The sequence below is a fragment of the Lepisosteus oculatus genome, chromosome 5 (genome assembly GCF_040954835.1).
Source record: "Lepisosteus oculatus isolate fLepOcu1 chromosome 5, fLepOcu1.hap2, whole genome shotgun sequence".
NCBI lineage: Eukaryota > Metazoa > Chordata > Actinopteri > Semionotiformes > Lepisosteidae > Lepisosteus > Lepisosteus oculatus.
In genome coordinates, this window is record NC_090700.1 from 59,196,371 (window position 1) to 59,398,432 (window position 202,062).

Here is a 202,062-nt window from a genome sequence, read left to right on the forward strand (position 1 = left end):
GTAGTGGGAACAAAGACCATCATTAAAAACTGGGTGGCACTGAACCTGCTCGAGCAAGCTACTGAAAAGGCTTTTAGTCTGATGATGATTCTCATTTTCTGCAACCAAAAGCAAAAAGACCAAAGTAAAAGTGACAAAAAAATTAACATACAGTATAGTGCAGTGAACCAAACCATATCCTTAGGGAGCTGTCATGTCCACTGTGACAAAAGGCCAGCCAAGATGAAACTAAGCAAAAATTCTACTTTTCTGCGATTTCTGAATGCATACCCCATTAAACTGTATTCCATTTTGTTGTCAGAACTTTCTTTACAGTTACGTATTCTACAGATTCTTCATTATTGTTATGCTCATCCAACATTCATCCTAAAGTTGTGTTTCATAGAACACAGGATACACTTCAATCTGTCTTCCCTGAGTGTGCCTGCCTTAAGCTTCGGAATTCACACACCTGCAAAGATAAATCCCATCGTGTTTTGCCAGCTGCCTGAAAGCCAATGCTTATCTTTTCACGGGGCTGCCTCATGATACCACATACAGCAAAATTCTAATTAACCTTTTTGAAGCCTTACAGATAAATGTAATATTTCTAAAACCCAATAATCTGAGACAGAGCTTATTATTAACACAGACGTCCCTGAGCTAGTTATCTAAAAAACACTTGGGAGCGTTCATATCTACTGTTTTCCGAGAAACAGTTTTCCATTTTCACGCTGCACTAAAGAGAAGGAAACTAAATACCCTCTAAATTGTTAGTCCAGGGACTGGCATGAGGAAAATATAATGACAGAAAATTACCATCTCTCCTGAATCTTTTGTGAACACTTCCCTTAGAATTCCAGCTAGATTCCTTTAGGTATAGACTTTTCAAACACCCACAAAATTAGCCTTACAACTACAATTAAGATTTAAAGTTAACCGATTTGACTGATATACATCTGGGAAGGACTAAATGCACTCGTTTGGGGAATTTTTGTTTATATAAAAAAGGTTGTAGTAATTTAATTTGAAACAATATGCAACTTAAGATAGTTACGTTAGTAGCAACCATTGTCCAGTCATGTTCACTGGGTTTACACACACATTTCTAAACAGGAGAACCATGAATGTCTTGTCTGCTGAAGATATAGAAAAGAAAGGTATTAAAGGGATATAAGACTTAAAATAGATGCTGGAATAAGCCTAAACCGCTTATTAGACTGAGAGTTCCTGGAAAAGATGCAATGGAGAATCCTCTGTAATCCAAACTAAATCATGGGCTACTGCATTTACAGTCAGCATCTGAATGGGGATCTTAAAAGAGAAATTAAAGTGCACTACAAACCAGATGTATCTTGGACACTTTTGACATTTGATGCAATATTTTTATTGTCTCTTTTATGTTTTGGAACTAATTGTGGGCATGTCTGTGGATATTTCTGGGGACTGCATAACAGAGCTGAAAAAAGTCCAGTGTGAGGTAATTATTTCTGTTTCAAACTCCCCTGTTGCCAGGGCTTTATAGAACAGGTCAAAACCACAAGCTGGAAGACGCGTCCATGGGTTCTATTTTCTTCCTCGTGCTCTCAGAGGAAGTAGCCCAACCTGACTAATGACAGCAGATTAGAGGAGAGGAGGGAACCAGGAGACAAGGTCAGCACTGCACAACGCCAGACTGCGGGTTTGGAAAATCAGCACAAGACTGCTGCTCCTCAGCTGTCAGTTTGCCATCTGCTCAGGTGGCACATGTTGACACCTCTTTTATTTTTCCATCACCTTTAATTCTATTTAGCACTTCTATTTGGTTAAATTAACTAACAGCATTGGTGCCATTTTAACCTTTAAAGACTCCCCTGGTAATAAATGGTAGCTGCTGTGAGTTCCCTCTACTAAACCTGCTTTGAACAAACATAAACCTTTTTCTTTTGCTCTGTCCTATCCTTGCATTATCATACTCGTGTCAGGCTTACAGTTAAAAGTGCAGTGCGCCCTGCTGATAATCTCTCTTATCTGAAATTTTGACTGCATTGTGGTCTGTCACCTTGAATATTTAGATATAAGAGCACCTGTTCACAATTTTACTGCCTACAGATAGACAAGTTTAGGACTAAAGCCTGTCTGTGCCAAACTAAAAGTCTTTGTTTAGTTTCATTACACCAAGTTAATGGGCTAAACGAGTTAAAGGTGAGTTAAACTGTGAACTTGCAGTTCAAGGCATTTAACAGAAGGCTATCCTGCTGTCTACTCAATATACTGTATGTGCTGCTTTGGGAATCACAAACACTACTGGCATATGACCACAGAGAAATAGAACTTACTCTTTGTTGTTAAGAATTACCTCTTTGTTAAAGCATGCCTTTTATACTCAGAACAGGAGCCTCTGTGTTAGGACACTCGGGCTCTTACATTGAAAGGGAGGCATTGTGGCTTGAGGAAGTCACAAGAAACTATGAGAAAGGTTATGGCCGACAGGAAGCCATCCAACCCATCTTTCTCATTAAGTTGTTAGTCATTTAATAATACAGTGATCTTTTCTAGCCATTTCTGTCAAGATCCCAAGGATTCAGCTTCAACACCATGAGTAATTATTTTGGTCCTGCCACCCACAACTTTTCATATAATGAAATGTCACCTATTTGCCTTTCTAATTTTTAATCTATGTCTCTTGTCCACGTGGTCCATTTCTGTCCTTGTGACCAATAAAAACGCTCAGAGCAACTGAAGCTGCAGCTGCAACTGCAATAGTATTCAGTGACAAACAGCAAGTGAAAAATACACTCAAATATGAGAAAATCACAGTCGACAAGCATGTTTCAGACTGTTCAGATGTTCTTGGAGGAGTTCTAAATTTCTTCCATTTTGATCTTAAAGTACAGCCTGACTTTAACCCACGGAGAACTAACCACAAGTCAGGAAAAAAGAAAAGAGAAGAAATAATAAATAAACATAATGAGAATGTTACTTCACACAAGAGGAAGAAAATTCTCCCGCTTTCCTTGATCCTACACATTATTGTTTTTCAACTTGGCAAACAAAATTTTTAAGATGGGCTTGTCTCCCTATACATCTGATACTAATAAGAACCACAGCCACAAGAGAAGGAAAACAAACCCAATCATCTCAGAATCATGCATGTAATCAGGGTGGATAGTATTTCTCATAACTCATAACTCTGATGCAGCTTACTTTCCTTACTAATTCAGTCATTCTGACAGCCTGAACAGTAAAGACATTGCACTACATAACAAGAAGAGCAGAGTGAGCCACACTTCAAACTACGCAGCTCCTCAAGTCTGAATCTGTCTAGTGCGTAGCCACAAGAAATTAACAAAATATGTGCTTTTGGATGCTGCCAACAGAAAAAAACATAGGTATAAATGAGACAGTTCAGTCCAGAGAACTAAGTATTGTCCTACTTAGAAGAAACAATACCTTTCTAATTTCACCTTAAAAGGTAAAGAAAAGGGCATATAAATAAACATTGAAAGCCCTTTACAGTTACAAATGTTCTTTTATTCTTTTTTAGAGAATCAAAAGGCTAATTCACTGCTTATCGGCAGGATGATAAAAATGCAAAAGGCTAACCAAACTGCTCAGTAGTCCTAGTACTGTATATCCAACTACAGTGATAGACTGATTTATCTTACGCCAAATACCGCATGTAGCCAAATATATTAAAATAATAAGGCCCAGACACAGGCAGTATTTTTTCTCCTGAGCTTTCTTACTCTCTCTCAAATCCGATTTTCACGTGAAGGACAAACATCCCTCTGTTTTCCTTTTGTTGTCAGCAATACGGTGCACAGGAGGGAGCCAGTGACAGGGAAGGTTCCGGCATTCTGACTAACGAGACTAAACAACCAACAGACCAGCTTTCTGGCTTTCCAGTCATTGCGTGACCTCGACAGAGATACAGACATGCTACAGAATGTGCATAAATACTAGCTGGTGATCATTCAGACCCCAGGAGAGTTTTCTTCAAGAACCCAGTTATAACGTGTGTGAAAGAGCTCCAATGCGTATTGCACTAAAATACACGGAAAATGCAAAAGTGATGTTATTGAATGTTCAAGCCTATAAGAGATATTAAGGTTGCATTCGTTTGTTCTTTAAGTAAATATAATAAATTTGCTCACGCTCGACACAAAATGTAGAAAATTAAATGGTGCTGAAAATAACCTGGTGTTTCCTATAATTGAAATTTGACCTTGCAAAACTGTATGCCAAGACACCATCAAGCAAAACAAAAGGTGTTCTTTGGCTCTGCTATTGTTAGATTATGGTAAATTCAATGTCATTACATTATACCTAAATATAGCATAGATCGCATATTAGCTATAAATATCCTATACCAATGATTACTGTAACTGATTGAATATTTTGACAGCACTCCAGATTTTATTTTGTGAGCACTACAAATAAACATTTAATTTTGTCAAATTTCTTTGGAACGGAACATTAAAATTGTTCCCATGTCTTATTCTGATTGCACATCTGTTTAAAGGATGAACTGTATCATCCAGTGGCCAAAAAAAAAAATACAAAGCCCAGATCAATACAATAGTTTGCAAGATACATCCAAACAAACATCTGAAACAGGGCGTATAGGCTTTATGGTTCTGAGAAAGCAGTCGGTCTGTTTCTGTAGTTTTCACCCCCAAAAGATCCTGAACAAGCTAGTGCTCTTTTGGTATTAGCACATTCAATTCTACAACAAAACACCAGATGAGACAAAAACTCTCCATCATTCTTTACACCTAGTTTCAGCATTCTTTCCCTTTTATTGCATACTCTAGTTTGAGATAATAAACTAACAAGTATATAATATAATGTAACGCTTACGGCCGACAAGCACTGTGTGTAAGAGCTGGCGTACCAGAGCGGGTGACGTCACCGCCCTTCCCTGTGATAGCAGGACCACAGCTACTGGGCTGTAGAGAGATCTCTCTTTGGCTCACGGGGCTAGGTCGCTGCAGAGAGACGCGGGAGTCCCGGGTTCGAGCCCCGGACGGTGCAGGGGCCGACCTAATGCGGCAAGAGCGCCCGCCTGAGCCCCCGTTGCGTTACAATAATAACACAGTGAGTGTGCGCAGGTGGTTTAACTCGTGCGGCGGCGTTTGTTAATAATCACTTGCTGCTGGGGCTGATTAGCTCGCTTATGATTTGGTCTTGACTGCCTGGTGGTCGTGACATTTAATCCATGCTGAAAAGAAAACAACGGCTGTGGAGCCTTCTACATATGCTATATTGTTCACGAAGAATATTACTTTTACTAACCTGTAAACATTCGTTCTCCGTTTTACGTGCCAGCCTGCATTTTTACTTTACTGTACAAACTTTAAACGGAGCTGATCCATAATAACGTCCATACATGGACTGCAAACTGCAAGTTTGGCCACATGGTCTTCCGTTCAGCTAGGAAATGACGTCTCCAATGTTCAGAAATACAAAAAATGAACAGAAATGGTATCTAAAGCTCAAGCACTTTTTATATTTGCCGAGGAAACAGAAATCCGAAACCGATGCAATTAGAGAGTATCGCGGATAGCAAAAATACAGAGTTGGGTCGTAAAATGGAACTCTACCTGTGAACTTCACGTCTTTTTAAGGGAACACCTTTACAGGTTACGGTGGCTATGAGTTATGTGAATAAATACAATATTATTAATTCCTGATGTTTCATAACGCTGGAAAGGAGAATGATCCACAGTAATCCCGCTCCACAAGCCATCGGTCACAACACTTCCAGCGTCCTGGAAAACAGTTTATGTGTTCCGACAGGGTGTATCACATTTGAGCTCTATACCTACAGTACCTGTACACATGTTCTTTCTAGCGTCCGCACTGTATTGGAGCGCCCTCGCCTGGCGCTGCGGCCCAAGAGCGCCCGGCTGGGGTGCCCGGCGAGGGGCAGGGACTGGGACTAGGAGAGCCGCTGGCCAGTAGGGCTGACCAGCGGAGGAACCGGTGTACACAGTCGTGAGATCGCCCGGACTCGTGTAGCTTCCCTGGTGTTGCACCCCTTTTATACATGAACCCAATTACCACCCTATACCGGTGTAACTGTACCCGAATTGACCCCAGGGTGTCGTAGGCTGTTAATGATTTTCTCTCTCTCTGCTCCTGTAGTGGTTGCTGTGTCGGACGCACACCCGATTAATAAGGCGCCGTGTTCTCCGTTCATAAGAGCCGGAATTCCCGTCGCGTTACAGTATGTAGGAAAATTCACTTTTGTAGAGAAAAACTTAAAGAATGGCTACGGCTATTGTAACCTTTTACGCGAAATGCACAAGACGTGATCGGCTTTATTTTCAACAGGCGCGAAAATCTAAAACTTTTTTTTGTTTCTCTGTTAAGGAAAAAAATACATATTGGATGTCGTCCTCAAACAATTATGCCTTCAACCGCTTCTGAGGAGTGTTCTGTATTTTCATTATATATAAGTTACAGTTCTGTATAAATATCTATATTTCAACAATTGTAACAAGATCGTATTGTAAAACAATTGTTCCTGTAAGCGGTTTTCATTTTCATTACCTTTGATCAAATAATTATTCAAATCACGGCGGAATTGCGAGATTTTCTGCACGGGTCATCGTTAGTCTTTACAATAATTTAACGGCAGAGGACGCCCTATTCCAACACATTAAAATACGAAAAAACAATCAGTTTGAAACGAGAAGTCGACAAATTTTAGATTTGCATTGTGATGTTTTCGTGCAGAGACAGACCGAGCAGATTACTGCGGATAAATGTATTTTTAATACAGGCTGTGGACAGTGATTTCATGAAATTGCGGTAAAGACATTTAAAGATGTTCACCCGGTTATCAGTTTCAGGGACCAATACGGGCAACATTTAAAAGTATGTCCAAAGCACAATCGATGAAGTTTGTAGTCGACCACCGTTATTTCCGTTAGACAAAAAACCTACAGGCACTTCATCACACTGTAATACACCTAATTTACGACCGTGTTTTCATTATCTCTCTTTCTTGTTCAAAATGTTTCAAAACTACTTAGCTTACCCTGTGTCCAGTATAGATTTCGGACAGGGAAATGTAACTATGGTATGTTTCGGTTTTAACGTGGAAGAGAAAGTTGAATGTAACGTGTTATAGTTTTAAAATGTTTGTACAAAAATTAAGTGTGCAAGGGTGGTATTGGGTTTTCCACAATTCACAGCATTTCATTTCTGTAACAAAACAAATGTGTCTATGTGCAAATCGAATTACTATCTTTTAAAACTAGAGTCCTAGTAGATTAAAGCCTAGTTCGGTTTTTATTTGCCAGATGCAAGAATAAAGGTCGAATGTAATTTACAGATTTACTTTACCCTTGATGAACAATAATTAAGTTTTAGTAAAGAAAATTGAGTTTTATATAAATATTTTTCAACACTTATGTATGAAAACTTGATACAGTGTTTTAAGGGCACTGACTATATACAGTAGCATACGTATAATATATATATATGTGTAATTTAAAACACTGTTCAAATACAAATATCAGTATACTGTACTATGAAAATAAATTTTCTCCTTGGAATCTTAATGGTTTTCTGTCATCTTGTAGTAATTATAGAGTCTCAGGTTGTTTCAAGACGTTTCTCGAAATCACCCTGATTGCTACTGATGATTAAAGGAGGCAGAAAACAAAAACACTCGGTGCCTCTTGGACATGGAGAAATCGGACGATTATGGACATGAACAGCTCTGGTGCAAGACTATAAAGAATCCACAAGAGATCCTAGCTGTAACTATGACCGTGACCAAGACGTTCAGGGGTAATGAGATGGTTACTATTCCACTAGGAGAAAAGAGAAAATACCCAAGTTTGTGGTAAAAAAAGTGCTTTTATGAGGATAACGCCAACGCAATGACAGCAATAAGGATTCTTCAATGAACTCTAACATCATATTGATGATAATCGGATTGTTAATTAATAATAAGACGCGTAAATTGTGTTTATTTTGCCACTGGGTTTTTAAATCTAAAATACAAACTCCTAATGTTACAAAATGCAAACCATTTATTTGTCCTTTAGTAACTCGTGAAAGTTTTGACCCCAAAAGCTTAGGCGACCAGTGCCAAGTCGTACTTTAAAAAAAAACACAATAATATTAAAAATTAAAATTAAATGTAATCCTTCTTGTGAAGAATAGAACACTATCAGAAATGTTTTAGTGTTGATGACATCTTCTGGTCGTGCTGAACTAGTTGTAAGTGAGGAAAAGATTGCAAACCTTTTAATCAAAACCTGATGCCTTCTGTCTAGAAATCCAAGCATACACGTGGAGTTCATAAGCTAATTACAACACAAAGCGTCACTCAATCGCAATGGCCAAAGGGTTAAGAAACCATCAAAATCGAATGGATATCATAGCTTTTCGTAAAACTTTTATGGTATGCGTTGAAGAAAACGTAAAATCCCGGTGGTGTGGTCGGATAGCTCTTATGAAAAGTGTGAGAACCGTATACGCTGTATAGTGCTGTATACAGTACATGTACATAAATTTGCACATCATACATTTAACATCTAAAGCCGTACAAATCTACAGATTTTGATTTACTTCTATTTGAAGAAAGCACTCAATGTGCAACTGTATTTTCATGCGAAACTTTTAGTTACAGTTCATCAAGGGTTTGAAATAAAAACAAACATAGCTAAGAATAGTGTTGATTTCTAATCCTCTGTTAAAACATTGTTTATATTTGTATTTATTATAAGTGTACCATTATAGCTGTGTGACCCTACAAGATCTGTATACTGTGCATAATGAGATGGATTAAAAACCCAGGCGTTGCATTTTAAATGTCTCTCATCGCAAAGAATATTAAAAAATGGTAGATATACAGTAAAAGCCTGCGTTTTGGTTTCTTTTTGGATATTTCAAGCTTTACAGAAAAAAAAAACAATCATGCCAGAGTCCATACTGTAAATACTGCTATTAAATGATAAAAATGCTATTAAAGTATTGCTTGTTCATTGGGCAAGCGCGTTTTGTATTACTATTGCTGTCGAAAGGATTACCTGCATTTCTAAATTTAAACCGTTTAACCGTTAAAACCTACAGAAGCAGTTATAGGTGTCAAAGGATGTGTTCCAGATAGCAAAGGGGGATAAAACGCGCTTTATATTAAGATCCAGATTGGAAATCGATAAGAGCGCCTTTTCAAAAATATTTTTAATTTTATTAACCACGAGGTGGCAGCAATTGAGAATCGAAGGTACCATACAAACAACAATTAAAGTGAAGCGCTTTGTAGCAGTTCAAAATGCTGTAAATAAAGTCGAACAAAACACAGCAGCCCACGTTCCGTACAGTAAGTGACTCTTTAGAAATGCTGGCTGCTACACTTGCTAATTCAGCCTTTATGCTGACATTCGGATTGAAAATGGTTTCTTGTGAGTTATATATATTTTTTTTTAAACCAATTTTAAGTGCATTTTGTCTATTCAAAACCAGACGACTAACGGGCGAAATTAAAGGTCTACAATTTAAAATGTAAAAAGTAAATAACAGACTGAAAAGCATTTAAAACGGTGTCAGTTTTAATACAATGTCCAAGTGGCAGGTCCACGGTTTGAATGAGAGGGAAAGAATATACCAAGACCGTTTATATATACCCCGATTTTTCTCTATGAAGAAATAAAGTTGTGTTAGGCGCTGTTATGATCTACTCTTGTTGTGCAAGACCCCGAAATCCTTTCAGTCCCGGGGCGTTTTCTTGCGTGATACGTTTTGCGTGTTTGCAGTACTTTCATCAACTATCAGCAAGAAAAGAAACATCTCTTCCGACATTTACGTCGTCAAAACCGCGGACTGCAATTGTTTGACGCGCAAGTCCTGTCACCGCTGTGGGCCCGCCAAGTCGCCGGATCGCTAGAATGCATCCACTGCTCGTCCTCTGTGCACTATCTGTCAAAACGCTTTTAAAATGGTCACTCTTCATTAGACCACGGCTGGTCTCTTCTGAGACGATCTCAGATGTGACACCGAGGCCAGCTTTTCCTCCGCGATGGTATAATAAAACTAGGAGATTGCTTTTCAGCAGCTTGTCAGGCGTGCCTTGATGTGAACTACATTAGGAAAAAACCCCAGCTGTGAATAAAAATACACAATTTTCTTCATAGAAGCTGCAAACCTTTATGTGAATTATCAACACAAGTATAATTAAATTCTGTGTAGTGCCAATCGTTCTCAGCTGTTTTTTTTTCCTTATTTAGGCAGTATATGCAGTTTTTCTCAAATCTACACGCTTTGCAGCAAAAAATCCATGCCGCTTACACTCTAAAACATTGTAGAGAAAAGTATTGGCAATAATGGTTTATGTAGCCTACTCAGAGCAATCTATAATGTTAAATAAGTAAAGCAAAAGTTTGTCAACGTTACAGAGAGGATGTCTAAAAATCCTGTTTCACACAGCCACAAATAGTCATGCAAGCTCCAATATGTACTCGTGACACGATTATTTTATCTTCAGAAAAACGCGTGTTCTGTACCTCTGCTAACCTCTCAGGAGTGACCTTGCGACACAATGACCTGTCTAATTGCTCCAACTTTCTGGGCGTCGAAATCCCATTTTACCTTATTTCTGGTAATTTTATTCATTGAATGGCTAATCGACTCTGTTCTAACATGATCACAAGGAGGTCTTATAATGTCAACCATTAAATTTCACTCGGCGGCCAGTGCCTCTAGGGCTGATTTCCTCTAATGCTGAAACAACGTACCAGTCTTCACTTCTGTACGACCAGCACGCTTGTTGCGGCACGGTCTGGTTGCGTGGATTAGATATATATAAACCTAGGGGCATATGTGCTGATTTTGACATACAAACGTTGCACAGTAGATTGTCTGAGATGACGCTTTTATGTTTGATTAATAACGCATGCAAGGGAACAATGGGTAAAACGTTTTTTTAGGAGAAATGTGTGAAGCAAAACAAATATCAATTTCCATAGTTTGCTGTTATTCAAAACAGATTTGAAAATGGTTAGAAATTGAAATCCGCGTTGTATGTATCCATATTTTCGGTAAAGAAATAAATGATATATATATAAAGCATCGGGAAACATACTGTAAGAGTCGCGCTAAATTGTGTTAATACAAGACGCATCCTAAACGGGCTATTTACCTAATAGTTTTACTACTGTCAAACTATTTCACTGTAATTGAAATTAAGACTGAGATTCAGTCACGAGTCCGCCACATGATCACTCAAAGCTCCGTGTAGATTGCCGTCATGTAGTTTACTATATATTTTCACAATTCCGCCAACGTATGGGCTCCTCAAGTAAGTGTCTTAAGGAGTGTAGGCTATGTAGGCCACAAGAGTTTATCTGGAATTATAGATGGCGACTGCCTTAGGGTCAGATACATCATTGGCAATTTAGAGCAGGCACACCTAGTATAAATGAGATCTGTAAATCTGTAATTTGTTAAAAAACTTATCTGTTTGACTAATGTCCGTACTGTGGTTAACTCACACAACATGCCAGCCGTTGAGTTGCTTGGGCAAGATTAGGCTAAGCAATGGCTTGCAAAATTAGGACGCACATTCAGTTGATTAGGCCGACGTGTATTTCTTGACTAGTCAAGAGAACACATGTTAAATTACAAGAAATTGCAAACTAGTTCGCTCATTCATCCCGCTTAGCTCTTTTCTATAATAATAATGATAATTTCGCAAATTTTCTGAAATAAAAAGCGGAAACTAGAGTTTCCTCTGTAAAGACAGCACCGCACCATTGCAAGTACTTCGTTGTGCGTGTGTATGCTGTACTTTACTAATGAAACAGGCTACATTTTTGCACACCAATTTGTAGGGCAATACCCAATCAGTTTAGTCTGAAATATGATACAACCGAGGTAGCCTTAAATAAACACTGCAAAACACAATGTCTCCGTAGGCCCACAATTAGCGGAAAGGTGAGATTGTTCGCTCCTGGATTTGACAGAGACAGCCGCAGAACCGTTACAAAAAACAAGTGTGGTGACGCGTTAAAAAATCAGAAGAGATCCAGGTAGACAGGTGTGAATTCTAAAGGTCGAAAAATCAGAAATTGACAGAATTATGTCTTTGGAAACAGACGTAGAACGTCTTCTCTGAAGAGCGCAGCCGGAGAACACGTTCTCTTCACTTTTACAAATACACGGTTTGTTTCCTGGTATGTCCGGTTATACAGGAGACACCCTTATATTAGAAACAATTTCAGAAGTAATTAACTTATTAGGTTGGATACAGTTTTAAAAAAGATGGAATAGCGACACCTTAGTCGTGAGTACAAATCTCATGTTAAGTTTTCAAAGCACTTCTAAGAAAATATGATATAAAATATTTACTACAACACTAATAACACTCTTACTACTACTGTTAATAATAACAATACAAGGTAACGAAAGCAATGATGTCTTCTTTGGTTCCAAAAACTATTCCTTTGTGCCAAATCACCTGTTTTTTTTATTAGAAGGACAGCATTAGGTGACATTTTTATTAATGTTGCATAATCATCGGTAATTTAATCTGACAAGTTTACACTGTTTTTAAAGACGTCTAAAATGGTCGTAAACTAATTCAATGATAGGAGCAATTGTTGCAGTGATACTGTAACTACCAGTATTTTAACATATATTGTTTTTCAGTTAAAATTAAATTAGATTTCAAGTATCGATTTCAGAACCTTATCTTCCATCTTGAAATTGGCGGAAAGTCAAATCAGTCACTAGACTTGAAAATGATCATATTATGATCGTTTACTGTTCGCAGTAAAAGTCGTTATACAGCACTTCGTAAAAATGCTTTGATTTCCGTTTACTGACCCTTACGATGAACGTTTGAAATTAACTTTGTGTTGCAAAAACAAAAAAACAAAAACCCAACTAAGTTGAACTAAAATGAACACCAGAACAATACAACCCTCTTTCATTGTTTGGGGGAAAATAAAATACAATTAATTGAATGCTGTGGTTTCCTTCGATGTTCGCATTCAAGTCAATATCAAGAGAATGACATACAGGACTGTAGATGGGCTGATTTTGCAAAACTTACTGAGCTCCAGTGAAAGGTGTTGGGGCTGAAGATCGTTGAGATGAGAGTTTCAATAATAAAATGTTGATTAAAGAAGAAAAACAACCCCGAATCTAAACGATAAGCAATCTACTGTATATCGCGTGTCAACCCTCGGCATCTTCAGCGGGGATATATATGCGGGGTGGGACAGGCTGCGCGCTCACCAACACGCCCCTTACTCCTTGGAGGCGGGAGCGCGCAGTAAATCCTAGCCAAAGTGAAGCGCGAGGAGAAGGCATCCTCCGGATTGCTTGCCATCACACCGGGAGGAAAATGCCTTTTCCGCCAGCTATGATCAGTCTAATTCACGCCGCCAAAAAGTATGCAAAGGGAACCACTGTTTTCGCAGGAGAGATATCAACTGGTTGTTAATTATTTTTACGCGTAAAAGTGGCCTGCTAATCAGAAGGAACCTGCGAGGACTTGGACCATTAGTGGACCGGTAAGGATGTTTTAAAAAGCTGGCTGAAGTTCTGTTCCCCAGTGCTCACGGTTTGCATTCTGAATGTCCAATTTCAGTTGTTTTACTGTATATTAAGAAATATAGGATTGTTAACGGTTGGGTATTTCGGAGACATTTCCGTTAGCTTTTAATTTAGCACTGAGCACAGGGAGGGTTTGAAATTCTGTTATCCTTTAACTATAATCTAACCTTAAAAAGCGCTCAGGGCTGAAAGCTTTCACTTTTGACGTTAGCGTAGAGATTAACTCAAGATTTCCGTACATCGGATAGGCACGTTTCGTATTTCAGAAACGAGCTTTTCCTTCAGAGTAATAAACAAGGGGAAGTGTTCTTCAGCTCCACTGAAAATAAATACGAAGTATTCGCAGTTTATTAAAAGTTGAAAGACTTAAAGCAGAAATAAAGAAAAACTTTTCAGTACCAGGGACAGAGAACGCCGAGACCCTAAAATCCAGACAAGCTGAAGCAGAGCGTCGCAAAGAGCTTGTTCTTGTCTTTCTTTAAACCCTTACTACTGTATATCCATTAAACCCTGAACTAATTCAAGCTACAGCATACAAATGTTTATGATTAGATGGCTTCGTTGAGCAGAATTAAGACTTTTTTTATATTGGAATACATTTTGGCAGAATGCATTGCATGAAACAGTTATACAGTACATTGAATTTCAACTCTGTGTTTAAGTTCAACTTTTTATCGTAGCAGCAGACAACAGTATCACAGAAACGATAGCGGTTGAATATGTTCTTGAGCATGGAAATGACATAAGGACAATTTGCTCAACTACCAATTATTTTATCTAAGCTTTACGGTTGACTTCTTTATTGGAGTAGTATTCTAAATTGTGCAGAGCTTTGAGAAAAGACAGATTACTTTTCCCAGCATTTTTTCAGCAGTAGTGTGGGTGTAATAACGTTATGGCTGATCAAATGTGTGTAGTACAATTAGATATCACCCATTTCTTGTTAGGCTAACATAAATTCTCCTGGGTACTGGCATTCCCCACAATTGTAGTTATAGAAGTATTTTGATATCGCATCAGCAGGATGTGGACTAATCCTATGACAACACACTTCTTCCAGGTAACAGCAATGGCAGGGATGTACCTCTGCTACCTTGTGGCCTTGTGGACTGCATTCATTGGCATTGCACAGTGCTGCCCAGAGCCATGTGTCTGTGTGGACAAATATGCCCATCAGTTTGCTGACTGCGCGTACAAGGACCTGCTGGTGGTGCCCGAGGGGCTGCCGTCCAATGTGACCACCCTTAGCCTCTCGGCCAACAAAATCACGTCGCTTCTGTCCAAGTCCTTCATGGATGTCACCCAGGTAACGTCGCTGTGGCTCGCCCACAATGACATTGTCACCATCGAGAAGGGTACGCTGGCCGTGCTGGTCCAGCTGCGGAACCTGGATCTCAGCCACAACAAGATCATACATTTCCCCTGGGGCGACCTCTACAACCTCACTGCCCTGCAGCTCCTCAAAATGAACAACAACGAAATGGTCAATCTTCCCAGGGACGCTTTTGCTACGCTCAAGGACCTGAGATCGCTGCGCATAAACAACAACAGATTCACGTCGGTTTTGCAAGGGACTTTCGACTCTCTGAGCTCGATGTCCCACCTCCAGATTTATAACAACCCCTTCACCTGCTCTTGCTCTCTCGAGTGGCTGAGGGATTGGATTACCAATGCCCAGATCTCCATCCCGGAGCAGAATTCCATAGTTTGTGAAACCCCCGAGAGTCTGAAAGGCACCCAGGTTGTGAAAATCCCCAACTTGAAATGTGAGGCCCCCACTGTTCGCATAACATACCAGCCCAACATTGAGAATACTGAGCTTTACGAGGGCTTCATGCTGATCCTGCACTGTGAAACCACTGGAAACCCCAAGCCAGACATCAAATGGAAAATACACGCAGGGAATCAAGAAATCGAGTTCAGTTTGAAGGCTAATGAAAATGAAAAGAATGACTTACCCATGGATAATGCTAAGCAGGGTACTAATCGCTTCCTTGTGTATCAAAATGGGACATTGATCGTCCCCCGTATGAGCAAAAAGGAAGGTGGTAGTTACACATGCTTAGCTACCAATGACCAGGGTAGTGAGGAGAGCTCAGTCAAAGTAGCAGTTGCAGGCATGCAGAAACACGCAGTCAATGCAATGCACGATGCAGTGATAGAAAAGAAGCAACCATCCGAACGCAAACCTGCACCGAAGAATTCTAAAAACAGTGTGATTACCTGGCCTGACGACGGGAGCAAGCGCTTACCAACTGGGGCAAGCTACATTGCTGTGGACACTGAAAATGAAGGCCAGGTGTCCAAAGTGCCATCTTTTACCAATAAATGTGGAGTCAGCGATGGCACTCAATACATTTCCAACCACGCCTTCAACCAGAGCTCTGATGAGTTCAAACAACATACCTTCGATTTTGGGGTCATTGCCTTAGAAGTCTCAGAAACCGAAGCTAAAGTTCAGCTTAACCCTTTTCAAGTGTCTGTGAGAAAAGTGCCCTTGGACATGTTGTACCTGTGCGTCAGTACTGGCAAAGGTCACTCTGTGGTGCAGTGGTCCAAGATTGAGGAAGGTGTCAATGCCTACCGTTTCCAGGGCTTGAATCCTGGCACCAATTACACCCTGTGTCTGACTTACACAGGAGAAGACTGCCAGGTCCAGGTGGTTTTCACCACTAGGAAGAAAATTCCTTCGCTGCTCATCATAGTTGTGGTGAGCACGTTTTTGCTTGCCTTGGCCACTGTTCCCTTGTTAGGGGCCACCTGCTGCCACCTGCTGTACAAATACCAAGGCAAGACGTACAAACTGATCATGAAGGCCCAGAACCCCGATCAGATGGAAAAGCACATGTCTGCCGATTTCGACCCCAGAGCTTCTTACGTCGAGTCGGAGAAGAACTACAACGCCAGTGAGTCGGGAGAGGGCGAGGGCGAGGCCGAGGGCGAGGAGGCGGAGGGAGAGGAAGAGGTGGAAGGCAGTATGGTAAACGAATCCATCCCGGAGTCGCAGTCTAAAACGAACCAAGAGGAATTCGAGGTGGGCTCCGAATACAGCGACCGTTTGCCACTGGGAGCCGAGGCCGTGAATATCTCTGAAGAAATCAACGGCAACTATAAGCAGCCGGGTCGCTGACGCATTCCTAATACCCGGAATTCATGTAAAATTGGTACTCTAAAGTAGGTTAAAAACCAGGTAACTTCTTAAATCATTATTTCACATGAGCCCTGATAAAGGCGGCGCGCCCTTTTAACATCCATAAAAAACAAATCCAGGCTGGCCGAAAGGGAAACATGTACATAGCAACGAATGAGGATAATTCATGATATCAACTCCACACACAACATTTGGAGTCATAAAACGTCAATGTACTCAAAAAATATACGGCTTAAAATGTCAAAATTTGGGAGCATAACTCCTTTAGTTGATTACGTTATGGAAGGTGCGATTGAGCGTTTGGGGCACCTATAAAAGCATATACAAAGAAAATGTGAACTGGGCTATTACACAAATAACAGCCTACTAATAATTATTGATATTTGTATATTAAATGGGAAATAAGACGCACTAAAACGACAGAAGCAAAGCATCTGAACTTCTCCTTTATGTAGGGCTTTAAGTCGCTTAATCTCATTGTGGTTTTCACTCGCCTCTGTTTCAGCAGGTCGCGGTGCTGGGTAGCGCTGACGAGTCTGTGCTTTGTCCCGTAATTCTGTGAGATCTGAAGGAAATTTCACTTTTGCTGTAGCCAGGCCTCTGGAAGTGTTGGAAGACTCCGAGTCACGTCCAAAAGACAAAAGTGTTCATGTGCCGTGGAGCTCCGAAAACGTGTGACTTTTGACCTCTTTTAAATAAATGGGTGCTTAATATCCTCTCGCTTTTTCAAAAAATAATCTGTCCTCTCTTTTCAGAGATTCGTGTCCATGGCATGTCACACATGAGTATTTCAACGTGTCTTTTTAATATATAGCGTATAGGACGTTAGCTATTCTTAATGTCAGTATGTGATGTAAGCCCGGTAAATAAAAAAAAACTGCCTTCTCTTTTACTGAAAACAGAAGGTCAGTTTATGTCTGTTAACGTTATGCGTCTAAACGTTTGACGGCTTTAAGTGTTCTATAGACAAACCGACTGCTGGTTTTAAGTGACTAAATGTCAAACGATGTTTTAAAAATACACGGACTTTGAACCTCTTTTGATATGATTTTATGTACGTGAAGTTAATAAAAACATTGAAAATGATTATTGCAGTTTTCTCTTTCTTGTGACCAGGTCAACTTTTCTCATCGCACTGGGACGTTTGGGGACATCGTCTACATTTAAAACGTGAAACAGTGAAATAGCTTACAATGAAACTAACCGCTAATTAGATCTCTTTAAAATATTTGAACCCGCTTTTTATCGCGTTTTAATGGCTTAGAAGTGTGTCCTCTGAAATCTAAAAGACTAGGAGCCGTTTACGCGAAACGGATGCTGCTCAGCAGAAGTAAATGATAAACCCATGTTCAGGCGCGATCAAAATCCTGCGATTGCCTTTGAGTTTAGCCGTCAACAACAGCCATTCTTTACCCGAAAGTCCAGGTCAGTGACCTTGTATCATTTCGTATTTCGTTTGAATGAACCATAAACCTTTATAAATAAAAATATTTAATAAACACGTTATAATACATGATTAGAGAGAGGTCATCAAAATCGGCGCATAAAGTTGTAGAAAATGCAAGTCTATTACATTTTTTCTATTACAATATTTTTTAATTTGTGTACCCAAGATTCCCTTCTTCATAACGCACTAAATCATTGAGAATTAAACAATTTTATCCCTCTGAGAAACGTTTTTCAGATCACGCTATTGTAATTCAGTACGTTTAATGCTCTCTCCTAAAATTTCGGTGCGACTTATATTTAAGGCCTTTAATTAGGACTTCAGGACAGTTTTCTTTGAGTAAACACATAAACAAGGTCCGTAACACTGTATTACTATAACGAATGTTTTTCTCGTGTAATTGGAATAGTATATATACATGTGCAAGTCAAACGAGTGCTCAATGTTAACCCTTTTCTATATTGTATTAATGCTTGGACTATTTACCAATCAAATACTATTATATAGGACCTTAATTTGATATAATGCTATACTGATCTCTAACGTCAAGGATAACGTCTGGATTTTGGTAACTATTTTTAGATAAATACACACCGCGTATGTAATCTTGTTAATCGAATTTTTGAAACTGTATTATAATTGTTATCGTTTGAATTTCAGAAACCTTTAAGTTCCTTTTTGCTGTCGGGAACCAATTGAGAAACCGCGGGGGTTCATTAGTCTGTAAGAATGCTGATTTCTTTGCAAGACTACTGCATAACGATTTGCCTCAAAATTTGCTAAAAGCGTTGCAAAGAAAGGCGCGCCATTTCACTACTGGACAAGATGTACACACCCTGGCGAATCTAAATTCATCTTGGGTTTTTTTTTGTGTGTGTCTGGCGCCTTTAAGAACAGCTCTCTTTGTTGTCTGAACCTAAATGTTCACAAACGTTCTGTAAGTGTTAATTGCTAAGTGACACTACAGAGGTTTTTTCTGAAAAATAAAAATGAAGTAAAATATTGTAGCCTATAAAAATACATATGCTGTTTTTAGACAAAAAAAATAGCATCTGTTAACATCGGTTTTAATCTCAGGCAAAGGAGCATCAGTTCTTTGCATGATTATGAGTGCTGGTATCCTTGCTTAAAGCCCATCATTCCTGATGAAGAAACTGCACGAGCAACTCATGGGGAATACCGTATATTCACTTTATGGAGATTAGTCTAGGGAAGCAATGTCTGCCCATCCCATAACAAGGCTCCCCGATTTTGTCTGTCTTTTGCATTGAGTGAAGTGCTAATTATGGCTATAGGATTAATACATATCCCTTCAAAACCGATTTTATTTGCTAATAGTAATCCTCTACATTAACGTATATACACTAACTTATTTCACAATCTATTTCTCGGTTCTTGTATTACGCAGGCACATATTTCCACATGTTCACCAATTTCGAGAATTCCCATGGCTGTTAAACTTCATATTCATATCGCAGGTTTCAGCGTCACAGGACACAAAGTAAGATCACTTTCAGAATTGCTGCGGATAGTCTGATGCTTCCAGACTGGTTAAAAACTAACTGTAAGAGATAACGGTCTTTAAAAAAACAGACAACAGGGCTGCTAAAGGGAGTGGATATCTGAAATGCGCGTTAACAACACCACAAAACACACGAATTAGCACAGATTACAGTCGTTTGGGTTCTGGGCAGCGCAGGCGGACATATGGAGAGATCGCATTAAACGCGCAGTAACACTGCAGTACAAGAAAGAAATGACGGTAATTGTCAGTGCAACAAAACATTTTAATCTCATTTTTTAAAATTTCAAAAGAAATATCTGGCACTTACGATTTATCACGTACATGACACAAATATTACAGTAACCGCACAAAAGTATCTGCTGTTCCATGTGCGCTGAGAATTTTTACTTTGAACGAAAGTCAATGCAGATACACTCAAGAGTAAAACCAGTTATGGAGTGCTGCTCTTAACTTCTGCCAGTATAAATAATTCTACAAAGATCTACAACTGCTTCAGCTTCGTAAACTTATGATTTAATTTAATTAGTTATCGGTTTACTTCTTCATGGTGCGGCTTCATTGTCCTTTGACCTAGCCATGTTAAAACCCAGGATGCGTGTGAATGAAAGTTGACTATGACATGAAGAATATTTGTACATTCATGAATTCACAAGTGTTAACCATGCACAATGGTCAGCAGTTAGCTGCAGCTTTGAAATTCTCAGATGAGCAAGTGATTCTGGATGAGAATTGAAAAAATAAAAGAGAATATGGACAACATATCCAGACAAATTGTAAATTGTATACAGAAGCTATAGTATAAGTTTCCTAAGGCACTGGTCATGCTTACTTATTGACAGATGAGGAGCCATTTCTATACTTACTGTAGACAAAAACACAAGCCCAACAATAACCAATACTGTATCAGAAGAACCTCGCTGAATTCTTCTACTTATTTCTGGGCCTTGTTGATTAATGAAAACATCTACTGTCAATAGCACTTAGGCGGCCAGCTTCTCTGGTTCTTTGCTGCCGTCTTTGGAGGCGCGGTTGAGCGTCCCATTCAGAAAGGCATCTGAGCTCTGGCACTGGAAGTGCTTCCTGGATGCCACCAGAGAGGGGTTGTTGACCAAGGTGAAGAGGAGCAGCCAGCGTGCCCGAGCCCTCCTGGAATTGGACAGTTTGCTCTGCTTCTTCTCCTGCTGCACCAGGTGGATTCCTGCGAGCATGGAAGACGCTGTCAGGACAGAGACCAACGCTTCACAAAGGGGTAAACCTGACACAGATGGCGAGCTGTTAAAAATTCCAAGAGGTCTGGAGACTCTCCAGAGCACCACAGACCTTGGCCTTTTTTAGGGTCCATCTGGTGCGTTTTGCCTACTGTAACTATGCATTTTTAAATGCAGAAGCAGTAACTACAATTACTACTTTTCAGGCGTGTACAGTTAGGCAAGGGGAGAATGATACTGGCTGTTTTGAGGCATGGTGACAGCAAATCTCCATTTAGCTATGCTTGCATCCCCCTGTTTAGACTTGTACATTTTAACGATAAAATCAGATGACCAAGACATACTGGCATTATTTGATAATACTGGTCAAATCAAATGGTGGTGGTGAAATGTAAAGTCAGCTAGAGGACTACAAAGGAACATGAAAATGATCATTTCTAGTTATTTCTACTCAGTTACCTTTCCAGCTTCATTTCAGGACGTTGCCAACACTGCAGCATTATGACTACAAGTACTAAGATCAGTTGTGAATTCTGTTTGTGGAGCTAACTAGTTGCATTAAAGCATTAAAAATGAGGTTCAAAATTTAACAGGGAGCATGTTCACTTCTGCACAACATAGTAGATGTCCTCAGGAAACCGGTTACCGTTCCACGTGAATCCAAACCTTGAGCTAACCGCCAATTACAGCTCAGTGGCAGCTGTTGTAGCAAGAGCCCTCGTGCATCCACCCACCATAAGGTCGAGCCCTAGCGTTTGTGATCACCGGGTGTCCAGACCATTTCTTTTCAAAATGCTTTATTGAGTTATCAACTGCTCTCTCGACGTTGGAAATGGAGGTCAGCACTGTAGCCGCCTCATTCACCAAAGATTCCAATTCTAAGAGAAGGTAAAGCACCAAATCCGTAGGCTTGTCATTATCGCAGAAAAATGTTTTGTGATCAAGGTCCTGTGTGAGCTAGAGAAGGTGCACATGTACAAATGCATCTCGCATGCATACGTATACACATGCCGGTAACCGGTATTCTTCACTTTAAAATCATTTTTTTGGGGGGAGTCAGTAGAATATTAATAATAATAATGTAATGTTTCTTTATTAGCCCTACTGTATACAATTTCTTGCATTAGGAATTCATCTTTTCGCATACCCCAGCTTTTCTCCATGGAGACACAGACACACAGACAGGGAGAGAAGCTTGGGGTCAGAGCGCAGGGTCAGCCATTGTACAGCGCCCCTGGAGCAATTAGGGTTAAGGGCCTTGCTCAGGGGCCCAACGGAGTAGGATTCCTCTGCCGGCCGCGGGATTTGAACCGGCAACCTTCCAGTCACAGGTGCAGATCCTTAGCCACAGAGCCACCTCCGCCCATATATATTATATATAATATAGTGCATGCAATGTATGTACATCAAATCTTTCCAGTGTTCAATTAAGCGAAAAGCTTGTCATCTCGTAATTAGTTTTCTAATGACAGTGAATGCAATTAAAAATAGGACCATCAATATCACCTGGACCATATTCAGTGCTTTCAGTGAACACCTTTGCCTCTGTCCTTCAGGTAACATTAAAAAGCAAATGCAGGTGGGTCACAGTAAGTGAGTATGATCTGCTCTTTTGCAGTTAATACCGATAATTATTATCTACTGTACATAAGCATAGAATCATTTCCAACCCTTGTCACGGTTATACACTTCAGCTTTTGCAAGTGCCAGTCACATGATGTCATTACCGGATATCTTCGAACCACAACAGTTGTAAAATAACACACATACTCCCATTGCTTGGACCCTTTTCTGTCCACCTCTCATTTTACTGTAGATTTACTTCTGCGTGTTACTAAGCTGTGCAACCCTGTCACCTCCAATTAGGATTAAAGGACTGCCATGCCAATATGGTGCTGATTTGTTCCTGCCTGAATGCATTTCCCCATCTGAGCCGCCTGGCATCAGCACGTTTGCTCAACACGTACAGATTGAAGTGGCAGGAAAGGCTGTAGCCTTCAGATTTCCTCACATTTCTAGTATCTTATGGTTGCTAAAATCCTGTTAGGTGTTCTGCTATAATTGTGCAGACTGTAACCAAGTCCATTCCCGACTCTCCGTTGGCTAATAATCTAAAATCGATCCAAATTTCTAAAGATTAATTAACTTTATTTACACTGCTGTTTACGATTTGTAATTGGCAGTAATCAAAAAACAGAACTGATCCTGACAAAACCCATGTAGAATATCTGTTTGGAAGGTCCAGTTTTCAACATCCTTGAAATAACTCTTTAAACTTATTTAAAAACACAAACCTTTCAGGCTTTAGATAGATCTAATTCCAGTCTCAGTCTTCCTGAATCTTTCTGTAATGTCTAATCCATGTGTAATCATGCAGCAAAGGTCTGTAATCATGTGTTAAAACTAGTGTAGAAAATGTGTGATGGCTGTAATCACACAAACCATCAGTGCAGGTTGATAATAATGATCTATAAAAAACAAAACGCTGCCCCTCGATGTCCCTGCTATGATGGGGTAAAGACGGACATGTTGTAGAGGGACAAGAGAGAGCGCACTGGCAGTCTGGACCACGCGGTGCAGTACAGGAAACTGACCTTCTTCCGCATCCCGGATTTTCTGTTCAGCACTGCCCTCAGGGGCTGGAGACTGCAGCAGCACCCCGCAGAACGCTTTCATGACGGGGTGGGACTGGCTGACCTCAATCTTCAGGTAATGTGCATAGCAGCGATACCCTGCAGAGGGGAGAGTAAGAACACGAGTGCTCAATGCACTGAGTTTCCCCGGTACAGACCAAACAGAATGTACCTTTAGGCGCATTTAAACAAGAGTTTATGTCCTTTCTTATTAATTTACAAAAATCAATGATAAAGAAAACAGAAAAGACACTTATTTTATTGCAGACACTGCCTTTATGCACTGTGTAATCATACCCAAGCTGTTCTGGCCAACATTCAGTTTTTCTCCAGCATCATCTGCTCAGAAATTGATCGGTGTTTATGTTGGAGCACGTCAGAAACACGAATTATAGATGCTGTTTTTAAAGAATCTATAAAACGGTCTTACTGCCTTTCCCCAAGATGGAGTTTATATCTTCTTTTTTTCCTGTTATTACTTTTAGAATCACAAGGACCTATAACAGGGTCTCTGGTGTTTTGTTTCACTTCCAGCTCAGTCACAGCAGAAAGACAAACACATGTAACTATATAGAATCTCTATAATGCATTCCTCTGTTAATTGGAAGAAAATTGCCAGGCTTTCATAGTAAAACACAAAGTTTACCTTGGAACACTCAATAACATACTGTTTTTGTTTTAAACATACTTCTGTAAAATGACATCTGTTTTCAATGCATTTGGAGAAGCTAAAGCTGTACATCATTGATATAATACAATATTACATGTGTCATAACTAATTTGTCAAACCACTTTACAGAAAATGTATATCTAAACTGAGAAGAGTAACAAAAACCTTTAAGCAGCATGTAAATGGGAACTGATAGACCACACTATTCAAATGGAGGGGAAATGATTTATAAGGGAACATGAGACTTATATCTTATACACATTAATAAAAGCATTATGAAACAAAATTGATTTTGCTGGTACTAATCTGTAATGATGTGAAGATACAAATCCAATTTAGGTTATTTAGACTCAACTTAACAGGTCAGAATGCATTAATACAAACAATATCAATGACAGGCTTCCAGTAGAATTAGAAAGGAGGCATTTAATTTCTGCTGCCCTGAATCTGTAGATTGTTGGTTCTGCTTAATGTGCACATAATAATGGGAAAGCTTTTGAAAAAAAGTGTTGAAACGGATTATATAAGCATAAAAAAAAGATTTACATTGCAGAACTTTAAAAACAAAGCAAAACTTTAAAATCAGCAATCCAATAACTCCTTTTTAGGGAATCTGGATTACCTGTAATATGGTGGATCCCAGAATGCATCCTGGCAATTAAAATGAGCAGCACACATTGCTGTTGAATTGTATTCAAGGAAATAAGTTTGCTCAGCACATTAAGAAGCTGTGTGACATGGAAGGGAACATCATGGACTTACCAGGGTCAAAGCCCTCTACTCCACGGTTGAGAAGGCTGATGTCCAGTCGCCCCAGGTGGACAATGTTGAACAGGGCCGTGATCACCATTCTCCAGATGCCCAGCAGCACCCCAGCGAGTACATTGACAGGGAACAGGAGGTAGGTGAGGAGGAACAGGCCATTTCTGCAGGGTCAGAGAAAAAATCCAGGGAGTAAACTTTTTAGTGCGATCTACTCATTTTTGAACATCTATGCATTTTTTCACATAGAGGAGGTTCAAATTCTTCAACTTCCCAAAACATTTAATGTTCTTTAACTTGTGGTAAATGTTATATAAAATTGGCAAACACTTGTGATGATCTCAAACAGAAACATCAAACTAGGTGTTCAGATAAAACTACAACTTTCAGAATTTTTTGAACTCCTATCCAACCATGAAACATGCCTTATACAGAATTTGGTTTATCACATGGTTATACATTATTAAAAATGACATGGTTCATTTTCCTGCTACAACAGGAACTCCCAGACATTCAGATGTACCTGTTGTCTAAGTCTCTTGTCCCTCCATCTTTTTTGAGGAAGGCAAACTGTGCTGTCACATGCTGAAGCACGACAACTAAGATCAGCAACAGCCAAAAGGGCCTGTAGAAAGAGTCAATATGAGAAGAGACTGGAGAATGGAACTAACTTCCGCACCCCAAGTGTACAGACAAAGATTAGGCCAAAGAACTTTTAATACAACTGTTCTTTAAAGTCAAGCCAAAAACTTTCTGAGACCAGAAGGCCAAAATTAACCATTCAGCATCAATTCCATTAGTAATCTAGACAGTCATAAGAAAGAAAGTCTATAATTAACAGAATTAAAAGTTTAGCAAACATTGGAAATAGACAATGCCTTCATGCAAAAGGAATCCATAGCCTTAAAAAAAGCCTATCCCCATCCACAAGCTGTAATGGGTAGGGAAGGAGAGCACCAGTACTCACCACATGGTCTTGAGGATGCGGAAGAGAATGAGGTTCTGGCCATACAGGATGGGGATGACGATGAGGAACACGAAGAACATGATGCAGATGAAGAACACCAGAGTCTGGATCAGAAGGCCTGGCAAGAGAGTTAGATATGAAAAACAGCATCACGGGAAGTACTATCTGATGAAATCTGAACAGACATCAGTGTGGGCTAGCTGAAGGTCAGGAGGACATTAAAGCTAAACGTATGCTTCTGTAATTAATGTATCTCTAACTTATAATGACAGATGGAATCTGTGGACATGCAAATCTACAACCAAAATGTTCAGAGTTTAGACAGACTCCGATAATATTCTCATATAAGTAATTTTATTTTTTATCCAGCAACTAACGTTTGGCTTTTCCTTGGTTGCATTCTTGCCTGTGCGCCACTGCATAACTCTGTTAATACGTATTTGAGTCTTAACTGTAACATGAATTAATCCTAAACTTTGATGTTCCAGCTTGAATGACAATGAGTCTATGTTTCACCTTTTAGGGAATTATATCACGAATTAGATGCAAAGCAGGAAAAGTAATCAAAAAACAGAACAGCAGGTGTGAGCCTGGTCAGTACCTGGATGAGAGGCTAAGGTTACTTTTTCCCAGAAGGTGGTAGAAGTGAGGCCAGCAGGGGGCGCTCACCCCGTGGTCTGTGTGGGTCCTAATGCCTCAGTATAGTGACAGGGACTCTATACTGTAAAAAGGTATCGTCCTTCAGATGAGATGTAAAACCAAGGTCTTGACTCTCTGTGGTCATTAAAATTCCCAGGGCATTTCTCAAAAATAGTAGGGGTAACCCCCCAGTGTCCTGCTAAATTTCCCCCTGTCCTTTACCAATCATGGCCTCCTAATAATCCCAATCATGGCCTCCTAATAATCCCCATCTATGAACTGGCTTCATCACTCTCTTCTCCTCCCCACCAAAAGCTGGTGTGTGGGGAGCGTACTGGTGCACCCTTGCTGCCGTCTCATGATCCAGGTGGGGCTGCAAACTGGTGGTGGTGGAGGGGATCCCCATTACCTGTAAAGCGCTTTGAGTGGAGTGTCCAGAAAATAGCTATATACAGTAGACCACATAATACAAGTAGCTCTGACAGGAAATGGTGAAGCTCAAAATTTGACATGTAGAAAGTCTCTTGGACCAATAAAGTTACCTAAGCAGATGAGAGCAGCTTGGTAACTGGTGAAGCCCATCCAACAAACAACTGCCATTCGGGATGGGCGAATATTTCTCTGGCAGTTGTACACATTGTAAATGTCTCCCCGGTACAGGCCTTTGAGGTTAGATCTGAAGAAAAAGAACAAGACAGTCGAAAGCAAAGACTTCTGGGAGAACAGCACCCAGTTTTCCCATAGAAGCTGCACTCTCTCAAATTCATCCCCTTAAATTCCAATTGTTAATGAGGGAAGAGGAACAAGGACAAAAAAGTTGTGCTCTGAATAAAAGGAAAAGAAACTTTGCACATGCTAAAGAATGCAAATTGTCACCTCATTACATCTTATCTGCCATCACTCTATAATCGCCTCGTTTGCATTCTCTTAGATAATAGTTGTTAGCCCCAAGTTCCTGTTATCTGCACAATTACAGTATTATAAGGATTTAATTTGCTAAATATTAACTCTGCCCTTGCATTACTGTAGCCTGGCTTGGAGCTACTTGAAATCTCATTACAAGCACTGCACGTAGAAGATTTGGCTGAAGACTGTAGAATTTGAGCTAAACTATATTAAAATTATTTCAAGCAGAAACAGCCAAGGCTTAAAATGCTCAGACATGTATGTTTAAGCGTCATTAATTTTAAATACAAGCCCAACAGGCTCCCTTCGTTGAACTAATATATTCTATGTAGTTCTTGATAAGACTAAAAAATGGTTTATTTCTAGAAAATCATAATGTGTACTATTCAAAGATATACAAATCTATGCACACTTATTCCTCTATTAGTATACAGTCACATGTGCACAACCATTTTGAAGTTAATAATATATTGCCACTTTTCTTTAAAGGATCCCTCTCAAAACACTGCCTGAATGGACTCTTCCTTTATCTCATAGTCCATAAACTGAAAAAAAAAACATTTGCTCAAATAGCTTAGTTGATAGCCTACTTTTAAAGTTTGAGATTGAGGGAAATTAAAAATAAATATAGAATTTTATAAAATAGATAGCACCATGTACTGGATTATTTCTCTATCAAAATAAAATAGCAATTAAATATGCCTGAGTCGTGTACATTGGTCACACTGAATACAATTGGTCTTACATTAGCTGTAAGTTATCTTGTTGATCACAATTACATTATTTCACAGGATAAGATCCCTAGAGAAAAGGGAGGCTTAGAGACAGTGTTATTCATCACTGTTTGGTTTTGTTTTCAGATACCCACACCCCATGTCTTCACTGACAATATCAAAAGAGTTGTACCCTAGAAACAAATATATTAACATTTACTATGCGGTGATATTTAGGAAAGTAAGAAAAGGTTGAGACAAAAGACAAAACTTGAAAATTCACTTTAAATGGATGAATTCAATTTTACTTAAAAATGTCCATGTTAAACTAAAATGCTGAGAATCAGGGTATAAACATACTTCTGATTTTTCTGTGCTTTTAGGCTTTTTTTCCTGGTCTAGACCTGGTAAGACAAGGTAAGTTGCCTGTACAACAAATCTCTATTGTTCTGCAACTTTTCTACAGTGCTAACCTAGCAAATAATTTCACAATGAAGCCAGTTGTTCCACAAATTCAAAAATAAAGAAGCTTTCAAAAGGGAACTATGGGAACAACAGGACCTTGACACTACCTTCAGGAATCGGTCAGACACAACAGGATTGGATCAGGGTGGAGACGGTTTACCTGTGTAAAACCATGGATCTCATGAGCATGGTGAAGGTCACTAGACAAGACAGGGTCACTGATGAAAGGTAGCACACTGCAGAATAAAAGCACATGATGTCACACAAACTCACATGGTGCCTTTGTTAATTTGGTACTTTTTGAATAAGGAACAAGAGGCTGTCTCAGATACATCATGTAGTCTACGTGGCATTAGGGTTAGGTCTTGGGTTAGCTACAGAGATTGGAGAAACCCACAGCCAAATAAGGCAGACATGGGTTTTTCACTGAACAATGAACTGTGTGATATTCCCATGCAAGAATTCATTATCCATTCACTTTGACGTGTAATATTGAGACGGCACAAGTCAAGTAACCGTACATAAGTCCCAGTCAAATACTGACACCAGGAAAGTACATTCCAAAAATATTTCCAGGTCTGGCTTTTAGTAAAGCACAGCCCTTCTAGAGATTCTAGTATACCTCATCAGCTTTCACTTCAGACTTTTCTTTAAACACATAATATTTAGGAAACTTCAGCAGTGAGCAGACAGCATCAGTACTTTCAGGCCTAAGCAGAAAGACACACACCTTCTACACACCACATGTAGTAGCTCACGATCTTTACCACCTCCGCCCGGTCTTCAGACAGGTGGATGTTGAAGCCAGCCAAAAGGAAGGCAATGTCTTCGTTGACGCCTGCACGCACTTTCTGAAGGGTGGGGACCACAAACGTGACCAATAACAGTGCCACCTGAGGTCAAAGAAGGCCGTTTCAAACACGATGGAAAAAACATCGTAGCTCTGGTCACTGGACTATAAATGTCAACTTACTGTACATCAAATAGGCCAAAGAGTGGGTAAACATGTCACTGCTAACAGACACTTTAATTTCACATTTAATCTAACTGCTAAGAATGCACCTTAATTGTAGAAAAAGGTTAATAATATCAGTACAGTACTACCAATAATGATAAATATGAGCAAAGTCAGTTTGTACCTGATACACCGAAATGAAGGACACTACTGCAGAAATTGCCAGCTTCAAGGGAAACCGGAAAACTGTAAGGAGTGGAATTAAAGAGTTAAATATTGGTTCATAGCATTTTATTAATATTTATCAGTATGTCAGCCATGTCGATTTTTTTTATCCATTGTTTTTGACATATGGTAAAAGACAAAGAACCTTATAGTCCAGTAAAAGTTGAAGACTGTAGTATGGTTCTTTAGTGAGAAACCACCAGCCACCCCATCCCACTGATGCTACTGTATAGCAGAACTTGTGTGTTGTACCTTCTTCTGGTGTGTAGATATAAGACCTGAGAGACTCAAGGATCCTTGCAGACAGTGTAGCCTCTGCTGTGCAGGAACTATGGAAGAGAAAAAAAAACAGAAAATCAGTTTCTTATTGTTCCACTGAGATACACTGCTAAGACTTAGCTAAGGGACAATCTTGAGAGTAGTCTGAGTGATATCAAGCTGTAGTCTCCCTCCTCTTCACTTGTACTGGTGCTCCAGATTCTGCTTTTGGCTACATAGAGTATTTTTGCAAGACCCAAAAATCTCTGCTCGGTGTGGTATCATAAGATTAGTGCCAAAATCATGTCACCTGAAGCTGTTTAAGCCTACAACGAGACAAATAAAAGAACACGCTGCTTTAGGAATTCTCCAAATCTGCAGCACACATACTGCAATGATTGAGACATGCTGTGGCTCAGTGAAGCAGTGCCATTGCATCTTTTCTGGTGGCTCTGAAGAAGAGGAGCAGTTGGCGTGGGTCAGATGAGAACTGGGTATTCCATTTGATTTGGCAAATTACTCCTTGTAGTTTTTGATCATGCGATTAAAGCTCCCTCCTACGCAAGCTATTCCTGCCAACTGGGCACTGTGCTGCTCTGCCATTACAGCAGGGCAATCTGCTCCAAGGTTCTTACCAGTCACATTCCTGTGTGGGAACACATTTGCATTGGGAAATAACAGTGTGACCATATTTCCCCATCCAAAATCAAGATAACTGCTGTTCAGTCTCCTTCCCCCTTGCAGCTGTGTAGCGTCTGGGGAAGGAAGGAGCCCTCCTTTTGCCTTTACAATGAGGGCCATGGGTTTTTCCCCCGTCACGTCCTAGACTAGCAGTTTTGTAAGGATCTCTGGTCACACTGCACTGGCCTGTGCTTTCCATGTTTTATTTACATAGCACACCCCCTACCTGCAGCAATATAAAATTTAGAAATCTTCAATTAAAGAAACAAACCATGCAGAAACGGTCAAGTAAAATTTTCCAGTTATGTTTTTATTAGGGGGTTCAGACCGAGAGCCTGCAAGAGGCTATCGAAGCACTGCTAATGGAAATAAATCTTCCCTACAGATAATAAATATGAAAAAACAAAACTCAGTTTGCTCTCATAGTAGCTTTTTAATAATTATAGTTTATTACCATATAAATAAAAATAGGACGATAAGATATAAAGTTGAAGAATTCAAGTGTAAAAAAAATACAATTAAAACAGTACACAGGCGACGTGGATACAGAGCAGTAGTGGACTCCCTGTAGGTACTGTATGTGTTCTATGCTTGCAGTGAGAAGATCACATTACCAGTACGAGAACGAAAATCATTAGGGCGATATAGAGAATGAGTTATTGAAGGATGTAGGTGAGAGCTGGAAAGGGGCAGGTACTGTGTAATCCAATGAGTCCTGAGCAGGTGCCAGAAGCTGGTCAGAGACACAGCAGCTCTGATTCCTGAGTGAGGGGTGAAGGTGGAGAATGAACAGGTTCTGGAAGTGGGATAACAGAGAACGAGCACAGAAAGTCTGCTGCAAGAGAAGTGTAGAAGAGGGGAGGGTGGAGGGAGTGAGGACAGACTGGAAACAGACAGGAGCAGAGTGGTTAAGACAACAGCAGGTGAAAACTAGAACTAGGTAAGCGAGGACTTTTTGTTTCAGGCAGGAATACCTCTACTTGACTATATGCCATAAGAATCTTGTTTGTGTGGAGATGATGGGCATCTATCTCCGTTGAAAAAAAACACAAAACCTGCTCATGTATAACAAGGAACACAAAGACGATTTCTAAATACCAAGAGCTCTGAATTATTAATTTTTTTCCTGAAGATGCATTGCCAGGAAGAAGTTTTCTCAAGAGGCTTAACCGATCTACTGCAAGACAAGCTCTGAAATGGTTTGGAATTGAGCCCGTATAAGCAAGAGACGCGACCCTCTGAGGGTCTCGCCCTCAAAGAAATAGCTGCCCTGTGTCCAGGGCAGCCAGCTGGAAAAAGTCTGGATCTTGTTCAAACATCGAAAATGCATAAAGGTATTCAGTTATAGGCTTTGTTGTGTTTGACAGTTCCGGCCAAGGGAAAATATCTTTTAAAAGATCATTCCTCTAAGCCTCCCATTTATATGCAATGAACAACTATCCATTTCCCACAAGATCATAGGGCTACAGTGCAAGACGTCACCAGGAAGTCTTCTGACAAAAAAAGTTCAAACATGTATTTATTCCGATTCTGTAAAAAGAGAAATAAATAGAAAATAGAAACATACCCTGTAAACACCACTTTCTTTTAACATAGATCATTGGTTGCCCAGGAGTTTCAACTTGTAGAGTCTGGTTTCTGGCGAACATATGTTGTGTTTAGACAGTTAAAAGCGTAGCTAATGGCTTTCAGGGTCTTACAATGTAGAAATTTCTTACCATGAAAAACTAAGAAAAAAACCCAATCTGGACTTAGAACAAGATCTTCAGCCCACACAAACCGGCTCAAATCCTATAATCCACATCCTCCAACACAACATCTATCAGATAACTTTTAAGATTTAAAGCACAAATCTCAAAAGTCCATCTTAAGATGTCAAAGCTCACTTGCAAAGGATTTGAAATATGCAGGCATAGTGGAATATTGTGAAAGCTGGAATTATTTCTCATAAACTCTCCCACCTGTTTTTGGAGGGCTTCTTCTTCAATATTTCCTTCACATAGTCTTTATAATAGCTGCTGTACAGGTCCTGAAACACAGGAGATATTTGGTGCAAGTCTAAAAAAAAATTCCTGAGCTGAGAAAGACAATCATCAGCTGAAAACATTTGGAGTGTGATGTGGTCCCAGGTCTAGTTATCCTGATACTTCAGTCAGCTCTGCGTCACAACAAGGATTTTCCAAGAGATTATCAACAAATAAACACAGCATTGTGTTAGCAAAGAATTTGCTGTGGGAATAACACATCTTTCCCCATAATCTGTTCAGAAACTCAATCTAAACCAATTACATCAAAGCAGCTTATAAAGATTATGACTCTGGAATGTTGTTTTGGAGTTTATATGTTTCTTCTGCTTCAAGTCTTTTCAATGTAAATGTCTTCAATCAGGCCACTTTGATTTTTCTTCAGGACATGCCACTGTGATATACATCTTAAGGACGATTGAAAAACAAAATACATCTAACAGTGTAAGTAGGAAAACAAGCAGGAAACAGAAATTAAAGAAGAGTACAAAGTTTTACAATACCACGCGTTTTTCTGCAGCAAAGGATTTAGGGGTCAGAGTAAAGCTTTTTAATCAAGAGAATAATTTGCTTTACCTGCTTTATTCAGATAATTACTTCCCTAGCAAAATTTCTTATTGAATACAAATCAGGTTCTCATTAGGGTAGTGTATTTTATAATTATACAGTGGCTACATAAATAAATAAAATTAAACAGAAATGCATATATGAGCTCAAATATTGATACAAGTCAACGAGGTAATCCAAACCCAAAAGAGTTGTGTTACATGGGAAATGTCAGTAACAGCAACCTTTTTAGAAGAGTAGTCCTTTGCATAGTACATGATCTGCCTGTTTTCTCTTACTGCACACTTACCTCACTGGCGTAAGTCTGCCCAGTACCCCTGGAGTTCTTAAATAAGAGCAGGGGATACTGAAAACTTAGGAAAGCCAGGCAGCCGATCTGTGGCAGGCTTGTCAGTAGAGAATAATATTTGTAGATCTGGGGGGAAAGCAAATTATTTCATCAGTTCAAGGTACAGAATCAGCATGAGAGCTTCCTACTGTATCACTGTCTTTCACTAGCATGACTTGAATTCCATCTCCCTACTTATGTCTGATGCTTTCTCAAAGACAGTGAGGATACCTTGGCAATGTTAGGCTGTCAGAACCTCTCACTATGCACACCTGTCATAGTCATCGATTAGTTCACTTCAGTTCTCATCTGGAAAAAGAAAACTAAAATATCTTCTGTTGGGACAAATAGAAATTCGATAGTTTCAAGATGAATAGCACAAGCCTATTCAGTACTCACATGAGCCAGACAATAAATATTTATTTCTGTCTGTTGCTGAAACACTAACAGCTACAGTACACATTTGTGCATGAGATACCAAGACTAGTATCCACAGAATTAGAACAGCATAATTTATAGGCAGATAAGAGGGCTACAAAAGCACCTGTTGGGACTTATGATGAAATGTTTTTAGTCCTTTTTTAAACAAGATCCCACTGAAAAGAGCATTTCATGTGAACAAACTAGATCTAAATTTCTATCTTCTTACCCTGCTCTTCGGCTATTGCATGTCTCATAAGAAAAGTTTTGGAGTGGCCGGAAAACAATGCCAAAGAAAGAGGAAAAAAAAAGTTTTCAATGCTAGTTTAAGAAGATAAATGTTCCTCGATTCTAAGCTTGGGAGCATTTCACATTCCAACTCACAAAAGGGCTAAACTGATTAGCCAGGGGAAAGAGCCTCACTATAGAGACAGGCTCTCAGCTGAACGGATCAGTTGTGAAGTTCCTCCATTCATTCCACAGCCTCCAGAAAACAGAGCTACTGTGTGTGGAACATTAAAGCAATTAGCTGAACTCCACAAGCATCAATACTTACCTAGGGATCAAACTGGCTCAGGCTTCACTGAAACCAGGCAGGGTGAAACTGGGTAACAATTCGAAACTTAATCATCAACTCAGAACAGACAGATTGGAAAAGAACAGTCTAAGCAATCAATAAAGTCATCAAGCAAAATACTAAACTTAACTGCATTTAACTATAGCATATAGATTTTAGCTGGAGCCTAAAATCTTTGCATTCCAGTAATGGACTTAATTTCCATTAAGAATGACTTATAAGTAGAAATGGTCTAAAATCTTCAGAGTATGTTGCATTCATCCATTCAGTAGGCTTGGTTAGAGCGAGATGCTTTCATGCCTTTTCACTTAACATTTTGATTAAAAACGCTTTAAAAAGTAAAATATGTACTGAAGCCCCGTGAACAAAGTCTGCGCTTTTCATAATTACCGCCTATCCCAGGACACTACAGAAAGATGTGACATGGGTCTTTCAAGAAAACCAGAGACCAGAAGACCCCATTCAGCCACAGAGATTGCTGGGGGCTCTTCCAAGGTCAAACAGAAATGTTAAGGTTTCCTATTTATATCTAAGGAGTAGCTCCTTCAGAGTCCCAACATTGAACCAGAAGAGGAAGAACAAACTAGCCTGAAACTGTGCTCAACACAGGATCTAGGAAAAACTTGAACCTCTGATCTTCTCAGTAATGTTTGAGCATCCAAAATATCTGACTTCCTGCTTAATGTTTCTGCTGCGCTTTCAATGTGGTGCGTTTGTAATTTACTTTGCTGTATTGACAGATTGAATGTTTGTGCGGACGACAGACAGCGTTTGGTCTGTACTGCTCGCTGTTGTTTACCTCAGTCGTCTTGGGACAGTCCACTTTCTGCCACACTAGGATGGCAAAGTGTGTCCAGGATAGCAGGCTGCCCAGCACATAGCCAACCTGGCTGTGCAAAGTGCCACAGGCCAGCAGGGGGTAGTAGAGAGCAGGGTAGTAGAAGAGGGACACGATCTTCCAGTACTCTGGAGGAAACAATGTGCTTTCCTTTAGAGTTGAGGTGGAGAGCAGAGTAAGTTCAAAATGCTGATCTTGACAAATGCAACGTACAAAAGAGCAATTGTGTCAAATGTGCTGAAAGATCTTAAAGGTGTCTGAACCCCACAGTTAGACTATGAAATCAGAGGACAGGGTGGTAAGATCGAACTGCCACGGGTCTTTGTGAAAACACAGAAGCAAACAGGAAACAAATCCAAGACAATCAAATTGGTGATGTTCTGCATTTAAATGCACATGTATAAAAATCAAGGTTACAGCAAATTTTACAGTGGCCTACATCTCGACAGTAAAACATGCAATGATTCTCAATTGATAGATAAATATACAGTAGATAGCCTGCCCTGTTGCTGACATCTAAGTCTTTGGACTATAAATAATAAGAGCATGCCCTGTTGGTGACAATCAATGCTGTGAAAAACTGTATTGAAGATACAAACACCTTTCAGTTCAATCCCTCACTAGTTGCTGGGCCACATTTAATCAAATCTGACATCTAAATGCCAGTAATAAAGTAATAACTCAAGTACTCCATGGGTGGATTTCTATTGCGTAGACAGCAGAAGCACCCAGACAAGCAAAAAGACCCCCCCTCCCCCCTCCCCATCAACTAGCGGATTTATAGTTTGTGAGTAGTGGATGAGCTGAGGTTTTCATTCAATCCTAGTGTTTGCCAAAGATCACAAAATGACCTCTAATTCCTTTGATTTTATAACACTACTACACATATACATAACACCACACACCCAAATAAGGGCCCCAACAGCTGAAACATTGTGTTTTATTTTCTCTTAAACATGGAATTAATCTCTATTGTTTTTTTTGCCGCTCACACACTGAAATAGCTCTTCACTACTAGTCAGCATCTTACTACTAGTACTGTTGATAATTCATTGCATATACGGTGCAGTACAATGTATTTCATCCCTAAGGATCCTCAAGCACTTTACATATAGGAAGAGACCCTCTTCAAACCCACCCTGTTGACTTGGGGCTGCCATTCTACACCAGCAGCCCCACAACACAGGTAAGGAAGATAGGCAGGGTAGGGAGAAATGTCTTCATCAACTGAATAAATGGGGAATCTTTATGTATGCCAGACTGAGCCAACCCAGAGTGGAATTTAGCCAAGACGTAAGGGTTAACAGCCCTACTTAAAGGTTAGGTCGCAGCTGTAAGACACCTGGAACAAAAGGCAAAAGCCCAGGAAATCTCATTCAGCCAGACAGATTGCTGGGAACTCTTTCGTTGCTAATAGTGGTGTCACAGTTTCCTACAGTACAGTATGTACAGGATCTCTCCCTAGTAGTTGCATCGCTGTACTAGAAGAGGTAGAAGAATTGTGTGCAAAGTCAGTAGTGCGCCCTGATTTTCCTCTGTGATAAAATACAAAAGAATTCAGCACCGTTTCTTCGGATTTGAGCTGAGACCCTGTGGGATAAAAGTGACTCATCCTGCTTCCAGGATGATTAACCTCCATCTCGTCTTCTTCCCAGAAAAGACATACAAATGAGGATCCTTTTTTTTTTAAGAAGCCTGCTATTTCTCCGAACTCCTGGCTGTAATTCAGTCATTTATTACATGATGCTCTGGCCTGTTACTTAGTCAATCACTTTCAAGGTCTCCAAGGGGATAGATACTACGGTTGCTACAGCAAAAACAAGCATCATGCTTTCTAACTTGCATCCAGATCCATGAAAATGTGCAAACTACGGATTGCGTTAGGCAAAAGCCTCCTCACCTCTGTGCTCCTGGGTAGAGTTTTTTGTGAAGGGCAGGGGGTTCTCAGCCAGCACCAGCACACACAGCTTGCAGAACAGAACTCCAAAGACAGCCACAGCCAGGCCCTTGTGTCGCGTGTGATCCAGGAAATTTACAGGGCTGAAGGCAGAACAACCCCGAATGAACACCATGAGCACAGAACCAAGTACATCACCAGTCTGGCTGGGGGTGGGGATGATACAGCCAGACAGATACTGCACACCTCACAATTTTTAATTTTTTTTTACAAAACAGTACAAGCAAAGTTTCAAAAGTAAATCCAAGTCTGAGGTGGTTTGCATTTACTTTACTCCAAAATACATTATTGTGGCCCTCTGGTGCATTTGGACAAAGAAAAGAGCATTTTTGGCAGCACCTTTTCAAATCAACAAATTACACTGCGCAGTGCTAATTTCACTTTGTTAAGCTTTATGGTACAGAGCATTCCAATCAAACCATAACAAGAGATGGTTTTCAGCAAGAAGTTAATTAGGAATCATATTAAATTGTCCAGAGTTGCTGTTAGTAAAGCATTCTTCCCTGGCTTCAGCAATTCACCTGCATTAGGTGCTACACTCTATCACTGTCACCAAGATGGTGAACAAATTGAAAGCACTGGAAGGCGCTGACCTCACCTGAGCAACCCTGGAATGCCCTTAAAGCAGTCCTGAGCCAGTCTCTTGCGTCTGGTGAAGCTGGCAAGGACTAAAAGCACAATGATCTGGGCAATGGAAAACACTTCAGTTAATCATAGGCCACACACACCTTGAAAAAAAAACAACTCTGTTACAATGCTTAGGTTTGATACACAGGGTAATAATTACAGCATCTGTAATGTCCACTCTAGCAACACAAAGGCAACAAAGGCCTCAGCTTGCACAATAAACCATTTAGCTATTCGACAGAAAACCTTGTTTGTTTTGAGTGTTTTCAAGTATTTAAATGTCTCATTAAGCAGATTCCATTCCACATAGCTTCCAGAAATAAACATAAGCAAGGACTGGTTTAGTATATGAAAACATTGATTAAAAAAAACAGTTCAGCATGTGAAAATGAGTATTTTCAGCATGTGATATATGTTAATATACAAAAAAGTGTCCGCTGCATTTAGAAGTACTTTAGGGATACTAACTCTGGCGTCACTCTTTCTTGTTAATTCTGCTCCACATAAGTGGACTAATACTAAGTTGTATTAGTGAGAGCTATTGTCTAGGACATTCCAGGAGAGGTTTAGTGAAATTGGGCAACTTTTGTCAAGTTGCGGATAAGTGAACCAGCAACATTACTGCCTGACAGATGTGACCTGATGTCACGACTTTCACATTGCGCCCGGACAATTAACTGCAGATCGAGAGAAAGATAGCATGAAACATTTGGAAAGGTTTTACGATAGATTCTTTATAAGAAACTGTGTAGTGTTCATTTTTATAGAATTTGTTATAGGGTTATGAAATGATTTTAATGGTGAAGCAAGTACAATGAACAGCTGTCAGAGTTCCAGACTACAGGAAAAATTGGTGACCGAAAGCTCTAATACTGTATAATAAAATTTTAATCTATTTTAAACACTTACAGAGATTGCAGCAATACATGTGTGGTACAGCCTGTCATCTACAGTAGGATCACATTGCAGGATAGTGCTGAAATGATAAGACAGACAGATCACTAAATATTAAAATCAAGGATTACTAACTAAAAACAGTTTTGGACCACTTTTCTGTCCATAAGAAGTGGGTTTGTGATGAAAGCAATATTACTACTGTACACAATTATATTTTAAGCACATTTGTGGAAAAATAACAATACAATAAATGCATTTCAAATAAATAAGCAATTAACTCAGCAGGAAACAGACATGGCAAAAGAAAGCAAATTCATAAGGACATCTTGTGTGAACAAGGCAATGAATCCCTACTATTGTCTGTCGGGAACAGATGGTAATAAAGTTTATCTGGATACACTGAGAAAGCTCTCTTGAGATTGACTTGTAAGAAGACACTTGTACTTGAAATACATATCAAAATAATCACAGATTCTTATACTGTTGTTCCTGTTGATTTTAAGAGCTGTCACAATGGAATCAAAATTATATTAGAATAATTAGTTCCGCTAAATATACTGGAAATGTTCAACACAGAGTCACTACTGTATCATCTAATAAAAATTAAAGGAAACAAACTCTCAAATGTCAACAGGGCAGTTATCATCCTCTATAACACGATCAGCTTTCATGCTTAAACAGACACTTACACACTTCATTTCCAGCTTCAGCTGACTTCAAACATGTGATATACCATTCGATATTACCAAAGCAATTAAGGAAACGTAAGCAAAAATGAAGGATAAAAAAAGTATGGAACCTAATTAGATGTTCAAAAGGAAGAAAAGAGCTGGCTCACACTCATTTCAACCCTGCCTGATTCATCTGCTGATTCAAGAGCCAAAACAGAAAAAAAACACCCTTGAGCTTTTGCACTGTGCTGGGGACCACTGTGTATAAGAGTGCAGACTCCTATAAACTCCTAAACTCCTGCCCAGATTTCCTCTCATTACCAGCCAGACCTGGATATCAAGAACAATAGACATAAGAACTCCGTGTATTTCAAGATGGATCGACCAGCATGTTTTTCTACATGTACCACTCTCGTGCACAGCATCTATTCACTTAATTTCATCTTGGCAGTCCTGCACCTCTGAGAGGAACTTGAAACTGTACACTGGCTCACCTCAGGATCTGACCCTGCACACAACAGACCCCTGCAAGATACTCGCAAGGCCTGTGGTTTGGTGCTCTTATGGTCCTGTTTCACAGTCGGCAAGCTTTCATGGGCTTTTGAAAGAGCAGTGCATCAATGCAGCATGGAAAATCATAGTTCATAATTTAAGATCAGGGAAGTCAAATTCCGTTTAAAGTGGCTTTCTCAAAGATGTAAGGTTTTGTTTTTTTAATCTACCATCTTCTTTTATCAGCCTTTTTATGTTCACTGGTCTATGATGACTTGTCATGAAAGGAGCCTTATAAAATAATGATTATTCATTTAATTACTCTGAATCTAGAGGACGTAGGATCTTTCTTCACGGGGGACTGGTTATCAATGGATATGGAGAGCAGAGTAAAAGTTAATGGGTTCTAGGATAGAATCTGCTTGTGAAGTCACCTAAAACATTTTGATTAATAACTAGACAAATTCTCAATGTACATTATACACATACTTATGAATATCATATCACAAATAACCCTGTATTGTAAATAAATGCATTAAATACCTGTAAACCAACTACTCGTTTCATTTTTCCCCATATAATAATAGTAACTGAAGGTTACCAGACAACTAGTTTTTATTATTATATGTAACAATTATGGCATCATCCTAGAATCACACCCAACTTTTGAACCTTGAAAAAACAGATTCAAAATAAATTTCCTATAAAACAATTACCTATATAAAAGCACTGCCATAAAACATTTCTAATATAATGTGATAATGACAAAACCAGGCAAAATCTGATCCTTCATGCTGCTGCACAAACAATGCAGTTTAGCAAAACACAGATCTGGATCCTGAAAAGGTAATAAGGATTTACAGATATAGAACTAATGAGCTTGGCAGGGTTTCACGAACATTGGAAAAGGACATGGAGGGGTAGGAAATGAAAAAAGTGTACTTACTCTTCAGGAGATGTTGTGGGCTCCAATGGCACATCATAGTACTCATAGCTATAGTCATCCTTGGGGACATCAATGGAAGCCATTGCTTTACTGCCGATACAGGTGCACAGAAGTCCACCACCTTCCTTATTTTAAAAGACGAAAGAAGGAAAAGGAAAGGTGCTCCCAATTTCCTCTCTTTGATTAGGTACGGTTCTTCTGCACCTTTTGCGAAACTTCCACAAAGTTTTGCCGATAGTTTTACCAGGGTTGTCCCTCTACCGCACTCAGGTGCTTCCTCTGCCCCTGTGGTGGTGGTGAACTGATGTGAAAGATCCAATAGCTTCAATAACCCCCCTGCTCTCAATCAGACTCTTTTGCAACAGGGATTACACAGCGCTGGGAAAAGGGAGAGAGGGAAAAGAGGGGGAGAGTGAATTTGCAGAGAAAGTGGCCAGTTTGTACCAGCTCCTTACAGATTATGCATTTATATAAACTTCTGCTGCATAACTCTTCAGTCCAACAGGTTGCACCAAAAGTGAAGAGAAAGAAAATGAGTTTTTCCAAGTGTGTGTGTGGATTTTCAGGTGTGGGGGCTGGTTACCAAATGCCAGAAGACCCTGACTCATATAGGGAGTGAAGCCTAACTTGCTCAATAATGACAGCATACTGGAATTTTCACACACACAAAAAAAAAAACACCTTCCACCTTAAAAGTGAACCAAACTGAAAGACTGACCAATAATAAACTTGACCAATGATCTCGTTCTGTACGTAAATGTCAATACCAGCTCTGAAATCAATCAGATGTGGCTTCAAAGGAACTTTAAACAGTTTATATTTCCTATTTGTTTCACAAACAAGCAAGCCACGTTTGTTATAGTACTGTATATTTGTTATAGTGTAGTAGTTGTTATAGAAAGTATATTGCTGTGAAGTGTTATTCCCAACTAACACTGTTAAGGGTAATAACGTTTTATTTTTCTAAAGCAGTCAAACAGGATACTCATTTTGAATGTTCCTGGCAAAATATCACAGGAGCATCCTTTTCAACTTTTTTGGGAGCATTTGAAGATCAAGAATAAATACACCAAGATTAGCGGTAAACTTATATCACATTGCACATTGTAAAGAGGACTTTACTTGTTAGAGTGTTCTGGATTTAGGGACGAGAGGAGAGTCTAGTTTGTGAAGAATGTGAAAAAAAAAACAAGAACCTTTACAATTAGTTGTAAGCAGAATGCTGACTATCCAGTCATGTGCAGAGTGGGTTGAAAGTTAAGGAGCAAAGGTCATGTGTGTGTTCTAAACATGCCGTCCTCTTCTATTAAGAATTTCTGCTGAGCCACAATAGTGCTTTTGAATTGGACATCACCAACAACACTTTTATCTAAGCCTCAGTATCCAGAGCTTCTGCAGTAGGCAAAGGATGGCAATAAATTAATTTTGCATGCAGGATAAATTCTGTGCATTGTTGATAACTACTCTATCCTATAGCAGAGGTGAGAGAGTTAAATTCTGTAGTGCTGTCTAAATCGCAGGGGCTGACCTGTATTTCATGTTATACAAGGATTAGGGTCAAAGGTTATGGACAACAATTAATTTTTAACACACTTTCATTAGGAAACTCCTCCAAAGTAACATCAACAAGTTCATACCCAAATTAACAATAACCCCTTTGCAAAAAAGGAGTTACTATAAAAAAATGTTTTTTAGATAACTTATTACACCACTATATACTGTCTTGGCCAGTTATATTGAGCTGTAGCTATTTGTACATGGATGTGATGCATATTGGAAAAGCATAATGAATCAATACAATTTAAAGGCACTGTCTAAACATAAGTAAATAAACAGCATGGCCAAGTTAAATTAAAAAATAAACAATATCTAATTTGGTTACAGATTTCAGCATCTGCCTTAACCAATATTATGCTTCTAATTCATGAAGGCCGAGTGCCCTGTTTCAATTTTTATACAATAGATTTGAAAAGCTTTTAATTTTAAAGACCAAGTGTAGTGCTTCCATAAAGACATAGCAGTATGTGCCAGCAGGCACCCTGATCACATGACCATGAATTCATCCTGCTATGCCTGTAAACAAAATACTGTAGGGTCTAGGAGGGGTCTATTCTATGTCACAAGTCATTTTTCAATCAACATAATCAATACTCTTATAGCATTGTGAGTAAGATGGAGGCAGTTCTCCCAATTTCAAAAACCATTCTATCCCAGCTGGCCATAACAAACTTTTCATTTCCAATCGTTTGGTTTTTAAAGACATGACCTCAAGCAAATCAGGACACAATTGAGCTCAGCACAGACTTTGAATTCCTTTAATTTATGCAAAAGAAATTAGTTTGTTTTAACGACTGTGGAGCGCAACTCGCCACTGGTGTACACTATGTCTTTGCTTAACAGCAATGCGATTCTCTCTATTGCTCTAACCTTTTTCCAGCAGGGAAAGCTTTTGATCAAAATGACACCAATGCTGTGAATGCAGGAAGATTTATGTTCCCCATAATGACCTCATATCCAACCTAATCATTCAGCTCCTCCAGGGAACAGTTACATTGGCCATTAATAAAACGGGTCCCATGCTGTTTAACTAGACATCCAATTGACAAAGCAAAGCATTTAATTAAAAAAAAAAGAGATAAATATCTCTCTGCCATGATAATATTGTCCACATAACCAGCTGGTAAAATGCTGCCAACCACCGAACTCTGAAATCTAAGTTCTTGAACACTAGATAGAAACAGAACAGAGAAAAACAACCAGGTAACAAATATGTATTTAGCAATCTAAAAACTACAGACATCCACGACACACCTAAGAGTTGTTTAAAAAGTTAAGATAAAATATTTTTACTGTATACTAGACAGGTAAAAACAAAGAAAATTATGACATAAATAATGAACATAGATTACAGTTTCTACAAATAGTTTAAAAAAAACAGATGTGGTATTCCAATTCATGGATCTAACATACCATTTTCTTAACAAAAAATATACAGTAGGTAACAGCCTTAAATATTGGAAAAAAATAATTACTTTTCAAAACTCAAATGGTCACTGTAAATGACCTACTGTAATGTCTAGGTTACTGGTATACTTTGAATATGATAGCTATGGATATGACACGAATATTATACTTTGATTATGACAGACCCATCCACTATCAAAGGTTTCCGTTATCTCACTACCTTCAAAGATTTGTAAAGATTTATTTTCAATGCAAATTAGTTCTTGATAAACACGTGACCATTACATAAAAGGGTGTTAGTGTACATGAAACACCCAGTGTTTATAGAGATATGTAGAGGTCCAAAAGATATTTTACACACAAAAGCGCAACTTTACAAAACAGCACACTTCTCTGGCATAGGGAATCATGTGGTGAATCCTATGCTGAGAATCTGACTGCTTCTCTATTGTCTGTCCAGATAGAATAGTGACAGATTCCAACAAGTATGGTATGCTTCAGGTTTAAACTCACTCCCATAGATAACATCCGGCAGTAAAATACGTCTTTTTCCATCTTACAGTTCTCCATTTACCACATAAATTAGGCCTTACATATTTAGGTGTTATTTACAAAAGTCAAACGTCTTTCCCCTTGCAGAAAGCATGCAAGCACAACCCCAAATCACCATCTCCTCTGATGTACTGTAATATGCAGCAATAAAAATCCTGTTCCTCAGCCACAGAACAAAGGACTTCAGTTGTGCTCCTGATTCAGAATGTATATACATTACTTTTTCAATAAAGAGACCAGACAGTAAGCAGAGCTACTGCCTCTGATGTCTACTGTTTGATCTTCTGCAGATCCCAACAATGGGCCTTTTTATTTTTATGGTCTGAAAACTAGAGGGGAAAAATCGTCACTCGGATTTAGCATTGCACAGGTGAGCATGGAGAACTCTCCCTCACCCCGCCCCGCTCTCAAACTTTCTGAAACCTCTGCGGTAGCTTTGACTGAAGCCGACTTTGAAAACCACATCAGAGACAATCTTGCTTTCATTAAAGGGATGCTTATTATGTGACCTACAGTATGTGCTCATAAGCAATTCACAAGCTTACAGTCCCCATGTTTGTAACGGATGGGTAGTTACAGTTGCTGCCAGAAGCCGTATCTTTCTGGGAGTTGTGTGAAAGAGGGTGGCACGAAACTTGGCTACGGTTTTCCCGTTTTAAGTTTCAGTGGTACATAATTCTCTCAAGAACACGACATTACGAATGACATTTAATACCTGTTCTAACAACATTCGCTATCGAATCCATAGCGTTTTAACACCACACAGAACCGAAGTCGTTGTGATATTTAACACAAAATCACAATTTTAAGCTTTCTGCCAAGACAATGTCTGTTCGGTTCGGGTAGTACTGTATGCTCTGTGTTGACGAAACTATCGACTGCATTGTGCGTGTGTTGTTTTCAAAGACTACCGGATGAGCTAAAGTAATAATACAAAGGGCTATGTTACTAAAGTAATTATTCATAACATATCCTTAAATTACACTTGAATACATGTCAGTTACAAAAAAACAACAACACGTCTAACTCGCTTAACTAATTCTAGTAATCTCGGCATTAAATCACAGAAATGATATTAACACATAAAACGAATTCTATTAAGGGTGGTTTAATAATTTTAATTTGAATGAGAATTTTATATAAACCATGTTTGTTAACCCCCCTTGTCATGGATTTCGTTCTCGTTAGTCTCTTTATTGGCTATAAAATCTGGAGAAGTTAAAAAAATCAGACGGCTGCTTCTAAAGATTTAGTTGGCCAGGTAATTTGGAACACTCTTTACTCAATAAGCAACTTGATAATCATCGGCTTGCACTGAACCCAAGCTTAATTATGTAAGAATATAAAACAATCAAATGTAAATAGTTAAGTACAGTTATTGTTGTATAGTAATTTTAGCTAGAATTAACATTCTCTTTAAGATTGTTGGTATTAAAAAGTGTTTTAATGGAAAAATTCACCCACATTTAGACTATAAACATACTGTATAAAATCAATATCGTTAAGAAAAATTAGAAAATTAATCTGAATGATAAACATGTCTTTTTTACATGAAACTAATTTAACGGTGAACACGTGGATAAACAATTTCGTGTAGACTAATCATTGATCACGTAATAATTCACTCGCTATCAACACCTATTCTGTTTACTCGGCACATTCAGAAATGCTGTGTGCTTCCCAAACACATGCGTGCAGTTTCAGGTAAAAGGAAGGGTATGCGATTTATTTAAATCACAAATTAGTTACTTTAAAATAGCAAAGTCTTTACCTGTCATTCCCCGCTTACCGGTCATTTGTTTTTGCGCAGACAATAGTTTCTAAAGAAGCACTTTATAATTTCAAATTAACCTTCCATAATACAAACGAGTTTGGACGAAAAAAAGTAATAAAGTCCACATACGAAGCTCCCAGCATGTAGTTCATAGGTCAGAAACTTGTTTGCTAGTGATCTTCAAGTCACATTGTCAGCGCACATGATGCAATCTCAGGTGAAACTTTAAACTATGTCCACTGTCGCTGTGAGCACACAATAGCGCTAAATAACCGGATTAATTAAATAAGGTTACTTCACTGACACCTGATGAATATACATCAAGTCAAAAAAAAAAGGTGTGGCTTTTATCAGTCACAAAGGAACTGATACTCTAAAAGCACAATAGGTTAGTGTTTGATCGATATGTAATACTTTTAATTAGCTACTACCAACCAAATGGGCTGTGTAGGCCTCCTTTGAAACCTCTCTTATGTTTCAGTTTATATTAATTTTTGTAAGGTAAACCTACACTATACATGTACACCGCTGTAACCTAGAAACTCTGGCGTTTGAAACCTTAAATGTACTGTAGAAGGCTGTAGCTGATTAAGAAATGCAAAGGTGAAAACTAAAAAAACTTTGACTCCAATCGGTCTCACAGTCTCCCCTTTTGAATGTCATTGGCATTTTTCCCCTAACTGTAAGATGTAAATACAATGTGAAAACTGATGGATCATATACTGTGCATTGGCCTTTGTTCACAGTGGAAGTAGACACGACACATTGTGTATCACTGAGGTTTGTTGAAAGGAAACAGCTTCATTCAAATCACCTGCATTGTTTGCTTCCAAGACACAGTGGGATTGGCTTAGTGCTGGCTTCCTTAGCTGCAAGCATAACAAATGTCCAGGTGAAAACTTTCAAAACCTGACCTGCAGCCGATCTCACAATCTCCCCCTTTTACGCCAACCTTTTGTTCCAGTTTCAGAACCGACAGAAAGGTGAGATTCTCTGATGTCTGGTGTTTGTGTATTTCTAGAAGTAGAATGAAGTCCTGGATGATTGTTTAGCCTGGTAACCGGGGCGTGCATTGTATAATTTCAGCTTGTTTTCTCCTCTCAAAATCAATCTTTTCATTTTTTTGTCTACTTGTTTCTATTATATATTACTGGAATGTATTATAATGGCCGTTGTCAGAAATGATCACGTCTTTTACTGTTGTGTATCCTTCACAGTGATTGCTTTTGCCTTCAGATACCAGTGTGGACAAGATCCATTTTGCCAAACTAATTTATAAAGTACAGCTGTTGGCAACTGGTACAGTTACTATCTGAAATTGTGCTGTGAATACCATATCATTTTAATCTTTCTCATGGGACAAAAAGTAAAAAAGCACATGCCTTTTTTGTAGATTTTTGTTACTGCCCACAAGTCCACCCCTGGACGGGCAGCGATGCAGAGAAGTCGTCTCAAGATCGAGGAGAAGGAGCTGGACTTTGAGTTTGAGGTGGTGAATGTTCAGTTCAACGAGCTTGGCAGTTACGTGCTGAGGCTGACCGTGGAGAACCCCCTGCTGGAGGACTGTGGGACTGGCGTGCAGCTGAGGGTCAATGATGGTGACGTCCTCTACACCAGCACTGGGACCACTGATGTCATTGAGCAAGCCAGCCTGGATGAGATCTACACCTGCCTTCGCTACAAGTTTCTCTTCACCCTGCCCAAAGGTACTGCAAGCATCCACATCCTCAATCCAGGGTGATTATTACATCGTTGTGTGCATGAAAGTACAGTATGCAGCCATGTCTTAACTGATTGTCCCCTGATCCTTTTTGAATTTTTATTATGTAATATGACCTTAATTACCTTAATGGGTAAAATTACCTAATTGGTAAAAATTGTTAAATGGACAAGCTGAGACCTCTTTCCTATTCTTAAAAATATGGAGATTTTAAAGAAACCTTTCTGTAAAACCTGCTGGACTTGGGCTGTTAATGACCAGAGTTGGATCCACTACACCCCTGCTATAGTGTCAAAGAGTCCTTTTTTTTAGCCAAGTAATGTGAGTATCTTAAATGGATGAATAGGCTTGAATGCGAGAGTCGTCTTTCTACTTTTCAGCGCCAAATTAACCTGGTTGTTATATGGATATTTTTTTTGGCTGAGGCTGTGGCTTTGTGTCTAGGTGTACAGGCAGAGAACAGTGTGGTGCCACTAGGCTTATGAATGGTTTTGAAGACCTAAAACTGCTAAATGTAAACGTTTTAACTTAAGTGGCAGTGAGTTGATTGCTATGGCTGAAAAAAATAAAATCAAAATGTCCGACAATCTGCTGTATGACTGATTTAGAAATGGATAATTGTAACCTAAGAAGAATGAAATATCAGATAAAAGTACAGAATCTCTACTGGAGTGTTGTTTGCAGTTTGTTTTGAATAAATCTGGCTATGAATTGATATTCCTGATCATTTCAGCCATGCATCTTAAATCCATTAAAAAAAACTGCTGGTAAGATCTTGCTGCATTTCTCTAGAATATATCACTACTGACAAGTTCCTCTGTCTCTCACACACACCTTACAGGAGAGGTGAGAGCTCCTCTGTGTTATAACGAAAAGTTAATTAATGCATGTCACTGCTGTTTCAAGAAATTCTAATATAACACGCTTGTCTGAAATGGCTGTAATTACATGGAACACCTCTGAACATGTTCACTAACGAGCAGTGCTTTTTAAAAATAGAATAATTTTCAATATTTTTTCAAATCTGTATCCCTGTATGAAACGTTGTTTGAATTTGAACATGAGTTACCCAAAAATAAATTTGAGAAAAGATTTAGAAATATCATATTGGGGATATTTGGAAAGTTAAATGGTTAATTGGTAATAGTTAAAATATAGGGAAATGTGATAATATTATTTTTTTATTGTCCTCTGAAATCTTCATTTTTGTAATGGCAACATTTTTAAGATCAATCGTCTGGTGTAAAAAGGTGTTTCTTGCCAGAAGAAAATTGCGTTCAGAGATTTTTTGCAGTTTAATTTTTTTTTTTGCTGTCGTCTCCAAATTTGATCTTGTCATGGTTTAATGCGGGTCTTATGTAAAGAAAAAGAAATATGATTATCGCAATAAATATTTTAAAATGGTTCCCTTTTAGCTTAAAAAATTCACATCTGACTATTGCTTCATGGTTTATGAATAGCTCCAAGCCTCGAACTTGAGAAAGTGAGACACAGAAACTAGATTCACAGACCATTAACGGGCTCCGTTGACTCCTCATCCTGACCAAACAGATGCAAAAGATGTGGATCCTGATGATTTTGTCGGATGCTTGCTTTAATTCGGGAATTTGGAATTGGAATTCCAGTTTGTGTTGGTTCTTCCTTGTACATTTCCAGGTTTCTGCAAGAATGATAAAAACCACGACGTCAGGCTGAAGGTCGAGGCCTTGCGGCTCACAGGCTTGCAGCCGAGCAATGGCACCAAATCCGGCGAAGCTTTCTTCGCCATCTACCCGCGCACCAACGCGCCCCGCAGCAACCTGTACGCCCGCCGGGACGAGGAGCTGTACCAGTACAGCGGCATCATGGCCCTGCTGCGCGTCCACACCGACTACCTGGCCATGCACTGCGGGCGGCTGGCCTACGCCGTCTCCTTTCACGAGTCCAGGCCGCTGCCCGAGGGCCGGGCCAGTGCCTCCCGCATGCCCTCCATCCAGGAGGAGGACAAGGGCGGGGCGCCTTCACCGGGTCCCTCGACTCTCCAGGTGCCTCCATTAACCCTCGGGCCCTCCCAGTCCCCGTCCCCCGAAAACACCCCGCCTCAGCCCACGGAGCCTGCGCTTCCTCAGCCTCCAACTCCCCAGGTAGAGAAACGGCCCCACTTGAACCTGCTCTGAAAGTGACCAGTCCCGCTGCGGTTGTTGTCGTGTGTTTCCTGCTCCTTTTCTGACTCGGTCTCCTTGACTCACTGTATTCGGTTGAAAATTGCCCGTGACACTCTGGTATCTTGGGAAGTGTATTCCAAGCAGTAACTAACTGGACTTTTGGTTTTCTTTCCTTATTTTGTAATTAAACACAAGACAAGTAAAATGTCTGCTTTGCAAGAGACCCACAGTATATATGGTTCAAGAGTGTGAAATTATGATGTGATATTACTGACAGAAAAATACTGGTCCCTCTTAATTGCAAGTTAAATGTGCACAGCCACGTCTTTTTTACATTTCTACATTCTTCTATAAAGTATGAAAAATCTGGTATTTCGTTCCTTTGCATTTAGGGCTGTTTTCCTGCACAGTGAAAACACAGTTGTCCCGACGTGTTAATGGAGGACTTTCTTTTCTGTCAGTCTCCGATCCAGCATCCTAGCCCAGCGCCTGTCCAGCAAACTGACCCCGAGTCAAATATGAGGCTGTCCCCTGAGCCCAAGCCTGAGACTTCCAGCGACAGCCTGCCTCCCACTCCAAGGAGCAGCCTCTCGTCGCCAAGGCAACACGGCGCGTCCAGCAAGGCCAGCCTGCACTTCCCCTCCCCAGAGGAGACGCCCGTTCCGAGCCCCACGCCGTTTCCTGCAACACACGTGAGTGATGGTATACCACTGCTGGAATATGAGTGCAGTAAGAAAAGTTTAAATACTCAGATTATTTGTTTGAATATTTAAATATAAAGCCTGGTTTGGAAGTATCCTAGTGAATAACCATGACATTAAGTTTCTTTCCTGAAGAGCTCTGTTTAGGAACATAAGATAAGACTTTATTGATCCCGAGGGGAAATTGATGTAAATTGATGAACACATACTGTATGTGTTCTGTGTTTACAGAAACATATATTTTACCTCTAATGCCTCGGTTACTAGCTCTCGTAATCAGCTTGAAGTGGTTGTTGGGGTTGCCTTTGGGTTGCATCATTCGAATCCCAGCATAGGGTTTTCTGCTCCAGTCTAAAGAAGCAGAGTCCTCTTTAAAACGGCTCAGAGTTTATAGGGCTAAAAACAGATTTACAATGGCCTCATCAAGTCAATGCAAATGTATCAGAGTTGTTTATTCTAGTGAATAATCAGCATAGCTCATGCGTTTGTATAACTATGCAGAGCACTTCACTGTTGTAATTATCTTAAAGCTCAGTGTGGGGAATCTACAGTACTCTGAAGAAGGGTCTTTTTTATTCAGGTTATAACAACGTTCAGGTACATTCATCTCATACATGTGGACTTCAGACATTTCTGCTCATTTCATGAATGGGTACAGTAGTTGTGATTTTTGTTTTATGTGCCCTTCATGTGACTTGGACAGCGGACAGCGAAAACCGGAATCCTTAACACGTGCAAAACTCAACACTGTGGCACAACAGAATTGCTTCTGTGACCTCGGAATTAAGACAGGACTTATAGACGCCTCTAGGGCTCTGTGGATCCTGTTTGGAACTGGCACTGCGCAGCTCTTTTCATTCCACGGCCTAAATTGTAATCAATGAGGCTTGTGACACTCGATTAGAAATTAATTGGATTGTGTGTATTTTTGGTCAAAGGCTGCTTCTGGAAGCCGGAGCAGATGATCAGACTCGACATTTGTAATGCTGGTAAATTGAGTCGTCCGTTTTCATTCCAAGCATTTAATAAACCAGACCATTTTGTGGCTCATCTGAGCATTCTTCTTTTGTTGATATCACTGCATTCCTTCTCCTCACTGTTGTATCCAAGCTACAAAATATGTAAAATGTGCATCTGCTAGAAGACAAAAGCCTTTCAGCATTCATGGAAAATTTAATTTAAGTCATTTTTGGACAGAAAGTAATATTTTTTAAATGTAATGGTGCTTGCCCCACCAGTTTTCTGTGTTCTGCCCTTATCAAGTAATGTTATGGATCTTATTAAAAATTATGTATTCTTACAGTATATCCCAAAATTAATTGATTTGACTTAAATGTAATGAAATTATCTGCTCATAAAGCATTAGCATTAACTTCCCTCAGATACAGAATACTTGTTTTTTTTCCTTTATACCACGTGTAGATGTTTTTTTGGGCAGAGTCACAATGAATTGAAATGATTAGTTATGTCTTAGCAAGAATGATCATACTACATTACAGCGTTTTCATCTTCCCGTGCTTTACTTTTCCAGTAACTGATACAATAGAGATAAAACACAGGCAGGAAATGTAATTGCTTTCAGGACAAAATCAGCCTGCAGTGCAGTATTTATAGCCGTCACAACATATATTGACCGTAGGAATTGTGGACAGGGTCAAGTGATTCACAGCCGAACAAACACTATTCAGATTTTGACAGAGGGCCCAAACGTTGTAGTCATGACATCAAAGCATGATTAGATTCTCAAAATGGCCCCTGACTGCCATGTGAAAAAAATCAATTGCAATCAGCAATGGGCAGTTGCTATTGTGATGTTGTGTAGGTAATAAGGAAGGATGAGCAAGCTGCAGTACGTACAAGCCACTTTTATCTTGGTTACCTTTTGTAGACCCAACAAGAGAGATCTACTCTCGCTCAGATCATTGAATATCTAAGGAGTGTCTGACAGGTACAAATCTTCGGAATGGTTATTAAACCAGCAGCAATCAACAGCACTTCAGACAAACTGTTGTACTGTGCTTCACCTGCCAGAATTATGCTGGGGAGGCCTGACAGGCATTGTGAATTGCAGGCAGACGATGACAGGATCTGAGTGGAGATGAAATTGATTTCCTCAAATCCCAGACTAATGGAGACATCACCTGTATTTTAGTTCGTGCCATCCTTGCTGTTTCTGTTGTTATTAATAACTTTAAAAAATAATATGCCTGTGTACTCAGTCAAGGCTTTAAGTAAGTGTAAGTGTTTAACATCATGCACTTGTTTTTCTTTTAGAAATGGCCCTGCAGTCTGTTTAACATTTTAAAAATGTCACCATCACATTTGGTGATAAATGAACCTGAATCTTACACAATTTAAACTGTAAACTGGTGTTCAGTGTTTAAAATTCTAGGTTATTGGGCATAAAATGGCACTTGAACTACTGCCAGATAATGGAGCACTATGAATTTCATAATGTGGAATATTTGAAAAAGCATTAGTTTTACATTGGAATTGGAAAATAGCTCTTTTGAAATGCAGTCTTTGAGTTTTGTGTTTCATTGGAGATGCAGCATTATCTGAAATCTGCAATAAACCTCATGTGGAATACCAGAGGAGGTGCTTGAGTCTTACCCAAAGTCGTCTTCATCGTGGTCAATTATGGACAGGCAGCACTGTGGTGTGCAGTCCCCACCCCCTGAAAACACCCCAGGTCGTAAGCTCTTGGATTCATACCGGTTCGCTGTCTATGTGAATTTGCACGTTTTTCCCTTGTTTGGATGAATTTTTGCAAAGGATCAATTTCCTCTCACCCTCCAAAAACATACTGGCTGGGTTAACTAATGTTAATTATCCCTCTGTTGTGGTGTATGTGCCCTGCGATAGAATGGAGTCTCATCCTGAGCATCGTCCCACTTTGCACTGTATTATTCTAATACAGTCTCTGGGCTACTGCTACCCTAACAAAGAATACGCAGTTTTCTGGTGATGGATGGTTGTAATCAGAAAGGGCATTTGTAAAAATCTTTGACAAAGAACAATGGATTTTAAATAGTTTCATTACATTGTCAAGGGAGGGTCAGCTTTTGAATTGGATCCTAAACATTTTAATTGCATATAAATTGTTTTTTGCACTGATTCGATCAGAGTATTTTCTTTTTCTTAAAAAAGCAGATAAAAGACTAATGTGTGCAATTGTTCTCAGAAGCAATCTTGAATATAGTGTACATGTCTTAACACAGATCCCTTGGTATTTTATATTCTCTAGTAATATAGAACTGTAAAGAAACCCGAGAGTTGCTTTGCCCTCATTATCATACTAGAGTTGTGTTGTGGGCATTTAATACACTGGCACTCCAATGCAAGTGTATGAGCCAATCTCCCGCACTCATCCTGCACGTAGAGCTTGTAAACGAAAGGCTGTCTCCGTTGTATTTCATTCTTAAGTGAATGTCAAACAATGCTCCTATGTGGCATTTTTATGTTTGGCAAGGGAGGGCCACTGATTAATTCAGCAGCCGCACATGAAGAGCCCACCATGTGTGTGACAGGGCCAGTGGTGATTCTTAACGAGGACAATCGCCGATGTGCCTCGTCCTTGGTGAAGAGATTAAAGCCCGAGTTTTTACAGTGACTCTGAGTGATTAGTCCTTAATTACTTTTCATTTGGTGCCGCATCATTAGTGTGTGGCGGCTGGGCTCATTAGGTTTTGCTTGTAAGACAGGATGGAGGTGCATGTGGCAAAGAGCGCAGATTCAATGAGCCCAGACTGTTCCAGCTCCAAGTGCTTATTGGAAACGCGCATAGGCTGGCTTGAATTGTAAGGCATGAGTTTACCCCCAGGTTGGAGAAAAGAGTTTTTCGGTCACCAGGAAACCAGTGTTAAAGCTTTTACTTTATTCCATTAACTCATCTGTGCTAGAGATCTTGTACTGCATTGTTTTTTTATGAATCCTTCAATGAATCGGGTTAAATATATCGGCATGCCACCCATTCTAAAATCAAATAGTCATAGAATTATTTTACTTTTACTCGAGTTTAAACCGCACACTGTTTTTTTTAACAGGTGTAATTAGCATTATTTTCTGTTTTTAAAATTTGCAATAGTTTTTTTTTTTAACTGCACCCAATTGGGAATTGGTAACTGTCTGAAGCCTTGGGACTCCAGCAGTGACTCCTCTGTCTTGCTGGCAGAGAATCATGCAAGTGGACGAGCTCCTTTGACACTGAAAAACTAAGGTTGCAGCTGGAAGAGGTGTTAGTGGGGCCAGCAGGGGGCGCTCACCCTGCAGTCTGTGTGGGTCCTAATGCCCCAGTATAGTGACGGGGACACTGTTCGGTAAAAAGGTGCCGTCCTTCGGATGAGATGTAAAACCGAGGTCCTGACTCTCTGTGGTCATTAAAAATCCCAGGACGTTTCTCGAAAAGAGTAGGGGTGTAACCCCGGCGTCCTGGCCAAATTTCCCATTGGCCTTTACCAGTCATGGGCTCCTAATAATCCCCATCTATGAATTGGCTTCATAATCTGTTCTCTTCCCCACTGATAGCTGGTGTGTGATGAGTATTCTGATGCACTATGGTTGCTGTTGCATCAATGTGGGGCTGCGCACTGGTGGTGGAGGGGATCCCCATTACCTGTAAAGCGCTTTGAGTGGAGTGTCCAGAAAAGTGCTATATAAGTGTAAGCAATTATTATTATTATTATTATTATTATTATTATTATTATTATTATTATTATTATTATGATTATTATTAGAGCCATTCCTCTTTCGGCACATTGCAAGCATCAGACAGAAGAGAAGTGTCCAACCACAGTGGAGATTCATTTTGTCGTGACGTTGCTGCAGGAGGTTGAGAATAGAAACCCTTTGCCACAGCTGGGTAGTGAAGTAATTAAAAATGGCATTATTATGTAGTTTCCATTTAACTTTTTTTTGTAGCGTTAGTACAGGTTTGTTCCTGCATTGTGCCCATTGTTGGTTAAGTGGTTAGAATCTGGATGGATAGCACAGGCTTGCACTTCTGTCTGAAACAAGGAATGGGATATCCAGCACATGAGAAGATCACAATGTAGAATATAGAGTAATATTAATGTATATGGGATAAATCCTTAGAACTTCCTTTTTGAAATTATTTTATTTTGGTTCTTTTAATATATTTGTGTGTTATTTGCCAAGCAATATGGACTTACTGTAGAGTAACAGGGCAAAGGGCAAAATTGGTATTTCATGTCAAAAACATAGGAATCCTTGAGTTTATCCAATACTCCTGCCCATAATGTGAAAGACTCTAATGAGCAGACGTATCGGATAAATCCAAGGATTTTATCCAGTTGACTGACAAAGACATGAAAAGCCAACTGCGAGATTCATGTCCTTGCGATTTTCATTTTCTGTATCTAAACGTTTGCAAAAAGCCTTAATGTAGGGACACAAGGCAATCTGCTTGCACTTTCCCGTTTCTTCTCTGATTAGCAGCGCCCTTGGATGAATGGGATGCGTTTCGATGAAAATAGAAACCGTCTCTCTTATCCTGGGGTTGAACTGACCTTGGCAGCAGTGTGTGATGCAGGAAGCTTTCAGGCATTGCTCACCCAAAGGCCTGCGGAGTGTGAAAACAATCCTGTTGCCATAAAAGAATACTCTAATAAATTAGTGCTGTAATTAAAACAGAGAATTTACAGTAGTTTTCTAGTCTTTTCCCCCAGCACTCCTCTGCTTACTGATTGTGTGCAGCAGGCCAGCAGGGGAATATTTTACAGGCCTGTGATAAATGAGGGCCTGCCAAAACCTTCAATATTGTGACAGGTTGCTGGCCTGTGTGTGCCCCTTAATAACGAGCACAGAGTGAGGTGTAAATACAGCCTGCTTTGCCACAAGCTTGTCTCAAGTTCTGGTAAACCAGGGATCAGGGAATATTATGTATACATAGACTCCTTGGCCATGTGAGAACTGAGAGGCCTGGAGAAAACCAGGCCTGGATTGTCTTGATAACAATAAACAGGTGATTTTTGAAAATAATATTTCCCAATGTGGAATAACCACTGTCAATGACTAAGAATGTTCAGATTGTAGTTCACAGTATAAGCACCAACATAAAGGCCACTGATCTGAGACAGCCTGAAATGCAGTGCATTATTTTATTCGGCTGCCCAAAACAGCTTTTAATGTGCAGTTACATTTGCGAAATATTTCTATATATTTTCGATGGAGGATAAATAGTGCTATTTGTTACAAAACAGACAAGATCATTAACAGCAATGTGTCTTGGATGCCTACCATTCTATTGAACCCAATGTTAAGCTATTTATTAACTGTGAGCACAAGTAAAACATTAATGAAACACATTGCAGAGATGAGGATTCCTTTACTTGCTTTTTTCCTCCACATAAGAAACCCAATACAATGCATTTTAACAAAGATAACACAAAATGTAAGACTATTGCAGCTAAACATCTTTTATCTTAACTTACTATATCTAAATAGCTTTGTTTGTATTGAACTACGCAATAAAAGCCAAGAGAGTGAACATAGCTTATGTTCACACTAAAATACAATATTTCCTCTCAGTACATCACCCACGGGCTTTAAATTTTGCCTGTTTTTAATTCCATCCAAAATGTATACCCAACATGGCTGGATAATATAATTGCTATTAAAATGAGGGATTAGTAAGTACATCCCTGAAGGATACAGTTTTGAAAAATTAATAGGGAGGTCTAGGGAATTTCAATTAATCTTTTCATGTGCAAGAAAAAAATCTTACAATCCAATGCTGGGCTTTTTAATAATTTAGGGCTTTGCTTTGGTCTGAAGAGATGCGTTAGAAAAACTGCCTCTCCGACATGTGTCTGATCACAATTTAACGGCCTAGTTAGTGAATTGTGTACTAGAAAGCAGAGTACTTGTTCTTTATAGTCTTTCCGTTCCCCTATTTCCCACTATGTATCATTTGTAAACAGAGCAGGGAAGCAATTTATTTACTTGCTTTAACAAACGGTGAAAAGTCCAGTGGGATATGAGTATGAGAATTTGGGAATCCACTAGTGAAAGTCATCTTACACCTCTGACTTAGTATGGTAACAGTCTGTTTGTTTGACTAGAGTTAATGATGGGTATGGCATAGTAGCTGTTAAGGAAGAAATTATTTTAGCAGTGTGTTTCATTAGAGGTATTTGTCATAGAGTGTCTGTGCTCTTTGAGTTCACAGCCTGGTTGCCCTGGTGACTTACGACAGACCTACTATGCTAAATTTACTAAAGGTCAGTTTATAGTCCTGAGTTTTGACTCAGGAGAGCATTTTTAATTTAATCTCTCCATGTCATTATTTCACTTAAATCTTGATTATGGTTTTACATGTTTTTTTTTTATTCTAAATGGTATGAAATGGTCGTGTTCTATTATACTTCGTGACCAGTGAAAATCTGGCTTTAAAAAAAATGCTTTTCATTACCCTGACCTGGATGAAAGGGTCTTACTTTCTTTCTTGTATAGCAAATGTCTATACATTGCAGAAATCTTTCTCACTCGTTCCCTTGAATTGTATACTTCAGATTTATCTAAATAACTTTGCAAAATTATGCTCAGAGGTCTTCCTGTATTGATCCCTGCATTAATGTGTAAATTGCGTGCCATGTGTGATGTGCCTGTTGCGTATTGTTTTAAATAAATTGCTTGCACAACACTGCCATTTAAAAGAGCTGTTGTTTATTGTGGAAGACCAGAGCCTTTTGTTATATTGAAAGATCACAAGAAACAGCAAGAGAGGAGGCATCACTCTTTATTTGATTGAAAATCATTTGACTAATTTGAATTATTTCTGTCCAAGGCTGGGACACATGTAGAGATCTTTCACTTTTCTTCAGAAGCTGTGGGCTTAGATATGTCTATGTAAGAAGTCAAAGAGTTGCTAGGGGCTTATTCTTGACATGCAAAGGAAATCAGAAATAGTAATACCTTTTGTGTGTCATGTCTAAGATTAATTAAGAGATTAAAAACGTCTCAGGGTTTCTAAGTAGAATTAAAAGCATTCAAGAAATGCGTAATTGTTGCATGACCTAAAACAATTGTTGATGTTAGTTTAACAGGTGTTCCATTGTACTTTTTCAAAAGGGACTCGCTGTTAAAAGAATGCTTCTCAAAGATTAAAAAGGTAAGGAACAATGCTAAGCAAATTACAAATTACTTTTCTAGCCTATTGCTTATGAATCACAGTTGGAAATGGGATAATGGTTCAGTGGTGCCTTGGTCTAGTTCTCCTGTTAGGAAAAGCCTAATGGCAAAGGCACACCTGGCTTTGTAAAAGTAGGTTCTCTCAATGAAAGCAAATTAGATGATAAAAATAAAAATCTTGAAAAGTGCAAATACAAATTGCGCGTTAGTACATTATTGTGGGCTATTAATAATATTTGACAAAACACATTTCGTGGTTCCAGAAAATTACAGGATATCATGAATACTGTTCAAGCAGATTGTTGTTGGGAAAATTAATCTTGAGCTTTTTGCATTCCCGTCCTCCTCAAGATGATCCGATACAATTAAGGAGAAGTGTGATATGAAAGCGCTTTAAAATTCTCTAAACACAATCATCTCAAAGGGTCTGCAGTCACTGTTGGGCCCCATAACATTACAGTGATTGATTTTGCAGAATATTGTGGACCATGCTGCTATCATCTGGGACAGGTGTAATCAGATTTCATGGCATTGCTGTTTTATTGCTGGGTTATTGCCTTTCAGTTGAGAAGGCTTATTGCTTTGTAGCAGTGGCAAGCTGCAGTCTCCTCCATAGAGGAGCTGACCTCAGAGCCATAAACCTTTTTTTTCCTATGCATCTCATCATTGCCAATAACATCCAATCAAAGAGATAAGCTCCAGTCAAGGCAGCTCCATTAACAGTTAAACAAGGAAGAGAACTGTGCTAAATTGCATTGTATGCTTTAGTAGCCTTAGTCTTAATTTGATAGGCGCAGTCTATGTTTTCCTTTCTCTCCTTTTTGTACTTTTTTTTAGCCTAAGCATTCAGCTTGTCCATTGGCTTCTTCATGTACAGTATAAGCCACAAAGAGTGCACTTTCACAAATCAGTCACTCTCATTCTGTTGACCCCTTGCCACCTGCGGTCACATTTTCTGTTCGATATTGCGTAGGTTTTTGTTGTTGTAAATGTTCATTTATCTTCAGTTTGTTTTGGTACAGTGCAATTGGTTTGTTGTCTTAGGAGAGTTGAAGCACTTTATCCTAAGCATGGTTAAAGATTTTGTATCTTCTAAAGACTAATGGACTGTGAAACCTATGAAGGGAGGAATTAGAGCATTTTTTTTACCAGGTCATAATGCACTCCCACTCTGAAACTGCCTTATTTCATTTCTAAATTCTAAATTCTCTTCTGTCCTTATTCAGGTGTACAGTCAGTGTATAATTTCTCTCCTAATACCTTTGTCAATAACAGCTTTAGCTCTCTTATACAATTCATCAGCTACAACACCACCCACAGTCCGACATTCAAATGCCCCACCTCCACAACCTAACACAACTTTTCCCACAACGGAGCTCATAAAAGCAAAGCACTAGAGGTTAACGGTTTGGTAGGGTACATTCAAACCAATTTATGAAGTGATAGGAGAGTACCAAGTAACGTTTCATTACTGTTGCAAGAAAGAACTAAATACTAATAAAAAATAACCGTCCTTAAGATTCAGTGAGGGAAACCTTGATATTTTAGTTTTCAAGGGACATAATTCGCACTTTAGAAGGTGTTAGTATGTGATCCATTTTCAGTTTTTTATGGTTGAGGAGATGGATGAAGGTGTGATATTTCCAATATTGTATCTCTTAAGGGGGAGTGCCTGAAAGACTGCACTCTTGAGCAGATTCTGGTAATAAATGAATCTGTTGTGGCAGAATAGTTAAGGGGGGTGTCCAGTGCTTGAAGGCATGGGAATGGTCAAGAGTTTGTAGGGGAGAGATTGGTCCGATGTACAGTACTGTGTATCCTTTCATTCCTGGGCTTTCTGAGGCTGTTGATTGTCCCACATGTCCCTGAGAGCCTGCCAGATACCAGCCTCCTGCTGCTTGTCAGGAGACATTATCGGAAGAGGATTTCCGAGATGAAGACAGAATTGTTTTCTTTTCTGTAGCAAAGCAAATACTTCTACTTGAGGACTTCTGGCAACCGAAGGCTTCTTATGTCATTTATGTCAATTGTAGCTATATATATAAAAAAAATACGGTCAATGAAATACGTCCACCACTAAATAAACGTGTCCACAAATGTTTATTTTTAAAACTGGCTAGCTAACAATTTTGTGGTTTCTTGCATATTTATTTTGTGTGCTTATTAATACCTGCCAAAAATGGCTCAATCTTGGCCTTCAGGGCATTACATCAACACGCTGAATTATAAATACCTACTGTAGAACTAAATGGCTCAGACTAAAGTGTGTTCAATATCCTAAACTAAAGAGTGAAGGGCACTGAGGCTTGCTTAATTTCTATTAGTGCACATGTTTCAGCAATAGATGATGCTGTTCTGTTATACTGTAACAGCTACTAGCTTATACTGTATTTATCCTTTAGTGTAGTTTGAAAAGGGTTTTAACCCTGGCGATTACCTTTTCTTTCAAGTGTTTCAAGGGAGCCTCTGGCAGGGGTGTTTGAGAAGATGCGGTGATATCAGAGGACAATGAAGGATTTCATACAAGAGCCCGAGTCCGCAGGCCTGCTGGATGCTTGTGAAAGCTGTCAGCTCCCAGGAATAAAGCACAGTGTAATTGTTCCCCCATCTTTCAGTCAGGCTCATGCTGTGAAAAGCCTGGCAGAGGAGTCTTCAACGTCTGTTAATCACAGCCCACTGGCTCACACTGCTTTTAGGTATCATTAGATTGACTTGCAGAATAATGCACGTACTGTAGGAAGGGGCTACAATAAATGCAGGAGATGTATTAGAATATGTTTGATCTTGCTGAAGTGATCTAACTAAGTGCTGCCCACCCTGTTATCTTCTGTGGGGCAACAGAGTACCTGACCATCTTTCTCAATGTGACAGATCTCATACACTCTTCAGCTATCCAGGCATTTAAATCCTAAAATAGAGGCATGTTTTGGGAGTTGCTCATTGGTGCCTTGTTAGGTACTCTTACACTCAGTACATCCAATCCAGGATAAAGAAGCAAGAACCATGAGAATAATACAGAATCATGTATTGAAGAAGTGGTTTTCAAATTGGGTTTTTGTTTTTAGGCACTATAGTGCTTTGGCAAGACTGTAGGAGATAAAAAGTATTTCCTGATTAGAATCTTAAAATTGGATTTTTATCATTTAAAATTATAAATGTAATTATTGCAAATGTAATCAGACCCTTTCAATGGTGTCCTATGCATTAATCAATTTCATTTTTTAAACCTAATATTTTACTCAACAGGAGTTTTCAGGTCTTTCCCCTTATTCTCGGTAGGATTCAAGTCAGGATTTTGACTGATTTTGCAGGTCATTCACCTTCTTATTCTTAAGCCACTCCAGTAAAGCTCCGGCCTTGTTCTTTGTGTCAATTTCCTGCTGCAAATTGAAGTTTTGTCCCAGTTCTAGGTATGAAGCAGGTTTTCCTGTAAGATTTGCCACGACTTTGCTCCTTCTATGCTCCCATCAGTCTTGACAGGTTTCTCAGTCCCTGCTGCTGAGAAGCAGAACGATAACAGACGTCTGCCACCACCATGCTTGACAGTTGGACTGGTGTTGACAGTGTCATGCCTGGGGCTGGCTTGGCGTAACACTTTGCGTTGAAATCATAAAAAGAGCCAATTTGGTCTTATTTTTTATTTCAGAACTTTGTCATGTGTTAGCAATATGACTTAGGTGCTTTGTTGCAAGCCCTATGGAGGATTTGAGATGGGTTTTTTTTAAGTTCCATACAAGCCACCTTTGTGCAGTGTCTGAAATATTACTGAACCAGGACCATTTTCTCCCATCTGAGCCACTGAAGTCTGTAGCCCTTAAGAAGTAGCTGTTGGCCTCCCTGACCAGTTTCCTCCCCGCCATGCTGCTCAGTTTGGAAAGACTGCCTGATCTAAGCAGTGTATACATGTAGGTGCCTTTCACTTCTAAATGATCGACCTCATATTCGATTAAATAAACGTGATATTAAGGGTCTTTGAATCTGTGCCTTTGTACAATGTCATCTATCTTTTGTTTTGAAAGTTCCTTAGTTTTCCTAGTTGAATCTTTGTTTGAAATTCACTATCTGATGGTACCTTACAGAGAGAGGAGTATTTATTTTGAAATCATGTGAATAAATGTTATTGCCTATAAGCGACTCAACTATTTATGTAATTTATTAAGGTAATTTAGTGCATCTAAATTAAACGGTTTGCCATAGATTTGAATACTTATGCAATCATTAATTTTCCATTTGCTTTTATTATTACTATATTTTACCAGTTTTTTTTTGTTTGAACACATAGAGTAAGTTGTGTACTGTTGTATGACTGCATTTATAGCAAAAAATGTAAAAACTTTAAGGGTCTAAATTCTCTTGCAAGGGATTGTATACATTGTCTGCATTGAATGTATTAGCACAGTATATTTTGCATACAATAACTTCACCCGTAACTGTGTATCAGGAGAACAGACAGATTTGTGACCTGTTCAGGCGTATTTCGGTGCTTTTTAAAAAGTTTTTCTTTCTGGTATGCAGTCAAAGCATACAGTATATGCTTTGACTGGTTAATTTTTGGTAGAACAGTAGCTAAAGAGGTTTTTTTGTTCTTAAGGGCTCAATTGTTCCTGATTGATATTTCCTTCTTGTATTCTGCATAATCTTTTAGAAAATGGAATGATGATTAGGTCTGCTTTTATCCTGGGGTATTTTATCAGCATAAAAGGAGTTTAGAATTTCTTTGAATGAATTTTGTTCTATCTCAATCTCAATGTGTGCTAGTATCTATCTGCTCTTTGGTGTACTGCAAGAAGCATTTCACTTTGAGTAAAGATACATCTTGAGGTTTGGCTTTGGATGGTGGAATGATTAGATGCTGAAGAAATGCAATCAGGTTTTCTCATTGTTGTGGTCTTTCCCACGTCTGACTGCTTTCTTGCAGAACATTTGTTTAAATTATGCTGGGAAGGTGTGTTCAAGCTTTTTGCATGCGGAAGTGATTGAACTGGAAGGTTAATTCAGTTAATTCTGTGTTTTTAATTAAACATGTGTAATTTTAAAATTAGATTTGAGATTTGGATTGCACTGCTTCATTTTCCACAAAAAAAAAAAGCTTTAAAGTTTTACTTCTTAACTTTAGAAGGAGCAGAAATCCTGTGAGCTGGCCAGTATTTTCTACAAAGTTCTGGACTTAAAAAGTTTTCAAGATCCCTGATGTCCTCCCTCAATATGGTGCCCCTATCCAGTTACATAGCCCTAGTGGGAACACATCAACAGACCTTCTCCCCTTCTACCTAGCAATTCTGATTACAGCAGTGCCACCGAGAGGCAATAAAATAATCAATACCGACCCCCAAGGTATACCTAATATGTAATAATTTGGGGTATCATATTATGCACAATTTTCAAGTTACATTAATTATGTTATTGCCTTTTATGGAGGTATCTACCTTGGAGGCCACTGAAACACTTGCACTGTTGTTGATAATCGCCCTTCTTCACATACTCCTCCTCTTCTAGCTGAAGGGCCAGATCCACACAAGTGTGAGTGTTCATTATTCAACCTTTCTAGCCATCCTCTGCTCTGTTTTTCCCAGCTGCCTCTCAGTTACCATGTTTGTCAGAGAGGTAGAGATGCGAGGGTTGATGTCAGGAGAGGCCACGCTGGTACATGAGGCTTGAGTGCATCTTTTGGTATTGGAAGGGTGAGGGTGAGGAGGGGGGCGTTTGTTGATTCTCTTGAAGTTATGTTTCTGGATTTGTTGGGAAGAACCCTGGTGGGTTGGCCAGTTAAGAATCTGTGTACACGTGAAGCGTTTGCTATGCAATTCGTTCTGCTGCTTGCGATGTTGACATTTTCCCTCACGAGTGTAGTATTTTTTAATCATCAATGCTGAGGAAAAGGGAATTGCTGCAACACCGATGAGCATGTGCAGTAATACTGTATTGACCTGCTCTGTTTTAAGGTGGTTTGCATGTATTTTATTTTAATAATTAAACTTGTACTTCAATAATAATAATAATAATAATAATAATTGCTTACACTTATATAGTGCTTTTCTGGACACTCCACTCAAAGCGCTTTACAGGTAATGGGGATCCCCTCCACCACCACCAGTGTGCAGCCCCACCTGGATGATGCGACGGCAGCCATAGTGCGCCAGAACGCTCACCACACATCAGCTATCAGTGGGGAGGAGAGCAGAGTAATGAAGCCAATTCATAGAGGGGGATTGTTAGGAGGCCATGATTGGTAAAGGCCAATGGGAAATTTGGCCAGGATGTCGGGGTTACACCCCTACTCTTTTCGAGAAACGCCCTAGGATTTTTTAATGACCACAGAGAGTCAGGACCTTAGATGTTACAGTGTATGCTATAAGCAGTCTTTGAACAGGATTCTGAAATCTTTCCAGTTTAGTAAAGGTTCCCATTCTACTTGTATCTTCCTGCCCTTGTGGATAGATACATTCTCTGGTAACAGTGAAACAGCCCGCCTTATCAACACAGTGCACTACTGTACATGAATCGCATTTCATTTTCAATGAGCATTAACGACACTAAAACAACGGAAAGGTTCTGAGCCTTTCCCAAACCAGGCTGGATGGGAGTGAGCCCCACTTAGCAACCTGGTCAATAGCTGGCGAACTCCGAATGAAAGTGGGTTCAAAGGTCATTCTAAAGTGAGATCATGGGACCTTGGCCTCCACTGCACCAGAAACAGTGAAATCAATGGAAGGCATCAGGGAGGCAGGGAGCGACACAAGGCCGGAATCGATCTGACAGCGGGAGATGAGATGCTCATGACCATAGGGACATTTTCGCCAGCCCATCTGAGGAGATATTCCAGGAAAAGAGAATAGGATAGGATGGTAATATGAGCAAGTGCAAGTGAGGCAGAGGGATTAAGTTTGGATCAGATGACCAGATACAGTACATTCTGACACCAGGAAATCAGGGTCCCTCTGCCATCATGCTTTTGTTGTTCTTTGCTTTGTCTAAATCCAAATACTTCTCAAACAACTGTAAAATCACCCTAGATGAAACAAGTAACGAACCTGTCCAGACAAATTACATGGCTTTGTTACTTGATCAGTGTAAAGCCTTTTGTCTGTTTTTGTTATCCTACTCTTCAGCTTGTTTCAGTGTATTTGCTCAAGAAGAACCAAATGGATCATCAGTCTTGATGAACGTGATCACAGAGGGTCTAAGGAGAGCAGATCCTAGGCACATACCAAACAATTACAGACAGCGCTAATCCCTTTGCATTCTTTCTGGATTCTATAATTAAATCCTTGACCTTGGACTCATTCCAGTGCAACACTGCTACTGGAATCGAATGTATCCTTTTCCAATGCACATATATCATCCGGCATAGTGTCTTATAATCAATCACATCTGTGTTTTTGTTGTAAACACCAATTTATTTTGTCAATTTTTCTGTGTGCTTGTCTTGATAAATCATACAAAGTTGCAGAAAAGTTTGGAAAATCCTTTGGCTTTAAAACTAGATTTTTGTATATTTATGCAATGGTGTTTCAGTCATTAAAACCAGGTTCAAGCACAATTTTTGTGTTACTGTATATGCTGAATGACAATTATGGGATATTTAAATTGCTGATCAAATCCTTTTGCAAAATGAATCAGGTTGCTGGTATGGAGTGCTGATTCAAGGCAGTGGTGTATGTTGTCACTTAAACAGTATCTTTCCAAATATCGGACTTTTAGAATGGTAATAAGGCTACAGAGTTTGGTCGTGTCATCCCACTGTTCTGCACACAAGCTGAGTTTGAACTTGGAGGTGCTTATGAAATGGTACTATTGGAGCAATGTTATGCTTCGGGAACTTGGAATAGAATTGTTCAGAAGAACATTATCGTGAAATGCTTTACTGATGAATCAAAGTCAGAATTGTTTTCTAGAGCTCTTATGACCAGCCATGATGGATCATGGATTATTACTTTGAATGAATTAAAGCTCTGGGTTTATTGCTTGCATGTATACACTGTCATTTCTCCTTCGATATACAGTGTATGTCTTGCAAGGAACTCCTTTCGGGGTTATTGTGTGCTGTTAGAGTCTTTAGTGGCTATGAATTATAGAGATGAATATCAGTGATCTCTTTCCATTTCACGATGTTGAGGGGGTGGAAATGTTGAAATAAATGACTAAATCTGGTTCACATTAAACTGCTCAGGCTTCGCCATGTCACACTGATGAACTGTAATAACGCTGAAACAACTATCCCTGGCTACTACCTTCGATTTCATACACACAAAAAATGGATTTGGAAGCTTTGTTTCTAAAGATCAGGGTGTTTGACGCCTTGATCCTGGACAGGTATATAGAATTCAGTTATTCTTATGGGTCACCTGTTTTTGAAGTTTGGTGACACCTGTAAGCAACTAATCCGTTCAATGACGAGACCTTTAGACCTGGAGAGCTGAAGAATATTTAGATTTTAACCCTAACTGAACTCTACATTATTTAATTTAACGAATGATCTGTTTATTTGATCGCAATGGAATTGTTCCAAATCCTTAGAAGTTGGAGATTGAATAGTGACCTTCACACCCTGCTGTTTTGGGGCTCTCCAGGACCAGGGTTGCAGATCCCCGCTCTAGTTGGTTTTGCACCCTCGACATTGTGATATGACAAGAGGTAGTGTAATTCATATTCTTTCCTACTGTAGAACAACTTGTGTTCTTAATGTGTTTTCCATTTTCATTTTAACTTCTGACTTGCATGTTCCAACTGCTGTCGCCTGGGTATTCCTTGTTGTTCTTTGAGATGTGCAGATGAGAAATGATGAGGTCAGGCTATTTCAGGCTAGGGAAACGTGCTTAGCTGATTGAACCAAATGAATAGCATTTTTGCAAGTGTTATATTACTTTATGTGGTCCTGTTAAATGATATTTATAATCCACTGTGTATGCTGCCTGGTACCTTATTCAGAATGATGAATTCTGCATGGTTTTCAGTGCTAAACACATCCGTTAATCACTCGATTAACAGATCTGTATGAAACGGGTGGCAAAAGATACAGTAGATGTTGCCGTGTGGCTGGATGCATGTTTCCACTGGTTGTGATTCTCATATATTATCACCAGTGCTACTGCAACACATATTTATAAGAAAACAGATTTGCATTAAATTATCACAGCAATGATAATGATGTGGTTTAAATTATAAGGGACTGTAATTATCAATAATTTACATCACATTGACAATTTAAGACATTCTTGTCTTCAGTAGGACTGCTATTCTTAAATGCGGTATATGAATAATGTTAAATATAGAATTTCTTTAGTCTCTTTACGTTAATTTATGCCTGCAATTTACGACTTATTTTTTTTACTTTTTTAATGACAAAAATGATTTATCTTATTGATGTGGAAAATCAACATGTAAGTTTTTAGATATGCCTCAATAAATATACTTTTGTATAGTTTAAAAAGGCTGTTAATTCAGAGAAGCATGTAATGTACAGTAATTACCATGTAGAAATTGCTGCTTGTCTTGAGCATGATCTAAATCGTGACATTTTCACATGGGATATACATATTACAATGAATCATTGCTTCAAAAGAAAGGTTCAGAAAGCCCAGAGCTTAAAAATATATTTGCATTTCTTGTCATTGATGTCTCAACCCCCCAACGCCCTCCATCTCAAGCTCATAATTTGTGAGCGAATCCCAATTAAATGGCTGCATGTGCTGAAGCAGCTTTTTTGGAAAAGCCATTTCCCAAGAGAAGGAGAGAGAGAGAGAGAGAGAGGATCAGGCAACACCTGAAGCTGGGGTTCAAACCCCGGTCAATAAGTCCTGTTGAAAGCGACACAGCTTCCTCCTGCCAGCTCCCCCTCCAGCTGAAAGGAGCCCCGATCTTCAGGTTGCTCGGGCTGTTGCTCGCCTGGCACGTCTCTCTGCACGCAGGCGAGGAAGAAACGATCCCATCCTCGGGAACAGCAGGAGTTCCAAAGCAGCCTGCTGGAAAAGCAGCCCCCGGTCACATCACTCGTGCCTTCATTAGCACTCAGACAGATTGTGTTTTTACATACCGAGGTCCCAGAGAGAGGATCAGGGGGTAGGGGTTGCAGGGGAAATTCGTCAGCAGGCCCTAGAGGTACAGTCACTACAAACAGGCCCTTATTATTACTAATTACAGTGGCGCAGGCAATTATTACCTTTCAGCGACTAGAGTGGCTTTTTAATGGAGGCTGAACAACCTCTTATTTTTGTGTGTGTGATAAATTAAAGTCCTCAGTTTGGTTGTTTTTTCTCCAAATTATTTTGTGTATAGTGATGTTATTAATGACTTCTGTTTTGCTCTCTGTATAGTAGGATGTTTTCATTTAATTGGTCTGTTTAAGTGGTAGAACAATCCAACCAATTGCAAAATAAGGTCAATTTTAAAAACTAACAGGTCTGCTGATAATTCTCTCTCTCCGGGCGTTCAAGTGGTTTGAAATGAAAGCAGATGGACTGATGGTATATTTAAAACATATATGGCAATCCTACATCATCTAAGCAGTTATACTGTGGAATTGCATAAGCAGAAGGTACTGTAGCACCCATGAAAAACTGAGGGAACTGTGTATATTCCCTTATTTGAAGGAACAGATAAAAGTTGATTCTATGCTGAAGAGAAAAGGCTCCGTGGTTGTGTCTCTTATCTTTTCAGCATGGAATAAAACTTTACCTGTTCCTTTGCAGCCTATGCATGCCGACCCAGCTACATACTTGATCTTCTATTCCCTGTGCGTTTCTCCAGACTTTACCCTAATAATAAATTTGTTTAACATATGACCTAATAGGGTGTTTCATATATGTGCATACTGTACAAACAATCCCAAATTTGTTACTGAAACAGATAATGTAATAACACACAAAAAAATACAACACTACGTAAACCAACTATCAGTATACAAGTAATTGGAGAATGAATAAGTACAGGGGCCTTGTGGTGGGGTAATTATGTATGAGAGTAGATTGGCAAACCTCACTATTATTTAATATTAGAGGAAAGAAAAAGTCATAGCTTAACAATTGTTTTTTTTTTTTGTAAGCTAATATAATGAACCATTCCCTGTGTTTTTAGAAACCAATAAAAAATGGAAATATGTGCCTGCACATGAAACACACACACACACGGAATTACTGGTGACCAAAATGTATTCTCTTGACAAATAAACCAGTTACATTTTGCTGAAAGTAAATGAAATAACATCAGACTGCCATCTGGAAATTGACCTCCAAGCCTTATAATCGAGCCTGACATTAAATCGTAGAACGCAGAGAGAAAGGAGTGTCTGTTATAGGTTTCATGTTGCCTGCAGCATTTTTATCTCTAAAGAAGTATCTCCATGGCAATGTGTATGATAGTAAGGCAAATAATTCAACCTATAAGAGACAACAAAAGCTTTCTGGTTTCAAGGTCTTCAGTTTGAAATGTCTGGCCGCTGTTTTACTGTGCCGAACGTTACTTCTGCCTTGCCATTGACGTCCCTTGTCTCCCAGTTAGTGCTTGTTTTGTGGACTCGGCAGGCTGCCTTTTCATGGAAGCGCCAGTGTTAATTCAGTGGACTCCGCAATCACACCACACAGCAGGCGGGAGAGGACCAACGCCAGCCAGGGCAGGAAATTACTTGTAGGATCTGTAGAGCAAAACGCATTTTGATGCCTTAGCTTTTCCATTTCATGATTACAGAGTTGTCTAAGATGCTGCTAATGGGAATCAGCATTTTAACTTTCGGATTACGATCTGGTTTTTCTCTGTCCTTCGATTAAATGTGCTGTATAACACGTTTACAGAAACGCTAAAGCAAGTCAATAATAAACTCTTCACATTCACTTCTGTACATGTACATTTCATTGCTGTGGACTTAAAGTCCAATTTTCCCAGAAGCCAGTGAACCTACCAGTACAGTTTGTCTTGGTGTAAGTGTGTGTGTTTGTGTATCTGTTGCTTGCCAGGATAGTCTCTGGCTCCTTTGCAATCTTATATTGGATAAAGCAGTTAGAAAAAGGATGGATGGAATTGGTGGACTTAAGAGCTGAACTTTTCACTACCATGTAATATCAGGAAACTCATTTTTGTAAGCTCTTTAGCTATAGTCGGACGACTGTTCTGGCACTCAGTCCTCATGGGAAATCGACAGGGGGACCTGTTCTGAACGGGGTGCTTTAAGCTGTTTCTTAAACCCCTTGCTATCCAATTGAACTAATTACTCAATTATAGTCTTTCAGTGTCTTTCAAATTAATAGAAGCTTGTTACAGATTACATTCAAAAGCAAATTGAACAGAAAGCTTACACAGTACAGCTTAAATTTTAATTAGAAAATTACAGTTTGGTACAGTAGACAAGGGAGTTTCTCACTCCAGAGTATTATTTGTTAATGTAAAAATAGATAATCAAGCCATAATAAAGGATAGGTCACGAGTATGAGATTGCCTTTGCCACCATCACTTGCGGGACAAATTATATTTCCTTTTAAGTTCTGTGGCATGTACCAAGCATACATGTGTGTAATAATAATTGTCATTGCAACAGCACAGACGCCATTTAAACATCTACTGTACTGTTACCTTCAGATTAAATTGAGATTTAATTTGAATTATACATTCAGCTAATGGAAAAGCATAAATATCATATTTAAATGCAAAGTGTTACTATATAAAACTACTTCTGCAGGATGTTTTTTCTCTGTATATTTACTGTATATCTTTATCAATTAAAAAAAAACATTTACAAAACCTGATGACCGTTTTTTGGATTTGTGGTAAAATTCTACTTTGGTATACTTGTTTTTTTCCATTGTCTTAAACCTCGGTAATTGTTGAAAAATATTTAAACAAAAGGACAAAAGCAGGCAGTAAACCTGTTTTTGAACATTAGTCATTTGCATTTCTAATAGGCTTTCTCACAGTTACAGATTGCCCACCTGCTTTCTATTATGTCAGACATAAATTACCAATACTCTTCTAATTTTCTCTTCTTTGTGGTGCTCAAAGTGAAGATTTGTTAAAAGTGTTGTTTTTTTTTAATCATTTGTGATTTGTGCTTCATTAAACCAAGACAACTTCAACATTCTCACCCCACTAATGAGCCTCAATGTTCGATTGTTTTTTTCTGGTACTTTTGTATATTACAGAATGCCTGCTGCATTTCTTACCGGTGTTCCACTGGTAGCACAGCGCTTATTTCATACAGTAGTTCTCCCCTCAAACAGAAAGGAAAAACCTCAGACATGCAGGAGGTTAGAAGAGTTTTCTTCCCATCAAGGCAACAGCTTTTTTTTTTTGTTTTGGAAGGAACGTGAAATTGAAATTTTTAGAAGCTGTGAAAGGAGGCACCTAACACGTTTCTGCAAATGCAATCTCTGTCCTACTATGGGGGAAAAGAACCACAGGAGATTGACAGGACAAGGCCATTAGTGCTGCTTTGGGAATTAACTGGAGATGACCATGTGACTAGAGGCTCTAAGCCAACATCCCTGTCTTTCCCACAACTTTCCTTATCCTCCCTCCTCCTCCTCTCCCCCAATCCTCATTTGTTTCTGTCTTTTCCCTCTTTTTCCTTTTATCTCCGTCCTTTCAACCCCCAACCTCCCCATTTATTTTCTGTGGTTATGAAATTTCTTCTGTGACTCTGAATTATTGACCAGGCTGGTTGTCCCAGGAGGGGTCACGTGCTTGACTGAAGCCTGTCTCCATCCATTCTGAGCCACCTTTGTGGAGGCCTCTCCACTGAAGTAACCCCAGAGTCGGTCTTCCAGACAGAGCCTGCTTGTTAGAAGGGATGAGTAATCTAGCACTGCATTGCAGGTCTGAGCATTTAACTCTTTGCGTGCCCTATTGGCTTTAGCACCTACAGTGCCATTTCGCCTGCTATGCACCATTCTAAGCAAGGTAAAGGCATCATGGCATTATTGAGATGTAAAATGCTCTTATTGTATCAGATGCAATGCACAAGGGAAAAAAGCTATTACCAAAACCCCAGGAATGAATACGTCATTTAGGATTTGCATGCCTTCATAATGTCATTAAGCCCCATAGGCAGTTAATAGACTTTTTTTTCTTTTTGAATATTCAAGTTGTATGATGATCTTTATTAACATCGGAACTGCTGTCTCTCTTAAATTATTTCTAATCTTTAGATATGAAGTTGCTATTTTGTTTTTGCTAGCTGCTGTAAATTCATATTGCTGGAAATCAAAGATGCTAAACCCTCTATGTAAATGTTTTTTTTTATTCTTTGAAGAGGACTTATTTTGAATTTCCCCTGTTACTTAAGTGAAAAGAAAATTGTGTCTTCTGTTTTTCTGCATTTAAGGCACAGAACAGAGTACAAAACGTTTGCCGATGTCTACCTAAGCCATTATGGTGTGCATGAGTGGAGATTGATGCTTGCTTCGCAACGCCATGGTGCAGTTTGGGTAGAGTCCCAGTGGATATGAATAAGGCTGGACCAGCCACTGTGCACAAGGGGGAAATCAGACCTTTCGTCTGCGGCTCTTCAGTTCCACTGTTTTCTGGGCCAGTTGAAATCAAAGGGGATTTCCAACATATAACCTTGTGGGCTCCAGGGTGAAAGTGAAATGCCTGTATGATGGAGATTATTGATTAACAATATCGAAGGGTGAAGCTACCCCTAACAGTTGATGAGTGCTGGAGGATGGTGTCAGGACTTTCAGTGCACTTCTAGCAGAGCATTCCAGTAACTTAAACATACTGTACCATGCTGTCTACTGTCAGAGAAAAATAGACAAAATGGCTGCGATGAATGCAGCATATTAGAATTCACTCTGATGCTGTTGCCTATAGCATAAAGGAGAGTGGCTGATGACTACAGTAATACTGTAACAGAAATCTTTCTATTCTTTCCCTATTTTGCTAATGTAACCCAGCATTCATCATTTTGCATTAAGTTTGTTTTCCTGGAATTTCTCAGATAAAGAAAAATAGGGAACCTGTCTCAGATGCAAAAGAGATAATTAGTTGTCCGTTGAAATTAAATATTAAATTAGAACGGAAGGACCCCAGCTGGCAAAAGCAATCTGGAATTCAAGGACATGTTGTGTAATGTAATTTATTCTGCTACGCTTATTTTAATTATAATCCATGAATCCCAACGTTCAGCAGACGAAAGGTACAGTAGTTCTGATAGTAGATAATGTTTATGAAATGAATTATGAGGGCTGGCTGTAAATAAGAAATGAAAGATTTCTAATATGCCCAAAAGACGTTCATTTGTGTAAGGTCCAATGGCGATGTGTTCCCTCATTCTCCCTCAGTCTCCAAGTTATACATCTGCCGGTTTAGTCATTTTCACCACCCCATGTCTGAGAGCGTCCTTTAATTGCTATTAAGGAATGCTAATAAGGGTTGTTCAGTAGATATATTTGTACAGGGAACAGAAACACAGAAATGTGTAGGGTGTTATTATCCAGATAATATCCCAGTAAGCACAGAAGCTGTTTAACACCTCTTCTCATTCCAGATACAGTATGTTGAAAATTAAGGTATTTTTCAAGTCTTCAGAATCCTGATAAGGAGTGGAAATCAAACGGTGTCATTGGTGCAATAGATGCTTTTTGGTTAAGTCACATTTTGTGGAATAAAGCCTGATGTCTGATTGGGAAAGTATGATAATTGCATTTTTGTTGAGCTTGTGTGTTAGAATTTGGTTTTACCCAGTACGCTTCATACAGCTTCTTTCCAAGGGCTTAGCATTTGAGAATGAGATGAAGAATCAGACCCCATCCCGAAAATCTTTTATTGAGCAGATCCCCGCTTTGTTCAAGGAAGCTGCCTTTTGCAGGGGAGAATGTTAATTATTTTCTCGTCTGGAAGGGACCTTGACTTGAAGACGGATGTAATCCTTTGTACTCTAATAATTATTTCTGTTCTTTTATATTGGTTGAAATGTAACCTTTTTCTCTCCCAGGCTTTGAGCCGAGTATTTCAAGGTTGCAATGTGATTTAGATGTAAATTGATTTTTAAAAAATGCTTTTAGACACTATGGTGAATGATTAAACATGTATTATATAATTACCTGTTGCTTAGAAACCAACTTTATTAGATTTATTGGGCTTGATTGTAAGAAAGGTCTGTGCACCCTGATTATCAGAAACAACAAAAGCCATGAAAGAGGAGATTTTGCTCTGTGAGTTACTGAATTCTCATTTAATAAGTGACTTTAACTTACGGGCTGCAATGATAATTTAAGTTCTTTAAATTATTTAATGTTCCTAAAAATAAGACATTTGATATATAGACATGTGTTACAGACAACCATACAGTATTACAGAGCATTCATCTTCATTTTCAGTTTTAAGAACATAAGAAAGGCTACAAAGGAGAGACAGCCATTTGGTCGATTGGTAGTGGGTAGTTAGTACTCAACTGATCCAGGGATCTCATCCAGCCATTTCTTGAAAAGAGCCAGGGTATCGGCTTCGACAGCATGGACATGACTGGCTAGCAGAGAGTGATCGTTTAATGAGTGAAGTGTCCAGTCATACCACTTAGAGAAGGACCCTAAAACTGAATAACTACGAGACTGTTTTACTCTGGAAGATGTAGGGATTTAAAAAAAGGCAGTTTTCCCCTTCTAGAGGTGATGTGCTTCTATAGTGTAATTTTCCAAGTGATGAAAGGGGCAGAGGGAAATCCCAAAAGGCTGTGTTGAGTCAGAATGAAAGGATTTTGGAGAGCCCAGAAAATTGAAAGGCTCGGGTCTTGGTGATTAATGGTGACCTCTTTTTCTTTTGTAGGTGACGGAGGCGCCCCTGGGGAGCAATGAGGTCACCCACAACATTCTCACTAATGACCGGCATGTGTCTCGGCCAGGCAGAGAGGCCTTCGCCATCATCCTGCACGGAGCCACCTCCCTCCCGCCGCTGAGTGACGGATCGGTGCCTCAGGCTTTTGCCACAGTGTGAGTGTCAGCCCACCTGCCAGCTTGCCCAGTGCACACTACCACGGGGTCCCTTCTGTAGTTTCTCTTTTCATTCCCCGATTGTGTCCTGAATCCATCCTGAGTGGTCCTGTGCTGCTTGCCCTGCTTGACCCTGCCTTACAGCTGGCTGCCTCTGCCCAGGCTGGCTTGGAATATTTCAGCAGAGTGACACGAGAGAGAACTTAATCACTGCTTCACGAAAGAGTTTCAGAAAGCTGCGCCACACTACCTTATTTCCTCAGGCTGCTGGTTCTGAGAATTATTTAGGGTTCTCAGAAGGGATAAATATAAAATGTACGCTTTCGTTTTGGGAAATGAAAGATTCAGTATCTAGGATGCATTAGTCTGAGCAAACTGAAAACTCATTAAATCTGGAGGTGAAATCACATTCACTTGCATTGTAACGGTCATTAACGGGTTGTGCAGAGCCAATTTTTTTTCAAAAAGAGGACTTGCGACCTGGATGGTGAAAATATTATTATTTTTTTGCCGTTTTCTAGTTTATTTTTTTAATTTGCTATGCCATTGGGATGAAGTTTTAATAAATTATATACAGCATGCCCAGGAAGAACACTTATACTGGGGTTCTACTTGTCAGAATTTTAAAACTTGTCTATGTCTTTACAATAGATACAGTATTAAGTCTATGTCTCTACAAACAGTATTTGCTGGTCTTTCTTGCTGTTTTACTATTTTCTGGAGGAGAGGGGCTTATTTTAATCATTGTCATGGTTTGCAGTAGCAGATAAAATTCAATTTTGTAAAAATGACACAAACATGTCCTTACAGACAGGCAGTTCTCCAGTCGACCACATCTCAGACCTTATACCTCAGAAGTCAGGTTTCCTCTCCTTTATTTGCTGCTTTTGAATTGTGCTTGCTCTGTCAGATTAGCCATCTGCTCCATCTCAAAGTGGGATGTTGTGAATGCAGAATAATTAACACATTAACTATAAATAGACCTGTTACATTGGCCTTGGAATGAAAATGCACCTTAGTTTTTAAAGCATTTCAATAAATGCATGTCACCTGCTACAGATGCATGTATCTTCTGGAATTCCAGACATGAAGACATTTCTAAAATATACTGTAGATTTCTGTAAGGTAAACTGTAAATAAGATAAACATAAAATATACCTACTGTATGACATCTGACAGTATGAATATACACACTGTTAACAGTATGATTTGAGTTGACAGTATACATTTCTCTCTATCCACCACAGTTCTAGCATGCGTGAAGTGAACTGGGCCACTTACTGTATATATGAGTTCCAAGTGAAATCAAAGCTTTCATTTTCCCATTGACTGCAACGTTTACGCTGAGCAGTTGAATGGGGCTGTTTGCCAAAAGCTTGTCCTATGTTGCCACTGCCACATTGTGGGCTTGTACTTTGTGATAGGCAGAGAGGTTGAGGCTTGTATTTAATGTGGGCCTAAAACCTAAAGTGTTGAGATGGCAAAATCACACATTTTATTCAAGCCTTTACTTCCTTAAAATAGAAATGGACTGCCATTTGAACCTTACTGCTCTTACTTCTACAGTATCTAGGCAAGACTGAGGCCCTCGTTCTACAGTACGTATGGACATTCTAACTGCAAGCTGCACAACAGATTAATTACAATGGCAGTTTGCACACAGTTTGCCCAGAGGGAAATCCCTTAGAATTTACAATAATAGATCAGTATAATGTGTTGGTTGTCCAGATATCTTTCTTAGGCAAGATCGAATTGTTCTATGACTGTGCTCCTATTGAAATTATCTGTCAGTTAACAGAGGTCGGACTTCCTTTGAATATAAAATATGTTCAATCTTACCTTTTCTATTTCTCAGTCAGTTCACTGACTGGAGAATCTTAGTCTTCATTGGTGCTCTGAATATTTAATGCCACGCAAACACTCATGCATCTTCCATGAGGGCTTCTTACCAGTAAATTCAATCAGGATTTCACAAAGCATGGGGAATAAAGTGCTGGATCAGGGAATGCAGCTGAGAAGGCGGAGTAGGGGGTGATGCACTGAAGGTTCCCAAGGGGGAAGAAGACAAGAAGAGATCAATATCATCAGCAAATGAGGGAAAGGCTTCCTCACCAGAAAATATCTGCATCCATTCTATTTTTTTTGTCCTAACATGGCTGAAGCACACTGGATTCATATCCTTTGAATTTAGAACCCTGTGCCCATGTGGGGAAGACTAAACGTGTTTATTCATTATTTATGAAAGAAGGTTTTATTGGGATGCAGACTGGTGCTTCATAATACAATCACACACAGCAGTACCTATGGATTCGCCCACATGAGGCCAGTCCCTCAGACAGACAGAAAACCAGAGCAAGAGCAGCTTTGCTGAAGAATGCACTGAGGTTTCCTGCTGCCGATGTGCTGTCTATCTACAGCAGAAGTGCTGCTGAAGAGTCTGGTTCACATCAGGAGCACAAAGCATGGTAACAGAAAGGATTAGATTTCTTTGGGTACAGCAAATATTTGTTTTTTTTTTTTTTTTAAGAGTAGAATTTAAGTTGCAGAGCTCCATGCAGATCCAGCATGTGCATCTTCACAGATGAGTGTTTGAATGAGGATCTTACTCTTAAAGTACACACCTGAAGCTCATTCGTGTTGCTGACAGAGAGGCGTTTTTTTTTTGTCCGTGTTAACTCTTTTATGATACACTTTTTACATGTTATATACAGTATACAGTAAGTATAACATTGTTCCCCCACCTCTGTCCTTTCAGGAACACATTAATGATGGTAGATAACTGTACTGTAACCTGTAAGACACTGTGTTATGTTGAGGGAACAAGTAATCAGTATGTTGCAAAAATTATTTATGTCTGGAATAAAACCAATGACCTTTGCTTATGTTATTGGATTTTTAATTTTGTTAGAGCACTTAAAAGTCAATTTAGAGAGGACCCTGTGTATTTTAAGTTAACCTCATGGAATTATATACACTGAGTGAATGAAGCTTCCAATTTATGTTATAAGCTCAATTAAGTCAATATATATCATGCAGAAATACGTTTCTCATGTGGTGGCTTTTTAACACTGTTTACATTCTAAATGTAAAGTGTTCATGCTTTACATTTAGCAGCCCACCATAACAGACATTTGATTGTTCCACCAGTTTTCACCAGTGAACGCACAGTAACTAGCAGACCAGATTAGTGCCTAAGATGAACAAGAAGGCATAGCTTTACTCATGGTATAATTAGTACCAGTTGCTGGTTCTGTAGGATTTGAAAATCCAATGCATCAGCCAACATTTGCAAATATAGTTGAAGAGCAGAACATACAGTATTTATGGAATAGGGACATAAAAGGGAGATTTCTAGATCACTTAATACATGAATATTGTCAATTTTTTGGAGAAATGAATGTGGATCTGAAGTATCATTATTACAATGGGAGCCTTATTTACATATGAAGCATGAAACACCTGTTTCTCACACTGTTGCATATTTTTGCCATTGATCTCAGCGGGTGCTTCAATCATGAATGAGTTTTTGAGGAGGTCAAATGGAAGCTTCTCTCAATGCAGGAAAGCAAAGGGGGTGCTGCCTTGAACCTGGAATTCACAAACTCCTTAAATATGAGATTTCATTATAAATAGGTAGGACTGAGGTTAGTTCGCGATGCATATCAAATATTGCAAATTGCATCAAAAAAGAACAATTGAGAGCCATACATTAAAAACATCTAACCTGGCCCTCTGCGCCTTCAAACTGGCCCTCTGTAACGGGACGTCTAAGAGTTCTAAGCTCTGCTTGAGATGATTTTCATGCCACATTTGGCAATTTCCACATGCCTGAGTGTCTATAGGAAAAATATAGAATAGAGACTTCATTTTCTGGATGTGCAGTCATCCATTAATGATTCCGAGCACACAGGTTGGCTCTCTGTAACCATAGAGAAATAGAGGGAGGGGGGACACTGCATTTTTCATCAAGGTCGACTTTCAAGTGTCCAACCTATTCATGTTTCATGTTATTGCAGAGAGATCTGCCAGAACCAAGCCATTAATGTCCTCCTAATCCAATATCACACGTGCTGAAGAAAGAATTTAACTACCTAAGGCCAAATGTCCTTTACTTCGTGTAATCTTTTAAAGACATATAAATACAAATTGTTAGTTCACATCAGGCATGACTTGGATTCATGCCTAAAGTTTAATTTCCCCCCTCTCCTTCTACTCTGTCTCACCAATCTACATCGTGTCAGTCTGTAGGTTATCTAAGTTTGACGAATCTGAATGAAGTTTTGATTGATTTAATGAACGTTGTTCCTGATGGCCAGTTCATTCAGAAGAGAAGGAACTTAATTGTCCAGATGTGAAGTCGACTACTTTAGAAACAGGTACTGTACTAGAGCTCTGGAAGGGAAAGACAAATTACCTCAGTCCTGAAGATCAGTTCCTTCAAGACACTTGGATTTTTGGTGGTGGAATTCAAAAACTCATTTTTTTGGACATTTAATTAATCTTTTTTTTTTCTCCAGGAGTGCTGTTTTATAATAGTATCCCTGTTTTGCTCTTTCTTGCCATTTCTTTAAGCACATCAGTAAAAGTTCAGAGCAGCCTACATTTTTGCAAGTGTATTTTAAACTCATGGTTCCTACTACAGTACCACTGTAATTCCTCACGTATTATGACTGTTTAGTTGAGTGTCATACACTCACAGACTTCTCCTTTCTTTTATCAAGATGTTTTTGATCATGATAATTTTGTGTGCAAACGCTGTGTAAGCCTTATATAAGCAATTCACTGAGAGAGCTTTAATGCACCAGCTCATTTTTTCCTTTTGGTTTTACAAATCAGGCATCAACTACATATCTACTGTATGTGTAGAACTGTGTAAATGTAACAATATGTAGGGTATGGTTTATTTAGCCTCCAAACATGAGACTGGGCATTTAAAGTTTATTTTGTGTTGGAGAGGGTAACGAGTTATTTCGAAAAAGTGTTTAAGTAGTGCTTTAGTACAGAAGGATACGGTACTAACGTTTCACATAAGTATCGATACCTTTTGATGTGTTGTCCAAATAATGAGGAGCCAATGAATAATAAATTATATCCTTCAGCATAACCTTGAGGGGAAGGGAAAAGGCCAATTCAGAGGTAGAAAGGAAGAACCAGAGAAAGAGAGTGAGAGAGAGCGAGAGGGTGCCCAGTACTTGTGTTATTTGGCCACAAGAGTGAAATATTTTCCTGCCTTAGCATTTCATATGGCTAATCATCCTCCTCAATGCCACTGGCCACGTCTAAAATGCTGCTTATCGAGACTCTGATGAGCACATACAGGAAGATGGAGCCTGCATGTGGGAGAAGGTTCTTCATCAAATCACGTGGCTTCAGATGAACAGCTCCACTTCAAATGGAACAGAATTGTTTTCAAGCGCAGATTCATTAATTTTTCATCTGCAGCTGGCTTTGAGGCTGGAGGAAGAGGGCAGGCTGGGCCACAGTGCAAAGGAAGGCATCTAACAAGCTGAGCTTTTAGAGCTGAGAGCTGGGAGGGCGGTAGAAGGCAGGGAGGGGTGCTGGGGGTATGTGGTGATGTTCGTCTGGTGTGGGGGGAGTGGCAGTCTGGGGGAAAAAAAAGGCACAATGAGAGAAGAGTTTTCTCTCTCAGCCTCAAGGACATGGTTTGTCTTTCTGCTCCAGACCTGACTACATGCTAGGTGACTGGCTGACTGGAAACACTGTTGATAGTTTGCAAAAAGAAACATTCTGTGAATGCCGCAAGAAGAACATCTTTATTCCCACATATTCTACCTCCTCAAGGGGTTCAAAGCAAATTAGTCTGGGGGCAGAGGTGCTCAGACTAGGGACAAAACAATGATAGAGTTTACCTTTTGTTCACATTTTATTTTACAACTCACTATGGAAAATTGCAGGCTCACTGATAAATCGAGTTCCAAATGTTACTCATTTCAGCCTGCGTTCCCTGGCTTGTATGTGGGTTTATCTTCAATTAGTCTGCCATTTTAGGTGGTTTATTTTTTAATAAACTGATAGGTCTGTATCATTGATAGTGATGTACTGTGGCTGCAGTTTCTGAATGCCTGATCATAACCCCTTTTCACAGACTGTTCTTTTTGATGCAACCTATGAGTTAAAACTAATGTTCTATTTTGTTCATTAATGGGACAACCTTCAAAGCATTTTGCTCTTGTGCAAAATTTTCTTTGCTTTTTTTTCCCTCTTCAAACAGAGCCCATTCAAAACCTCAAAATGTATTTGCACAAGTCTTGTAAAATAATTTTCCTTTAAGGCACTCAGTCCTGCATTTTTGTCTGAATCATTCAGTAGATCCTTCGTCTTTGTGTATCTTAACACTAGCTCTAGGAATAGCTCCAGTGCTGTGAATGCTGAATGTATGATTACACACCCAAATTGGTGTGAAAATCAAGTGAAATGGCTGAATGAATTTATCTGTTGGAAAAGCATCTGGGCATTTAACTTTGGAATGCCATCCATCGCTGCATTTTCTAACAGCTTTATCCAATTCAGGGTTGCATATATTTTGATCCTAAAAAGATCACAAAAAGCCACACAGGTCTGCCAATTTAGCCAACCATCAAAGAAGATGCTAATCAATTTGATAGATGTTTTCTATGATTAGGTTATTATTAAGTAATGTATGAGATTACTGAAATGTTTGACATGCTTCTTAGAAAATCTCATTCTGAAAAGATGTCAATTGAGCCTCAAGGACCAAACCAGTATATAAAAATTGTTCTCTAATGTTGGAAACTGTTCACAACGCATACTGTACAGTAAGTATAACAGTACTCATTTTGTCAGAATCACATCTTGCTTTGGAATAATACCCTCATTGTGGGCGTTTGATACTTTGGTTAAGGATTTCATTTTTCCTCTCTGGGCTAAAGGCAAGCTTAATTTTTAGGTGTCAAAGCTCAAGATGTACCGTAAATATATAACCGAATCATACGTGTATTTAAATGTGTCCCTTTGAACATAATTTTACAATCTGGTACTGCAGTGAATATTATTCATATAAGGGGTTTTGGTACCAGTGAACTATCTAATCTGTGTTCAGTTTTGGGCACTGGGGATCATATGCATTTATTGATCTACCAGTTATGTATTACTTGCAGCAGAATATTTGCCAAGAAGGTCTCTATAGGAAAATGTAATATGGACAGCCAGCCTAGAAGAAACAGCAGGGGAACTGAGGAAACTAATAAAAGACAGTAAGAGCGTCTGGAAAAGCCATCTTAGGCAATATAAATTGGAGACCAGCTGAGAAATGACACTATGCTCTGCTAAACAGGCATTGATTGAGTCTGAACCCAAGCCGGTTAGCACTGCAAGCTCCCTCACTGCTGTGGGAGCAGAGGTGTTCCACAGTGCAGTACACAAATACATTTCCTCTTAGCTGCTCAGAAACAGAATCTGCTCCTGGAAAAACACACCCATATTCTCGTATATACCCTGGGACCGCAATAAAAAAGTTCATTTTACATACATATGTCAACCACAAAAGGCAAATCACTTTATTTAATAGTTGAACTACTTTAATACTTATAATATTTCACCTTTTCCTCTTATTTTTGCTGGAAATACACCGCCCTTCAATCAGTAAATTCCAAACCAAGTACACTGACTGCTTCCATACCAAACTGTATTTTAATGTTGTTTAACATAGTGTAACTAGTGTACCTAGTGTCTGTTGACATGAGTGTTATATATGCCGAAAGTCTTGTTAAAAATGTTACTAAGTCTTCCACTGATGCAGTCCTCTATATTTATTGAGTGGAATACAAGTCTCCTCATGTGTTGGGTGTCATACGTACTCAGGAGACAACCCTCATGCCCAAAGTCCTCTCAGTTTAACTGTTGTGTCTGTTTGTATGCTGTGTGCTGGGGGCTGAAATGAGTGTGCCCAATATTTTTTTTTTAAACTGAAACCCACCTCCTGGACTTATTCCCTAGAAATTTCTATCTGCTGCATATGTGTCGTTTGTAATTTAGACCTGTAGGAAAAAAATCCAATCAATGGTGATAAGTAATTCATGAGCTGTTCTGTATAGCAGTCAATTTCTTTCGGACTCACTGCACTATTTATATTTTGTCATTTTAATGCCATTTGTGGTTTGAGAATTCATCTATCGCCAAAATCTATTACAAAATGCACTATTTTCTTGCTTCATGTTATATTTTAAATTTTCAAATTTAGTTTTTTTCATTCTTAAGATATTATGAAGGGAATTATTTTAATAATGTAAATACTCCCAATAAGGTACAAAGTGTCACTTGAACATTGTTGTTTTAATATGTTAATTTGTTTCTATTATGTAGAGAGAATAATTTACAGCCTGGTAGTGTTTGATGTTTGGCATTGCGGCTGGTAATGACTGTCTTAATTTACAATGCAAAACACAAAATTGCAGGGGCTCATTAAAAAGAGGATTATACATTTGGATTCAGTCCATAAGTATCTGCAGTTATTGTGTTACACCCACCAGATGAATGGTGATAAACCTTTGGAGCCCTGAAAAGATTGGACCTTGTTGCATAAACAGCTCTGAATAAAAGTAATCTTTGTCAATAAAGAATGCAACACTGTAAGGATGCAGAAATAAAGATAACCAGAGTTTAATTTTAAGACTTGTAAACCCATTGCTCTTGTGTGTGTAGCTTGTTCAATTGGAATCCTAATTACAAGCATTCTTAATCTTTGTTATGGAGCAACAATGAAACAACACTGTTTTCAAGAAAGCATAGCCTCCATGTATATAATCCAGATTGACACATAAGGCATTAGCACAGTCGTCTTGTAGTGTGATCAGGTTTCAGTTATCAAGCTAGGGAATAATAAATACTGGGCTGGGATACTTCCGAAAGAAACAGGTTGCTGCTGGAGGTGGTGTTGGTGGACTGGTACAGTAGGGGGCACTCTTCCTTCTCCACTAGAATTTCCAAACCAAGGTGCCATTGGGGTGGCTGGAGCCACTGTGGTGCACAAGGTGGTGCCCTTTGGAAAAGCCTTCAGAATGGTTATTCTGGATCGCCAATGTCCCAGGGCGCTTTTCAAAAGAGTATGGGTGCGGTACTCCGTGTCCTCAGGGCTTGCACAAAATTCCTAACATTCCCCCCTGTTTCCATGGGTGAAGCAATGTCTCACTTCTCCACCTGCTGTGTAGTGGAGCTCCTGGAATCTACTGCAGAAGGGTGCTCGGACCCCCAGGTGTAGGCTGCCCTCCTGGATGTGTGTCCCATCCTACAGTGAGCTCTGTATGAGAAGCACTTTGGAATTCTTTGGCATGGAAAGCCTCTCACGAATTCCAGAAATGATCAATTCTTTAAAATCTGGTTCTAGAAACACTAGCTGAAGCACATGCTTGGACAGCCACAAAAGAGGAAAAATACAATATTAGGGTTTAGTGTGAATAAATTCATCGCCCTTTTCATGCTTTTGGCACTTTAAAATATTTAAAGAGGAAAATCAGAAGCTGTAGCTTCCCTCTTGTTTATTCATAGTGATATCTCCTCTTAAGAGTCCACACATTGGGTATGAGTCTTAGTATAGAAGGCTTTATAATACATATGACGGTGCCAATTTTGTCAGACCAACTTGGATTTTTGAAGCAAATGTTCTGCCATTTCTTTTTGTGCAAGAGTGCATGACGTTTTCCTTACATATACAGTACCAACTCGTTTACCCATGGAACCAGTCAGGATTTACTAGGGACGTGCATTTGAGAATACCCACGGCAGTATGGATTTTAGTTTTCCAAGAGCTTTTAAACTTTTAAGCTTTTTACTCCCTAAACAAGGGAGTAAAAACTTCCTGAATGATTTGCAACTCTGTGCAGTGACCTGATTCCGAAGGCAATTTAAAGACCTCACTGCAGTTTCTGAAGGTTGCAGTAACCGAAACACGTACATGAGCTATTTTTTTTTTCTTTCCTTGGTTTAAGTAACCTATCAGCCAGGGCTGTCATCTCTTTCCCAGCTGCAAACAGCTGGGAGAACGAAGGACAGTATATATATTTTAATAACTTCCTGCCAAATGAACTCTTCCGAGTGGTGATGTCATATCAGGGCTAATGCACACTGACATCTCCAGCCTCGTTAAAACAACTGATATCATTCTGAACAGTAAACAAAGCAGAGGAATTAAAGGCCCTTCTCAAACTCTGTTAAAGCAGCCACTAACACGGTCTTCCAGCATTATGCTACCTTAACCTTTTCATCACTCAGATCTGTGACAGAGGGCTGTCGTTTGAAGTTTGTGATCTTTTAAAATAATCAGATTCCACTTTTTGTTATTTTATCCCGTGACATTTCAAAGTTTTAGCTTATTTAAGCTTGAATTGCTTCTTCTGATGATGTTATTAATAGTCCCATGAGTAGTGGCTATTGAACGAACAAACAGTCCAGTATCAATACAGGAGATACAGGTTCATTTTTAGATGATTCTGTGATTGCTGTGATGATGGATCCTTTAATCAAAAATAGGCTCCACTATGTAATTTCTCCTTTTTTCCACCTGTCTTGTTGGCGTATACATGCTTCCCATTACTTAAGAAAAACAAATGAATGTCATTAAGCCACTTTTTTTACTTTTGATAAGGTGACTCATTTATAAGGACGGAATCATTTTTCCACAGCCACCAGGCACACACCCAAAGAGTTATAGCAAAACGCGGTTGGCTTCTCCATTTCCTTTCTCCATCTATGCAACAAAAGTCGTACCATATGAAGTATGCCACATGATGTTCTCTAGTCTTTTTGACATGGCTAAAGACTATACATAAAAGGAATGGGATTTATTGGTCACTGTTCTGATTTGTTTTGTTTTTTTATGTCCTACAGATTGTGGACAACCTGCATTAATTAGGAAAGGCAAACAGGGATAGCAAATACACATCACATGAAGTAAATAGTCCTTCCTGGAACAGTGTCATTTTAATGAATGGCGTACATGAACTACTGTATGCTCTTGTTCTTTAGAGAAATGGAGCATGAAGCATGGTTTAACCTGAGAGCAGAGGATGAATTGGCAGGCTGTGGAGTAACAAGGTAGTGTGTTTGTGTAATATTGTTTCCTTGCAAGGCACATTCATTAGCCTGTTTGTCCACTGTCTCATTGTATTTGATAATGGTAGACCTCATTTAAGGGTTTTAAAGCAGGCCATGTCTCTTCTGCAGTTTTGTTTTGATGGGTTGGGAAAAAAGTGGTAACTTTTAATCTAATTTTAAAATGAGTCATCTAATGTTTTAGATGTTGTTTAATGGATCTGTCTCTGTAAAGATCAACAACACCAATGACTGAATTTATGACCTGGACTTGGTGCAAATCCCTTATGGGGAAACACAAATGACTGTAAACTGAGCAAGCTGATTGACAAGAACACAGCATAACATGCATTTTAGTGATTCATACTGTACATGGTATCTGTCAAATTCATTTATATCAATTCTATGTTGAAAATCATTCAACGGCTGTTATGTTTAAATCAATAAAAAAGAGAATCTTGGAGAACGTATTTAATAAAATGCAGAGGGAAAATACAATTCATTTAAATATAACCCTCATGTAAAATTAATAAAATCGTTCTCATTTCTTCTATAGGAATTTCAAAGTACATTAACAACACAGGGTGGCGTGGTGGTGCAGTGCTCGGCATGCTGCCACTCAGCGCAGGGGCCCTGGGTTCAGCTCACGGAGTTTGTATGTTCTCCCTCCATTAGCGTGGCTTTCCTCGGCGTGCTCTGGTGTCCTTCCACGGTGCAAAAACTGTGGCTTCTATGAAAGTTGGCGTTTCTGTGAGTGTGGCAGTGTGCCAGAGGTGGAGGGTGTACTCTACCTTGTGCCCGTTGCTTGCTGGGATCAGCACTGACTCCCCCGTGACCCTGAATTGGAAGAACTGGTCAGAAAATGGATTGATCGAACACACTGCTTTTGTTAGAACGCCTCGAGATCTCTCATAACTTTAAAATGGATCCCATTTTTTTCTGAAGTACAGTACACTTCCTTCCATGGGACATTGGCTCCTGGACAAATATTGAGGAGGTCAACTTCAAAAGTCATGGCCCAAACTGAAACAACGACAAACATCCGTCATCACATGATACTTCTGGAGTTTATCGAACTGGGTCATGCTGTACACAAGTGTCTCACAAGATATGAATAGAGTAGTGTCAGTTTCGAATACACCCTGAATTGCTCTGATCCATTTTGTAGATGCAAGCATCATTGACATGATACATTTCGTAGATGCAAGCTGATGAGGTTTTTGTTTGATAATTTGTACATTCATTTTTGAGATGTCTAGCCTTCTCTGCTTACAATACACTGTGCATTCATCCTGAATGCCATGCTTTTGGTTACATTTATTGGACAATTTACTGGAAGCTGATGTCTAGATTTGATTATGTCTCTAAAGATTAATAACTGTGTAAAACAGCGACTGTATTGGCTGCAATGCATTATTTTTAATGATGATCTGGCAGTTAGCTGTATTTGGTATGTTTTTAAAAGAAACGTTAATGTCTTAAATATAAAAATTAAAGCAAAACATTTTAGTCTGTATTGTTTACTTTTGTGACAGATTACACTTTTCTCCCTTGCTCATATGGGAAGCCTAGTTTAGGTTTAAAAGGGACACAGCCAGCAAAAACAGGTTTATCACGCTGACTTGTTCTTTTTTTTTCTGTGCGATATTCGAAGAAAAAGAGCGCCTCCGAGTCCAGAACTGTGTGCTGCATCGAATCCTGCCGATTAGCAGAAGTGACACTCATTAAATTACCCAGACTACGTTTGGGGTGTGTGGTCCCTCTAATCCCAGCAAGTGAACCGACTCATATGACAGTCTCGGGGAGGGGGGGAGCCGCTGGGCCTGGCTGATCCCGCAGTGGTATCTGTGCATTCACTCGGGGAGATTAGGAGTGCCAGGTCCCATGAGGCCTTATCAGAGAGATGTCTGGGAAGGGAGGCTGGCAGCAAGCACTTTTCCTCAGCCCTATTAAGAAGGCTTAGGCTCAGAAGAAAGAAAAACTGTGTGTTTTTATAAATTGTCTAAGGCTGGTGGGGTTTTTCGGAGGGAGGTGTGGGGAGGGAATTCATGTGATTAAACTGGGATTATGAAACCGATTCCCTTTTATGCAAAGACTTAGTTTCAGAAGAGAAACATTTTTGAGAGCCAAATGGTGGCAGGTGGCTACCATATCTCCCATTATTCTAAAACAGGAGGAGACTACAGCTAATAACATGTATCATTGAATTATGAGATTAATGTCAATAGTTCAGTATAGTTATTTTGTTTTCCGGCACTCACTCCCTGTTATCACAACCTTCTCCAGTTTTAGACCAATCTAATATCGTAGTATTTCATATCTCTAACTTAAATCAGACTGAGAGCATTTTGCAATTTCTTTTAATGGGGTATGGAGGCCGACGGTTTTTTTAACCTATTACCAAACTGAGTCTTGTTTCTGCAACTCCAGTGGAAAAGGATCAATTCATCTTTATTAAACTTTATAAAAATAAACTCCCAGCAATGTATCTCCCAGCTGCTGAATAAACTGCCTCTTTTCTCCCCACGTGTGTGTTCCCCTGCGCAGGAAGAGTGGGGCGGACGAGAGGCAGGGCCGGCGCAGCCAGGGGGTGACCCACAGCGTGAAGCAGCCCACACACTGCCCCTCCTGGGGGGAGAGGGTGCTGCTGGAGCTGGGGGAGGAGGAGGCCGCGAACGAAGGTGAGGTCCCGGGATAGTGCACGGGTACATTGCATGGAGCAAAGCCATGTACTGTAGGCCGTTAGAGCGTCTGCGTGTGTGTCTGAATGGGGCAGGACCTCTGACCGGCCCGACTGCCGCAGCTGACTTTAATAATCCTCTGAATCCACATAAGAACAAGGCCAGAGTTTCCTTTTTATTAACCCACAACCTTTGCAGTCTTCACATTTTCTAAGAAAGCCATGCATAAATTACGAAGTATGAAACCTTATAGTTTTACAGATTTGTACCCCGATGGAGGCTCTCTGATAAAAACTAATAAGCACTGATTTCTTTCAGTGGGCATTTAAAGGTCTGTTCTGTTTTGAGAAAAAAATTAGGGGGACAGAGACTTGATTCCTTTCAATTTTATAGGGCAGTTGTCCCTACAAAGATTCCTGGTGGTTAAACCTGATGGTACAGTATGAGTGTACTGTGTCTCTTTCATTCCGCCAAGAGGCACAAAGGCCAGTCTTGAAATACAGAGATGTGAATGACTTGAGAACCATTCAAAGAGCAAGGGAAGCTCCAGGACAAATAAGTTGCTCTTAGCCAACTCAGGAGTGACTGATTAAGAACATTTACACCTCTGCTTTCAAAAAGTCTTTGCACTTCTCAGGAGCGCAGTGACAGTTTAATCTTTCTGCAACGATAGGTGGTATTTGTGAGCTGCCAGACTAAGGCAATCATAAAAAAAAACAGAAATTACGTTGGCAAGAATTGTGTTCGAAAGAGATTGAAAAGGTTTTAAATGCTGTTTTCTCCCTGAAGCGAGTCATCCCTGCTTATTGATTGTGTAGCCACCTGAAAAATGATTCAGACCAGCTACCACCTTACTGTCTCAGTCTGTGACAACCAAGCCTCCGATTGTGACTTCCATCTTCGAACGTCTGATGAAGGAACGTGACTTGGATTTCCTGTCTATGTTGTGACTGAAACTTCAGTTGCATCATAATCCTTTCCATTTAGTTTTATGGGTTTTGGTGTTTTTCCAGCTCATATTTTTTACCAAATAAAATCCATGCAGAAACATTATGTATTAAGGGTTGAATGGGAAAAACTGACCAAACCAGTTTCTGGTAGAACCGTATTGTTTTTAATTGAACTTATGTCGGTCTAGGTTTTGGATGAATTGATGTCAATACGCTGAATTTTCTGAATTTACATTGAAAGACATGTTTGTTAAAACAGGAAACCAAGTTCCATCCATCAGATATACTAGGTATTTGTTTGTTGCTTTGTCTGATATTAAGCTTGGTTAATAGTGATTGGGGGCTTGGAGCTTGAGGTTATTGCTCTCTTTGCTAATTATGGATGTGTGCTCTGACTTGAGCGCACATGATATTTAGGTTATCTTCCATTTGAATACAATAAAAGGGTTTGCTAGGTCAAACAGCTATGACTGTAGGAAGATGTGAACCAGCTGGATATGACTGCGGAATCCACTGTTGTTATGCGTAAATATGAAAGAAGTAAACACAGTGCAACAAACACTTCATGCATCTTGATTTTGTACCTTTCTTTACAAAATAGCTACCCATATTGGAAGGAAGAATGAAAAACTGGAACATCTATAGTGGCTGCTTCTCTGCTAGCTTTGCACTTGACTGCTCTTCTATGAATACTAACAGAACAAGTTTTTTCTGCATTTCTGCTTCAAAAAAGGGAAAAATCTATCTCTCTGTGAAATTGCTTTGTCTTGTTCTGCAAATCAGCGTTCTGAAAAGCCTTTCTGTTGATAATAATTGCAGAGCGTGGGCCTGACTATTGTAGCTGCATGATTTGAGCCTGTTAAGTGACAAAATAATTACACGTTTGGTTTAATGGCTTCTCCCAAAGTGTAGACAGAGTGATTGCTGTGATGTGAACAGAATGCTGATGTCGACTGGAAGCTGAACTACTGAACGTCACTACCATCTCCTTTGTTTGGCTAACTGCTTAATCTCACAGCCAGTGTCTCTTTTACAGTCTGTATAGTGACCTTATTGGAGGGCAGGAAAGTCAAAGCTAGACAAACAAGCAGGTGACATACACAAATGTGACAATTAGATGTTTCCGAAACATTTATACCAAAACCCAGTCCCTGCGCCCTTTTTTTTTCATTTGAAAAGCCATAACTGGGAATCTTGGGCAATTTATCTACAATACGCACTGTCTACGGAGTGATTGGCTGAGAAATGGTACTAAATGTCCTGTGTCTGTCTCAATCCCAATCACAGGAATTTGAAATTACTGTAATACCCCTTCACACATCAGCTTAGTAGGCTCAGGCGTATCTACCAGGTGTAACTAAAAGAGGCTGGAAAAAAAAAGTACTGAGAAGCTCAGAAAATGGTTTGGAAAAATAAAGTGCAGTATTTGAAATATGCGTTTATCATGCCGTTTCTCACAATTGACATTAAATTGTACCCTTCTGTCCCCAGTATAACCGGAAGGTCAGAATCATTTGGCATGCATACTCTGGCTGTTCCCAATTGGTTTGATTTTATTTGCATTGAACCAAAGAAGTCCAGTATAAGGTTCAGGATCGTGTTTAGTTTATAGCTTTTATAGTAGGCAATTTCCTACAAGTACAGTAGGTATAGTAAAGCTATTCTGAAGCTATAAACCAAGCAGACTGCTGGGAGGAATTAGTTTATACATTCTGCCTGCAGCCACTTATTGTTAGTTTTATATTTAAAGAGTGTTTTTCATATCATACGTGCTTAAATACTTAATAAAAACCTAAAAGTCTCAGAATTGGTGAACAATGTTTTGCAAATGCCCTCAAGGTAGTATTATTTTTTAGCACAAAGTTAAAAGATTCTGCTGACATGCTGTGCTAATCAACCAAACTGCATGAGGACCTTTATACTATTGTTATTAAATGAAAGTCTGGACTTGAGGTAAAAGAACAGTCTTTTGCAATAATGTAGCATGATTGTGCTATTAATCAGCATGCAACATTTAATTTTAGTCCAGAACTGTATTTTTTCACTTGAACACACGCTTCATTAATGCACTAATTATAAATTGATTTATGCTTTGCAACACAGTATACGCAGTACATTTTTATTACTCCTTAGAATTATGTGAGGTAAATATTTCATATTTGCTCTGTTTTAAAAACATTATGTGCAAGCGTGTTGTTTTGAATTTTACACCCTGAAGTCAATTCATGACCAAGGATAAGAGCATTTGAGTTAATTAAAAATGAAATAATATTAAAGATTCTATTCATTTCCTTAGTCTGACATACAGTATGACATGTACATTGTTATCTCAAATTTTTTGGGAAAAAAAATCAAAAATCAAAAACTAGAATCACTATTAATATGTGTACTATTTATGTTATGGTAAATTGTACTTAACCATCATTAATCTCTATATTTGTAGCTGCAAGAAATTAATTATTTTGTTGATCTCTTTTTAATTACCATGTATTATGAAGAGGGTGTGAATAATTACCACAACTACACTCCACTAAGAGCGAAGACAATTGTGCTTCTGCAGGTGGTTGATTTAATGCTGCATACTGTAGATATTTTTTCCTTGCTTTCATATTAGGTCTTACTGCCATGCCATTTACTTAAATGCTACAAATATTTTATAACTAAGATCCAGGAATGCATTTCTTAGTCTATTAGAAACATAACACAGAAATATTGACCACTTTCTTTTGAAAAAGAAGGCTGTTTTTAGCATTGGACATTTTGTGGGTCTTACGTCTTTCTAAGTGAATCTAACAGTGATCCAGCAACATAGGATTTATTAAACCATGAGACTGTATGAATGTGTGTCTGTATGAAGTATCATACTTACTCATGCAGTATGCAAACCTCAGGCAAAATTGTATTAAAGTCAGCTTTAAAGCTGGGTCTGTTTGAACTTGGTATTGAGAGAAAGCACCCTATACAAGAAGAGGCTAGCCAGACTACAGCAGGATTTATGTTCAACCCTTCGACCATCTTTTTTGCCACATACGTGGATGAAATTTCATTTTTCCAATTAAATAATTTACGGATTTGAAATAAAATGACATCCTGTAGATTTCAGCAACTACAGTTCTTGGCCAAATTGGATAAATTCATTTAAGATCTAAGGGAGACCTGTAAGATCTGCTGGACTGCTTCTCTTCAGGACCAGGGCTGGCCACTTCTACCCCTAGACCAACCAATGACCAGGTGACAGGAAGTTGGATTGTACCACCAACTCAATCAAATTTATTGAAAACATTTAGCTGACGATACTTGACAGAGGACATTTAAAGATGTTTGTGCTATATGTTTAGAATTCCAAGACATAGATACAAAGGTTTTTATTTTGGTGGTGCATTTTGTTTTTACTTATCTAAAGCAGCCAAATTAAAACGTATGGCTATTCTTCCCTTGTGCTTTGTCTTTCCCTGTCGATGGCCACATAGAGATGGTCCTTAGTGTGGCTGACAGTCGAACTAAAGAGCTCCTGGCCTACTATCGCCTACCTTTGCGTCATCTCCAGCCTTTTCACCACTACCACATGGAACTGGTGCAGGTAAGTGTCTCCCAGTGCAATCACTCAGCAACTACACAGCTTATCCCCACCAGTTAGATGCCTTCTTCAGGAATTCTTCATCAGTGGCTCATCAGCCATCCAAATGCCTTTTCTCTGCTGTAGGCTGGCTATAGGATGCCATATCTCCTCAGCCACAGGGCATAATTTACACAGAACAGATTAAAACACTGCATACTCTTTCCTCCTGTCTCCTGATTGCATATGTCAGGCTTTGCCAACAAGCATTCATTTACCAGTTGACATAAGGACATCTGAAGTTTCTGAAAAAAACATACATTGACTTGTGGGATTCTACAGCTTCTGGTCTTTGTCCAGCCTGAGGATGTTATACACATGGTGATTTCAAAATGAATTATATAAGCAAATATAAAAAATAATTGTAAATCCAACAAAGGCTTATTGAACAATGGAAAGCAAGTCATAATAAGGTTTCCAAGACGGTTTCCCAAACCTAGCCCTGTATATAGGAAGGGTATGAAGATGTAAGTTCATGCCAGACCACACACCACCTAAAATACCTTTTAAGTGCTTATGTAGAGTGATGTAACGAACAACTTTCATCTTCAAAACCAGACTGTGATTTCTCATCCCTATACTTTGAAACAGCAGGGGACATAGAGCAGCTCTGCCTGTCGGTATTGAACGTCTGCTGTGCAAGCAGAGGAATAGCCATAGGCAAAGTTCTTCAAAGAGCCTTTTTCAATGCTGAATCATGAATAACCAATGCCTTGTTTACTGTATGTGGTGAAATCGAAACACTTGGACTATACTCTGCATTCCTGGGAGAAGCCTAACAGAGTGAGATCCAGTTAAGTGTTTCTTGAGAACATCTGTCTAAGCAGAGTGTGCTGTTTGTTCATTTTGTTTTATAAAGTGTAGCTAGAAAGCACTTACATTCGCTTTGCGTATAACACAGTTTTCTTAAAAATGCTTAGTTTGTTTTGAGTTAGTAAGTAAAAATAGACACAGTGCTTTATTATTTTGGTATTCATGTTATCCTTGTGGGACCAGACATAACTTTAAGCTGCTCTTGTTTCCACATGGGAAAAAATGTAATGACACACACAGCAGTTTAACAGAAGCCACCCTTACAGTATTGGTACTGACAACTATGGCTAACATAATTAATTTCACATCATGGTGTGTTGTGATACTATGCAGAAATAATTAAAACTGTATAATTTACTTTGAATGAGCAATACTGTGCAAGTACACTGGCAGTATTGAGTGTTTTAGATGTGGATAATTTGTTTCATTGTTTGTATTCATTCATATCTGAAAGTGTAATCCGTACATTGTAAAACCATTGGTAAGAACCATTGGTAGTGTTCAAATAAAAACCTAGTGCGTGCATACAAGTAACAGACAAGACAACATTAAAATGTAAAATTGATCAAATCCTGTTTTTAACTAACTTTTAACTGTTGCATACAGCTGATCTGAAGTCATGTAAGTTTATCCTGACATCAGCCAGTGAGTGGGTAGGAGAGAATTTTTTTACATTTCACCTTGTTTGCCTGAAGAATAGAATTGAGCCTGACATGACAAAGGGAAACCAAAAACACAATCTGGTAATGAACATTATCTCATATTTGTCTGTATTTCAACCTTCTGGAGCAAAGGTGCCATCAGCAATAAGTGGAAATGTGCTTCTATTCCTTGCAGGTTTTTTTTAAGCGACTGTGTTTACAGTTACAGATTATTTCAGATGAAACTGAAAATTCAGTTTTAATGTAATACCAAACATTTTTTTTTCTTGAAATTCTGTCTTAAGGAAAGAAATACAGTGTAAGTATATGCACTGTAGGGAAGTAAAACGTTTTTTTTTTCTTCATAACTTTGTACAACGGGTGGACAGCCTCAATACTTTTTACTGAAATGACCCATAATCCACCCCACAGTGTTCATAAACTCCTTTTCACTCTGGCTACATACAGTATGCCAAAAAAAAATCAGAACAGCATGTTTTTGTGGCAGATCTAGCCTTATCTGAAGTAAATCAATGTCTTTTTGACAGTATCCGTTTTCGATTGTCTGGCCAGCAGATCAATCAAATTACCATCTGGTATAAAATTCAGTTTCCAGACGCAGTTAAAAATGATCATACCCACTGAATGCAAAAATTAGTATGAGAAGTGGGGTACGGTATATCTACAGTAGCTGTCACAATTACATTTTTAAAAACTTTTTCTCTGAGATTTCTGCTTTGGGTGGTGGTTTTTTGTTTGTCAACAGTGGATTATAATTAAAGTCCTAACAAATGTAGGGCTGTGCAACTACAACCAAATCTTCTCTGATGAGTGCAAGCTGTCAGCTGGAAAGGAGCATGAGTGTAAGTTTAAAGAAGATGCTCTAAACAGATAATAAAGCCTATGTAGAAAAGGGAAAGAGATTGTGTAATGACAATAAGAGTAATCTAAACAATTATAATAGCATCAGTTCTGAACAGAATGAGCCTCCTCAGCTGTGTAGGAATTCTGTGCCAAGCCATCCCAGGCTGCTCAGAATGAGTTCACACATGACTGCACTCCTACACTCCCCTCCAGGTCCTCTGTTCAGACTGCTCCTTCAAGGCTGCTGCTACAGTATAAATTATTCATTGTCTGCTTTTACTGGCTTTGTACTTAATTCCAGCAACATCGTGGCCAGGAGTGTTCTTATTGTAATTATATATGTATATAATTGTGATGTATACTATATTATCACAATATTACAGGGTGGCTTTTTTTTTTCCTAATCACTTCATTCCAAGAGGGTACTAAGTCCCTTGAAAATGATTCCTCAGCCTCTGAAATCCTATTTTGTGCATAATTGCTGTGCACATTTTACATGATGTGTTCAGTGTTTGTGATACTGTATGTAACATAGCGTACGGGTCAGTCATCTTCACAATCAACTGCAGTTCATACAGCATACATGTGCATTGTAGAAAGTGTGGAAAACCATCACTTGACGAAGCTATAAAAGATGCTTGTTTAAATAAAAAGAAAAGGCTGCATAAAATGACATCTTTTTTTTGAAGTACGTTGCAGCATTGATGGATGGGAAATGTCATTAATCCTGTAGTGTGGTGTCCCTTGGTTGTTGTTGTTTATGCCCTCTATAAATATTGATTTGCAGTGTGTTATTTTTATGGAGGGCACTCCAGAGAGCACTGAACAATAATCACTGCTCGTTTTTTCTTAGTTTTAGACTTCCACTGTCAGGCCTGTTGGCTGACTGGCTGATTGCACCTATGTGATGGATGTCTAGTTTGAAATATGGTCATCCCCTGTTTTTTTTGGTTGATGTAAAGTAAGGTGGAATTTAACACATCACAAGGCAATCCAACATAGCTTATAACAATACTTGCTAGTCTCTAGCTGAATGACGAGTAGTCATTTGACTTTGGTCAAGGGAGTATGTATAGAATTCTGATCATTTTTTTTTCCTTGTTAATTTAAAAATATGTGCTTTATCATATAAATAACATTAAGGGATTTCCTTTTCTATTCCATACCTGTAGTGTTTTGAAAGCTTGCTAAATTATATTTCATTTATATTTGCCCATAAGTGGAAATGTATTATTTCATGATGAATAATGGCAGTCCATTTATCTAGGGTGTTAATGAGGCGGTGCAGGGTGCCTCCGTGAATATGGAATTTGTTTAGTCAGACCATTTTGTAAGAAGTACAGATTGTAAAAAAAGATGTATTTGTTTATACAAGTGTTCCTGATCCTGGATAAGGGGCTTGATCTATTCTTCTGACCATTATTCATGTAATCATTTAATGTTGTGCACAAAAGTAGTGTATAAGTTGTCTAAAATCTTAAATTCTAAAACTGTTTCAAAACATATCCTCCTCTATCTTTGATCAGTTCCTACATCTGCACAAATTCTACAGTACACAATGAAGCACGTCAGGTGAAATACAAAAGATTGCATGTTCAGCATTTCCTTTAAATCCCCTGGTTACATTTTGAAGATCCCGGGATCACCGTCTCAGGCACAGTAGGCAGATTTGAAATTGATAACGTGCCTCTTCTCTGCCAGGGTTCGATTGTTACATTTTCCTGCAACAAAGCAACAGGCAAAGTTGCTGTGAATGTGTAAACAGTCCTGAACAACACAGTCCAGTCTGAGCTTCATCTACTTGTGTGACCGTCGCGGCTCCGCGCGGGCTCGTGCCTCCGCCACCCGCTCCACCCCGCAACACCTGGGGCGCGACCCCGGGTCTCCGGCGTAACGCCACAGGGAGCCAGCCCAGTGAGCTGAAGGAGACCTCCCCCAGCCCAGGCGGCTGAGGGCCCTGCTACACGCAGGGAGGGCGCCGACGTCACCCTGCCCACACCAGCTCCCCTACACTTGCACTGGAGTGAACTATGATGAGCAGCTAGTGGGTCCCTTTGAACACATTTCTCCTCTCCTCAATCTGATGAACCAGACACCAAACAGTACCTCCTGCTGGTGGATCACAAACGGCGGTTTCTCTACTCCAACATGAACATTTCGCCATTACATTTTTTGTTTTATTCCCCAAACTTATAAGTGTGCATGGCACATACAGTAGTTCTGACATAGAATTGCAGAATTCTGGGAAGTATCACATTGTAGGTAAGTCTGAAAATACCTACAGAAAAGAGGCATCCATCCAAGGAAATAATTAATACCTTTTCATTGACATTTGCATCACAAACATGATTAACAGCTTTTACCTTCGGGGATGATAATAATAATAATAATAATAATAATAATTGCTTACACTTATTTAGCGCTTTTCTGGACACTCCACTCAAAGTGCTTTACAGGTAATGGGGTAACTGGTAACTCTCCTTCACCACCAGTGTGCAGCCCCACCTGGATGATGTGACTGCAGCCATAGGGAGCCAGAACGCTCCCCACACACCAGCTCTCAGTGGGGAGGAGAACAGAGTGATGAAGCCAATTCATAGAGGGGGATTATTAGGAGGACATGATTGATAAAGGCTAATGGGAAATTTGTCAGGATGTCTGGGATTTTTTATGAAAACAGAGAGTCAGGACCTCCCCGAACCCACACAGACCGCAGGGCGAGCGCCCCCTGCTGGCCCCACTAACACCACTTCCAGCAGGAACCTTAGTTTTTCCCAGGAGGTCTCACACCTGCTTAGCTTCATACATGCTTTTTTCAGCTAAACTCAGGCAAGACTGAGTTTATACTCAGATCTTCCCAACATCAGTTTTGCAAAGTTGGTGACACCGGTGCTATCAGTGATGGCTCTGAAATGAAACCTTTGCAGCTCACATGAGGAGCATCACAAAGGGATATCTTTCCTCCACCCACACGATTATAGCTCAGTTCCTGCCCAGTCGCTCATGCAAGGCACCGGACAATCAGGCCTTTCCAGCCTCCACCCATTGAGGAACAGCACAGCTGTAGACCTCACCGTCCAAATCCCTTAAAGACGCCACAACCGCCAACATTTTCAAAACCTGCCTTAACACTACCCGAAGCTTTTAACGTGTAATTCACTTTTCCTCAGTATCAAAGAATCCATTTCCGAGGCTTCCCCCCCGTTTTCTTCTTACTTCTGTCGTGTATTATTCTGTGTAGATGTATATGTGTCGTATATTATGCTATGCGCAGTTGTAGAGCACCTTAAGAATCCAATTATTCTTGTTTTACCACTCCATGCCGAATCAAACCGCTAGTTGGAGAGGAGGACAGAAGCATCCGTCTTGTGTGTCGGCTTGTTTTGTGTTGTAGGCTCATGGGAATGTGCCGGCAGGGGTGCGGCTGTACGCCACGGTGGTCCGACAAGTCAGCGCCCTTCCGCGACTGCCGCGCTTCTCCTTCACGGGGTTTGAGGTACTCGCTTACCTGCCGCCCCTGCCCGCCGTCAGGCCATGCGGGGGAGGAAATGAAACGTCAGGCCCCTCATCCCTTTAAGCGGGCAGTTTGCCCACACGCAGAATTTGAGAATCTGAACGTCCTGCTCGTAAATGTCAGTTACACACGATGTCTATGATTTGAATGACTTTTTTTTTTCATGTCTGGACGTGATTGAAAAGCTCACCTAGTGTGAGCACAAGTCGTAACTAGATGAACTCTGGTGTATCGAATCCTATGTCGTGGAGGAGATCTGAAAATACAGGAACGTACTCGGAGGCTCCTGCCTTCTCCTTGTTTTTGGAGTTGGATTTAAGCCAAGGCCTGCAGAAATAACGGGCAGCTTAATTAGTTCTTTGCGGCTATACGTTATAATTCTATTTTCCAGATGTGTTTGGGGGGGTGGGGTGGAAAAAGAGTCCCGTCAGTCTTCTTTCAAAAATAAAGAATGTTTTCTGGCTTCCTGTTTCAGGTTACCTTCACAATAAAATCAACCGAGATAACTAAATCACCTCTGCTTCCAATTTCCTATTAGCTGTGAATTATTTTATTGATCTCCTTAATGCTGAGGGGTATTGAATAACAAATTGCTTTAAACGCTAGTGCGTGATGCTGCATTATTTCTGGGGAGTGGTGTGCGTGCTGTGACTGCAGAGCCGGGGGCGTGGGTAGCTCTTCCGCTCCCCTGACGTTCATCTGGGCCCGGTGCTGTTTCAGGTGCTGTTGCAGGGCATGGAGAGGCCGCTGAGGGAGCCAGCGGGGCCTCTGCTTGCTGTGGCTCGTATTGTCCCCGATTATGCGTCTTACAAGTAAGTGCTTGTGGAGTGCAGATTGTCATCAGCCGTACATCTGAGGCCGACCACAGTGCGGGGATGGGGGTGCTGCTCATGAATGACAATGCAGCTGGCTGAGGAAAAAATCCTTTTTTTTTGTTTCTAAGAGTAATCGCTGGCTGGAGAGCGGGTGTTCGGCGTCCTGGAAGAAGTGACCCTGTGGGTCAGCGTTAGGACAGTGCAAGTGTTCCCATCTGGGGGGGTTAATTCATGCCGGGTCCCTGGCAGCAATTAAGAAAAATAATGGAGACTTTCTCCTTTATGAAGGTTAATCAGAATGTAAAAGGTGACTTTTAAAAGCTTTTTGCTGGCAAGGGGATGGGGTTGGGTGCTCTGAAGCTCCGTACAAGCGCTGATCAATTACTTCACGCCAAAACACACAGGGATGAGTTGTGAGATCCCAGATGCAGAAAGATCTTCTTTAGAGGCGCCACTGTTTCACCTTGCTTTAGCTTATTATTCTGTTTTGATTATTGTCATCTCATAGTGCTAGATTGAATTTTAATCTGTAAGATAAACATCCACGACCTCCCTAATATTCGGAATCAATAAAGTTCACTTTACCCTTTTTCAGGTTACTGGCTCATGGCTGGGTTACCCATACCAACAAATGGGGTGACACACCTCCTGTAGATATCGGCTCCCTAGTTCCATATATTTAGAACCTGGTCTTTGACAGAGTATGATTTATCACAGAAAAAGATGAAACATTTTGTAAGCAATAAATGATTTATGAATTTAATGTGATCCAGTTCAGAAGTGGCCGTGCATTTTAATTGTTGAACTTCAGAGCACATCAATTATCTCCGTGTGCTTTTTCGATATGTAGTTGAACCTCAGCTGCTTCCTGTCGAGACATTTACAAGCAGCATTAGCTCTGTGGCAGGTTTCCTATAATAAAAGCATTAGACTTTAATACAGAGTGAACCAGAGCTCAGTGGTTTAACTGCAGACTTTAGTCTCAAAAACCAAAACATAAATCACATAAATGCTGTATGTTAACAGGTGTGAAACATACTGTTCAGTCATTATGAAATGAGATGAAACCCTAAGACCAACTCAAACGACTTGCTTTGTTTGCTCCGAATTGTATTATATCAGCATTTATTTGTGCACTTAATTCTGTTACAATTATAATTAATTCAGTTGACTTTACTTTTCAGTTTGATTTATTATACTGATAAAATTACACAACATATTAATTAAAAGAAGCTCACCTATTGCTTCATGATTTTTCATCAAAGGATCTTTATACTACGACTCATACAGTCAGAAGTATTAAGGTTTGTATGTGTTCAGTTAATATAGATACTGAGTGCAGTATGGACTCCAGCGACAGTAAGCTAACCCAGAAATGCTGTGAACAGAGGCCACTCCCTTCTTGAGTTTGTCTCTCAGGATAGGTTAAGCAGAAGACTAAGGATGATGTCAACTATAGGCTCCCATCATCTGATTGACACATGAAGGTCAGGGAATAATCAGGCTGCCCATGTCCGTATCTCACGGTTGGCTCTTTCTTCTGTTATTGCTCTGTGATATAACTCCCACTTCTAATAATAGCTGCACTGTTGCTAGGGCTGCCTGTCGCACTGCATCTATATGTTTGATTTAGTGGTCTTTGAGAGGTGTTTCTATCCTTTACTTAAATTTTGAGTCTCCCGTGCAGCTTCTGGACAGACACCATTACAGTATGTTTTCATGAATGTCCTGTATTTTAGCAGCTTGTATCACAGCCCGTTGAGTGATCAGGCATCCTGAACCATTGGAAACTGGGCAATTTGCCATTTGGAGGCTACTGTAAGCATTCTGCCTGGATGGCCATCCTAAGCTTGTGCTAGCAATGGTATCGGTGAATTTACTCTTAAGTGCATTTTTCACGGGTTCTTCCATATGAGACTCTGTTGGCACTGCCATTGTGTTTGGTTTTCCAGAGACACCATGCTGCTTCGGAGTCCTCGGGCGGCGGGCATCACGGTGACCTCGGTCTCCTTCCCCCAGCCTCCCCCCTCCTGCTTTGATGTGCCACCCCTGACTGCCCAAGGCCATCCCCAGGTAGGTCCTCCTGCCAGCCTTGGGCATCCTGCCCGACAAACAGCTGGGCACACCTGGACAGAAAGTTAGTGAGATAATTCCTTTCACATTAAAAGAAGTGAAAAAAAAGTGTTTCCAAGGACACTATCAAGAAAATAACATTGTAATAATCTTAGCACACTACAATTGAATGATTTCATCTGTTGTTCTGCACTTAAATATATAAATACCTGTATATTAAATACATACAAGCCCATGCAATGATAAAGCTTTACAGTATATGAACATATTTATATTTTTACTATCTGCATTTCTGTGTGAATTACTGTATGAAGGGCTGAGCAAGGTGCAGGCTGCTGTGGGCTGAAATCTTCTTCCCTACTGTGTCCTGCTATGCTGTCTCTCCCCATCAGTGTCTGCCTCGGCTCACACTCTCTCCCCATGCAGCTTCTGGGAAGCAGAAAATGACATAAGTCGCTTTTCCCAGGTCCTCTGGTGCTTTACTGGAAATATAACCTCTTTCCCTTGTATCGGAGCTAGAGCAACACCAGTTATCTTCACAGGTTATCTTTGCACAAAACAAATGCCAGTCCTTGAGAGGAACAGAGCTCTTTTTGCTCTTTTTTCCCCAAGATGAGATTCTTCTTGTATTTAATAATGCTTGAATTTCAAAATTAGTGGGGGGTTATTAACAGCAGATCTCTGTAAAATGGTTCAATTCATTCAGCCACTAGTATATTTATGGTACCATGAACAACAAAACCCTATTCCTGTTTTGGGCCTTTTTTCTGGTTTTTTTTGTGCCAAACACGGAGAGTAAGTTCATTGCCAGTGCTCTGCTGATGCATTTTGGGTCCTTGCAGGTAATTCCTTGTATCTAATAATGGCCAGTATAGAATTTGCAGGGTGTACTAGCTACGAGCAGGGACTAATTTGGGGGTTCCTGGGAGTGTTGTATTTCCCTTTCGTTTTTCTTGCAGACTTAATGCCCTTGCGGTCTCTCGTCAGTGGTATCTCGTAGGACACTGCTCTGGAAAAGCGTGTGTACTTGAACACGCTTTTATTTCTTCCAATCCCCACCAGCACCCCTTCCCTTAGGATGCGGAGCCTGGCACAGGCTATTGCTGTGACAGGCTGTCTTTGCGGATCACTGGGGGCGCTCACGGGAGAGAAAGGGCCTGCCTGTTTCTCTTCCCTTCAGAAAGCCTCCATCTGTGCCCGGACTGGCCAGGGGAGAAGGCGCATGTGGGAAGAGTCCTCTCATGAGTGAGAGTTTTCTGTCTTTTCCGTGGAGTGTACTGTATGAGTGGCAAGGTCATGGTAAAGACAGAAATTAAGTACTGTGTTTCTGCTGAGAAAGTTGTCATAGATGTTATGAGCAAGCTATTATAATTAACTAACCCTTGTTGTTACAGTAAGTGTAGAGTCATGTAGGCTATATTTGCACAAAGATATTCAACCCTTTTTGTTCTTTTTAGACCATTTTGTTCAGTAAAAACTGATCTCTTCATTGCATTTATTATGATCCCTGCTTGGATTTGATTAAATTTGTAACATGGTAACATTCTCGTCACAGAACAATCATTTGGCCATTTTCTGCAATAAAAAAAGGTTTCATGTGTCAGTGTCGCATTACCAAACAGATGTGTTTACATATTTGAGCATGTTCAGCATTTTCAGTGGGCACTGAAGAAAATGATTTAGTCCAGGACATGCTTTGAGTCTCAATGCAAGGATTAAAGGGATGGCTTACATCTTATACATTCGAATAGCAAAAACTGGCAGGAAGGAATCAAGCAGAAAGGCAAATGTTTGGAAATGCAAATGCTACAGAAATACAATTTTATTTTTGCAAAAACAACACCCTTGTACATTTTAATCAATTTTAGCATCCAAGCAGACATCTTTACAATTCAGAGTGTAGGATCCATGGCAGTTGGAGAGTTGCTGACCTTTCATCAAAAAATAATTCTTATTGGCATTACTTTAAATAAAATCATTATAATCTGCATATATTTACGTTATTTAAATGTCAGTGTGTAGTGTAATTACCTTGCCTAATAGCAAGGGATTGGGAATCAATAATGACTTGACTAGCGGGTGTCACTATTGACCTTTGTGTGCAGAGAAGCCTGTGCCAGTACCACTTCTGGAGGGGCTGTCCTGGGGGACAGTGCTCATCTAGGAGAGTGCAAAGAATACCTTTATAATTTCCCAGGCAATCTGAGTTTCTTGTCCTAAAATGGCTGAGTCTGCCTCCATATTCTAACACTCCCGAGCGGTCAGGGACCTGAGATCATCCAGAACAATTAGAAAAACTAAACAAATGACCTTGGGAGACCAATTTAAGAGAGATTTTTTTAGTGATCTTAGAACATTGGCTGCTGTAATCATCTTATTTTAAAATCATATATATATATATTTATATCATCAGACTGTCTGACTCTCTGCAGTTTACATGCAAAATCTGAAACAGTCACTGTCAGTACAGTCACTTCCAAACAGTGCTCAGAATAAAACAATTATTATCTTCTAAAAACAACCTCATTATCTTTCTGGGTCTCCAGTCCAGTCCAATTACTGGTTTTGTTTAACAACTACAGGAAATCTCCTGCTGGCTTTTCTCTTTTTATGACCTTTGTATCCATTATTTGAGGTTCAAGGAACAGAGAAACGTCTGTTAGTCTAATTATTATTATTTTAGCATAAAATCAAATTATCATTATTATAAGGAAAATTTTAAGGAATTGACAGTTATTGATTAATTGTTATACATTATTCATAAAATCGGGCAACAGAGAAATGAATCAAAACACACAAGAACATTTAGCCACACACCACAATAAATTAATATTTTACAAAACACATGATTTTGAAATGTGTTTCCAGTGAGTAAGGGGATTTAAAGGCAGTTACTGTATGTTTTCAGAGCTTTTTCAGCAGCTATGGTATATCACCCTGCAGCTCACACCTGGCTGCCCACTGAAGCTCAGCAGGTGTGAGCCTGGTCAGTACCTGGATGGGAGACTTCCTGGGAAAAACTAAGGTTGCTGCTGGAAGAGAAGTTAGTGGGACCAGTAGGGGACACACACACCTGGCGGTCTGTGTGGGTTCTAATGCCCCAGTATAGTGATGGAGACAGATAAGACATAAAATTAAGGTCCTGACTCTCTGTGTCATTAAAAATCCCAGGGAGGATTTTTAAAAGAGCAGGGGTGTCCTGGTTACCCTGGTGTCCTGGCCAAATTTCCCCATGGCCTCTACAATAATCCCCATCTCTGAACTGGCTTCATCACCCTGCTCTTCTCCCCACTGAGAGCTGGTGTGTGGTGAGCGTACTGGCGCACTATGGCTGCTGTTGTATCTCCATTATAATAATAATAATAATAATAATAATTGCTTACATTTATATAGCGCTTTTCTGGATACTCCACTCAAAGCGCTTTACAGGCAAAGGGGACTCCCCTCCACCACCACCAGTGTGCAGCCTCCACCTGGATGATGCGACGGCAGCCATAGTCATTGGCCATAGTCATAGTCATAGCCATTATCTATCAAGAGCTTTGAGTGAAGTGTCCAGAAAAGTGCTGTAAGCGTAAGGACTATATATGAATAACTTTGACTAAGTGGCAAACCTCAGCATCAGTCTGCTGCAGGATTATAACCCACAATAAGCAAGTCAGCCACGAAGACGAGTCCTGTCCTGGACACCTGCGGAACCCCTGCATTAGGACAGTCTGCCAGAGAGCAGAAATCAGGCTCCCTGCTGTTTAATAAGGCATGTGGCAGAGGGGCCATCTGCCATCCGCCACCAGTCTCTGCCAGGGCTCAGGTCAGGTGCTTGGTACACTCACGTCTTTGGCATAGCGGAATACGTCCTGCTGATGGTGAAACTGGGCTGCGCTGCCTCAGGACTCAAACTGCTGATTAAGATGTGTAAGGGACTGCAATTTCAAGAGCACCTTGCACGCAGGCTGTGATAGGTACGGCTCGCCTTGGCTGTTGTCCTGTGCTAGTTCCATTTGTTGCTCTTTAAGCAAAAAATGCCTCTTAAACATTTTGGTTCTAGTAAAAGAACATTTGTCCTCCGATTGCTGGCTGATGGATCAAGAAAATAAATTTGAGAAAGAAAGAAAACAAGGCAGAAATTCAAATTCAAATTTTTATGGCATGCAGGTTACTAAAACCTGCAACGATGGGCGGAGCGGTGGCTCTGTGGCTCAGGATCTGTGCCTGTGACTGGAAGGTTGCCGGTTCAAATCCTGCAGCCGGCAGAGGAATCCTGCTCCGTTGGGCCCCTGAGCAAGGCCCTTAACCCTAACTGCTCCAGGGGCGCCGTACAATGGCAGACCCTGCGCTCTGACCCCAAGCTTCTCCCTGTCTGTGTGTCTGTGTCTCCATGGAGAAAAGCTGGGGTATGCAAAAAGACGCATTCCTAATGCAAGAAATTGTATAGGGCTAATAAAGAAACATTATTATTACATTATTAAAAGAACAGTTAGCAGTTGTTACTTGTCATCAGCAATAACTTCAAGAAAGGTAATTATTTCTAGCATGATTTTATAAATGTAGCCGAAAATATCCCAAGGATTAAAAGAAAGAAACCATCCAAGGTTAAGTGCTAAAAAACAAATGGGTGACTGTCCACCAGCTCTGTAGATCCGTAGCTTCGTAACTTTGTGGACTCTTTTGGATAAGCACCGACTTTCCGATTTCATCCAAGCTTGATAAGGAGGGAGGTTAAGAGACCTCTTTCTTCTCCCAGGTGTCCCAGGCAGGATATCCTGAGGAGCAGCCCATCTGGAACCACTGCTTCCTCTTCCTTGGCCGAAACTGCGCCACCATTTTCACTGGAGGGGCTGCACTGGTGCTGGAGTTTTACCCCATTACCACAGGTTCGTCTGCACCACTGTAACGTAATAGCTGATGCTCATTTCTTCAGCCAAGCCCAGCTCAAGTAAAGCTGCATCACTACTGAGAACTCAACGTACCTGCTGTGTCGCGAAGAATACAACAGTTGAAGTCTAACTGACCCAGTCCCACGGAAGTCATTGTGATCTTAATGTTGGAAAATTGGTTGCTAACTGGCAGGGCTGGAAAGAGCAACACCTGGCCTTGAGTTCCAGACTTTAGAGATAGTTTTCAATTAGCAACTCATTTCTAAAAAAAACAGGTGATCTGAAAAAGTGTATGAATTCAAAATTCTGCAAACTTTAATGACTCCCTGCAGCACAGCACAGCTAACCTGAACACAGGATAATGCTTGAGCCCTGCTGTATACTGTAGCCGGCCGTGCCTGCTGTGTTTCTGCAGTGATGAACGCAGTCACCTGGCACATCCGCAGCCCCCTGGGATTCTCTGCTCTGCCCCTTGACCAGTCCCTGTACAAGAGGCTCATGGGAGAAAAGGGTCAGAGAGGAGTGAGGGTGGAACAACTCCCCCTGCAGGTGAGGAAAGGGTTTTTTTTTGCTACTTTTCTCACAAAAGCATGTGGTATAGTAGTATAATATACAACAAAGGAACTTCTTTGAGTGTGGAAGGTTCCACAGCCAAAACATTGTGTTTCGTTTCTTCTCTTTCAGCATGGAATAAACCTTTACTTGTTCCTTTGCAACCTACTGACGCAGCTACCTACTTGAACTAATATACAACAAATATGCATCTAAACATACAACACCCATCAACTCTCTGAATCTATTTAAGACTCCACAACTGCCAACGCTTTTAAAACCTACTGTACTTTAACACTGTGCTAAAGATTATTACATGCAATTTACTTTTCCCCTGTATCACAGAATCCATTTCCTAGGCTTATTTCCCAAGCTGTCTTCTTACATTTGTTGTATAAAGAATAAATTTGAAATATTATGTTAATGCCATGATGCTTCTCCTATACTCTGTTTTAAAGTGTGTTTGATAACTTGTGAAGCCTAGTGGGGATTGTGTACCCAACTGTTGTCAGTTCAGCAATTGTACTTCTTCAAAGTGAGTATTTCATTATAGAATTATTTATGACCATTTTTTACTTAATGTCTCATATGCTACATATGTTTATCGTCCCTTTTATTTTGTTCCTGCTTGACTGTGTTGATCACAGCAGCATAGCGGTGCTCTGTGCACAAGACCAGCTGTGACACTCCGCTTCAGCCCCAATGTGACTGACCGTGGTTTTCCTTCCCAGGGGAGCACACTTCGGACCACCTCGGACACTGACCCCTGCGTGGGCGTCATTCTGCGCCTCATCGGTTCAGAGGTGAGTGTCCGGCTGTATCCCCCAACGCCTTCTGCCTGGGTCCGTGGTGTGTGACCATCACTGTGTCAGAAGCTATTCCCATGTATGAGAGTGTATGGTGTGTCAGCGAGGTTCCCCGAACGGGGGGGTGCTGTTGAGTATAGGGTGGCTTGGCCAGCCTGAGACTTCTCAGCTCTCTGTGGAACTGTAGTTACTGCAACTACAATTATCCACTGCACCTCCAAGTGTTTTTTTTACAATTTGTAAAATTAGATTTCAACTCTAAACCCAAGGGGCCCTGTGGCTCAGGATCTGCGCCTGTGGCTGGAAGGTTGCCGGTTCGTATCCAGCGGCCGGCAGAGGAATCCTACTCTGTTGGGCCCCTGATCAAGGCCCTTAACCCCAGCTGCTCCAGGGGCGCTGTACAAATGGCTGACCCTGCGCTCTGACCCCAAGCTTCTCTCTTTCGTCTGTGTGTCTCATGGAGAGCAAGCTGGGGTATGCGAAAACACAATTCCTAATACAAGAAATTGTATATGGCTAATTAAGTGATCTTATCTTAATCTTAAAACCCAGCAGGCAGAAAACACAGAACAAAAAGAGACCACAGTCTGCACGTGTTACACAATGTTCTTTACAGTGTTTTAGTCCAAAAAACAAAAGAGAGAGGAAGCAAAACTTATAAACAGGGCAAGAAAGATATTTAGGCAAGGAACACAAGACCTCACATCATCTGAGCTACAGTGCCGTATCAATAGCCGTTTCCCTAGCTGGAAATGTAGTGGTAGAGTGGACCTTTCTAGAAGCGAAATATCATGTAATTAACTGAACTGAACTCAAGAAAAAAGAACAGCAACCTCTCTTCTCCTCCAATCAATGTTAACCATCGTGGAAGGTGCTGTGGAGCCTGCAGGGTGTGAAAAATGATTGGCTTCATGGGTGGGCAGGTCAGATGTGTTTGCCTGCCACTCCTCTTTCTCCCCTGGCAGGGCAGGAGTCATTCCTGTGAGCTGAGTCGTAAAGAAACATTTGCCATATTTCCAATTAGAATGGATACAAAATTTAAAAAGGTCTAAATAACTTGTATAAAAGGTTTAATGTATATTGTGTTTATCCAATTTTTACCAGCACCTGTAATGTGGATGTGTATAGTTTTTTGGTCGTTCCAGTTTTCTGTTATGCTCTTGTCTTCCGAAAGCATAATTTTCCCTGATTATCTAAACGCTCATAAGCCCGGTGCTTCCTGCAGCTAAAGCTCATGTCTGCCAAGGGGGGTAGCGCCCCCCGTGTCTTTGAGTGCAGGTGTTATATCTATTTTAGTCGAGGCTCTGTGGTGTTCAGGTTTTCTAGTGGACCTCCTGCCTCTCCTTCTTTCAGTCAAATCAGTCGGGCTGCTCAAACACCGCCGCGGGACTGAGCTCTGCTGATATCATATATATTCATTGAAAGGGAGTTCCTGCTCCCCTCTGCAACACTTCCGTCTACCACAGACTGGCCCTGCTTCACTGCCTGAGGAAACAGCTGCAGTCAGCACTGAGAGCACTGAAGTCAGGATTTCAATCAGAACCGCAGGCGGGAGAGAGGGAGCACAAAGGAACTGGGTCTTCAACACTGAGGTTCTGCTGATTACTGTTGCAAAAATACAACAGTAAAATGTTTATTCCTGTTATTTCTCACTTATGTCAAGCTAAATGGCTATCTTTTTTGTCCTTATTTTACAGTAATATAATTGTTTCTAGCCCTACATGGATTTTATCATTGATTTGAGTAACTCAGAGTACAAGTGCTAATTCCTCTTAGGTGGAAAAATAAATTCAGGAGGCAGCAGTAGTGTGAACAGGGGACTGTGGCCAGGTAATGTGATGGACAACAACTGTGAAATGAAATTGAAATTGAATGAAGGAACACAAGGATCGATATTATATGTAATCCATTTTGTAAGAGTAAAATATGAAGTATACAGCTAAAAGTGCCTAACAATAATATTAACAGATACAAGTTAAAAGACAAAGTGTGCATTCATTTCTCTGAAGTTAAAAACAATTTAAAATGGTTACGTTCTTATCAGGATTTGTCTTGGCGGCAAAATATGAAGTCAAATCACAACACTTTTTATGTAGTGATCACATACTAGTTTTTGCTCATCTTATGGCAGTCAGATTAAGTGATTTCCATAGTGAGAACTACCCTTGGGAGATCTCACCCAATAAGGGGAGAGAAAGTTCATTGCTCTTCTGCTCTTCTGGGACAGAGGGCAACCAGGGCAGGAGCTCTGAATGTCTGGAGTGCTCGTGTTTGGACACAGACCTCTGAACACCAGACAGTGTAGAGCCAGCAGATGAACCTGCTGCATCGGCTGTCCCTTGTGCTGGTGACAAAGTGTTTACAGGCTGAGTCATGAGCCCCCTTCAGCAGTTAAAACATGGCTAGTCCCTAAACCAGTAGCCTGGAGAGGGTACTTAATGTACTTTACTGCTTGGTAATAATTACTATACAACACTATTGTCTTAATGCAGCTTTTTTATGGGCTCAGTGGGACAATAACTAGTTTACGATCTCAGAACCATACGGAGTCAGGACATCCATCTCTATCTCTGTCTGTCTCCTGTGTGGCTCTTTCGTTCTCCTGATAAACCCCTCCCCAGGCACTCTGCTTGGAGCAGTGCTCTTTACTCCCACTCATGAGCACCATAAGAAGACAGAAAACCATATCCACACAGATTAATAGGAAAGCTATAAAATGATTATATTGTGCATACATTACAGCAGGAGTAATTGCTTCTGTGAGACTAGTCCAACCTGCTTTACCACATCTAAAGATTTGCTAAAATGATTCAATGCAGTCTGTCAAAGGAGGATAGATACTATAATTTCAGCTTTCTGAAAATTTTGTTTTGCTTTTCTGTTGCAGGCCAGGGGATTTTCTTTCACTGTTGTGAGAAGAACTTCACTCAGCCATTTGTTCCTGGAAATAATTTTGTAATATTGTATTTTAATTACACAAGTAATACAGCACCTGCTATTTTGAAAGTAGAGTATGGCACATCTAGGATTTCAAATCAAAGCCCCCCCGAATTTGAAATTAAAAGTGAGCTTGAAATCTTTGCCTTTCAGTAGGTTTTTTGTGTAAATTTGTTTGTTTCACAAAGTGGGTGTGAGAAATATGATTTGTGTACCTACTGCACCTTGAGGCCCAGTAAAGATTCAATAAGTGAATCAGGGTGTCAGGCAAGTCATCTGTCCCACTATGAGATCTGATGTATTGGCATGATGTCTACACCTTATGCTCAGGCAGAAACGTTGAAAAATAAACATTTGTAAAAAATGTCAAAAGAAGCATCACAGAAAAGTCAGAGTACTGTTTTCTGAGTGTGTGGGGGCAGTAAGACTGAAGGTGATTTTTATAGCGTTTCAGATCGTTAACTTGTGCAGCTTCTGCAGCTTTTTTCTTCTTGGGGTAAATATTTAGCACCCTTCTCTAATTAGTGGCAACATAAAAGAGACTCACTTATTTTAACCCCCTCCTCCCTCCTCCAGTTTCATTGGCTTTTATTAATCTGCATGGAGATAATAGGGAGTGCTTTGCAATGACATGCAAATTCAGGTCAGTCTCAGGGGAGGATGGGAGTGTGAGTGGTGGTCTGCTGGTGCTTATATTAATTGCCCGAGGGTCATTGTTCACAGAGAGAACAAAGATCAAATAGCACAGACAACGAGACTGAAGAAATTAACTATGGCACAAGGAACATAGGGAGAGAATTTGGGGGAGCAAAGGAGGTAGAAAGTTTTGCAGAAAAAGAAAGCTGGGGAAATTGGTAGTTGACTAATGCTGGCTCAGAAATCACAGCGGTGAACCACAGAAAAACACAACTTTGCAGGTTCTGTGTCCTGAGGTTTCCCACTATAGACACGTCCATTGATAAGGCTCACGAGACGAATAAAGAATCTCTATTCACAGTATAGTAGACCTCCTCAGTGGCTTAGAGACGTGAATCCAGATTGTGTGCTTGTTATTACGGAAACAAAAAAGGAGTACAAGATTAAGATAAAGGACATGACATCTTAGCTTAATTTTCATGGCAGTTATCTTCTGCAGACCAGTGTTCTAAGTAGGCTGGAGTGGCCATTTAAATGGGAAAAGATATGTGATCTCCCCAGCCGCCCACAAGGGCTAAAAGGTGTCTATGCATTAACCAGAACTGTTCGAAATCTGCTCTTCCTTTGGAAAGTGTGCTTCGTCCTCAGAGCCAATATTCTTAGAGCTTTCAATATGCACAGATAATATGTAACTTCATACAGCAATAAGAGACTAATAACATGCTTTTCTGACACATGCACAAGAGCAGCATGTGAAGGAGGTGAAGAGAGGGAAAGTGGTGTGGGAAATGAGAAATGTGGCTCAGGGAGAGGAAGGAGGAAATGGTAGTTGAAGGAGAGGCATGGACTTGTGGGGGGAGGTGATGCATTATTCACAAGAGGGGAACTTAAGTGCCGAATTAATTTGTTTTTCTTTCCAGCTGGTCGCCAAAATAAATTAGCACTTCCAGCCATGCAGTAAAGTGCTGGGGAATTCATTTAGATGAGTGTTATTGCAGTGCCCGAGCAATACCTTTTTCTGGAACACTTGCAGACGGAACGAAGCCAGGCTGGTGGTTGAGATGGAGGCGGTGCAATTATCTCCCTGGCTCTTGTGTGATGGCCGTCATTGAGACTGTGGGGTGGCAGGAGAGGTCCTCTCCTGACTCACTTTGTGATGGGTTAGACTTCGGTCTGGGTTCTGTATCTAGAGAATAAGGCATCGGTTGAATACTATAAATCCACGCATGCACTTACAGTATTTTTGTTTGTACAAGAGGGGCTGGTTGAAAGTCACGCTTAATTATCATTTAAGTTATATCCACTGGTACAACACAGAATCCATTTACAGTGCAGTCCTGCCACAGACAAATACCAGAAGAATACCAAGAAACGTCTCTGGCAACATTAGAGAAAATAAATATACTGTTTCTTCTTGCCAAATAACAACATTTTTACAGATACTCAGATTGTAGAATGGAGGATCGTTTAAAGGTGAGTAGAACTGTATTCCATTTCGGGATGTACTGTTAGAAAAAATATATTTGATCATACGGTGCAAATATTACATGCAAGAGGCAGATATATGCGAGTTAGATTCTGATAATGGATAAAGAAAGTATAAACATAAAATGGAGAGAGCTCATACTGTATATACAGATACTATAAAATGTAGAGATATGATATTACACCATTTTGGGGCAGCAGTGTGGAGTAGTGGATAGGGCTCCAAACGCAAGGTTCAGGGGTTCATATCCTGCTGGGACACTTGGAGTTTACCCTCAAAGCTAGGAACTTCATTCCAGGTGCTCCAGTTATTGCCCTAATGTGCGATTGAGGTGCTTTCTGGGTTGCCATTATAAAGGGGAGTGTATTCTCAGTAAACAATTGTGGTTGAAGAATTAAACATTCTCAAGCGATATTCATTGTTAATACTGTGTTTTAGGTGTATAATAGGTTATCAAACTGTAGGGGAGGAACAGGCCTTTGCATGCTGCCTATTGGGGCAACACCTGGCCTTGACTAAACTGAAACAGGTTATAAGTCTTTGTGGTTTTCTGTGTCGCAGGTGTTGGCTCTTTATATACTGTGGATGTGTGGATGCAGGCATTGCACAAATCCAGACTCATTTAATTAAAATAAAATAACTCAAAAATTAATGTAGCACATGGTGGGAAATTTATTCAGTGCGTCCACCTAACCTCGCACAGCGGTTCCCAGGGGACAAAAGTCATGCATTACAAACGCTGTTACGTTCAGCCCACATCTGTCAGAGATCAATCACACCATCAGCTGCAATTACAAACCCAATTAGTTGTTAAATAAGGAGAAGTGTGAAGCCATGGATTTCCCCCAATTCAAGACGACTGCTTCAGTTGTGTGGTGATTGTACACATGTGGACATATTTTTTAAACTATGCACGGTTGTAAGAATCCACTTGCAATGAGGTACTCAAACATTTGTCTCTGCACTATTTCAAACCCCAATGCTGAAAACCACTTTAGTGGATGTTTGGATTTATATGGATATATTGTTTATTGCAATCGTAATGCCTGATTAAACATCTTTATATTAATTATTTTTCATTTTTTAATTTATATTTTTTCTTTTGTATTTTTTTCCTCCTTTTGGGGGTGAATTGCAAGCTGTAGTGAAAGACTACAACTGAATTACAGACAATACCCTGGTCTTTCACTATATTGAGTCTAAAATTGGAATTGGTTACTTGCTCTGAATGACATGAAGAACTGATCATTATACTCTGGTTCATATCAAAGAAATGTAACTCAACAGTGTTGGTCTATATTAGTGATTAGAGTTCATTTCCTTTGGGGTGCTGGGATTTAAATGTGAAAAGCCTGGGCAGTACTGTTTCAAACTTTTCAGAAATCATGAAATTTTCCTTTAAAAAGTCTTTCTTTTACCCTAGCCTAATTTAGAATTGGATTCACTTAAAAGTAGCAAAGATTTCATACCTTATGTACCATGACATCCAATATGTTTTTTTAAAAGCCTTGGTACATTTCACCAAAAATATCTTATTTAAAAATATATTTCCAAATCTTTTGCATTTTTCTACTTTGGTTACACATGCATATATTTAGCCTTTACTGAACTTAGATTTCTTTTCCCAAGCCTTTTGGTTGTATTGGACAGTGATGCCCCTTTTGATTATGGAAAACAGAACTACAAGTAGGTCTGTCTCTTTAACAGGTACAGGTAGATTGTTTATCAGTTTTCTTTAATGAGATTTCACAGTTTCCTACAAAGTGATGCAGCAGATGTATTCAGCCTGAAATAGGTAGATTTGTGTTTTCAAGAATGCTGCACAACCAGCAGCTATAAAAGCCATGTTATCTTATTTATCTTTCTGATGTTCACTAGCATTTTTATCAAAAACCTGGGACCTTTTCCTTAGTTTCTGAATGAACTGCCTAGCTTTTCTTCTGCTCAAAAGTCTGCAGTTTGCATTTCCCAGACCAGCCTTATGAATTTGTGAAACTGTGGCAAAGAGATAGCAAGTTTTGACGTTTTGAGTAAACAGACTGTGCAGATGTTAGCTCTGAGATAGAAGGCTCTGACTATGATACTGTGAACAGTTTTTGTACCAGACACATTTTTTGCACCATAATCAAATTTCAAAGTGAGCTTTGCTTGGAAGGCATGCAGATATTTCCCATGTTTGTACATTGTCGTGGTTTGGAAATGGACGTGGAACTTTTTTCCCATGCCCTTTCAAGAAAACAACATTTTGAAAATAATATTCGGCCCCTTAACTTGAAAGCCAATGAACCTGTGTTATTATTATATAAAACTGGTAACCAACCCTGATCCTGAAAAGCATATGTCCAGCAGTTCTGTGCTCCAACACAATTAATCCTTGAGTTCAACCTTAAATTATCAGTTTGTTAATACCTGGGATACATGTAAGTTTTGATCAATTTATCTAATTAATTGGTTCAGAAGTCAGAAATGGCCAACGGTGGTCCTTGATAGGTATAAGATGTTGGGATTTTCATACCGAATGATCTTAATTAAATAATTATTTAGCTGCTTGCATAATAAGATCTAAAGAGTAACAAGTGTTCTGAAATTGATGATTTATAGAATAATCTATAGATCCTGCTGGTAAGTTGCTCTCCAGAAGCAGAGCTGGCTTCCCTTCATAAAACCTGAGAGGCATTAAAATTGCAATAAATGTAGCTAGTTCAATATGTTCTCCAATAGATGTTTTTAATGCTTCTCAGTATATAAACATCTCTCTTATAAACAGTGTTATCTCTCTTACAAACAATGCAAAGGGTCAAACGTGTTTTCATTTTATCTTAAGTTTCATCAAGCAAATAACCAAAACATTTTTGCAGACAGTTAAATATTAAAGAATTGTTTATGCTTTATGTGAAATTGTTTAGAATAAAAATAAGCTCCAGATGTCACGTACACCAGCAATCCAAGCAGAAAATGAAAGGAGTAAATGTATGGCTGAGGCAGGGTTTTTGAATTCTTTGCTTTCAAGATTGCGATCCTGTGTGGGTGTGGGCTGTGAAGTAGGTTTGCGCTGTGGCTTGTCTCTTGGTCTACAACACACTCACTTAGATGACTAATGAGCTGGATGGACCAGGGCACAGGCAAAGCAAATGTCTTTGTTAAACAGAACCTGCTGCTTTCCCCCACTGCTATTGTGTCCCAGAGGAGGGTTCAGAGCCCTGCTAATTGAATCAAGTACACGTGCTGCCTCCAAAGCAGACATCCTTCAAGTGCGCAAGGGAAGATGGCAGATTAGCCAGGTCTGTGGGTTAGGCGTTTGCTTTCTTCAGGACCATGGACAGAGGTGTTCTGCAAATAAAACCAGGAGGAAGGCATTCACAGTGTTTTAACACGGGAAGTAATGCGCATTTTCAGTAATACTGGTAAAAATGAAAATGCAGTTTATGATGCATGGGATGGGTGTAGGGGGTTTAAATAATTCCACAGCAGGCAATTTTTTTTCAAGCATGTCAATATGATTCTCAGCTATAGATTATTATTTAGATTAGCTCAGTTATTTTTAGTATATTTTAATCTTATTATTGCTCTTTTCATTTGTCAACAGCATGTAAAAATTAAGCAACAGCTGCGTTTTTTGGGCCAGGTTAGTGTTGAATGTGCAGTGTGATTAACTGTACATGATGTTACACACAGAAAGAAAGAAAAGGACAGATAGGTAAACAGGATGATCGGAAAACATAGCAGTAGCCTGTGTCCTGCCTGTCCTCAGTGTAAATTGTTGCATGGGGATAGTGTGGCAGGGGACCAGAGTGCAAATGAATGCTGATCAGAGTCTGTGTGACTGCGCATAGCTTAGCACACTCGCCCGCCGTCTCATTACCCTGCTGACCGCAGCATTCCATTTCCAGACACGCGCACTCACAGAGACGGGCCTGATGCTCGCAGACATTCTCTGCCCCTAATTTGGAGAGATAGATTGTTCTTTTGCGTGGAATCCAGCTAAACTAATTTGATTTTCGTCCATATGCCAGGTTAATGAATGAGCAGTTGGAGAACAAACATCCTTATTATAAAAAAAAAACAAAACCAGCCCTGTCTCTCTTCAAGGCGGTGCCTGAGAGCTACAGTATCTGCTCAACATAGATGTTTTTTGTCTTATTCGGATTACAAGCTTTTATCATCATCAGTAAAGCTTTTTGGATTTTCCTTGCTGCATTCGATCTACACTTTCCTGTATGTGAAGCTCTTAAGAGCTTGTTGGTACAAACATACTGTAGCTGTTTCATTTATGCATAGACTCATAGGGGAGAAAGTTACAATCATTATTGACTTCAGGTACTGTGTGTGTTGGCTATTATACATAGTGAACATTGTTTTGGAAAAGAGAACAAACCATCTCATTTTGAACCGAGTAAGGTTACACTTACAGATAGTCACAGGGTCTCTTGTCCACTTTTACACACTGTATTTTGTATAAAGTCCACTGTTTGCACAATCTGTTCTGTTTTCAGTTCACAAGCTGTATATCTTTTCAAGCTTTTAAGCTTTGAAATAGTGTATGATATTTTTTTAAATCTGATTATGTTCCTAATATTTGTTATTTGCATATAACTGCTTAGGCTGTTTTCCTAGTGTAATCATATTGTAAGCATAAAAATGCAATACAGTACATAAAATATGATTGCTTTGCATTACAAGTAATTACTGAAACTCCGCATTGGGGAAATCGTTCTGCTCGAAATTGGATAGCTTTAAGTGTATTAATATTTATTAGCAAGAATTATAAAGGGCTGATCAGTCTGCTGTTTTTAACATCTATATTATATTATTTCTTTAATATAACCAGAATGGTTTTAAGTATTTTATAAATTAATATTTTATTTTTACTCATAGCACATTTGTAAAATGCAAGTGGACTGGCCATGTTTATTTAAAAAAAAATTAAATACATATTACTGTAACTACCTGCTGCTGTGGCTCCATGCACTTACAGATAGATAAAAAGGAGTAATGTTTTAAAAATTTAATAACAAAGTAATTTATGTAGTCCCGGAAATATATTTTAAATATACTTATGTCAAGACTTTGTAAAAGGTTGAAACATAATTGTGGTGAACTGCTGGATTAGCCCGGGCATTGTGTATCCGTTGGTAATGAGATTATCTTAGTCTGTAAAATAATTTCCAGCCAGCAGTTTGTGGAATCTGAGATGAAGCTGGAGCTCTGAATTGCCCCTGTGTCTCTGCCTGAATCAGCAAGGGCACTGCAGAAATTGCACTGATGGTCTTTCACAGTGCTGTCAATTAAAGCAGTATGACTGAGTCAGGAAAGGTGGATCTCAGTGCGCTTAATTTCAGAATTATAGAGGACAGATTACACAACATACCCGGTTGATCAATAATCTCAACAAGGGTAGTTTTATTTGCACAATATATATAGAAATAAAATATTTAGGAATATAGGGTATTCATGTTGATTTTTTGCTTTAAAATAGTTCTTGTAAATTTCTAGTAATATTATCCATGCAATTCTGCTTACTGTACATATGCATTTCTGTATGTGTATAGCCTACTCTAGTAAAACAAACTTTGACTGGGGTGTTCTGTTGTGAGCACAGCAGACACAAACCAAGCTGGATCAAGTAGCTTGGCTTACAGGGACACTTTTTGGGAGTTTGGCACCATGCCGGATTTGACACAGATGCTCATACAGAGGGCTGATGTCTATATTGCTGATTCAAAATGATTGTGGGCAATTAATTATGTTTTGTTATTTTACTTCTCTATTTCTCCATCATATGCTTTATTTAAAATTTGCTCATTGCAGCACAGGCTTCCATTTTTCCCAGCCACTACTGAGTCCAGAAAAAAAACATTCTAAACAGTATTTTCCTTCTGTACGCATGTAAGTGTATATCGGGTTTGAGGCATGCCAGTATTCAATGTCTGAGATTTTTCACCAAGGTGTCCAGACTTCTCCTCTTAATACAATCAATCAGCTGCCCCTGTACCTGTAGTTTTTTTTATAAATGCCAGATAATTTAATCATTTTCTTTACTATTATACTGCTATCAGCAGTACTGAAGGCAATAATTATACAAATAGGTTGTTTTTGTTGTTGTTGCAGCGCCCAGACTCTGTCCTGTCATCCACTGACCCCAGTGTGCTGCCTTTGCTGGATTCTGTACTACTGAATGATACTGGGGCGCCTTTAGTGCCTGTGGCCCCACATTCCTCACCTCCAGACCAGGAAGAGGGTTCATCTCCACGCGCCCCCACTCCTCAGATTGACCACCCCCCTCGTCTTCAGCTCACGGTGAGACCCCCCCTGGCAACAGGGCACCTTCCTGCTTGCGCGCGCGAGTACATAGGTGGTGAGGTAAGGTACAAGCATGCACTGGGACAGACTGACTTCGGGCTGTTTGAGAAATCTGTCTGTCAGTTTTATTCTCATTCACACAGCAGGCGATGGTGAGAAGCATGCACACTGCAGTGCTTAAGAGCATGTACAGCGCTGTACCTGTTTTTGGAAGAATTTCATATAAAACGTATTACCATATGTTGTGCCTAAATAGTTATTGTGATTTTGACTGAGGTATAACCTAAATTAAAACATCCCAATCTAATTTACATAATGCATTCTCATTCTTTTGTCGTTATTGGTAACAATAAGTGACCATTTAGCTTTTCATTGTGTTAGTATTTAAAAATGTTCTGAATAACACATAGGAAGCCACTTACTGTTTTCTGTATAATTCCTTTTTCAGTTTTCAGCAGTTCATAATAATACGTTTTAGTATTCAGGGGGTGGCATGGAGGTGCAGGTTAAACACTCCTGGCACACAGTGCTGGGGTGTGGTGCCATGGGCTCACATCCTGAATGGAGTTTCCCATTTTCGTGCGGGTTTCCTCCTGGTTAAAGGATTTTTCCTTCAGCAGTCCAGAGACCTACTAGTGGGTTAACTGGCTTTGGGAAAACTTGGCCCAGGAGTGAGTGTGTCTGTGTCTCTGTGTACCCTGTGCTGGTCTGGCATCCTGTTCAGGGTGTTTGCTGCCTTGCACCATGTTGATTACTGGAATAGGCTTCGGCTCCCCATTCTCTATCCATTACATAAAGCGGATAGAAAATCAATGGATGGATCAGTTTGAATTCTCTTTTTAGTATGCTGAAATACCACATCCAAGCCATGATTTGTAAATACACAGTCACATACAATTCTCTTGATATAGTTTTCCTATTCTAACTGCTGAAATATTAATATTAATATCTATACAGACCCTTGAATGTTCACATGGCAGAACCTTAAAAATGGAAAATGATCGATATCAACTGTAAATACAATTTTTATAATATAAGGCACCTCCATATGGTATTGATTTTTTTACCACAAACCCAGAAAAGAGTTTGATTGTGTCTTTTTCTACTGGGACAGAACAATCTGAAGCCAGCACAGTAGGGCAGATGCTGCCCAATAATTATTTTGATTGGCAAGAGCAAGAAATTACTCAGGAAATAAAAAAAGAATGTGATTAATGCTGTTCCATGTAGATCTTCTTTGTTTGTCTATTAGCAATATCCGATATAAGTGCACTGCTTTCAATATACCTTTAAATACATTGCTAACCTGCAACCATATAAATAACAGAATACTGTGATCTGTTAATCTGCCTTTGAATGTGATTCTTGTCTTAGACAAAGGACTGTTTTGAATGCATTTTTCCTAATGGAAGTAAAAGTGCATCTTTCAAACGGACTGCAACATGTCTTCTTACATCCACATCCTATATAACGATGTGATTGACATTAGTCAGAGATTTTCTTTGTTAACTCACTCCTTCTGCTGTATTGTGCTTTGGAGGCTGGAATTATTGATCATTATTTTTGTCACTAATTGTGATGAGCTCCCAGCCTCTTAAAACAAATACCAAGGCTGGGTAGATTGCCCAGCCCTAAGGAAATAAGTGTCTGGACAGCCTAAGCAGACTGAGTGTTTAGTCACACGATTTCTGAAATCCCTGCATGATTTTCCTTAGAATTGTATTGATCCCTGAAGATATGCCTGTGAGACTATCTAGTCTGCAATTGTGTCATATCACTAGAATCTAGTTTCCTTTTCTTAACTGTAGACCAATGAAACACTGTTTGGTTCTGTGTTAAATGAAGATGTACAGTATACAGTATATACACTTTACATTTGTAGTATTGACCACAGATATGTACCCAAAAAGACCGAATCTGTGTGTTTTAAACAATAAAAAGAGCTTAATTGCTAAACCTGCGGAAAAAGTGTTTGTTTATAGTGACACCAAGTGGACAAATCTAGAATATATTACTGTTGAAGCAATAGAGCAGTTCATAATGAAGGTTCACATTTCAATAGCAAAATAGTTTTGGATTACACGTACACATTAATAAAGTATATTATTTATGTGCTTATTAGATGTTAATGGTATTATTTTACCATCAAATTAAACTTTAAGTATCTCCTTTAAAAAAATATATAGTCAGATTGCATTGCAGAAACATCCTAAAAAGGTTTATGATTAATCAGGCAAAGGATTAGAAAAAATAATCACACAAATATTTCCCCTTTAAAATTGTCTTTTAAGATTTCTTGCCTATGGCCTGTCAGTGACCAGATAAAGATGCATTTCACTGCACTGGTCATAAAATCCGTCTGCGAAGAGTACAGTGTTCATAGGAGTATTCAGTCTCTTCACTGTGTTTTAACAAAGCACAAAGACCTGGATTAAAGAGAAGCAGAAATCTTTGGAATGGAGAACAAGATAAGATATAAGATATGGACTTCACATCTTTGCAGTATTGGTTGTCTAGGAAGTCCAAACTGGCTGGATTCTCTCAAACTCAGATTTGATTTTCCTTCTTCCCTCGTCTAGAGTCCTCGGGTGCATATTTCAGACACATTCGACATACACTGTATTTCTTTTCTTCACCCAGGAGGCCTGGCAGTTAATAAGATTAGTGTTTTGTTGTCTTTCTTGTAAAGGAAATGTCATATTCTTTCACTGCTTTGCTGTGCACCTGGATTGAAAAGGTTTGCGGGTGGAGAGATGCAGCTCTGTCTCTCACAGCTGACAGAAATTAAGGGATGTGCAGAGCTGACAGCATGGCAGCACTTATTGACCACAGCTCCTGCTCTGACAAGCAGAGGTGCAGAAAGCCAGGCATTGAAATGGCTGATCAGCAGGAACTAGGAAGCTTGTCAAGAATGGGGGTAAATGGATGGAGCAAAATACAGGCATATCTTTGAGAAATATTTTACTTTATAAAAGATTCAGTGGAATAAACCAACATTTCTTAAATTGTAAATGTATTTTCAAACAAATGCTACAGTTGCTTTAAGAATCACTTGCAGCCAGGTTTAAGCCTTTTTGCTTAACTTTACCAAGGGTGCCAACAATTTTAGAGATTACAACATTATTATTCAAAATAGTTTGATTAGCCTCATTTCATTAGTAAACTTATTTACAGTATGTTCTTATTATAATGAATTCTAAGGGAATCATGTTCTATATTTTAAATTACATGTATTATGACAGTTCTGTTTTTTTTCTCATAAGTATTGGCAAGCCAGAATTGTCTGTGAAGTAGCATGAATAAAATCCACGTTGCACGGTATCAGGTGTAGCTTTGTTTTATGCTGTTAAATGATACTTATGAAAGAAGATAGCTGCAATTAAATATAGAGTATTCTCATTGGATAATAAAGTTTTTATTATTTCAGTAGAAAAATAAAGTAGTACTTTATTTGGGGGTACCATAAACAACTTGACCACTTTGTTGTTCATTCAGGTATTGTCCTGGGTTTTCCCCAGCATACTGTATGTCACAAGGTTCTGATTCGTTAGTCTTCCAACTTTATTATATGGAAAATATTATTGTCAGCCCCTAATAGGGTTACTTTATTAACGTATGGCTTTGCCCTTAGGACTGTCAGCCAAAGACATGATCTCTCTAGTAAGCTTTTTGAGCCTTAGCAAGAGGTGCCCTTGTCCTGGAGCATCACAGTGAATTAAAGCTCAGGACATGAATGTGATACCATCCAACTTCCCACCCGCTGAAAGAGAGAGCAGAGCCTCATTAAATTTCTATTATCACATTTCTTCACGGCCTTTCAGTGGTGTCTTGTTTTCCACCTTCTTCTGTTTGTCTCTGATAAGGAAGGAAAGAGGCAATTAAGTCAGGACAGATTGGGGTTAGCGGGGATCTGCGGGCTCTCCTTGTGCACACAGGTCATCCAGCACTTATTTGAATGTGGCAGTGAGGGAGCTGTATCAGTCCGTAGCAGCCAGAGAAGAGCAGTATTGGGGAGATTTAAAGCCCTCTCTGCTGACTACCTCCCATTGTCTCCCTGCATCTTCCTTGGTCTCACCCCGGATGGAGATTAACTGTCTTTCAGTAACGCCATCGGACGGTTTAATTCAATTGTCTGCTCTGGACTCTATTAGGCTGCAATTAATGGAGTTGCAACCACTCCACTATCCTGGACACTGGAAATAACACGGTGCTGTTAAGCAGAATCTAGCCATCATCATCGAGAAGGGGATGTTCAAAAGACCGCTTTGTAGAATTGCTTGCAAGCCATATTCTAAATTTGTATTAAAGGTATTTTGCTTAGTTGGTTTCAAGGTACAAAATGTACTCTAATACACTTTATCTTTATCCACCTTTTTTCCTATCTTAATAAATCTAGGCCTGGGTATTAATGGTATGGGAAGTCTCCAAGGAAATCCAGGTTACTGTTGTTAGTGTTGTTGGTGGATCTGCAGCTGGCTTCCCTCTGGACTAGATTTCCGTGTATGGAAACTGTACTGTTGTTTGGTTATAACACGGTCTGGGTTGCTTGGTCACTAAATACTCCATGGCAGAGATAATAAGAGTAGGGGTATTAATCTCTTAGCTATATGTGACGGGTTCTGTACAGTCTGCCTTCCCTGAAGTTTCCCCTTAATTGGACTGATGAAGCAGTTTCGTACTTTTCTCCTCCTAATCTGCTGTGCAGTGAGATGCACTGTTTGCTGGTGCATAATGTCTGCCACACTTCGCCCAGGTGGTTGATGCATTTCAGAGACAGGCACACTGGAATTTTGTGCTTTTAGTCCATAATTTCATTAATCTACGCACATTGCCTTAGATTTCTCTAGTTTCTGTTTATGGATTCGTCTATCATTTTGAACTTTATCATGGAAGTCTTAACATACTGTACTCTAGCATCTCTGAAATTTTGCATTTTTTGAAATTTTTGTTGTATCCTTAATTCTTGGTGTACGCTTTTTCCCTTACTAACATTTTATAACCCTTACTGACTAATATTATAAACTGACATTATTTGCGGTTGTCATGGCTGTGTTTCTTTCTCTCATCTCTTTTTTACTGCAAGAGGCATACGCTGAGCATTGCCTGATTCTTGTCCCTTTTGTGTTCTCTACAAAAACATTTTATTTCTGTGTTCCTCAAGGGAATATAAATATACAAATACTGAACATGGCTGATTAGATTTTGCCCTTTTGGGAAAAGTCTCCATTTCCAGTGAACAATGGTGTGGACAGCCCCGCCTCTTCTGTACAATAGTCAAGCCTTGCGCCGTCCCACAATCCACTGAACTGCTGCTTCATGCAGAGGTCATGACAACGGAATAATTAATCACCTATGTTGTAAGTACAGGGTGCTAAAGACTGTTTTCTGATTTAAATCCAATTCCTTGACATCTCTGACCAAAATCAGAACATGAATCAAATGCTGACTCCAGATAAGTAACATGCCTCCCTCCCCATGTCCATCAATCTTCTTGGCCTTCAGAACTGTTCTCTTCAAAGATAAAATGTGCAAAAAAAGACCTCCTTCATGTTTTCACTGCAGAGCACATTGTACCTGACTTGCCTGGATCCCCCTTCATACACAGGATGGATCAGCGTTTAAACATAACAATAAATCTAAAACTCTCAGTGCATGGAAGCTCTTTTCTGCCTACCTTATTAAAGGAATTTGGCAGAGGGAGTACTTCTGAAATACTTTTATTGTATCTAAATGCGATTTAAATAAATCTTAATATTGATTGAACCAGAATCTGAATGGTGGGGAGAGGACATCTGTCACATGACAGTCTCACGCAAAATTAACACATTCTTTGTATCCTGACTTATGCCTATGCCACACCTCCAGTATGATCAGATATTGCACTGCATATTTAAGTAGCAGAAAGCATAAATGTAAAAAGACAAGCAACTATTTAAATTCTATATGGTTTGCATTAATCTTTGATAGGGGTGATGAAAGCAGCAGATTAATGGCATCTCTGTCGGTGTTAAGCTGTTTTGCTTTCCTGTGACGCTGACCTGTTGTCACTCTCTAGAAGCCAGATGGAGCGTAAGTCAGGGTGTAAGACTGGTCTCTTGCAACTGTCCTTCAACTGGGGACAGCTCACGTCCTTGCTGCTCGCAGATGTGACAGCTCATGTGTTTTTGTACTGCTGACAGAGTTTAATTAAAATTATACAGTGACCAGACTGCTCTTCTACAGGGAGTCCAGTAATTCAATTATTGAGATGTCGTGTGACAAATCTAAAGTGAACAAAAGGGTGCAAATTCATTTAGAACATTTAATGGTATTTGGGAGCCCAATATTCATTTGACAATTGCAGTAGTATGTGATTTTAAGTCACAGTAGTTGCAGTTGATGAGTAATATTAACTCTCCTAAAAAGATCATGCATGTGTAGCAAATGAAACTAAGAGAGTAGAGATCTGTCTGAGTATTGTCTTGTGAAATGAGAAGCCTTATAAGCCCACATATCCAGAAGTATGCCATAGTTTCTAATCTCACTTGTATCAGCCTGAATGTGATAAGAGTTAGAAGAGTTGATCAGGAATTTGTACTGTATATTCGATCAAAAAATATCAGTTTAATCAATAGGATGGGAACTTTGCTAAGTGAAACATCTGGCTTTTTTGAGACGGTAATGCAGTTGATCTCTCATTTCTTCTGCATCAGTGAGACCAATGCAAAGTACTGCTTTATAATGTGTTTTATTTATTGATTGCATGTGATCCTAAGTGAAAAGTAAAGCTAACAATAGCATGAACAGAAATGAATGAATTTGAGAGGGATCAAAAAAATTGTGAAATGAAATACAAATAATCATGAGATCTGTTACTTGAAGCTTCCCCTGGCCCAGTAAGATGTCTGGGATTCTCTGTTTCTGATGAGTTTATCAAGCATTCTTGTGCATTAAATTCCATGCTTTCATCGGTTGTGTTTCCTGGTTACAGTCCTGTAATTTCAGAGTGCTGTTGAGCCTTGTTTTTGTGTACCATAAAACTAAATACGTAGAATCTTTCAGGAGTCTTTTCAGAAAAAAAAGTGAGGTATAATATTTGGACAATTGTCAATATAAAATCTGTTTCGCTGTTGTTGTTGACATTGACTTTTTTTTTCAGCACGTCCGGCACATTGTAAATCATCTCCAGATGTCCCATGTTCTGTAAGATTATTTTACAAACAACTGACCTTTAGCAGATTAAATGTAAAAAAATCAAATGTCTTAAACAGCAGGCTGCTTCATACTCCATTTAGAAAAAAAGCTTCACCTACTTAAATTCAGCGGGATCAGAAACCAGTGAAAGGACAATACTGCATTGAGCATGAGAAATATGATGCAATTTTGCAACAGAAGGATTCTGACATACTGTAGATATGAATACATACTAATTAAACATTTAAATAATAGTTATTTAACAATTAGCAAAACTATATATCGTTCTCTCCCATTGCTTTGCAAACACAGGAAATATTGGAAAAAAAGAGTCTGTTAAATTCTTCAAAAGACGGAACCCTAGCTATTATGAGAAGGGTATATCAATAATGAATAAAGTGTGAGTCTATGGAAGCTCTGAGCAACACCTTGAGCTAACAAGAGTGGAAGGAAGAGAAGCTATTTAATCTGCAACAGCATTAAATTTTAAAATACCTCCAAATGATCCTAGAGTGAAAGATATTAGATTTTTTTGCAGGCTAAAGATTTGATATGAGCTTTTTCATTGTTTATCTAAATTATTTCAGTACCCATACATATTGATGAAATGTTTTTCTGTAAAAATATTAGTTTTTCTGGGTTCAGTTTCTGTCTTCAGTTAAAAAAAAGAGAAAAAAAAGCTAATGGGAAAGCATGGAGATACATGTTTACATTTGAATCATTTATGAAGGAAGCTGTGAAAGAGTTATCCTTCCAGCTGTGTTGCCTTTTCCTTTAAGAATAATAATGAATATTATAGACCTGTTTTATGGGAATATATTTATATTCTTCCCATATTGTTTATTGATAATAAACGTAAGCAACACACAAGCACACAGGATATAGCCAGATGTTGAATTGTATTTTTAAATAATGATTATACGATAATTTCTACCTTACCTCCTTCCACCTGTGTCAGGGCCCAGAGGCAGGACTGAAATGTTTCTTTGCACCACATCAAGGTTACTCAATGAGGGTAACTGTGGATACAGTGAAGATTTATTAAGACATGAGCCGCCTTCTTAAGCCTTCTTCCTCAACCTTCACTGCCAGATGGGAGAGGAGCTGTCACCCCAACCAGCCTGCTCCCCCCCACATGTGCTCACACAGAGCACCCATTACCTGCATCTTCCATTAGCACGCTGACTGCTGCCCTCACACTGCGAATAAGAGAGGGGCTCCAGGGAGCAACCTCTGTCATGCAGGCTAATTGTGGCACTATGCAGCAGTAGACACTGCTGAATCACTTAACTTGAAAGAGCCCATTTACTCCATTTTGCTGGCTGTGCCGTGAATGTAGATAAGCCGGGACCACAGCTTCATTGGTGGCAGCGCTGTCTCTTCACAGACTGTGCTTAGGAAAGGGCAATGACATGTTCAATAGCTTTAGCAATCAAAAGTGCAAGCCTGGAAACACTTCTCATTCTGCGCCTTAAATAACAAGGCCTCTTTTTTTTTTAGCATTTTACACGTTATTTTTTATAAAAACCTCTCCTGTGAGAGGATAATTAGAACAGGTGAATACCGTACTTTCTACCATTTGGCTGGGGAGTTAACTGCAGAACAGACGATAAAAGAAGGTGTAAGTGTTCTATGCAGATTCCCCAGGCAATAATATTGCATCTAAATATAGGGTTTGTGTTGCAATACAACAGAACGGATATTTGTGTCATAACCGGAGCAGGTACAGGTGCTAAAAGGAATCCAGTAAATGATTCATTGCCAAAAGGAAAACCTTTTTCTCTTCTGAGCTTTTAAAAACAATCGACAGGACAAAATAAGTGAATAATTATGTAAGTATGATATTAAAATAAATCAGTCCATGCAGTTCTGATTAAGCTTTACAATAAATTCACAGAGAATATGAATCCAGAAAGACTTTTTCATACTGTCATTATGCTGTATTGTGTACTGCCCACATTAACATGGTGGCTAAGCTGCATGGCTATCTGATTTCAAGAACAGATGAAATAATAAAGCCTGACAAATTATTCCTTTTGTGAGTTTCTCCCTCAGTTTGTTAATGCAGCTACGTTCAGTTTCTAGTTTGATTGGTTAATATATCGCATGGGAAGGGGACCATAATCCTTTTAGTGGAGAAATCCATGTAGCAATGTACAGTTTTATTTATTTAGGTATTCACTCTCCATCTGAAATTCACTTTCCAGATAAACTGATTTGTATTGTAGATTATCAGATTATTAGACCCCCATCACCATCACCACTGCCACAAGGTTCCTGTATTTTGTCCAAATTGAGCTCTCAGCTGGCTACTTCCTCAAAGAAAAAGTCCGTGTTGCCATAGCAATCAGTGCCATTAGACTGCACTGGGATTTGCAAACGTTATGAACATTTACAAAAGACCACAAAACCAGTAGTAAAACAGGTTTCTCTTTTTCGTTCCCTCTTAGGGAAAAACAGATCTTTAAAAAAATTCATAATTGAATATATTATATGTTTTAATTGCAATGGATTTTTTGTTTTGATATGCAAATGAACATGACAGTAAACTCTGTTCAATTCAGTCTATTGTGAAGACAGTGTGCTGAACACGTTTAGTTTACTGATTTACACACTCAGTACAAAAGAAGTTTCCTTCCAGAAGAATATAAGATAATTATGTTCTGATTAACATAGAAGCATGTGTCCTCTCCATTAGAAAGATCCCAATCAGAGGGGTGACTATGAGGCACAATAATAGGTCCTGCCATAGATCTGTGCCCACATGAATCCCATTATAAGATGTAATAAGTCTAATAAAAACCTTGCAAGTACAGTAATTGCATTCTCCAGTAATTCCAACAGTCACGCTGCAGGAAAGAGCTCGAGAGGGTAAAGGGGCTAAGTGCTTGATCTAGGGAAATAGAATGAGTTTCTCCACACTGTGGTCCCTGAGAGCCATCTTGCAGAACAGCGAGGAGAAGGACCACAGGTCCACATGCATGAGTGTGTGGCTCATTTCACAACTTCTACTGCTACACCTCCCCAAAATACTGGAAGAGCACTGACAGACCACTAATGCTGACATCTGTATAGTTGATTGGTTCCTTCCACAGTAAAGAGCTTTGTCTTGATGTGAAGGGCACTATATTTATTAGTAGTAGTAAAAATAATATCGCACCACAGTGGTGATGGTGCTAGGCATGTGTATCTCCAAAAAAACATGTGTATGTTAATTTAGTGCTGACAAACAGCTTGTGAGCCCCGGAGGCTGGTCCATATTCTCCTATGCTTTATCCTAAAACTTAAGTAGATCTTCATGAAAGTCTTACTAAAACATGAAGATTAAAAGTATGAAACAAAGAAATAAGATGTATTTGGATTATTATTTAACAAAGGAATCAAATTACAAAAATTCCTGTCTGAATAAGTCTGTGATTCCTTAGATGCAGTAACTGGTGGCATTACCAATTCAACAGGATGTTTCCTGTAAAAGTTCTGTAAATCAGTCACTCACATTAGTTTTTCAGAAATTTGTCCCACTCTTCCTTGAAGATCTGTTTAATTTAGATTGCATTTGAGGACTTCCCTGAATGCCCCAGCTTGCATGCAATTTTTTTTCTCTATCCTTTCTGTTTTAGATCTGCTTGTATGATTAGGACTATTCTCTTGCTGCATGACCCACTTTCGCTGATATTCTTTTCCACGATTAGGATGGCCTGACATTCTCCTCCAACCTTTTCTGGTACAACAGTAAACTTATGGTTCCATCAATGATAGCAAGTTGTCTGGGTCCTGAGGCAGCAAAGCAGCCCCAAACCGTGATCCTTATCTAACCATGCTTGTCAGTCGGGATGAGGTTCTTCTTTTGGAAAGCAGTGTTTGGTTTTCACCACACAAAACGTTTCACATTGTGGTTGTTCAGCTTTTAACCCACAAGCACAAGCCAGCAAGAATGCTTCTAAAACAATCAAAACCACTGAAAAAAGCACTCGGAAATGTACCTTCTTCAATATTATATGTTGCTTAGGTAAATTTTCAAGTCAACTGCAAAACGCTTTAAAAATGGTATTTAAATGAGCATGCATTTCAGGACAGTGTAGGGTTTGGGTTACAAGAATCATTGCGTGTTGACTCCAGTTATACATCTAGTTGCACTTGAAATGAGAAAAATGAGTTTACCCAGTAGAACAGGTTTTCACATCACTTTTCATCTGACTAATTTTTGGAGTGCAGCTCCTGAGTAGTGCAACATGCAATTTGAGGACCCGAACGTCTTTGGAAAAAAAAGTTTAAGATACTGAAAGTTTTCATTACTCTAGCATGTGTTCCCAAAGCTGTTGAAGAAGCTCAAGGAATCCCTGACCTAATGAATACAGAGGCTGCTGTCAAGTTGGAGTATTAGAAATGTTCCTCTCGGCTCCTTGGCTGCTGAAGTTGCTATGGAGAGTTTCTGTTGTGGTAACAAGGGCGCAGATGGAACGGAGAACAATGGGATTTCTTCCTTCGTGCTTCTCCTCACAGTCCCCGCATGTGCAACGTTTTCAAAATTCTTCAGACAGGAATTCACCATAAACATCTTGCTAATGCAGGCTTCTGAAACAGCTGGTAACCCCACTACTCTGAAGGTAGGATGTGCTGTGCAACAGTGTGTTTACAGCAGTTAGGAAATCATTTCAACTGCTTGTTTAGTGGGATAGGCAGCGGCTGTGTGTTCTGAGTTGCTCTGTGTAATGCCTACTGTGTTGCATTTGTAGTAAAGGGAGCTTATCTTACTAACTCCTAGCAACCGGGTTCGCAGGCTGCTTGTGCAGGGAGTCTACTGGCTGAAATGAAATGGTTAGACTGTCATCATTGAAATTGAATTGGACTGAAACTGAGTTTGTCATGGGCTTCTAAGTAACAGGTTACAAACTAAATGGCTCGGTACTACAGGCCCCACACGACCACGGTGAGTACTGGAAAGTGAAGGCAATAATAAAACTAAAGCAATGTGATTTTGCTTTGTTTTGACAGTACTGTATAGAGGTATTGTAAATTAATTCAGATGTAGACTGGTGATGTACAAATGATGTAACTTTGACAAGATTACTAACTTAGCTTGCCTTTTGCACGATCACACGAGGTTTAATTTAACATGACAAAATTAAAAAACAATATTCTTATGTTTTCTTTTTTTTTCAGTTTAATAACTGTTCACACTGGCTGCTCTTTCATTTAACTAAATATGGAAAAAGAAAAAAAAAACAGCAGTATGTGTAGAGTGTGTTTCCTGTTTCTGAAATAAACACATAACCATAGGAGTCAATAGTTAAATTTAAGGAACAATGCATGCCACACCAAACCTAAGTATGTACTTTATTAACTTAATTTATTAAACAGAAAAACCTACTGTATCTCTGGTCCTGTTGCCATGTTTTAAGAATGTTCCTATGAATCTTACCTCCTCTCGGCCATTCCTTAATCACTTATACAAAGACAGTCATTATAAATGGTACAGTACATTGGGATTTTATTTGTAGCTTCCAGGAGACTTGATTTACTTTTACAGTGTATGAGTGTTAGTATGGCTCTTAACCAAGACTTTCTCCACAGCTCCAGAAAAACAGGCACAATCTCCCATCACACGATGCCCTCGCAGAGATTCTCCCTGAGTACGAGTTCCTCTTTAAGGCACCTGTTCCCTCCAAGGTTGGACCCAGTCATTCTGGACAGCACAATCCCCACACGCCTCCTGGACCAGCACAGACTGGTCAGCAGGGGCACCCAGACACAGACCTGTTAAACCAGACTTACAGGCCTGATTCTTCAGACAGGAGGTGAGCACCACTGCACCAAATGGCGTTGAAGTAGAAGGAACTGTAAGTACTGTATGTGGAATGTCATATAGCACTTTAAGGCACTGGTTTTCCACATAACAGGAAAGCAGTTGAAATGAAACTCTACAGCAAGCCCTAATGATTACTGAACTCTGGACAGCAAAAGGCCTGGTACCTAGTACTTCAGAGATTGGACTTTGAGACTGGGAGGAACAGGCATGGCTTTTCATTGCCATTCTGTATCTCATGAAGGTGAGGAAAATACTAACCCAAACACTACAGTTGAATCACGAGGGGAACAAAAAGTCCTGTACTAGTTTTCTTCAAAGGATCCATCTGCTTTGGCTTGATAAATTGAACCAGAGCTCACATGACGAGATTTCACAAAACAGACATTTTCCCAGGTATGCCTTGGGCGAGCATTGTTTTTCCAAACCATTTTATACTGCTGAAGTCATTGGGCTCAAGCTGAAGTGCATCTCAGTGTGAACAAACTGATCAATGAATGTGGTAGACTACAGAGGAATTCTCTTACCTGCCCAGGGGTGCTGTTGTACTGGGATGCACTGAATTGTCAAACAGCATACACGCTTCTTTTGAGTCTAAACAATAAGGCTTTGTTTTAAATTACAAAAGAATAATTAATATAAATGTTCAATTTATGTTTTGCTCTGCCTTGCAGAGGTTCACCCTGTTAATCTAGAAAAATATATGAGAATGGTTATAGAGACTAGCATTAGCAAGATAGAATGTAGGCATGAACACAGGCTTTTGAAGACAAATCATTTTCTGATAAATTGTTATATTACATTTACCAACAAAACAGAGTAACGTTACATTTGCTAGTTAGGCCGAAAGGTCTCATCTCAATTAGAACCTTTCTTATGTTCCTAACAAATTTTTTAATTTAGGTTCACATTTTATGGAAAGATGATTATAAAGTGATTTTGCTCTACATGTGTCTGACTTACCGGACTAGTCCAGGGTCAAAAGTAAATGTTTAAAATGTTTTTTTTTCTTTAATTGAAACAAAATTAAAAAGGGTGGGATAAGTCTAGTAACTCACCGATTCAAAAACTTGTGGTCTTCTTCCGTCTGATTATTCAAAATGCTTTAAAAAAAATTACACTTGCAAATCCACATCAGCCTTTTGCATGAGGCCATCGTTGTCTAAAAGCCCGTATGAGACCTATATAATGACATTCAGCTCTGTCGTGGATGTTTATTGTCTTTCTCTAAGGCCTGGTGTACCTGGGATTGAAGACAACAGCCATGCAGCAGACGTTACTGCACACGAAGCCAGGGTGAGTGCAGTGTGATCAAGAGAGAGAACAGTTCCCATCACATGCAGTTGCTCATGACTGCTTTTCACAAGGCCAGAATTATTGGTGCTCTTGTTTTTACGGCTGATGATGTAGAGTGGCACATGGTGTTAAAAAGTTAAAGCACGTCTACAGTACATACAGTAGGAAATCAAATCACATTGCACATGAGCGTGGCAGCTGAACCCTGCGGTGATGTTTCTTGGTGCAGCCTAGTGGTCGGACAGTCCCGTTGTGATACTGGAGGAGTAGACAACAGGGGGCAAACTCCCTTTTGGTGCCTGATGGTTCTGTGGCTTTTACGATGGAGTTGATCGTTCAAATGAAATCGGAGAAGGGGGTTTGTTGGGGTCTTGTCTGAGCTCCTATAGGGACCAGCTTCTCTTGAATCTCTTGATTCCCTCTCACACGGGAGGAAATTGTTCAGGTCTCATTGTATTGATTCTTGCTGTACTTTGAAAAGCAGACTGCCATGTCCTCATTCCTCCTCAGAAATGTCAGCCTGTGTATGCACCGGTTGATTTGCACAGGCTGATTATGCAGCCGATTTCTAAAGTTTAAATGTCAATGAGAATGCCTGTGGCGGCAAGGGGTGTTATTAATCCCTTTGAAAAGCATGTCACATTACAGCGCCCACACCGGCGTGGCCAAGACACTGAGGGGATTAGAACGTGCTGGAAATGCCACAAGTAATTTCCTCTTTGTAACCAATCTGATAGAAGAACGAGCACTAGAACTAAAATAAATGAAAGCTTTTGACAATTCTTTGACATTAAACTTGAAAGTCTCATGAGATGTAAATCATAAAACAGAGATACAGTATATAAATGACGATATGCCATTGCTTTCTTCATTAGCCCAGCTTTTGTAGGTTAAGTAGCATCCAAACAGCCAGGCATTTCATTAATCTAACTGAACTGTCAAAACATTTTGGAAAGTTTCTCACAAATGTGCCCACATTTTGTTGTAATTGGTGGTGTATCTACTTATGAAAAGTTTCTCTTCTTATTCCATAGTGAAATCTGTGGGATACAGATACTAATGTCTGAAGAAACTACTTCTGTGTTTGATTTTGGAGAGGCTGGTGGCCAGTGTAGTGTTTTCTGATTTTGCTGTTGTGGTGATTTGTTTCTCTTCTACAGCATATTTGGTTACTACTGACAAAAACATGTTGTGATAAATTCACAATTATATAAAAAAATCAGTAAATTGGTAGAAAGGGAAAACACGGGCTTCTGATGTGCACAGACAGCAAAGGTATTCTGGATAAGGTGCATTTCATATTGATAGGTATTTAAGCATACTGTACATGAGCATTGGAATCAACAGAATTTATTGCACTTTTAATGGAGCTCTGTGAATTGAATTGTGACAAAACAGAAAAAGATACTTTCACACACCCCACACTCCCCCATCACACAAAAACTTGTACTCACAGCAGTGTGCTCTCATTAAAGCCACTTGCCATCTGTGTTTGGATGTGTCTTGGAGTGCCAGTAAAAGCAGTTACTGCTCTCTGTATTAAAATTCACAACATTCAGACCTGAAGCCTGGTTTTTGGCTCAGATGACTGAGATTTCCTTGGTCTCAGCAGAAATTTCCTCACTCCTGCCTCTTTCCTTTCTGCAGCTGAGACTCAGTCTTCTATCTCATCTGCAGTCTTAATTGTCAAGCTTCAACTGCATTTCAATTAGGCACCCAATTTCCTATGGAGTCACTCGGGGGCTGCCCTACCCTTGTGGGCTGAATCAGAACCTCCAAATGACTGGTCCTGTCCACCTGCCTCACTAAGAGCTTTGCATGTTACAAGTAAAGATAGTAGGTTCTCCAACCTGATAAGGGTTGCTGGTCCACTGACACAATGCTACACAAAGCCTGCTTGTTGCTACACAACATACAAGGGAGTACAAAGGCATATGTTATGTAGAGCAGTGTGAAGATCAATGCTCTGCAGTACTGTATTCTTATCTACTTTTGTCGATGAATAGTGCTTTGCTTCCATCCGGTGTTAATCCCTTTAAATCGCTGGCCATCTCCAGTCTTACTCCAGACCTCTCCAGACACTGACTTTGATAACCTTCTGTACTGTGTATTTATGGCGCTAATTTACAGCTTCCTTTTTTGTATGAAATGTATCATTTTCTTGGTCTGTATCCATATCATTTGATTTTAATTCTGCAGTTCAGAATTGAATTAAAAATTACTGTGTAGAAATAAAAAGCCTCTTCTTTGAGCTCTTTACTTAAACAGTATATTATGATTTTACACTGTGAGAAAAACATGTGTTTCCCATGCTATATATAAATGACAGTAACCCTAGAATGCTCAGGTGATTTCTTTATATGTAAAAACACAATCATCTGAGCAGGAAGAAACTAAGTGATTCTTTTATGGTAAAGTTACTTTTGATGTCCGCGCCACTGACAGGAAGGTTGTTTTCCTAAACCTTTTTAAATTCAATTCACATAGCGTAAATCATAACAGCACACACCTCCAGTCCAAGGTTATTTGACAATACCCTGGTGTATTATATGGTTGCTTTCAGAGGGCAGCTTTAGAGCTCTTTGTGAATCAGATTTTGAAAGGCGAACAACACTCACTATCACAAATCCCCGTATCACCCCAGTTTATGAGGATACCCAGAGGCGCAACAGAGCGGTTATCTGCTTTCTTAGTGTCCCAGTGTCGTGTGGTGATTACATTGTACACCCGGCCAAAGCTAATCGATTTAAGGGATTCCTTGAGTACTGTATTAAACAGAATCTACCTCTGCCGTAACTTCTTCCTGGACTAATTATTCTTCTGCAAAACCGATGAGAGGAGATGAGGAGAAATGAATATTAATAATACAGGGATTGATCAGTGTGACAAATTTCTCTGACAAATACTGCCTAGACCAAAGCGAGCCTTTTAATCCTGCAGTGCTTTGTCACAGGCATACTTTAGGGATGATGCTTTTCCCCTGGTTTCAAAAGGCCAGACGTGACACCTCTTTGCAATACGAGCTATGGTGTCACCTTGTGGTGGAGACCTGAAATAAAATGTGGTCTTGTTCCATGGAGAACTCAGTGAAGTGCTTGGACTTTCTGAATTTCAGTGTTTCATGTTTTAAAACTTTTATTCTTATCTGTCGCTCTCCTTAAATAAAACTGGCACCACAACATTTGACTTCTGTAAAAGATTTAGTCAGAACCTTCTTGCACCACATTGCCAGTCTTGTTTGAAATTGTTATAAGAACTGTGTTTCAGTCTTACATGAATACTTCTATATTATAGGTCAATTAAAAATATAAAACATGAATAATGCAATATAGTATGCCAGCAGTTTGGAATTTACAGACTCATTTATTTATTCTTAATGGTTGCTTAAATTGCAATAAAAATACAAAAATCCACAAGGGTTTTTAATATTTAAATAATACTGTTTATGTTTAACCATGCTGTAAGATGTCCATATTATCATTAGTTACCAATGTAGAAAAATTTGAAACTAGAAATTGAGTGCTTGAACTTCAAGAAGAACCTGAAATTAGATACCTGTCTGTAAAGTTTATTAGTTACATTTCAGCTAAATGCCTACTACTATGCCGTGCACAAAGCAAACGTTTGCTCAGCACAAAACTAGAAATGAGGAAGAAGGCTCTGAAATAAGTGGTATTCTACAGCATAGGGATGGAGAGGCTGTTTTTCAGTTGCCCGGTGAAACGCTGAAGGTTTTTGAAGAGCTGGAAGAACAAGGATCCCCTGACAATCAAGATCAATTAAACCTAACAAAACATATAACCCGCGTTAAGGTCATTGTACCTTAGGCGTAATGAAGATCTTTTACCCTACAGATATTCCTGTTGCTAGTGCTAAAAGAAGATCCAGGACATGTTATTAAACTTGTTGGGCAGTTTATGTCACGGTACATGGTAAGCTGGGGAGCTGTGTTACTCTGCTGGGGTGTTTATACTGTGGTGTAGCAGAAGCAGAGTTGCAATGAATCTCTTATCTCCTGAAGTAAAAAAAAGTCATCGTTCTCCATATATCACCTCAAGGCCCGGTTGAAGGCCTCTGTTCTGGCAGGGAGGGTTTTCTCTATTCTACAACCTAGAGAGGCTTCAAGGCTGCAGCTGCTCCAGCTGTGGAAAAGACTCTTACGTGAGGTTTCCCACTGTCACACCCAGCCGTTGAGAGAGTTCACAGACTGTGAGAGATGTTGCTAAATGTGTATTTTGTCAAACTGACCTTGACTCAAAAGATGTCTTCCTGCAAGGCCAAGTCTGATTCAGGGCCTTAGCTGTTCGTGAGATCGCCACTAATAAACTGTGCAACATGGCAGAATGCACTAAAGAACAATGCAACAGGGAAGCCTTTTCACCCAGGCCCATAAGAACATGGGAGAAGGTTACAAATGAGGGGAGGGCTTTTAGCCCATCTAGCCTGTTTTGGTAAAAACCATTCTGGTCCATGTCAGCATGAACAGCTCAACACACTCACCAATTACGGCTCAGACATGCAAGGCAAAATAAAAATATAGCAGCGTGCTAATAGCTATAAAATACCAGAGCTTCACTGTGAACGTACTGCACAGTCAGGCTCTGTGTGAAAATATGACTGCCATTAAAACACCCATACTTGTACTTTAAAGTAAATCTAAGTTTATTATCAAGTATTAATTGTTGTTTTTAATGTCATTGGTATGACCGATGCCTTCACAGAAAGCTAGAAAGCTAGAAAGCTCCCAGTCATTTCTGTAACCTACTATACACACCTCTTTTAATTCAACTAGTTCAGGGCAGTGTAAAGGGTGTTGGGTCAAGTAATGGTGTTTGTCTAATAGTTTATGGACATTTTAAGTTGGTGTTTCTTTTTTCTCAACTAACCACTTTGGAAAAATGGAAAGCCTCCGCTGGGAGCTGACGGGTACAATCCTGTGTTCGCCAGGAGGTGGAGAACTACCGCACAGCCATGCGGAAGATGGCAGAAGACATCATTGCCCTCCGGAAGAAGGTGGGAGGCCTGGAGTCGGACAACAGCCAGCTGCGCAGTGAGCTGAGTCTGCACCAGGACCTGGGCCGGACCCTGCTGGACGACACTGACATCGACGTCATGACCAAGGCTGAGATAGCTGACCGACTCGGTACCTTCTTCCCATCATGCTGACCTCGATCTGATTTCACCCAAGTCTGGAGGTTGTTCTTGATGGCTCCCTAACTTTCTAGCTGAGCCAGAAGTTCTGTTTGAATGTTAAACTGTAAAGATGTCTTATTTATTTTTTTACATTTACTTGTTAGAAAAGAAGAGCTTCAGATAGAAACATACCCACTGCTAATGCATGCCGGTTGCGAATGCACTGCTGTTTGTGCCACCTTCAGATAAGGCAGCTCATTTTGGTCGGAGTGGGGTATGATAAGCAGTGCTGCAATGAATCTCTTATCTCCTGAAGGACAGAACCTGACCTCGAAAAGCAGCCCTTTGCCGAAAGGACTTCTACCAGAATGTGTTCATCAAAGAGCTCAAAGATTGCTTGGTTAATTTATTTTGTGAGAAATATATTTTTTATTTCTGGAAGTTTTAATGAATCTGTAGAAGTTTTCTTTCTCTATTACAAAATCAGCATCTCTCAAAGTGATTGGATTTAATGGCCTTCTGAACGGTAGAACACCACGGTTTTATCCTGGAGTTTTGTTTCTGTCTCATGTGAGCTTGCAATCCAACATTGCAGGGAAGCAGGCTGTGGTGACAAGTGTGTTCATAAATTCTTTAAATGTAAATGCTTCCAGGTGGATATTGATTGCAAGATGTACTGTACTTTGGCTAACAGACAGTAGTTTCTTTGATTAAAGTAGCAATTGAAATTGTATGATTAGGGATAGGTCCAAGTGGACACTATGTAAATTAAAATATCCCAGCCCTGTCTATGTAGAATGTACAGTATGTCCAGCATTTTTCCTAATGGTGATTGCATATCATTTTAGAAGTGTCCCTCAGTTATCTCAGTACGTCTTACCTTGTACTTTATTGCAGCATCACTAAAATTCAAGCTGGCAAGTGAGACAGCTGAAGTAACAACCCTCAAGGACAAAATCCAACAGCTACAGAATGAGTTGATAAGAGTAAGCACCCCCCACTACTTAAGAATTACAGACTGACTGTAAACTCAGTTTTACATGTGAGTCACGGGACAGAACTCAGAAATGTTCTTCTCAAATTATAATTAGAAGTGGGTTTATATTAATGCATGCCCAGTTCCGTTTAATGCAGTTGTGGTTTTGTTTTCTGCCACACTGTTATGAGGTATCCCATACATTCCTTTCACCTTCGTAAATTCTGACAGATTTTGTAAAACAGTAGTTCTTATTTGAGCATCAAGGAACTGTTTGTGCTAACAGCATTTGTAACGTTCTCACCATGTATAATAAACAGGTTTAAAATATCTCTGCCATTTCAGAAATCAGCCTGTACTTCCCTACAGCACTGTCCTCAGCCTCTCTTCTGGTCTTCCTCTGGAGGATGTGCTGAATTTGGGGGTTATGTTTTAGTATGCACTCATGTCTGCTATTGCAGTCAGCTGAGGATAATCATTTCATTTAATCCCTGGCCTTTATTAGAATCCATTCCTCCAAAAGAGCCCAATCATTCTTTAATGATTGCATTACAAAGGCCTCAGTTAGAGCCTTCTGTAAAGATGACACCGTACCTATTTGCAGCATTGTTGTGTTGAGGTCATGGGTAGAGTGTCCAGATTTTGTCTTCACAGAAGAATGACTCTGAGAAGGAGCTGCTGAGACTGCAGAGAGCCCACCAGCAGCAGCAGGCTGTACTGCAGAAGTACCAGGCCCGGGTGGCTAAGATGAACAGCCTGGAGGCCACAGTGCGGCAGCAGGAGAAGGTATAGTTCTCTGTATTTCCACTCCACACTGGACATGGCAGGAAACTGGGCCAGCTGAGTGCTTCCATTGCTCATTTGTAAGATGGTCATATGGCCAGAGCTCACACAATGACCTGTGGTGGAAGGTTTCCTACCAATATGTTTCCTACAAAACTTAACTGATATTACAGTTCAGTGGAACACTAATTCATGGGAGAAATCCCAGGTTTGAGAGGTTCCTTCATGCTTATAAAAATATAATCTAATTCCAGCAAAAAGTCTTCCTTTAAATGATTTATTTTTATACTCACTTAGTCAAGCTCTACAAACCATTTTGGAATATGGTTCAGAAGAGAAAAAAAAAGATTTTGTTAGATATCTCAATGTTTCCTTCTCTGCAAATAGGAAATCAAGTCATGTTTCTTTGCTGCAGGTGATAGAAAAAATGGAAAAGGTTTTGGACAGTAAACTGAAAGAGAAGAAAAGAGATCGAGGGAACACTATGACTAAACAATCAGGTGGGGCTCATAAAACTTACAAACAGGATATCTAAACAGAAAACGAATTAAGGAAAACACCCCAGAAAGTCCTTCTATTTTCAAAATATCCTCCTCTCCAGAATATTACTAGATAAACACCAGTTCACCTGCCCATGGACTTTGTGATACATCAAGATTGTTAAGAAACTTAAAAAAAGTTTAAGTGAGCATTAAATCGCACACAAAAACTAGAAAAAAAGCTGAGCCTTCTTCAACTGTGAGGGAGAGAGAGGAAGCAGGGATATAAAGCACAGGGGAACATAGCACAGAACAGGTGAGAAAAAGTTTCCAAACAAAGGAAGAACTGGGGAAGAGAAATCGGTCATGAATGGAGAGGTTTATATATCATTGGAGGGGTGATCCAGGTTAAAGGAAATATTTTTGGGGGAGTTGGAGCCCTGAAATCCCTATAAAAAGATGCAAACAGAAAGGTCAGTGAAATCATGGCTGGGATTTGTGAAATGGGGAACTATCAACTGGGAGAAATCTTTAAAAATGCTCAGTTGCGTTTGGGACTGAAGTGGGGTAAAGTCTATTGAACCTACTTGATTTAAAGCTCTTTTAGTACTGTCAATTCTTCTTTTTACTTGAGAGAAGGAGCAGTTGATGACAACAGGAGGAAAGAGATGGAGTCTGCTCTGGCTGCAGAGAACACACGTCTCAGAGGGGAGCTGGAGAAACTGCGCTACCAGACTGGACCCCTCGTGATACAGCAGCCAGCACAGGTGGTACAGGTGTCCCATGGACAGGCTGAGAACTGCAGCTCATTTACTCGTTGGTCTCAATACTGTAGTTGTGGTGAAGTATTTTCTGACTCCTGTCTACATAAACAACAATACATACCATGCTTCTAAAAAGTACAGTGTACAACTGGATTTGTAAAATCACATTTTATTTTGCATTCTTTGTTCTGTTTATACACTGTATCAGTTGCCATTCTTTTGTGGATTTTAATTTTGTTTGGCATGTACACATCAGATAAAGCCTTTTGCTAAAATGTCCTGGACGTGTTTCTCGATATTGCCAATGTAAATATTATAAGCTGTCAAGAACAGCTGCATTCCAGGTGCCACTCATGATCAACTAAAAATGCAGAGCTTCTTGTCTTCAGCATCTGATAGTTGAGAGTAGATTTATTTGAAAAATTGCTGCAAGCAGTGAAAACATCAAATACCCTTGCAAGGAATCCATGCTACAAAGGAAATGCCCACACTGTACAAGCCATCCTTTTAGCTTTTATCAATATACTGTATCTCTTATTCTAGACCTTCAAATAGTTACATCTCTTTTTCAATTGATCTGACTTGACACCTGTATCCAGACACAGGACCCATTCCCAGACAATGAGAAGTTGAGTTTGCTGACCCGCCTGGAAAAAGCTCAGGCCCGCATACAAGTGCTGGAGAGCCAGGTAGGCCTCATCGTTAATGAATGTGCTTTATTATAACTAGTAATAATAATAATCTATTATTGGATTCAGAAAGACGTTTATCTTGAAGTATCACATACTTTAAAATGTTATGCCTCATAGAAATGGTATTAAAAGTTAAAAGCAAATGTGCCGGCTACTGAAGCCTCTATCTGATTGTGTCTCTCTCTTCCTGCCCCCTTCCTGGACAGGAAGTGTTAATGGTCAGGTTAGAGCTGTCCTCTCTGACGCTTGTGTCTCTCTCTTCCTGCCCCCCTCCTGGACAGGAAGTGTTAATGGTCAGGTTAGAGCTGTCCTCTCTGACGCTTGTGTCTCTCTCTTCCTGCCCCCCTCCTGGACAGGAAGTGTTAATGGTCAGGTTAGAGCTGTCCTCTCTGACGCTTGTGTCTCTCTCTTCCTGCCCCCCTCCTGGACAGGAAGTGTTAATGGTCAGGTTAGAGCTGTCCTCTCTGACGCTTGTGTCTCTCTCTTCCTGCCCCCCTCCTGGACAGGAAGTGTTAATGGTCAGGTTAGAGCTGTCCTCTCTGACGCTTGTGTCTCTCTCTTCCTGCCCCCCTCCTGGACAGGAAGTGTTAATGGTCAGGTTAGAGCTGTCCTCTCTGACGCTTGTGTCTCTCTCTTCCTGCCCCCCTCCTGGACAGGAAGTGTTAATGGTCAGGTTAGAGCTGTCCTCTCTGACACTTGTGTCTCTCTCTTCCTGCCCCCCTCCTGGACAGGAAGTGTTAATGGTCAGGTTAGAGCTGTCCTCTCTGACGCTTGTGTCTCTCTCTTCCTGCCCCCCTCCTGGACAGGAAGTGTTATTGGTCAGGTTAGAGCTGTCCTCTCTGACGCTTGTGTCTCTCTCTTCCTGCCCCCCTCCTGGACAGGAAGTGTTAATGGTCAGGTTAGAGCTGTCCTCTCTGACACTTGTGTCTCTCTCTTCCTGCCCCCCTCCTGGACAGGAAGTGATAATGGTCAGGTTAGAGCTGTCCTTTCTGACGCTTGTGTCTCTCTCTTCCTGCCCCCCTCCTGGACAGGAAGTGATAATGGTCAGGTTAGAGCTGTCCTCTCTGACGCTTGTGTCTCTCTCTTCCTGCCCCCCTCCTGGACAGGAAGTGTTATTGGTCAGGTTAGAGCTGTCCTCTCTGACGCTTGTGTCTCTCTCTTCCTGCCCCCCTCCTGGACAGGAAGTGTTAATGGTCAGGTTAGAGCTGTCCTCTCTGACGCTTGTGTCTCTCTCTTCCTGCCCCCCTCCTGGACAGGAAGTGTTAATGGTCAGGTTAGAGCTGTCCTCTCTGACGCTTGTGTCTCTCTCTTCCTGCCCCCCTCCTGGACAGGAAGTGTTAATGGTCAGGTTAGAGCTGTCCTCTCTGACGCTTGTGTCTCTCTCTTCCTGCCCCCCTCCTGGACAGGAAGTGTTATTGGTCAGGTTAGAGCTGTCCTCTCTGACGCTTGTGTCTCTCGAAGCTGGAGGAGAACGCACGGCGGTGGGGCCGAGAAAAGCAGGACCTGCTGACCCGCCTGAGTGAGCACGACCACGGCTTCGCTCGCACGTCCACCATGATCCTGCACGACTTCCCCCTGGTCAGCCCCGGCCCTCTGCTCCTGCTGCACTTGTGCTCCCTGCCTTTTCCGTCTTGTTGACCTCAGGTGTCCTCAGTCTTTAGAAAGGGGCTTTGTGAGGGATTGTCTGACCATACGTCTGCTTAAAATGCAGTTAGAACATGCAGTTTAAGGGAAAAAAATGGATTTCAGGTAACTATTTATTTCCAAATTTAAACAAGTTTTCCAAACGCTGATATTAAGCCTAACTTAGTCCGTTCATCATTAGTGAACCACTTATTCCTGGTGAGGTTGGCAGAACTTCTGAATCTGACCAGAAAGATGACAGCCTAGATAGGATGACAGAATTTATACTATCAAACACACGCACCAGTTGTCTCTAAGGCACAACAAAGAGATACTCGTTAACCTGGACAGCTTGTTCTTGGGAGAAAACCTGAAACCTGAAGGGTGGAAAAGTCCTGCTGTTCAGTTTTCAGTTGGCGGTGCCAACATGGGGCAACAGCAGAGACCCTGCTGTCTAGTTCTGTGGCTCTAATGGGTTCAAGCCCAGTGGGGCACTGGTTCAAGACCAAAAGTGAATGACTGGCATGACATCCTATAATGATGAAGATAAAAGTTCTTCTTTAAATTAATACAAGTTCGTATAACCTCTTAAAATATTGAAATAGCGTATAACAGGAATGAAGAGAAAGAAGAACCTTAGTTAAGAATCACAGTGTAGACTGGTGGAAAAGGGAGAGATTTTGATGGTTCAAAGTGAACCATCCATATTCTTCTGTTTCATCTACTAGTACACTTTATCATGAACATGACAAACCTGAATTCATGTCCATTGCTATACTCTCTTTACAGTACTGAAGGTGCCCTCTGTTTCTCTTTGCAGAAGCATGGCTCTACCTCCTTGCCAAACCCCAGCAGACACAGGAAGCTGGACCCCCTGACGTAGCCATTCCTCAAAACCCCTGAGCTGACGCCTTTGAGATCTTTATTTTTACTTCCCAAACCCCACACAAAAATTCATATTTCTGCCTACGTTCAATAAAAATCTAGGATTTGTTTTTCAATTGACTTAATTATTCAAGTATCAATGAAAAGTATACTGTTTTACTCACACTCCCATACAGTATTCTGACATGGGAACAAGTAATAGGTTTACTCCATGCTGAAAAGAGAAGAGAGAAAAACACAACGTTTCAGCTGTGAAGCCTTCTTCAGGTGTCTTTTCGGCTGTGTTTTCGGGTTCACAGCCAAAACTTTGTGTTTTTCTCTCTTCTCTTTTCAGCATGGAATAAATCTATTACTTGTGCCTTTGCAGACTATGCATGCTGACGCAGCTCCCCACCTGAAGTATTCTGGCATTGCAGCTTCACATCTGCTTGTCCACTGTTTGAGTTAAAATGTTAGTCAACTCAGGGTCAGTGTACCATACAAGGACAGCTCAAAGCAGTTTTGGTACTTTGTGGTCTGTAACACATTCTGCAAGGTCTTTGAGGACCTGCTGCCTAAAATATTTCAATGGAATGGGTTATGAAGAAATTGGCAATAATTACTGAGTATAATAAGAAGGTACAGTCTGCATGGTCTGTCTTCCCTCTCCCCACACACAGCTAAGAAAAAACATTTTACAGATTCTTAAACAATTCAGGCCACTTGATTCCTTTATATCTGGGAAGATGAAAACTTATTGAGGCAACAAATCTTAAAGCATATTCCATTTCTTTCAAGTATCTTCCTCAAAGGCAGGTCTTTTTTAATAAAATATTGTAGATCATGTACAATACTAGCAACACAATATCACACCATGAATGGCTGGTGTTGTCCTGTAGCAGGAGTTTGATTTACTGCTCCAAAGCAGCTGTGTTGTATGTTTTACTGAGCACCACAATGACCCAAAATCGTTTCCCTTGTGTTATTTACTGTAACTGGGCGGACAGGTTTGTGGAGAATGAACTTGGAGCTCCTCATTCTTCATTACTTTCTCTGCTGTAGAGGTCTCAGGGTTAAAACGATGGGCTTCTCAGGCAACAGGATCAGCTCAAAGGTGCTCCTGATATCCACTTGCCTTTGTTTTTCAATTTTAAAGTTCTCAAGCATCTACAATAACAGGAGACAGAAACCAGTTAACAGCTGTAAAGTGTGAGTCTAAACTGACAGCAAAGCTGCCTCGCAGAGCTCTGAAAAATAAGTGCATTTCCTTTAACTTGTGTGCAAACATAATTGATCGCCTGCTTTTTGCCTCAATTAACTGTCTAAGGTGCCACTGGATCTAATGCATGCAAGGCTAATTTCATTTGAGGCAGAATCTTCCAGTTAAACATAACCACCTTGATAGGGGTGGGATACAGAGCTGGGCAACAAGTCATGCAACTGGACTCCTTGTAGTGGTAAAAGTGATTTCCTGCACTACCTCATTCAAGTCAAGTTAAGGATGGAGCCGAGACTCACGTGTATGAGGAACAGCTGCATCTCCGTCTCGGCAATCCTGCGGCCTAAACACTGACGTGGCCCGAACCCAAAACCCAGACTCCGGAAGTAGCTGTGCTCCCCCCTCAGCCAGCGGGAGGGCTGGTACTGCTCTGGCCGGGGGAAAACGTGGGGGCTGCGGCCCATAGCGTAGAGCCCCAGCTGGACCAGTGTCTGGACAGAACAACCAGGGCTCAGTGCAGTTCTCATGTCAGCATGGGGTTTCATTTTCAAACAACATGACTATGCACTAATACTGTACAAGAGAGCACAATTTCAGGGAGACAGCGCTTTGAATACCAAAGGAAATGGGTAGCCACTTTCCACAAAACTATTTTGAAAGAAATGGTTTCAAAAGCATGTGATATCAATTTATTTGAATCGTCATGCTTTCTAATCGAAGTGAGCTGGGTCTTTTTTAATGTTTTCAAACTAAAGATTAGCCTTATATGTTAGTTCACGTACCCAGTATAAGCTTTAGCGATAGCAAGTTTTCAGTCAGGCAGAATCCTAGTCATGCACTGGACTGGACTGTGGTCTCGTTGTGAACAAGTCAGCGGCCAAACACGATGGATCACACCAGGAGCACAGCACCCTGCTTTCAGAAAACGGAGGGATGCGACGGAGACTGTTTCTTACCCCCGACGGGATGTGGTAGTTCTGGATCACAATGTCTTTGGTAATGTATCTTTGCAAACTCACAGCAACGGGATGCAGCCTGGGAGAGAGAGTGCACTAGGTCAGCCTCTCTTCTGTCATTCTTTATGTCAATATACGTAATTTAACGCCTAAAGGATGTATGAAGTGATTTTGTCTATTTAACCTGATAAAAAAAAGCTTGATACTTGGTATCATGAATAAAGCATAGAGAATCAAAAACTGATGAAACTTAAAAGTCAGCAAGTAGATCAGAAATTTTCTCCACTGCACTTCCCTCACAATTTTCAAAGGTTGCTGCTGGAAGAGGTGTTAGTGGGGCCAGCAGGGGGCGCTCACCCTGCAGTCCATGTGGGTCCTAATGCCCCAGTATAGTGACAGGGACACAATACTGTAAACAGGCGCGTTCCTTCGGATGAGATGTAAAACCGAGGTCCTGACTCTCTGTGGTCATAAAAAATCCCAGGGCACTTCTCGAAAAAAGTAGGGGTGTAACCCCGGTGTCCTGGCCAAATTTCCAATTGGCCCTTACCAATCATGGCCTCCTAATAATCCTCATCTATGAATTGGCTCCATCACTCTGCTCTCCTCCCCACTGAGAGCTGGTGTGTGGGGAGCGTTCTGGCGCACTATGGCTGCCGTCGCATCATCCAGGGGGCTGCACACTGGTGGTGATGGAGGGGATCCCCCATTACCTGTAAAGCGCTTTGAGTGGAGTGTCCAGAAAAGCGCTATATAAGTGTAAGCAATTATTATTATTATTATTATTATTATTATTATTATTATTATTATTATTATTATTATTATTATTATTAATTTTCGTTTCTCTCATCCAGCTGCTACAGTCCTGCTGTTTCCTTAACATGGTTCTCAGACAAGCTGCATTCCTGTCTGTTATACCTCAACGTCTCCTTCAAAGCTCCTTTGACCAAAGGCACCGCCTTTAACACTTGGGTTATGTCTCCGTCAGAAGAAGCCCTTGCGGCCTGTATCTCTGCCCGCAGCTCCTCCTGCAGCCCAGGGTGCCTGGCCAGCTCATACAAGGTCCACAGCAGGGTGATAGACGTCTGAAACACAGCACAGTCGACAAGAAAACTAACATCTGATGGAATGGTCTTTAAGTATTTGAACTAAAGAAATCATTTCACCATCTGTTAAATTTTCCGTACAAAGCAGGGGGAGATGTGCTGCAGTAACTGATTTTAGCCCCACAAGATTGCCTCACAATGCGTACGCGAGGCCTGAGACCGTCGGGTGTGGACAATGTGCTGTAAACAAAGGTGCTACCGTGTCCACCCCTCCCGCCATCAGCTCCGTCACGCTGGCCTTGATGTCTTCGATGGACAGCTTGTCCAGCATCAGCAGACTGGCCAGCACTCCAGGGTACTTCCCGTCGTTGGTGGGAGCCAGACGCAGCTGTCTGTAGATATTCTGAATACAGCGGTCAGCTGGAGGGGTCAAGATAAAGGGTCAGGTTTTGGCTGTTATTCCATTGAAACTTTTGTCCTTGCATTCACATAGCTATAGCAATAGGACTTGTACTGCTAGTGTCATTTTGAATTATGCTCCAGCTTCTTACACCAATACGATCCCAGTTAATGCATATTGCATGAAGTGTGTATATTTTTGTTAGTTTAAACAATGCTAGGGAGTTCAGATATGGTTAAACGTGAAGAGAAGCCTTATATGTTTTCATCAGTTCAGCAGGTGGATAGCGTGGCACCCTGTGAAGTGGTCTGTCCTTCGTTAAACCGGCCCAGACCAGGCGTCGGCTCAGCCGGCTCTGACCTTGTCCGAAGATGCCGTCCCAGGCCTCCACGTGCTCTTTCCACACCTGGGAGCCCAGTCTGCGCAGCAGGCCGGGGGGGATGTACAGCATGGGGGAGGTGGTCTTGAACATGCGAGAGATGCAGTCGATGAAGTGCTGCGCCTCGGGGTCGATGTAGTCGTGCAGCAGCCCCAGCCGTTCCCCATACAGCACGGAGCTCACCGCTGGGACACGGGGGAGAGGGGGAGAGAGGGAGAGAGCCATCACCGCAAGACACTCGCGGTAGAGGGAAGAGGCAGGCCTGGCCTGGGAAACACACTAGAGTGCCTTATCATGGGAATATCAGTGAGGCACTAGCTCAACAAGTGGAGAGGCTATACACCCTTTCCATTTTTAGTTGAATTTGTGAAGTATGGTCCTACAGTAAATATTAGGCATGTTCCATGTCACTATATATGATCTCACATATCAATTACTTCCTCGGGTGTTGATAATCTTGTTCTGATTGAGTGCTTTCTGATCCTGACTAGAGTATCAGACCTTCCCATCCCTCTGTCAAAGTGATCAAATGTGTACTTTTAGGAAGTACAGTATGAAAATCTGGGATAATAGGGAGTGCTGGGAACATAACTTACTGTTTTGTGGGCTTGTGCAGCTATAACTGCATTAATGTCAAATGTTACAGTAACACATCAAGAGACAGTATAGACCAATTTCTGGATTTGTTGGTAAACACAGATTCCTAATTCGTATTCCTGTGCACCTCTGACATACTCTTTCTGTCAGTAGTTCAGGTGGGTAGCTGCATCAGCATGCACAGGCTGCAAAGGGACAAGTAAAGGTTTATTCCATGCTAAAAAAGAGAACAGTTTCATGGAAACTTCTCACGGTGCAGCATGGCATATGCCTTTACTTGTCTCTTTCTGTCCGGCCCACATGCCCACACACCAAGATAAATGGCCCCCACTAACGAAGCTACAGTACAATAATTCCTCAGAGCCTCACATTCCAGGGCGAATTTGAAGAGCTCGTGGGAGAGGTCCACTGTCCACTGGCCCGTGCTGCTTCTCTCAATCTTTTTGTGAACCCGGGCCACGAAGTCCTGGCCGACCTCGTCCAGCAAGGGCACGAAATTCCCCAGCACCTGGGGGGCGATCACCTCTTTGTTGAGGATCACTCGATGGGAGCGCCAGTCTTCCCCGTCCCTGAGAAAGAAAAAGAAAAGAGCGTTTTTCACACTTTGCTGTTATTTGTATATTTTGCTGCCTTGAAATTATTTTCTTCTTTTTTTTCCTTGTGCACTTGACATTTTCTAAATAAATAAGCCGCACTGTTCATCGTTTCACTTTTTTTTTAATTTGAGACCCGTCTTGAAATTTGTTTTTCACCTTTTAAAATACAGTATGTGTTTTGAAGACCTGTGTTGGCTGAAAGGTGACCAGCTGGCAGGACTGTAGGAATTAGCTGATTCATTGGCGTTCCCACCTGTGTCTGTTAACCTATCGACAAGCTTTTTAGTTAGAATAAAGAGCAAATTCATAATCGCCAAGCTCGTGAGACATAATGTACTCTAACTAGGATACGTTTGGAATTAGGACCTCAGTGCAGAAAAAAAGATGGCAAAACAACTAAAAAGAACTAAGATGATTTACAAGTACCAGTTAGCATCAGTTTTTAAAGGCATAGTTAGAATGAAAATCAGCAGAAACAGGTGTCCTCAGTCTGCTGAGTTTCATTTGCACTGGGCCCTTAATCACCAGACACGAACTGTATTGCAGAAGAAATAAAATTCATTCAGAATTTGAGGGCACTTTGAACCTCCAAGGTTTTGACTGCAACACAGAAATGTAATGAGCAAAAAAGCAGTGTTGGAATTACAATGCCAGAAGAAAAGGCATCTCATTACTTGAGCAGGACTCCATATCTGTGGTTCCTGTAATCTCTGTATGAGGTCCAAGGTTCCATCTTCAGTCTTTTGGGGTAGTGGCCCTCTGCTTTAAACAAGATGGCAGCATCCTCTGGGTTAATTATATTCACACTTTCATAGTAACCAATTTTCTCCCTAAAAAAAAGAAAAAAAAGTATTAGGAGTCAATATCAGGTGTAGTTTCAACACTGTAGACATCTACAAATTGAAACATAAAAACTGATCTAAAGGTGTCATGTAATAATTGGAAAGTGGTAATGTTATCAGGCAAATATTTTCAGAGGTCAGTTATCTTTTTCAGGGCTGGCCCGGCTCATAGAATCTGCCATTTATCGGGGTTACAGTTTTACCTGGCCTACATTTTTAAAATATTTTTAACTATCAGGCTATGACTCCTATGATTTGGAATTGTGTTGCTCTACAGATATCATTTTTTTACAGTCCCCTTTGATCTGGCTTCAAGACAAAAATATTTCATACACAACCACACAGTCACTGATCTATTTTTTTTCATGGTTTCCCTGGATAACAGGATTTGGAGCTCTTCAATTTACATTAGTTTTTTACATTTTGTTTGGTTTGGTCATTTCTCCCTGTAAGAACTGTGTACTGTGTAACGGGGGGGGGGGGTGTTTACTGAAAACGATTAATCGTAGAGGTTAACGAGCAACTTGATAATGTACGTCAAGTTTTGTACGTCACGTACGTGCTACTTTTTCGAGTGATTCCCCAATCCCCTCTTAATCGGTCATTTTACGAGCGAGTATAAAGTACTTGTTAACCCCGCCTCTGAAGTCGCTTAGCAAAAAGCATCACAATTCGATTAATAATACTTTAATTATATGGTGTCGTTTTTGGTCCATCAGTGGGCTGAAATAAAGTTGTGAAAAGGAATATGAAGTAAACATGACATCATAAGTTAACCAATGAAGCGGAACCGTATAGATGGGCACCAAATCGGACACCTATTGTTTCTAAATTTCGAATTTTACAGATTTTCTAAGAGAAAATAAAATAAATGACTGACACGCCGTAAAAGAAAACCAAGATTGACTGCGTGCGTGACTATCATCTTGTCAACTATAAATCTTCGCATTTTTTATTTTTTAAAATGAAATGTATTGGAACGGATTGGGGTTCTCGTAAATAAACGATCGATCTGAAACTCGAGTTCACGATGTTCTTAGCGCTACGATGCTTTCGGGAAACCCAACCCAGAACTGTTTCAAACGTGATCAAGAAATGGAAATGTTACCACAGAAAAAGAATCAGCTTTTAAAAGAAGTATTTAAGAAGCGAGTAAACTAATTTAGTTAAGAATTAAGAAAATACATCTTTTTATAATTACAATGCATAACTCTGGTTCAAGTAAGATTTAAAAACAAATCAGTTGTTCATCTCTTTTTAACCCTAAAATGTGAAACAAGATTCTGTGCGTCAGGCTGATCTTTGCATAACTAAGAGAGAGCATTGCAACACCTCATCAGGGACGTGATGAGTAGCTGTTTATTACATTGCAAGATGGGACTTGTACTAGATGTTGAAGTACAGTGCTGTAACTCATTACAGTGGGGTTTTTTTTTTTACTTTTTCTCTTAAAATCAACTACCCTTCAGCACTCGATATATAGAGTTCTTACTTCTTACAGAATCAATACAAATGAATACGAAATTTTGTTTCAAAATAGAAATGCCACTTACCTGTAAATAGGTCCAAATGTGTTAAAATTGTCAAGCATAATTCCGTGAATGTTCTTAAATCCATCTAACTTCCAGAAGTTGTACAAGTTAACCAATCCATTCTTCCAGTTTCCAGGAATCTCACTAAAGGGTTTGACTTTCTTGTGCAGCTCTGGAGAGGTGGGCTGTGTAGATATGGCCATACTGGCACTGTAGCACCTTCTGTAAAAAGGTGCACCTGCAGCTCTGATGACAGCAAGGCTGGGTGAAACTGCACAGTGCCAGCAGGGCTTCACCATCATCATCAGGCTCTATCTTCTTATTACTGGGACTACTATGGCTCAATAGAAGTGGGCTGTTTATATACTGCCCTCACGGTTCAAGCTTCAAGGCCTTCCAAAGACAGTCAAATATTTAGGATTTAACCCCTTCTATTCCTCTTATTCTAATCAGAATGGTCCTGGAGTAACTTTGTCTCTTTAGGGTTAAATATCACCAATTGCTGTACTGACGGGCAATACACAGATCAGAGCAATCCTTGAAGATGAACCACGTTGTCTTTCTAAACAACTGCACAAGTATGATAAGGGTTTAAGAGGTAAATATCATTAGACCAGGAGATCTCATATTCTGCTCCTAGAGGGCCTTCGTAACTTCTGGGTTTTGTTCCAACCTGAGTGGACAATTGAAACCGTTATCACAATTATTTGTAGGTAGTCAAACATTCACTTCTTTAAAGGTACGCTGCAGAGCCCGGTTAGAAGTTTTAAGTATTAATCACAGTTAAATAATTATACTTATAGCTCAAGTGGGATACAGTAGACTCCACACCGTTGTGTGGGAAAACTAGACACTCCCAGTCAAGTTGCATTTCACTGAATCTCAAAGTAAAAAAGAAGTTGACACGACCTCTGTGAACTTGGCACATGCAAACGTTTGGGCTCCCTAAGTACAACCAGTTCTTAGTAACACCTCCATTGGCAGAAATCGCAGCTTCCAAACATATCCTGCAGCCAGATTAGAGTGTTCTGTTCTTGCTTTTGGATTTTTTTCCCCAACTCTTCCTTGCAGAACTCTTCTAGCTCAGACATATTCTTAGGTCTTCTCCCTTTAACTTCCATTTCTTAATGATGTTTCTGACAGTTGAAATTGCAAGCTGGAAGCATTCAATGGTCTTCATAGGCTTCTCCTGCTTTGTAAGAGTGAACTATATGTTTAAAGTCCTCGGACAGCTGCTTAGAGAAACCCACTGTTGTTGAAAGAAGCCAGAACAACAATCACAACCTCAGAGTATTTGCTGAACACCGTCTTCACATGACTTCACGTAAAGCCTAAAGTCAGTTTGGGGCTTTTGAAAAACACAAATGAAAAAAGTAGTAATGAATCAACAGGAAAGTTGCCCAAATTTTTTCGCATGCCATATTCACTTTTTTTTTCCCCAATCTGTTAACATCTGCAAATAAACAGTAATTTTGCATGACAATTTACAGAAAGATCTTGTGTTTAACTTTGTACCCTGTAGATGTTGTGTCATCTTCTGATATTCATTGAAGCACAATATAACCAGGGGTGCCTAAACATTTGCACACAATTTGAATTAAGCTCTTCAAATGCAGAGTTTGAGACAGTTTTGTAGCAATGTTATCCCTTATATTCAACAGGATTTTATAAACTGTACGTAAATGCGAGAGGATCTATATATATGCAGGTATTCCATATGGATCAAAACATAAATTCTAAAATGTCTTTATCTTCTAAAAGGACAGGGGATAGTTTTAAAGAATTAGAAATATTCCAGGCATAATACACGCAATGATGTACCATATGAATAATCTAATGTACAAGAATCTCACTGATACAAGAAACTCAAATGAATAGTAGCAGAATTATACAATACCTAGAGGCTTTAAAAACATTTACTATAATACAGTCTTGCACAAAATAAAGATTATTACAGTGTATGTTAAACATTTTAAAAACGTATACTTCATCATAATTTCACAGAAAACATTGAAAGAGTCAACATTACTGAATTAAATTAAAATTATTTGAAAAGGCAAAATAAAAAAAGCAAAGCTGCAATGACAGTGCTCGTACCCGTGTGAAGCAGGACCCCTGGGCTGTGGAAAGATCCCAAACGCAGACAGAGCGAGCAAACAAACAAGGAACGCAAGATCGGAACCGAGAAATTACCAGAGACGAGATCAGAATCCAGACGTCTTAGGGAATGAAACTCTAAGGCTGAGCCCAGAGTACTGCTAATGTAATGTAGTACGTGGTCTTTAATGTACACCTCTGCACGACACAGGTGGTTTGGCTAATCGCTCGCAGCTGGGGTAGAACTGATCTCATGCCAGAGTGCGTTGTCACAGCAGGCAGCTGACTGACAGCCCCACAAGTCTTAACACCCTCAATAGTTGCAGCCATTAAACAAAAGCATCTTCATAGCATAATCAGAAAACATCAGAGGAAATGCATCGAAAACATTTAGCTGATGCTTCAAGTAATCTTTTTTACCCGCTTTATTCTAACTGCAGGTGTCAGTCCTATTCTAAAACTACGGTACAACTGAAAACAATAACAATAAGGCAGTCGAACGAAACTGTGCCTCCTCATCAAGCAAAAATTGTCACCCATTACATACTATCTTGTGAGTTAAAAAAAAATAAATATAACTACTTTAAAACTATGATCACATAATAATATGCTTGGTCTAATCCACAGATCCAGACTCTACCCTTTCTCTCTTGCTTGGATTTTTGTTTTGCTGACAATGGTTATTTCTTTTTCTATGTAGTTATATTTTAAAAACAGTGGAGATTACTAATAAGCTGCCTTGCACTTCACAAAGCTGTACAAGTTTTACTTGGTGGTCAAGACAAGGGAAGGTTTGGGGTTTCTCTTTTCCTTTCCTGTTGTCTCATCTCCTTAATGACTTCCTCCAGCTTCATGGCCACTTTCAAGTCCCCCTGAACTGCCAGCCTGCCGCTAGTGTAGGCAGCGAAAGGGCGCAGGCTGCCCTCGAACATTGCCAACAGGTCCTCCTCACTCATCTGCAGAACGATGTCAGGAATCCGATCGGGAACGCCTGCTCCAGCCCGGCCTGAACCTGGACAACAAGTAGGAGGACAAAGGCAATGACTCCTTATGTGAAAATTCCTAGCTGACGAATCCCAGCCCTAAACTCAGTGGCCATTGTGTGTTGCTGCCTGGGGGTGACTGCTGACTAGTGAGATGATCCGGAGTCGAACCCAAGACTCTGGAGCTCAACCTGTACTCAGGCAAGTGCCTTTATTGGGAGAGACGCACTGAGCCATGTAAGCTAAGAAATATTCCCTTCAATACTGTAAAAACAATCACATTATAGCATGTCTTGCTTTTGCAGAGTTAGGAAACATCACCGTTCACCTTTCCTCCCGGAGACCCCCAGCAAAACAACAAAACACAGAGCTGGACCAATCAGAACTGTCAACAAGGACCGAGAACAACTAACCCCATATTAGGAAGTTTGTGATGGTTCTTGACATCTTCCCTGAAGGGAAAAGTAAGGGTTTTGTCTGCTCTTTATTTTCAGTGTTAATCTTCACTTTGAAGAATTTCAAAACAACGACCTCAAGTGTTTGCTGCCCTTCACTGTGCAAAACACATGATGTTTTTGGGGAGCAGCTGCACGTTTCTGCAGTCTCGCACCTGAAGTCTCACCTTTACTCAGATCAACAAAATAGCACGTCTCCAGCCCATCACGCAGACGGATGTTGAACTGGAAACAGGCCCCAACCTGGCTGACAAGCCTCTCGGAAAGAAGACTTTTCACAGTAGCCAGCAGCTCATCAGCGCTGCAATGCTTTTCTCTGGCAGGAACAACAGGTCTCTTCTCATCCACAAAGCTAACTGTGTCTCCTGTAGGATGACAGAGATGACTTACTGCCCCAGAGATCTCTTTTACAAAAATGGAACTTGAAAACAATGTGGCCTGAGTGGTAGACAGATTGGAATCAAGTTAGGCAGTTTTTTACATAAATAGGTTTTTTAAAAATCATATGGGCCAATGCTTCATAAAAACTGGTTTGTACAGGTACACTGACTTTATGTTTATTTGCACACGAGTCAGCCAGCTTCCCCTGCTTTAGACTGGAAGTATTTCATTAACCTTCTGGTACACCAACATGACAGGTCGCTAGACATGACAATACAATGAGATTAAAAGGTGTCCTCTCTGCCCCCCGCCTTTCTCCCAAATGCATTAGAATTATATTTCATTCAGAGACTCCAACCTCTGCATTTCAGTCAAGAACGTAACAGAGGTAGAAAACAAAACCAAAACCTGAAATGCTGAGAGAAACATAGAGAAGCATTCAATGACCTTTGCTGTGAGAGGGCATGGACACTCCACTGCTGCCAAGAAAATGCATAGCCAGCTGCTGAATGGGGCCCGTCAGCCCTTCCAGTCCCGGCACAGAGGGAGGCAGGACCAGGGGTCCCAGAGGCGAGTTCTCAGGGGTCTTCAACACAGACTCCACAGTCAGCTCCACGCGGTGCACCTCCAGCCCCCAGGGCCGCGTCTTCTCATTAATGTCTACCTGCAACACAGGAGGAGCGAGGGAGGTCTCTATGTGGCACAGCAAGGAAAAGTGACGGCTTTGATGATGATAACAATAATAATCATTTGTAGTAGTAGTATTCCTCCTTACAGCTAAAGTCCCCACACATCAGCTCTCAGTGGGGAGGAGAGTAATGAAGCCAATTCAGAGATAGAGATTATTAGGAGGCCATGATGGGTAAAGGCCAGGGGGAAATTTGGCCAGGACACCATGGTAACAGCCCTACTCTTTTCCAGAAACACCCTGGGATTTTTAATGTCCACAGAGAGTCAGGGCATAACATCTTTTTTTACAAATTTGAATGCACCATTGGCATTTGTGTACAGTTTGGTAAATATTCAAAATAACAAAACAGTGAACTTGGCACATGCAAACGTTTGGGCTTCCTTAAGTACAACCAGTTCTTAGTAACACCTCCATTAGCAGAAATCGCAGCTTCCAAACATATCCTGCAGCCAGATTAGAGCATTCTGTTCTTGCTTTTGGATTTTTTCCCCAACTCTTCCTTGCAGAACTCTTCTAGCTCAGACATATTCTTCGGTCTTCTCGCACGCACTTCATGTTTCAGATCTCCCCACAGAAGTTCGATAATATTCAAGTCTGGGGACCATGAAGGCCCTTGTAAATACTTAGTCTTTCATTCCTGCAAGTAATTTATGGTTGATTTTGAGTTATGTTGCGGGACTGCTGTCATGCAGAAATATTAAACGTCTTTTAATCAAACGTATCAGACAAATAAAAAAAACAGATATGCCAACTAAGAACAAATGGGCGGTTTACAGTTACAGCCTGGCCAACAGGCTGACACCCCTGTGGCACAGAAGACACAGCAGCAACAGAATAAGAATAGTCAGTAAAAAGTAAAGGACAACACCAGGGCACAATAGCTTTACCAGCTGCAAGTATCATGCAGAAAAGACAATCATTTAACCAAGAACACCTCATATTTGAAGGGGGCCAGTTTCAGCTCACTCTGGAAATTGTTCCCGTCATTGACAGCAGCAAACTGAAATGCCTTGAGTCAGTGGTGGCTTTTGGGAGGTTCAGTGTGATACAAGTACTGTACTGTACCGTGAATTGGAGGATGGTACAGAAGACTGGAGCAGAGTAAGAAAGGAAGGTGTGTAAAGGAGCCAAAAAAGACGATAACCACTATGATTTACCTGAGAAACGGAAGAGCTACTGTGAAGGGGGAGTAAAACGTTCTCAATTCAATGTGGAAGCACACAGCAGCACCGCTTATCACAGTGGCTGATTGAAAGTACAGAACGTGCGGCTACCTGCAGATCCTCGCCCAGTCGGGTTCTTCCCAGCTGGATCTCCTGCACGGTCTTCTTGAGGAGGCGGTGGGTCATGGAGTTCTGGGCCGTCAGCCGCGTGGAGGCGTTCAAGTCCTGCACTGCCACCACGGACATCACCGGATTCCAGATCCGGAACTGGATGTCGGCTCCGACGGACACCAGCCCCCCGTCTTTGGTGGTCACCTGGTACGAGAGAGGCGACCAGCGGCAGGAGCCCCTTACTGTAGCTTGCAGGCAGACACGGCTCTCGGCACAAGTTGGCAGCGCTGCAAGCAATGCGCACAAGGCAGGGTGCACCTTGTACCTCAGTGCAGGGCAGGCACGCCCTCACAGACACACACACACTCACACCTAGGGCCAGTTTCCCCAGAAGCCAATTAACCTTCCCTCCAATGGGATAAAACCCATGTGAACGTTGGAAGAACATGTAACTCCACACAGATAGCGCCCCAGGTCTGTATTTGAACCCAGGGCCCCAGCTGGCCACCCATGTTTACAGCAATTCATCTCTAATTTCATTACCTCTTCGTACTTCGTAGCTTGTTATCTTTCGGATGTATATTTTCCATCTTAAGCCGAGCAGAGAGCCAGACTAACGAAGCCATGCCAGGAGCTATGTCTCCCTGGCTGTGCTCGGATCGGGGAGGGGGTGTGTACCTGGCAGGGTGGGATGTTGAAAGCTCTGGTCCGCAGGTCAACCCTCTGCCACTGCTCAATGAACGGCAGGACCAAGACCACTCCAGGCCCTTTAGGGGGGCGAACCCGCCCCAGGCGGAACGCAACAATCCTCTCGTAATTGGGAACCACCTGTCGGGAGAAACAGGCCCATTGAGGTCCACCTGCTTGAAAAAGAAAGGAACAGCAAACCAGCTCCCAGTACCCATCTCGTTTGGACACTATATTGTAAAAAACGTGCTCTCCATCGGATGAGACGTAAAACCGAGGTCCTGACTCACTGTGGTCAATAAAAATCCCTGGGAGTTTCACAAAAACAATACGGGTGTTACCTGGCACCCTGGCCAAATTTTGATGTTTGGGTGTTTATCCCACTCTTAACTCAGACTGTGTCATAGTGTAATATTTTTTTCAGAAATTACATCATGACACAAATTGGCTCAGAACAGGAAAACGGTTCTGCAGGCCGGTACAGTTTTGTAGCAGATCACTGTTGTAGAATGTAAAGCAAAAAAGCCGCCTTACCTTGAGAACAAACCAAGCCGACACAGGGAATGTGACCACGGTAAAGACAAAAACCAGGAAAGTGACAATCAGGTGGCACACCCAAGAAAGCCAGCTCTGCGACCTGTCTGATCCAGGGAACAAAGACAGGGGACTGACGTCAAAATGAATCACAACAAGTACTGCTTCATCAGAACAAGATGTAAAAAGGAAATCAAGATTTTATTTATCAGCGTGAAATTAACGCGCGTTTCTTCCTTGGCAGCTCTCCCCTCTACAATGTTGTTTTTAGAAAACGGATTATCTCAGTATGATCTGGCAGAGAGAAGACTCGGGCATATTATACAAACCTTCCAGTAATAAACATTACTTTCATTTAGGGCGAAACGAACATAAATGATGGAAGGCTGGCGTTTAATATCACGTTGTGTTATTGCGTAGACCAGACAGTAATTTTCCGCACTACGTTAGAACCACTATAGCCGCGTCACCTACATTCCTCAGAGAAAGGATCTAGCAGAGAACTGTCGATGGGTATTGATGGAAGATGTTTCTGTGATGAGCTACTACTCAGCACTTTGTATTTTTAGCTGGCTGTCATGTGAAACTGGAATTCAGGATAAATCACCTCTCTATTTAAGTACGGTTATCACCTGTAAAGTCGTTCTCTGAGATTCTGGGGACATAGTCGAAAGAGCTCCCTGCGTGGCTACACTGGACAATGCTCTCAGCAGAAACGTAGAGACCGGGACTGGACTGCAACACCGCGTCCTTCTGCGGCAGAGCACGGTACTCGTATCCCGAAGGCCTGCCAAACATCGTCCTGGTCGTGCTGGCGTTATTGCGGTGTCCCTCAGTGATCAGCGTGACTAGCCCCCTTTTTTAGAAGTTAAACCAGAAACGGGAAAAGCGGCGTCGCTACCCATTTGTGTTTTCTCGCTGCCTTAGACACAGCCCCGCCTTCCTTCTTATTTATTCTGACTCCCCACTACGCTCAGAAAGAAGAGAGCGCAACTACGGGAGGCCCTTACGTCTCCCCCTCGCTTACCAAGGGCTCCCTCAGCTGGACTGGATGCCTAATGATTTCAAGAAAAACTTTAACACCTGCCTGCCTGGAAACGGGGAAGCACGCTAGAAATCAGCCATTGCTTCGAATTTAAAACACCTGCCAGAGGCGCAGGCTCTAAGGCCAAAGTACAGACAGCATGTGGGCTCCCCGCTTCAGTAGTCTCTGACCCGCTTGCTTCCAGTTGCTACCTTACCTGATCCGCCCTGTGTTTACAAAGACCGCGAATAAGGTAACCATAACTGCACGATAGTTTATCGTTTCACAAATGCGCAGGAACAGACTACAGAGAGTCATCAAAATGATGCTTGCAGTCTGTCTCCACTTATGAATCAATTGTTAAGCTGGGGCAAATGTCTTCGTAGGTGGTTGCTTTTGTGAATACCGTTGGTTTACGGATTTGGAAAGTGCACAGATTCCCGCTTTAGGTTCAAAACCTAATTATCTGTTGAATTTGATTTGCGTGCTGGGTTACGTGGTGTTACCTGCCGGGGGGTCAGGTGGGTCCTGAAGTCCAGGAGTGGGTGAAATGCTCCCCTCCCGTGTGTAAAGCGATCTGGGATGCCGGGATAAAAACATTATACAGGAGCCAGTTGTTGGATTATTGTTAATGTATCTTTTCTTCTGTCACACAAAATAATAATAATAATAATAGCTTATTATTATAAACACTTAGATAGCGCTTTTCTGGACACCCCACTCAAAGCTCTTTACAGGTAATGGGGATCCCCTCCACCACCACCAGTGTGCAGCCCCAACTGGATGATGCGACGGCAGCCATAGTGCGCCAGTAAACTCACCACACATCAGTTATCAGTGGGGAGGAGAGCAGAGTGATGAAGCCAATTCATAGATGGGGATTATTAGGAGGCCATGATTGGTAAGGGCTAATGGGGAAATTTGGCCAGGACGCCAGGGTAACAACCTGGGATTTTTAATGACCACAGAGAGTCAGGACCTCGGTTTTTATGTCTCATCTGAAGGACGGCGCCTGTTTACAGTATAACGTCCCCGTTACTATACTGGGGCATTAGGACCCACATGGACCACAGGGTGAGCGCCCCCTGCTGGCACCACTAACACCTCTTCCAGCAGCAACGTTAGTTTTTCCCAGGAGGTCTTCCATCCAGGTACAGACCAGGCTCACACCTGCTGAGCTTCAGTGGGTTTCCAGTTGTGAGCTGCAGAGTGATATGGCTGCTGGCTTAAAGACGCCCATGCTTCTGAAGAACGTTTCGGGAGGGAAAAAAAAAGGATAAAATATCACTAACCTGAATGGATTGGTTTAGGGCAATGGAAACTTTCGGCTGTTGGGAAAAGGCAAATACACTGGAAAGGGAATGTGCGTTTCAGTATATGTTCGGATTAGAGATCAGTGTTATTACTGTGGCCAATATGCACCAGTTTTGTTTTGCAAATAAAGTAGTTCGGACCAGGGTTCCACACGCACTGCACCAGACCTACCAGAGAAACTATACTGTTTATACAGTGCATATATGATCAGATCTTTTCTAGAGCAGCTCTGTGCGATACATGATTACTGCCGTTTCTACATCTTGTCTCCTGACTGAGGGCACACAACGTGACATGGGCGAGCACGTTGTCCGTCTATTAAAACCTGTGCAAACAACGTCAATTCTCCATTTCAGACTTCAATTTATCTGTCATAGGCGCAAGTGCAATGAAATGCCTATTTGCATAAATGCTCCAATACAAAGACGTTGAGGAAACACCGACATAAACAGCAGCAGGAACAACAGCAAAGTTAAATAACACCCGACCTAAAAAAAAGTGAGAAACCAGAATGATTGTTATCTTCAGCAATACACCCAACTTACATAAAACGCAGCGCAAACAATGTGCAAGAAAACATCAGTGTGAGACCGTGGATAAGACAATAACGTTTAAAACTTCCTGTGTGGTGGTACTTTCGTTTCACACTATGCCATTCCTCACGTTAGGAAGTTACCTTATGAATGTAAGTTGATAATTATGGGAATAGGCAGGGGGTTTCTATTAAGGTTAAATTAAGGAACTGGTGGATTTATTGTTTGGACGGACAAACATTTTCTGGGTGTTACATAATGTTAACGAAATTGAGATGTCTGTAGTCAGGAAGTGCCGTATGTTTTCTGCTCTCTTGTTCTGAATATTTACTTTTTGCGTCAGGTGCTGAAAAAGAAACTTGTATATGCGCACTTGATACATAACATAAGTCACATAGCAGCCGGAGAAGGAATAGCAGACAACTGAGGTAGAATTCAATGACGACTTCTTATGGAAGAAGCAGTCGTTGAATCTGGAAGTACGCGCCTTTACCAAAGAGAAAAGTGAGAAACCAGAATGACTGTTATCTTCAGCAATACACCCAACTTACATAAAACGCAGCGCAAACAATGTGCAAGAAAACATCAGTGTGAGACCGTGGTAGAGGTAGAAGTCAGAAATACAACACAATACAATACAGGAGGTGCATAAATCCTGACAAAATGTCATATTCTCAGGGAGGAACAGTAGGATACAGTTCACTTTGCGTGAGAAGCCGTCACGTACTGTAGTCAGTAGTATTCATGGAACCTGCAATTAACGCGTTTACTTTTTTGTATTAGATTATGGGAGTATTTGCTAAAAATGGTGTATCCATGGAGTTTCCACGTGATTTCCTATAATGTTTACAACCTTATATCGGTTTCACAGAAATCGGAAGTAGCCTAGGCTAGCTTTCATAACTCGGTCTTAGTCACAGTATCGTTTCAAAACAAACTCACCTGTCCCTCCCTAAGACGAAACCCTGGAGGCACAGCGGCGCTGTACTTAAACAGTGCGAAGAAACCTTCTCACCAGCTGCACTTAGCGCCTGTTATCCTGGGACCTGATCGAGAAAATACTTTTTTTTTTAGATCTACGCACATTTAAAGGATTTTTTTTCCATTCTGTTTTTGACCCACATAAAGTATTAATAACGACTGCACAATATACAATGGTAAGTAAACGTCTGTTTTGCTTTTAGACTTCAATAACTAATCAAAATAATAGAGTCAAGACAGTGTTTCTTCGCTCCTACTTTCAAACCGACATGGAAATTGTAATAGAGGGGTCATTGAATATAAAATCTCCATGAAAGTTCAACATCCCTTTAGGATACTTTAAAAAATCCTAAGCGAAGAGTTATATGTTTCCTTTAAAGCTTGAGCTGTATTTACAACACGGCAGATGGGACGTCATCGTGGAGCGGAGTTAGGTCCGGTATGGGATTCAGCAATGGGGTGGACGAGCTGGCTGGGTGAAATACAGTCCCACAATATCTCTGAAGGGTGCTTGGGCGAGCTGATGGCGCTGTCCTGTCCAGACTTGAGGCCAGTACTAGGAATAACGTGTGAAGTGCAAAGCTTTGTTTTTGAATGTTTTGGGGCTCTTTTTAGGAGAGTGCTAGGAATGCTAAATGCAACTTAAAATGCGTTGTCTTTTTCCCCCCCCTCAAAGAACTCTGCACCAAACACAAGGGGAAACGCTACCCAGAGTCAGTCTGAGTACACCCTTGTGTTTTTCGATTTGGAGACCACAGGACTGGGTACAGTAATTCTTCTGTCTTCCATCATAAATTGTGTAAACGCCATTGGGGTGCTAGATAGCTGCAAATCAAAGTACCTTTTAATATTCTATAAATAATTACTGATTAATTTATATTTGTTACTGGATTACAAATGGTTTTTAAATTATTTAAATAGTCCTGGAACACCTGCATTTCTTAACAAAGGATTTACGCTAATTTTAACATTCTATATTGATTAATCTGTCTTTAATTGCTAGAATTACATGGTTGTATTAACTGGAATATCAATCAACATTTTCTACATTTCATTCTTATACATACAGGGTTTGAGTCTAAATTTACAATACATACATGACATTTGCAAGAGTTCCATACACCCGAAGAAGGCTCCACAGCCGAAAGGTTGTGTTTCTTTTCTTCTTTTTTCAAATCAAATCAAAGTTTATTTATCAGATGCTCAACAATACAGCGTGCAGCAGTAGTTGCTGGCAATGAAATGTCTTTTCTGCGAGCTCACAAAAATCACAAGAATGGAATAAACCTTTATTTGTTCATTTACAAGAAGGGAAGACTTTGCATCAGTCTAGTTCTTTTCAAGAAAAAATAAACTATGGCTTCTAATTTTTTTAAGCCCTGTATATTAACTCGGAAGCAATGTATAATCATTTCATGTCCATGGTAGTCGTGCTGTTGTTCCATGCATGTTAAAAAAGACAGCATCAGATTGTTGGAGAGGGCCATTAGAACTAATGTTTATGAAAAAAGATGTCTAAATATCTAATATCTCTAAATTATAAATATGGGCTATTTATGTCTTCCAAGAAATTGAAGAAAGTTGCAGTGCAGATGATGTTTTCATTAGCAGACATGTACGGTCTATAGTCAGGAAGTGAATATTTCCAAAACCACAGTGAAATGTTTAAAAATTCCTATGTGGTGGTACTTTTGTTTCCCACTGAGCCTCACGTTAGGAAGTTGCCTTATGAATGTAAGTTGATAATCATGAGAATAGGTAGGGGGTTTCTATTAAGGTTAAATTAAGGAACTGGTGGATTTATTGTTTGGACACTTATACAAGTATTTCTGAAAAAGACAAATATTTTCTGGGTGTTACATAATGTTAATGAAGTTGAGATGTCTGTAGTCAGAAAGTGCCGTATGTTTTCTGCTATCTTGTTCTGAATATTTACTTTTTGCATCAGGTGCGGAAAAAGAAACTTGTATATGCGCCCTTGATACATAACATAAGTCACATAGCAGCCGGAGAAGGAATAGCAGACAACTCTGGACAAAGGCTGCACCTTCAAAGAAAAAGAAGGAAAACGAGCTGATGTATTAACTGTACCGGTTGTCTTCTACACAGATGTTGCTGCGTGCGACATCGTCCAGCTGTCTGCTATCAGTGGAGAAGAGACCTTCAATCTTCACATGGTTCCTCGCTGTAGGATGACAGACGAGGCCTCCAGGATCACTGGGTTCACTGTCCAGGGCCAGGCCTTGCTTCTGCATGGGGGCCCTGTGAAGACAGTGACCCACGGAGAGGCTTTATCCTCCTTCATTGACTTTCTTCGCTCTTTCCACCAGCCCCTGCTCGTAGCCCACAATGCCAAGAGATTCGATTGCCCTGTGCTGTCTAGGGCTCTTGATGAGTTCTCCCTCAAGGATGAATTCCAACAGGTTGTTGCTGGTTTTCTGGACACTTTCCTCCTGAGCAAAGAACTTTTAGCCGCCACTAAAGTCAATAAGTACTCCCAGCAGTATCTGGTCAAGCTTTTCCTCCACAAGACCTATATGGCGCACAATGCCTTAGAGGATGTCAGAGCTCTGCAGGAGCTTTATAATAAGTGGAATCCAGCCCCAGCTATGGTCCGCAAGCAGCGCTTCTCTCTAGAGTCTAGACAGTGCTGAGATTTTATTGCTTCAGTCTTTTTCAAAACGGCAGACTTCTTGTTAAAAAGATACACGGTCCGTTTGGTATCTTTTAAAGGAAAACATTTGAAAAGTGAATGGCAGTATTCTATTTTTTACATGACGTAACAAGCACATTTATTTTCAAATATGAATTTGATTAGTGTTGCATTACTATGAAATAGCTGAAACAATTATTTTTCTCATCAGTCGTGACTGAAGATAATCCTTCCCGTTATTGCATGTTGAGAACCTTTTGTGTACTTAGTCCTCTCTCAAGGACTCTGGAATTTGTTTAATTTAGGACTTTGGAACAATAATGTGTTCTAAAATTATTTGTAATTTAGTATGATTTTCTTTAAATGCTTTCTTTCATCAATTGAATTAAAAAGTTACATGAAAAATGTTAAACGGTATGATTTCAGAATAACAGATCTTTCACAAATCAACAAAATGAATCTTAAAAATATTTGCACTTTAAAATGATATCTGGAATCAGTCATGGATATTATTTGATCTTCAACACATTGTAAATTTAAACTGGATTATAAATTTAGCTTGAGTTTTTTTTTGTCATTGCATCAAAATGTAAAATACCTCATTTGTTTTTTTTTAAATAATAATTTAAGTAATTATGATTCATATGTTTGTCTGGTGTACATTTTTATTAAATGAGATATACATAGAAAGAGAAAAATATAATGTCTTAGATTATTTGATTTCATCGCACATATTAATACACATTTTCCATGGTCCACTAGACCAACATGTAAAGGAATGTATTCAAATTACAGCTGTTTTAAAACTTATTTAGCAGTTTTTCTAGCCAGGTTGACTTACAGTTCATACAGTCAATGCGATAAGTGGATACATGATAGATTTGCCATAGAAATAGTATATAGTCTATATATAATTATTCTTATATCAGTATTTTATAAATAAAATTTATATTTTATAATAATATAAATTTATTCCCTGCTGAAAAAAAGAAGAAAGAAAACACAACGTTTCGGCCGTGGAGCCTTCATCAGCCTTCCTCTCCACGACCGAAACGTTGTGTTTTCTTTCTTCTTTTTTTCAGCAGGGAATAAACCTGTTACTTGTTCCTTTGCAGCCTACGCATGCTGAAGCAGCTACCCACCTGAACTTATAATATAAATGGTATATTATCTGTTCCTGCTTAGTGCAGATGTCTCCAAATGGAATAGTTTTGTGGAATGTATTTGTGAATTCCTTACTTATTGTGACATGAGCGGTATGCTTTTTGCATGGTCTTAAGTGTGTAAACCTTTTCCAGTTAAAATAGATAATGCATTTACTTGTATACTGTATAGTGCTTCTCATCCCAGAGAGTCCCACGGCGCTTTACAGAGCACTCACCTGGGTGATGCACGGCTGCCATTGTGTGCCTGCAGCCCTACTACACAGGTGAAGAAGTAAGAAACTGCTTCATTAAGAGGGAATCTTAGGGAGGCCACGTTTTTAAATCCAAGAATGAAATTTAGACCATACCCCAGGGATAAGACCCCTGCTGTTTCCAGAAGTAGCATGGGATATTTATTGACCAGGTAGTCAGGGCCTCGAGCGAATATCTCCCCCAAAGGACAATTCCTCCTAATGCACAGCAACTCTGATCACTGGACTAGGTGTCAGCTAGTAAATTCAGATCCAGTGAGAAGAGTGCCTCCTACTGGTCCACCAACGCCACACCAGTACTGACTATGCCCTGCTCTTCCTTAGCTTCTGAGATTAGGCCACAAGGTGACAACACTGCTTCCAGTTTTATGTTTATAGGGTTATCGTCTTACATGGATTAAAGGAGAAGCTAGGGTCTAAAGCATAGTGTGTGGTCTTTATTGTACAGAATGAGAGGGGAATGCCACAGCTCAAATGGAAGCAAAACAGCAGACTGCTGAAATATGTGAAGCTGTGGCTCAGAACAGACTGATTGATCCCCAGCAGCATCACCAAGCTTCTGTAAATGTGTTTTCATGAGTGGTGGAAGCGAAATGATTTGCTGGGGGGAGAGGCTGTCGGAAATCAGCATCCGAAAATTATTAAATCTAACTTTGAGGTTGAGAACCTGTTGAGATTGAATTTACAATGAGAAAGAAAGTATATAAGGAAATCTACCTTAAATTGATTGTGTTGATCGGATATTGTCAAAGAAAATTTTTTGCAAATGGAAGTATCATGTCAAGATGAAGTGATTGTTATTTAGAAATGTCTTTTTTCGTAACAAATGTAAAGTGTACACAGCATTATGATGATGGTGGATTCGGAGGCAGATGGTTATGCAGTTTGAAGGTACTGTATGTCAGGTGTATGTCAAGGCTCAGTCCATCTGCTCAGGACCATTCTGAAAGGAGAACACAAGGACAGCCTCTCGGGGGAAAAGGCTGGAATTACAGTTTACAAGTCTGGAACTGATTTTCTCCTTCCACTTTAGTCTTTTGGTTACATCAAGAAAGCTGCAGTTTGTCTCAAGATGTTTCTATTGTAACACACATTTTCTTTGTACTTTCATTAGTAAATACAGTTCTTCTAGGGTTTTTAAATAGGGTATTTCATAATTCAGCTGTGGATCAGCTGTGTTCTTCTATTTTTTACATTTCTCAGGCCAAAGTACACATAAACACTTTGTGGAACATACCCTTTTGTAAATGGAGACATTTTATATCTAATTTAATTATAATATATGTAATTGTTTCTTGCTTGGAACAATGTTATTGTCAAGTGAAACAGCGGTCAGCACAATTTCAGTATAAAACCTAATGCCTCATCTTCTGTTCTAGAATTTACAGATTAGGTATCTTCAATGTTTTTAATATATATTTCAACACTTTGTGTGTTGCTGTCCATACGTACAGTATAATGGTGAAAAATCTGAATCATTTTAATTCTTTTACAGAATTAAAAGACCAATGGAATGTAATGCATTCGCAGTGGCCTCTTCTGCCTCATGTAATCTTCACCGCAGTCTTGTTTTCTTCGATCTCGAAACCACTGGACTTGGTAATTATATATTACATTTATATAGTATCTTTCTTCAGATAATTAAGTTTAAATCTATTGTAAACCCCTCACTGTGGAAAAGTATTCCTGTTGCAGATGTTTTAGCTGAGGTCAGTATGTGTCGTACTGCCAGTTTACAAACTGACAAGGATGTTGATGTACAGCATATAGTTATTACTAGTTGTTTATAATCCCCTTTTGTCATGTATGGGGAAGAGGGGAGTAGACTAACAATACGATTTATTTACAATGATTCTTCTGTGCATTTTCAGCAAGTTTGAGCTTTATTTTCTCTCTGACATTGTTTTCCATGAGTGGGGGGTAAAGGACTGATTGCAGATTGTGACACTACTTTTTGACTGCAGTCTTGGAGAACGGAGCAGTAACAACACATCAATTGTGCCTTTGCAAACAGGTCCAAGGTGTGATATCGTACAGTTGTCCGCTGTAAGTGGAGACCACACGTTTAATGTCTACATGGTTCCTCGGCGACCAATCCTTAGAGGGGCCTCAGTTGTCACCGGGTTCACTGTCAGGAGGCGACAGCTGTGGCTCCACAGCCAGGCCCTTCCAACCATCACTCACCGGGAGGCTTTGATATCCTTCGTGGCCTTCCTCCGCATGCTGAACCGCCCTTTTCTGGCAGGGCACAACATCAGGAGGTTTGACTGTCCTGTACTGCTCAAGGTGCTGGATGAGTTCCACCTGAGAGAGGACTTCCAGCAGGCCACCTCCGGCTTCGTGGACACCCTCCTCCTGGCCCGAGAGCTGTTCAGGCACAGCTCCATCCGGAGCTATCGCCAGGAGCACCTGGTGAGGGCCTGCCTCGGGACCTCCTACCAAGCGCACAATGCTCTGGAAGACGTCAAGGCTCTGCAGCGGCTCTTCCGCGCCTGGGCGCCCAGGTCAGAGCAGGTGGTCAGGCACACCTTCACTCTCTCACAGGTGGGAACTCGGAACTCTCGGTGGCCACTCATCTAAGGAAAAGTGATCTCCAAGCACGCTGCAAGAAAACTGGCTGCATGTGGAATTACTCTAGAAGTCTCACCTGCAGAGTCCCTCTAAGAGGCTCCAGAAGCTACTGGAGCCCCTGAAATAAGAGCTGTGGAAGGGCTGCTTTGGAGCCACAATTGGCAATATCACTGACTTCCTGGAACTTCAAAAGCAGCCTTAACCCAGCAGAGCTGTCTCTGAAACACGAACTGGCTTCAGCGCCAGTTGAGCCTCAGAGACTTGGTTCACAGGAATCTTGAGGCAAATAAAATTAACATTTGCGTTTATTAAATTAAAACCACTGAGAAGGAAAGACCTTTTGCTTCTCTACATACCAATGTTTAAGTTAACAGAATGGGCGTTTTGCTAGAGGCTGTTTTATTTCCACAGCAGTGTGATTTCTTGGACTTCAGAATCAAATGTGCCAAGTTCTAATAATTATGATCAAGGCAGAAAGAAAATTTATAAAAGACACTGCCTGTTTAGGAAAAGCATCTGTTATCTTTCATTTTATTGTTTTATTAAATATAAATAAAGTAATGTATTTTTTCAGGTCCACGTGATCTCTAAGGATTTAATAAAGTGTCATAATCTTTTGGTTTTTATTAGTTGTTTTAATTGGGTGTGTTTAATATTATGACGAGACAAAGGAAATATAATTTTACATGTAAAAAAAAATTGCATTGTGGCCATTCACATATTCTTCTATGTTAAACACCTATAAAATACAAGCGGAGCGGAGGCTCTGTGGCTCAGGATCTGCGCCTGTGGCTGGAAGGTTGCTGGTTCAAATCCCGCAGCCGACAGAGGAATCCTACTCCGTTGGGCCCCTGAGCAAGGCCCTTAACCCCCATTGCTCCAGGGGCGCTGTATAAATGGCTGACCCTGCGCTCTGAGTCCAAGCCTCTCTCTCCTTCTGTGTGCTGTGTCTCAAGGAGAGCAAGCTGGGTTATGCAAAAAGGCAAATTCCTAATGCAAGAAATTGTATATGGCTAATAAAGTGATCTTAATCTTAAATATTTCAAATTAGATTTCAAAATTTTGCTTTAGATCTGCTAAGCTAAGCAAATCGTTTCATAATAATGGCCAGTAGGGGGTGTTAACAGGCAAAATTATAGACATCGAGGAAGGAACCCCGTTTCTCCGCTGGAAAATGAGACTTGTTTGGAGAATAAGGATCCGTGCGTACTGTATGTTTGAAAACAATAATTCATACAACACAATACATTCTGAAGTATTGTTCTTTTAATCACAGCTGCAATCAGGTTTATATATGGCTTACAGTATGTTTGGCACATCTCATCGTCCGATTGCATTTAATTTCATGCACAGTACCCTTTCGTCAGACTAGAAGTGAAAGGGAGGTTAGCGGTACAGGCTGTTCATTTCCATTTCTGCTTCGCCACCTCCGTTTTCGTTTTCCTGCGCAGCTTTTAACCCTTTCCAGGGTGTGGTCTTTCACCACCACCATAAATCCTGAAACGGTCAATACAGCTGATATACTATTAATGCACAGAAAAACGCATAAAAGCTTTGTAACAAACACAAGGTAGCACCCGGCAGTAATGTGGCTGAAGGCAATCGGGGTTTTTAACAAGCATAATCTGAACGATCGATAATTATTGATTCATTTACCATTCTTATAAATTTATATCGTTTTGATATCTGTAAAATAATAAAACTGTCAAATATACTGTACTCTTCAATTAAATTTTAAATACAGCCGAAGTGTGAGACTTGAGTGGTCACAAAGGCAAGATTAGTATAAAAAGCAGTTCAGGATCTTGCTTGTTTTTGTCCATACTGTACCTCTGGGTTAGATTTTGGTCTTGTTGTGTAGAGATTAACGGTTATTTTTCTTTGTTCTCGTTTTTCTTTCATTGTAAAAGTGGTATGTCGTACTGCTAAGCAGTGATACGAACCGTGATATTCTGTAATAGAGGGAGGTAAATCCGGTATGTATTTTTTATACAAAGAATTGGCTCTTATTTTGAAAAAGCTTATAGACGCCTGCTACGGTGATGTCACTCCGCAGCAACTGGAATATGGAGGTGAAGAGACCACAGTGGACATCTTAACCCACCGATTTTATCCAGTAGGTATTTTTTTCTACACTTTTTCCAATTTTAAATACTATACTAGTTAACCTGGTGCAGCCTATGCTAAAGTTGTTCATATGCAAACCTGTGTATTATATGAATTTTGAACGTTCTCTGTAGTACAAACAAAACCAGGTCTGCAAAACAGTACTTTAAAAGTGAAATTTGGTGTTCACGGACCTTAGATGGAGCTGCCTTTGAATTTCCATAGAGGAAAATTAACTTTGCATTGATATGTCCTTAATTTGAGATCTACCCAATGCCAAGTGAGTGTTTTGTCCACATCATTTTACCAAATATTCCTCATTGATAAGGTATAAAGTGTTGATTCCACAACATGAATTGTGGCAAAATAATTTTGAAAGAGCATTGAATATCAGTTAGCAACACTGAATAGATATGGAATGTATGCCATATTCACAAATGGAAATAGGCACTTTTGACTCAGCACTGCATGGGTAGGGTGGATGTTACAGTTGGCCAAGGTTTTCTCAGCTTTTAGGAAGACAGTTTTCTGCAGCATATAGGATACCTTCAGACCTGGTGTGATGTCAGTGAGTGTTGCACTGCTCTGGCAATCTTTCTCTCCTGTCCAGCGCTCACATGTCAAACAGATGAAGTGCTGTAACAAGGGGCACGTCAGAGAATCCTGACTGCAGGGCCTCTTTCTCTGTGCCATACAGCAGACGTTGCCAAAAAATCAGGTCTTAAACAACAGGTGGTTTCAAACCGGGCACATGCATGACAAATATAATGGGCAGTTCCAATTTTTATATCTATAAAGTTAAGTCAACATCAGGAAGCAACACAGTGTAGATACTGAAAAAAATGTTAAGTACAAACTGAATCGGTCGAACTGTGATGTCGGAACAACGTTGCTTTTCCTGCTTGCAAATCCAACACACATTTTCGAACGGAATTGGAAAAGTGTTCTTGTGCCTTCCCTAATACACTCTGATGCAACTGGGTTATTTCTGGATTCTCCATCTTTTAACAGGACAATGGCTAATCAGGCAGGCACCCTATTACATGGAGAACAGTTCCTGCTGTGTGGAATCTGTACCAGGAACATCTCCTCTCCCAAGCTGTTGTCCTGTCTTCACACCTTTTGCGAGGAGTGTCTAACAAGGTCTGAGAAGTCTGATTCTGTCACCTGCCCTACCTGCCAGAAAGCCACAGAACTCCCCAAGGTGAAGAACAATGTGCTCTTCTCGGAGCTGAAGGCCAGGGTTGATACCTACAGACAGATTGTCCAAGCCAGCGTGCTTCCATGCTCTAGGTGCAGAGCTGGGGCAAGCTTCCTGTGCTTCGAGTGTGAGAAAATGCTGTGCCAGAGCTGTTTTGATGCCCATCAGATCTTCACAGAGAAGGAAGGACACCCAGTGGACAGCGTGGAGAACCTGAGGAGGATGGACTTCCCAGACTTCCTGGAAGCCACCCGCAAGAAGAGGCTCCCTTACTGTCCCAGCCACGAGAAGCAGATGATTAGGTTAGATCCGCTCCGACTTTTGGACTGGAATACAGCGTTGTGCCTTGGTGTTCCAATTTTAGACCTCTTGAGTTTGGTTCTAAAGATGTTCATAAGAAGCAGTCCACTATCGTGTTTCTAATCAGTCAGATATTACACTTGATGCGTAACAATTGTAACTGTAAACTAGAACCCTGTATCTTTTGGAGTAAGGGTTGGATAACAGAAGTTTGTGAGTGGTGATCTGGTTTCCTTTAACTTGAAGATTTACAGGATACAGGTTTTGTCTGTATTGTAGGTTTATTTTATTAACATCACTGTTAAATTATTTCCTACTTGAAACTTGTTTTCCACAAATTCAAGGTAATTTGACCAAAATCCCAGTTTTAATTCATGTTAATTTGATTTTCAGTAAGAGGGCACGTTTCTGATTTTCTTATCTGTGTGAATGAACTACAGTACAGTATATTACTGCCTGAATATCTGTTTTTAAAGAACCATGTGTTATCAGACCTGTTCTCTATTAATATGCCAAGGAAAAGCCTTTTGAGAGGTGTGAAAATAAGCTTGATACGGCAAATAACTCCCACATCGCCAGATACATGTGAAAATGGTTCCTTGCTCTCTCACCCTGTCTGCACCTTCTCAATTCCCACAGCATCTTCTGCAGGACGTGTTCCAAGTCTGTGTGCTGCACCTGCACCATCCTGGAGCACAAGCCTCCAGCCCATGAGCACTGCGACATGAAAGAAGAGGTGCAGCTGCAGAAACAGGATCTCAAAAAAATGTCTGCTGCCCTGTTGGAGAAGCAGGAGGCCTTCGCCAAAGCCTGCCAGGAACTGTGGACTCTGCGGGACTCGAACCGGGCCCACAAAGCAGAGCTAGAGGACGCGATCAAAGAGGCGGTGAGGGAGACGGTGCAGGTAGTCACGGAGAAGGGGGATGCACTCCTGGGCGAGCTGGAGGGCATGTATGCGAACAAGGACGCCGAGATCAAGGGCCAGCTCTGCAAGACGGAGAATGTCCTCAAGAGGGTAGATGCTGCCTGTGACCTGATCGAGAAAATCGAGTGCTACGGCGCCGACAAAGACGTTTTGGAGATGCAGGGGATGGTGAGATCCTCCCTGCAGGAGCTCCAGCGAGAGGACAGGGTACACGTCAAGCCGCAGGCCTTGAAAGTCACCTTCACCAAATCCCATGTGGAATCTCGCGCCTGCGTCGGCAGCCTGGCAGTTTGGAAAAGTGAGTAAATTAAGTGCTGTGCCTCCCTTGTCGTTAAACCTGCCTGCTCCACGTGACCTTGCTTGTCTTTCCACTCGTTTTCCACATTTTGCAGGGAAGCAGCTGGAAACAAAACAAAGGTTTTTGAAGTGGAACCTGAATGGGTCGTGCGCTAAATGCTTCCAACTTGTTTCTTGCTTCTGTAGGCTGGATGTTCTCAAACTATGCTGACTGTTGCTAGGGGCTTGCATTGGTGTCTAACAGCCCACATTGTGCTGGGAGCTTGTTTAACTGCTTCCAAGTGGCCCCTTCGAGTATCCAAGCCCCCGTTGGACTGACCATGGTTGTCTTTTGAAAACTTCTGAAAATTAAGTAACTTGTTGTGTTTGTAGTTTTTGTTGTGTTGTTTGACCACCTGACATTCAACCCAGCTGTGTTCTATTTTTCTGTAGACAGTGTTGAAAGAAGAGAAATGGCACTGTCTTCTGAGGTAAGATAATCAAATTTGGTAAGGAAAGACTTTTTTAAATTTGGTAAGGGAAAAATATTCATAGTTCTGCTCTGCTCTGTTTGTTTCTTGTCAAAAGCAATATCAAGGTAACACATGCAGCACCAAAATTATTAGAGACAACTCCTTTGGTAAAAAAAATTGGGCTGGGCACTTTTAACACAGTTTGCATAATTTATTATGTCAATCCTGCCATGTGTTTTTGTATTGTGAATGCAGGCTTCTGGGGTTGTCAGTGTGAAAAGAGCAAGGGAGGATGACCAGGAAACAGAGTGGATTGACAAGCACAGGAACCAATCTGACTCGTACCATGATCTGCAACCCCAGCCCAAACGCCACACCTCGCCAGATCTCTACCAGTCTGAGGCCAGCATGGGGTCATACCCAGGAACTGACAGCCCACGGTCCACCTCACAGTCTCCTGTGCAGGAAATAGAGTCAATGGGTAGGATGAGCCTTAATTTCTGGATACCGTCACAAAATATTCTGCATTGCAGCATTTTGATCTGCAACTTTGCATATTTTTACAGGTACTTCACAAACAGATTCGTGGGTAATATCTTCCAGTGAATCTGAAGATGAATCTCCATCAGTAAGGACAATCACGGAGTCATCAATATTCATTTCAGAAATAATTTCAGCTCCCAATGTAATATCAGTTGTTGCAACCTCGATAAATTGCCTGTCTTATTATGGGTTTCACATTCCCTACGGAAAAGACTTTGAAGATAGACTTTCAAATAAAGTTAAAGTAGGAATGGTCATTTCCAATCCTAAAGAGTGTGGCCTTTTGGCTTTTCTTTCACTTCTGGTACTTAATACTTAATGGAACTAACTGTTTGAATACAAAAATCAAATCTCTCTATTGGCTGCTAAATAAGCATTACCTGCACCTGTTCCAAAGCAGTTGTCTGTTCAGAATGGTAGATGACAATGGCAGTAGAAAATGCAACAACACACTTTTGTAGGATAAGCATGTTTTGTAGTGAGGGCCTAAAGATGGAATAAGCTAGAAAAAGTTGGGGTGTCTCAAGAAACTTGTAAATTAATTTATCTTCTGGCTGTGTTTATAGGGTGCAGGTGGCCGGAATCATAACAACCAAATTGTATCCCAGTTGCAAATCAGCAGCGAGATCCAATCTAAAGTTGCCACACAAGACTGGGCAACAGGCACTATCGTGTTCTTTGATTTGGAGACCACAGGATTGGGTATTTATTGTCACATTCAGAAATTTGAATTTCTTCTCAATCTTTTTTTATTCTTGTTCTTTCCACTCCATTTTTTGCCTACATGTAAAGAACAATGTTTTTATTTCACACGTATACAATCCTTCTAGTTTTAAAAACCTTTTTTTTTATTTGTCCACAAATTTTCTTTAGTAATGCAGCTTTTGGAAAAATGTCTTTGTTAGGAAATGTCACATAAATCAGTGTTAGTATTACAATGCTTTTTTGCCTGATCATTTTATGTATCTTAAATATGTGTATTTAATTCAGATTTATACATTACGATAAGGCTGATGCATACTGTATGCTAACCTATACATGCTGATGAGATCTGAGTTTACAAATATATAATTCCACCTTTGATTGTCTTCCAGATCTCTCTTCCAACATTATCCAGCTCTCTGCTGTTTGTGGCGAGTTGACCTTTAACACTTACATCCTTCCAGTCCAGCCAATCACACAGGGAGCATCAGCTGTCAACGGGCTGACGATGGAGGATGGAGTGCTGCTTCTGCACTCAGAGCCAGTGGAAACTACCTCCATTGGAGAGGCCTTGACTGCCTTCCTCAACTTCCTTCGCTGTCTGAGCGAACCCTTGCTTGTAGGCCACAACATCTGGAGGTTCGACTGTCCCATTTTGATTCGCGTCCTTAAAAAAGTAGGCCTCAGGGATGAATTGGAGAATTCGGTCTCAGGGTTCCTGGACACACTTCCCCTGGCCAAAGATATACTGAAGAATGTCGAAATCAGGAACTTCTCCCTGCAGAACCTGGTCAAGTGTATCCTCATGGAGTCCTACCTTGCACACAATGCTCTTGAAGATGCCTTAGTTTTGCAAAGGCTCTACAACGCCATGATCCCCACACCAGAGCAAACACGCAGTCACTCCTTCTCTCTTCTGCAGGTGGAGACCTACGACTCCTTACAGCCCCTTATTGCTGAGAAGGCACTTACTAAACCTGCTGCTCAAAAGCTAGCTAAGGGGGAGGTGAGCTTCGATATGCTGAGAAAAGCTTACCAACAGGACCCCAAAAATGGACTAAACATCTTTCTCCTGCCCTGGAGAAAAGAGTTAGGGCTGACCATGTTTGCAGGCACGATTAAAAGGTTGAAAACCTTCTTCAGCAACATGGAAGAGTGAAGATTTTGTTCCTGTTAGGGAAACAAGCAGGAAGTGGAATTTATGTATTTCACAAGAAAGTCATATGTTCGAGAGATGTTGTTTGAGAAGTCATGCAACCAAAACCTGAAATGCAACAGAAATGCATTTTTTTTTCTGATTTTGTAAATATCATTCATTGTTTATACACATAAGTACATTAGTGATCCATCCATTATAGTTGGATAAAAAGGAACCCTAGCTCTGCCTTTGAAATATAGGTACAGCAATTGATTTCAAAAGCTGGAACTGTAGAAGGGGCTAAAGCAATCTAGCCAATACAAAGGTATCAACTTAAGAAACCGAAAATGTAGACAATATACTGAGAATCAAAAGAAACTCAGCACTTATAACTGCAAAAAGAATTCACAGCATGAATGCCAATATCAAGTCCACTAGTGTAGCAGATACACTGATATTTTATTGAAGATGACATACTGTAGGTGAATTCAGTATGGAGATTAATCATCAGCAGGGTTGACGTACAGGCAGTATAAGCTGTACAAGGAGTATAAGCTGTGACACATGCATTGTCGCATGGAGCAGATGTTGTTTTGCATGATTCTTCCCCTTTCTGCTTTTACGGACTGGACAAGCATGTGAATGTTCATCACGCCACACATGATCAAGTCCCACAATCCCAGAAATGTTCAGTATGCTCAGTAGGTCCTCCATGACATTGCTGTCACCCTCGCAACTCACAAAAAAGCTGAGCTGCACTAGTAGGTGCGATGTCCTCTGAAATTGTAATGTGAGGATGTAAGCCCACAGAAAATGACACGAATCACTGCCAGTGGAGTGCTTTAGTGACTGGATGCTTCTTCCTATTGGTTTCCCTGCTGATGTGTCTACCTGCTCATACCAGTCCGTTCTGCTCCAGTGATGAACATCGGTCAGTGAGCAGTGGGCCCCAGCGTGGTTGCCTGTCTCGAGGACTGTGATTGTTGAGCTGCCTCCTCACGTCTGATGAGCAGGTAGTTGTAACCTGAACTTTATGAGGCCGTGGGCCTGCCAGTGCAAGGACGGTCCCCAAGATGAACCATGATAATGTGTGAGTCTTGTCTAGGTTCTGTGGCCCGAGTTCTCCCTGATCATGAGCTTACAGTTAATGGAGAGTATTTGTAATGTCTTTCCAGGTTAGAAATCAGTCAGTGTGCCGACTTTGCCCAGCCTCCAGAATACCAACGGTACAACGTCTTTGTTCTCTTGATCACCGAGTTATATTTGTCCCTTTTGCATTTTTCTTTCTTGACCCATCAGACGTGACCTTCAGCAGGTTGGATCACTTTACCACCTGTCCTCGATCAGCTCTGTCCCTAATGTGGCTATTCGGTGCTTGATTGCAACAGTCTTATTCGCTGCCTGTCATGAATACATCAAATAATCGTAACAATTTATTATTATAATAACATGCATAAGTAAAATGAAACATTTCTTTTGATTCTCAGTATAGATTTAGAACAATCCTGATATTCAGTGTTGTTTGAAGTTCAAGGTTGACGCATGACATTTGCACATCGGTGTCCAGATGATTCAAAGATGCAGTACTCATGGAGGTGAAAGTAAAAAGTGTGCTATACAAACATGTGAAAAAATTATATTTCCTTATCATGAAATGATAAGTAAAGGTAAGAAAGAGGTACTGTATGTTTTAATAAGTATTTTAAAGAACCATGTTGTAGAGACTGTTGTTCCATGATCCCTCAAGAAATAGTCGGATGTACAGTATTACCTGAGGAAAATTGCAATATGAAGAAAATTTGGCATAGTAGTCTTTTCTCATTTGCTATCTTTAATGAGGTATGGTAAAAGTACTTTTAAGTTTGTGAATTATTTGAATTAGCAAGAGATTTCAACTGTGAAATGCATTATTATTATAATACTATTATTAGTATTCAAGTATTAAATACTAACTATACTAACTCTTTTTAGTGTTGTATAGTTATGGTTAACAGTTAACTGGCATCACAGCACGAAAGAAGGTAGTGGAGTTGTCTTTTTGTTATGTAGAGATAGTCTCATATGTGTACTGTATTTGAAGTTGTACCTGAAGGTCAAACTGACTTTCCCACTACCTTTGGCGAGACAGTTCTTGACAGCAGAGACCCCTGTGCAGAATGACGAAGGACTCATCAAGAAGACCGTGGACTGAATGGGAAAGTGACTGTGGCTTTTACTGTCTTTTACACGACTTGAACATAAATGTACTTTCAGAAAAGAGAGAAATATGAAAAAATGGAAAAGAGTTGTAATATGGGAACCATGGTTTTAAAAAGTCTCCCTACTCAGTGTTGTGTGATAAAAAAAAAAGTTATCAAGTCTTGTTTGAAACATCTAAAGAAACTCGTCGAGGGAACAGAGATATGACATTACAGACTTTAGCACAAGGAAATGACCTTTTACTGAGTATTCAATCAGATAGGGGGTCACACCTTTAAACAATATGGATTTTGAAGTTGTAATATACATAAAGCAACTTTGTTATACAGTATTTGTTTTTTATAAATACACCATTTAATTGTTTACATATAGTTGTTGCGGTACATATACAGTATACTGTATATTGAGTAAACATTACAGAGCAAATTCCATAATATGATTACAGCTGTATCGATTTGTATGGAAATATCTTCATGTTTTTAAAATTCTTATGTGCAATGTACTGCAAATTATTGTGATCTACTTTACCTCCATCAAAGCACGTGTGCCTTAATGCACATGGCAACCAGTTAAAAAAATTCACACTTGAAAAAAAATTTGCTCTTTTGTTAGTCAGATTATTTTGCTTATGGCTGTCGCAGAGCTGACTTATGTGGTCATTTACAATGGTGTGTTCCAAAAAGCTAACAGAATTCAAGGCCTTATAACTGTACACAGTCCTGTGACGTTCTTTACCAAAGTCACTGCGGCTGTGTCTTAAGCCTTATACATGTACACATGGCAATCTTCTGTGATGACATGCATGCGTTTATTGCCTTGGTGCTGAATAAACAAATTGCATTTTTTTAGAATTAGGTAGTAATGCTCATCGAAGGCCTTAAACAACTTGTGAAATAGTTGAAACTGGTTCCTGGCAAATTATATGTAAGGTGCTTTGTATTTTATTAGTAGTAGTGTTCCTCCAGGGTTGGAAGCATTTTCTTGATCACGGGGAGGAAAGTTGCGCGTCTGGACCTTCGCATTCTTAAGGAGCACAAACGCGGTGAGTTTATTTGTATTTGTTAAGTTACTTTCCTCTTAAATTGTTCATTTTTATAGTTAGAGTTTCACACTGTGTTTGTTCTGAATTCAAAAAAGGAATAACACCGTCTTACAAATATTTGTTTTCTACGTGGGGCAGCAGTTTTAGGTTAAGGTTCAAAATTGTGGTACGTTTTAACAGATATTTGGTCTGATGTGTGTGACATTAATCTTGGTGAAAGCAAAATAATTAACATTCATTCTCTTTTGACCTAAAATGACTAAGAAGTGGCTTTTTTATCATTCAAACTTAAGTTTAGGAATAAAAGAGAAGTGATGAAGTTGGCAGTCATGCAGGGTGTTACAGTATATTGTGTAGTGCCCTGTGTCAGCAGGGTTAGGCTCCTGCTCTCTGTGATACTCTGTAGTAATTTGTAGTTTTGGATAATGTATGAAGAAATGATAAAAGTATTTTAGATTCTTTACAAGTGACTTGAATTTTAGAGTGCTGTAAAAAAACATTTTTCATGTTAGCATGTTATTTTTGAGTAATTTTAATGCCAGCACTATATCCACAGATCATTCCTACGTTTCTCAAGAATTTTGTGTACAATTAAATTTTCTCAGAGAGTAACAATAGATAACTTGTAATGAAGTATGGCATATCTCGCTTTTGTCCTTGTAAAAAAAAGTATAATTTAAGTGTAATACTATCACATAAATACCAGTGGTTAGTTATTTATATTATAAGCAATTCCCTTTTCATCAAAGTTTTATGAAATTATTAACCTATATATAACCTATATGTAGTATATTTAGTAAACATTATGGAGCAAATTCCATAATATGTGACATATTTCAATGGGCATCAGCCATTATGCATATAAACCTCTGTAATCTAGAGTCTCGTTTTGCAGGGAAAATCAGACTAGTCTTTGTCTCTTCTACCCAGCCTGCTCAGCGCACATTTGCAATGAAAGCACAGATCTGGAGCACAAGTGGCCAGAAGATGTTCGTACCGTAATAGCAACAAGGCCGAGGCCGAACAGCAGAGGGACTTTTACGCTGAAAGGTGTAAGAAACTGCTGGGGAGGGATAAAGCGCTCAATAACATCCACTAGGAGCTGAGTTCTCAGCAAGGCTTTCAAATGCTGATGAAGAAACAGATGGAACTGCATATGGAAGCAGCAGTGATGGAAATAGGGGATCGTGCTTTCATACTTTAGCCTCACTTACATAGTAATGAGCTTTTGGAGTTGCCCACTTTGTTTTTATGCACATGTTTGATGTAACTGTGTTTCATGTAGCTGAATAACATTTTGGTCTGAAGAACACAGCTCCCGTGTCTTAGTTCTCTTGTATGCAAGTTATCCCTTCGGGTCCAGTCTGGATCATGACTAAAGGCCCGTGTAGTCTCCTCAATTTTTACTTCTTTAAAGGGTGCTTTTTTTAAAGGGTATTTAGTAAAAGCAAAAGGTCCAAGACCAGGAAAAGATTGAGAGACTCCTTTATAATTTCTTCCTAAACTTGGTAGGAGTTCAAACACCACCCTGAATACAACCCAGGGGAATAATATTTGTACTGAAAAACTAGATGAATCTTAAAGTTTCACTTATAGTTCATTGGTCCACTGGGACAGTAGAGGCTATCAGATTTAATACCAGACACCTCTTTCTTCTAATATTCTTTCTTTGTAAATGATCTGTATTATAATCCCTTTTTACGGATGCATTTACAGATGAGTTTCTACGATCTAGTGGCAAACCTGAAGATGAAACCTCCAGGGTAAGATCCTGAATGAACTGCAGGTCTTTGTGTTGGAAAGGATCTAAAGTGAAATATTTTTTTTAAATTTGTTTCCTGTTTCACAAAAAAGGTGAAAGGTGTTTAGCCGTGACTTGGCTCTTGTGAACATTGTTTGGCACTGTCATTATCTGTCAACCTGATTTCTACATTATCAGGGATTATTCATGTCTTTGTGAAGTGTAAACAGGGTGTCATTATGCCTTAGATCAATAGTCAGTCTGAGACTGCTGCCTCTGTCCTTTAGGTCTTTAAGCATCTTCCTAAAGCTACTTAAATGAAATTTGTGTTCACACTTCAATGAAGTGTTCCCAGTCTGTCAAAAAACAATTTGAAATAATTAACCAGACAATAAATAGATTAATAAATTATAATATAATACATATAAATAAAATATAATTGTATTATAACTACAAATATTTAGAGTTGATTTTGTTTCCATATATGTGGATATACAGTGTATGTATATTGACTGTCTGACCATATTATGATAAATCTGCTCTTATAGGTTAGGGCTTGGGTTTACAAAATGTGATGTTCATTCCACAAAACAGTTAAGTCAACAACACTCAGTAGCTAGATTTGTGTGTAGCAGGTCAAGCAGCACACCATTGAGAGCTGGTGATATCTAAGAAACCTATTTTACTTTGATGTATTCTGTCTGTTGCAAAAGTAAGAGAGATTTCTATAATGCCCTGTTCTCAGCGAGCGGTGTTGTTGAGACCTGGGCCATTAACCTTTTATCCCAGATGTACCTGTGAGCAACTCCTTTCTGAGGTGTTCCATTGTGAGCTGTTCCGTCGGTTGCATTTTGGCATGGTCATATTCAGTGGATAAAAACATGAACAGTGACAAAAGTGGAAAGTGTCTTTAAAAAAAGTATCCTTTGGCTTCTACACCAAAACCAGTTAGCAAAAACAAAAGAACTGATCGGTGGTCTGCCTGTCTCCCATACAGATGCCTCATGTGACCTTGCCCAGCTGACCGCAGTTCGTAAAGAGGCGGCCCCTCACACCCGCAGCCTGCTTTTCCAGTCAGTCACAGAATAAGCTTCGCCCACACGCGGGCGGACCACGCGGACAAGAACATTGCTGTGGTGCTCCAAACCAGTGGAGTCCGAGACCATTGGGGAGACCCTGACTGACTTTCCCAGCTTCCTTCACTCTTCAGGCTAGCTGGTCCTTATTGACCACAATGCCCGGTGCCTCAGCTGCCCCAGTCTCCCCAGGTCCCTCCCAAGTATTGGTCCGAGGGAAGAATTTGAGCCTGTCATTTCTTGTTTCTTGGATACACATCCCTTAGCGAAGGTCACTCCTGCATTCTGCATTCAAGATCAGCACTCTGGAGAAGATGAATCTTAAGAAAAGCTGTCAAGCACAGAGCTCTTACAGGACCTTCTGGTTTGGAAAGCTCTTCAGTCATATGAACCCCACAAAAGAGTAGATGCCCTGACTTCTCTCATTTGTATAGTGGCCAGTCTTTGCATGTATCCTCAGAGGAGAAACACGTGTCCGAGACAGCAGCTCAGAGGCTGAGTGCACATGGGACTACCTCTGAGCCTCTAAAGGAGCATTACTGAATGACTGTAACCAAGGCTTATGTAACACTAAAATATGTTCTAGGGAGTAGGTTAAAAATTAAAACAGTTTTTCCCTGGAAAGGTACAAGCTGGAGCAACACTCAAGAAATTTAAAATATAAACTTTGACATTTTTTAGAAGCCCGTTTTTTTATCATTTTCATTGCAAAGCAACAATATTCCAGTCTAGCTGAGAGGTCATTTTCAAGTTTAAGTTTAATTATAAATCTGTAGACAGAAAACTAGTAGGTGAAGTATTTAAAGGTCATTTATACATGTTTTCTTAAACTTGGAGTTTTGATATTCTTTATAATTCTTTGACTTATTGTTTCTGTTCAGTTCTCTCTGTCTGGCAGTCTTAGGAATACTGTGTGAGCAAACTGAGCTAATGGGGCCAGAAAGAAAGGCTTTATGACCAAAAGGGGTTTATTTGCTTACAGTGTATTCAGTAGGTCATTGGTACAGAACATCAGTTCTATAGAGCCATGCTATCTGAAGACCTGACCTAATAGAACTACCTTAATATTGTCCGATTTTTTTTATTACTAATAAAGAGAGGAGAGAACAAAGCACTGTTCATATTTATTGGGAGTTTTACACACAGATGCTGTCTTTACAAATGCATGCCATCGAATGCAATATCATTCCAAAAATCCATTCTTTCATTCTGTACCTGTGGCAAAACACAGCATTCCAAAAAAATAGGTATAAATAATTTATCAAACCTGAGTGCAATTCTACAAGACATAATGGTTTTATACATACAAATCAAAACCTAATTTGGGAGAAACAATCACAGATTCACCGTTTTACCCCACTGTTGTTGGACGGAACCATTCCCTAATGAGGGAATGATTGCATATCTCAGCAGTGCTGGTGTCCCCAGTTCTTACCTAGAAGTATAATCCAACACGGTTTTCTAGGTCTACTTCAATTATCAACATCTTAAGTAAAATTGAGTCAAAGTGCTAAACTAGTCAAATTAAGGTTGAGTGAGCCAACCTTACTCTCCATTGTTGTTCTAGGGTGACCTAAAGCACCTGAGGGACTGGAAAAGGGACAAACAACCAGGACACTTGCAGCAGTGCCATCATTAAATCAATTGTCTCCTCAATCATATTCCTTCAAATGGAAGAAATTCCTCACCTAGATATTCTTTAAAAAGGAATAAGATACAGCAAAACAGAAACTAAACAATAAATCTTAACGAAATCCAGATGGTCCAGGTGATTAAGCTTTATACTTTATATCACCTGGCCTCCCCCCCCATACAGCCTCAGAAAGAGGAGACCTCTGGTGTGCTTCACTGCCAGCCAACTCAGCCCAGGGGACACACGGCGCAGCAGTGCAGGAAGGATAGTGAGGTGGACGTACAACTTTTTAATGGCCATTCCGTTCTGTTATTCACCGCCTGTGCAACGCAAGCAGTTTGTTTTGCAAAAACATGAACATGTAATGAGTACATTCTTCCATGCAAAAACCTAGACGTTACCAGGCTTCTGCTGACTTCCATAAGAAATCAGGAGCTTACAAAATTCACTAAGAAACAAAGCAAACAATGCCATCAGACTTTTGGTAAGAAATATTTTGAGTACACCCTTTTCCTTGATTTCAGAAGGCAAATTTGCCAAACGAAAGGCAGACTCTCGCAATGCACGTCCTCAGCGTGCTTCTTTAAGTGTGAAGCTCACTCTGGAGAGCTTCATCTCTCTATCTGTAATTTTATGTGAGCATCCTACTTATTTTGCTCATCATGCTTCAGTACTACAAGATCCGAAGAACTTTGCTAAACATGTTTTTTCAGGTTCTTTGTTGGCATGTTATTGAGAGGCGTGGCTAGAAAACGTTACGCTGATGCCCACTCTTGTTGCACGTGTCACAGCTAAGAGCTCCAGTACCCTCACTGCCCCCCTAAAATTTGCTCATCCCCATTCACTCCGAGTTTCAGCAGCACATGACTTTCATATTAAGCATATTAAGGATGGTTACACAAAAGGTTTTCAGCAGCAAGGAGCAAAATTATGCAAAGCCACATGAGTGGTATACAGGGGCCAGAGGAAGAAGGGGCAGCTGGGAGGAGCTTGGTGATGACGTATGTCCATGATTTCTGGGGTTTTGAAGACAAGTTACATTTAGAAGAGAACTGTGAAGCTGTGAACTGTGAACCGAAGCAGACTTTCATGAAGCTGACCAACCTGACATTCAGGAGAATAAATTAAGGCACCAAAGAATTAAGGAACAAAGAATTCAGCTGGCTTCGGAGAGGCTGAAACATGATCATGAACAAACGTGAGAACTAAACACTAAACCGCTCTCACACTTTTTGATAACTTGGGAAAGTGCCATGCAACGTGTCTAAAATAATGACCCGCACCTAGAAAGAAATCCAGAAATTAAATCCAGTGAAGATGAAGCATCCTATCTGCTTCTGCCTTAGAAATTCAGGACTTCAACGTTGATGTTTGGCCTACTGATGCATCACATGAAGACTTGGAAGATTAACTGGACAACTGATTGTATATTGTACTTTATATATGCATTTCTCATCATGCCCGTATGCCTCTTATTTGGTAAACAATGCATTCCATGTTCAATGCATTGCGTATCTTGTTATGTCCTTTACCTTCCTGCAAAGCAAACTTCCCATCTGGGACAATAAAAGGAAAGGGAGATCCGATGGGAGCTTCACAAGCATCGCCACCATCACCCACGAACGAGTGACTCCCATCAGAAACAAACACCAGCACACTTCTGCTTCTGATGTCAACCAGTATGTGTCAGTGCTCAGTGCTCACCAGCCATTTTCCTTATTAAAAGTCTAATGTTAGATTATAGAATTAAGGTTGTTATATATTATATTTCTGGTTTATTGTATTGTTTATGCCTGTATATTGCACATATCAATGTCCAACCACATTTTGAACTGGAAGGCTTAACAAGAAAAAGAGTGAGTTTTGTTTTTCATTTGAGGAATGTTCCCCTGGTTTTCACGTTTGAAAAATGAAAAAATGTTTCAGTTCTCGTGGAATATTTGACATTCTGAAATGAAGGGATGGGTGCAGTTTTAGGTTCATGATTGTTCTCAGTAACCCAGTTCAGGGCACCATGAGGACAGCACAGCCAAGTTAAAAAGGGGAGCAGCCATGTGTATTTTTCAGGGTTACGTGAATGTACGCTCATGCAGGTGCCCTGAACACGTTGCGAAGTGCATTCTGTTTCACCGCATCACCCTGAAGAGCCAGATTTCAATGACTGTTTTTCATTCTACAGGGCTGTCGGGGGTCAGTGGGACGGAAGCAAACTGTTCAGAGGGAAAAAAAATAAAGTGATAATGATAAATCGAGGGACTTCTATTCAACCAAAGCAACCCAGCAGCCATGCAAACGGATCCACTCTGCCAGCAGGACATGCTTTCTGGACGGCGCAGGCACAGGGAAAGGAAAGAGTGGAGCTCCCCCATGAGGTAAGAGGTGGGTGTGGGAAGCATGCCTTGAAAAACAAAAAGCTAAAAAAAAAACATGAGATATCTCAATAAATCCTCCTGACAGATAAATAATAAAATAAAACCCATGCCCGTTGCATTATTTATGGAAAAAAGAAAATCCCTTTCCCCTTAGTGCAGCATTTTTCAAGTGGACGCCATGTAGTAAACATAATCCCCGCTTCCCCCACCACCGCCTTGTTCTTCAGTAACGCATGAGTTCTCCTGTATGACAACAGCCGAACAGTTTTGAGCCTATGATTGAACCGGGAGGTTCCCTAGCTAGTCTACAGCTATTGAACTAAGGGCCGGCCCCCCAGCGCTGGCGAACCCGGGTCCGCAGGCTGGAGGCAGGTGCAGGGGGCTACAGTAAGCAGCAGGCCCTGAACAGCAGCATGCCGCCGGGCGAGCCCAGGTGGAGGGCCACGCTCTCGTTGGCCGAGACGAAGAGCACGGAGCCCCTCCGGAGGGCCACGTCGGAGAGGGCGGCGGCCGAGGACGCCGTGGCCTCGCCCTGCACGACCAGGAGGATCCCGGCCGAGTCGACGGGGGCCAGGGTGTACTGTTTGGCCGCCCCGGGGATCTGCAACACAGCGGGGAGAGGTCACAGTCTGCCGGCCCCGGCACGGCGCCCGTCCCCGCCAGACACACGCCGCCATCGCTGCCTTTCCCCGAGAAGACTCATCCCCATCCTGCTTTACATTTCATTTTATCGCGCCCCTGTGTAACTAATTAACTAAATAATAGGATTCGGAAGTTCAAAACCTGACATTTTTTCCGGTACTTAAATATAGGTCATTTAGAGAGGGAACAGGATTGCTCATACCTGGACTGGATTAACAGATTATCTACCTCAAACAGTAACAGATGGTGTGGCTACTTTAATAACTGGTGAAGGACATCTGAACGTTCTTTTGAAATATATCAACAACACTCCTTTACGTCATCTCCAGTTTTTGTGCCTTTCCTCATTCTTCAAGTTCACTTCTACTTTCACTGTACAGTACACAGCGTTCCTGAGATGCACCGAAAGACCGATTATCTCCTGACACTACAGCTCAAAGTAAGAAAATACAAGTTGGGGTGCCGGGTTACCTGTATCCTCATGACTGAGAAGTCAGGCACGGGAGGGTCATAGAGGAAGACGCAGGGATCCGAGGGGTCCTGCACGCAGGAGAAGATTTTGGAGCTGGCCGGGGCAGGAGAGTAGTGCAGCATCTCGCACAGTGTGTTCACATCAATGTACTTGGGGGTCAGTCCAGCACGCACTGTGTTGTCGGAACAGGCCATACACTCGATGCAGTCTACCAGAGAGAGGGTGCACAGAACCGGACAACCGAACATGTGGATTTACAATCTGTTTCCAATCATTTGTGCTTTAAAATATCATTCACCTATGTAAATGATTTTTCGGCACACAACCTGAATCATTTTTTTGGCGTTTTGTATCGAAACATATGTAACCAAACCGTTACAACACAGTATAATGTCACCTTAACCTGACTTTTGTGCTTGGCGAATTGGCTAATTCAGTACGTAATATTGTTAATTAATATGATCACGTTAAATGGGTTCATCTCACAATCTGCCATTCATTCACAATTTTAAAATAAAAACAAATATAGTCAAGAACAAATAAACTGAATTTGTTCTTGACTATATTTCATTCATTTATCATATTACATTATACTATATTATACTATATGTATTATACTATATTAAAAATTCTTCCTATAAAACTTAAATATATATCTAAAAATAATTTGCATTTATTGATTATACCTTAAAGATAAAGGTAGCAGTAAAAATGATATCCGTTGGCTTTCATGTCAATAAGAAAATATTTAAGGGCAACATCTCCAGTAATGCTAATGCAAACCCAAAAAAACGTTTTACATATGAAACATTCCTTACATTGAAATGGGAAGATCAAAACAAATGGGAATAGCAGGAATGCAGTAATGGTAAAAGTGTGGTTTTTCAGAAGGGGCTGTGCTGTAGAATCTCTGACCTCCGTACAGGTAGGCGTGAGGCTCACTGGCCCCCAGAAACATGGCCTCCCCAGGCTCCAGAGTCACCCGGTTCAGGAAGTAGATAGAGAAGCAGCCGATATCTCCAGGAAACTGCGAGTGCAACCTTAGCAACAGGTCCCCGTTACTTCCTGAAGTGTCTTTTCCCGCTGCCGCTGTTGAAAACAGTGTTACACACAGGGACTAAACAGCAAGAACTGGGTTTATCTCCACCGACACCATGCATAGAGGAGCACTGTTATTTAACTTTCTACCTTTCTTTTAAGTAACATTTCTGGACACGTTCAGGGCTATTCCACAAAGTATACGTTTGCAATGAAACAGCTCTCGGGTGTAAACTGTATGACACTTTCTTTTCTACTCTATTATCCTTTTTTTTTCAAAAGGAGGGTCTCTGCAGGTGCTGGGTTCAAAGGACACCAAAGCTGGCATTCAATTGAATATCTTCCCCAGGAAGGAGACTGGCTGAATTAAATGATGCGGGCCACAGACAGAAGGGAATTGATATGGAGTAACTCCTCTGCTGCCGTACCGTCCTCTAAAACTCTCTTCACCAGCATGTTGAGCTGGTCAACGAACACCTTCTTCTCACAGTTCATCATCCTGGTGAAGCACTTCTTCAGAGCCTCCGAGACCCTGCCCGGATCTCCCACGCTGCTCTGCAGCTCCTCAGCAGCCTCGTTCCCCACCAGCGCGTGGAACTCCGGCACGGCTGGAACACAAAACCACACAGGGAGCTCAGCTCCGCACTCCAGCTTTCAAGGTCCACGCCATGAATCACACAGAAAAGAGCATTTAACACCTACATTTCAGGAAGCTCACAATCTCCTCCACAGGTCGGAAACCACACAGCCCTTCAAAGGGGGTAAGGGCAATGGCCATTTCAGGCTTGTGGTTATTGTCTGGGTAGTGGTCGGGAAACTGAGCATGAAGTCTGGCCGCCAACTCCTGCGGGGAGATATACCAAGGAATTTAATACACACGCTGACAGGATGGAGATCAATCTATTTTATAAACGACACTCTTCGCTTAATAATACAGAAAGATGGTAAAGCTTTCAATGTGACTACATTGCCTTGGTCAAGTCAGAACAGTAATCAGAAACAAAAGTTTGTTTTTGTGAACACAGCTGGCCTTAGAAATTTCATATTGAATTTCACAAATGCCACAGTATTCCTTCTCAACTGATTATAGTTTCTCTCATCTGCCTGGTCCTTTTCAGAAAGTTGCTTACATAAGGGGGTTCCCATCTCTGGGCCATGGGCTCCAAAGGTTTCCCAGGTCTCCTTAATTAGAGACAGCTCTGCGCCTGTGAGACGGGTTAAACTGATTCCATGAAGGTTTAACTGGACCAATTCATCTCTTCTCCAGAGCCTTAAGCTGCTGAATGTTTTTTTCCATGTTTTAAAGAGACATAGAAAAACCCCAGAGTGCAGAGTTGGCAACCACCCCCTCATACCGTTCCCCACTGTAGGGGTGTACAATTCCAGTCCTGGTGGCCTGGAGGGGTCAGAAGATATTTGGTTTTCTTTCCACTTGAGCATTTAATTACCTAACTGAACTTCTCATTTCCTTAATGATGTTTTTGCTCACCCCGGAAAAGCCCAGGGTCCTGTTTATTGTCTGTTCCCACTGTATCTGTGACAGAAGATTCCTGGCTAGCTCACAGCTCTGCACTGAACACTTTGAAGCCTATCCTTGGAGTTTTAAAGAGATCTATAACACCCCTTGAGGACTGGAGCTGGGTACCCTGTCCTGCTTGGCAGCCCACGGGACATGATGTCTCCTTACCTTGTTCGGGTGAGCCTGGATAGAGAGTGCAAGCCTAACAGACAGGACCTTGAACAGAAAGGGCAGCTGCCCCTGGAACGTGTCCTTGACCTTTGACCCCAAGCTGCCAGGGTTGTCCGCTATCCATTGCCCCAGAGTCCTCTGGGAAATCCTGTTGTCTTTGATTAGAGCATCCCCCTTAGGGTGGGCTCCCATCCACAGCTAAGAAAAGGAGAGAGATGGGTTTAGCCTCAGAAGACAATTGATGAGTTTTGAGGGGGATATACAAAACATTAACTATTCACAGAAACAGTTGGCAACACGATGTTTTTGCTGATTCTAACACGAGCTTCACGGAATAGCAATTCACGAAAGCAGAAAATGACTGTGAGTTAATAAGCCGTTTAAAATATGTAAATAGTTGTTAAAGCAAGAAGTTGTTTTAAGAACACAAGCTTTACACCTTAAACAATTTAAAAATAAAATCTGCCTACTTTATATCGCTCATCTTAAAGCCTATGAATCTGCCCTTCTCATAATTTCACATTCCTATTCTCCTGTATAGTGGAACTCCCAGCTAAAGAAATGGAAATTAAAGGGAACCTATATTAATATGAAGAAGGCTCCACAGCCGAAATGTTGTGTTTCCTTTCTTCTCTTTTCAGCAGGGAATAAACCTTTACTTGTTCCTTTGCAGCCTACGCATGCTGACGCAGCTCCCTACTTGAACTATGTTAGTATGTCTGTACTGCAAACTGAATGGGGAATGTCACATCCCTCAGACTTAACTAGCTTTCCCTGACACCTGCAGAGGGTGTAGATAAATAACCTGTCAATCACAGAAACCTTTAAAAGCATAGTGCAGATCCCTCAGATTTTTATGATACAAAATTAAAATACCATCAGGACATATTAAGTACACAGCTGGTCAGTAAATAAAACAAACTAAGTCATGTCTGATTTATAATTTTTGAAATGTGTGGAATGAACTGATTATTTCTGAAGCACTTTCAGACCAGGTGTACTTTTTTTCATTGTTATTCTCTAAGTTTATTCTATGTTTTTTTTTAATCAAAGGCAGAGTTTGGGCTGGAGGACTCAGAGAGCACAGAGACCTCACCTCTGCATAGGGCTCGTCGCTGTCAACCACCGCCAGCGGGTCTCCGCTAACGATGAGCTTGGCCACTTCACTGTCCAGCCCCACCTTCCCCCAAGCATAGTTCTGGACAGCACAGGACAGTGGGAACACTGCGGAAAAACAGACGCGGCCATTAGAAAGCCAGGAGCACTGCGGTGCCCTCACTGTCCAGCAGGGGGCTCCTACACCACTCCAGCAGATTTTACAGGTGACCGCTGATTCATCAGTTTGTAAAGAGCAGGAATTATTTGTCTGTGATAACCTGTTATTTGTTAAATTAAACCTTTTAGCAATCACCTGGAACAAACACAGAATACCTAAACCAAAAGTAGGTATGTAAACTGGCTCTGCTATCTCCTGTAACACTGTTGGACTTTCTTCTTTGATGGTAATGCTTTTCTGACCCTGCTGTATTGTTTTAAGGCACAGGCCAACACAACAATTATCCCCAGGGGAGAATATAGGTTGAATGGAACTGAATAACCTAACAGAAACAGGAAACACTGTGTTCCTATAATAGAAACAATGTTTGCTGTTCACTGAAAACACCATCAACAAGCCTGTACAAATTTCAAGAGCATATACTGATGTTAAAGTTGCTGTGTATAAGGGTGTCAGCTAAATAATAATAATAATGTAACGCAACGGGGGCTCAGGCGGGCGCCCTTGCCGCATCTGGTCGGCCCCTGCACCCTCCGGGGCTCGAACCCGGGACTTCCGCGTCTCTCTGCAGCGACCTAGCCCCGTGAGCCAAAGAGAGATCTCTCCACAGCCCAGTAGCTGTGGTCCTGCTATCACAGGGAAGGGCGGTGACGTCACCCGCTCTGGTACGCCGGCTCTTACACAGTGCCTGTCGGCCGTAAGCGTTACACTCTCCCCCGCTTAAATCGCCGTCCCCGGCGAAGGGCTATCCCATCCCACTCTGACACCAATGTAACGCAACGGGGGCTCGGGCGGGCGCCCTTGCCGCATTAGGTCGGCCCCTGCACCGTCCGGGGCTCGAACCCGGGACTTCCGCGTCTCTCTGCAGCGACCTAGCCCCGTGAGCTAAAGAGAGATCTCTCCACAGCCCAGTAGCTGTGGTCCTGCTATCACAGGGAAGGGCGGTGACGTCACCCGCTCTGGTACGCCGGCTCTTACACAGCGCCTGTCGGCCGTAAGCGTTACACTCTCCCCCGCTTAAATCGCCGTCCCCGGCGAAGGGCTATCCCGCCCCGCTTCTGACACCAATGTAACGCAACGGGGGCTCAGGCGGGCGCCCTTGCCGCATTAGGTCGGCCCCTGCACCCTCCGGGGCTCGAACCCGGGACTTCCGCGTCTCTCTGCAGCGACCTAGCCCCGTGAGCCAAAGAGAGATCTCTCCACAGCCCAGTAGCTGTGGTCCTGCTATCACAGGGAAGGGCGGTGACGTCACCCGCTCTGGTACGCCGGCTCTTACACAGTGCCTGTCGGCCGTAAGCGTTACACTCTCCCCCGCTTAAATCGCCGTCCCCGGCGAAGGGCTATCCCATCCCACTTCTGACACCAATGTAACGCAACTGGGGCTCTGGCGGGCGCCCTTGCCGCATTAGGTCGGCCCCTGCACCCTCCGGGGCTCGAACCCGGGACTTCCGCGTCTCTCTGCAGCGACCTAGCCCCGTGAGCCAAAGAGAGATCTCTCCACAGCCCAGTAGCTGTGGTCCTGCTATCACAGGGAAGGGCGGTGACGTCACCTGCTCTGGTACGCCGGCTCTTACACAGTGCCTGTCGGCCGTAAGCGTTACACTCTCCCCCGCTTAAATCGCCGTCCCCGGCGAAGGGCTATCCCATCCCACTTCTGACACCAATGTAACGCAACTGGGGCTCTGGCGGGCGCCCTTGCCGCATCTGGTCGGCCCCTGCACCCTCCGGGGCTCGAACCCGGGACTTCCGCGTCTCTCTGCAGCGACCTAGCCCCGTGAGCCAAAGAGAGATCTCTCCACAGCCCAGTAGCTGTGGTCCTGCTATCACAGGGAAGGGCGGTGACGTCACCCGCTCTGGTACGCCGGCTCTTACACAGTGCCTGTCGGCCGTAAGCGTTACACTCTCCCCCGCTTAAATCGCCGTCCCCGGCGAAGGGCTATCCCATCCCACTTCTGACACCAATGTAACGCAACTGGGGCTCTGGCGGGCGCCCTTGCCGCATCTGGTCGGCCCCTGCACCCTCCGGGGCTCGAACCCGGGACTTCCGCGTCTCTCTGCAGCGACCTAGCCCCGTGAGCCAAAGAGAGATCTCTCCACAGCCCAGTAGCTGTGGTCCTGCTATCACAGGGAAGGGCGGTGACGTCACCCGCTCTGGTACGCCGGCTCTTACACAGTGCCTGTCGGCCGTAAGCGTTACACTCTCCCCCGCTTAAATCGCCGTCCCCGGCGAAGGGCTATCCCATCCCACTTCTGACACCAATGTAACGCAACTGGGGCTCTGGCGGGCGCCCTTGCCGCATCTGGTCGGCCCCTGCACCCTCCGGGGCTCGAACCCGGGACTTCCGCGTCTCTCTGCAGCGACCTAGCCCCGTGAGCCAAAGAGAGATCTCTCCACAGCCCAGTAGCTGTGGTCCTGCTATCACAGGGAAGGGCGGTGACGTCACCCGCTCTGGTACGCCGGCTCTTACACAGTGCCTGTCGGCCGTAAGCGTTACACTCTCCCCCGCTTAAATCGCCGTCCCCGGCGAAGGGCTATCCCATCCCACTTCTGACACCAATGTAACGCAACTGGGGCTCTGGCGGGCGCCCTTGCCGCATCTGGTCGGCCCCTGCACCCTCCGGGGCTCGAACCCGGGACTTCCGCGTCTCTCTGCAGCGACCTAGCCCCGTGAGCCAAAGAGAGATCTCTCCACAGCCCAGTAGCTGTGGTCCTGCTATCACAGGGAAGGGCGGTGACGTCACCCGCTCTGGTACGCCGGCTCTTACACAGTGCCTGTCGGCCGTAAGCGTTACACTCTCCCCCGCTTAAATCGCCGTCCCCGGCGAAGGGCTATCCCATCCCACTTCTGACACCAATGTAACGCAACTGGGGCTCTGGCGGGCGCCCTTGCCGCATCTGGTCGGCCCCTGCACCCTCCGGGGCTCGAACCCGGGACTTCCGCGTCTCTCTGCAGCGACCTAGCCCCGTGAGCCAAAGAGAGATCTCTCCACAGCCCAGTAGCTGTGGTCCTGCTATCACAGGGAAGGGCGGTGACGTCACCCGCTCTGGTACGCCGGCTCTTACACAGTGCCTGTCGGCCGTAAGCGTTACACTCTCCCCCGCTTAAATCGCCGTCCCCGGCGAAGGGCTATCCCATCCCACTTCTGACACCAATGTAACGCAACTGGGGCTCTGGCGGGCGCCCTTGCCGCATCTGGTCGGCCCCTGCACCCTCCGGGGCTCGAACCCGGGACTTCCGCGTCTCTCTGCAGCGACCTAGCCCCGTGAGCCAAAGAGAGATCTCTCCACAGCCCAGTAGCTGTGGTCCTGCTATCACAGGGAAGGGCGGTGACGTCACCCGCTCTGGTACGCCGGCTCTTACACAGTGCCTGTCGGCCGTAAGCGTTACACTCTCCCCCGCTTAAATCGCCGTCCCCGGCGAAGGGCTATCCCATCCCACTTCTGACACCAATGTAACGCAACTGGGGCTCTGGCGGGCGCCCTTGCCGCATCTGGTCGGCCCCTGCACCCTCCGGGGCTCGAACCCGGGACTTCCGCGTCTCTCTGCAGCGACCTAGCCCCGTGAGCCAAAGAGAGATCTCTCCACAGCCCAGTAGCTGTGGTCCTGCTATCACAGGGAAGGGCGGTGACGTCACCCGCTCTGGTACGCCGGCTCTTACACAGTGCCTGTCGGCCGTAAGCGTTACACTCTCCCCCGCTTAAATCGCCGTCCCCGGCGAAGGGCTATCCCATCCCACTTCTGACACCAATGTAACGCAACTGGGGCTCTGGCGGGCGCCCTTGCCGCATCTGGTCGGCCCCTGCACCCTCCGGGGCTCGAACCCGGGACTTCCGCGTCTCTCTGCAGCGACCTAGCCCCGTGAGCCAAAGAGAGATCTCTCCACAGCCCAGTAGCTGTGGTCCTGCTATCACAGGGAAGGGCGGTGACGTCACCCGCTCTGGTACGCCGGCTCTTACACAGTGCCTGTCGGCCGTAAGCGTTACACTCTCCCCCGCTTAAATCGCCGTCCCCGGCGAAGGGCTATCCCATCCCACTTCTGACACCAATGTAACGCAACTGGGGCTCTGGCGGGCGCCCTTGCCGCATCTGGTCGGCCCCTGCACCCTCCGGGGCTCGAACCCGGGACTTCCGCGTCTCTCTGCAGCGACCTAGCCCCGTGAGCCAAAGAGAGATGGCTCTTTGGCTCACGGGGCTAGGTCGCTGCAGAGAGACGCGGAAGTCCCGGGTTCGAGCCCCGGAGGGTGCAGGGGCCGACCAGATGCGGCAAGGGCGCCCGCCAGAGCCCCAGTTGCGTTACAATAATAATAATAATAATAATAAATGTGTATTTAAATTTGAGTACAATATTTCTCGATATACTTAAACTTCATTTGTATTATTTAACATAATTAACACATTTAACACATTTAATTAACACGTATTTCGTTCCATATTAATACTGCTCTGCAAATGAACAAGATAAACCCACGAAAAGGCCTGTTACTACAACGTTGCCGCTGGCTCAGAGCTGTAGGAACCGTCTGACATTATATACCCATACCTTTACAGAGAGAGCGATATCTGCATGTTGAAGCTTACGAATTATAAATACAAGTCCTCTTGTTCTACCTTCGCTTCATCAATGCATTTACTGTATATCTGAAGTATTCGGCTCCACAACCCAAGGGCACTTTACTGACCTTCCCTTACTCAACTTCAGCCCGCATTCCAGCACAGTTTATTTTGATGATCATCCAAAACCGGCCAGAAATACAGGGACGGCTTTTATTCTGGGACAGCTGCGAACGCGTGAACGGCTATGTCAACATATCTCCAAAACCCAGCATTCAAAAACCGTCTACAAAACGACGATCATACAGACGTCGGGTTTTTTTTTATTTATTTCGAATGCAAGGGATGCTTAGGATTTCAGCCCGGCTTCTACCTTATCTAAAAAAAAAATTATCCCCGCTCAGCTTTCAGCCACATATGTTTTTGTTTTTTGTTTTAATATGCATGTGATCGGCGGTGATGACCTTGGTCACTTTTAGAAAAAAAACCCGCGTTTGAAAATCCGTTTTTACACCAGACGTGTCTCACCTCTTACTTCCTCCATGGCCGTAACGTAGCCCCACATAAAACCCTCCTGCTTCTGGGGGGCGGGGCCTGGCCGTAAGGCCATTGGTCCTTTTCTGGCTTCACGCCTCCTGATTGGACATGTTGGTGTCGGGGGGCGGGGCTTGGGCAAGCGCTTCCTGATGTCATCGAGTTGATTTCTGACTCTCCTCAATGAACTACAAGGCAAAAGAGCATTTATTTATAGTCAATTTATTAATCATTCTTGGTAAATTTCACATCCATAAATCCAAATGGTCTAATAATACTCCCCTTTTTAGTTCTTTTGAGGTGGAGCTGAAACACTATTTAAATTCTATTAAAAATGTGAGAAATAATAAAGCACGGAAAACATATGATATATGTAAAAAAATACAAGTTAATTATATAACTTACTTATTACCTCTGGCGGTTAACTGTTTATTTTTCTGTTTGTGTTTGTTTTCTTGTACCTAATTTGATCCTCTGATTGTATTTGTATTTGTAAATTCTTTACAAATTTAATAAACAATTCTTTAAAAAAAATCAATGAACTACAAGGCCACAACAGATACGTTAGAAATCAAGTGAGAGTAGGTTAATGTGTCAGGTACACACATAAGCGAAAAGTTACGATGTTCTTTTCGTTTGTTTTTTTTTGGGGTAAACGCCTTTATTTCGGACCGGAATCTTCGTTCACTTCTTCCTGGGCCTTGAATTAGGACCTTTTTAACGTCGACCTTCTCGATACTGTCGTAGTTAAGGGCCTCCCGTTATAACGCTGTCAGATCGCTAAATTTACTAACATTTTTTTTGGGGGGGTAAAATTATAATTGGGATAATGACAAGTTGCTAATCCCGTAAAAGGTGTCACAAAGCTGTGCTGTGCTGGACGTGGAGCAAGCCAAAATACTACATTGTGATAAACTAATCACAATATTCCCAGCTACCATTATCAATTGTGAAAATCTGGCCACAGATTATGCTAGCAACAACGACTGTGAAAAACCATGTGAAAATCAGTACACAGTATTCTGATAGCATACTCTAAATGTTTCTGTGCCCCGCCTTGGATACACTTAACATTTAAAGTCTGCTTTTTGTCTTCATATTAACGCAATCCAAAAAGCTGGGTAGGTTTAATACTGGAAATAACAAATTATGTCATTTATTTTTTTACTTTGTTAAATTGTTGTTCTTACAATGTATGTATTAGTTTAACCTTTACAGCACAATAAGTGTTATGTGCAGTTGTATCTAAATACTCTCTATACGCTTGTTTTGCCAAGATCATGCCATATAAAAACGTTGAAATCCATTCCAAGTAACGACATAAACCATTTGAAACCTGTACACAGAGTTCATAATTTAGTATATTTTTAATTGCAAGAAGTTGTGGTAAATGCATGGTAAACACTGTATCCCTGGATTCAATTCCAGACCTGGAGCGCTATGTGTGACGAGTCTGTAATGTTCTCCCCATGTTTGTGGAAACAGGTGCTCCGGTTTCCTCCTACAGTCCAAAGACATGCTGGTGGGTTATTGGGCTTCTGGTGCTGGTGTGGGAGTATGTGTGTCTGTGATGGACTGCGATGACCCTGCCGTGTGTCCGTTGCTTGCCAGTAGAGGCTGCTGGTGCATAATGGCTGCTACACATCGCCCAGCTCGGCGCTGCTCTTGACTGGTGAATGAAGCAGGTCTTCTCGCAGACATAAAGCACCGTGGGCTGGAAAGCGTTACATTAATGCAGTGAATCGTTGTTATAATGCGTTGTGCAGAAGAACAGTCCAAGTCCGGTGCTGCAGGTCCAGTGTGCTATAGGTCTCTTTGAAGCTCCAGTACATGAAGACCTTTGAGAAGTTGACCAGAGTGGTACAGTTTAGCCAACATGAAGTGCTGTCCTTCATAAGGCGTAAACAGCCTTATCAAAACCTGCCGACACATCTCCGGGACTAAGACTGGACATCCTTGTTGTGCAGTGAGAAAGAAAACAGTACAGGGAAATAAAGGCTGCCTTCACGGCTCACTGACGTTCCAGTTTAACAATTATAGCCTCTACTCAGATAATGTTTCTACAGCAGATTTCCTATGCCACATTCTGCTTTAGTCATATTTACTATGAATCCAATCTGGACAGGGACCACAGCATTTTTTCCATGAACAGCGTTCCGGCTAGCGTTCATTTCATGCGGCCATGTTTGCTCATTGCCAGTCTTGTTGTTTTGATTTTTTTTTCTTTATCGTCGTACCCTAAGGAACTGTGAAAAAGGAAGAGAGTTTTTAGTGTGGTTGGGGTGAAATGAGCTGTACAGGAGGTAGTTCAGGTGGGGAGCTGCGTCAGCATGCGTAGGCTGCAAAGGAACAAGTAATAGGTTTATTCCATGCTGAAAAAAAGAAGAAAGAGAACACAACGTTTCGGCCGTGGAGCCTTCTTCAGGTGTGAGGAGGTGTGTGTACAGGAGGTAGCTGTGTGAATCCGTGGGTTTGTAATAAACTGAAGTGGACAGTCGGGGGTAGCTGATGGAGAAGTTGATGTCTAGAAACGGAAGAGTAGTGGAAGATATTGTAACGCAACGGGGGCTCCGGCGGGCGCCCTTGCCGCATCAGGTCGGCCCCATCCCGACTGGAGGCTCGAACCCGGGACTTCCACGTCTCTCTGCAGCGACCTAGCCCCGTGAGCTAAAGAGAGATCTCTCCACAGCCCAGTAGCTGTGGTCCTGCTATCACAGGGAAGGGCGGTGTCGTCACCTGCT

General features: G+C 40.8%; 9 protein-coding genes across 20 annotated transcripts; 5 read left to right on the forward strand and 4 right to left on the reverse strand.

Annotated features, from left to right (window-relative positions):
• Positions 1-13,250: 13,250 nt before the first annotated feature.
• islr2 (immunoglobulin superfamily containing leucine-rich repeat 2) lies at positions 13,251-17,776 on the forward strand. The gene is made up of 2 exons (XM_006629057.3): positions 13,251-13,496; positions 14,600-17,776. Exon 2 carries the CDS (start codon positions 14,609-14,611, stop codon positions 16,667-16,669), a length of 2,061 nt encoding a protein of 686 aa, XP_006629120.2. The 5' UTR covers positions 13,251-13,496; positions 14,600-14,608; the 3' UTR covers positions 16,670-17,776.
• Positions 17,777-19,430: 1,654 nt separating this feature from the next.
• On the reverse strand, positions 19,431-46,601 carry stra6 (signaling receptor and transporter of retinol STRA6). Of its 3 annotated transcripts, none has more exons than XM_069190739.1 (18): positions 46,508-46,601; positions 41,089-41,466; positions 38,992-39,058; positions 38,054-38,139; positions 37,399-37,538; positions 35,460-35,626; positions 33,625-33,750; positions 32,706-32,773; positions 30,058-30,134; positions 29,765-29,826; positions 29,356-29,518; positions 28,786-28,861; positions 27,084-27,217; positions 25,903-26,020; positions 25,459-25,560; positions 24,936-25,099; positions 23,465-23,602; positions 19,431-20,860 (listed from the first exon to the last, which is right to left on the reverse strand). In XM_069190739.1, the coding sequence occupies exons 2-18, from the start codon at positions 41,169-41,171 to the stop codon at positions 20,643-20,645; spliced, it is 1,989 nt and encodes a 662-aa protein (XP_069046840.1). In that variant the 5' UTR covers positions 41,172-41,466; positions 46,508-46,601; the 3' UTR covers positions 19,431-20,642. The 3 variants fall into 3 exon arrangements, with proteins under 3 accessions (XP_069046840.1, XP_069046839.1, XP_069046838.1); XM_069190738.1 differs by lacking the exon at positions 46,508-46,601 and adding an exon at positions 46,394-46,500; XM_069190737.1 differs by lacking the exon at positions 46,508-46,601 and adding an exon at positions 46,376-46,500.
• A 653-nt stretch (positions 46,602-47,254) lies between these two features.
• ccdc33 (coiled-coil domain containing 33) lies at positions 47,255-146,364 on the forward strand. 2 transcript variants are annotated; one of them, XM_069190740.1, is made up of 24 exons: positions 47,261-47,361; positions 47,772-48,084; positions 49,755-50,221; positions 50,704-50,934; positions 75,847-76,010; positions 89,625-89,758; positions 94,179-94,288; positions 100,037-100,138; positions 100,877-100,968; positions 102,924-103,044; positions 107,789-107,918; positions 108,337-108,470; positions 109,205-109,276; positions 120,447-120,635; positions 133,386-133,609; positions 134,850-134,913; positions 139,861-140,056; positions 140,944-141,032; positions 141,677-141,808; positions 142,221-142,305; positions 142,921-143,051; positions 143,648-143,737; positions 145,202-145,318; positions 146,184-146,364. In XM_069190740.1, the coding sequence occupies exons 2-24, from the start codon at positions 47,814-47,816 to the stop codon at positions 146,244-146,246; spliced, it is 3,408 nt and encodes a 1,135-aa protein (XP_069046841.1). In that variant the 5' UTR covers positions 47,261-47,361; positions 47,772-47,813; the 3' UTR covers positions 146,247-146,364. The 2 variants fall into 2 exon arrangements, with proteins under 2 accessions (XP_069046842.1, XP_069046841.1); XM_069190741.1 differs by lacking the exons at positions 143,648-143,737; positions 145,202-145,318; positions 146,184-146,364 and having other exon boundaries at positions 47,255-47,361; positions 142,892-142,977.
• Positions 146,365-147,033: 669 nt separating this feature from the next.
• cyp11a1.2 (cytochrome P450 family 11 subfamily A member 1, tandem duplicate 2) lies at positions 147,034-155,421 on the reverse strand. The gene is made up of 9 exons (XM_069190742.1): positions 153,816-155,421; positions 152,095-152,250; positions 151,194-151,393; positions 150,209-150,412; positions 149,708-149,868; positions 149,321-149,487; positions 148,403-148,481; positions 147,746-147,937; positions 147,034-147,394 (listed from the first exon to the last, which is right to left on the reverse strand). The coding sequence occupies exons 1-9, from the start codon at positions 154,097-154,099 to the stop codon at positions 147,272-147,274; spliced, it is 1,566 nt and encodes a 521-aa protein (XP_069046843.1). The 5' UTR covers positions 154,100-155,421; the 3' UTR covers positions 147,034-147,271.
• A 99-nt stretch (positions 155,422-155,520) lies between these two features.
• On the reverse strand, positions 155,521-161,835 carry stoml1 (stomatin (EPB72)-like 1). Its single transcript, XM_015343709.2, has 7 exons — positions 161,529-161,835; positions 160,897-161,003; positions 160,354-160,503; positions 159,676-159,879; positions 158,158-158,374; positions 157,497-157,694; positions 155,521-156,903 (listed from the first exon to the last, which is right to left on the reverse strand). The coding sequence occupies exons 1-7, from the start codon at positions 161,692-161,694 to the stop codon at positions 156,668-156,670; spliced, it is 1,278 nt and encodes a 425-aa protein (XP_015199195.2). The 5' UTR covers positions 161,695-161,835; the 3' UTR covers positions 155,521-156,667.
• A 135-nt stretch (positions 161,836-161,970) lies between these two features.
• LOC107076967 (protein PML-like) lies at positions 161,971-172,015 on the forward strand. 4 transcript variants are annotated; one of them, XM_015343710.2, is made up of 3 exons: positions 161,971-162,173; positions 170,314-170,417; positions 170,833-172,015. In XM_015343710.2, the coding sequence occupies exons 2-3, from the start codon at positions 170,327-170,329 to the stop codon at positions 171,396-171,398; spliced, it is 657 nt and encodes a 218-aa protein (XP_015199196.2). In that variant the 5' UTR covers positions 161,971-162,173; positions 170,314-170,326; the 3' UTR covers positions 171,399-172,015. The 4 variants fall into 4 exon arrangements, with proteins under 4 accessions (XP_015199196.2, XP_069046846.1, XP_069046844.1 ...); XM_069190745.1 differs by lacking the exon at positions 161,971-162,173 and adding an exon at positions 168,410-168,838; XM_069190743.1 differs by lacking the exon at positions 161,971-162,173 and adding an exon at positions 168,410-168,830.
• LOC107076968 (protein PML-like) lies at positions 163,067-168,298 on the forward strand. Its single transcript, XM_015343711.2, has 3 exons — positions 163,067-164,924; positions 165,425-165,512; positions 166,858-168,298. Exons 1-3 carry the CDS (start codon positions 164,922-164,924, stop codon positions 167,400-167,402), a joined length of 636 nt encoding a protein of 211 aa, XP_015199197.1. The 5' UTR covers positions 163,067-164,921; the 3' UTR covers positions 167,403-168,298.
• Positions 172,016-172,541: 526 nt separating the features above from the next.
• On the forward strand, positions 172,542-186,222 carry LOC102687136 (PML nuclear body scaffold). 5 transcript variants are annotated; one of them, XM_015343660.2, is made up of 11 exons: positions 172,542-172,600; positions 173,410-173,505; positions 174,507-174,998; positions 175,636-176,219; positions 176,651-176,688; positions 176,926-177,151; positions 177,237-177,298; positions 177,780-177,915; positions 178,308-182,294; positions 183,225-184,057; positions 185,033-186,222. In XM_015343660.2, exons 3-9 carry the CDS (start codon positions 174,511-174,513, stop codon positions 179,072-179,074), a joined length of 2,301 nt encoding a protein of 766 aa, XP_015199146.2. In that variant the 5' UTR covers positions 172,542-172,600; positions 173,410-173,505; positions 174,507-174,510; the 3' UTR covers positions 179,075-182,294; positions 183,225-184,057; positions 185,033-186,222. The 5 variants fall into 5 exon arrangements, with proteins under 5 accessions (XP_015199146.2, XP_069046847.1, XP_069046848.1 ...); XM_069190746.1 differs by lacking the exon at positions 172,542-172,600 and having other exon boundaries at positions 173,320-173,505; positions 183,225-183,346; positions 184,011-184,057; XM_069190747.1 differs by lacking the exon at positions 172,542-172,600 and having other exon boundaries at positions 173,320-173,505; positions 183,190-184,057.
• Position 186,223: 1 nt separating this feature from the next.
• On the reverse strand, positions 186,224-199,381 carry mpi (mannose phosphate isomerase). Of its 2 annotated transcripts, none has more exons than XM_006628926.3 (8): positions 199,316-199,381; positions 194,055-194,182; positions 192,956-193,156; positions 191,971-192,112; positions 191,697-191,876; positions 191,146-191,319; positions 190,230-190,438; positions 186,224-189,717 (listed from the first exon to the last, which is right to left on the reverse strand). In XM_006628926.3, the coding sequence occupies exons 1-8, from the start codon at positions 199,350-199,352 to the stop codon at positions 189,499-189,501; spliced, it is 1,290 nt and encodes a 429-aa protein (XP_006628989.2). In that variant the 5' UTR covers positions 199,353-199,381; the 3' UTR covers positions 186,224-189,498. The 2 variants fall into 2 exon arrangements, with proteins under 2 accessions (XP_006628989.2, XP_015199148.1); XM_015343662.2 differs by lacking the exon at positions 199,316-199,381 and adding an exon at positions 198,916-199,280.
• Between the last annotated feature and the right edge of the window lie 2,681 nt (positions 199,382-202,062).

Coding starts and splice junctions, on each gene's coding strand:
- islr2 (XM_006629057.3), top strand. CDS start 14,609: ATGGCAGGGATGTACCTCTGCTACCTTGTGGCCTTGTGGACTGCATTC.
- mpi (XM_006628926.3), bottom strand. CDS start 199,352: ATGTGGGGCTACGTTACGGCCATGGAGGAAGTAAGAG. Junction 190,439..191,145: donor TCACGCCTACCTGTACGGAG/GTCAGAGATTCT, acceptor TCTCTCTGGTAG/ACTGCATCGAGTGTATGGCC. Junction 189,718..190,229: donor TCTCAGTCATGAGGATACAG/GTAACCCGGCAC, acceptor GCTGTGTTGCAG/ATCCCCGGGGCGGCCAAACA.
- stra6 (XM_069190739.1), bottom strand. CDS start 41,171: ATGGCTTCCATTGATGTCCCCAAGGATGACTATAGCTATGAGTACTAT. Junction 33,751..35,459: donor ACTGTCCCAAGACGACTGAG/GTAAACAACAGC, acceptor CTTTCCCCCCAG/ATCTACAAATATTATTCTCT. Junction 32,774..33,624: donor GGCAGACTTACGCCAGTGAG/GTAAGTGTGCAG, acceptor CCTGTGTTTCAG/GACCTGTACAGCAGCTATTA.
- cyp11a1.2 (XM_069190742.1), bottom strand. CDS start 154,099: ATGATGATGGTGAAGCCCTGCTGGCACTGTGCAGTTTCACCCAGCCTT. Junction 149,869..150,208: donor GGACGGCATCTTCGGACAAG/GTCAGAGCCGGC, acceptor TGACCCCTCCAG/CTGACCGCTGTATTCAGAAT. Junction 147,938..148,402: donor ACTACCACATCCCGTCGGGG/GTAAGAAACAGT, acceptor TGTTCTGTCCAG/ACACTGGTCCAGCTGGGGCT.
- stoml1 (XM_015343709.2), bottom strand. CDS start 161,694: ATGTTTGGCAGGCCTTCGGGATACGAGTACCGTGCTCTGCCGCAGAAG. Junction 158,375..159,675: donor GACTGGGCGAGGATCTGCAG/GTAGCCGCACGT, acceptor CCTGTGTTGCAG/GTAGACATTAATGAGAAGAC. Junction 157,695..158,157: donor CATGCCCTCTCACAGCAAAG/GTCATTGAATGC, acceptor GTCATCCTACAG/GAGACACAGTTAGCTTTGTG.
- ccdc33 (XM_069190740.1), top strand. CDS start 47,814: ATGCAGAGAAGTCGTCTCAAGATCGAGGAGAAGGAGCTGGACTTTGAG. Junction 141,809..142,220: donor CAGTGCGGCAGCAGGAGAAG/GTATAGTTCTCT, acceptor TCTTTGCTGCAG/GTGATAGAAAAAATGGAAAA. Junction 145,319..146,183: donor TCCTGCACGACTTCCCCCTG/GTCAGCCCCGGC, acceptor TTCTCTTTGCAG/AAGCATGGCTCTACCTCCTT.
- LOC107076967 (XM_069190743.1), top strand. CDS start 168,712: ATGCATTTACTTGTATACTGTATAGTGCTTCTCATCCCAGAGAGTCCC. Junction 168,831..170,313: donor CCTGCAGCCCTACTACACAG/GTGAAGAAGTAA, acceptor ATTCTTTTACAG/AATTAAAAGACCAATGGAAT. Junction 170,418..170,832: donor TCTCGAAACCACTGGACTTG/GTAATTATATAT, acceptor CTTTGCAAACAG/GTCCAAGGTGTGATATCGTA.
- LOC107076968 (XM_015343711.2), top strand. Junction 165,513..166,857: donor TTTGGAGACCACAGGACTGG/GTACAGTAATTC, acceptor TCTTCTACACAG/ATGTTGCTGCGTGCGACATC.
- LOC102687136 (XM_015343660.2), top strand. CDS start 174,511: ATGGCTAATCAGGCAGGCACCCTATTACATGGAGAACAGTTCCTGCTG. Junction 174,999..175,635: donor CACGAGAAGCAGATGATTAG/GTTAGATCCGCT, acceptor CAATTCCCACAG/CATCTTCTGCAGGACGTGTT. Junction 176,689..176,925: donor AAATGGCACTGTCTTCTGAG/GTAAGATAATCA, acceptor TTGTGAATGCAG/GCTTCTGGGGTTGTCAGTGT.